The 209527-nt window shown below is 40.0% G+C and overlaps 7 protein-coding genes across 14 annotated transcripts; 1 reads left to right on the forward strand and 6 right to left on the reverse strand.

Annotated features, from left to right (window-relative positions):
- Positions 1-1026: 1026 nt before the first annotated feature.
- Positions 1027-12583, forward strand: LOC146507789 (E3 ubiquitin-protein ligase TRIM39-like). 4 transcript variants are annotated; one of them, XM_085178761.1, is made up of 3 exons: positions 1055-1147; positions 7871-9166; positions 9395-12583. In XM_085178761.1, the coding sequence occupies exon 3, from the start codon at positions 9417-9419 to the stop codon at positions 10674-10676; it is 1260 nt and encodes a 419-aa protein (XP_085034887.1). In that variant the 5' UTR covers positions 1055-1147; positions 7871-9166; positions 9395-9416; the 3' UTR covers positions 10677-12583. The 4 variants fall into 4 exon arrangements, with proteins under 4 accessions (XP_085034890.1, XP_085034888.1, XP_085034887.1 ...); XM_085178763.1 differs by having other exon boundaries at positions 9415-12583; XM_085178764.1 differs by lacking the exon at positions 7871-9166 and having other exon boundaries at positions 1027-1147; positions 9415-12583.
- LOC146507790 (CCN family member 3-like) lies at positions 12558-16426 on the reverse strand. Its single transcript, XM_085178767.1, has 5 exons — positions 15477-16426; positions 15039-15267; positions 14683-14937; positions 14081-14304; positions 12558-13927 (listed from the first exon to the last, which is right to left on the reverse strand). Exons 1-5 carry the CDS (start codon positions 15525-15527, stop codon positions 13634-13636), a joined length of 1053 nt encoding a protein of 350 aa, XP_085034893.1. The 5' UTR covers positions 15528-16426; the 3' UTR covers positions 12558-13633.
- A 10900-nt stretch (positions 16427-27326) lies between these two features.
- LOC146507791 (secretagogin-like) lies at positions 27327-43598 on the reverse strand. The gene is made up of 11 exons (XM_085178772.1): positions 41338-43598; positions 40845-40915; positions 37497-37589; positions 34369-34458; positions 32663-32719; positions 32237-32314; positions 31647-31702; positions 31408-31453; positions 31216-31275; positions 29444-29512; positions 27327-28475 (listed from the first exon to the last, which is right to left on the reverse strand). The coding sequence occupies exons 1-11, from the start codon at positions 41405-41407 to the stop codon at positions 28347-28349; spliced, it is 819 nt and encodes a 272-aa protein (XP_085034898.1). The 5' UTR covers positions 41408-43598; the 3' UTR covers positions 27327-28346.
- A 133-nt stretch (positions 43599-43731) lies between these two features.
- On the reverse strand, positions 43732-112904 carry LOC146507792 (F-actin-uncapping protein LRRC16A-like). Of its 4 annotated transcripts, XM_085178744.1 has the most exons (40): positions 111991-112904; positions 108190-108287; positions 85694-85744; positions 80628-80687; positions 79389-79510; positions 78263-78360; positions 77159-77229; positions 76820-76893; positions 76582-76657; positions 72528-72616; positions 71489-71583; positions 70534-70620; positions 69103-69206; positions 67741-67818; positions 67190-67266; positions 65449-65553; positions 65084-65153; positions 64223-64234; positions 63660-63741; positions 63467-63566; positions 63071-63125; positions 61075-61247; positions 59423-59491; positions 55741-55834; positions 55467-55565; positions 55123-55251; positions 53332-53463; positions 53013-53188; positions 52844-52931; positions 52474-52614; positions 51738-51755; positions 50835-50901; positions 50068-50294; positions 49801-49910; positions 49419-49658; positions 49113-49323; positions 47139-47175; positions 46745-47008; positions 46465-46593; positions 43732-44864 (listed from the first exon to the last, which is right to left on the reverse strand). In XM_085178744.1, exons 1-40 carry the CDS (start codon positions 112028-112030, stop codon positions 44692-44694), a joined length of 4221 nt encoding a protein of 1406 aa, XP_085034870.1. In that variant the 5' UTR covers positions 112031-112904; the 3' UTR covers positions 43732-44691. The 4 variants fall into 4 exon arrangements, with proteins under 4 accessions (XP_085034870.1, XP_085034871.1, XP_085034872.1 ...); XM_085178745.1 differs by lacking the exon at positions 64223-64234 and having other exon boundaries at positions 111991-112903; XM_085178746.1 differs by lacking the exon at positions 51738-51755 and having other exon boundaries at positions 111991-112903.
- Positions 112905-113490: 586 nt separating this feature from the next.
- Positions 113491-116278, reverse strand: LOC146507793 (tumor necrosis factor receptor superfamily member 11B-like). Of its 2 annotated transcripts, XM_085178768.1 has the most exons (6): positions 116141-116278; positions 114915-114951; positions 114432-114822; positions 114112-114291; positions 113949-114030; positions 113491-113852 (listed from the first exon to the last, which is right to left on the reverse strand). In XM_085178768.1, exons 2-6 carry the CDS (start codon positions 114930-114932, stop codon positions 113612-113614), a joined length of 912 nt encoding a protein of 303 aa, XP_085034894.1. In that variant the 5' UTR covers positions 114933-114951; positions 116141-116278; the 3' UTR covers positions 113491-113611. The 2 variants fall into 2 exon arrangements, with proteins under 2 accessions (XP_085034894.1, XP_085034895.1); XM_085178769.1 differs by lacking the exon at positions 116141-116278 and having other exon boundaries at positions 114915-116131.
- A 16619-nt stretch (positions 116279-132897) lies between these two features.
- On the reverse strand, positions 132898-135258 carry LOC146507794 (tumor necrosis factor receptor superfamily member 11B-like). Its single transcript, XM_085178770.1, has 5 exons — positions 135169-135258; positions 134129-134519; positions 133809-133988; positions 133646-133727; positions 132898-133549 (listed from the first exon to the last, which is right to left on the reverse strand). The coding sequence occupies exons 1-5, from the start codon at positions 135175-135177 to the stop codon at positions 133327-133329; spliced, it is 885 nt and encodes a 294-aa protein (XP_085034896.1). The 5' UTR covers positions 135178-135258; the 3' UTR covers positions 132898-133326.
- A 3791-nt stretch (positions 135259-139049) lies between these two features.
- Positions 139050-158367, reverse strand: LOC146507795 (tumor necrosis factor receptor superfamily member 11B-like). Its single transcript, XM_085178765.1, has 6 exons — positions 157900-158367; positions 149973-150200; positions 149075-149219; positions 142804-143019; positions 140669-140893; positions 139050-140383 (listed from the first exon to the last, which is right to left on the reverse strand). Exons 1-6 carry the CDS (start codon positions 157945-157947, stop codon positions 139989-139991), a joined length of 1257 nt encoding a protein of 418 aa, XP_085034891.1. The 5' UTR covers positions 157948-158367; the 3' UTR covers positions 139050-139988.
- Positions 158368-209527: the final 51160 nt, after the last annotated feature.

Here is a 209527-nt window from a genome sequence, read left to right on the forward strand (position 1 = left end):
CTTAATTCAGTAAGACAATGCCAAACCGCATTCTGCATGTATAAACAGATCCCTGCAGTCTGGGTGCCAAGCAGGAAAAACTAATATATTTGGTGCATTATGAAATGAAACATACAACAAATGAGGCACTTAACTGTTGAGCAAAACCTTTCACTGTCAATTTTCAAAAAGCTTATAGAGCTGATGCGACTCAGTGAGAGACATGGACTTACCTCAGCTTTAGAAACATGTATAGTCATCATATTGCTTCACCAATACACTTTTTATCTATTCGTTTTAGCTGGAATGAGAATCGAGTACACTGAGAAAACCTTTTTAAGTTTGCTGCTTTAAGACTGACATGTCAGTTTTCCTATGTAAAGTGTATACAGGGAAAAACATGGTGGGAATGACCATTGCCTTTGTCCGTGCTTGGTGGCACATACATCTCTGTGCTTGTCGTAAACAAAATGAGGACATGCTCCTCATAGACAAAGAAAAAAAGATCAGGATTTTGTAAAATACGCTTTTCAAATCAATTAAATGAACACTTGAGATCTCAATGGGAAAGAAAAATCATGCTGGATATCTGTACTGATATGGACTGAGTAATGTGTTAGGGATGAAATGACGCCACATTGTTTGACGGAAATGAAAATTATCAAGCAAATCAAAGGGGAAAATGATGCAGCAGGCTAGTCCATTACCAGTAGTCCAGTAACTCAAAATGTTAGTTTGTATGGCCCCCACATGCATGTGTGTATACCTGATGGTGCTCCTAATGATACACAGTTGGTGTCTTGGGGGATCTTCTCGCAGATCTTGGGCAGGGGCGGATCTAGAATGGTGGCAAAATGATTTCTTGCCATCCCTATTTCCACCCAAGTGTTACATATGACAGAGTTGTTTATCAAAATAAGATAGCATTACCACTTTGAGCCTAGCTATTATTAACACTGAATGTAAATTATAAAACTGAATATATTACATAGTGTTAACCCCTCGCCACCATTAACAAATGGTTCAGCCCATAGTGCCGACCGGATTTATTTCTTGTTTTCAGCAACCGATGACTATGATCGTGCCAGATCACATTTTGAATCAACACCATGGGCATTTCAGATTTCACACAGGTGGTTGGTTGTCACACTCTGAAAATGGAATGAAGGTGAATTTTATAAACTCTCTGAGGTCCACGGACACACCTGACTGATTTTAGCTGATATAGCAACAAGCTGCAGCCACGCTGAGTCTCCATTTGAGTTTGTGTTGAAAGTTCGGACTTCAAAGTATACACCAGTTTTTACATTTTAATAACAGGCCACTAAATCTAGAGTTATGATGAAAAATATGAAAAATACATATGTTTAGTGCGGAAGGATTTTTTTTAAAGCATTTTCTAAGGACAGCACGAAAACAGTAAAAAAAAAAAAAAAAGTTTTTTTAACCAATTAAAAAAATGACAATATGTGGTATTTGGTTGTTTAAGAAGAGAGCAACGAGAGAGCGAGAGAGCGATGTCAACAGCGAGTTTTGAGATGTGGGAGATTTGTGACGTTAAGCGTGGAGTAAAGACCACAACATCACTGTTTTACCAGCGGATAAGGGAAGATGCACCGTGGTCCTAAACACTACAGATTACCATACAAAGATCACTACTCTCCTCAGTGACAACAATACCTACGAAGCCTTAAAGCGAGACCCCACAAGCAGCTACAAAAAGAAAGTTATAGCTTGCCTTCAAGACTTGGAAAAGGACAAAATCATTGACCGCCTTACTTATCACCGCCTTTACCCAGGGGATGCCATACCCTGCATTTACGGACTTCCAAAAATCCACAAGGAAGCTGTCCCACTCAGACCCATAGTGAGTAGCATAAACTCAGCCACTTATAACATTGCAAAACACCTTGCTACCATCCTTGCTCCTCTCGTGGGGAACACCCCACACCACATCAAGAACTCCACCGACTTCACTGACAAGGTCCAGAAACTTACCCTGGATCCAGATGAAACCATGGTGTCCTTTGATGTAGTCTCTCTCTTCACTTGCATACCCACCACGGAGGCAGTGGAGACTGTCAGAAAACAACTACAAGAAGACAGCTCTTTGGAGGACAGGACCAACTTCACACCCGATCAGATTTGCACACTGTTAGACCTCTGCCTCACCACTACATATTTCAAATACAACGAAGGCTATTACAGACAAAAACATGGCTGTGCCATGGGCTCCCCCGTGTCACCTATTGTAGCCAACCTTTACATGGAGGAAGTGGAAAGGAAGGCTCTTGGCTCTTTCAAAGGAAGAGTACCCAGCCACTGGTACAGATATGTAGACGACACCTGGGTCAAAATCAAGACACAAGAAGTGGAATCCTTCACTGCGCACATCAACGCTGTGGATAAAAACATCAAGTTCACCAGGGAAGACACAAAGGACGACTGTTTGCCTTTCCTGGACTGCGCTGTGCACATTGAAGAGAATGGCAACCTCAACATCGAAGTTTACCGGAAGCCCACACACATGGACCAGTACCTCCTGTTTGACTCCCATCACCCTCTGGAACACAAACTTGGAGTGATTAGGACCTTACACCACCGGGCAGAACATGTTCCCTCTAAGCCTGAAGGGAAAAAGAAGGAACACAAACATGTAAAGGAAGCACTCAAAACGTGCGGCTATCCTAAATGGGCATTCTTAAAGTCAGCAAAGAGGCACAGAAAAGAAGATCAGACACCAGCGAGGGAGGATAAGAAGGACAGACGCAACAACATTGTTATCCCCTATGTAGCAGGTGTATCAGAGAAACTCAGGAGGGTTTTCTCCAAGCATGACATCCCGGTGTACTTCAGACCCAGCAACACACTCAGACAAAAACTGGTTCACCCGAAAGACAAAACGCCAAAACACAGACTTAACAATGTGGTGTATGCCGTACAGTGCAGCGAGGAATGCCCAGACCTCTACATTGGAGAGACCAAACAGCCACTTCACAAGCGCATGGCACAACACAGAAGAGCCACCTCGACAGGACAAGACTCAGCTGTCTATCTGCATCTTAAGGATAAAGGACACTCTTTCGAGGATGCCAATGTTCACATTTTGGACAAAGAGGACAGATGGTTTGAAAGAGGAGTGAAAGAAGCCATCTATGTCCACTGTGAACGGCCATCTTTGAACAGAGGCGGTGGTTTACGACACCAACTCTCTGCCATCTATAATCCAGTTTTGAGATCCCTTCCCAGACGCCTTAACACCCACTCACATCCTGGGCCATCTGACCTCAGGAATTCGCATGATAAGGTGGGGCCAGGTTTCACAATGAACTCACCTGAAACTCTGGCTGATTGGGACCCACACCCAGTTCCACACCTTGGCTCAGGCGATTAGAGGATCATCAGGGGGTCCTTTTGTCCCTCTGTGGGGGGATACTCCCACTAGGTTTATATCTGGGACTCTCCACCATTTGACCTTAGAATTGAAGAAGCTTCTCGGATGAGAGGTGAAACGTCTTCAAGTAACTTAAAGAAGTCCAGACGCTTTTCTTTGCAAGCTCCTTTGACTACGATGACCTGGATGACTGAGAACCTTCACAGACGTGGAGTGTACAGTTAGTGTGTTTTGTATTCGTTGTTTTGTTTTGTGTGTCAGTGAGGGCACTAATGAATGTCACAAAGGCAGATTGTCATGTAAACACTGTCTCCAGGTGGAGTGATACACCTGTTGTCAGGCCCGCAGGGTTTATCCCTGTGGTGTCTCCTCTGTCTTGAGGCGGACACACTATTTATTTTATTTTATTTTTACTGTCACAAATAATTTGTGGGTCATCTTATTGTGACACCTGATTGTTCTCTCATTTTAGTTATAGCAGTATTTTTATATGGTTGTATATAAAAAACAAAAACAAAAAAAACAACAACAACAAACCACCAGATGCATTAGCTGCATTTTTAGATAAATAGTTACATATAACTTTATTGTTTACAAAATTTGTGCATAAATTTTCAAAATTTACAATTTATATTTGCATTTCAAGTTATGAAAATAATTTACTAAACATGTCTGTGGTTTTTACAGTAAAAAATGTAACTACTAGGATTTTGTTTTTTGTGTGATTCCATATCAGTTATGTTAACATAATATGTCAATGAAAAAATAACTGTAAATTCAGATTTCTAACACTTTGTGTAAATTTAAGCATGTAACAATTTGATTATTTCTAACAAAAATAGTGTAAAACCTAAGCTAGACTTGTTTGTAAATAAACCACCCCATGTTGTGTAGCTTTCTGGATTTTATACTTATTGGGCTACATACTTATTTATTATACAGGCTATACAGTACATAAAATCAAAATTCACATGTTTTATGTAACTGAAATGTTTAATTATGTGGGCTACAGAAAATAATTACGTCATAGACCATATTTATATGAAATGTGTATAATTACTGCGTTTGAATCGTTTTAACCATATGTAACACCTGGGGTCCGTTCTTCGTACCTCGCTTACTACATCCAAGATCAAATGACACATCCAAGATTAAATCATCGCGCCAACTTTGAGCTCGCTATTCCGGTTCTCCGAACCGAAACCTGTTGTTGACGATTAGTACAGCTGGATGAAGTAATGTGAGATCACTGGGTGGCTTAAAAGGGGCTCCGCATCGATAGTAGAAACATTGATCGGCAACCCTTTGATTGGTCGGCGAAAATGTCGAAGGAGCGCGCTCAGTATTTTTCGGCAGCAGAGCAAGAACTCTTGATTGAGGGATTTCAGGAGTTTCAGAGTTTAATTAAAACGCAAGGGAACACTGCAAAGGCTGCAAAAGCAAGGAGAGAGGGCTGGCACACAGCAAATTCAAAAGTGTTAAATGTTTTGGTGTTAGTAGTCTTAGAGTTAATTTTACTCTAAGTAGAGTCACATTCTTTTAATGTAACTCTGAGGTGTAAAATGATAGTAGTTAAAATCGAGTGTTAAAAATTAGTGTTTCTATTTCAAATCTGGAGGTGTTACAATGGAAACATTAACTCTTGACCTCTTAACTCTGAACTCCTACAGGGGCTATGACACCAATAGAGTAAATTCACAGACTCCGCCCCCAGCACGGCTCCAATCGAAGCTGAAGTGAAGCCGTTTCAGAACATTTTGCTCTACATATTTGAGTTGTTTGCCATGCTTGGTAAGTCATTTTTTCAAAGATTGTTTCAATTATTATTATTAGCTTTTACTTCTGTGGCTCTTTGGAGTTGAGACAAAGCTGTGTGAAAGGCATTAGCCGTGTTGCTCGGTGATAGCATAATATTCTGTTTTAGCTAGCTAAAAGGTATTGTTTGCGGGCAAATACCACAGCCTTGAAAAAAAGCTTGCATGTGAATTTTCAGTTAAATCTTTTGGTCAAATACACATAAAACAATGTCTAGAATGTGAAATGTTGATATAATGGTGCTAATTGAAGCCTGAAAACGATCTCCCATAAAAAACGAGCAAACAGCAGTAGCAGATGTCCCAAGTCCCGACTGAGTTCTACGTTAGCACTTAGATCCCTCCAGAGTTTTGTGCACACGATTTAGGTAAAAATGAAAAAGGTTTTACATTTAGTTCAGTATTACCTGTTGCCTGTGTCCTTGTCTTTTGGGAAAATACTTTACACAAGTAATGGCTCAAAGGATTCCTTTTTTTTTTTTACTGTGCTGCAATTGATTTGTGCCATTAATTAGTGTCAACTAATTTTTATTCAATCTCCACATAGGATATGCTTGTGAAGATGGAATATGGGGGAGAGCAGGAGTGCGTTGAAGTTCCACAAAGTGATGAATGAAGGACATGCGTATTGTATTTTGTATTGAAGAAATAAGTGATGAGAATGCTGTTATTTGCATTTACCAGCTCACCTATGTCAGACCTTTTGATAAACAAAATTCTAATGAAAGTGAGAACATGTACACTGTTACATCTTTCAGAAAATGTTTTGAAATTGTGGTGCACAGTTCAGAATAAATGTTTTTCAAAAACCATTGCATCTTTTTAGTAAATGTTTATTTCCAAAATAAATTTCTAGAAGTTCAGAACAGTAAAATTCCCGTTTTTTAGAATTAATTAGAAGATAACTCTTTCGTAGTTAAACTAAAATACTCTTTGAGAGTTAATATATAAACTCTTAACACCAAGTGTTAAATTATCAACTCCAGAGAGATTTGGTGTTTAACACTAAATCAGAGTTAACGTACCAACTCTCCAAAAAGAGTTAAATTAACACTCTCTGGTGTGGACCCATATAGACACTTTAAAAGTGTTGAAATCAAATCTGACAGTGTTAATTTGGACATGCTGGATTTGCTGTGCAGAAAGTCGCTGACAAATTAAACTCGTAAGTAATTTATTATATTATATTACATTATATCATATTATATCATATTATATTATATTACATTATATCATATTATATCCTATTATATTATATTACATTATATCATATCATATTATATTATATTACATTATATCCTCTTTCACATTAGAGCCACAACAGGACCCACTAGAACATGGGAACAAGTAAAAGTGAAATATAAGAATATTCTACAGAATGGTAATATTTATCACTTATATTGCTTTTAGTCTCTTGAAAAGAGACCCTGAAATAATCTGTTTGTTTGTTTATAACAGCAACCAAGAAAAGGGCAGAGCAAAAAAAGACAGGTGGTGGTCCTGCACCCCCTCGTCACACCCCGGCAGAGGAGCTGGCCCTAGGGTTGAATGCTCTCCTTATCAATCTTGCACCTTCCGCAATGGGTTGCTCGTGTACAAATGGACAGGACATGGCTGCGACAGACTTCCCAAATCCACCTTCGCTTTTATAGCCGTGGTCTCTCATCTTGATTACGCGAAGTAATTTACTATTACTACTCTAAAATATGAATCACATCTGAAATAATCAAATACATGAAATAGAATGATTAATAGTACATTTCCCTTTTTTTTTAGGAAATGACCTGCATGTATCTGTATGAAAACAATAAAAGAATCAAATACTGCACTATCTTTAGTTACATTGATTATATTTATTTATGGAAAAACAGTGGAAAAATATCGCTGTTGCTTTCGTATAAATGAAGCGGACATACCTGGAGTGGCCGCGATCTAATCCTGTTTACATAAAGTAAGCCTGCTCCCAAGCAGGTTTACGCTTACGGATCTGTTGCTATGACAGCAAGTCCCGGATGAGCTTCGGAGAACTGAACGATCCCAGATCACGCGAAATCGTCAACAATCAAATCCAGCTAACTTACTTAGCGAGGTACGAAGAACGGACCCCTGCATATGTGTGTTTTGTTTTTGTTTTGTTTGTTTGTTTGTTTTTTAAAGGCTTTGATTTTGCCACCCCATTTGTTTTCCATGCCACCCTAAAAAAATTATCTAGATCCGCCCCTGATCTGGGGGCCATTCAGTAGTATCAGTTCAGTGGTGTTTATGTGTTGATACACAATAACTTGATGTAAAGCCTTATTAGTCCAACAGAAACAAAAATAAGCAGCAATTTATCAGCATTTAAAAAATAAAAAAAAGGGTTAAGCAAAATAAATGATTTGTTATTTAGGGTTAATTTTAATTTTACCTGCACATGATGGTTTGGCAAACAAAACAAGCACTCCTGATAGTTTAGGACACGCTTTTTGGTAAATATATCTTATTCTCAGCAGTTATATTAGAAACCACAGGTATATAGTTTCAATCAAAGTTTCATTGCCACGCCTTCATGGCTTACATGACTGAGCCCGTCTATCCTTTCACCTGTTCTTTCGTGTTTCCTGCCTCCTCATCCTCTCATATTTCTACTAACTTACAAAACTTTTTCCCGGCAAAAATATTTTTTCTTTTACTTTGATTACAGTAAAAGCACAACTGAAACAAATAAGATTTGTGTTCCAGTAAGCCATGTAAGTGAGTCAGTGTGCACACCACAAGAATGCTGGATCTACTCCACCCAAATGGAAAGCAGTTCTTGTCTACATGTAGCAGAACGCTGGATGGACATTAGAAAGACCTGACATATTTACTGGTTAGCTTGCAATTGAGATTTGTGCATATGGATAAAGGGGTGGCAAGATGCTGAAAGGGGCTGGGAGATTAAGTTAATGGCAGCTGGACAACTGACTGACATAAAGCTATACAAATATGTGAGAAGCCAGCTGTCAGTGTGACATGCTGATGCCAAATGGAATCTGATACTGAAAAGAAAAAAACAAAACGGATTATAGTCATGCTGGTAGCACTAAAAGTGTGTAAAGTGCTTAGCTTTAGTTTTATAGAGGAAAATAAAACATTATCATATAACTTGTTGACCAGGTAAAACTTTGCACGATCTGTTTCTGGGTGATTTTAAAACTCAGGCAACCACAATTAGAAACAAGAACTTCAGTCAAATGTCCAGTCAAATGTCCAGGCAAAGGAAGGAATATTGCACAATAGTTCATTCCTGTGAGCGAAACACACAAACATAGCTGTGGAAGCTAACCCTTTAAGAACAGAGGTTGTACAAGTAACCACTTGCTTGCTACAAGAAGAGAAGTTTTCAAGATTAAGACACTCAAAGTCGCTTCTCGTGGCTTTTGTAAATAAGTTAATTTAGTGATTGCAGTAAGAGATAATTAAAGACAGTAGTGCTTATATAACTCATGCTCTCAGTCATTTAATGTCATTATTTGCTTTTCAGGGCTGTTAAGAGGTGATGGTCATAAATAAACAAGTCAGAGGGAGTGTTACTCAGGAGAGCATGGAGCTATTTTCGTATCATTTACAAGGAAATGAAAGCAAACAGAACAGTTTGTGTACAAAGACAGGAAACAGGTCTGCATACAAGGCGGGGCTAAGCTCCACTGTTTTATGTAGAAAACTATTTATTAGATATATCTAGGATGAGTATTTTAATACTTTGAATTCTGTTGTTGTTTTTATAGTACATTTTTACATGCATACTTTTTCATGCCATGTGGATGCCAACAATACTTCACCAGTGAAACCTGGACTTGTTCCCTGTGAGTGTGAGTCAGGGGAGGAGGAGCACATTTCAATCGTTTATAAGGAAATGAAAGTGAGCATAGCAGCGCAGTCAAAAGTCAAACTTTTAAAGCCAGCATAGTTTGTTTTAAAGAGGCAGCAGAACAAATAGGAATTTATGTCCATGAAGGTAAGGATCAAGTCCTTTAATAACATCCATTTAATTATGTTTATTCAAAGTAAAGTGAATGATTAAAACTTGTTGATTAGACTTTTACGTGGAAGTTTAGTTGACAGCAGCATCGGGGTCACTCTATCATCATGTTGTTAGCCTTGTTTTGTTATTTTTCTGGTGTGTAATGGCTCATATTAGTAATTCTATGAATTAATAATAGGTATTATTATTGATACTCAATAGATTTCAAACTCATGCTCCAGGAATGGCCGCAGCCAGCAGTTTTCTGACAGAAGATCAGCTCCAGTGCTCCATCTGCCTGGATGTCTTCACTGAGCCTGTTTCTATTCCATGTGGACACAACTTTTGCAAAGCCTGTCTCACCAAACACTGGAAAGACAAAGAGCAACGTCAGTGTCCACTGTGCAACGAGAAGTTCAACAAAGAGCTCAAACTTCGTGTCAACACCGGATTCAGGGAGGTTGTGGAGAATTTTAAGACGCTCCATGTAACAGCTGAGAATAATTCTCCACTCCCACCTGGACAGGTGCCATGTGATTATTGCTCTGGCAATAAGTTCAGAGCCTCTAAAACCTGTTTAGACTGTTTGGCTTCTTTCTGCGAGACACATTTAGAGCCTCATAAGAGAGTCGCTACCTTAAAAAGACACAGACTGACTAATCCTCTGCATGACCTGGAGGACAGAATATGCACAAAACACAACAAAATTTTAGAGTTCTTCTGCAGGACAGAGCATACTCGTGTTTGTACCCTGTGTACGGAACACAGCGCTCACGATACTGTCCCTTTGGAGGAAGAATATGTAGATAAAAGAGCTCAGATGGGGAAGGAAAAATTAGAAGAGCCAGAAATTAAACAAGAACAAGCACAGAATTATCAGAGGATAAAACTGAAAACACAGAGGAAGAAGAAAAGCAAAGGTAAAGCAAAAGCAGAAGTGCCTAATCCGATAGTAGGCCCTCCTCCTCCTTCTTTTCTCGCTGAGGAGCCACGGCATATGGGTGGCTATTCCTACATCTCTGAAAATAAGGGCTTGTCTGAAGGGAGATTTTACTACGAGGTTTATGTTGGAGGGCAGACCGGCTGGGTTTTAGGAGTTGTCCCGGAGTCTATGCAAAGACAAAAGAAATTCAGACCAAACCCCAGGAATGGAAATTGGATTGTAAGGTCAGGAAGTAACTACTGCAGATGTCAACGATGCCTGCAAATGCCTGTTTTAAGAAGAAGGCCTGAAAGAGTCATGGTGTTTGTAGATTATGAGCAGGGATGCTTGTTCTTCTATGATCCAGACAATGCAATGATCGTGTACTCTGTTACTGGCTGTAACTTCAGCGAGAGGATCTTCCTGTTCTTTCGTCCTTTTGAGAAACTCAGCTGTGTACAGAGGCGGCAACGGAAGTTCCGAGAAATTTTTCAAGATCCAGAATCGATATACTGGATGTTTGTTTTGATATTCGTGTCTCTGATTTTATATTGGACGTCATTGAATAAACGAGAGGACTAATCTGATCCTACCATTGATGTGATTTAATTTCATGTCAGTGCTGGATGCTTGGAAACAATGATGTGGACCTTTGCTTTTTAATTTACTACTTTTTAAACTTCCTACTAAAAAATGTTTTTCAAGAGTATTTCTTAAAGCATCATTTTTTTTTTTTTTCATCGTTACTCTTCATAGTGAGACAGAGATGGATATCTTTTCCTGTATGAGCTGGAACACTAACAAGCTGTGGTCAGTGTGCTTCCAGCTGCGTAGTGATTAAGGAATCTGCCACTTAACCATGTGCAACAATATGATGGAACTTTATATAGAAAATGTCAGAAAATCACAATAAATGCTTTTACAGCTGTAACATTATCATTTTTGAGTACATTATTATTGCACGACATGAAAAATGATTCAAGAGCATGGTAACACCACTTGGGGGAGCAATATGCTCACGTTTTCTAATACCCCCTCATACATTCACAAATCACTGAAGTCAGATGATATACTGTATACCGTACAACTAAACAGTACTTAATGTAGCTAAACCACCACATTGGGTTTTAATTTCAATTTTAAAAAAAAATAAAGCTCCTTGGAGACTTAAGGTAAAAGCAATTTGTTCGCTGCTCAGAAATTAATGTTTGAGATTTTATATTTAGCAGCCCTGCCACATAATTAACTGGAGAGAAATTTCTAAGATAACCATAATGAAAGATAACTTTTCATTTTGCATTATCAGCTCAAAATTTCTATTTGCAAGGCAGTCTCATGGTCAGTCCTGCTGACATTCCCAATAGCCCCAGTTATAGTGTTAATGTCAGTATCATGCCAGCATGCTGAACTAAGAACATTATACAAGCTGAAATAATAATAACTCATACAGTGTTGATACATAAAAGGTTTCTTTATGTCAGTGATACTGTATTGACTTAAGATTTTAAATTGTATTCTGCATGTTTTTCAAGTTGTTACTGTATTGTTGTTTACATGTTACTGGTTTTCTGGTTTATTTCGCATAAGATGGAATCCATTCACTTACTTTTTCTATGCAAATCCCTCAAAAACTTCGTATTCGTATCAATATATATATATATATTTTTTTAGAGTAAATACAACTGACTGCAACATAACAAGCTTAAAATCCTATAGCCACATGTTAAAACCACACATCTCCACACACCTCTGGACAGCAATCGGAAGCACCGGCCACACTGTCAGCCCCCCCTGATTTGAGCTATGAACTAAAGTTTCCACTGAGGAGGTATTTTAGGAAACTGTGGCAGTCCCACAGGGAATATTAGGGTTTTCCATTATGACCGCCCAGGTTGGGTTCATGGAGAGAGGTCAAAGAGCCACCTCCCACTGTCAGCAGAGTTCACAGGGTTTGGTAATTCCCATGTCCCAACACAGACATCTTAACGTTTCAAAAGGGAATCCTTTGGAAGAGGTATTTCCCAAAACACGTGCCTGAAAAATAAAATATGTTAATTTATTTCTGGGAAAAAGCCTATTTTTGTCATTTAAATCTGTGCTTTCTCAAACTATATTACCAAATTCTAAATTCTTCTTCTTCTAACTTCTTCTTAATGTAGAGCAGACATTGTTAGTCAAGTAATATTTTGCAAATCCAGAATCTGACATAGTCACGTAACAAATTCCCGTAGACATCAAGTACAGCAGATGTGGGACAAAGATCTACCACGCGTTCAGCAGCATCAGTAGCACGTTGTGTCCTGTGAGCTTTATTCGCAAGCTGCAAGTTTTATATTAAAAACTTGCACGTGTTTCCCATTTTGCTCAAACCAATTGAAAATGATATTTTATCCTACCTTCATCCCAAAAGTAAGAATGATTCCAAATGCAGATTTTATCATTGCATGGCAATAAAAAGAACAAAGCTTTCATACAAAAAATACACCTTTATTTCAAATGCTGGGTTTTGCCATTTTTGTTCAGAAACGTACAAAAAGAAGCCGAAAAGAATCAAGCAGAAAAAATATATACAATTTGTGTTTAATATTACCAGTTAACTGTGTATTCAATACACACTCGGTCAAACAGGCTACACAGCAAGTATTTACAAAACCTTTGTCATGATCAAAATAGTTATGTTACGTGCACTACTTTAAATAAAAATACAGAAACAAGTCCACTAGAAATAAAAAGCGTACATTTAAAACAGAGGCAAGATTTCAGGACAATGTTAGAAATGGCACTTAGACACCACAGTGAACTCTCTTTCACCGGTTGAGCTTTTGTTTGCAACCATGTCCAAAGTAAACAGTTCAGCTATTTCAAAAACGTGTCTCACGGTGGGAGAAAAGGTTACTGATCGCCTCTGGTTGTAACCTTTGCTCTCACTTTCCTCTTTTCTGTCTGTTTATCAATATGAATTTTAACCCAAGTGTCAAGCTGTACAGTAACATTTATTCTGATACAGGGTATTCTTGCGTTTATTAGCAATAAACACTATGTTGGAGAAAGGCTTCGTACAGTCATGACACAACCCTGTGCTTGTATATCATCATACTACTCTACCTCTTTAATAGAGGGTGTTTAAAAGACTCTTTACAGCCTACACTCATCTGTCCAAATCTATTATGGAAGGATTGCAGTATGCTGTATCTGATCTCCAAAAGTGAAGAGGCATCAGATGGAATCCATTCCAGTCATAAGGTTTAAGTGCTTTCATCGTACTTAATAAAAGTAAAGATTTTTTTTATCTTCCACAGGATGTGAAACAATTCCTCACCAGGGGAATCAAAAAATGAATACATGTACCACAATGGGCAGATGTCAGATGTGTACATGTCCCAAATTATGGCTCTATTGAATATAGTGTGTATAATGGGAATTGTTTAAAATAAGTTCTTCATTTATACTAAAGATATAGATGGTTTTAAAACAGAGTCATCAGCCCCACTCTGGTGATAATTGTGATCTCCCTAATAAACTTTTGGGTACTCCCTGATCTATATTTGCATGCCAGTGTAACCCAGCTCTGAGGGCGGCCACGCAGCATTGTCTCGAGGGCAGTGGCGGTGGCACACGCACGTCGTGATCACCATGAGGGGCCTCCGTGTAGTTTTCCCATTAGCACACTGGAACTCCACCAGTGCGGTTTTGGTTCTGTGAGGGGTGCAGCAGCGTCCGTCTGTGCAGGAGCCACAGAACCGAGGTTTGTAGGCTTGGACGCTGGTGCAGTTCTTATAGGAGAAGTGAATGGCTTTGCTGCTCCTCACCATCTTCTGGCACCTACTGCCTCTCTGCAGGGAGCGGTAGATACGACAACTCAGTTAATGTGCGCTACATCGCTCTGGAAAATAACTCCATTCTTGTGCTTTGTCGTTGTGAAATTAGCTCATGCAGTCAAGTTACGCAAGCTAAAGAAAAGGAAGAAACCTCTACTCAGATTGTACCTTTTGTGCGAGCTGTGTCAGCTGCACCTGCTGCTCATCGCAGGGTCTAATCATACACAGCCGACTCTGCTTCACCATCTCACACCGGCTGTTCTTATTTGTGACCCTGGTGGACACCCCCATGCCGCACGTTTGAGAGCACGCTCCCCACTCTGTAGTCTGCTCAATGCAGTTCAGGCTCCGGTCCCAAGCGTCAAAACTCACAGTTTCTTCCTGACGGTAGGCTGAATGAAACACAGAAAGGCAGTTTAGACAGAAATCTAAAAGTAAAAGCTTCAAAGCGTATTCTGGAAAAGCCAGTGATCACCATGTGCCTTGGCGTGTTTAAGAGACCATGCTCAGGTTGCACATTCCAGACTCATGTTACAACACTGTCTCTTTGTTCTGTGCTTCCTCGTCCTCAAATCTTACTCTAATTTCCTCTTTTACTCCTCCTCCTGGTTCTTACTACCTTAACTCTAAACATGTCAAAGAAATATGTGAAACCTTTTACCTTTGTGTCTCACAGAGGAGCGACTCCAATTTCAAAAAACAATGTGCAGCTTATGTACACCTCAGTATAAACAGCCCATCTCATTTCATCCTACTTGCAATCTTCTCACCTGCCATGGCAAAGCCGCCCAGTGCACTGGCCCCAGCCTGGGGCTCACACACCCACTTCTCGCAGCACTCTCCAGGCACCTGGATCCTGCGCGGCATGGGGCAGTCTGGTCCAGGCAGCATAACATCCACGTTGCAGCGTGACACACATGCTACCTGCCCGTCGCGGCATATACACTGGTACTTACAGCTGGGGAAAAAGGTCTGACCGTTCTGGTAGACAGAGCCGTCTATAACACACACAGCTACCTTGGGAGCTGGAGGAAGAAGGCAAAACAACAAGAGAGGACAAAACTATGAAGGGTTAAGCTATGATTTTGAAAATTCTTTGTAGTAGCCCTAATATCATCCCATTCACCTGTACAAATACCAGTCCTCTTGTTGATGTCAGCTGAGTAGTCACATTGGAGCCCTTTACGTGTGTCACAGGGGTTCATGTCAGAGCACGCCTGCCCTTTTTGACGGGCGCACACCAGGCAGCAGATGCAATCATCCAGAACCAGAGGCACCCCAGGGGGACACGTGGGAGGCTCTTTAGGGCACTGGCATCGACGTGGACACACCTGGCACCAGACTAGTGTAAAAACCTATGGAAAAAAACAAAAAATGTATTTCACAAGTTAGTAAATCTCCATTTTTAAACTGATTGCGAGTAAAACAAAAATCTAAAAATATACATCAAATATATATAAAAGTATTTAAAATGATTTAACTACCTGGAATTAAATAATAAAACACTTTCTATGTTAAAACCTAAAGTCCTACAGGGATATTTCATTACCACTGTGATTCCTACCTGTGCTGTGACGAAGAAAACAAATACCACTCTATCCACCACACTGACCATCTTCCTGCATAGAATCAAAACTATTTGCAGCCTAAAAAACGTTCAGTTGTCTTCAGGGTCCGATTTGAGTCCTTTGGTTCAGGGTTTATTCTTCCCTCCACTCTGGCTGTGTGATGTAGCAGAAGGTGTCTTTGTCGTTCTGGTCAGAGTTCAGAAGAGGAGGACCTTAAATACAGCCCAGCTGTCCTGCTGGCACCATGACGACAAACAGGAAGGAATGCTGGAAAGATCTCCCAGACTGCTGGACGAAGGCAAGGGCTGCATTTTATGGAGCGATCGGATCAAATACGTGCCACGAACCCAACAGAGGATCCAGCTGACACAAGATTGAATTCTCCGAGGAAACGTTTTTATTTTATTCAGCTGAATTAATCATAAATTATATTTGTGCATTCAGTTGATTGCACAAGAAACAGCCATTTTTGTTACATACACTTTTATTATAACTATCTATATTATAGGTTCCTTTTGTTGCAGTCCAAGATGTTAATATCATATACAGCAGGCTGGCTCTTACTTTTAACCCTTTGACCTCTTTCCTTGAACCGTGCCTTGGAGGTCACAGTGAAAAACCATGCTATTCCCTGTAGACTCATTTCTATTTCTTTAAATAGCTGCACAGTGGAAACATTTGGTTCATCAGCAGCTTGGAAAAGCAGGGAGATGACAAAAACACATCTGTCCTGAGGTGTATTATGGTGTCTTCTCACCAGACATACAGTGGCTTGCAAAAGTATTCTCCCCCTTGAACTTTTCCACATTTTGTCACATTACAGCCACAAACATGAATCAATTTTATTGGAATTCCAGGTGAAAGACCAACACAAAGTGGTGTACACGTGAGAAGTGGAACGAAAATCATACATGATCCCAAACATTTTTTACAGATAAATAACTGAAAAGTGGGGTGTGTGTAATACTTTGTAGAACCACCTTTTGCTGCAATTACAGCTGTCAGTCTTTTAGGTTTTGTCTCTACCAGCTTTGCACATCTAGAGACTGAAATCCTTGCCCATTCTTCTTTGCAAAACAGCTCCAGCTCAGTCAGATTAGATGGACAGCGTTTGTGAACAGCAGTTTTCAGATCTTGCCACAGATTCTCGATTGGATTTAGATCTGGACTTTGACTGGGCCATTCTAACACATGGATATGTTTTGTTTTAAACCCTGGCTTTATGTTTAGGGTCGTTGTCCTGCTGGAAGGTGAACCTCCACCCCAGGCTCAAGTCTTTTGCAGACTCCGAGAGGTTTTCTTCCAAGATTGCCCTGTATTTGGCTCCATCCATCTTCCCATCAACTCTGACCAGCTTTCCCGTCCCTGCTGAAGAGAAGCACCCCCAGAGCATGATGCTGCCGCCACCATATTTGACAGTGGGGATGGTGTGTTCAGAGTGATGTGCAGTGTTAGTTTTCCACCACACATAGCGTTTTGCATTTTGGCCAAAAAGTTCCATTTTGGTCTCATCTGAGCAGAGCAGCTTCTTCCACATGTTTGCTGCGTCCCCCACATGGCTTGTGGCAAACTGCAAACGGGACTTCTTATGGTTTTCTGTTAACAATGGCTTTCTTCTTGCCACTCTTCCATAAAGGCCAACTTTGTGCAGTGCACGACTAATAGTTGTCCTATGGACAGATTCCCCCACCTGAGCTGTAGATCTCTGCAGCTCGTCCAGAGTCACCATGGGCCTCTTGGCTGCATTTCTGATCAGCGCTCTCCTTGTTCGGCCTGTGAGTTTAGGTGGACGGCCTTGTCTTGGTAGGTTTACAGTTGTGCCATACTCCTTCCATTTCTGAATGATCGCTTGACCAGTGCTCCGTGGGATGTTCAAGGCTTGGGAAATCTTTTTGTAGCCTAAGCCTGCTTTAAATTTCTCAATAACTTTATCCCTGACCTGTCTGCTGTGTTCTTTGGACTTCATGGTGTTGTTGCTCCCAATATTCTCTTAGACAACCTCTGAGGCCGTCACAGAGCAGCTGTATTTGTACTGACATTAGATTACACACAGGTGCACTCTATCTAGTCATTAGCACTCATCAGGCAATGTCTATGGGCAACTGACTGCACTCAGACCAAAGGGGGCTGAATAATTACACACACCCCACTTTGCAGTTATTTATTTGTAAAAAATGTTTGGAATCATGTATGATTTTCATTCCACTTCTCACGTGTTCACCACTTTGTGTTGGTCTTTCATGTGGAATTCCAATAAAATTGATTCATGTTTGTGGCTGTAATGTGACAAAATGTGAGAAAGTTCAAGGGGGCCGAATACTTTTGCAATAGAGATGAAGTTAACTGGAATCCAAAATAAAAATCATTTAATGGGGGCGTCTGATTCCAGTCCAATACAGTTTTCATGATCATCATATAAAAATATCAAAACATGAAATAGGTTCAATCTTTGTAGTTGTTCTTGTAATCCCACATGCATGTTAGGAGACATTTAAACAGATTAAAGCAGATGACATTGAAACTGGGTTCACACAAAGGTTTAAGTGGATCCAGTGCCACTCACGTACAAAGTGGGGTTTAATAAAGTGTGTGGCAGATGTTTGTGAAGGATGTCCTTCTTGACACAACCCCAAAGGGAGTGTGTCTAAAAATCCAGAGCAGTAACAAAATAGTGCAGGAGGTTGGTGTTCAACATTTTCTGTTTTGGAAAGTTGGCAATTAAACAACTACTGGTTTCACTCAGTAATACCAAATTTATGCATGCTGATATCTGCTTTGTTGTGAAATAGTTCAAAACTATGATCTCATCTGGAAGTGTGTCCAGGTTCCAGCTGTTTTTAAAAGCTTCTCTGTCCTTCACAGTTTACTGCCCCTTTGATAGTGAGTAACATAAAGCAAGCCAAACCCACCCCCAACCAAAACTCAAACTCTCTAAATAACTTGGCCCTGCCAAAAGCTTCAAATTCAGTGCTGTTCAAACAGTTTTACCAGAGGAAGCCAAAGAATGTCAAACTTCACAACTTTGTTTGCTCAGTCTGCGCAGAGATCTACTTTTTAACTTCTTCCATTATCTCCTCTTCAGCTTCTTTGGACTAATAGGAGGAGAGGCTGTGCCAGGCATCTCATCATGAGCAGTAGAGCTGTAGGATGTTATAGCTGATACAATGTCACTAAAAAAGAAAAGATTTTTTTAACATCCATCATCTGCTTTTGTTCTTGTTTCTTTATACTATCAACCATCCAAGATGCCTTTCTTTTGCTATTCACTGGCAGAAAAATACATTATTTGAATGCTCTTCTAATATTTTTCTTTTTACCTGATTACAAACTTTACAACTTTTAGATCACTGTAGAGTTTGCACTGGCCGTGACCGTTAGGGAAAATATTTAAATTCTTGGATATCTTGGAGCAATGTGGTTACAAATCTGTAGATTTAAAGGATTGCGTCAAAAAATGTAGATGGCACCGTAAGAGAAGGAATACTGTAGGGGCTGAGATGACATTTATCCACATGTGCCAGTCTTTCTGTGTCTATATTTATTTCTCCAGAGGGGGTCTGTGGCTACAATAGTAGATGAGGTCTCATCCCCTTTTTTGTTATTGTCACTCGTCTTTTGTTTACCTGTTAAATGGATTTTATAATCCAGCAGTAGGACAAGTTTTAGTGCCACTTTAAAATGAGATTTGGCACACTGAGAGGTTATTACCATAACTTGGCCTGTCATCCTGTTGGTGTTGGACTCTGCTGTAGGGCTGTAAGCTTTCTGCCAAGTGGTCAGGCCACACAGTCACAGCCTCCTCTGAGAGCTTCACGCCGTGATTCTCTGAGCATTTACAGTCAACAATATTTTGCAACAAATAATAAGGAAACCTTTGTGGTGAACACACTGTGTGGTGCAGTGGGTGGCAGCATCTTTGACCTGTTCTTTATATTGTATACAAATTTGTATGATGGCAATAGCCACTGTGACAACGTACCATCTAATGGTTTGTGGATTACTGTTTTAAAATTCTAAGTTTGGCATTAAGTTTCCCTTTGAAACCGGGGGGTGAGGGGCATATTTGGACAAAGTTATTGGCTTATGCTATCTGGCAGGCTATCCTAGTTAGCAAGATGGAAGCATGGATCGCTGGACAGTTATACTGGATGCTGACTTAAAAACATTCACAAAACAAAGGTAACTATTTTTTACATTGTAATAAAATGTAAAACAGGTGAGTTTTGCCAATCCATATATTTTTCCATCCATCCAGTCAGTCAGCCAGCCTGAGTGGAAGCTGTGTGCATAGATTTGGCTTTGCAACCAACCTTCATTAGGACATTTGAACTGTAGTTTTGACTCTTTCACAGCTGTTTTTTGTTTTCCAGTCCTTCTGCTCGGTTTAATTATATGCTCCTGACATGTTACAACACCTTATGAGCCAATATTAAAATGTTCTATTAGGTTTAGCTTTTGGTGAGTGTCACACTTTTTTACTTTGTAGCTTGGAACCCCAAATCAAATGTACATTAAACCTTTTTCAGCTTTATATTGCATTTAATTACACCTTTATTACAGGGTATTCATATTTCTTTATATGCTTTTCATAAAATCCTTTTTCAAAAGTGACTTCATTGTTTGCAGAAGGTTTTCACCACCTGAAAACCACCTAGGATAAGTCATATGGATCCAAACGTTCACAATGCAAATTTGGCTGGTTTCTCTGTTGAAGACAAATATAATTATTTGCACAGACTTCTGTTTGTAATAACTGTGTGTGGGAATAACACACTTAGAACAGAGCTTTTTCCAGTTTTGTGAAAATGATAAAAGTGAACACAAAGTCCAGTCTGGGTTATTGGTCTCTCCTGAATATGTTTTTTATGAAGCCCATAAAATATTTAATGTAGTTAGTGTGTATTCTGATGGTGGTATGAAGTAAATGAAAGAGTGTAAACTCAGTAACTGCAGTGTTTGATCAATTCTTTTCCAAAGGAATTACAAAATAAGACCTTGAATAATTCAACATGGTTAAAACTGCCATGCCTCCAGCACACTGTTATTTCCTTACAAACTGAAAGGAATACTAATCATAGTAGTATATGTTAGATACAAAACACTGAAAAAAGTGGCAGCCTAATAAGCTGTTCAACCAATGAGTCAAATAGTAGATATGGCTTCAGGGTCTCTCACCCCGACTAGCGCTTCATCTTTTGCTCTGGGTTCAGGAAGAGTTGAAACATCCTGATCAAAGCGACTCGTCGCCGTCGCCTAAATTTTAATCATCTGCTCAGGGCAACATATTGAAAGTCTTTTATCATGTCCATATGAATCATACACAAAGTTTAATGCTCATCGCGTGCCTAGTGGCAGTCAGTCAGTGGGTTTAGCAGCTTGGGAGGCCACCACAAATCTCTCAGTCAGGGTTTATTTGCAGTATGCCACTGCATATGAGCTGAATCACTGGGACAGAGGCATGTGTCTCTAATGGTGGGTGGTAGTGGATGGACACAATGTGGAGCTTCAACTAATAAAACATCTTGTATGGAAAACCCACAGGCTGCACTTCAACAGGATGTCAAATGACTTTATACTCTGCTGAAGGAAACAGAGGGACCCGATGGCTTCCTGTGTGCAAGGAGAGGGAAGCTTTAGATTCAGCTTTTCAGCTGTTTCAGGTGCAGTAATTGAATCTGGTCACAAAGTATGAGGGACTTTCTTTTGCTCAGTAGCAGATCATAGTTTTCAAGCAGTCAGCCCTTGGAGTCTTATTGTCTTAAAAGTACTTAAACTGGGAGGTGCCTGCCTGCACACATCAGCGTCATGTATCTAACTTGAAGATGTGCAGTGATCTCCGAGGGAATGAAAAACAAAAATGTTCATTCTGACAGTCATTTTGAAGCAGCAGAGACCGCCAGCAGCAGTACAACAAAAGCGTGTTTAATGCTATTCACAGTCAGTCTTTGCATTTCCAACAGGACACCCTGTTGAGCTTTCTGTTTGTCACAGTTTGCAGCCGAGGGCAGAGTTCATCTGTTCCATGGCGATGTTTGTTTTAACATCTTTGTGGCTGAAGAACTGAACACATGGCTGCCACTTGGGGGAGATCTTATATAAAAATCAGACCACAATAAAAAAATTGAATTCACAGCCAAGTTTAACGGCGCACAAAAAATGAACTAACTGAGGGAGGTCTGACTGGAAAAGCTGACAGAAGGGCTTGGACTTAGACTTTGAAGCCTAAAGTATATTTGGTTTATATTAAGATCAACGATCACTGGATTTTTGGGGATTGTTTTATAAATTTCCTAGATTTATGAGGGCATTTACAGGAGAAGTATCCCTAAAAACATAATGTTTAAGTAAGAGTGCCTGTAATTACATGTTTTAAATAAGTTCTGTATCTTATAATAAAATATTTGCAGCTGAAAATTTCAAAATGTCAGCATATAAACATGTTTTGGGTGGTTTGAGTCATTGGCTTTATCACTGCTGCTACACACACTTAGTATTATTCTTCCAATACCCTTTAAATGCATAAAGTGTATACGCAGTCTCAGTGCTGTGTAATGCACTGGAACTTTATGATTGTTGCAGAAATAGTCATGTTTACTGCCTGATCACTAAGGACTTTATTTCTTAGTCCTCACTTTCATTTCATTCCTTAATTTGTGTTGCAGAATAAACAGTTTGAAATGACCGGCAAGATTTGTTTTATTAAAACATTTTGACTTATGAACATTAACATGGTTAAAGTTGAATGTCTGTTTGGTGCTGAGATGTCCTAATATATAAGTGATCAGCTACAATAAATGAATTCAGTAATAAACAATAGGGAGTGTGAATTCAGATTACAGATTACAGATTTTACTTGCTGTCAAATTGTGTGGCTTTATTTTAATTTGTGGTTTGTGGTTGGATTTTGCTGGTTTCTGTATATTAATTTATTCAAATCTATTTTAATCTACTGTTTTATTGATGTCATTATTATCATCATCATCATCATTATTATTATTAATTCAAACCAGTAGCAAAATAATGAATTTTAAAAAAGATACATTTAAACAGCTCTGAAATAACAAGTAAACACAAGAGTAGGGTTGTTAGAAGAAATGTTGTGATGGCCCACTTTATTAATGAGCAAGTTGTGTCGATTTCTTTCTGTTTTTGCATCTGAACCTCAAAGAAGTTTGTGACATAATGATAACATTTAATCTGTTTGTTCACTGTTCTGAGTTTGGCTAAACTGCAGCAAAAATTTCTGAGATAAATTCAAAGGCCCTTGTTTCACAATATATCTTGTCTTTGAATGACCTTCTATTGCAAAGGTCATGGAGCTGCTCAGTTAAATCCTTGGCAACCAGTGACCTGGCAGATTGTGAAGTATGTTGACAGTTCAGCTTATAGGTCCTCTGGCTATTTAGCACTGGCAATGTGGGAATGTTATGTTTCACCTAGGAGAGGGATTGAAACGCAACTGCTCAGAGGCAGGCTTTTAAGGGTTACAATTTACAGCACCTTTCTTATTTGGTGTTTGCTTAGTTAGAATATTCTGGAGAAGTGACATGGAAGAAGGACTGGGGTCAGCCGTCTGCCCAGCACCACTGCCTTCATAAATTTAACTACCTATTGTTCCCAGTTTAGCATCGTCAGACACGCAGCTTCATGCAGCAGGGCATTCCTGCAGATATTTACCCAAGAGCTAGGCTCAGCCATCAAATTGCATGTGGTCTCTGTTTTTAGGGAGTAAAAATGTATCTAAAGAAATAAAAAATGTTTTTTTTTAAAGATGTGGAACATGTTCTTGGCTCTTTATTAGCTGGCCTTACCTCCAGTCAGGACACGTGGTCAGCTAAAAGGTTTTTTTTGTTTTGTCTCTTTAAACTGCCATGAGCTCATCTGCATCTGTGAGTACATTGGGCTTTTGAGAACAATAAAAAAAAACAGACATACTGTTAAAAAAGTGGAGTGTTCATGCGTAGCTCTATAGTGGCCTCTTCTGGATATAAAGAGAACATTCGTGCACAAAAGTGATCAACCAGGAAATCAAACATATATGTAACATATATATAACGTATATGAGTGCGACACTTTAACACTCTAAAATGACCTCAATTTTAATTTGATAGTCCCACTTTGGGTTTCTTTTGTTTTTATATGTCAATGTTTATAGGAGAACAGGAGGCTTTAGGAGTGCGACAAGTGAGAATAAACCTTAAACTGTTTTGCAGACTCAATTTATTATTACTGAAAATCACAAAAATGGTGAAAGTATTACTCTGGGTGAATGTTGGTGGGGTTTTTTGTTTGTTTTGTTTTTCCACTCCCTCATTTTAATATTGGATAATGCTGCCCTCTAGCAGACAGGCAAGTCTGCTAGAGGGCAGCATTATCCAATATTAAAATGATGTTCTGTGCGGAAGGGAGTGTCTCCTTCTCTTTCCAGCTCTCGCATGCAGGCGCGCACACATACACACACAATCCAATATGCACGCACTTATTGGTTCAGCAGCTGTGTCTTAATTACTTAAAGGGCTTCCAGCTAGCACACCGATATTGTAACAACAGGTGTAGCTTCACATGTCGAGCAAAAATCTCCCAGCGGTTGAAATGTTCCTTTAGTATGCTACATTCAAATTTTGTATTCATCATCAACATGAGATATAACTTCACATACAACTTATTTGCTTTTTTCAGGAAAGGTCCCACTGACGGAAAACAATGCTCTGATTAGCCATCTTAGTTCTTGGAACTGAACACAAAGACAGAATAATGACTTCAAAGTGAAAACACATTAGACGCCATGTGCCACTCAAAGGAAAAACGCAGTCTTGATTAATTTAGTAACGATTCCTGGCTGTAAAATCTACCTCGTTAAAGCAGTAACCCAGCAGGTGCCCTTCTCATGTTTAATAAGACAATGGATTGGATTTATATAGCGCTTTTCAAGGCACCCAAAGCGCTTTACAATGCCACTATTCATTCACTCTCGCATTCACACACTGGTGGAGGCAAGCTACGGTTGTAGCCACAGCTGCCCTGGGGCAGACTGACAGAAGCGAGGCTGCGATATCGCCCCTCTGGCCAACACCAGTAGGCGGTAGGGTAAAGTGTCTTGCCCAAGGACACAACGACCAGGACAGAGAGCCCGGGGATCGAACCGGCCTTCCGGTTACAGATGCGCTTCCCAACCCCCTGAGCCACAGTAACAGTGAATGTATTCGCAACAGTGCAAATACATTCAAAACAAATCATAAAACAAGTTTGATTTTTTTGGTGGCGCTCAGAAACAAGCCAAATCTAAACAGTCTCTAAGGCTGTTATAATACCTTCCCTTTTTGGTTTGGTTAAAACGAACTGCCTGTTTGCACTTTAAGTGCAATATGGGCTTGTGTGAATTTTGACAGGTGCAGCCTGGTGCAGACCAGACACACGTTCCTGGTGCAGGTTGTTGATTGTGAAAGTGTGACATGAACGCAAGCAGACAAGCCAGAGTATTTTTGGATGATAAATTTTCATTGAATTGGCAAAAAAACAAAATTTTATAAATGAAATGTATCAGCACTGTTAACGTCAAAAACAGAGCAACACCTTCACTTAAGTGACTTGTAATGCATTTTCAGCCTGCAATAATGTACCGACACTATAGATTAAAATCTACATTATTAATAATTTGATTTTCATATTGAGGATGAATTAGAACATTTAAAGAATTTAATGTCATGCAGACTTGTTTTTGACTTTTAATGTATTCAACTTAATCCAAGCACACAGAAACATCCTGTGCACCTCTACATTGTCTCAGGAGCTTGAAAATAAAGCACCTGAAGTTTCGTGAAGATGTTTCCCCTCCACAAGTCCCATGTATTTAAAACCCTCAGGGGGTTGTCCCTTAAAAGGGTTGTTGACCAACTGTTAATCATGTGTTTCACCACATGAGCCAAGGTGTGAAAAAAGGTGGTTTTGGGGTGAAACCACTGTACGCTCTTGCTTCGCCCTATTGGGGATGACCCATCGGGGTCACCTGACACAAGATGTGAGTGGATGTTGATCGCAAAACTGCATTGTAGGTGGCAGACAGTTGGTATCACAACGCTCCCTTTATTCAGTGACAGTTGTTCACAACGGACATAAACGGCCTCCTTTAGGCGCAGAGTACAAAAGGATAAAAGTCACTCTTAGGAAATTTAAAGAAGTCCATTCGCGTTTCTTCCAAGATTCTTAGAGTGCCACGGCCTGGATGACTGAGAAACTACACAGATAAACCTCTACACCACCGTATTTGACAAGTGATGTGGTATGCTTTCCTGTTTGCTCAGATTAGTTTAACAGATGTTTGCAGAAACAGTTGCATAGATGTGAACATGATCTGCATATCTTAGACTTAACTATTGCTGCCCTTTAACCATATGTTGTTCCTGGCTTCAATAGACATACTCCAAGAGCTTTAAAGTATCAGGCACAGCTCTTGCAGTGGAACACTACAAAATAAATGCATCCATCCATGGGTCATTACTTAAGAATTAAGCTCTACCAAATAGGTTTATAACCTGTTTAGGGGCTTGGAGCAATGGTGGTTCAGGGATATTTTGCTCTGAGGCCACATATCAAGAGGCATCACGTCTCCACTAAATAAATACAAACAATATTATAAAGTGGAAATTATTTACACAAAAATATGGATCTTTCTCCGTGCAGTCATTTTTATTCATAAATGAAGGAGGTAGCCATCTACATCTAAGCTTATTCCTGGGAAAAGAAAAGATTACATTTTCCCGGTAAAAATCCAAGAGCCTTCTGTTTTGACTCAAGATATATTTGTGATATCGTCAGCCTTTGGCAGGCTGATAGTGGTTCAGATATAGTCCAGGTCAATCTGAAAGCACTGTCATCTAAAATTAAGTTTTATTCAGCTGATAATACAAGAATGATTAAAGTACAACTTGTATTTCTAAGAAAATGGCCTGAATAATTCTGAATACACCGTGCTCCAGCCTTGATGATAGAAATTGTATTTTATTGAAATTCCCTCCTACTCGCCTACAATAGCTGTTAAACATCCACTGCAAATGATTCATGTGACACAGTGGTTGGCCATAATGGGAAAATGTTTTACAGCAATTGTGTAGCAGCTGCTCTGCCCACACAAAAGCACACAATAAGCCCTGAACTGTACCAGACATGCACGAAAACACTCGCAACTGAACCTATTACCTGTATAAAGCAAACAGTGTAAAGGTAGCAGGGCTTCTGTGGTGAGTGGTCACACACACACACACACACACACACACACACACACACACACACACACACACACACACACACACACACACACACACACACACACACACACACACACACACACACACACACACACACACACACACACACACACACACACAGAGGCGCTTTGTGGAGACTCAAAGGTTAATGAGGCTCCGTAATCCAGAGTAAAGCTTTTAGGTCTTCACCATTAGTCCCTTTCAGTGGCTTGAGGGCTGTTTTTATTTTAACAGCTTTAGTTTACATTGTCCATCTCTGTGAGCTGTCATCAGAGAAGGATCAGAATGACTGTTACAGTGTATGTGGGGGAGTATTTAGACCTGACCTTCTCTAAGCAGGGATGTGAAACTCATTTTACATGTTGGTCACATACAGCAAACTTTGACCAGAAGTGGGCTGGATGAGTGAAACTCTCTTTTCTGCCAGTGTAATAACTAATCTCTGAGGAGGAGGAGGAAGAGGAGGAGGAGAAGGAGGAAGAGGAAGAAGAAGAAGAAGAAGAAGAAGAAGAAGAGACCGCTCCGTATTTATAAAACAAGGTTTTTGTTAATTAAAAAAAATTTATAGTCAGCAAAAACAGGAACATTTAATTGTTTTTTGCTTGTTTACTTTGAGATCTTCATCAGCAGGAAAAGTAGTTAAACATATGAAAACACAGTTAAAAGTCACAAAATTGACGCCCTCCTTCACTTTTACCAAAGCATTTCAGCTGGTCAGGTTGGAGTCTTTGCCAGGCCGATTCTAGCCCTGGGCCTTATGTTTGACACACCTTCTGTAGCCCCTTATTTGCTTCTGCACACTCCAAACATTATAATTCTTTCCTTGTGTTTTTGCAGCCATCATCATCAATGTGATAAAACTGATAAAAGAAACTGAAAAGGCGTCTCATCTACAAAGACTGTGCAGCTACTGCTTTCATGTTATTATTTTCTACAGGAAACACCAGCACCGGCTTTACATTTTAATCCTCTCAAGGCAGGCGTTGCAGATTTGCAACAGTTAAAAGCTAACAACCTGATTACCCCACATACATATTTTATGAGTTTTTTTTACTCAGAAGTACCACTGCAGGTGTTCTTTTGTGCATTAGCAACAAAAACTTAATTTGAGCCTGAAAGGGCTAAAGATTTTACATGACACGAGAAATCAATATGCCATTGTTTATTTCCTCTGCAGACCATTACAGTAAAAATAGTCTCAACATCCTGTGAGTAAGCCTTCTCTGTAAGCAGAGAAACATGCAAATGCATAAGGTACTCCAAGAAAACATCAGAATAAAAAGGATTTATTTTCACATGGAACAGCACACTGATATACCACAAATCGTATGGCACTGAAGTTCATTTCAACGTAACATTCAAACCTCATTGTTTTCATGCACAAATAACCTGTAATTTCAGATCAGAGGTCATTTTATTTCGCCACAGAGCATCTTATTATGCCTGGCATATCAGGATCCAATACACCATCAATACTGACCTTTAATAACTTAGCAACTTGACTTAGAGCATAACACAGCATTCCACTAGCTATCATTTATTATCGATTAAACAGCACACGTAGCGTCATTGTTTCATAATCCACTAGTACATTACAGCTCTCTAATTTTTCATCTTGATTCCCAGACACAGAGCTAACTCGTTCCTTTGGATCTTTCCATCCTTGTTCACATCACAGTGACGCAGCAGAACGGCTCGCAGCTTGTCCAGCTCAGGACCCGTGATATTAGGCTGGAGAGGAGAGAGGGGGGAAAGTACAAATTTATCTCTAACTAATGTGGTGACTTTCCCTTCTTTGTATTCAGTTTCTGCAATATTAGAGCCATACAGGCATTTATTTATATTATAGATTAATATCTGTGTAACTAAAGAAAAACACCTTTAAAAAGGGTAGAAAACAGGAGTTTTGTTTTTGTTTACAGCAACGTGTCATCAGTGTATGTGCATGAGCATGGTCAGTTTTTGTATTCAGGAAGTAGGGACTCTGATAAATCTGTTTCATATAGATAATACAACATTACACACTCGCCATAACATGTAATGTAGGTCACACACAAAACAGTGAAGCTGTATAAGAACAACTCTCATTTCTGCTGTTGAGGGGAGAGAGATGATTTCCCTCATTCAGCATGAAGATACAGTTACATAGGTGATACAACAGGGAAAGCAATGACTGATGATTAATCTTGTTTACATATGATGATGAATGATTTCGCCACCAGCAATTACTGAGCAGATACATTCTCTGGCCACTTTGTTAGGCACACCTGTTTCATTTGCTTTAATGTGCACAGGCTGGCCAAAATGAAACCGGTTGTAAAACACTGCCTCGTCTGGTGACTTGAAAACATGGAGCCATCAGGCAGATGGTTCACACTGTTGGTGGTGGTGTAATAGTGTAATTTTCTTGGCACATTTTGGGCCCCTTAGTACCAATTGAGCATCACTGCTGACCATGCCAATCCTTTTATATCATCTCAAACTGCTTTCTTGAACATGAAAATGAGTCCACTGCACTCAATGCCCTCCACAGTCACCAGATCTTGATCCAATAGACCACCGCTGAGATGTGGAAGAACAGAGGGGGGTATAGTCTTCAGTAGGACGATGTTTTGTAAGCTAATGTCAGCATTTTCAGGTAAGTGCTACTCTGACTGGCACAAACATTACATTAAGTGGACCAAAGAACAGACTCTTACCCTGACAAGGCCCATCATATCCTTGACAAAGCCATCAACCTCAGGACCCTCAAGTGCTCCTGTCTTACTCTGAACAAGAAAAAGAAAAGAAGTTGTAGGAAAGTAGAGAGGCAAAAACAAAGGCACTTATTATCCTTTGTAACTTACTTCCCACTCACATTAGTCAGGCAGTCAGCTTTTTCCTTTTTCCTTTCTTTCTTTTGTTTGCTAGTTAGGGGTGAGGTTTGTCCCACAATTATTATGTACAAAGGAAAAGGAAACTCATCGGAGGATGAATGAAATTAATTGCAGGCGTCGGTGAAACGACTCATAGAAAAAAGTTTGAAAATCAGATCTTAGGGAATCACGTCACTGTCTTTTATTCTGTGTTAAAAACTACTCATATAAATACTTAAATGTTTATAGAATAGAACTAGGTTTTACCATGAAACCAGCTCTTACTCTTTAACCTTCTGCCTATGTTAAAATATTAGCTAACTAACTCGTTCCCATCTTTCTACTCTATTATATGTTGAGTACTTAAACTACTTTATTCTTTAATATCCTGAAAACTGCAGAACAATTGTCAGTAAGCTGATTTGATCATGTATCCAAGTCCAGAAAAAAAGGGTTCATTCAGAACATTTCCTCAGGTATAACTTGACAAATGCATGCAGATTACCTTAGGGAATATGTGGTTTTATTGGAGGGTTCTCAGGCTGCAGTAGGTGTTTGATTAATCAGAATGACAGCGTTAACTCATCATCCCAGAGTGTGATTTGACTACATAATGGATTATTTACATCATCATCTAGATTACAGATGTATCGAGCCCACCGCAGCACAGTATGCAAATCTGTGAGTGCTATTAATTGGCACAGGAAGACAATAGTGCTGATGATATCTGCCCTAGGGTCAGTCCTACTGATAAGAGATTCAATAACAAGTTGAAAAGAGACTGCTCAACCCATGTTTTATGTTACAATCTGATTGACACACTACACGGAAACTGGCAACTGCAGGCGCAGAAAATAATATATTATACAGCCGTCCACTGCCGGCAGCTTTATCACCACAGGGTGCTTTGCTCATGATTTATGCTGAAATTATTATTATTTTTTTGTACTTGCTACAGCAAAAAATATCTGCTCTGTGTTAACAAAGAAAATCTGAATCCAAACATCCAATATTATTTGACCCCTAGGTTTGCATTTGGCAAGCCAAATAGTGTTTGTCTACATAGATGCAGATTTTATTTTAATATTCAGTCAGTTTAACACTGAGCCAGACAGCAGCCTTTCTCCCTTTAGTCTCTAGCTTGTTGAAGAAGCAACCAAAGAAATATTTGTTAGAGATGGACAGTTAATAAACCTGCACATAGCTGCACATCGTGTGGCATGTAAAAATACCTGCAGAGTAATACCTAATTTGGTTTACTCCTACTAAATATCTCCTGTATTTTGTGCCTCCTTGCTTATGTCTTCAGTTACGTGTTGTCTTCCACTGAGATCATGATCGATCTCATGACAACACATAACTGAAGACATAGATCACAGATCACAACTATCTGCTACGACTTGCCGTAACAATTAACAGTACACTGAGAAGTTGGAATACAGTGCAGATGCAACATTTTAGAGGTGCAACAAATGTAGTGATCATGTGTCACTTGTTCCACACGATGTCTTACCACAATATTCCCACATTTTCTTTCAGAATGTGCTGATGAATAACATGAAAAACATGTCTGGAAATGATTGTCTTTCATTCACTCACTGTATTATTGTACTTACAACATCATAGTGGTTAAAGATCTTCTCAAAGTCTCTCTTTCTCTCGTCTTTACTGCAGGCCTTGGATGAACAAGGGACGAGACGGGAGGAGGGAAAAAAAGTTAATCAAGAATTTGATTTAATCATAGATTTTAATCTGTTGTTGATCCAGTTACAAAACTTATGAAAGAGCAACATAAAGAAGAAACTTACATCCATTCGGAACTGGAGAAGGAAATTTTCTTCTAAAGCTAAGATCCTTACGGGAAAAACATGGAAAATACAGGGAAATAGTTTGTATCACCAGCTTTGAAATAATCTTATGAATAGTTTCATTCATTCTTACAGGATAACTAAACAAACGGACATTCTGTGTATCCGGTAAGAGACAGTGGAATTCATTCTGAGACATGTAGCGTCTTGAGCTGTTATCAAGAATCTTTGAGCCATACCTCGCCAGATCGTTCAGATCCAAACGTCCGTCCTTGTTTTTGTCAAAGATTTTCATCTGCAAGATAACAGGATGTGTTAAGAAGTATAAAAAACATAAACCTCAGTGAACGTCTGTCTTATTTCTTTGTTTTTCTGCCTTTTTTCTTAAAACCACCTGCGACTCTACAGCCACTCATCAATCTTTCTGACTCTGTGGGAGAATCAATCTCTTGTAAAATGAAAAGTATAAAGGAGAAGGAATAGGCTGTCTGACACTTGAAGCTGGTAGAAAAGTAACTCTGGAAGAAGAATTTGTATTTGATATTGCTCGATTTTGATCCTTTTGTCATTTGATAGCCGCAAAATCAAAGAAAATACCAACAAAATGACATCACAAGAATTGCAAAAATCTCTAATAAAAAATAAATAAAAACAAGTAATGTTTTGGGGACAACCAATACAAGTCAACATACAGGAAACTCACAACTCTTTTACCAGCTTTTACACAGCCACACAGAAATGCAACAGGCGATCCGGCTTCACACTGAATCAACAGCATAAACTGTCAGCAAGGACTAATCGCACTTAATTCAAGAGTTGGATTTACTACCATTGCATCAGTGTAGTCCTCCAGCTTGTCCGGTGTCACTTCCTTGTGGTGCAGCTCGAACAAGTCTTTCAGGAAAGCCTGTCGGTTTATCAAATAATCAAACAGCAAAACAGTCAGTTCTAGGAGTTCTAGTTTACAAATTCTGCAAAAAAAAAAAAAACACAAAACCAAAACAAAAATAGCACTTTATTTTTGCACGGTATGAAAAAAAAGTAAAGACTTTCACAGCATTGATATGCATTTAAAGCACCGTATATCTCTAAATCAAACACAGCCATTACTAGATCACACCAAAAACAACAACTCTCTATTCTGAAGAAAAAGATTGCATCTTGGTATGTGGAAGAACAGGAAACAGTCATTTTATGCCAGTGAGGAAAAGACACATTAAATGCTTCTGCTTCACAAGGAGTTTATTTTTGTTACCTTCAACTCCTGAGCCGATATGTAGCCACTGCAGTCAACATCATACTTCCTCCATATCTAAACAGGCAAATCAGCAAAGTATTACATGTGATGTCCCGCGGTTATTGAGACTGTCTGAATACTGTAAAATCACGGTAACTCATATCATCGTGTTTTTACAGGATATTAACTAAAGACAATTGCAGTTTGCTGGTGAAATTCCCTGGAAGTGCAGTGCAGATTTACTTTAGATAGATTACCATAGATTTATTGCCAACAGTACTCACTTGTCTGCCTTCACATGCAAACAAATTTGTGTGACATCTCATTCTTTATCCATAGGATTTAATATGATGTCAAACCACCCTTTTCAGCTATAACGCCTTCAAATCTTCTAGGACGGCTTTCCCACAAGGTGAATTAGTGAAGATTCTTCCAGAAACACACATGTGAGTTCAGACGCTGATGTTGGACCAGACCGCTCTAATTCATTCCAAATCGGTTGAGGTCAGGACTCTGTGCAGGCCAGTGAAGTTCTCCCACACCAAACGTGCTCATTCCGTGTCTTTATGGACCTTACTTTGTGCACTGGTGCGCAGTCATGTTGGAACAGGAAGGGGCCATCCCCAAACTGTTCCCACAAAGTTGGGAGCATGACATTTTCCAAAATGTCTTGGTATGCTGAAGCACTGAGTGTTCTGGAACTAAGAGACCGAGTCCAACTCCCCAAAAAACAACCCCACACCATAATCCCCCCTCCACTAAACTTTATACTTGGCACAGTCCAGCAGACAAGTACTGTTCTCTTGGCATTCAATCAAACCTAGCCATCGGATTGTCAGAGGGAGAAGAGGATGAGAGAACACGTCTCCACTGCAGCTGACACTTTACATGCACTCGGTGATGTAAGGTGTGGATGCAGGTGCTCGGCTATGGAAACCCATGCCATGAAGCTCTTTCTGCTCTTTGTTCTTGTACTAATCTGAAGGTCATATGAAGTTTGGAGGTCAGTAGCAACTGACTTTGCAGAAAGTTGGGCGACCTCTGCAGAACATGCACCTCAGCATCCACTGAATTGCTGCGCTTTAATTTTACATGGCCTACTACTCCGTGGATGAAATGCCGACGCTCCCAATCGCTTCCACCTTTTTTTTTAAATACCACTAACAGCTGACAGTGGAAAATTTAAGTGTGAGGAAATTTTACTTGTAGCACAGGTGGCATCCTATCATGGTACCACCCTGGAATTCCCTTTGTGGAAGAGCGACCCAGGCTTTGTTTGTTCATTTTACCCTGTGAGCACAGAAGTGAAGTGGAACACCTGAACTCAGTGATTTCGATGGGTGAGCAGTTTGGGTAATATATTCAGAAAAACCTGTTGAAGGTTTGAAGAACCACAATGGGCTATCACCACACTCTAAAGTATTTCAAACAACAATCAGTAGCTGCAAGTGTTCATGCAGAAATCTCACATGCGACTTGTTGAATCTGACCTGCCATGAAGATTTTTTAGTCAACTTAATCGAATAAAAGAACACCTGCGTCCACTAATCAGATCTTTAACGGTGTGTTCTCCATATGCAAGCCTCCAAGTCTGGGCCATCAAGATACCACTGGGGTTTGAGAGGTTTTAACACTACTGGCATTACTTTTAATTGTTAAAATTGTTGATGGGTGATGCTTAGGTCATGCCATGCTCTGCTCTCGTGTGTTATTTTTGACCTTACCGTCATGAATTCAACAGTGTTGTCCAGAGGATTTTCTCTGCGGAAAATTAAAAGGAAGTTTTCATCCTCAGGCAGGATCATGTGGGCCAGCTGGAAAATAAAAACGGACACAAAAATCTGAGTAAAGACAATGATTATGCTCCATGAAGCTTTTCATCTTAATTCTCGACTAAAGTTTCCATATTGGGAGACAACACATGGGGATGATTTAATTTAGGTGTGGTCCTGCACTAGCCCATCCTGGCTCCTCTCCAGTTCATGATGCTTTACTCTTGTCTGTCCTTCTAACCAACATCAGGCCTCCATTAGCAGATTAAACCGACCTCGATCATCATTCCTACTAAAATACGAGATAATACTGGTGCATTCAGGTCACAAATCTGGCAGAATATGCACAATGCACAAACGCTGATGAGACCTATAGTAAATAAAAGTGTTCACTGCACAAAATACGTGGCTTTAAAGAGCTGGTTGCTTAAACAAGTGTTGCTTAATGTTTTTTCTTAGCGTGCTTTAATGCAGTGAAACAAAAGTCACATATGCAAAACTTTATCCAGATACCAGTTTTAATTTCGAGACCTCTGTAAGTTTTTCTTTTGCAACTGAGGCATGTGGTTGCAACATAACAGTTGCACACACCAAAGAATTCATGCCATAATGTATATCTGGCACACAACAGTTTGTTTGCTAAGTGCACTTAAACAAATCACTCATTTATAGAAACAGCAACTGCAGCAGAGACAGGATATTGTGGCTTTCTGGGTTTTTGACTTCCTACTAATAATGTATGTGAGGATGTCTCAAGTGTGCAGGGTGGGGAGATGGCATCATGACCCAAAAAGTGGTTGATAAAGACATATTTATCTTCAAGTGTGTAACAATTTCTGGTACAAACCCAGATGAGATGCTACATCTATAAATGATATGACTTAAATAAGTATTTCAACTTATGCCACTATGATGCAAATAAAATGCTCAATATATGTCCTAGCACACATTTACATACATAAATTTTTATGTGTTGAGACTGAACATTAGCTACACTTTGTTAAAAATGATAACTGCAGTCTTTATGAATGTGTGTATGGAGCATCGCAGCTAAAGCTCTGTCACCTTGAATCTTGCACACACATCCGGAGGACTCTTATCTATGACAAGTTTGAAGTGTTTGAGGTGTTAGTTTACTACATACTCTGTTCAGAGACTAGTCTAGTTCAGCGACTGAACTTGTCTCTGAACTAGTTCAGTTTCTGAGCTAGTACCACAGAGCATTGTACACATTATCCTGCTGGAAGCAGCCATTAGAAAATGGGCACACACTGGTGGAGGTAAAGTCTTCAGGTAGCCTGTACTGTTCAGTTAGTGCGCACTTGTGCCAACAATGGTGTAATACCATATATGAATCAGAATGGTTCCATGCTTTCTTTCCATTTACCTCAAATTCTAGCCTACCATGTATATATTGCAGCAGAAATTGAGACTCATCATATCAGGCAGCATCCAGTCTTCTGCTGCTGTAGCCTATCAAGATTCACCATCTGTTTGTAATGAGTGGATATTTAATTTACTGTTGCCTTCTTATTAGCTCAAAGAGTTCTGGCCATTCTCCTCTGACCTCTCAGGCCAGCAAAGCACCATAGTACTGGCACTCTTTGAATATTTTCTCCTACTCAGAACATTCTTTGAAAACTCTAGAGATGGCTGTGTGTGAAAATCCCAGTAGATCAGCCGTTTCTGAAATACTCGGAGCTGCCCGTCTGGCACCAAAAAACACACCATGTTCATTTAAATCACCGTTCTTCTCCAGCTCTGAAGGTCAGTTTGACCTTCAGCAGGCTACCACAAGTTTGGCTTATTAGATATTTGCTTGATTAAACAGGTGTACTTAATGAAGCGGCCAGGGACTGCATGTGACAACTGAAACTACGATTGCCTTTCCATTTGTTTGGACAAGAGCCTGAATCACCTGCTAAATTAGCACAACAATCCTAATAGCTTATGTAAAAATTATTATAGTGACATCCACACAAACAGAGTTGGCACAAAAGGATGATTGTTACCAGACTGGAAATTTGTATAAGCAATTACTGACATAAAACCTGAGTTATGGTTTTGAAACTGTGTCGGGAAATTCAGATGGGCAGAACATGAAGCTACAAAGAATACTCTGTCCCTGCCTCGGTCACAGTAAATCTTCAACGGGGCACTTAGAGAAGATACGTATTGATTTTTATTTTCAGCTTTCTGAGTAAATGCCTAAGCTTTTGTGTCTGTGGTTGCTGCACACATGGGAATGGTCTAATGAATGGCTGAAAGTTTCTGTGTTAGAAGGAAACATAATTCATTTCATTGCTCTGATGAAGCACTGTGGCTACTGCTTTGCTGGGAGCTGCATCAATTACCCAGAGTGGAGCTTGGGAGAGCAGCGACATATAAATATGTCTGTAAAATTCTGGGGAACAGCTGCTGCATGTTAACTCGTCAGTCACATTTGATTTAAGGAAATAAATGGAATAAATCAGAAAGTCCTTTAAGAATTAACCCTGGTTAAAACAAAAAAAAAAATGATGTAGATGTTTGAAAAATTAAAATAAATCAGTGGGCCTTTCACAGTGCCAGTATATTGTTTACACTGCATAATGTACGCACCAAAAGAACAAAAAAGTACAGTTCATACATTGTATATAGAGCAAACTGATATTTATTATATGGACTGTTACTCTTTAAATTAGGATTTTCGTGCTATTCTCCTCTGGCTGTCTTTTCACTGCAAGGATAACTTTGGATAACCCCCATTAGTCCGAATAATTTCAGTTCTTCTTAGATAACATACAGACTGAGCTACTGTCATACATAGATGAGGTAAATAAAAGAAGAAAAGGACATGCAGCTAAAGAAGTGATAGGAGGACTTGAATAGATAATTCAGAGACAAAGGGTATAGAAAACAGGAAGTTAACCCAAGAAGCTAAACAAGTTATCAGAGAGTGACTTTGTAGTGTCATGCTGGATGTTTGTGCACACCAAAGTCTAGAATTGCACAGCTTAAATTTTCACATTTTTCTGAAAGCTTTGGTATTAAAGAAAAAAGGAGAATTCATGTGTGTTATGAGACATAACTTGCTGTACCTCCTGAATCTGTAGTTTCCCGTCGGCAGTGACATCATAGGCAGACATAAACCTTTTCTTCAAATTCTGGACATCTTCTTCAGTGACTTTGTCCTGTACAGATTAAAACAAAACATTGATTCTCTATCCAAACTCAACCATTACAAAACCAGTACACGGTTTAACTGAAAGGCAGCTACAGTGTGGAATAAACAACGGTTCTAAATGTACACAGTAATAAAAAATAATATATAAGATAAATCCAGTTATGCTGTTAAATACAGGTTGCTTACTATATATTAGAGAATCCTAAGAATCAAAGATATTGAACATAATACTTCAATGGCTGAGTCACACTTATTTTAAGCAGTGTCACCATGGATACTTATTTAATCTAAGGCTTTTTTTTTTCTCTCAAGGTCTGCTTTCTCTACCCCAGGCTAACTGATCCACAGCTTATCAGTTCACTTAATTGGCCTTCCTTTTCACATTCCCATTGTCACTACTCACTACATTATCACTGCAGGAGATCACCTGCCTCCATCTACCCCTAGCATCCTCCTCTGTCACACTAACCCTTTGCATGTCCCCCTTCACAGCGTCTATGAACCTCCTCTGTGGTCTTCCTCTTTCCCACCTGCCTAGCAGCTCCACCTCAAACACCCTCTGTCCAATATATCAGCTATCCCTCCTCTGCACATGTTAAATACAGCTCAAACTTGCTTCTCTAACTTTGTCTCCAAATGTAGAACCTGAGCTGTCTATCTGATGTTTTCATTTCTAATCCTGTCCTGGTCTTTCCTAGTGAAAATCTCAGCTTCCTCAGCTCTGCCACTTCCAGCTCAGCCTCCTCTCTCTTTGTTAGTGCTAGCATCTCCCAACCATACATCACAGCAGGTTTCACTACTATCTTGTAAACCTTCCCTTGATCTCTTGCTGCTCCTTCTGTTGCAAATCATCCCCGACACTCCTCTCCGCTCACTCCACCCTACCTGCACCCGTTTCTTTACTTCTCTCAAGTGTATTTAAACTACTCTACCTTGAATACCTCAACTCCTTGCAGCTTCACTTTTCCACACCTCTCTCTCAATCACATATTCTGCCTTACTTCAAATTTCATCCCTCTATTATCCAGGGCATACCTCCACCTCTGCAGGGCCTTTCTACATGCTCTGTATTCGAACTACAGGTCACAAAGTTGTCTGGGAACATCATCGCTTTCTAAGACTACTGCTTTGATCTCCACTGCCAGCCTGTCTATCACCATGCCTACAAAAAGGGGCCCAGAGTCGACTGATCCATCCACTGGAAACCATCAACCTGTGCGAGCTTGTTGTAATTACTGCCAGACCAACCTGTTGACTCAAGTCAAAGAGCAGTCCTGAGAGAGCTGATAACTTTTAGGACAAAATGAGATCTTTTTCAGTTCATTTATCAGTCATTCGGTTTATATAGTACCCTAACAACAATCCAGAGGCTTGTGACTGGAGCGACTGGAGCTCATTAGGTGAGTAGGTCTTCTACTCAGTGGAAGGTTGGTGGTTCGATCCCTGGCTGGTCACCAAAGTATCCTTGGCCAAGATACTCAGCCCACAAATTACTCTTCGATGTATTCATTGGAATATCTAATTGTTAGATAGAAAGCACTTAGATAGAAAAAAGTACTAGTATGAATGGGTGTGAATGAGGCATATTGTGTAAAGTGCTTTGAGTCTTCACCTAGAATAGAACAACACTGATCCATTGAGATTCCCAGTGGACAGACTGTGCTGGGTCTTTTTTATTTTCCATTACCATCTCAATCATGTGCTTTTATCTGATGGATTCTTAACTTGCTATTTGATGCACAACACTGTACTAGAGTTGCATTCAAGAATAAAGAAAACACTTTCTAATAGACTGCAAACAAAATTAAATCGACCATAAAAAGAAAGAAAAAGCAGCACAGAGTTAGTTTGTTGCATGTTTATCTCAGCTTCTTTCATTTCCTCTGCAGACCAGTTTCTTTCTCTGCCAGATGTCAGATAAGTGTGAATCAACTGAAGGCGATAATTTTGAGCCACTGAATTTCTTTTAAAGTATATTTGGCAGCTCATCTTTCAGTTCTTTTGAATCACTCTGTAACTGTAACTATAGAAACCTGTGGATCTAAGGGGCTGAAGTCTGACTCTCTGCTTCATCCAATGCAGTGTACACAGTCTGCAGACTACAAGGTGCCAGCTCCTCTCATTGCAGAAAGAGTATTGTTCTTGAGCATTAGCCTTGTATCACTCACTCTGTTGCTAAGTAAAGATTTTAAAGCAAACAACTTAATTTGAAAAACATGTTTTTCTAGACTAGCACAATACTAACTTGAGCATTGTTTAGATTTTACTGCCACGTTAGACTTAAAATGTATCACACGAAACCTGAGTATGCAACTTGTGAGCAATTCTTGTACAATATTTTGCAATTATGTGGCATGATGCACTCCAGGAAACAAAAGAACAAACAAAAGAGCACTGTGTGGCTGATGCTGCCCAATAGTTCAAAAGCAATGAATAGAAAAAAACAGAATGACTGTCAAGTGCTTTTGTAGCACAAAAACAAACATACCAAACACTATATCACCTTGGGGGGGCATTATGGATGGAAAGCAAACATCAGAAAGACAAAGGGACATGTGGTTGGTGGTCTGTTTGTCCTAGTACTACATAATTAGTATCCAAGGGAGTTCCACAGATAAGCACACATGCAAACACGAACGTGTGCTAATAGATGTGTGCTCGTCTCAGTGTCCATTAGGAAAGAGCTGGCTCCGTCTTTTTGGTACTATAACTTTCCTCAGTAAACACGATGTGTCATTAGTGCAAACCCTTGCACAAAACACACAGAAATGGCCAGTTTCTAATCACGTCAAGTGCTTTTCCTGACAGTGCCCAGAGCTCTTTAATTGAGTTGTGCCTAACATCCTTAAGTCACCCCACCCATTTTAGATGCTCCATAGATGTTCAGCTGCCTACACGGCAGAAAATGCTGTGAATAAAACTGGGATTAGCCAATTCACGCTTTTCTTTTCATAAACTGCCTCCAGTGAATTCATGAGACTAAAAAGTAGAAAATACCTCCTACTGTGCAGCAATTTGTAAATTTTGTGGCAACAGAAATAGAAAATCATTAGACTAAATAATCTATAAAATGCAGGCCTTCATGCAAATTTCTACACCACTACTTCTACTGATACTATATAGAGATAAAATCATACTACATGCACACAGAGTGTCAGGATCAGATGTTACGATGCTATAATTTTCAGCATTGTGCTTGATCAGCTGCCCTTGACTGTATTTAACAGCTGTCATCGCAATAATTCATCCAGAGGCGACTTACCTGTGGACGCAGTCTTTTCATCATGTGACGGAAAAAGTCATCAAGCTCTTTGCCCTCAATGTAGCCATTATCTGTCCAATTATAAAAAAAATCCTGATGTCATTAACAATTAAAGTTGGATTTTCTTTCAAATAAATAAATAAATACCTAGTGGAGAAGTAGCTCTACCATAAACAAGTTGAGTTCATATTTTTAGGTGTCTTGTGCAACTTTGCACTACTGCTTAGTATTCAACACCCTCTTTGTTTTATCTAATCTTTTCAGATGTGATTAATACAAAGTTCCTACAGGAAATGAGCAACTCACTCATTCTCTTCTCTCTCTTTTTTTTAAAAATGTGATTATATGTAGCATACTAATATTTCAACTTCATGATAGGACACCTTTCTTAAATGTCTAGCAATGACAAAAAAATAATAATTCTAGGTACTCCACTCTGTTTTATGTATCTTTATTATAAGAACAATAAGAAGACATGAGTGAATGTCCTTACCATCTGCATCAAAGTGTTGCCATATCTCCAGGAAACCTGCTGCGTCCAGGTCCTCAAAGGCAGAGTCCATGTTTATTAAGGAAAAGCAGGCTGTGAACTTTACACATACAGAAAGAACGACGTCTGAGGTGACAAACTGTTTTTACACTGCAGCCTGCTTGGTTGACATATGCTTTTTGTGACTAAGCGAAAAACCACTCCTCCTTCCTCTGTGCATGTGTGTGTGTGTAGGGAGAGAGAGAGAGAAACACACAGTTCACACACAGAAGGAACAGCACTACTGTATTTGCCATCTGGTGGTTGTTTAGCTACACTGCAAAGCGGATCTTCAACTGGAACAGCAGATACACACAACGTGACAAATGTTATAGCCTGTAAAATTATTTTAATCAGTATTAATTGCATGAAGAAATGCCCATCATCAGACTTAGTGGAACATATTTAACCGTGTCCAAACAGAACAAGTGATGTATGAATGACAGAAGGAAACAACCAAAGAACAAAAACACATTGCAGTGCATTAACAATCAAAGTAAACCTAAAGTGATTACATTTAATAAATAATTACGTACAAAGAATTTATTTCTACATTTATAAACAAGTGAGAGGAAAACCAACAAATGATCAAGACATCACCGGCCACTGTTTGCTTTTTTTATTATTCCAAATAAGTTACAAACAAATCCCTAGTATAGAAGTGTACTTAGTACCAAAACAATATAGGATTCGCTGCGGTCACATAGGTGTGTGGCTATATCATATGTAAGTATATTACACGTGCATATGTTACACATACATATATACACACACCTACATGTATGAAAGCACATATATACATACAGTACAACTCACAGTCACATCATGCAGTCACACACGTAGACGCCGAGGTCTAAACTTAATGCTACGAGTTATTTTCATGATTCTCCCACCAACAGAAACGACGTGGACACTCAAGTTTGGAAGGAAACTGGAAACTATCTTTCACGCAATACCACAGATGTCCGCATCCTTTCCTTGCAGCATATTGCAAAGTAGTGCTTTTTTTTGTTTTTGTTTGTTTTAGATAGGCGTGAACACCTTTGAGACAAAAAGTGAAGTCTGAGTGTTGAAAATCAAAGCAGCTCTTAGGGACAAGACTATATACAGCAGAGACGTTGTTATTTCAAGTCCATGATTAGTGACAAAGAAGCAAAACCTAACCCTAGAAAAAAGACATCAGAAGACACCATAATATATGGAAAAGGTGCACCAGTAAGACCTTTGGCCCTGACTTGAATTAGGCTCTTGCACAGGAACATAAATACAAGCCATGGCCCTTTCACACTGTTCACGAAGACCCAATCTTGAGCGCACATATCAAAATGACAATAGAGCACAGCTCGACCTGCAGAATAAGTAGTTAAAGCGATATAAAAGGTTGGAGTTTACATACCGGTGTTTATAGAGTGTGATGCTGACATTGTGTCAGACCGAGTGACTGCAGAGCTCGAAATAAAAACAGAGGCATCTGTTTAAGACTGAACTGGCAACACAGTGCAGCATCACACTCAGGAAGAGTGGGTTGACTGAAGCATATCGGCCACTAAAAACCGACGTGGCATGAGTGGGATATCAAACCATTTATGCAACGTCTGTGAAACTGCACGGTCCAGTATCAAAAAACCCAGCATCACGTGCAGATAGAGAGATGAGCTGTCCACAAATCCTTTGCCACTTTCACTGTTTTCTTTACTTTTTCCAAAAGCACCATATATTTGAGAAAGTTCGCAAACTGTATCAGTGTGAAAAGGTCACTGCTTGTTCTTAGAAGAGAGAAATCAGAAGAATTTGGCCTGAGACCCGAGCTAATGTGACTCAGTCAGATCCTGAAAATGGTATGTACAAAATAGCCCGAAGGTCCCGTGGTCAAAATACTGCTACCTTCAGTTCACTTTCACTTTAGGCACTGCTTGCTTTTTGAATTTAAGCATTATGTTTGCCACCTAATGGCTTGAGTTTTTTCCCCGTCCTGTGTGGAAAGTAAAAGTGAACTAAATTTGGAAGATGCTGAGGAAGAAAAGTGTCTGAAGGCTGGATTTCCTTCCTGTATCCGGCTTTTACACAAAGGACAAACTGATGAGGTTATTTTCAAAGCCTGGGCTTTTCTTTTGGAGGAATGTCAATATTACTCAATGAATAACATTAGTCTGTTTTTGGAAGGAAGGAGCCCTCTTTATCTTTAAGAGCAATACAGAGTCTCAACATTTCGACTAAAGGCTGCAATTTGTTTTCAGGAACACTTAATTTTGTTATAAACACAGAAATTTGGCCAAAATGTATACAATCAAACTCTGTATTGCACTTTAATGGCATCCTCTCCCCTTAAAACAGCAAATAAGATACTTTTCCACAGTGTTTACGTACAGAGAACAGTATTATTTAACAGTGCTGAAGCCATACTGATTATCAATAAAGTTAAAGTTAAACACATCACACTGTCACTCCAGCTCTTGCAGTGAGTCTAACTCGAGTCCAGGTGGTGTGTTTGCTTTACACTGATTTACAGTTATCCCTCAGTCCTGCAGTGTAGTCTGGCTAGTCCCCTGTGAGTAAGTCAAAGTACATCAAATATATCTGAGTTCTGTCTTTGCTTAGAGTCTCAGCTGAAACCTGTATATTCCTGTAAAAAAAACACGAATTGCATAATGGATTCAGGCACCGTTCAAGTCCCCAAAAAGTCCTTTGCACATGCTGAAGATTGTATATACCAAAATCTGTAAAAATATATTGAAAAAAAAAAACAAACGCCATTGATTCCTGGTCTGGTTGTATGGGTAAAGTACAGTAATCGTGACGTGAGCCGTATTGTGTGTTTGGTCCTTCAGAGACGAGCTATGGCAACGGACAACAGAAAGACTCAAGTTAAAGATTTTACACGTACACACACTTTCACAGTCTCTCTGCTTTTTTGTATAAATGTCATGCATCATTTTTAGTGGTTCGAAAACTTAAGATTTCTATTTAGGTTCCAGACATGAGATTTTTACCTGAAAGCAGAGATCAATAGCGTGATCTAGAGAGGAGAGAGAAGGCTGTCTGTGAGAAGGAAGCTCTTTTGCGACATAGTATTTGGGTTAGGTTAGATAACCAAGGAGTTAAAACCCATCATTAAACATGATTAAATTAAGAGGTTTTCTTTTTATAAACTACTACAAACCAAATATGATTGTTGTACTTTGCAGTCAGACAGGACCTACAGGTACAAGCTCTAACACAAAAGAAACAACAGTTAGGTTTGCTGCCCTGTGGGGGCCTTCCTTCATTCAATGTAAATTTGAAGCTTGTCAACAGGCGTTTTACGTCAATTTGTTTTACTTATATCAAAATAAAGTCTTTGTCTGCCTCCTCCCCAGAGTCTGAGGACTTCTTGCCTGCTGCTTTGTCCTTGTCTGAGTTTGCGCTTTGGTCCTTGGTCTTGGAGGAGCTGTGATCTTCAGAGTTGGTGCTGAGAGAGCCGGATCGCTGAACAGAGTCCAACACAGATCTCACTGGTGGAGATAAAAGGAGAAGAAATAATGAAGCGAAAGAGAAGAAAACTTAAAACAATAATAAGAATAACAGTTTTAGCTGTTTATTGTTTAGTGACTAACCCACAAGGACTGATGGCTGCTCATTTAACCATATTTCTAAACTGGCAACAGACCATTGAAACTGTGCACTTTGAATAGTAAGATTCAGTACTATGGCATATGATTGGATGAGAGGTCATATGACTGCTTTCAAATTCTTTCAGTTATTTTATAGAAAAAAAAAAACCCAAAATAAAACATGAGGGCACAAGCAATGAATTTTTTCAGTTTTTTTTTTTTTTTTTTTTTAGCTCTTTGGTCCCACGGGAATGAAAGAAGTGGCGTTCCATATGTTCCATTAAAAAAGGAGAGAAAATTGCAATATTTTAAATATTCTCAACGGCAGCCCTACATTCAGTTAATAATACATAAACTCACTTTAAGGGTTGAGATTAATGCTTTCCACAGTTTGAATATTGGCTTTGATCCCGTCTTTGTAGTTTCAGCATATTTCAGGAGCTGTACTTTTTATCTAAAAAGAATCTCACTCCAAACTCACACCACTTTTTCTGAGTGGCAGCCTGCATGAAGTTGATTTTTCTTGCTTATTGTGATCATTATGTTGAGTCAAAATGGCAACTTTTTGCTTTTGAAATCTTGCAAAATTACAAGTTTACTAGTGGTTTTACTTTTCACTACATTGACCAGCAGACCACGCTGACAACTGTAGTGCCTGGAGCGAGGCCTGGGATCCCAGATGAGATCCGGAGGAAAGTGCAGAGTTTCAGAGGCGGAGCTGTTGAGTGATCATCATGGGGAACGTGAGGTGTTTGGACAGTAATATGGGCAAGCTCAGTGAGATGACTGAGACCGGGGGGAAGACGGTGTGTAGTCTTCACTTACTGGATCACAGTGGCTTCAGGCTTCTGGTGAACTGGGACTTTAATCTGAGCAGAAGTTAACATTGCTGTTTAAAGGTAGTTTGAATAAACACACTGTGTGGATTCCTCCATCAGGAACAGAAAACAACCAGATAACAACAGGGACTACATTTCAGCTCCTTCTTGTATCGTATTTAGATTCAAATCATCATCATAAGGAATATAAAGGCAGTGCTTTAAGTTTTAAATGTTGGGATCTAACCAGTATTCATGTTTGAAACGAAAACTTTTGTCAAAGGTCACTTGAAGATTGGCCACTGGACCAGGGTTTCAAATACAAACTCTCACATTAATAATAATGCATACATGTTACATAATAGATAGTAGATCAAAGGCAGTGAGAGTCTTGTGAGAGCTGTGACCTGAATCTGTCAGTATCACATCTGTCATATTGTAGAAAATACAGCAGCGGCCTCCACGGCACGATAGGAAATAAGAGACCGCAGGGGAAGCAAACACTGTGTCGGATCCTGACAGCGAGATCAAACATCCACCAGTCTGTCCAACTTCACGAGGAGACAAAAAAGTAACAGCTGATGTATTTATAAGGGGATGACTGACAGTTCACTGCATTTTCAGTGAGGCTCAAAATCTATTTTCTTTAATGTGTTAACATGAACAAAATAGGAGAATCGTACCTTCCTGAGTGGTTTTGTTGGTGGAGACTCCGTCCTTGCCTTTTTCCGATAGCACCCTCTTCAGTGTTGGAGGAAGAACTGTGGCTTTATGAGACACACTGCCACTGCTGGTGGAATCTGAGCTCTCATCTATGTGAAGAAAAAAACGAAGCAAGAGAAAACAATCTTTAAGCATTAAGTATGGATACATACCTAACAAAATAAAACATGCATTGCACATTTTAGTTCGAAAAGAAAAAAAAAAGTCACTGTAACAGAAATCACCAGAGTTTGACAGTACCTATGCTCCTGCTGCTATTCGTGGTCCTCGGCTTCTGTGGGATTGTAGGTCGAGCAGCCAGAGCGGGCTTTGCTCCCTGTGGCACTGGTGGTTTGGGACTTACTGGTCCTCCTGGGGAACTCGAGGAAGACGTAGCTCTGACACGAGGAGCTGGCTCGGGCTTAGTCTCACCGCGTGGTGAGGTCTTCTCTGGAGAAGCAGGGTCGGGCTTACAAACAAAACCACCGGGAGACCTGCTTTCTGGAGTGGTGGGTTGAGGCTTGGCTGTTTTACACGTGTAACAATGAAAAAGAAAAATTCTGATTTTTATTGTTTTATTGTACTGGAAACATCAAAAAGATTCTTAAACTTTCTCCTCTAAAATTTCAGGTATATGAAGAAGAAAAAAGCTCACCTGTTGTATTGCTCTCAGGTCTGTCAGGGCTGGAAGACTAGAGCAGACGAAAAAAAACAAATAAACACTGGATCACTACACAAAACAGCTGAATAGTTTTCGATCATGCTCAAGTGCACAGATGCAATTGTAGTTTTTCAGTTTCAACCATACACACACCAGGAAGCCAACCAGAAGCGGCGTACAGCAGGAGAAGCTTTAGTGCTACTGATACAAGGTACAAGACCCAGAAACCTCCAAATGTTGCAAATACCACAAACTTTTAGTTTAATCCCTGGTGTTGCCACACTAATTCTTACCCCTTTGAATCAAAATCCATTTTTTTTCCATTTTCTCTTTTTTCCTTTTCTCTTTTTAATACACACCAGGGGAAATAAATAAGTCACAGTGGAGAAAGCAGACGGACGTGCGGGAAATGAGAGCAGTTGCATGGCTGGGAAATCTATGTAGGTAGAATATTCACAGCACTTATGTCGTGCTGTGAGTCATGACAGCAAAAACTAAAATCGGCCTTCTTTTTCATCTTAATTTTGTAATTTCACTTGATTTCATGCTTCCATCAATTCAACTTTGCACTTGTTTCCATTCCTGCTACTCTCACCTTGCCCTCTGGCAGAGAGAGGCTTGTTTGTGTTTTTATGTCAACATGTTGTCAGGTGCTGTGAGCAGCCTGAGGTCATCGGGGTCCTTGCATGCCTTTGATTTTCGATGCTTCTTATTTTACACATCCTTCCAGCGGGGACGTCACACTTAGTGACTGTTGAATTAAGGAGCTTTGACAAGCGGAAGCTCATAACCTAGAGTGCTTTGACTCCAAATATGCTCTTTTTAAAAAAGCAACAGCAAAAGCAAGCAGTACTGGGATATCGTTGATTGACTGATCAGGATCCCCTACAGTTTATGGGTATCTTATTTTTCCATTTATCTGCTAAATAAGACTTGTTTTAAATAAACTTAAATAACACAATATTAGAAAAAATAAACTGCTGTATTATTTTCACAAGCTAAGAACAACCTACTTGCATCTAATACCAAAACTGATGCCACGTAAGGGCCCCACCCAACTACAGAGCAATAATTAGCCACAAAGACGAATTGCTTTACATTCAAAAACAAGTAAAAAAATTCTCACTGCTCGAATATGAAAGAAGAAAAAAAAAAAGTAGGCTGTGTTTTGAAGAAATGAGGGTATACCAAGAGGAAGGAGAAAAAATAAAAGCTGTGAAAATGGCCCAGGGCGAGACAAATAGGAAATCCACTAAATGAAGTGTGACAGAGCAGGAAAGTCCCATTTAAAAAAAATATCCATCTTCTTTTATTGCGTCGCTTATTAAGGCAATATCTTTAGCTCAACTTCAGAGACTGGGCTTGAACCCAGGGCAGAGTGAGTCGTGACGAGTGTCAGGGGTGAGGGTGAGAAGGAGGTGAAGGGGGAAGAGGAGGAGGAGGAGGAAGGGCATCTGAATCGAAGGCCTTTTTAATCCAAATACAGAAAAAATAAAATAAAATGTGTGTGCATGTGTGTATACATTTATAGACAAACAATTAGCACAGACGATGACTTTAATTCCTGGAATGTGTAAATATATTTTAATGCATTTTGATCCCTGTGTGCTTCTCTACCCATTTAAAAGCCCAAACATATGAATCAACTTTAAACCGCTTCATTATATCACCAATCAAAGAAATAAGTAGAGCAGTAGCTATGTGGTTCCACTGGCAGGATGTTTGCAGGATTAGTTCGGCATGTTTATGTGTGTGACTGCTCTGTAATACATTCTTAACTCAAAGACTTTTTACTCACTAAATTAAGCTTGTATATGTGCGACAGAACTGCAGAGTTTAAGTCTTTTTGGATTTGTCTCGAGTCTTTGTCTTCATCTTTGAAACAGAGCCATCATACATATTGCTGTGCCCCATTTTCATTTACTTTGTGTGGTTTCTTTGTTTTTGGTTTAAATGGCATCACTTTACCTTGTATGCTCTCCTTTCGTGCTTGGCTTTCATCTCTGCTAGGAGCCCGCTGCCCATCATCTGCACACCAGGATACCGCTTGCCTCCCTGAGGACTCCCCCTGCCATCTGAACCCTCCCAGGGTTCGTCCATGGAGTCTGGTGTCCTCAGCTCCTCTGAGCGGTCTGAGCTGCTGCTGTAGTCTGTGGGCTGTGAGCGACTGGAGGCGTCTCTGTGGTGGAGACGGAAATGTTGTCAAAAAAGCTGGGAGTGGTTACAGAGGAATATAAAAGAAATGTATAATTCTGCTTTAGTCTTCATCTTCACCTCGACTTCGGCTCAGGTGCCGGGCTCTTAACTGCAACCTTCGGTGAGGAAGGCTCCTCTGGGATGACGGATGGCTGTGCAGAGGGTGATGGACCCGAGGATGTTAAAGTGGCCTGGATTTTCTCAGACTTATCCAGTTTGTCTGATTTATCCGATTTAGAGGATCGTTTGATGAGATTTAGAAATCCTCCTTTCTTTTTCTTCTCGCCATCTTGAGATTCTGAACTCTTCAGGGAACGCCTGAGAAAAGACGCGACGGACAAAGGGACACATGAGAGAAAGACTTAATAAGAGAGAAGTATTAGAAATGACAAGATGAAGCCCATTTCAACTTATGTATTCAGTGGATGAAAACATAAAGAGACAAGAGTACAGTCCTTACTTGGAATCCATCTTGGTGACTTTTTTAGAGAAGAACTCATCTACACCCTCATCCACCCTTCCCATGAGGCCGTTCTGTTCCCCATCTTGAGATGGAGTGCTGCTGATTTGCTGAAAGAAAAAAGATTTTCTGGACCATCTGACAAAAAGCAGATCAACTGCACTGGACTATATCTAAAGAGGTCTTATATGTTTATTTTATTTTGAGACAAATGTAAGCTCACTAATGCCTTGAAGTAAACTTGAGAAACCCATCTTGATCACTCACTGGTACTTTGCTGGAATGTGTCTTTTTGTTCCTCCGAGGTCGGAGTTTGGTGAAGTGCTGGAGCTTTTTTTCCTCCTCAGATGGAAGCTCCACCATCACACCTGTGGGACATGGCTCCAGTTTGGGCAGCACCATAGATGGAGTGGATGGAGTGTGAGATGAAGTTGAAGTGTCCTCCACATGGATCGGGACATCTTCTAGGGCTTTGTCCAGGTCAAACTCCATCTCTGTAGGTTTGTAATTTTAAAGGATCAAATACAGAGAAATAAAAAATAAAACCCCATCAAGTCAACTTCTTATCAAAGTTATTACAGTTAAAACTACAAACTGAAAAACTCAAACTAGATATGAAAAAAGATTTTAACTATAATAAAAAAATAAAAACTAGACTTTTATGAAACGTTAACAACATGAAATGATTTTGGGAACTTGGAAAATTGTCTTTAAAAAAAGGAAAAAACAAAGAAAGTTAACATGACTTACCTGATGAGGGTTTATTGGACATATTTGAAACTTTGAGTCTAATTTTCTAAATATTTTCCTAAATCTTGCCTCTGACATGTGTCCTCTATAACTAAACTAAACACTAAAACTAACACAAATTTAAGTAAAACTAAAGTTTTTCAACCGATAAAAACTAAACAAGAAATAAAAATCACAAAAGGTCAACAAAAAAATTAACCCAACTACAAAACTAGAATTATTCTGCCTTGTATAGCCTAAAGCAGCAAGACGGTATGATGAACTCAGAAATATGAAGTACTAACCAAAGGCACGAGACACTGGTCGCAGCATCCTGCTGTGGATGCTCTTCCTTTTGGATTTCGGAGTCATCTGCAGGAGGAAAAGTTACACTTGTAGCAACTGTGAACTAAAATGAAAACGTTATTTTCTATAAGTGACAAGTGGATGAGTGCTGAAGATTTTAAAACCACGTAAGCAACAACTGTGTGCACGTACGAAAAGAGTGAACAAAAGAACAAACAGCATATCTGTCATAACGCAACACAACTGAGCCGTTAACATAATGTTTTCCACATCTTATGTTTCTAATTCCTTAACGTTGAAACTCAATAACAGATATTATAGCTTCCTGTGTTTAACCGTCAAGCTTATGAAGAGATAAAAATTAATATTGGGCAGAACTGAGTTCAGCTTATTGCTGCAGCCCTCCACAACAATCCCAGAGTCTTATGTGGCCCTTTAATAAATCTGTTGTCCACCCCTTCTCCGAAGTCTTGACTGCTGCTTTTATTTACTCGTATCTCAGTGCCACAAGATGATATCGGATCTCTAGAAGCCAAATTTAATTTAGAACATATTTTAAAGAAAATAACAATAATGCAGCCCAGTTTTCTTCAGACTTAGAGCTCATACTCTTAAGTTAACAAACCAAAGTATCAACTGGTTAATCTGCCAAATCTCTAGAATTTTAAAGGGCTTTGAAATGTTATCTTTATTATTTATCCTTAAACACAGTGGCAGGATGAGGGAAGCTCTACTGCTTCTTTTTAAGGAAACACTCTTCATACACCAAATTGTAAAAGAACCCAGTGAGGACTGTATAGCAGGCATGCACAGGGGAGAGTGAGGGACAAGGAAAAGAACAGTGAAAGAAAAGAAAAGTGGACAGAAACGAGAATCGAGCGAGGCAGTCCACTATTACTTACACTGGTGCAGCACAGAATCTCCATGGAGCGAAGGAGGAAAAGAGAAGAAGGAAAAGAGGAAAAGATTGAAGAGAAAGGGAGACAACACAGAGTAAGGCTTAACGAAGAACAAGCGAGGAAAATGAAAGAAAGCAGAGGAGGAAGGAGAGGGAGGCAGGGGAAAGATTTAAGAAGAAGAAGAAAAAATGTGGAGATAACTATGGAACCAGAGGAAGAAACAGGACAAGAGGACTTGCTGCTTTTCCCCCACAGCAGACTGCACCAACACTTTTCTGCCAGATGATTACAGTTATCATCTTTGTTTTGCCAACAGAAAAAACGGACACTGCTAAATATTTCACCTCTTAACTCAAGGCCTATAAAAGACTGTTTTCACTTGCTTCTGTTCCAGTTTGACTGGGAGAAATAATATATATTGCACTGCTGGTAGTGATCTCCAGCCTAGTTTTGTAGCCTTTCTACACCATTTACTCACCTGCATTAAAAATGAGCTGATAACAGCCGAGAGTGCTGTTAGCATTTTGCCAAAAGTTTTTCAGTCTGTGCTAGAATTAACGATGATCAATGTAAAGATGACGAGAACTAATTTTTTAGGTAGTGGTTAAATTTAAGGCAGGTGTATTTGTGAGCTACAGCTAACTGTGAGCAAGAACCACTGCCTCCCTTTGCTTAAGTAGGTCAGCCGTTAATTCTAATTAAATACACACACCCTCACCTGTTGCCCACCATAACCTACCATACATGTTTCCAAATCCTCAAGCCTCTCAGCCTCCAGTATCTCGGCCGATGCCCTTTTTGGAATCTTTTCCTCCGGCACATCCAGGTCCACCGACTCCTGCTGCACCAAGGGGCGACCTCGGCGTACCAGATGATCCGCCTGAGACGACCGGTGACAAGAAAAACAATGAGATAGCGTGCAAGAGAGACAAAAGATGTAAAGAGAAGAAGGAAAGTTGTTGAAAGGCAAGCAAACAGAAGAGGTGAAGAGTCAGGATGAGACCAGATCAATAGGGGAGAAAATACTAAATAATTTTAAATCAACATTTACTTTCCCCCCTCTAGCCATTGTTAATTAATGAATACAAAACAGTCGATTCTAATCTTACCAGCACGTGCTGTGATGTGGAAAGAGCCTCCAAAATCTCATCGACGATGCGATCGGACAGAAAGGACGCTAGACTCAGCTTCACCTCACTGCCACGGAGAGAGAAGGTGAGGGGAGCTGTAAGGTCACAACAGACTTAAATGCTTAAACTATGAAGCCTCCAAACACACCTGATCTTGTTGATGATATCTACCCCAGACTGCTCCAGGAGGGTTTTGCTAACAAAGCTTTTAGGTACAACCATCCGAGCTGAGCTGGCCTTCATCAGCTCTACTCGAAGATTACTCTTCTTCATCACATGAGGACACAGAGACTCTGCTGCATCCACCATGGTCTCCAATAGCGTCTAAAGAGACAGCAGGGAGGAAAAGGATGTAATGATGGATCTGATTAAATCACTAGATGACAGGCTGTCACACTGATCTCATGAGCCTACATTTAAAAAGTAATTTTACAGACTTTACTAATATATGAACGTTAAGGCCCAACCTGCAGCTGTTGGTCCATAACAGCAGTCACCTCCCCGGCCATAGACTCCAGTTTCTCCTGAATCGGACCTACTGAAGTACTGTTCACCTCCTCTCTGGAAGCTGATCCGAGGTGGTAGAGGTTGGGAAGCAGCTAAAAACACGACAGGAAGGCACACAAGGATAAACATGGGCATTTCAATATGGCTGATTCAATTTTTGCTCTAAATTTTGAAAAAAAAAAACATCTCGATATCACTGGAACAGTATAAACTATCCACACTGTATTACTAAATTCATTATAGACGTCTAAATTCAAATGGAACATATAGAATATAATAAAACACTGACAGTAAGATAGAGTTTGCGTATGTGTGTCAATATATTAGTACAGGGCAGCCATGTTTCCTAATGCATGTGCACCGATCGGGCATAACCGCTGTTGACGTGAAGTGGATAACACTCATTATCACTTTGTCATGGCACCTGTTGGTGGGTGGGCTTTAATAGTGTGAAGGTGGATATTTTGTCCCTTTAAAGTTGATGTATTAGGAACAGGAAAAAAGGGCAAGCTAAAAGATTTGAGCAAGTTGGATGAGGGCCAAACTGTGATGGCTAGACGACTGCGTCAGAGCTCCTGTGGGCTATTCTCAGGCTGCAGTGGTCATTTATTATCAAAAGTGGTCCAAGGAGGGAACAGCAGTGGGCATCCAAGGCTCACTTATGCACAAAAGTGCTCTTCACAGAAAAGGACGGATCGCGTGGTTTAAACCAACAGACTGTAGCTCAGATTGGGCACCCATTGAATGCAAAAGGGGGACCAGCACAATACTTAGCAGGTGCTCATAATGTTATGCCTGGTATGTGTCTATAGCTGACAAATACACCTTAAAATCTTTTATGATGCAGGATACTTGGTGAATTTGAAAATGTGGGTTTGTTTTGAAGACTTCTTTTGTGCATTATTTAAGACAAACATACCCTACATAAATTTTTTGTCTTCCAGTAAGAAAAAAAACTAACACTAAAACTAACTAAAGTAGAATTAATACACCGATTTAGAACAAATGTAGGAAGAAAATTTAAATCTATTGCATAAAAGAATATATAGGATTCTGACAGGCTTCACTGTGGTCTGGACTTCTGCACACTGAAAGTAAGCATGGGCATTGCAGATTTACTGGTACAAACCATGACTTGTATATCTATCGATAATCCAGTGTTTACAGTACAAATAATGCTTCTCCCCTTGATGCTTTTGTGCTTTTTGAAACAGAAACACTTTTGGAAGCATCTTTGGCAGCCCACTTTTTGTCCCCCTTTTCATTTTTTAACTGAATGGTCACAGCATGTAAAGATTAACTGAATGTTTTATTAATATTTTATCTCAAGCTTTTTGGTTTTAATGTCGAAAGCACTTTTATTAGAATATCTGATTCCAGTTTTTATCAAATCTGTTCTTAGAGACTTCAGTGTACAGTTACAGTGTGCAGCAAAAGCGCAGGTTTAGGATATTGAAGAAGGGCCAGTCTATCCTGGCTGATCTTAGCCTTTTCTTATCAAAGGACGTCCAGTTGCTTCCGTCTGGTTTCAGAAACTGTACGTGAAGGACAAATAGACTCAAGAACTCCTTTGTCCCAGCTGCCGTTGATCTTTTGAATATCTCCTTAATTGTAATTTCACATAATGTAGCGATTTTGTGTATCTGCTGACTATTTACTGCTTGATGTTTGTGTGTTTTCTGCTGACTGTACAAAAAATTGCCCCTTTGGTGATAATAAAGAATCCTTGACCCCTTCAGCTGTCTCCTCACCGTTTTTGAATTCCTGGCATCTTTGATGAGGCTCTCCGCTGACCTGACATCCTCCAAGATGACGTCCGTCTCAGAGTTCCTCAGAGAGTTCAGGTGGTCCTGGACTTTAACACAAATCCTGTCAATCATCTGGAAAACAAAAACAACAAGCGATGACTGTTTTTGTGTGTCATACAACATGTAAAATGCTCAAAAGAGGAGTTTCCAGACTCAATTTAGTATAACTTGGGGCAAAGACACTCAGTGTTATATCACTACACCAACATATTTAATATTAAATAGTAACTCAAGTTCAGAGCGGAAGAGTTTAAGTTTCTTGGGGTTGCAATAATCGCCTCACTCACCTGCTGTGTGGTTGTGGTTACGATGCCCTGCTGAAGCCGATAAGCCTGTTCCTGAAGATATTTTCTTGTTTCGTGGTTCCTGTACAAATACGTTTCAATCTATGGAGCGAAAACAAAGCTGATGTCATGACAGTAAACTTAAAATAAAAGATTAAAATTAAAATCAGTGTCAGTTTATTCAGTATGTTTTTCTTCACTGATGCCATCGCATTCAGCACGTTTTAAAGACTAAAAGTCTCTAAAAGACAGGAACCAGAGGGAGTTCTTCATGTACCTTTAGTAAGGCATCCTCAGTTTTCTCAGGGCTCGCCTTTAGAGCCTGGGAGGCATCGATGATGGGGAGGGGCATGAAACGAATGGTGAAGTTCCTAATGGATATATTTTTTTAAAAACAGACGAAAAACAAAATGAAGAAGAAGCAAAGCAATGTATTTAGAGACACATTGTGCATTGTAGCAGTGAAACATTATTGGATTAAACTGGTACTCCTGGGTAGGTCACTGATCTCTAAGTGAGAATCACACACATTATTTACATTCACATTAAGATTGGAGAGATAAAGGGACAGACATGTAAGGCAGAAAAACAAAGACAAAAAAGCACATATACAGTACTACAATTCTACATTGTAGATACAAACGGAAGACAAGAAATATATAAAGCAAGATATATGGAATTATGTAGCAAAGAAAAAATTAATAAATAACTAAATATGTCTTATATTTTAGATTCCTCAAAGTAGCCACCCTTTGCTTTGTTGACAGTGCTGCAAACCCTTGGCCTTCTCTAAGTGGTGCCAGGGTTCATGGCCTGGTCTCCACAGTCACCTGATTTAATCCCAATCAGATGGTTTGGAGTGAGATGGACTGCAGTAAAGGCAAAAGGGCCAACAAGTGCTCAGCATCTCTAGGAACTGCTTCTGGACCATTTCAGATGACGACCTCATGAAGCTCATCGAGAAAATGCCAAGTAGGGCTGTTCGATATAACGATATATATTGGATGACGATATAAAAACGTCTATCGTTTCATTTTACGCTATCGTTTGTTTCGTGGTATCGCAAAATAAACTGTTTACGGCAATATTTTTTCATCGTTTTGATGGTCACTGTAGTGGCTATATTGATTTCTTGAAGTTCTCTCTTTCTCTTATATTCTATATAACCACACTACGGACGGACAAGCGCCTGTTTTTATGGGTTGTCGTTAGCAACAACGACGGTAAAATCATGGCATGTCCGCTTGTTTTTCCACATAAACCTTTCACAATAAAGCTCAAGATCCTGTTGAGACTTTTCAAAATAAACGGATTCACGTGAAAAAGTATTATTGACGGATGAGAAGCAAAAAAAGAGCCACCAGGTGCTTAAAAATAAACCTTAGACTCAAACGTTAGAACAGGCTTTCCCCGCAGCACGGCGTGTAATAAATACTCACAAAGAAAACAGCGGCCTTTACAACTTATGTCTAAAAATGCATCGGTTAAAACTAGGGGTGGGTTTTTATAATCGATTTATCGATTAAAATCGATTCATTAAAATCCTGAATCGATTTTTTAATATAAATTTATTTTGCCCGAAATGCCAGAATCTCTGGTGAAATGTCACAAAATTTCAACAACCACCAAACAGCTAAGACAGTACATGAGAGCAGGAACACGGATTCTGCACAAAGACTTAAACACACAGCGCAACCGCGGATCAGAATCAGTGAGATGTCGCCTTTCTCACAGTCGGGGCTGAAAGTCGACAGCCCGCTGATTCTGATCTGTCGGCGGTCCGCGCTTTGTGTTCACGCCCTTTATGCGCTGATTCTAAAGCTGTTAGTTTTATCTCTCTCCAAACAATATTGACCGAACCAGCAGCAAAAGAAGATCCAAACTAGGCTTCACATAAACAAAGTCATGAATTCACTCTGACTTTTATTGTTTTGCTTCGACCACGATGCACAGCTCTCTCTCGCATGCTCGCTCTCTTGCGCGCTCTCTCTCCCTCTCTCTCTCTGTGCTGTTTTCTGCATTATTCGCTTGCTTGTTAAGCACAAGTCTACCGTTGTTTACAGCGCTGTCGGCCGACGGTTTTTTTTTTCGTTTTATATACTTCCGAAAATAAAACCTAATTTCTGCCGTTCAATACCGAACAAATTTAAACTTTTTAAAATTATGCAAAATGCAAAACGCTCAGCCTTGTCTCTAATAAAACCACTGTAACTTCCGAGGTAATGTTCATGTGTTGATTAATGGTTTTCTTTCGTTTTTGATCTACTGCAGAAAATTTTTATAAAATCCCAGAACAGGAAAATCACCTTCATGTTTTTCTGTGTTTTATCTTCAGCTACTTTGACACAAAGGCCTCTGCTGTGATGCTCACACCTTTGATAAAGTCTTGGTGTGTCAGCTTCCTTTTTATAGATACAAAAATATGTAAATGTACTGATCTGAATTATAATATTTCTGACTGTCAAAATTTCCCAGATTCAAATCAAAGTGAATCGAATCGAATTAAATCGAATCGAATCGAATTAAATCGAATCGTGGATCGAATCGATTCGGGACCCTGTGAATCGGGATTGAATCGATTCTAGAAATCAGTGACGATACCCAGCCCTAGTTAAAACACTCGACTACATGACGCGCAGCTGGAAACACTTCCCGCAAGTCGAGCTGCCCGAGATTCACAGAATTTACAGAAAATGTTACATTTTTGTGATTTATATCGTTATCAGACGATACATGTTTTATATCAGGATATGAGATTTTGGTCATATCGCACAGCCCTAATGCCAAGAGTGTACAAAGCAGTAAACAAAGCAAAGGGTGGATATTTTGAAGAATCTAAAATATAACACGTTTTGAGTTATTTCTCACTTTTTTGTTTACTACATAATTCTATATGTGTTAATTCATTGTTTTCATGCCTTCAGTGAGAATCTACAATGTAAACATTCATGAAAATAAAGGAAAACCATTAAATGAGAAGGTGCGGCCAAACTTTTGACTGGTAGTGTATAAACCTGTTGCGATATGAAGGTAAAGCAAAAGGATTAGAATAATTTTTAACCTCAAAGGCTGAATGAATGATTGTTATTCATTCAGATTGTTATGTGTGCTCTCACTCCTCACGTCTTGACCAGACAGATCTACTCTGAACAATTTCTATAAATCACTGAGACCCGTGGATAGCTTTTATATGCTGGGGATTGTGGGAGACTTTGAATACTCCAACTGTCTGTTATGTTGCAGTATTGAATATCTGGAGAAAAAAAAACTTTAAAGAATGCATGGTACACAGGAGGAAAATGGTGAATTGAGCAAAGGAAACAAAGACACGCGATGCTGCACTGCTGAACCGAAAGGAGATCAGAAACAAGAAATTGTTTTTTCAATAATACAACACAGAGACTCGGAGGGGAAATGAAGATATGTCCTGCTGGGAGACTATGACAAAGAGAGAGGAGATGAAAAAGAGGAAAGAGGTGGATGAACCTACACATCCCAGAAGCAAATTTATTCACACGCACAAACATCCAGATCCACAATCAGAAGGCACGGTAAACAAAATCTGATTTGTCTGGCTTTGACTTCTACTTTTTTATGTCTAAATGTATCACGCTTTCTTTCCCTCAGCACACTTTCATGTCATTGTGTCTCTGTAGTATTCCCTGCGTGTGTCACTCTCTCCTCTCTGCGCCTTCCTTCCTCTTATCTTTTCTTCCTGTCTTAATAAACCTCAGACTTTCCTTCTGCTCTGCACAAAGAAAAAACACCATCTGGGCTGCAAAAGCTAACTACACATCCGTTCCTTCAGCAGTTTTAATGTTATACACAAAAGCATGCACGGTGTAAAAACAGAAAGAAAAAAAGGCATTATAGAAGCACTATACATTTAAAGATTTAATTTTGAATAGACAACACTAAACCACGCACTCACATATACAAGCATGGACGGCATTACTTACTTTTCCAGAGCGGCTGCTACATCCTGCAGACCCTGAGGGCTGGTGTTGTTCTTATCCCAGATCACAGTCCTGCTCAAAACAAGCACACAGTATGACGCGAACAGAGGAAGCCATTAATTCTCTAAGATGATTTACAAGATTTTACTTGCTATCTTCTGATTACCCATAGGCATTAAAGAACATTTGTATGGATTTTATAAAGAAAAAAAAAGGGGGGGGGAAGGGGAAGAAAAGGGCTATAAAATAGTGGTTTGAATATTTAACTGCATAGTGGCAAAAGGCAAAATCTGTGTCAAAACAATACACAATAGTATAAGATATGGACTGTTGAATACAAATAACTGTACAATAATTCTTATATAGGGCATTGTAAATATTGTAGCCTATTTTAGTTACTGCATTATTAATACAGCAGTAATTACACAGGTTTATTAATCCTAGAACACCAATGTCAGGTGATTTTCACCCACGCGATGAATAAATACCACTTTGTGGTTATTTCCAGGGGAATTCATGTAGTCAAATAAATAAATAAATTATAGTCATTTGGTCATTTTTCCTCCATGACAAAATGTCATTGATGCAGGGAGATTGTGCCTCCAAGTTTTACATGTGCCAGGAATGGGTGGCCCTAGAAGTGAGGACATTTCCAATTCCATTGTCCTTTTCTACGGAGCCCCTCTGATGACATGGTCCAAAAAATAAATAAATTGTGGCCACAAAATACTACTTCGTGGGCACAAAATGGGTATAACATGCCCACGAAATACTTATTTGTGCCCACAAAATACTATTTCGAGGGCATGAAATGGGTATAACGTGCGCACAAAATGCTAATTTGTGGGCACGAAACACTTGACCGATAACCATGATCCTTCCCAGGCCCTTGCAGTTGGTTGACAATAAAATCTATCCCGGCGTCCAGGTCGCAATTACATCTGTAAAGCAACTTGGCTCTCAATATCCTGTTTAAATGTCTCTCCGTAATAATGGTTCCTTGCATTGCATTTGTAGCTCATTCCCAGCCTAAAATAAAACTCATTCATACTGTCTCTGACCATGGTGTATAGGTGTAGCCTAATCTTATGCTTATGTCGCTACGCAGCTGTCCAGGAATTGTATCAATATGATGTGCGCACGTTATCTATTTCGTTGCCACAAATGCGTAATTCGTTGCCACGTTATACCCATTTCGTGGGCACGTTATACTATTTCGACGGGATGAATTTTGTGGCCACAATTTGTTTATTTTTTGGACCATGTCATCAGAGGGACTCCGTACTTTTCAGTTTTTTAAGGAATTTTGTTGTTAACAATTCCCTAATTTTCCACTAAATTTAGAGCCTAATTATAGGGTACCCCCATGATACCTTTATTTATTTTATGAGATGCTGAATAAGGAGGAATAAGAGAAAAGTACATGTGTTTCATCGGGTATATCATGTTACTGATGGTGTTACAAAACTGCACATTAGTCTTCTAGGGTTAATGTGGATCTATATCCAGCTCCATATCTTTATTATTAGATGCTACTAAACAAGTTTTGCATAAATCACAGTTGTTTGCTTTTAAACTGGAACTCTTAGAAGCCCCTCAGCTTATGAAACAAGCAGTTTTAAAAAGTTAAAACCATGTGACCCCTGCACAGCTACCTGAGTTTGGAGTTGATCTGTAACGCCTTAGCCAGCATTTTGGCCCCCATGTCACCCATTGCATTCCCACTGATGTCAAGCCTTGTGAGCGTGGAGTTGCTGCCCAAAGCATTGAGAACGATGGTGAGATCACTCTTGAGCCTGGAGTCTGCTAGAGACAGAGATGTGAGGGGCTGGGAAGGGCAGGATTTAACAGGGACAAAAGGTGTGTGTGAGGACAAGAGAGGGTAAAGGCGATTAGAGTGGGCACATATTATGAATATAAAGGGAGAAATGCATTCAAAATTACTAATACAGGACAGTAAACATGTCAACATGTGTGGGACTCCTTTGATTTTGGCGATTTCGACCTGTTTTCCAGTCAAAACATTCAAGAGCTTAGTCACTGTTACAATAAATAATTCGCATCACTTTATTACAGTTTAATTGATAATGTTTCCATCGGCCCACCCTATAATCTTTGCCACAAAAAAAATGTGATAATGAAGCTGGGCATGCCAGCAACTTCACAAAACTCAGGTTTTTTCCTAAACAAGAAAAACTAAATAAAAACTAAAAAAAACAAACAGATTTGAATTCTGCAAACTTCATTTAATCCCTACAGTTTCAGCTTATCTTAACTTTCAAAATAATAAATGTAGAGCGCATATCCTGTAAAAATAGTAACTAAGAAGTGTACTGGATACCCTTTCTTTGAATTCAATTTTATTGAGTTTATAAATAAATATCCAGCTGTAGTCACGTCAAGGCCTGCACGCATGCTCATTCCATGAGCTGCAACACACATACAAGAGACCTATTGTTGGATGAGAAAGGTTTCATTATTTCTTTTAATAACTGATCTTGGCAACGAAATTAACATGTCTCATGGTTTCCTGTGTTGGGAACGAGCTCTAAATATAGAGAGCTTTAAACAGAGCAAACTAACAGTTAATGCGCTCACAAAGCGAACGGGGCGGCACAGCTAAGGCAGTTTGTTCTGACATGGAGGATTTCCTTTTAATGAAACTCAGAAGGCATATTCATGGGATAAATTTAGAGATAATGACTATAAATTGCAGTGTGTGTGTGGTGATGACCGTGTGAAAGGCCAGTGTCAACATGGTTATTCAAGCAGAGGATTACTTGATTAGAGCTTCTCTGGGGAAGCACAGAATTAATTACAGCCTTCATCCGCTCGTGTTTCACTAAAAACATTTAATATAAACAAAAAATATAAATAGAGAAGTTTATACTGGAATAGCCACGGAAGAAAATTCTTGCTTAACTTCTGTAAATACGAAACAAGATTGAAATCTCTGCGTTTCCGCAAATAAAAACTGGCTTAAACATGTTCTCTGATCACAAAAGAAAGCAGGACACAATTAAGATGCAAGTACACCAATAAGTGCAGGCAAAGGGAAGTATATAATTACAGTATCAGTATGCTGTGCTTACAAAAGTAATTACTAGTGGCATCCCTTTCTACGCTTGAAAAACAAAATGGGAAAAAAGGACTGGGAGATTGAAGCCTAAGAGATGCAAATAGTGGCTTCATAGCAATAGTTCATCAATAAATTGGTGAACTATGTTGATTAAAACAGGGATTTCCCCAACTTTGTACCCATAATGCCAAGTTAAGCTAGGCAGTTGTTGGATATTTACCATAGAAATTCTTTTAATGACATATTTATACTGGGCTTGCACTACCAGTTGAAAATCTGCAGTGTGCAATGACAAGGGTTTGTACTGTGATGACAAAATGCAACAGAAATTCTGAGAAATTTGAGACCAACTTGCATAATTTCCATGCTGAACTGTGTCTTGATTGATCAGTGTAGCAAAACATGCAACATAACCGTCCACTGGTGAGGTCAGTGGTCAGCTGGAGTGCAGCTGGTGGAGATTCAGGGACTTGCTCTAGCCCCTGGCTGCCTTTTTGTGATATCTGTATTTAAGATGTTCTCTGCTGTCACATGGTTGCTGACCACACAGAGAGAGAAATGGAAAAACTCACCGACTCCTCCTCCTGAATCAGGTGAACCAAGCTGTCCAACACTGGAGCGAGATTTCTAAGTAGATGGAAGAAAAAGTATATAAACACTATAAATAATTTTTTTCAGGCTAGTGACATTGTGTCAAACCTTTTACATATCTGGTTGTTCACCTTCACAGCATACTAATAAATAGTAAACAAACAGTTGCTAAGAGGAAAAGCCAGACTTCAATGATTTGTACTGGAGCTTTTAAACTCAACCCTTGCCTAATTTCTTGATTGCTTGTAATTTTTTATTCCCAGAATCAAGTCAGGATATAGAGCAAAACTCAATCCCAGCCTTCCCTTTGACTTCAGCGCAAGCTCCAAACTGTGCACAACAGCTCAACACCACCTCCTCCTTTGCTGCATCCTTACTTGGATTTGATGTTGTTGAAGTTCTTGCCCAGAGAGAGGTGTCTGATGGACCGGTTCTTGGCCAACCAAACAAGCAGAGTGGACAACTCTGAGTCTAATCCTGAAAATAAAAGGTATATGTTGTAGTGTAATACACCTCTGCTTTGAGATTAGTAAATATAGATTACAATAAGCATGATCACCAGAATCTCACCATTGTCAGAGATATCCAGGCTGGAGATGTTTGGGATCTCAGCAATACAACCTTCAAGGATCTGAGATCCTCCAGACCGCAGCTGAAAGCACAGGAAAACAAACTGTGGTAATATGTTCGTTTTACTGCCGAGCATCTGCTGAAATGAGAAATTTCACAAACAAATCCTGCACTGTGACTGGAAAATATGAACACAAAAGGTCACAGTACTTCCACAAAGGATTGAATGCTTCATAAAACATTCAACTATATATTCAAGTACGCAACAAAAATATAAGCTTCTGTGCAGCTCCTAAAATTCCCTTTATTACAAAATGCAAAACATCTGCATAGGATTATTTCAAGTAACACACATCCAATTTACTATGACTTAATGCACATTCTTTAAAATAGCTGCACAGATCATTCAGAGCAACTGTAGCTTTTAATTAATGCAAAAATGTTGAGGGGAAAAAAAGCTCCACTAAGCATGAGATCAGCAGGAGAAAAAAAAAGCCAAACGTGCACATGAAAAAAGGAAGAATGACGTGTTAATTATTAAGAATGAGCACATTAGTACTTACACAATGGCCAAGCTTACAGAAGCATTAGAGGGAGAGAACAGCATGTCAAAAGCAAGCCAGCAATTACCAACAACAAAACACACAGATGCTTAATGAGCATTCTTCTGGCCACACACTCACTTATCAAAGACACGCATTTGCACATGCAACACACTTAGCGGGGAGTCCTTATTTTGCATGCTGCGATCGCACTCAGACAACAGATTCTGTCCGCCCCCACCAAACGGTTCATTAAGGCATCGAAAAGGGACGTTTGCGTCATTTCCCCCCAAAAAAGCTTTGGTTTGGGAAGGTTTCTGTGGGGATCTGGATTCGGATTTCCTGGGTAATTTGTTATGAGTTATCTTTAGCGATCAGGATAAATCTGCAGAGAGCTGTCTTTTCTCTTTTTTGAGCAGGGGAAGGTGAAAGCTGATGTATGTGTTTGAGAGTTACGGCAGAACAACTACAGCTGGAAACTGACCCCACATCCCAAATCCCCAACTCAAACTTCACCCTTCCCTCTCACTGTTCCTCTCTCCGCCTTTTATCCCTCCCGGTTGTCTGCCAAGTACTCCATTATGCAGCCTCTTTGCAGCATCACTAGCCTGTCAAATGGTTTTTGAGTGGATCCTAAAAAGCCGATTGCATTGGACGAGTATCATCTTTTTGCGCTTTTTTTTAGTAGTATTAAAAAAAGCACTCTAAAATGATAGCTTGGAAGCACACTTACAGAAACAAAACTACAGCTAAATATGGCTTGTCTCGTTGGTTAGTAAATAAATGGCTATTTAAATAATAAATATATTATTTTTGCAAATGTGCCATGAATGTTCCCAGTTCCCCACTTGCCCTGCACGCACTGCACTCTCTGTGTCTTACCTCACAGCAGCTGAGGTCTAGAGAGACATCCTTCACACTTGGGTTACTGGCCAGACCAAGTAGGAGCGCTCTACAGTAATGACATTATTTCCAGTTAAAAATACATATTTATAATTCAAAACAAGAAAAATGAGATCATTTTAAAACTAAGGAGAAAGTAAGACCAGAAGGCCTTCATTCAAATTCTATATTTTTTATATAATTTATGTAATACTACTTTCAGTGACAACAATAAACTCAGAGTTAGTCATTGTAGGGCTGACGAGACAAGCGGCATTTAAATGGTGTCTATGCTTCAAAATGGGCACTGAGAATTTGGAAGGACGCCCTCAGACACATTAAAAGTGAATGAATCGCCGTCTCACTTCACAGCCTCTGGTGGCAGCTTGGTTCCTGACACGTTGATGGAGGTGAGAGATGCGGCACTACTGAAGAAATGCTTGAAGGACGGGGGCACGTCTTTGCCTTTCCTACAGAAACAAAAAGAGAATAAGGATGAAATAATGACACTACATAGAGTCAACATCGGATAGAATTTCACTAAGTTTACAAGCTTGTTTCCTCGCTTTTTTGTGGTACCATCAAAAGGATCAGTAATGCAGAAGACATTCATGACAACATTAAGATTGTACTACTCTAAAATCTCACTTTATCTGTTGTTTCAGATAAGGACTTGTAGCTCTACCAATCAAGCAGCACAGATGGGTCCCACATATACTGCAACTCTTAGTTGGAAGTGCTTAGCTGCTCAGCTCTTCCTTACACTTCACTAGCCTCCATCTTCTTCCACATGCTATAGTCAGGTCCTCTTTACCTTACTCTGCTTACCCAATCCTCACTCCCCTCCACCCTCCACCTCTTCTTTTGATAAAGTCCTCGACTCCTTTGAGACACTCACCCATCTGCCAGTCACAAAATCTCAACAATCAAGTGCCAATTCACAGAATTTGAACTCACATAGATGTGATGACGCTTGGCTACCAGCAGGTGTCACACATCAACATACAGACCCTTATAAATAAAAGACCGATTCAGCCAGTACTCCTATACATAAAGACAGAAAGGAGAATCAAACATTAGCCTCAGTGGGTGCTGTATTAACAGCAATGAGAGACTCTTCCAGGTCAAAGCTCATCTTCCACTATCACATCAAGCAAGACAAAAATCACTATCCTCCTGTATATTTTCTATCTAAGAAAGTTAATCATGATTACCTCATTATTATTTCACAAAAAGATGCAGCTGTTAAAAAACTACACACATGCCACCAGTTTCAACTGGAACAAAACATAAGTTAGTCCACCTATCCACTGCACATCCATGCACAGACAGTCATAGAGGGTTTATATTGAATAAGAAGCAGTCCCAGGGCTAACAAACACTGACAGCAGGAAGAGGCAGAAACGTGGATCCAGAGGAAGAACAACAACTCCACACAGAACCAGCTACATCCAACCAGAAAGCTTCTTGTATGAGGAAACAGAGCTAACCATGACACACAAAGTTAACCCCAAAATCAATACAATCAGTAATATTGATTGTTAGTAATAACAAAAAACAAACAAACTACTGAGTGTTATCCTCAGCCTCCTGGTAGTTGCACCAATTTAATCAATCTGAAAACCCTAGTTTACCTCCTTCTGGAGTTATCACATTCACAAGCTCTTCAGAGGAAACTTGACCTGAACTTTTCCAAGAGTTTTAATAGATGCACCTCTAAGTTATGAATTTCAAAATCCTACGTCGCCTTGTTCTCGAGTTCTTGCATTCACAAACTTGGCAGTCCAAGTTGTCTGCCCACCCGGCAGGGTTACAGCAATGTCCCATCAGCCTTTTACAGGTTAGGGATAACAATGGTGCTGATGCTGTAAAGCTGTGATTAAAAACCATCATTAAAAATGAAACTAAAGAACATTGAAGTTTTGGTCTATTGGGCATTTGTTTATACACCTTCAGTTGTAGCATGTGCAGTACTTTCATAAAATCATACACATTTGCTCTTCAATGACAGACCATCTAATACAGAATACAGTACATTAGAAATGACTTCCTCCTCATCAGGTCTGAGTTAGTAAAACACAGATTTGTATTTTTTTATTTTTTTACCTGTGAGGGAAGACGCTCTTTGACACGTTGAGAACAGAGAGGTGTTCAACTGAGCCCCGCAGCAGTGCTGAGCAAACCTGGGACACACACAATAAAAAGATCAATCACTTGCAATAGTTTTCATTGCAGCTTCCAACTCTGTTTTTGAGATGCATGAATGCATTTAGATTTATTGGTACATGAGAGAGAAAAAATATGACTTGCAAGGGAATCAATAATTTATTTGGATGACAGCTGGCTACACCTCAAACTAATCAATAAACTGTATTTGGCTCTTAGACCCACATCAATACTTCGCATACAGTATTACACCACTTTACATATACTCAACAGCAACACAGACTGAGTAGGTTACGCTGCCTGAAACACAGACATTAATAGCGAGTATTTCACTCTAATTAAACGTTGCTCGTTTGCAGAAAGTAACTCTGCAGGTTTGTGCGGTCTGTTTACCAAAAATGTGAATCACTACGGTATAATAATGAAGCAGACATCTTTATAACCATTTATCTATTTAGCTCCTTTGTCCAGTTTCATTTTGACTCACTCACCTGGTCCAATAAGCAATCAGTGTTGGAGAGGTCAAGGGTTGCCAGGCTGTTTGGCTGGCCGAGGAAGTGGTAGAAGTGCTAAAAAATAAAGCATAAGAACAACCTAGTGTGGGAACAGAGTGTCACCGTATTTATGTGTCTGCTGGTGGATGCAGAGCATTCATAAATCTGATTTCAACCCATTTTTGTTGGATTTGAAGGAATGTGGCAGAGTTTCACTTGTCTTCTCGATCACTAAGTGATGAGCTGCAGTGCACTGCAGCCAACAGGGTGGGATGGAAAATCACTGGCCCGCTCAACTTGCTTTAGTGCCAGGTTTTCCAGATGCCAAAAGTTCTGCTCTATAGCTCGTTCGAGAATCTGGATCTCGCTCTATCCAATTTTCAGGCTAAGCATCAATCCCACTTCTGACCCTATTATTGCAAACCCATGTTGAAGAAAGAGTTGTGAGACAGAAAACTCATTTTCTATTCACAATGCCTTTGCTCTGTTCACCACTCGATTCCAGCTTTAGCACTGACAAGCACGAGCACACAGGAACATTGACCAGAAGCAATAACTGTTACAACACTGCAACTTAACACATTAACACTGACATGAACAGTCCAGGAATTGTGAATTTTATTAGCACCAGATATTTAATCACTGATTTTTACACTACGTTTGTAATCAAATCCAAGCAAGAATGCAAGAAATACCAAACTATTCCTTTCTCATCTGTCAGTGCTGCGACACATTTAAATAATGCGTATGTGTTTGTCTTTACTTTTTACTAAGAACTCAGTCAGTGACCCCCTGAAAACCACCGTTGTTATGGAAAAGTGTGCATTTCCTGATCGGTTAGCAAGTGGTTGCTTAAGGTGGCTGACAGTTGCAAACTGAACTCAATCGAGAACCTCACTGTGATTGCTTTGGTTCATGGAAGCTGCAAACTTGTCTGCAAATACTCATCATTTACCTCCCAAGCTGCACAGACATTTGAAAGACTGCCACACAAACTGGAAGTATAGTAAACCCTGCGCCTTGTTGTGCAACAAACACATTTCAAAAGTGCACTGCTTTTACTTTGAAGGTAAATGGTTTCCTTTCTGGTTGTAAAGGAGTTTGCAGGTGTTTGCAGACAAGTTGGGTTAGGGATACAAACTGATGAAGACTGCTCTACTCTGGTTAATTAAGCAAATTAATGTCCCTTCAGACACTAATGAAATTTTCTTTAAATTTCTAATAATACTATTAATATTTATTTCATGAATGAAAAAAAAAACAGGTTTCCATTTGTGGCTCATTTGAAAAATCAAAGATAAATGATTTACACAAAACTGACAATTTTTTCCCCATACGGCGACAGTTTATGTTCAGTACCTGCATGTCGTCTCCTCGGAGCATGTTCCCTGAGAGGTCCAGATGGACTAGGCTGCTGGGGATGGACGGGTTGGCACTCAGTGACTGGCAAAGGCTATTCACCCCTATAACACAAACACACACAAAACAAACACTGTCAGTGTTATCACAGCCCTCAAATCTCCACTTGATGTTTTGACAGTATATTGAAGGAAATGGCAGGAAATGAGCAGTGGGAGAAGACCGGAAAGAACGGGCTCAGAACGTCGAGTGAGTGCATGGAAAACGAAACGAGTAGGCCTCCACACAGTTCTGTAAATGCAATCCACAATTCCAATAAAAACCTATCAAAATAAACACAGTAAAGGCGATATTACCGACTTAATAAATATATTGAAAAAGATATCTTGCAATAAATATACTGAAAAAGCCCCACAAAAACTAATCTTTATGCAACCAGTGTGTGTTTGCCAGAGTTAACATGCATGTGGCATGCACGTCTATGCACGCCTGCATGCATTTCCACAGCTTATTATTGACACACTGTGCACGCAACCACTGACCTGTGTCACATCACATCGCATGGCTGACATGGTACTCTGACACTTTAATACTATGAAGTCCTGACTGACTGTGTCAGCCTGTAAATCAAGGCGTGACTGTCAAATAAATGCTTTGATGAAGAGATGAAAAAGAATGAGATTAAAGACAAATGAGAGTAAGAAAAAGGACAATCAAAACATCAAATGAGCAAATTGCTGAATTATGTGCTGCAGCAAAGCTGTTTTAAAAAACCCAAACAAACAAACAAAAAAAAAAGAGTAAATGTCCCCAATCCGCAGCTTTTGCTCTTGGCATGGAGTCACAAATTATGGATTGAACCTTCAGCAAGGCAGAGCTCAGTTTAAGCAGCCTTACTAACTCAGCATGTGGAATATGATAGCTTTTTATTGATTGCCTGAAAAAAAGCAGGTTTACAATGAATTCCTATAGACCAGCACGGCGCTGAATAGTTTATTTTGGATGATATCCAAGAAAAAAATAGCCTTAAATACAATCAGCCTCTTGGGACTATTTATTAAAGGAAGGACTTTGGTCTACAGACTGAAGGAAAGTGGTTTAGAGAATAGCATTTATGCAAATGAAAACATGAACACTGTTTACAATTTCTTCCCTTTCCATGCATCTCTCTATAATAGTGTTAATAGTGTGATAATTAAGTCTCATTAGCATCCCAACAGTGGGTGTGATCACATTAGTGGAGGAAATTAAGTGCATCTTTCACTTATGCAAAAACAGAAAGAAAAACAAGTGATTACAGCACGATATTTGTATCATATGTCCTTTTAACCAATCTGCTACTTTTGCTACAATCTCGCAAGTGGATCCACGGATCGCTTTAACATTTCAACAACTCTACAGACGCAAACACCAAGGGAAAACAGCACATACCTTTGGGTGAGAGTGAGGTTTTGGAAAAGTTTAAATGTTTGAGCCCCAAACGGAGTTTGGCAAACTGAGCACCCAGGGAGGAAACACCTGCAACGAGAGAAGAATTTATTCAACACAGGTCTATCTTAACTGTCCATGAATGCTTGGGTATTTGTTACCTGAAAAATAAAGCATTACACCACATTGCAATAAAAAACTAACAAACAACTGCTTAGTTTATATGACAATATAGTTACAGTTATGAGAATGAGCCACCTTTTATTTTTAATATTATTATTTATTTTAAGGTATAGTACGGGAAAAATCAGTCACAGTAACTAATACTCAGGTATTGTAGTTAATGTCATACACAGTAAATGTATGAAATGATAAATTTATATACATATATATGTCTATGAAGGGCATATTCAGCAAATATTTGTAATAAATTTTACATGATGACAAATAAACTAGAGACTGGTGAGCCCCAGACACCTGTTGCATGTTTACAAGCGTCTGTATGAATATTTGGTGGAATGCATCTTTAATTCATGTGTCCTGGATAAACTGAGAGGCCTTAGGACAGAGCTGATGAAATATTAAAATGTTGCACTAACTGCACAATCACAATGGAACATAAACCGTCTGTATGATCACTTACTCTAGCTGTGTCAGGCTGTGGTGTTTGTACTATAGAGCTGTCCTTCCACTCTACCTGCATGTTGTTTTATTTGTTTTCTATCAGTTTGGATTTGTTTGTCAGTTCTAACTGTACAGCTTCCCCGCCTCCTGATTCCAATGCCAGAACCAATGCAATTACGTGATATATTACTATATTTAAAAGAATCCTGTAACCATTTGTAACTTGTGAAAATTGTATTTTAATATTACAGAGCAGAGGTGAAACACAGCCTTTAGAGAGGAGAAAGAAGAAGATCACAGAGAAATACATTAAACTAGATCTGCGCATCTATACCTCTGTCCTCCAGTGGGTTGTTGGCAAGATTAATAGTGGTGAGTCCTGAGCTGGGGTTGTGGGCCAGAGCAGCAGCTAGCTTCTGGGCAAAATCGCTGTAGATTGGGAAAGGATGTGTTCATTACAGGTCTATAAACAATGTAAGCACCAAACAAAGACCTTCAGAATGCTTCAGCGCCTTTCATGTTGCTTTTACAGTAGCAGGAAAGAAAAGCTTACAGAAAGTGAACTGAAATATTAGATTGGGACTGCTAAAAAAGCTATCCAATATTTTTAAAGAAGCGAATACTAGAACAGCACGGCAAAGCTCCCATTTCAACACTAAAGAGATTAACAAAACTGGATCCAGTAATGTGATGCACAGCCATTTCCTTCACACATCTGACGGAAGCTAAATCAAATTAACATCCCGGTACCCTCTGCAATGTTGCTGCAGTTTTCCGTATGTAGGTCTCGGTCTTCCCATAGGTTTGAACCTGAAAATACTGAGTCTGTGTATGACAATGCTTCCAACACATTAACAGTTTTCTCTTGCTGTGACACTCATTAAAAATGGACTTTATTACTATTATATCAAGCAGCTATAAAACTAAATTACACTAAATCATAAATCTGACCCAAGTAATGTCCGACCTGTCAATATAAAAGGTCACTCCACAGATTTAATATTGCACTTCCATATAGCACAGACACTTTTGACTAAGAGATTAAAAGGGTAGGTTGAAAAGGGTAAATCACCTCCCATAATGTAAGGTAGCATTTTTAGCTGTATTCATTCTGGATGCAAACCTTGGATTTTCAAAATAAATAGTTTTCCTCAAAATTTGTTCATTCAATAGCAAAAAAAAAAGAAAAAGCTTTCGAAATCAGAGAGTCACATCATATATTTTCAATTCATTAAACTCATTTTAATCTGTTATTAAGCGACCTTGGAGTTCTGAGATTTGAAATTGCGCTAATGATTACATATGTGTACTGTAGCTACCTTTTAATTGTCTTTGACATTTAAAAATGTCTTTAATAAATCGTATTTTCTTACGTTTTGAGTCCTGCATTGTCCAGGACCAACTCCTCCAGTCGACTGGATCGAGACACCACCCGAAGGATCTGCTCACACACATCTGCAGACTGAAGACGAACATATGTCAGAGCATTTTGGTAACAGCTGTGCAAAAGTCTTGAGCCTCACATTTCATTATATTTTTAAGTGTTAGTACAATTTTGGTTCAAATCATCATCTCTACAGACTGTATGGAGGATCATCTTGACAGAGAACAGAACAAAAGGCAGCAAACATCCAAGAAGAAGAAGAGCTTTGAATGTCCCTCAAGAAGCCTAAAGAACCATTTCTGAAGACGACTTAAAGCAGCGGTCCCCAATCCCCGGGCCTCGGACCGTGAGTCGTTTGGTACCGGGCCGCGAGAGTTGAGGCTCAGGTGTGAAATGTATGGTTTTCAGGGTTTTTATCGGTTTTCAGCGTTATTTTGTTATTGTTTTTATCGTTTACTCGGTTTTCCTGGGTCTTTTCACGTGTGTTATGAATAAATCTTTTTTTCGGTACCGGTACTAGTTGTATTTTGTTGTATTTATCCGCGACACCTTAAAGGCCGGTCCATGAAAATATTGTCGGGCATAAACCGGTCCGTGGCGCAAAAAAGGTTGGAGACCGCTGACTTAAAGAAATTACAGGAAATCTTCTCTATAAGAGTTCAGGCTGTGTTGAAGATTAAAGGTGATCTTGAAACATCTTGGAAACTGCCCGTTTCCAATTTTTCTAGCAAAATACTAAGAATAATATATTCTTTCCTAAAGATTTGTGAATGTTGCACACGAAAAGTGTGAACGGACAGAAAATGATGCTCTGTATTTAGAGTCACACTCAAAGCTGTGCAGTAGGTTCTCGCTCACAGATTAACTAAAGTGAAATTTTTCACAGCATAAAAATATACAAATTAACTGAACAAGCTCCAAGGCTTAGGACATGATTTATCTGGAACAGCAAAACTTTGATACTGAAGGTCACAGGAACAACAAAGAAGTGTACTTTTGCAAGTGTTCTTGTTCTCAGCTGCTCTCTCCAGAAAGCAGTCTATTTATGCTAATTAAAACCCAACAGTATACAAGTGAATTGTTCTACTTAAAGACCATTTAGGCATGACAAGGGAGAGACTGGGGAGTTCAGACTCTGGACACCTTAAGAGGGAGAAAAATAGTTCTCGCTTCTGTGGTCTGAACACCACAGGAGACACAACAGAGGGACGAAAAGCACTCATATTTAGACAAAATTAAAGATTCAACAGCTGAATGTCCATGCCCTACCTAGATGCTCACTGACCCACTTCACTGTGTGCTGCGTCATACATACACACAGAAATCATGCACCAGACATATTCAGTTAGCATTGCTACAGATATATCTTCCAATAATCTGCACTGAAAAACGCAAAAACTTTCGTTATGATAGCAGGGCCAGTATGTTGTTATTAATCACAGTAGCTGACATTTCTTCAGTGAGGGGCTGTTTCTGTTAGTGTGGCCAAAACAGTGCCTGTATTGTCCAACGCGGGTCTCTAGAGTGTGGAGGAGAGAAAGGAGAGAGTGATGATGGAAAGAGAAGGAGACAGTATCAGGAAAACTCGGAAGAAAGGGACTGTTGTTCACATGTTTACTCATCGAAACTATGAGTGTTAAAGAAAAGAATAAGAAGGATGGAGGCCACGGTGGATGACACATGATATTTTTTTAAAAAGAGCGATACCAGGGTAGTGATGGATGAAATGGAGAAAAACAGGGGAGCGAGCAGAGAGGCAGAGGGCACACAAAGAAGTCTTGTCTTTTCCACAGCAGCCACAATAACACTGTTGGGGACAGCAGGGCGACACTGTCAGCATGTGTATTGTACCATTAACCACTCATTAAATAACAACCTTGTCACGCTGTGGTGCTCTGACCCTACACTCTGCTAAATTATCCCACGCTTTCACACATGTGCGAGCACGCATGCACACCGCGCTATCATGGCTTCATTAAAGGGTTATCCCTCTGCCATCCTCTCCTCTTCTCCTCTCTCATTGCTGGGCTCAGCATCTTGATTAGACCACTAGACAAACAGCCTGAATGAACTGAGGATGAGCAGCGAAATCCCTCACTGTGATAGCCTGCTGCCTGTGAGTGTTTGTGTCTGTATTTGTTTTATTACCCAGTCTGCTGCACTGATATTGCTTATCCTTATCTATACGATAGACATGCAAGACTGAAGTTTAAGGCCTGAGGCGCGTGGATTTAATGTTTTACATCTCCTTATCAACTGTTTTTGTTCTCGGTGATCCACAGGATATTTCTTAAAGTAACGCTACGGCTCAACGTTAAACACAAAGCAGACCAGTTTGAGTGTCAACCTCTCGTTGAACTTTTTGTGCATCAACTGGCCTCGTTCTGTCTACTTTCACAAGTTAAAATGTTTAGTTCCCCTCTTCTGGTGTAATTGTTAAACACAATTACTCCTTGTGATGCTTTCTGCCTCATTTCCTTACTCATCTGGCATTTCTCACTTTCACTTTGTCCGCTGACCTTTCCCCCCGACCTTCATGTTTCTGTCCCACTGCTCTGCTGGCTGTCATCGCCTTCTCTCACACTCTCTTCCTCTCTTATTGTTCTGTCAGACTTCCTATTATTTCCATTGGAACGGGATTCAGAGATAATCACGCTCCAGATCACATCCTTGCAGCTCTTGTTTCTCCAGTTTCCCCAGTATCTCTATACAAATATGCACACATTGGGAAAAGAGGATTTTTTTTCCCCCTTAAAGCACTCAAAGAGGACTGGGTTGTAAAGCCACAGAATACAATTCAAACACTGCCAAAAAAACAACAACACTCAAGCAGCACACACAATTGAATAGCACTAAGACAAAAGCCTTACGTATCATCATAACCACACACTAATCTCAAACAGAAGGGCAAACATTAGACAGCGCAGGTACCTGCGTGAACATTTGTGCCCAAGTTTAAACACGGCATCACAAGGGACTGGATTTTAAAATTCAGCACGAAAGAAATTGTCCATGACGGAAGCGTGAGATAATTGCCCGGACTGAGGAAGCTGCGTGTGGTAATTGGTGAGACTGAGCGAAGCCTCGAGACGCAGAGTTGGTAATGGAGTGCTGCAGGGGGGCAACAGCCTAAGACATTGAGCCCCTTTGTCTAGTACGGATTAGGAGTCTTATCACACGAAAACATTGGGCTGATCGTCAGTCAACAGAGTGGTGGGGGAGATGGAGGAAACAAAGGGGAAAATATTCTGTGCATACACCCCTACATACCATAAGCAAAAAGTAGAGGAAAAGCTGCTTACATTAGAGTGTATTTACAAAGAGAAGGAAAAGTCAAAATATGCAATATAGAAAGAGACAGACATTACACAACTGAAATCTATGTGATGCAACTTTTTCCCCTTTTTTAACTTTCCAAAAAATAGTAAGGAAAATCAGCTCTGCTCTTTAGCATAATTTAAAATATGCCAAACGTGGCATGATAACACTCTCAACACAGTTTTAGACCCGCAATAAAACAGAATAAATCTCCATCTTTTGCTCTAATTAGCCGCTTTCTGTTATCACTTGAGACATAAATCACGAATGGAGGCAAACTCTAAGCCCTTACCGACAAATACCGTCTCATACAAAGCAGAAGCTAACGTACCGCAGTTGCAGCAATGAGGCGAGGCGGCGAGAAGCAGGTTTACCCAACCAAAGAAATACAGCAGGGCGGCTTTCTTACCTACCTACACCTGGGATAGGATTAAATCTGGTTCTGTGGGAAAACACTAACAGCGCATACCTTTTATCCAGCACAATGAAGATATAAGCTACATTCATATACAAACTAAAGGAATGAGAATGGAAGAGACTAGCGCTGCTATAAGATCTACCTTTGTTAATATGCTTGGTGATGAGCAGCAAACTACATCCTCTGACATGACCACAGAGCTCTTAAAACAGCGTTAACAAAGAACTGAATATTAAATCTTCTTTGGAGTGCTCAGACTTTAGCTTGCATAGTGTTGGTCAGATTTTCAAATATGAGAAGTACTAACCAGCTTGTAATCCTTAGTAGAGACCTTGGTGAACCACTGGTTAAACTCCAGGACTGCTATTATAGCTACCAGATCCCTGAGGAGGAGGAGGACAAATGCAGAAGAGAAAAAGTCAGAGCAGCCATGAAATCTTTTTTTTATCTCTCTCATCAATACCATCTCAGACTCAGTGATGACTTTGATGGTAGTTTTTAAATCGCACTGGTGGTAATATTTAAAGATCTTTGCCGGCACTCACCTGTTCTCCAGATGACTGAAGTCCTGCAAATTAAGTTCTCTGGTGTCTTGCGTTAAATATATAGTGTCTACATCCTGGAAAAGAAACGAGTAATTAATCTTGACTCTAGACACAAAGCAATTGCACTGGGAGAGTAAAAGATTTGATTCATGTAGGAGAAAAAGAGCAAGAGCACAAAGGCGTCAAGAAATAAGGCTCTATATATGTGTCAGAGCTGTTGGGCCTTATCAAAAGTTGTTGCATGTTTATGGATCCAGCCTACAGCGGTGAGGCTTAGATGAAGAAGGATCTGTCAATGTGATCTGTGCAACTGCACAAAAGAATATAAACAATGCTTACCCACTGCACCTCTTCTCTGTAAGGCATCCCCAACCAGTCACAAACACATCGGTACATCTGAGAAAACCCACCTACACAGAGACGGAGACCATCAAATATGAAAAGAGAAAACAGAACAAAGTAGACATGTGAAAGGAGGATTTTGGAAACATGATTATTTGCAACATTGCTCAGACCATGTAAACTTACTACAGCAGCAACACATCATTTAGAATATATAGAGAGCCGTTTGGAAAAGTCTTGAGCCATTCTTCATGTCCTACTTTTGTTAAGAAAATGTAATGTAGATATATTGATATTGATTTATTGAAATCTGTGAAAACATTCATGGAAATACAGTATATAAGGCATTTAGATGCTTTCCAGATAGCATTACATGATAGATAGAAATCGGATGACACATTTCTGTGTTCATGAATCCAACAATTTTTGACCAGATCTCCAACACCACTGGTTGAAATGCATCCCCAAAACATTCAAACATAACGTGTTTTACAGATTCCTGTAGACAGTCTGTTGTACCTCTCTCCTAACCTACTCTGTACACACTGAGGATGATTTAACCCTAAATCACTCAAACAGACCTGTTGCCACTGATTTTTAGTCCAGTTCTTGTGCAATTTGGCATATCTCAGCTTTTTCTCACAGTTTTCCTTCCTTAAGAATGGCTTCTTGATATCCAACCTTCCACTGAGAGATGATGAGGCTTCAGTGAACAGCAGATAGATCATCTAAAGAGCCAGATAAATCTGTCAAATCCTGGGTTAAGTTATTTGGGGGGATATCTTCCTTTTTTCCTAAGGAAATTACATTGCTACTTCTTTTGTCCTCCACTTTTCCAGTTTACTCAGTTTTTAAGGACTCACTGCATACTGTTAGATCTCACATTACTGACTTCAAGAATCACCTTGTTGGTCAAGAAATGTGATTTTATGACTGTAAAACTGCCATTTTTCACAGATTTAATAACTGGAGAGACATGTGGGTTTCTGTGACAGGCTGCAAGTCTGGCTCGGTGGAAGTAAAATATAAAGAAATAATGGGTGGCTGAAGATTTTTGCACAGTACTGTGCGCAGATGCACGCAGTAGTCACAGGTTCATACCACAGGGTCCAGGTTCAGCAGGTTTATTGTTCTCCCACAGAGTCTGCAGAGAAGAGAGTCGGTCTGGAGGCTCCATGCAAAGCTTCTTCATCACTTTACTGAGAAAAGAAGTCAAATGAAAATATATTATGAAAACTGCAGCTGGTGAGAGTTTCAAACTCACAGTTTCATTCTTTTTGAAACAAGCAATACTGAACTGCTTTTGCAAAGCCTTACTTTTCTACAGACATTTTGTAAGCAAGCGACGAGGCAGCTGTTATGGTACTGCAGGAATTTAAAAATAAACTATGTGATCTTAAATTTAAAAAAACAACAACTAACATCTAACTGCTTAAAATATAACAAAAGGCAGTATTAATCCCTTAATGCCTGTTGTATCTTATTCAATACACACACACACACCCAGTTGTAGCAGAATTGATACAAATTAAAACTTATATGCAAATTTACATTTTTTTTCTATTTGTCACAAAGTTTAATAAATACTCAATTTTCTAAAAAATAGAATTTTCTGCCAGTAGTTCAGGCTTTAAAGGGTAAATAAAATACAATCACATTTAACGATGGTCAGCCTCACGATGAGCTCAAACACTGTACTGTTCAAGGGTTATAGAAGTTTATGGTTTACGTCCATATTCATTTCTGCATTTCTATTCTTGCTTCCTGTTCAACAAATCTATGAAAGACACTCACATCTGCACTGCAATACACAGCCACACTGAAATAACACAGAAATCTATTACTTCAGTACCTATTAGGAAGGAGTCTGTGACAAGACAGGTGAATATTGTACATTTTACACACACACACACACACACACTGGACATTGCTATCTTAGTGGGGCCATCTCATTGACATAATGCTTTCCCTAGCCCCTTACCCTGACCTTCAAAAATGAATGCCTAACCATAACCCAATTGTAACACTGACACTAAAACCACATTTTCAGTCTGAAAAATGCCTTCAAACTTGTGGGGACCAGGATTTTGGTCCCCATAAGGGCTGTTGGTCCCCACAAGTATAGTAAATGTCACATTTTGGTCACCACAAAGATAGGAAGAACCAGAACACACACACACACACAAACACACGCGCACACACACATGCACGCACACAACGAACTCACCTAGGGGGCAGACCTGGACATATCCTCTGCATACAGTTTCCTATGTGAGCCACCACCTCATTTACCTCGTCTGTGGAGGGCAACTTCAACGAAAATGAGCCACGCTCATATTCTATGGACAGCTTAACGGACATAATCTTAATTAGTTATCACAACAACTAATGATTCCACCTTCACCACAAGTCAAACACAAGTGCACCCATTTAGTTAAGGGACCAACACATTTTTATTTTCTCCTTCAGTCTTTTTTAATCAGATATGATTAAAAAAGACTGATAATCAGTTAATGCAAAAACACACAATACATCAATGTTGAATCCTAATTCAACATTGATGTATTGTGTGTTTTTGCATGCATGTGTCTTATTCTGTTCATTTTAATCCATATTTGACTCTTTTTTTTTTTTTAAACACCTCTATTGAAAACAATTAAAGTGAAAAAAATGTAAAAACCCATCTATCTACGTAACAACAGTTCTATCCCAAATCTCTGCATGTAATGATTTAATAGTATTAACCAAGACTGGCTGACCATTTCAGCATTCACTACAATTATGCAAATGCAGATCAGAGCCTCTTCTACCGGCCAAAATTTACATAATCTTTGCTGATACATGGGAGACCATCGGTCAAGATATTAAGAGGACTAACATCTCTCAGACGAGTGGGACAGAGGTCCAGCTCCAGGAACAGGGTGGTTAGTGTTGGATTATCATATTTTATGGATAAATCCTGCTGACTGGCAGCTTGGCACAGATGTTACGTGAATTAATGAGTTTCTACAGATCATACCAGCATTTAAGAGGTTTTCCTGCCATAGTTTTAGATTTGTTTATTTTATTTTTTCATCCTGCTGAAGTGAAGTGTCCCTAAATAGGATAAAAAGACTTTTCACCAGATTTAGTGTATTAGTACAATATATGCTGATGATTAACACATCATGAGCACTCACAGAAACAAAACAATATTAAAACCTGACATATAAAAGTTTAGGCATGTGTGTTTATGTGATGTGCCTATTGTCTCACTGACTATTCAATGCTTCATTTTTTAATCGTAATTCTTTAAACAGCATCTAGACAGGTTACAGAATAACACAGATGATGCACTTTAACATAAACACAAAATAGAAACACAATTTAAAGGAATAGCTGGACAGCTTCAACTTTGTTCTTACTCTTAACATGAATGAATGAAGGACTGTAGTGTGAAGCTTTTTTCTTTAATATTTTTCTGTACCTGCGTTGGCTTGTTGCAAGCAATTCCCTGGATCTCCAGATAATTAAAGGAGTGTTCCACCTAAAAGAAGAGAACAGATGTCCCATTAAAATTTTAATATCATCCAATGGCTTGACCTTGTAGTAATGAGAAGTGACAGCGACACAGATACCGCAAATACAGGATTTTTAAATATCTGTATCGGCATCGTTCGTAAACAATACAGATATTTTATTTAAGTAGAGGATAATGCTATATATCAGCCAGCCAATATATTTTTTCTTCCAGACTCACAAACATAAACAGATTTCTCTAAAATTCACTAAGATAGTTGTTTTTTTAAACCCACACCCTGTCTGACGCTGCTCAGATTAGCTGGGTGTTGGGCTTGTGGATTTCCAAATATGTGTGCTGCCAAAAAGGGATTTGCAAGACACTAAACTATGCAACTTTAACATTCAAACATCGTCAAGCTTGTTTTTCCATTCCCTATTTCACTTTATACATTTTTAATTATCATCGTTATAAATACAAACACCAATGGATTACCATATACCTAATATCGGGCAATATCGGGCTCTGACATCCATTGGTTTAGCTTTAGTGCAGATCACGCTGAACTACAAGTTATTACATTCTAGTGTTACCATACTGTTTAAGAATATGCTGGTTGATATTAAGAAGAACAATTATAACAACCAAAAAAGAAAAGAGAGAAGAAGAATATTAGGAATAAATTGGTGTAATGCGCTAACTCTAATCTAATGAGTCCTGCTTAAAAGTGTCTGTGTCACAGTTAATCAGTCAGGTTGCAGTAATTTAATCTTCCAACACTGACTCACACAGACGAACTTGTTTTAAAGTCATATTTGGTGTTACATGTTTTTCATCACAAATACTTGCATCTCAGTTTTTAGTCAAGTCCACTGGAAATAAAATAAACCAACTACATATGACACATGCTGTTCAACTTCTTGTGGCTTTTCTCTGCTTTGCTCAATTTCAAATGTACCTTTTAAACTGTTTGAAATGAGTATGGCTCTCTTGCAGCTTAAACAGAACAAAAATATAGTGAATCATCATTCAAAAGACAGTCTATCAAAACATTAGGGCTAGAGAAACCAAGAGCAGTCTTGTATCTGAATGTTTTATTTCTGCTTCAAGAGAGCAACTCAGGACTGAGGAGACAAAGAAAAGCAGCGACTTGCCTTCACAGGCCTTAAAAGGACAGAAACTGAGATTCTTTTAAATACGATTGGAAACCTGTGCATACAAATGCCTTCTGCTTCATACTGAGTGCAGTTTTCCTCTGCTACTTGCTTTCACACAAACACATACAGTGCCTGAGGGTAGGCCAGAGAGCAGGGCCAGACTATTCCAGGTGGGCGCTGTGTTCCTGAGGCTTGGCTCAGAGATGAGAGGAGGGAGAGGATAAGCAGACTGTCTGTCTACTGTCTGACTACAGTATGCAGTGTGTGTGCGTGCGCGCATTTGGTTTCGTAGTGCTTGTGGTTACTAAATAAACACACAATAGCAACTCTCTCATTCAAGGTGCTGTGTAAAAACACCCCGCCCCCCAATTTATATTCAGCGCTTACTTTAATGTGAACTGACTTTTAAAGAAGAAATTAGCATAACTGACATAAAGACATCAGAAGAAATCAGCTCAGCTAATGACATGTTTCTCAAATAAAACAAAGCAGCAGATTCCAGTAGCTGTTATTGTTATATAGGGAGGTTTGGTAAGTTTTAACAGGGTAGAAGGCTACCAACTGTAAGACACTAAATTAATCTTACACTAATTTTGATGCTCATTTGTTACTGCAAAGTGTTGTTTTCTACAATATGTATCCATAATGTAAAATAGGTCAATCAGTTTATTTATTTCAGCCTGTAAAAAGATGTGGCTGTAATATGAAAGGACTTAAATCAGTGTGGTGATGAAATCTGGGCTTCAGCCATTGGCGACGGCCAGCTCCATGCTGGGAGGTGTATGGAACCAAATGCCTGAGTAATTGCATCATTCACTCATTCGTTCACTGCCCGTCTGTCAGTCTAACGGGTCACACTGTACCTAAGTTTATCTGAAAGGTATTTATTATAACTGTTAATACTGAGGATGCTGCTGACCATTTGTATTTCAGGTTTTAATGAGATAAGGGACACTGACTATGTTTTGTATATCAAAGGTATGCTCAGTGTGACCTTTTATTACATAAACTCCATTTATTTTGACATCAAACAAAAGACAACCGAGCTGAAGAGCATACAGGTGAGGATAGAAAAATAAACAGAGACAAAAGGCAAGAAGGAAGATTGGAATGAATGTGTGTGTGAGCATGTGTGCATGTGTGCATGCTTTTAGGAAGACACTGGCAGACAGCGAGGCCCTGGAGCTTCTCAAGAGGAGCCAAAGCATCAATCGAAGCAGCGCACACACAGAAAACCACTGACAAGCACATGAGAGAGCTAGAGGGGGATTTCAGCTATAACTAAGAGGAGAAATATAATGTCTGATGTTTAACTGAGGTTTTACTTTTATACACTAAAAACACTTCAACGTTAAGGCCTTGGGCTGCCTTCAGGAAAACAATACGGATGAAATCCCCATCCTATAGTTTGTGCTCCTATAGGGTTTTAAAGCATCACCACTTTTTATGCATAATAGATGAGTGCTCAAGTAGAAAAACACTATACAAGAATCCATGCATTTACCTTTTACCATAAAATAATACAAAATCATCTGTTGTATTAAAAAAAAAAACAGCTTTCAACAGAAGGTGAGTACAGAGGATCGAGAGTGAGGAGAAGCTAAACTTTATTTAAGATTGACTGATCTTGGTTGTGAAATAGACTTTACATTAGAAATTTAGGAGAAAATATGGTAACAATCTTTTACTTTTTCTCTCTTTCTAGTTTTAATAACAGGCGCCAAGAAACCACCCATAATATTAGTGCATTAGTTGCCACTAGTGAATGAATACTACTACTACTAACAACAACAACAACAACAACAACAATAATAATAATAATAATAATAACAATAATAAAGGATCTTTAATGAGTTTTATATGAAAAAAATGAAAAAGATTAGAGGAAAAAGATTTGCCAACTACAACAAATTTGGATTTGAAACCTTTTTGTTGATGCAAAAATTAGTCAATCACAAAATTAATCACAAAACTGTAATTTTTCTTTAAACAAAAAAAAATAGAAAAAAAAAAAAAGATTTTCTGCCTGTCAGCTTAATGTAATAGAAATTCATTTAAAACAAAGTCAATCCACTGAAGACAAGATACTAGTTATCCCATTGACCTTTGGCATTGTAGTGAGTGGGGGATGGAAACAGAGGTGTCAGCGTAAGAGAAACGGATGAACTAATGGATTATTGAAAAAGATTGGCAGGATAAGAGTGAGAAAAGAAATAGGGGAGGAACGGTGATCTGTGGCTGTGATCTGGCTAACCAAAGAAAGACAGAGGTTTCACTACAAGAGAGAGAACTGTCTCCCAACAGAAGAGGTGTTTAAGCCAAGAAAAGAAAAAAAGGTGGAAAAAGATCCGAATGCAGGCTGAGATATGGGGGCGGCTCTTTATAAAGCAGGTGTCTAATCCCTCTGGTCAAAAGACAGCAGACAGATAAAAAACAGATGCAGAACCAGCTAAATAAACAGACTTTAAACTTGTGGCTCATAACACTGGAAACTTTTCCAAAGTGGAAAATGATGTTATGTGAAAGAGTGAACTATGATGTTTTCTGTGTTCAGTCAATCAACCAACTGCACTGTCTCCAGGGCACCGTATTCACTAGAGAGCAGGCAGCTTCTTCTTTTAAAATAAGATGGTATGCAATATTGCAACTTGAGAGAAATCCTGTTAAAGCTTTCCTGTCCTGTCAGGCGAGTCCAGATTTTGTAGGTGTTTTCTATAGACAGTCACATCCCTGTTTGGGTTCATGACTCTAAGCTTTGGTTATGCATGTGGTCAGGCTAGAGGCTATTTTTGACAATGAGTCACTACTACTGCGAAAAACTGCTGACGCTGAAAACGTGCTTAATCACTTTTTTTGCGTCATTAGCATTAGCAGCCATAACAGCATGGATGGTACTGTATCCACCTTGTGGGTCTGTGTGTGTCATGTGTACTTTGACAAGTATAAATAGAAGATCAAGCTTTAAAAAAAATGAGCTCAAAGATGGCCAGAAAAGCCAGCAAACCCTTGGCCACTGGCTCACCCACTTCACACTCCTGTAATACATTCTGCTTATTTTTTTCTTTATCAGAATATTACAGATGCAGGATTGGACAAAACTATTTTAAACAACTTTTATTGTGCAAAAACAGCAGCACAAGTCTCCTTGATAATACATGTAGTGATGGTAACAGTAGTTTTGCATGAACATCTGTGTTGTGTTACTGCACTGCTGGTTTTTATGTGGTAGTGGTGACTGTGCTTGTAAAGATGATGAGGGATATTTCAGTGCTGGTGACAGTTACCATCTGCACTGCATCATCGCACCACTGTATAAAAGGATTTGCCAGCAAGCTTTAGATCTGCTTCAGGTACACAAACTTAAAAGTAACTATTTAAATCCAAAACTGCTCCTTGTATCACCAGCGAGAACAAATGAAGGCTGAAACAGAATCGCTAACTCTGCTGTAAGGAAATATCACACACTGCTGCTTGCAACAAGCAGAAAACAGTGCTACTGTGTGTAATAAAAGAGTTGCAACACACTGATCATTATTCAGACAATAAGCAGCTTGTTGTTTTGGTTTTATGGTCATGAAACTTTTGGTTCAGTCTTCATATTCTGAAATTAACCAGAAAAATGTTAACATACATTTTTTAAGTTCGTGTTTTTCTCTCGCAACAAACAAGTAGTGAAAGAGGAGAATGAAGCAAGTTAGCAAGGAAAATCCCAGAAACCGTTTCCAGAAAACTTTCCCAGAAGTTCCAAAACTTCTGAAGTGATTTCAACAGTTTAATATATTTTTTTAAATGGAAACAATGAGCCCTAAAAGTACTTTTCTAACACAATACTACACTCTTAATTTAGTAAAGTATACTATTCTCAACTGCTCTTACCTTGGCAGGAATGCGTGCCGTCAAGAGGTAGGCTCGGTAAGATGCGAGAGCCTAGGGGAGAACAGAGACAATAATGAGTATGTTGCTGTAAATATACACTGTGAACAACAAGAACCAGGAAATGACAAAGAACACAAAGAGCTGCTCTGGTGACTCATCAGGATGAAAAGACTTGTGACTGTGAAGCATCTCTTTGAAAAGTGTGTAACAGAAAGATTCACTGACACTTGAAACGTACAACCAATAACATTGAAACGTGTTAAAGTCTCTTTATCAGCTCACTAAAGATACACATGCACTGCTGCACTAACATTCTTTAGACATTACCCGGCAGAGCTTACGCACACATTAAACGGTCTTTAATCTGCCAGCTCTCTAATACAAAGTCCTTTTGAGGCCTGAATGCACCCGTGTAAGAACAGTGGTGGTAATGGTCCAGTTAATCTGCAAAGAGCAAGTGGTATTCATATATACAGTCTCCTGCCAGCTCTATTGAGGTAGCTCCCTTATTTAAACCAAAGCAGTAAGATGATGTCTGCATATAAGAAAGGACAACTTTCGCATGATGTCCCACCTCGAGTCGCCCAACAATACCCAGAATTCACGTTTAAAAGATGGTTTAGGCAGGCAGCACGGCTTCTCATTGTTAGGCCATAATAGGTCAGCGTGTTTTTCATGACTTTGTGTTTGTGTTGCTTCTCCCTGCTGAATAAACGGTCTTGATCATGTGTGTTTATGATGGAACACAGCGAGGGCAGAGCTTACTCATGTTGCTGGTCTGTGAAAGGCTCAACCAGGCATATGTCTAATGCCTGGTTGAGCAACACTTTCAAGCAGACAAGCAGCTTTGAAGGGTCATTTGGCTGAATTGTTTTGATGCCTCACAAGGAGAATAATGTGGTTTTGGAGATGTTCCTCGTAATATTAACAGTGAAAAGGATGCAATTTCAGTCAGGATTACTACAGTCAAAAAAAGCTATTTATCTGCAACCATATTGTGGGACCTCCCCCGCCTTAATTTGTACATATTCAATTCAATTCAATTTTATTTATATAGCGCCAAATCACAACAAAAGTCGCCTCAAGGCGCTTCATAGATACAGAGAAAAGCCCAACAATCATATGACCCCCTATGAGCAAGCACTTTGGCGACAGTGGGAAGGAAAAACTCCCTTTTAACAGGAAGAAACCTCCGGCAGAACCAGGCTCAGGGAGGGGCGGCCATCTGCTGCGACCGGTTGGGGTGAGAGAAGGAAGACAGGATAAAGGACATGCTGTGGAAGAGAGACAGAGATTAATAACAGATACGATTCAATGCAGAGAGGTCTATTAATACATAGTGAGTGACTGGAAAGGAAAAACTCAATGCATCATGGGAATCCCGGGACTCCCCCGGCAGCCTACGTCTATTGCAGCATAACTAAGGGGGGATTCAGGGTCACCTGGTCCAGCCCTAACTATATGCTTTAGCAAAAAGGAACGTTTTAAGCCTACGTACAGATGTCAAAAGTATAACACCCAAAGAACAGACAACCCCTAAAATAGGGTTGATGTGGGTTGCAAAGCGACTTGCAGACATATTGCGCCTGAAGGCAGGCTATCCGTCCATATCCATCGTCCACTAAACCAATTCAGGGAGGAAGTTGGATGCGTAAAGTGAAAAAACTTTATCATATGGGCATCACAAACAGGAGAACAAAGGTTTCAACCTTTAAGAAGTAAAAAAAGATTAACATCAAAAAGACATAATGTAACATTTTAAAGACAAAGGCATGGATCATAACACTGCTTTTTCTCCTGCCAAAAAGTATCACAGCACAGCAAAGGTTGACCTTTAAACCTTTAGAGGGACACTGCCACCCTTTTCAAAGAAAACACCCTGCTTGGTCAGCAAAGATACACACCAGGAAGAGATATTTGTTTTACACTAATCATTTATCAGCATATTAAGTTCTTGATGAAATGTTAAATTGGCTAGCATCTAAATTTTCATGATTTCTGCAGTTAGGGCTCACACCGCATGGACTAAAATGCCTTAATAGCCAAAACCCCAATTCAACCTCTGGCCCCAGACCTTTGCTGAATGTCATTCCTGTGCTCTATTTACCCAAAATATGAAATCTAACATGCAGAGGGCCAAAAAAAATACACAACAACAAAAAAACATGTTCTCCATTTAATGTGTCTGACCAAGAGTCTGAAATCCTAATACGCTCAGTTTACTTGAAAGAAAAAAGAAAAGAAACAAAAGTATATTTGTTGTTGGTTACTCAACTTCCTTCTGTCAGAGCTGAAATAGCCCAAACTGTTTATCTGTGTCATACATACTTTCAATAATTTTGGTAAAGCCAATCAGATTTTTGGGGAAAAACTGCCACAAATGCCACAAGTATTGAATTAACTCAAAAACATTCACAATCTTAACATGCAGGCTACAGAGAAAGACAGCTTAGATCAGCTAAGCTTGACACACTACAAAAAAAAGAAAATGGAGGTAGCAGAAAAAAAGAGAACAGAAGTTAGAGAAAACTGATCAGATGGTTTAGAAGCAGAAAAGCAAAGTGAAAGAATACAAACAAAGGAGAGAATAACAGGTTTCTTGAAACAGTGACTGATTTGAAGGTCAGGACAGGAAGAGAGAAAACACTGAAGTCTAGAGACTGTCAAAATCTTTTTTTATAGACGTGAAAAGAGAAACAGAGGGATGAAAAACACGGTTTAAAGGAATGACAGTGGTTCCCAGGCCTCTGTGGCTCAGCTTCACTGGCAGGGCTTTCATGGTTTGATGTGATGGAGACAGACAGGCAGGCCTGTATGGCCAAAGATAACCTCTTCTAAAGAGCATCAGTCACTGCTGCTACTCGCAAATCTCCTCTCATTGTCTCAGTATCATTTCTGCACTGTAGCACTCATTTAGATACAATGTGTCTGCAGGTGTAGTAGTGATGGAATACATTTCATTTCTCCTTAAGGGGTAAATAAAGACACACATTTTATTTAAAGATCACTTTAGTTTAATATCAACTGAGGAAAGTGTAGAGACTGTAACTGATGCAACTGAGATGGATACATAATCCATAATTTGGGCAATAACTTTACAGTTTATATTGCAACGAGTTTGTCTAACCTTGGGAACTGTTAAAGAAGCTCTCCAGCTGCTTTACACAGTTGAGATTAGTCATCACCAGGGGCAGTATTCAACTAGTGGAAACTACTCTAAAATATCTTCTGTGGCTCTGGAGGGAGTTTCCAAAATTAACAAAAATATATTCTTGTTGATGTCATTATAATTGTTTTTTAGACCCAAATTAATGTCTAAAGCAGTTTCTCTCTGGGAGATTAGTATCCTGATTCTGATTAAAGGTCAACATATCTATATTTGGTCATTATTTACTTTATCAATTGCTTGATTGAGCTACTGGAATAAAAGCTGTATTTTTTATCTCAATTCCTTATACAGTTATATTATTATAAGCAGCGTCTTCTTGCAAATGGTCATTACAAAGAACTCACTGACTGTGAGTAGAGTAGAGTAACCATGTGACTGAGGTTTCGTCTTACATGTCCGGTCTTTGTAAATTGTAAATTTAAAGAACTGTAAATAATCCAGTACTTAAATTAAATCAATTAAAGTAGTGCAGATCAGTCACATGCTTTGAAAAGGATACGTTTACTTCCTGCCAAAATTAATCCAGCACCCCTTATAACAAATTCAAAGTGTTTCATAAACTTTAAGCTGCCACGGCCTCTTCAATTTTTCCTTTAGCTTTCCTTCCTGCCATCCTCCTCCTGTCAACGCATGATCGCCCCTCGGCACTCTCTCAGTGCACCACTCTCTCCATCTGCACTTTAGAGTGGACAAAGGAACAACGACCCATGACCCCCCCTCTGCAATGTCCCCTCTACCTCTCTCTGTCTTTGCTATCCGTCTTAAGTGGATTTAAGCCTTGAGCCTTCCCATCAGCCAGTGATTTCACAGCGACCACCATCGTGCGTTCAGCTCTACTCAGCCAACCAGATGGCAGCAGCATTGAAGCATGTCTGCAAGACCAGAGAGAGCATCTGCTATTGCACACACCCCCTCTCTCTCTCTCTCACTGTAATACACATAGAGACACACTAGCATTCACACACATCCTGGTGGCTCACATGCAAGATAACTGCCACAAGCTCTAAAGCACCATTTGTCTTCTTGGCCTGAAATACATATCACCGGCAGACAGACACACATACGCACACGTATACACAAACATCTGACACAGAGCTATAGATACAAATCATTTTTGCTTCGTGCACATATAAAAAAAAAACGAAAAAAAACAACAACTTGCAGTTAAAGCACAAATAAGTACAGGCCAAGAAGACCTCGAACCACTTTTAAAAGATTAGCAATAAATCAAGATCGGAAAAGTGTAAAACTGTGTGTGTGTGTGTGTGTGTGTGTGTGTGTGTGTGTGTGTGTGTGTGTGTGTGTGTTGTGTAGTCCATTCATACTTTCATCATTTCTAGATTATTTTTTGGCTGTCAAATTGTCAACACCCCCCCTCCCGTCTCCCGCCCGCCAACCCATTTATCCACTCAAACACACTTTGCGTTGCTACGGCAACTGCTGCCCCATACTGCAAACACACATTTGTGAATACACTAATAAACGCTCGCACATGAAAGCCGTACACTGCGGTGCCAAGTCTTGCCTGAGAATGTCAATGAGTTTTCACACCCTTAAAACAACTCTCACTCTGGCCTACAGTTAGTCTGAATCTCTGTAGGAACCGGAGCCGCACAGAGCAGCGTTTCATCTGCGGCCATTCAGCTGTGGCAGCACTCAACCACAGGAAATCTTCCCCCCACCAAAAAATGCTTTATTCATCCATCACGTCTTGGGGTGCATTCACACTCAGTTATAGCCATCAATCACACGGGGTCAAATGTATTCCTTTGGTTTGTTCTGGGTGAGAGAAATGTCCAAAATTAAAACTAAAAACAAAATTTTAAAAAAAGCAACAACATTTGTGGCACTGTCAAAGATACTCATGTGTCCCAGAGCAGAGAAATCAACCCAGAGTGGCAGTGCCAAGAACTGAAGTGGCGACTAGCTCCAAGAGAGAGTCAATCCACATAAGAATAAGACCCCTAAGCTAAAAACAGAATGAGTCACTTCAGCTAATTTACCTCTTAAAATTTATTTAAGTAAATTTATTTATTTTGGTTTACCCTCACCCTTTTACACTTCAAAAGGGCCTAAAGATAAGAGCATGACCACTTTGACTCACAGGTTGATACACTGGTGGCGTATCTGATGTCCCGGTGTTGGTGTTGTTCCTGCATCATCATAATAATCTATCTATCTATAGATATATAAAATGCCTTTGTTTATATAAACCTCTCTTATGGAACAAATAGTAGGCATTTTAAAATGTTTTCCTTATCCAACAAATATACCATCAAGTTAGGTTTGTCCGTTAGCCACATTTTGGTTACTTGTGTTTAGCTTACTTCTTAGCTAATGCTAACTGAATACTCAGACAGTAGTCAACTGCAATGCTGGTCCTGGATGAACATCATTATTATGAGGTTGTAGGAACAACACCAGTGTGGGGATAAGAGGTCATGTGAGTTCCTGTAGCCAGCGGTTGTCTGTTAGGGTTCACGTGTGCTAAATGGAGTCATGAAGTTAGACATTGTGTGCTGCCTCCTCTAGCATTTTCAGTGCAGCTATCTGCCAGATAATATGGCTTGCTGTATGGCTGGTTGTACTAACAGACCATCCAAGAAGTCTGCTCTCAGGCCTTAGTACTAATTAGCAGGTATTTATGTCCATGTAATGGACCCATAGAGCCTGTGGGTACACCTTCTGACCAAGCATGCTGGTATTAGCTTGAAACTCTACCCTCCAAAGCCAAAATTAAGCCTATCATTTTTTCTCTTGGACAAATTATGACTCACCAGAAATTTTGGCAGCAGGGAGGTAAAGTGTTTAACTAATTGTTTCATTCATTTTATGCTGAAGCCAAAATATGTTCAGTCAGTGGATAGCGCACAGCCAGCACAACATCCCCTCAGTCCACTGCTGACACAGACTGTTTATTGCATAACTAATGCCAGACATGTCCTTCACTATGTCTAACATTAACGAGTCATGATGTGCTGGCTGCAAACTGTCAACACAGCACAATAAAAGAGTATTTTTTCAAGGCTGTGCACCACAAAAAGTAAAGAGGGGAGAGAGACAGAGAGAAAGAGCGGCATTGAGACAGAGAGGGAGACTGTGGGTGAAGGCGAGCGAGGGCGGTGGTAGACCAAACCCAGTGAAATAACTTAATAGAGCTTAAGTGCTATTTTGCTGATAAGAAGCCATGATGTAAATACAATCACAGGGGAAGACATTTAATGAAGGGCAGTGTTGCAAAGCTGTTTTATCTCTGTCAAAACAAATGCTGCTGTGATGACCCTCTCAGCTGTTAGTACACTGAAATCCATCAGCTCTCCGTGGAGCCAATGCAGTGAATTTCTCTCATTTCCTCTCTTTTATTCCATAATCTCTTAATGTGCCCATACTTCTGTGGCCTCATTGTGCCTCACTGTATTTTAAATACTATGCACAAATGTGAGACTTGTATGCTCGTCTTTATGCCGTGGAATGTATGAATATTTAAAAAAGAAAAAAATAATCGTGGCACAGAAAAACCCAAGAAGGAGAATGCTCAGGTTATTTTTCCTTCTTGTTCAGCCTTTATCTCAAACTGAATGCCATCATAAAGCAATATACAGAGAAAAACTGTTGCAACCTTCATTGTTTTGGTATCTCCTCTCAAGTATATACAGCATATATACTTACTCATGCTAGTGTCTGTGTGCACATATATATGTGGCGAGTATGTAAAGAGAAGGCATACCAATAGACTCAAACCACTGTCTGCTCATATCTTGGAGCGATCAGGGATGGTGTAATTCAGTGTAAGAGATGGGCTGATGATCACTGGACCGGAGCAGCTATTATAAAAAGGAAAATACTACAATATAATCAGTAAGGCAGATACTTTCATGTGTGCCACGTCTACTTCATACATAATCCGAGCGGGTCGCCAGGGTTTTTGGGTTCAGTGCGTCAATAGTATAGAAGTGGATTTAAATAGATCAGCGAATACTCAATAGCATGGTGTGCCACCATTTTTATTGTTAATGAAAAAGACAATAATAATAATAATAATAATAATAATATAGTCATTTATTATTATAGTTGCTTATCCAACTGCTCCTTGAATTCAATTTGTTTTTATTTACTGCCTTAAAAAAAATTAACGCAATACTGTGGCTCATGGATCCAATATTATTACACTTGTGAGCCATAACAGAAGAGCCACCTGCCTAATATTATGTAGGTAAACATGGGCAAAGGACATCTGCCCTTTGGTATCTGGCACAGTGATGCTGGCAGAGGACCAAGTTTGGTCCCGTAAGTTGAGGAATCGGGACTTGATGTATCAGACTTGTTCCTGTGCATCATTTGGATGTTCAATTAGATAAAAATCTGGAAAGTTTGAAGCCTAAGCCTTTGGCGCTATAGTGCTTCCTTCAACCATGACAATTTCTTGATTGATTCTTTCTCTATTATGGTTTGTTCAGTCTGTCTGCATTTTTTGTAACGTGACTTTAATGTAAGGTCATTACAGCACTAAAATACTAAAACTGTGCCGCGATAGCAGCTGGTTGGTTGTCAGCTGGCTTATAAAATTAAAATTAAATTTAACAAAGAAAAAAAAAAATCTCATTTTACACTTATTTGCAAAGTTTTTGTTTCAGAGACTGTCCTGAAATGTAATCCCACATGGATCAATTTTTTTAGGTCTGAAAGACAAGACCGGGATAACACTAATTACAAATCGCTGTCAAGGAGCCATTCTTAAGGAAGGGAAACAAGGAGAAAAGGTGCAGGTATACCAAATTACACAAAAACTGGACTGAAAAATAAATGGAAACAAGACTGGTGGAGTGATGAACCCAAAATTTAAATTTTTGGTTAAAATTAGCTCTTAGTATGTACAAGAGGTCAGGAGAGAGGTATAACAACTAGTGTCTACAGCCATTGTGGAAATTCTGTCATGGCTTGGGGCTGTACTTCAGCCTGCAGTGTTGGGGAACTTGTCAAAAATTTGATGCCATTAGGAACTCAGAGTACCTTTAGACTTTGATCAAGAATGCAATACCATTTGGAAAGTGTCTGATTGGCATGGTTTTATTTGTCAGCATGACAATGATCTCAAACACACTGTCACTCAGTGGAACACCATAAGCCATGCATTGACCTCCCTAAAGCTTGGAACTTAACATTATGGAAGCAGAATGGAAGAAAAGGCAGCCAATACCCAATGAAGAACTTTGAATGACCCTATAAAAGCCTGGAGAACTATCCCTGAAGACGAGTTAAAGAAAGGTTGTCTAAGAGAGCTCATGTCGTGTTAAAGTATAAAAGTTGCTAAACTAAATGTTGACTTTCAACCAGCTTTTGCCTTAAATACTGTATTTATATGTTTGTTTGCACATTTTGATAAATCACTTCACTTATATATTTTAAAGCATCCACAAAGCAAACAGATAATTTTCGTCTGCAGAGGAAACGCGCTCTTCTGTGTTCCTGCCATATGCCTGCAGTGGGAAAAGCCTCTGGTGCCAAAGATAACCCCTTATCTCCACTGATAGAGTAGGAAGACTCAGTCGGACTAACACAGAAGTAATCACCGGTGGGATTTGCGTAGAGGTCGAGTTGAACCTAAATTGGCTCCAGAAAAGGCTCCCCTAACCATTCTATATTCAGGCAGAGAAATCATTTATTTTACATTGATTCTCCACAGCTAAGATAAGCTGCTGACGGTGCAGCTGAGGTCTGCTCCTCTAACGTCTGCAGACTCACGCTATGCCAAAACCACAGCACAACGCCAGTATGTAGTACCTTTTCCTAGTACAGCATTGGTTATAAAATAGGTGACATGATTATGTACAGTTTGGTCTTCTGTCTGCAACCCCAGTTGAGAAAAATAACACTGCCTGTGTACATCTAAATAAACCTTAGAACTACTGTAATTTTGCAAAAGATAGCAGCAGCCAGATAAGCAAAGACATCAGGATCTATATGCTCACTTATATAATTTAGGGAAGCATGCCAAACACTGCACAATAATAATGGAAACAGCTCAAATGGCTAATAATGCACCGTGTCCCGATTATGAATGAAACCATCCTGCAGTGCATATCCTTCCCACTACACCAGCAGCCGTGAAGAGAACTGAACGAGAGACATCAATTTTCTTTTATCACTGCCTGTTCATCATTCTGCGTTTTAATGCTGGAGAGATGAGCGCAGTGAGGAACAAAGGTGGCTGACAGTGCTACTTCCCTGAACAGATTTGATTGGCTGGTCTCGTCAGACCACAGCTGCAATGAGCCGAGGCATCAATAACTGTGGTGTCTGATTATGCTACATTTCAAGCTTTATTCTATTTTCAGTGTTACTGCTGAGTTTTTTTTTTTTCTTTTAGTCAGACAAGAAGCTGTCAGCATATATGCACAAGGTCTTAAATAATGAATAGAAGACCATGTAAGCTTGAGCAATGGAAATGTATCACAGCAAAAAAAAAAATCCATGCAGCAGTTGACATATTAGTCTCCAGACTAAACCCAAAAAAAACATTTTTGCATATTGAATCAGGCACCATAGATCGTCTCTGCGTGCAGCTTCTGTCCCTAACAAGTTTAAAATGCTGCTAACCTGCTAACACAACATATCTGAGACTGATCAAGCACTCAAAGGGCCAGGCACAGGGATTAAATGACTATGCTTTCAGATTAGGATTATACTCTAATTTCCAGGTCCAGGATATGTATCATGGTTTTATAGCTTAACACATGGGAATAACACGGGTCACCCCTTAGAGCAGTGCCACAGCCTGCAAACCATCCTCTATGAGCTGCGTCCGTGTTTAGGTTACAGAGATAAGGAGGAACCACAGGGGCTCATTCATTCATCAGCATGCCAGCCAGACACAATGAGGAGGTTGGGGGTGTGTGTGTGTGTGTGTGTGTGTGTGTGTGTGTGTGTGTGTGTGTGTGTGTGTGTGTGTGTGTGTGTGTGTGTAGCTATTTGATTGTGAGCCAGTTTGTGGGCAAATCGGATATCACTGTAGACCACTGAGATTAAAGAGTGAGACAGTGAATCACATGAAAAGAAAGAAAGAGCAAAGGAGGTGAGAGTGGCATTTTTACAACCAAGGTAACAAAAAAAATCACAGTGGAAACCCTCTAACAGTAATACAGTAAGGACCGACACAGACAAAGGCAGAGCAATCAAAGGGAGGAGGGAGGGGGGTTGGCATTACCCATGGTTTCCCTCTGGAGCGACAAGATAACATCAGCTGGTAGTAATAACACGCGCAAACTCAGCGCTGGGCACTAGGCTTAAGCTGTATCACAGTATTAGGGGATACCAGGTTAGAAATCCAGACAGCATCAGTAAATATATTATACAAAAAAAGGGAAGAAAGAAAAACAGATGTGGCTCTTTCTATGAAACCATTAAACAGGTGATGTATTGAAGTCACATATTGCTATGCACTGCACGAAAACATCAGAAGGAAGTGTATACCAGCGAAATATGGCAACTGCAAGCATTAAACAAAGTCTTAATAGTGTTACTGTCATTCACAAAGGTCAGCCAACCAACTGAGTGTTTGTTGTTGATTGAGCCAGTGCACAAAATATGTGGTTCAACCGGTCTGTGGGTTACTCTTGCTTGTACTTCTGCTGGTCCATCAGCCAGCGGCACAGGAGAGCGAACTTCTAACATCCACAGAACTGAAGTGAAACAGCCTGTAATTTTCATATTGTACATTTATTGATTTTTTTGATGCTTCTCCCATTTCTTGTGAACTCTGCTATTGTTCACTTCCCTTTTCCAGCCCACTTGCCAACCAATCAGCATCCGACCGGCATCATCTGCATTCAGCGACATGTAGTCGGGATTCTGGAGGAATGTACTGGACCAACATTTGCGGTGGATAAAAACCCTCATCTGGTCACTGACCAAACATAAACACATACGCAGGCAGACACATTTGAGTGACCATAAAATGCGATTAAGAAGGCACTGCTAATGTGTGAGGGTCGAGTACTCCCAAGGTCAAAGACTGGAGGATCATTCCTAGCCAATAATTTCCTAACTGAAACAGTATCTAGTGGCTTTAATCATGACTTACAAATTATACTAATCAACTAATCTAAAATTAACAAAAACACTCATTATGACCAACATTAGCAATGCTAGCTGTTACCAGCAGCCTTCTATGAAAGTCCTTATAGTGATAGGTGACTACCAGTGAGGGCAGCAAAGATTTATTGTTTCATATACAAATCCCTCACATCCATAGCTACCATTACCGTGACAGCAACAGTACCTTAATGGGACCGTCCCTTTAAAGGAAAATGGAAATTGGTCATAGCTAACATGGGACAGTACTGTAACGGCCATGAGCAGGACCTCCAATTTTAGATCTTTTAGACATTTTGTGAAATATGCTTTTCTGTTTGATAGGAAGTAAGATTCGAAAAAAATTGATTTGAAAAGCTTAGTTTAGCATAAAGACTTGAGAAAGGTGACACAACTAGCCTGACGCTGTTCAATGGTAATACAATCTGTTTATCAGCGCCTTGAAAGCTCATTAATTATACAGCTTGTTCTTGATTCCCATCTTCGTCCTGCGGTAATTGGCTTCCAACTCCGGAATACACTGGGAGTTGAGCATTAACACAAACGGATACATGTGACTTCATACAAGGACCAAAACACACTGAATGAAAGGGGTGCAACCGTCTCCTATATGGGATTCAAGACCACCATTAATTCTGTATTTAAAAAAAAAAAAAAATTAATGATCGCTGGAACTGCATTTAGTCTATAGAAGGCCACAATAAAAATAATAATAATGCAACCTGAACTGCAATGAGATTATAAAAACCAACCATGCAGCAAAAGCTTTCAGAAGTCACTGCAGTCATTTTGCATGTGTGAAAATGTCTGTGACACAGCAAAGTGTCCAATATGATGCGCCCTGTTCTGACTTGAGTTGTTGGTTTAAGCCTCAACATAGGGCTGGGCGATATGGCCTAAAATCCATATCGCGATATAATTTGAAGCACGTGCGGTAACGATATATATTGCGATATATTATTTTCTTCTGTATAACGTATTTTCCACACTATAGGGCACACTTAAAAAACTTTGATTTTCTCAAAAATCGGGTGTGCCTTATGTATGAATTCTGGTTGTGCTTACTGACCTCAAACCGATTTTGGCGTGCAGAAATCTGTTAAAAAATGTTTTGATGGATTGTCAGAGCATTACGGCTGCCGTAGTGAGGAGCTTCGCGGAGTAATCTGGGTCCAAAACTCAAAGTCCCAAAGTCTTTGGGACCCAAAGTCAAACTTTCATCTTTAATAAAATCATCAGTGTTGCTGCTTTACCAGGTGTAACAATTAAGTTTAACATCCATGCATCCCTGAAAACAGAATTTATTAAATTTAACAGAGTTAGAAGTTAACAGGAAGTTAGCTCGCTAGTTTCCACCTAAACATGACATACCATGTTCTGACTGAGAGATTTTTGAAACTAATTAAAACGTACAGCTCTGCTACCACTTCCAACATAAATAAAGACAGAAAACTAAACAGCAGTGGCGTTTGCAGGGTTACTGAAGTTGGACTAACTGGTATATAATGTTGTGCTACGTGATTGCTAGCGACACAGCTATGTTAGCATAACATTAGCACAGTGAAGCTGGAGGATGAACGCCAACTTTTTTTCCACTCAATAAAAGTTAACGTGAGGGATTCTGGTGGTCAGGGACAAATGCAATCGCATAGCAGGATGCTATACACGGGCCAAACTTCAGTCAGGAGAACAACTGAGATTATTCATCCACAATACGAGGTTAGTTATTAATATACTGCAACAACATGGGAATAGAGAGAGAATGCGAGAGAATTCAACATTAATGAATCAATGTTACGGAAGTGGAGGAAGTGCAGTTTTTGGCTTTCCCCATATTTCAAAAGTGCTTCATCTCTTTGCTATGACTGTCGCCCGGCATAATTTGCAGATGATAATGGTTGTAGCCGCTGCGATGCATTCGACCAAAACAGGCGCAGCTTGATGACATCATCAAAATCAATCAAAATCTCTATCGTTGGCCAAATTTATATCGTTTCTATCGTTTATCGTTTATATCACCCACCCCTAACTCAACATCTAAATTTCAAGCCTAAAATATGGATTCATACAGGTAAAAAACATGAATTAGACCAGTCTGGGAGTAAAACAATAAGAGAATTGTCTTTACTTGATCGCTGGGTTCATTTTTTCGACACAAAACCTTACATTGATTAGCCTTCATTGTTTTGTGGCTGTTTACTATGACATGGTGTACAAATGTCATTGTTGTCCAATCAATGCTGACTGCTGCTGTGGCCTACAAACCTCATTCAATTACACCCAATAAAAACCAGCTGATGCTGTCCATACTAGGCCACTGCAGATCAGCACCAAACCACAGACAAAAGCAATGAACCACATTATGGAGATTTTGAAAAAAGAAAGACAGGACTATTAAAGGTGAGGTTGAAATCAGACATACTGGAAGTCAATAGTGTGAAATTATATGACCCAAACCTATCAAATCAGCGACCTTAGGCAGGGTCAATTATATTACTCAGACACTCCGAGTGACAATGCCCATGACCTATGAGGTAATAAAGATGAATGACTGTGGGCGTGACTTGCATTGAGCCACGCTACGTGACAGGTTAATGTCTCTCCGGGGAGGTTTTGTAGGGCATAATGGGCTCGATAATGCTGTAACACAATCACTAGTCAGCTTGGTGATGGGTAATACAACACAGAGTGACATACACTGAGCCACTAAAGCATGACAGGAAAGAAACTGTAAACTTCTTACTTATTCATGGAAAAGGCAGTATGGTGATACTGGTAATACTCTCTCACACATACACATACGCCTTCTGGTGTCATATAGCCTGCTTTTCCATGTGACGTTAGTGTTGGTAAATCCAACATACCCCTGTGGGATAATGTTTTGGGTACTAACATGAAGTTTAGCACTTTTTTAAACAACCCCAACAACAAATGTTAGCCACACTTCTTCTTTAGCTTTTTTTTGAGTTTTTTCCCCACACACACACACACATATATATGAATGAAACTAATTTGTTTTAAACATGCATAAGTGTTCAGCTGCTGAAGCAATGCTGAAGTGTGCTCCAGAGACGATGTTTGTTAATGTGGAGCTTTATTGATGTGCTTTGTGAGCATTTATTTATCTTGTAATATCAAAGTCAATTATACAAAAGTGACCATGTTAATGCTTTGTTTTTCTACAATTTGCTCTGCACTCAGTAGATGAAAGACTGTCTGGGTCTTTGATCGCTATATCACAACACAGTTAGGCCCACTATACTATTACCCACACTCTCTCTCATGCACACACACACACACACACACACACACACACACACACACACAGAGAGAGAACCAACTCCATGCATAATGACTCCTAATTAACCCTGCTCATTCAGCTAAATCTGGTCCAGTACTTTACAGAAACCAAACTGCTTGGAAAGAGGTTGGTGAAAAAAAAGCTTTCTGATAGCATGGTGTGGATGCATGGTGTACTAAAATTAGACTTCCTGACAAAACCAAACTAGACCCTGCATTCAGTCGAGACTTTTATGATTGACTTAAATGAATAATGAGATAACGTTTTGCTGTGTATCCTTGACCACACTGTTAGGGAGATGAACCTGAAATTTTACATTGCCTAAAGCCGTGTTTGTGTTTGGAAAAATAAAAGAAGGCAGCTAAAAAAAACAAAAAACAAACATAAAAATTCTAAGTACTGGACAAATATTAGTCTTCAGAGTTCTTGACTTGGACAAGTGACCAGCCAGATCAATATGTTTAATTACAAACCAGTCCATTTCATGAACGTGCAACAGCAAGACAGGAAAATAGTTGCTAGCGCACACTTGCACTCACAGCCACATTGCTATCATGCTGTTAGAGTTAAAGCTCAGCAATGTCCTGAAGTAAAAAGGGGGGCCAGCATAACATTTAATGACAAACCTAATCAGACATTTAAATCACCCTCAGTTGGCTGAACGTTGACATTTTAATGACACTAACAACGGCAAAATAGCTAAAGCTAAAGCTAAAGCTAGCCGGAGCTCATAAGCAACAGCAAGCTAGCCTTGGTATGAGCAAAAGATCAAAACTGTTCAAGGAAAATGAAGGTGACAACTGAAAAAGAGAAAAAAGCAACTCATTTTCAGTTTCATCAATTATCTGTATGTTTTTCCAGCAGCCAGTAGTTATTTGAAATAAAGTTATTTCATTGAGAGTTGATCCTATAACTTACAGTTTAGAGAGAAAATATAAAATGCAACAATTTATTTCTTATGAAAATAATATACTTATTGCCTGTTTAATGCATAGGTTACTCAAAAAGCATAATTTTAAAACAATCACTTTTTGGTATGGACCATATATGTCTCTTGCTTTTAGCCCATGTACTATCCAAGAGCAAATCTGAAAATGTATTATAGTAACTTCAAAGTATACTCAGCAGGGAAGCTGTGACCTGTTTGACACATTTTTTCTGCCTGGTTAACTCCAAATGTCATCCTAATTATGTGAATAATCAGCACATCCTAATGAGACCAAACACAGAGGTACTTGAAGGAGCATTAAGCAGTTAATACACACAGCCATGACGTGCTTCACATCATTAAAACGGTTTGAACTCGAGTTAAAGGGGGGAAGGCGAGGAAAAAAAAGTAATCGTTTGCACACAGCCATGCAAAGTTCCAAAATGATTCCCAACCACAGGAATGATAACCAAACTAAAAATAGATGTATTTGGACAGGAAAGATCCTGTAAGATCACTGTGGTTTTTGTCAGACTGCTTTAACCACACATCCCAAACTCCCACTCCAGTTCCCAGTGAGAACATCCCACTGTCACGATTCACGAAGCTGCCGGATATCACAAAATTATTGCTCAGTGACCAATGGCAGCCCTGAACACATGTGACTGTGACACAATAGAGATGATGGGCTCTCCCTTTGAACTGTGCATCTTTAAAAACTAGTTCACTAAGGCTACGTTCACACTGCAGGTCTTAATGCTCAATTCCGATTTTTTTGTCTGCTTGTTCACACTACAAATAAAATGCGACAGCAAACGCAATCTAGTGTGAACGCTCAAAGCGGCCCGCATGCGCAAAAGAAGACGTCACACACAACGCGCTCTGTTTAGACCCAGAGCAAACAGTATTGTTTGACTGATGGCCCTTAATATAAAGACTTCTGACTTCACGTTTGCCAATTTTTGCTTTAAGTTATTTTGTTATTTACATAATAATGTAAATAACAAAATAATTATCCTTATTGCTGTTTTAGAGAGAAGCAGTGCTTCAAAGGATAGTTGCAGATTTCTGTCAGAATCTGCAGATTATACAGTACAAATAAAATGTTCACGTTTCTCCAACGTTGTCTTCCCAACAGTTTCACTGACATCTACACTGGAAGGCCAGGAAGCGTTCGTGATGTCTTCTCCGGAGCTGATAATTGGCGTCTGTCTTGTGTCAGTGACGTAAAAGACGGATTTAATGCGACATGACCATTCAAACAGCAGTCGCTTTCTAAAACATCAGATATGTATCGGATTCAGTACCACATATGAAAGTGACCCAGGTCGGATTTGAAAATATTTGTGCCGTTCACACTGTAACACCATGATCGGATATGGGTCGCATAGGGTCAAAAAAAATCGGATTTGATGCGCTTTCGCCTGCAGTGTGAACGTAGCCTAATTCACAAAGCAGTCAAGCTGTCATGGCGACACCTAAAATGCAATAATAACTTTAGATTATGACATTTTTAAACACTTCTTAATAGGAAGTAGACACACTATTAAAAAAATAATAATAAAACACTCATAAAAAAAGAGAATTTAACATAGGAGGGTACTTTTTCTGTCAAAGAAAGACCAGAGGACTCCTGGTTCCCACATGGGAACATTACAGGTGATCATCTGGGAGTAGACAACTGGGTCACTTCCATTTTCACAATACCTCTAAAGACAGGCCTCGAGGTTAAAGAAAAGAGAACAGTGACAGGTTGGACAAGATTTGAAGCTTTGGTCTTTGCTATGATGGTTTTTCTCCACTGATTATTCTCCACGCACTCTGCCCTGTACACTACATTTCAATACACATTTTACTCTTCCCCTCTCCCTTCGCTTCTACTCCAGGGTGTGTTTGATGGACTGATGTTATTATCTGTATCCCCTTCATCCCCATCTTCAAAGCAGGGAGCTGGCTGTATGTATCAAGCTTTCGTGCGCTTAACAGATGCCTCAGGCACACTCCCAGCCTCGCTCAGGCTTGGAGTGTGTGTATTTAATAGACAGCCTAATTGATAGTGGAAATAACAATACTGCTCCCTTGATTATCTGTACACGCCACAGTGGAGAGAGAGGTGCCGCATGTTCTAAAGCAAATTAAGTTTAGGAGTTTATGTGGCATCTGTAGTCAGGTAAAAGAAATGTATCAAACAAAACATCAGCCGGATGGCTTCTGAAAATACTACGCTGCTGATGTAGGTATCATTTCAAAGAAGAGATTGCATTAACTGCAATAAACACGCGCAGTGCTCATTGTACAGTATATTCATTTTATTACATTTAAAATTTTCCACTTATTCTATTATGTACCCCATGAGGGTGCCTGTTTGATATAACCAAAAAGGTTATAAGTCTATGTTTCTGTACATAACAACAAAACTTACCAATCTGCAGATCATTTAACCCACTGAAAATTACAAATAATACAGAGACAGTATATCACATATCAAAACAATAATGTGTATTTTTAAATATAAAGATCTTCATTTTAAACTTTATTTCTTAAAAAAAAAGTGATGATTCTTTTTAAAAAGGAAATAAAACTAGGGTTAGGCTGGTGTTAGCTCTTTGCTGATATATCGGCTTCAGCATTTATAATGGTCGATAAGTGAAAATGTTGACATTGCATGGTTTGTTCACAAGGGACTCTCTGCAACTTCCTTCATGGCAACGTGCTTAGAAAGCCACAAACATGACAACCAGCTGATACAAGCAGAGTCCAGCAAACCGAGAGAAGTAAATAAATCACCACAAAAAACAAATGTTAAGGAAACCTGTTTATGTTTTGCATTTCTCAAGGAAAAAATATTTCATGACACATTCGAATATCAGATTTATAAATCAACAAATCAGGACAGGTATCTGTCTAAAAACAAAACAAAACAAAACAAAAATCCTATATAGGTCAGAGTTTATTTGTAATGTTACAGGGCTAAGGTTCAGTATTTCAAAAGTAAAGAAAGGGAGTGTTTGTCTTTGAATGAGTACACGAGCAAACAGCTGAACAAGAGCACTGTGAGACTGCATCTCCACCAAGGCTAAACATTCCTTCCATACCATGCATGAATTACGTCCTTGGATCAAGAAGGACATCTTGGTCTGGACTTTCTAAGGAAGAAGATAATGTGTAACATGCATATGATGTGAAAGATCCACTGCCCCTTAAACCACAATGGCAAGCCATGCTTCCAAAATTTCATAAATTCAGATACAGGTCTAGATCAACTTCTAAAGTTCACAATTTCAAAGTTTAGCCAAGCTCCACCTCTAGATAGCTTTTCCATGCATCCATATGTTTTTGAGTAATACTTGCAAAGAACAGATAAACTGTTGTGAAAATAGATATAGGGTACTTTTTAAGTAAAAGAGAAGACAACAGCAAAACTGCAAGGTGTCACGTAAAATTAACTTCATGTAAAAACGTCCTAGAGTCTGCTGTCCACCAAGATTAGAGTAAACAACCACAAAAAGAAAGGAGAGCTGCTTGCCATGAGTTGAACACCTAACAAAGTTGGGAGGAGGAGAACACTGATGTAAGTTCTACTCAGCGTCAGTAAGAACGCATTACTCATCAAGGTTACTTGAACAGAATCATACTTTCCATTTACTGCATAATCAAATCCTAATAAAGTTAATTTTTCCAACTGTACTAAACTGCAATAGTATTAAACTGACTTGAGTTTGTATTGATGGCTAATCTGTTCTATAATAATTCAAGCTGTAAGGACTCGAAAACTTTACACCTTTTTTAGACCTTAAAAACTGAACAGCAGATGCTACACTTCCATAATATACTGGCTTTACCCTCCATTTAAACTAGCTGAACGCCCCCTTTTTCTTCATCGTGTTTCTACTTCCTGTTTGTACTTTTCCAAAACACTTGAAGCTCATATTTGATAGTAACATTTAATCTCCAGGCAATCTATAAATAGATTGTTCTTTCATCATGTCAAACACTAGATAACACTCACAGGTTACACTTCATGACATGTTTATTTTCCCTCTGAGCCACTTCCTCCATCATCAGTCTGTCAAACTCTGCTTTTCGGCAGAGCAACAAACAGCGCTGTACTTGTTCTGTTCAGTCAAGCAGAGCGCCGATACGACGTCACGCTCCGCGTCTGGAAGAAATACTAGAGCCACTCCACTGGAATTCCTCACTTCCCAGTACTGACTCCCACTTCTTTCTTTTGTTTAGTGCGTATGTGCGTATGAGCACTACTATAGCCTCTGTGTCCAGCTCCTACATAGCCACATTGTTGTCATAGCCACGTAAAGTTAGCTGCAGGTCGAGCACTAGAATGGACTAAATTACATTTGAGTATTAATGAAAAGTTTTAAAAAGAGAAAAACAATAGAATAGAATGAGATAAACTGAAAAACATACTATACAAAATAGAAAGAGTACTATATACAACCGAATAAGTACTATACAAATAGAATAAAATACTTTGTTACAGGAAAATTGCGATTGGTGGACATCAAGGAGACAGGGCGATAGTTACAATTGTGTATGGTGTGTGTGTCTGTCTGCACGTGTATGGTCCTCTGCAGAGACCATGCTGTATTAATAGATTAGATGATTCCTGTGGATGCTAACAGTGGACTGTCAAGAGCACAGTTTTACCCATTTTAGGCAGACCAGTGTGTGAACAATTCTCCAGGTTCTTAAAATGAAAGAGCCAAGTTCCCAGGAGGTGCATCCCTCTGTATTCATCTTATTATTCTTATACAAGAGGCTACTTTACTTCTGCAATAAATCTCTTCTCCATAAGACCTGTTGCCACTGATTTTCAATCAAGTTTTTGTGTAATTTGGCATACCTCAGCCTTTTCTCCCCGTTTCCCTTCCTTAAAAGTTTCAAGCGACTGTCGAGCTTTTTGACAGTCAACCTTCCACTGATACCATTTCTGATGAGGCTTCAGTGAACAGTCAATGGATCACCTGAAGGGCCAGATGCATCTCTCACGCTCTATGTCAGGTTTATGCTGGACTGTTTCCTATTTATTAAGCACATGACTTTGACAAGACATGACTTCCAATACTGTTCGTCTGCTGCAGATTTTGTTTAGGGCTCTTTTGGGCTTGTGATGTTTCCTCATTACTCAAATCATTACTCTTAAGATCATTTGGTATTGCACTGGACTGAAAATGAGTTAAAAAGCAGCAATGTCCAAAGAAAAACTTTGAAAGACCTTCAGAAAGCCTGGAAAACTGCTTAAGACCACTCCCATTCCAAGAAATTCTGCTTCCTTGGATTCAAACTATACAGAAATAAGACATGGCTCGATGCTTTTGCACAGTACTGTGGGTTATTAAAGGTTGATTTATTAAAATTACAGCTAACATTAGGAATGAAACCAGAAATGCAGCAAGTAATACACTAGCACATAACAGAAGTCTTTAAATAACACATCTGTACCTCTTCCACATCAACCGTGCTGACTCTGATGGCTCCAGAAACCAGCAGTGCTAATTCATCTCATTTAGTAGAGGAAGGCCTACTTTCTCCCCCCACAGTGTCCCAGACCATTTAGCAAGTACAGAAGATGTTAAAGAGATGCTCATCACTTTTGTCTCTTACCTCTTTCTGCTTGTGTCCCTAGGAGACTTGTACAGTACTAGCAGTGCTAGCATTACCACAAGCATATAGATGGAAGAAATGTGAGAAATCTTGTGCAGACCTATTCACAAAGCTTTTTTCCCTGACACAAAGCTGAATTACAAAAAGCTCCACGTTCCACTGAGAGCTGAGTTACTAAAAGACTCCTGCCATTTTCACAAAGTACTATCCAACTGTATGAGCCCTGCTTAGATGCTGATTTACAAAGGCAACTGTTCTGTCTTAACTATATCAGCTTTTTGTCCCTGTTCATCACAGAAAGAGCCAAGTGCATTTTTAATGATCTACCAGGTATTAATTATTTAGCTGCTAGTGGATTTACTGATCTGCGGCCAAAAGTTAATGGTCTGAGCTGCTATTTCCACTTGATTTCTGCACACACTGAGGGCTGGTGTGTAAAGTCAGAGATGTCGCTGGATGGATAAATAAGTGAATAAATGAAAGAATGAAAGAATGAATGAATGACGTATCAGACCAGTAGCAAAGGAAGCTAGTTGCTGTAGATTGAGCCACTGATCAACACTATCAGCAAAGTAGCAGCCACTTTGGAGCTACACAGATAAGGCAACTTTAAAATCGTCTTTTAAAACCTCCATTGCTCGACTCCCTCAAACTGTATCCAAACTTACAAGCTAAGATTGGATGGGATTACAAGCATGGGAGATTCATTGTGAGGATATCCTCATCGCCAACACGCAACAGGAATACACATCCTTAGAAATTATAGGGAAAAAGGTGTTTCCTTTTGGCAGACAATCGTGACGTTTCTTCATTATAAAAGTAATCCTACTGAAAGGGCCAGCAGGGCACTGCCAATATGAAGTGCTAACATTCAGCTCAGCATATTTTTAATAACAGAAATTCAGCCAAAATGTAAATAAATCCTTACCAAAAAAAGAAAAGCAATCACAGTGCAACTCCCCGAGTCCAATTCATTCAGCTCTTGTGCAACCTTTACAAAGCCCCGCCGAGAAGATCACACAGCCCACATATTGGGTTAATGCCAGACACTGCACTGGCAATTATTAATAAAACCTGATAAATGTTACCAGCTGGATGCTTTACACACACACTCCACTGCCCCTTCTAATCAGATCACACACTCAAGCCGTTTTTACACGTGAACTCTTAATGAAGCGCTCCTTCATGTTTAGAAAAGTTCAGGGCTGCTGTGCAATCAGGCTAAAAATCTAAGTAGTGAACCTTGAAAAGACAAACTATGCAGCTAAAGACAAGTGTGGGAAAAGCAGGAAGATTTTTGACATTCTTAGGAGAAATCAGTACATTTTGATAAATGCAAGCCTTAATGAAACAGCATGGTTTGGCAGCATCTGGAGTTGACTCACCAATACTCTGTTCTCCATCTTGTCTCCTTTGATCTCCAGTTTGACTCTCTTCCGCAGTGACAGCTTCACTTTTCTTCCCACCGCATCCCTCACGCTCTCTACACAGAGGAGGAGAGAAGATGTCAAATAAGGAGTCAAATAAATAAGGAGTGACACCGACTAAAGTGAGAAAATTTGGGAAAATGCTGTTAAAGAAATTGTAATTCCCTACAAGAAGAGAAGAGAAGAGAAGAGAAGAGAAGAGAAGAGAAGAGAAGAGGCGGCTTTTAATATATATTCTTTTTAATTTGTAGTCTCTTTCCAACTTTGCTTACGCAGCAGAGAAAGATCAGTGTACATCTGCCACAGGGGAAAAATCCATCATATCTACTGATTTGGAAAAAAAAAAGATGAAATATTTAAGTTCCATTTTAATATAACAGAATATTAACTTTATTCTAGTTTTCATTTAATTATCAGATCATGAATCCCTCTTCTGACGACTGAGACGTTTAACGCCTACTTTCTAACACATAAAAAGAAAAGAAAAGAAAAGAAAAAAGATCATTTATAATATAATAATTTCAATTATTTCAGTTATGCATGTGAGTATATCCATACCCGTTTGAACACAGGCCCACAGAGGCTTAATGCCGAGTGTATGTTTCCCGTTACAGACTGATTATTCACACCCAGCAGAAGTGTCAACAACCAGCGAACAGGCTCAAACAGGAGAACTGGGTCAGCCCCCTCTCCACGTTAATTCACCTAACACACAGTCACAAATGCAGTCTGCGCACATGCGTCTGACACAGACGGGGATTCTGCATGTACATCTGTGCTGCGCATATCCTCCCCTACGGGCTTCCTCACACCATAAGATCAAAGGAAAAGTAATAATTAGGTACGTGCAAAACGGTTCATCTGCCAGCCTTGAGCTTCCTAAATAAACTTCACTGCAAGTGCGCACCATTTCCTGCTGCAGCACTTTTGCAACCTCGGTGCAGAGACCTGAGAGTCACAGAAAAATCTCTGCGACTCTCAAAAGGCCACAAAGGTAGGCCTTGTATGTTTTAATGGGTCTGGGCAGATTTTGGTCTCAAATCACTCGTGTCGGACTCGGATGTCATTTTTTTTCTGCCAATTTAATGTAGCTGTGACAGGATTGCTTATTTCACAAGGCAATTGTGTTTGCATTTGATCGGTAGAGCATGTGCGCTATAGGTCACACCAGTTTAAATTGGAGGTGGTGGGGAAATGACACACCTATGTCATTGCAAAAGCGTAAACAAACTACTGAGAGCTCCATAAATTAGTTGGCTAATTTATTAACTTAGTGTCAAACCTGATTTGTTGCTTCACAAAGCCACTAATAAATACACTCATGACACAGTAGGGGAAATAATTATTTGATCAAATGCTGGTGGTGAATCGGACCAAAGCTACATGGGAGGAGTTTGTTAATAATCTGACTGCAGGTGGGGCTGTAGTTACCAAGAACACCATTAGTAACACACAACAAAGTAATGAATTGAAATTTTTCAGAGCCTACAAGGTCCCTCTGCTCTAGAAGGCATGTGTACAGGCAGATTCTGTGTGTATGGCTCAAAGAACATCATCCCCACAGTCTAGCATGGAGGTGAAAACATGCTTTCAGGCTGCTTTCCTGCTAAGGGTGCACAACGACTTCACAGCATTGAGGGGCCAATGGACAGGGCCGTGTACTGTAAAATCTTAAAAAAGGTCCTCCTTCCCTTAACCAAAACACTGAAGAGGGGTAACAGATGGGTGTCCAGCATGACAATGACCCAAAACATATCACTAAAGAAACAAAGGAGTGGCTAAAGAAGATAAATACTAAGATGCTCGAGTGGCCTGGCCGGTCTCCAGATCTCAGGTCTATAGAAAATCTCTGGAGAGAGCTGAAGCTTGGAGTTAACAAGAAGCAGCCAAGAAACCTAAAGGACTTAAAGTTTCTGTGAAGAGGAGTGGGAAAAAATCCCTCCTGAGATTTCCATCGCTGTACTGTTTCATCTATAAAGAATTAAGAAGACATCATATATCAATATAGAGACAAATAATCATTTAAGTCATTTTAGAGCCAGTTTGCTTCAAAAGTGAGTAAAATTGTTTTTCCTCTCTTCTAAATGTTTAAACTTCGGTGTGTGAGAAAATAGTAACATGAAGCAATTTTATGGAAAGAAAGGGCATTTTAAAATTTAACTCACTCTCCAAAAAGATCATAGAGATGAAGGTCAAGTTTACTACCAGCATCAGCATGTAAGCGCTGTAAGCTTTCTCCTTCTGTTTCCTAACTCTCCTTGCTGACGCAGCCTTGCCTGTCTGGTTACTTTAGGTGTGTAATCAGACGAGTAACTGTTGCCCTAACTTTGAATGTGTCTGAGCATGTTTCAGTAAAATACATTTTGAGCACGAGCTCACTTATTCTGAATATGTCCACTTCAATATTCCATCCTCAAAAGGCTGAAACTCAAAGTGTTTTCCCGGTCCTGACCTAATCTGCTCACTACCAAGAAAGTTAAACGGAAAACATGAGCACAAGCACTTGACATGTCCTGTTACTCAGCAGAGAACAGTCTGAGTTCATGCAACACTTTTCCATCTGCAGCATCATGCTGAAACTCCTTGCACGATGCCAAGAGTAATGCTGCATGATACTGAATCATCACCAGCAACAAACAATGGCTGGTTATACCCAGACGCAGACAGATTCTTTATATTTAGTGTGCAGAGTTGGGTGAATTAGTCAGCAAACATCAGGGAAATTTCCCATTAGGAAGAGGAGGAAAAATACCGTCTATAACAAACCCAAAAAACCTGCAAAAACTGTATTTAAAAGTGGTTCCCAGTCTCTGTTAAAGGCATATATGTTTAACAGTTCAGGGAAACTGTAAACAACATTGCTCAAATTAGTTAAAAGGTCAAGTATGCAAGAGTTCCACTGAAATTCCTGCAATGTAAAATTACTCTTTCTGGCTTCTGTCCTAACTGGAGCCCAGGGTACAGAGAAAATAACATGTAAAAACTGTGTTAGGGATCTATAGTATAAATGATACACGGCTAACACATGACAGCATTTTCCTAAAAGCCTCCTTGACATTCTCCACTACTCCTGTGTCTGGCAATAAGAAAATGAACCCTGCTTGAGATGAATGATGAAGTTCATCCAACATTACACCTGGATGTCAAAACCTGAACTACTTTCTTACACAGAAACCCAGAGCCAAGGGGTTTCCAGACTCAACACAAATGAGGAAAGAGGATCATGAAAACAAGGGTTAGAGTAGAGCAGCTACCAAGAAGGCTAGAGATGCTAAAGTGGACCAGGATGACTGTGAGTTAAAATTATGTGCAGAGGACTGACAGGCTGACCACACACATCTCAACTATCTGGCTCTTCTCCCATGTAAACATTAACAGAACAAGCACCTTGTGGCAGTGCTCCGCGTATAAACATCTCCGAGCTTAACTGGAGCTAAAGAATTTGCAGTCTCTTAATAACAGCAGTCTGCTTTAGGGAGAAATCTGTTTAGTATTGCTATGATATTAAAATGAATGAATTTAAAAGGAAAAAAAATAACCCTGTATACATATTTTTATACTGTGGTTGGATATTTGTGCCTTAGTACTGCACTCCAAGTGTGCATTATAAACACAATAGATTTTATGGTTACAATACTATCACTAAAACTTGTTACCATGCGGAGCACATGCACGCTGTGAGTTGGGAGGATGAGAGAGAGGGTATCGGTGATTGTTCCAGCCTGGACACACAGCCACAAATCCGCTTTTGTATCTTACCCAGAAGCTCTTTTGGGACCTCCGACACTTCCTCGCTCATTTTGCTGAAGATAATATCCAAAACAACGATAAGAACTGGCTCAGCGCATCGAGAAGCCTTAAATTATGAGGAAAAAAGAAAAAGAGGAAAGAGTCAGGTGGTTCCTCCGCCGCCGCTGCTGCTGCTGGGATTCTCCCGGTTACATGCTCCTCTTCTCTCGCAGTGTCCGGACAATGTATCCGCTTGTGTTTAGGCGCATCCCTTTTCAGTTTGGAGAGTGGTGAGGTTTAAAGGCTGATGCTAGGGAGGGAAAATCAGCTAGAGTCCTTTTAAAATCATGCTGAAGCCCTGCAGCCTGAGCGCCTGGCCGAGATAAAAAAGACCACCGCTTACACGCTCTCACACACACACTCTACCGTAAAGCTGTCGGTAATGGGCTACAGTAGGCTACTAGCCAATGGTGGGAAACGGGGCCCCTCCCCGGTCGGTGATGCGACAGCCTGGGAGCCGATGCGATTCCCAGAACACCGGCATGGCGTGGCAGGAGGCGCTGGTGGTGTCAGACCGATATTAATGAGACTACAGCACCAGCTCCTGGGAAACTGGGCCCTCTAGCGGTGCCAATCCCCATGTTTAACATCTGACACACAAGACTCCCGATGCAGAAGTAGCTAAAGCCCACAGCTTCATTAGCTTTACAGATTATGTATATATATCGCTTGGAAGTACATTAAAAATATATTAAAGCTTTGTTTGATGGTTGTTAGAGTCTTTTGAGGAAAAACAGCTATAGCATAAATCAAATGCTTGAAATAAAGATTTAATCTGTAGGAAGTGGTTTTTCCAACACTAATATAAATGGAGAGGGGGCGACACCATGTGGTAGCTCGATGACAGTACAGGTTGTTGTAGTGGTTGCACTATGTTGGATATATATATATATATATATATATATATATATATATATATATACAAAAGAGAAGTTTTGCAGCACATTAGTAAACTATAGTTGAAATTTGAATATTTCAGCTTTTTGAGATTGTGTCAAACAATTTGGAGAATCAGGTAGAGTGCTGTAAAAAAATATTTGTCCTCTTTCTGATTTCTTCCACCCTTGCTAAATCATAAGTTATATGTAGTTAACAGTTTTTGGAAGGCTCACGGTTAGACTCTTCATAGCTGCCCATACTTCCTCCTTACTTGCACTTCCTAAATCACTGTCTTTATTTCATCTGTTCTCTCTCATTTGCAACACACTCTTCACTTCTTATCATATATTTATCCTTAACCACCAAAACCTGCTGCAAATCATTTCCAGCCCAATCTCTCCAGTCCTCTTCTACTTCATGCGTAGTCTCTCAGTACTCCTGTCTGCTTTCATAATCTTAATCTTTGCAAACCTCTTCCTTCAAATACTTTCCTGAACTTCCTCTTTCCACCACCAAATCTCTGATTCCCAGAAACTATACCATCTGAAGTTAAGTACAGCATATACAAACAGTAGATTTAGCAATGGAAACTCAAGTTTATAGAGTACATGTATACTTATAAAATGACAAAGGATACAAAGAACATTCTGCTTTATCACATACCTTTGTAAAACAGGTATACAGTTTTTATAAATGTGTAACAAACTGCAGACTAGAGATCACTGTCTACTTCATCTATTGTGAAGCTGCAGTTTGGGTTCTGCTGCTTAATCTCATGGAGTCTCGTCTTTAGTTTTTCTGCCATGAAGTTAAGATCTGAAGCTGTTAGCATGTCGGGAATCTTCCTCAGCTTTTCCTCTGGAGCCTTTGCCAACCAGTCTATGATGTGATCCATGAGAGGCTCTCTCTGTTTGGGGAGATTGGACCTCTCTTCCAACGAGGTAAGAATGTATCTGTTGCAAGGAGACAATGGTTTAATTGGCATCTTTTTTGAATTTAGAGGTGAAGGAGTGCTGGAGAATAATCAAACAGACAAAGAGTGTGCTCACTTGGAAACAAACTTCTTGATTTTTCCTACATGCATCCTGTGTGCATGGAAGAATCCTGAGAGGAATGTCCTGAGAGTCTCACCTGAGAAAGTTTAAAATAACTTTGTAAATTTGGTTGCATTAAAAAATATTTTGTTTTTGGCAGATAACATTAATAACATACCTCTGTTTGCAAGACTCTCACAGGTGCCACACACGGTGTCAGAATAGGCTGAGCCAGTGAGGAGTACGCTCTGCCCGCTGGAGCACTCCTGATGTTTTACACACAAATCCACCGCAGAAGATGAGCTGGAAAAATATCCCTCTGGACACTTTTCACAAATGGTGTTTGTCTGCTGTGTACCTAAGAGAGGACAACAGAGGACTTCAGGTCACAACATTCATTGGAAGTGTAAAGTGAGGTAGACATACTGATGTTTTGGATAAACAGAAGAAGATGGATGGATGGTTTAGTAGTTCATATTTAATAAAGCGGTACTGTACCTTTAGTTTGAACCCCGTATCCGGGGCCACACTCTGTGTGCCGGATACAGAAGTCATCAGCCAAGTAAAAGCCTTCTTTGCACCGACAGATCCTGTTGGTTGTCGGGGAGCACTCTGTTTCCACCTCCAGGTTACCTGTGCAAAGGTTGCTGCAGTACAGACACCTGGGCAGGTAGTTCCACAGATCGGTGAAGTGGCCATCTTTGCACGACTGACACTGTGTGGGTGTGGTGGCAGTGCAATGAGCAGACATGAACGTGCCCGGTGGACACTTGGGACATTTGAGGATTTCTCCGGTTACCGGGTCTCGGTGGTCAAAGGTGGGAACAGGATCCACCACTGAGGCACCACAGAGTGAACCAGAGAGCAGGAACAACGCTGTCGCGATAAGCTGTAAAGAGAAATAACACGTGACATTATGCGAAAAATTAAAAAAAACAACAAAAAGTACGCTCCCAATATTACACCAGAGATAAGACATACTGAGTTCCCAACAAACATGTCGACGATGAACCCGCGTGTAGTGATGTGTCCTGTGTGTCGAAGCGTCGAATCGTGTGTCGGGTAATCTCGGGGGCGTTTCTGTGAAGCGCGTATCGAGGCTTGCTTTGATTACGTATGCAGTGACGTTCGAGGCCTCGCGGGCAGTCCGTACCACGTGACTGATTCAGGGACTGGTTCACCGGTTCGCGCCAGATTCGAAATAAAATGGGCAGAAAAACACAGCTGATTTCCCATCACACTGTGTTGTGGAATTGGATTACGTACGTGTTACATGGTTACTTGAGCATTTCTTCTTCGATGGAACCAGGAAGGAAGAGATTTTTTATTTCATTTTATCTCTCCTAATGAAGTATGCACACAGTAATAAATATCACAAATGATAAGCACCATAATATAAATAAACAACACTACAGATCCTATAATCTGATTTCTGTCTTTTAGTTTATTAAAAAGTGAAGCGCCAAATACTAGTTTGTGTCATTATCCAGATGTACATAAGCATGATTACACAGGTACTAGCGGGTTTTGATTATCGATTAAAATCGATTCTAGCTTGGATAACGTGATATCGATTCATTAAAATCCTGAATCGATTTTTAATATAAATATTACTACATTTCAACCACCACCAAACAGCTAAAACAGTAAATGAGAGCAGGTACACCGATTCTGCACAAAGACGTAAACACTAAGCGCTGACGCATCACAATCAGTGAGATGTCGCCTTTCTCACCAGACAGCACGGATACGGTCGGGGCTGAAAGCCGACAGCTCACTGATTCTAATCTAAGGCATCTGCTGTGATGCTTACACATTAGATAAAGTCTCGAAAGTGTCAGCTTTCTTTTTATAGTTATAAAAATATGCAAATGTACTGATCTATGATCTGAATTATACTATTGACTGACTGTCTGAGGCTAACAGTTACACAATCATACCAAAACTCTGTCCTGATAGTTTCCACGTTCTCTTTTGTATCACACATACTGAGACAATATTCGGGATAAATAACCAAGAAAACAATTTACTTATTCAGTTTAGAGGTTTACACATCATTATAATCACAGAGCCCGCTTCACTTTAATTGTCCACTTGATGGCGCAGTAGAGCAAATGAATCATCACAATGCTTCGAATCATGAGTCGACCAATTGGGTGGAAAGCTTCAGTTCATCATGAGGCTTCATCTCACCATCACTACCCGCGTGTCTTGAAGTCTTGATGTCTAGTCTTAGGTTTATGTGTTGATGTTTAAATCACGGGAATTCCCCACATCCTTACCGCGATGACGCTATCCACGCTTGGAAAACATTTGCGCACGTACAGACGTTAGGTACGGTTTCATATGCGGTCGCTATTCGTTTCGCCTTTAAGTGCACCTCGTAAATTCATCCATCTCTACTCCCAAGGACATAAGGCTGTTTAAAAGGCTTTTTTTGGGTCAATGTTTCCGTTGTTGGGATAAACACATGTCTTTAATAGCTTTGTTGTTCTTGATGCCTTGTTTTATATAATTCAGTGCTGAAGTCAAAACAATAAGGTAGCTTCTAAAAGTGAAACATGAAAGCTATCACAAGGGTCTTGGTAATGTGTAAAATAAAAAAATATTATAGGATTTGTTGAATTACAAAAATAGACTTGTTTTGAGATGAAACTTTCAGAAGTTTTGAATTATATACAACATGGCATCAAAAAGAGTAACAAAGTCATTAAAGGTATGTTTATCCAAACAAAGGAAAATTAATCCAAAACAACAACCTTATGTCTTTGTCTGTACAGATTGATGAACTTACGAGGTGCACATGAAGGCACCATGAATAGCGACCTCATATTAAACCGTACATAACGCTGTAGATGCGCAATTGTTTTTTCAAGCGTTGATGACATGACTACAAGTGTTTGAAAAACAGTAGTGGTGTAACATATGGATTCCTCCAATAACAGATATTTATCCTCTGGAATTGATTTTCATATTAAAATATCCTCATTTTATCAATTTAGGGTAAATTTGTAGTTGATTATCAGGACCACTGTGTCGATTGCTAGGAACTACTTCTTCTTCCGCCTGTCATAGTTTTATGCGAAACACCGCTGTTTAAATACTGAAAAACATTTCATACACAATGCATTTAGATAATAATTTGCATCTATAAAATGATTCTCAGCTATAATATTTTCAGTCATACTAGTTAGTGATTTTAATTTAATATTTTAAAATTTTGGTATTGACTTTTCAAGTTTTGTATTTATTGTTTGATAATTCTTCATAATTAAACAATAACAACAATTAGTCTGATGACTTTTCATTAGGAAAGTATTCCTATTCATTAGAAAGGTATAATTGGAAATACACTACTTTGTATGGATCCCCGTGGTCAGCCTCCAGACCGGCTCTGTCGTCACCGCTGGTCCCGCGGTCGGCCTCCGGACCTGCTCCATCTCTTCCATTGGTCACTTGGCCAGCCACCTGAACCGTTTTGTTTTGGACTCAGTTTCCTTAGATCACGGCCAGCCTTCAGAACTGTTTTCACCATGTTCTTGGACTTTTGCTCCTGGGTTTTGGTTTTTGGACTCGGCGTATTTGTATTCTATTTTTGTGAGTGTTTTGGTATTATTATAATTTAAGTTTAACTAGTTAGTTCTGGGATCATTCTTACTATGTCTCTGAGGTTGCTTGTGATCATTTGTTTATTAGGTTCCCCTTGTGTCTTTGTCCTCTGTGTCCATCTCTGTGTGTTTCTGTGCGTCCTTGTCTTTTTTCCCCTCTTGTGTTTACGTGTTCCCCTCCTTGTGTTTCCTTCCATGGCTCCCCTGTCTGTCATGTCAGTTCATGTATGTTCACCCCGGTAAGGTTGGGCGATATATCAACTATCTGAGTCTATAGGCTGAGGTTATTGTCAATCGTTTTTACAAGGGAGATTTTTTTATTTATTTGCCCATGAGTAATTTTGCTAATAATGTTGGCTGAAGTTAACAGAAGCAGTCAAAAATAAATAAATAATAGTGCTGTTTTAATGGCACCCTCCTTCAGCTGTAAGCAAATGCACCCTCCTCAGAGTGTGCCCAAATGCAGCAGTGATTCATTTACTGAAACTCATAACAGGAAGAAAGAATTGCAGTAGCCTATGTTCAGAAAAAACCCCAAAAAACAATTTATTTAAATAAAAAAACCACAATGGTGGGGAGGGAAACAAAGAGAAACTGGCTTCTTTTTTCCACTATAATGGTGTTTACAGGCCGTTCCAGTGTTTATCTGTCTTACACACTCAACCAAACAACAAATAAGTTAAAAATGAAAATGTCTCTTCCAGTGAACATAAAAAAAAAAAAAATGTGCGATTTGGCGCATCTAAAAGAAATAAATAAATGAATGAATAATCCAAAAACTATCTGTATTAATACTGAAACAAACAAGAAAGAATGTAAAATATTCCCTACAAACAAAACTTATAAACTCTTTGACAGGAAAACAAGCATGTTTTCTTTAACAGGTTTTAGCAGTGATAAGATAAGATAAGATAAGATAAGATAATTCTTTATTGTCATTGCACAGTCATACATAGTACAATAGTACAATGAAATTGGAAAACTGTCCTACGTCGGCACTACATATAACACAACACGACACAATATGACACATCACAACACAACACAAACAGCACAACACAGTATAATAACTTAGTAATAAAAAAGAAGAATAAGTGTATTTTTATTGCACACTGTTATTATTGCACATTAATTATTATTGCACCTTGTTATAAATATAAATATTATTATTGTTATTGTTGTTTTAAACATTGTTACCTCCCCCCTAAAAAAGTCCAGGGAGGTAGCCAATCAGGTCAGATATTTGCATTGATCAGGGCTATTGCCCTGTTGTAAAAGCTGTCCTTGAGTCTATTTGTCCGGGACCTCAGCAGCCTGAACCTCCTGCCGGACGGCAGCAGCTTAAACACCCGGTGTCCTGGGTGTGTACCGTCCCGTAGGATGCTGCGGGCCCTCTTGAGACAGCGAGTGCTGTACAGGTCCTTCAGGGAGGGAAGAGGATGTCCAGTGATTTTTTGGGCCATATTGATGACCCTCTGGAGTGCCTTTCTGTGTGCTGTGGTGCAGCTGGAGAACCACACACCGATGCAATACGTCAGCACACTTTCAATGGAGCAGCGGTAGAAGACGGTCAGCAGCTCCTTCTTCAGGTTCATTTTTCTGAGGATTCTCAGAAAGTGGAGACGCTGTTGGGCCTTCTTTAAGACCGCAGAGGTGTTAGAGCTCCATTGGAGGTCTGTGTCTATGTGCACACCCAGAAACTTGAAACTGGAGACCCTTTCCACGCACTCCTCATTGATGCTGACAGGCTGCAGCTCGGACTTCCTCCTTCTGAAGTCAACTACCAGTTCTTTTGTCTTGGTGGTATTAAGGTCCAGGTTGTTATCTACACACCAATCTGACAGCCTCTGAACTTCAGCTCTGTACGCCGTCTCATCTCCCCCAGAGATGAGCCCCACCACGGTGGAATCATCTGCAAACTTGATGACTGTGTTGTCTGGGTGGGAACTAACACAGTCATGTGTGTACAGAGTGTACAGTAGGGGACTCAGTACACAGCCTTGTGGAGAGCCGGTGTTGAGGCTGAGGGCTGAGGAAAGATGAGGCCCCACTCTAACTCTCTGTACACGGTCTGAGAGGAAGTCTCTGATCCAGCGGCAGGTGGTAGAAGGAAGTCCGATTTCCAGCAGTTTAACTATTAGTTTGTCCGGGAGTATCGTGTTGAAAGCAGAGCTAAAGTCAACAAAGAGCAGCCTGGCGTAACGGCCCTGCACTTCCAGGTGAGAGATGGTGGTGTGGAGCGTTGTAGCAATGGCATCTTCAGTTGATCTGTTAGCTCTGTATGCAAACTGGAGCGGGTCGATTGTGGGTGGCAGCAATTGATAACAATATTACCAGCAGTGCTGAAAATACACAGATATTTCCGTGCCATATGTGGCATCAATGGGAAATGTTTTTCATGCATTTTCCACCAAACCAGTGGATTGTCTTCTCCGTCTACGACCTCCTCGCTAAGGTAACAGTCCACTTCTATCTATGCCTTCTCCTCTAGTGTACAATTTGGCAATGAGTTCGTCCATGTTTGGATGTCTTCTGTGTTCTAAACGCAATTCAGTTTGTGCATGTTTACATTGCTCCGCCCATCAAAAAGTCTCATGCGTGAATATATCGCCTATTGTCGGTTATTGGAGTGATGATTTTCGGTTGGAAAATTCTTGCTCCCCGACCCATTATCTCCCTCTCCCTCTATGTCCCTTGTTTCCTCTTTGTCCATCTCTCCGTGTCCCAGTCATGTCATTGTTTTCGTCTCCCGATTCTGTTCCCATGTCTGTTTCTTCCCTGGTCCCAGTGTCATGTCCATGTGTCTTAATCTGCATGTTTCCTGTTTTATTTTGACAGTCTCTACTCTCGTGTTCAGTGTGTTCTCTTTTGCTTCCTCCTGCCTCGTCACTATTAACTTTTTACAGCTGTGTTCCCCGTGTGTTTCCAATTCCCTCGTCACCCGCGTGTATTTATTGTGTGAGTTTTCTTTTGTTCATTGTCAGATTGTCTTTGATGTGTCCTTCTCTATGTCTTCTGTGTGTAGTCATGTCTGACAACGAATGTCAACTCTTACACTTGCTCTCTCTCTCACCTCTGTCATGTCACTGTGTCCATGTCTCAGTGTTAGCGATTTCATGTTTTATTGTGATCGTCACTGTCTTCTACAAGATAACTTTTTTCTGGCTTACAATGGTTTCATAACATTTATGATTAATATATTTCAGATATGTTTGACCTATTATAGGCTATCAAGTCACACACAGTGTGTTGCTAGCTGAAGCGCAGCTGCTGTATTTCACAGAGGGAGAAAGGAAAGAGAGCTAACTTCACTCAGAGATGGAGAAAGATGAGAAAGTTGGAATGGGGGGCAGAAGAGAGGTTAGATTAAAAGGCAATGACTGCTCAGTGGTATTTGGTAAACTGGAAATTTAAAGCTTACAATAACTACTACTACTACTGCCTGTCACCCCTCCCAGGGTATTGGCCGCCAAAGGTAGATCTCCATTGATTTCTGTCCTGAGCCATTCTTTCTAGGTGGGTCCAGTTGTAGCCGATCTTTTTTGCTTCTGCCTCGATGTCTCGTCGCCAGGTGTTTCTTGTGTGGCCTCTCTTTCGCTTGCCTTGGGGATTCCACCTGAGAGCCTGCCTGGTGATGTTGGTTCTCGGTTTACGTAAAGTGTGCCCTACCCAGCACCATCTTCTCTTCCTGATTTCTTCCTCTTCTGGGAATTGACAGGTTCTTTCCCATAGTTTGATGTTACTGATTGTGTCTGAACAGCAAATGTGGAGAATGCTTCTGAGACAGCTGTTGAAAAATGTCTGGATTTTTCTATTTGAGGTTTTGATTGTCTTCCAAGTTTCAGCCCGTACAGCAGTACTGACTTCAAGTTGGAGTTGAACAGTCGGATCTTGGTAGTCAGGGTCAACTCTCTGGATGCTCTTGAGCTGGACGAAGGCAATGCTTGTTTGCCAATCCTTGCCTTGACATCTGCGTCGGTTCGACCTTGCTGGTCGATGATGCTGCCTAGGTAGGTAAAAGTGTTCTTCCTCCAGAGGACTCCCACTAAGGATGATTGGGTTGTTATTATTGGAGTTGATCTTAAGGATTTTGGTCTTCTCCTTGTTGATGATGAGTCCAACCCTTAGCTTACAATAAGGTCGTCATGTGACATTATTTTTTGCCATATTGTGAAAGGGGCTGAGGTAGACTACCTGCTATTTAAAAGCTGCATGAAGTCCTCTGCAGGTTAGTGCAGGATAAACAGGTTAATTTGCACTACTGTGATGAGTTTAAACTAAAGAGCAGTGTGTTGGACTGGTGCACAGGGACGGGTGCACACCTTAACTGCTTCCCTACTTATTTTGCTGTTTAGAGGCAAAGAAACCCACTATAATGTAAACAACAGAAAATAGAGTTTTTATTTTCCTTCTTTTTCTCTGCTCATGTTCTACTTACCTGGTTTCCTTTGTTAGAATTCAAATTTAGACTGAAGTCAAGTTTGTATCCCTACAGTGATTATTTTATTATTGCATTAATGTAGCACAAGGTTCAGTAAGGTTTGGAAAAAAATAGGTAGTAGAAGGTTGTTCGAGGAGCTAGTTTTTACTTTATTGCTTTTCGAAGTACATTTCAGAGCCTGTACTTTTATTTGAGTAAAGATCTTTCATTCGAAAATAGAAAATTGAACCCACACTAAAATAAGGAAAAATAAATATACACTTGTTGGGTTATTTAACTTGAGTGGTGCTTAGGGGTCTGCGATATGCTGAGTATACTTGATGTAATGCAAGTTTTTCCACATACGATGGTTAAGAAGGCTTTATCGTAACATTCGAGTATACATCGAGTAATTGCCATCGAAGTACTAAACTGTCTGTATGAGTTTTTTTTCTCCTACACCCTACAAGCATGTAGCTTGCCATCACCAGTGTGTGAATGTGTGTGTGAATGGGTGGATGACTGGATATGTAAAGCGCTTTGGGGTCCTTAGGGACTAGTAAAGCGCTATATAAATACAGGCCATTTACCATTTTTACCATTTTACAAGTAAGTCATTAGTTTTCTAAAAAATTGTCTACCCGGCGCACTGCGCTCAGCATGTGTTTATATACTACCAGATAGGGAATAATATGGCGACAGACGAGCGAGGGAATGAGACACGTGGTCATTTGGATTTGACAAAGAGGATGTCGAATAAAATGTGTTCATTTGCAAAAATTGCAACAAACAAATTTATTCTGCTGCAAAATTAGGAATGTTTTAAACGTCTCCCCACAGAAAACGTTGAATAAACCAACTGTGACACCTGTGACTGTTCTTGGCCAGTTGTTTTTATAGTCACTATCTAGACTTTTGCTTCCGTAATTTAAGGTCATCACATTTTTTAAATTTTACAATTATATATATATTTTTTTTAACCCTTTAGCATTCTGCTCAACCAACTAGTACATTTTCAGGACCTATGTCGAACTGAGGCTTTCACTGAAATGGACCTAACTTATTTAGTCTTTTCTACCAACTGGTTTACATCTGTAATGCCAAAAAAATCCACCAGAAGGCACTGTGGATGCAAACGGTTGGTTCTTCTTATCCCTCTCCCAACCAGGAAGTCAGAAACAAAAAACCATCCAACATATTTTGAGTGTTTGTGATGAAACTAAAGTAGGAAGGTATCATTTTCTGATATAGTGTTAGAGGACTTACAAGTCACATCTGTTTAGTATGTGATCAATTGCTGTTGATAAATCACATTAAGTGTTAGCGCAGCAAGAATATGCTGAAATAATTTCCTCAGTAAATAATTTTTGTAACTTTCTGAGTAAAATGTAATCAAGAGTAGCATGTGGAAATCACAAATATCACAACTAATTACCTTTTAACCAATTTACAGTAGCTGGTAAATTAATATTACTAAGTTGTAAAAATTATAATTTCATGTTTAACAAGTACTATATGGCAATTATATGGCTAAAAATCACATGGTCCTGTGGCGGATTTGTGACTGGTGTCTCATGATACCATCCACCTTCAACCACAGTGTGTTTGAGGTCATGGTTTCATATGAAGCCAACAGGGCTGGCACTCTTCACCAGTATATTGCCAACAAACCAGATGAGAAGGGCTTTAAATTGTTCTGCCAACCAAGTTCATCTGGCATCATTCACGATTTGCTGCTGTATCAAGGGGATCTACATTCTTCACTGCTCCCCTCTGTGCAAAGGAACAGAAGTTACCTCTAGGACAAAGTTGTAAAAAACACCTTTGAAACCCATAAAAGAACCTCAGCTCTTCACAAGTTTCAGCTTGGTCCAGAACTTGCACACCTCCTTTGTGTCAGGTGCATTGGTACTGTGTGATCAAACTGCACTGGTGGAGCTCCCCTGATGAAGAAGGGCCATGGAGCTGTGATTACAGGTCTGATGAAGGTCTGATTGCAGTAAAATGATTTGACAACAAATGTGCCAACCTTCTTAATGCCTGTGGGTTCATGCCTCTTTCATCGGTCAAATGGTGGAGCAAAGAGTCCAATGCAAAGATCACCATTCCATGCCCATCACTCATCCCTGTATATAATTAGCATATGGGAGGAAGAGGAAGAGATCAATATTTTAAAAACTATAGGGTCTATTGAAAAACAAAATGATTGGTTGTGGTTATTACTTACCCAAGTCAATAACAAATGCAAGCAAAACATTTTTCCATTGCTTTTTTGGACCTTGAAGGGTTAAAAGCACATTTTTACTTTCACTTGTTTTTTTGTTTGTTTCTTTGTTTGCTTGTTTTGTCTCATGATTGTTGATGGACTTTTTTGTTGCTATGATCTTTTGTTTGATAAAGGTCTACTACTGACCACAGAAAGAGACTTACTGTGACAGTGTTGTCATTTGTGGAAAAACCTCTGTGTGCAACCTATATAAGACAAAAACAAACAAAACATTTCAGTTCATTCAGATTTTTGAATTCAAAGTAGAAAAAAATATTGAATGGTCAAGTTGAATGAGTATACCAGTGCAATTTGAAGTACTATATAGTTTGGGGGTTATTTAAACATATCGTGATATATATTGTGTAGCCAAAAAATATTACGATATTAGATTTTCCTCATATCACTCAGCCCTAGTGGTGCTCTTTACCATCTTGCATCAGCAGTGACATATGTATGCAAATGAATATAATTATAAAAAATAAAAGTGAAAGGACACCTGGAAACATGCAAAAGGTTTCTAGTTATCAAGAAATCAGTGGGCTGGCAGTAACAGGCTGCGAGCCAGTTCTCTGGAAGGGTTGGTCGTACACCTCAACACTGTTCCTGTGAAGACTAGGTGCAGTTTGAATGTGGAAGCTTCCCTTTGTTCTTGTAAAGTTACTGTCTATTGTGAGAAAATGTAAAGTTTTGAGGAAAGTTTATGTTTAGTAGAAATTAGTCTTTGTTTACTTTGATTACAGTTTAATAAAGGGCACATAAATAGATACCTTTATAGAAAGGCTTGTATGAATTTCTTTTTTTTTTTTTTTTTTTGCCTGTCCCATTTGGTTCTTTAGCCGTCAGAATTGTTGTCTGAAGACCAACAAGGATACCCAATGGATTTATTTTGCCAAATGGATCATCATGGCATTGCCATATTGCCGTATTGGTCCATTTGATCGACCTTTGTTTTTATTATTTATTTTATTTTATTTTCAGTTGTTACAGACGGGACAGACATGAGTGAGGGATAGGAAAGGGAGAAAGAAAGAGGAAGGAAAAGAAAAACAGAAGGGGAGAGGGACAGTGAGAAAGGGGGAAAAAAAAAATATCTCCGGGATCACCTGAGGAGGGGTCACCCAGTAGCCACCGGGCAGAAGCTAGAGGGGGCTGCACCGGCGTGCCCGCCGGCTCCGCCGGCAGCCAGCTGTGCCAGAGTGAACCGAGCCGCAGGCACAGAGGCCGGAGGCCCGAGGGCCCTCCGCGCCCCGGAAGAGGCCTGACCGAGCAGCAGGCGCCAGGCAAGTAGCCACCGGGAGTGAGTTGGCACATGACCTGAGCGCCCAGCCCCGGACACCAAGAACCAACAATGCACCGACCCCTGAGGGTATCAATCACCGGCAGGGAGTGTGGTGAGGGGAGATAGGCCTCCACACTTGGAGGGCCTGGGAGTTCCCAGAGAGGTGGAGTCTAAGACCCGACCTGACATATAGACACAGACAAACAGGCACACACAGACACAGACATGCATTCCCACCCTCATGCACACATATACAAACACTCAGCACTCACCCAACGTAGGAATAAACGTAAATGGACATGTACACACAATCACACTCCCCAAACATACTCTATACCCCAGGTCCAGGTACCCTCGCCCCCAGAGGGGGAAACGGCACCCAGACCCAAGAGATGTTACCCTTCCCTCCGGGGTGGAGGCAAGCAGACCGCCCCAGGCTCCGCAGCAGCAGGGAGGCCAATCGGACAGCCAGCATCTCTTCCCAGCCCCCCCGCCCCGATGGCTAGCAGAGAACGGGGGTGTGTTAAGACCCCATACCTCCCTCCTCCCACTCAAGTGTAGTGTTGCTGCGTGTTGCTCTAAAGTGTATTTAAAACAAGGGAGCGCATGGTGCTGCTGCCAGAGAGCAGCAGGTGTTAGCACGGCTCCTCCCGAGAACCCTCAATGTCTACATGGATTTAAAATTGAGAGGTGGGCACCGGCGCCAGAGGTAGGTTTGAATACACAGACCGTCTACTGGACGCCGTTAACGTGCCCACCCTCAAGGCCCTATATATATATATATATATATATATATATATATATATATATATATATATATATATATATATATATATATATATATATATGTGTGTGTGTGTGTGTGTGTGTGTGTGTGTGTGTTATGAGAGTGTAAGTAATGTGGATGTCTAAGTTGTGAGATAAAATTGAGGCACAGGTGGCCAGAAGAGGACGGGGGGGGGGGGGGGGGGGGGGGGGAATGTCTCCCCTGCACCCTGGTGACACACCCGCACCCCAAGACCCTACCTGTGTGGGTGGGTGTGGTGGAGCGGGAAGAGGGAGGTAGCCGGGGATGAGGAGAAAAAGAAGGGAGGGGAGGGTGTCCCTCCCTAGGGCCAGCTCCCCCGCTGACCCCAGTAGGCACCCCCGTCCTCTGGTATCCACCAAGGCAAGGGAGCCCAGGCCCATCCAGACCGGGGCCTACGGCAGCAGCACCGCCAAGCCCCACAGGACCCGGGGCAGCCCACCCCACCCCACCGCAGAGGAAACTGTACCCACCCCAACATTCAATCATCTCCCAGACTACACAAGACAACAGACACCCAGGTTAAGTTTATTCTCCACCTCTCCTATGTCTCTCCCCCACCTGCAGAGTGGACTCCTGCAAAGATGGAACAACCTCCCTGCCAGTTGAAGAGCCCCCCGGTTAGGCCGATGCACAAGAGGCCCCCTGCGCCAGGGCTGAGCCCCCGTGCACCCACCCGCCCACAACCTTGGCGACACACCGACGAGGATCGAAGCCCCCAAGGCCCAGCCAGAGCCCCAGCACGGAGGCGAAGCACCCCCGAACCCCAAACCCCCACGCCCGCCCCGGATCCACTCAGGGGCAGCCAGGCCACCAGGCCAGTAACCTACGTCCGCCAGCACAGACCATCCTCCAGCCCCGCTGCACGCGGCCACGAGGAGAACAACCTCTGAGAGCGACCAGAGCCACTAACCAGGTTATGAACACAACCCCCGGGTTAAGCCCTCCAGGGATAACGTCTCTAGGGGTCCTCCAGGTGCCCTAAACCCATCCCAACCTCCACATCAACCACAATAGCCAAGGCGGGACCAAACCACGACCCCCCACCCCCGCTAGGTGATGGAGCCGATCAAAGGAGCCCAGAGGGATTGATCTAATGTGGTGGCAGAGGCTATATCGAGACTAATGTGATCTATTAGATAGTTTCTATATTGGCTAGAATTAAGATTATTTTTATTTTTCCAGTTCATGAGGACCGTTTTCTTGGCGATGCATAGGGCAATAAAAACCATGTGGACTGTATTAGTTTCTGTAGTGACATCATCCAAATTTCCCAACAAGCATACTAAAGGGGAGGTTGGAATTTTACATTTCAGACACTTTGATAAGTCTTCACATATCTCGTGCCAAAACTTCTGCACTGGTGGACAGAACCAAAGAGCGTGGATGTAATTGTCTGGTGTATTGCCTTGACAGTGTGAGCAGTTGTTGGCGGATGTAAAGCCCATCTTGAACATTCGATGACCTGTATAGTGCACTCTATGTAGTATTTTGTATTGTATTAATTGCAGATTGGGATTTTTAATCAATTTAAAGGTTTCTAAGCAAATCTGAGACCAGACGTTTTGGTCTAAGCTGACTGATAAATCTGCTTCCCACTTTGCAATAGGAAGGGATATTGATTCATCTATTTTAGAAAGTGTTCTGTATATTTTAGATAATAATTTGGGGGATTTAAGAGTAAGAAATTGAACCACACTTGGTGGTGTTTGTAATTCAACTTGACTGAGGTTAAATTTCTTTTTTACTATGGATTTAATTTGTTGATATTCTAAAAATCTTTTCTTGTTGATCCCATATTGTATAACTAGTCTGTCAAATGGAATAAATTCTGTTCCCTCTAATATATCTTCTAAGTATTTAATTCCTTTACAACTCCATTCTGGGAAATTAATCATATTATTGTTTTGTAATATGTCAGGGTTATTCCAGATAGGTGTACGTTTGCATGGGATTAATGAAGACTCCGTTATTTTTAGAAACTCCCACCATGCTGTCAGAGAAAAGCTGATGTTGATGCTTTTAAAGCATTCATGTCTTTTGATGTTTGAGCTAATAAATGGTAGGTCTGAAATCTCTAGATCATTGCATAGTGCCTGTTCAACATCTAGCCAGGGCTCATCTAAGAGGGTACATTTTAACCATACTGAGATGAACTGAAGCCTGTTGGCTAAGAAGTATTGGTGAAAATTAGGCAGATCTAATCCTCCTCTATCCTTGGTTCTTTGTAGCGTTTTTAAGCTTATACGCGGGGGTTTATCTTTCCAAAGGAATTTAGAAATATGTGAATCCAGAGATCTGAACCAATCTTGTGATGGTTTGTTAGGGATCATTAAAAATAAGTAATTTATTTTTGGCAAGATCATCATTTTTATAGTGGCGACCCTTCCCATGAGTGATATGGGTAGAGATTTCCATCTAGTCAGATCGCCTTCTACTTTCTTTAGAAGTGTGATGTGGTTTAATTTAATTAAGTCTGAAAGCTTAGGAGAAACATTAATACCTAAATATTTAATATTTCCAGATTGTAGTGGGGCAGAAGAAGAATTATGGAAGGAGCAGTTAATGGGAAGAACTGTAGATTTTGGCCAATTAATTGAATAATCTGAAACTCTTGAAAACCAGTTTATTAGAGTAATTACCTCAGAGAGGTTGATTTGTGAGTTTTGCAGAAAAAGCAACACATCATCCGCATAGAGACTGATTTTATGTTCTACGTTCTTACATTTTGTATGAATTTCTAATGAACATTTGACACACCAGATGCCCCTAAGCTGAGATGAGTTATTTTGTCCAAAGTGGCCATTGTTTCCTCCTGCACCGAGCTCTGACTCACCTGGAGAAGCCTGGAAGCACTGTGAGGATCATGTTCTTTGATTTCTCCAGTGCTTTTAACACCATCCAGTCACGACTTCTGAGAGACAAGCTGGAGCTATCGGGAGTGGACCACCACATGTCCCAGTGGATACTGGACTACCTCACAGAACAGCCACAGTATGTGAGGACACAGGGCTGTGTCTCTGATATGCTGGTCTGCAGTACGGGAGCCCCACAGGGAACTGTGCTGGCACCGTTCCTCTTCACCCTCTACACTGCAGACTTCTCCATCAACTCCCCACGCTGCCACCTGCAGAAGTTCTCTGACGACTCTGCCATAGTCGGCCTCAGACTCAGAGTACAGACAGTGGACTCTGGACTTTGTAGACTGGTGTCAGCAGAACCACCTGCTGATCAACGCCAGGAAAACCAAGGAGTTGGTGATGGACTTCCGGAGACGCAGATCTACCACACTGACACCGGTGAACATCCAGGGAGTGGACATTGAGATAGTGGACTCTTATAGGTACCTGGGTGTTCACCTGGTTCACCTGGTACCTATAAGAGTCCACTATCTCAATACCACAACACTGATATTCTTTACAGGAAGGGCCAGAGCAGACTCTACCTCCTGAGGCGGCTGAGGTCATTTGGAGTACAGGGAGCGCTTTTAAAGACCTTCTGTCTTCAGTGACAGACTGCTGCATCCTCGATGCATGAAGGAGCGTTTCCGCAGGTCCTTCCTCCCTGCAGCTGTCAGACTGTACAATCAGAACTGCTCCCAACAAACATAGATGTTTACATCTGCGCTGTAACTAGGGATGGGTATCGTTTAGGTTTTATCCGATACCGGTGCCAAACTGGTACTTTTGAAACGGTGCCGGTGCTTAAACGGTGCTCAAACCGGTGCTTAAAGAATGGAGAACACAAAATTGGTCCAAAAACCTCTCATGTTCAGCTGTTTTTATTGTAAAAAGATAACAATGTTAGCCTTTTCTGCAGCTATAGGGCATATATGATATCACTCTTGGCTGGAAGCAGTGCTTAAACAATGGAAAAAACAAACTTTGTCCAAAAACCTCTCATGTTTAACTGTTTTCCACTTTTTCTTTGGTCATTTTAGCCTTTTTGGCCAGGGTGAAGGGAGTATCTGCCATCAAACAAGAAGACAGCTGCATGTAACTACGACAGTGTTTGCTAGTTCACCTTACATGCATTAATGTAATAACGTGGTTAGCCTACTCAACGTAAATTGCACACGAACAACATGAAGCTACTCACGCAGAGAAGAACGGCTGCTGCTGCCATCATCATCCGTCACCACCACACCCGCAGTAGATGTGCACGGTGTGAGGTCTCGCAGCAAGCTATCAAATACGGCGCATTTTTCTGCTTTAAAAAAAAAAACCGCTATGCGTCGCCAGGTGTTTCATCAGATTTGAGGTGTTACCTCCTTTGACAGTATCACAGTATCACCTTAAAGCACTTGTTGCAGGCTGGTGAGTTTGCATATTTTGCTGTGAAGTACAGCCAGACTTTTGACCGCTTCGTCTTGGGCATTTTTAATCTGTAGCTCTGCTCTAAAAGTATGTACGTACCTGGGCCTGCCTACTATCCTCGGAAACGTAAAATGATTGGCTAGAATTCAAAGTGTATGACATCTCAGAAAAAAAAAGCACCGAAATGAAGCACCGAAATGTGCGCTGCTTTTCGGTCTGGTTACTACCGTTTATGTCAGAACCGGTGCCATCATGGCACCGGATACCGGTACCCATCCCTAGCTGTAACTGCAATAATTTGTGGAGAGCATCCTCACACAGAACATCACATCGTGGTTTTGGAACAGCTGTGTTAAGGACCAAAAAGCTCTCCAGAGAGTGATCCGTACAGCAGAATGCTGCTGCAGGATTGCTTTCCCCCCGCTTCAGGGCACCTACACCAGGAGATGCCGGACTAGAGCAGCGCAGATACTGAAGGACCCGTCCCATCCTGGCAACAAACTGTTCCAACTTCTGCAATCCGGTAGAAGGTTCTGCATCATCCGGGCAAGGACAGAGAGACTCAAGAGGAGCTTCTATCCCCAAGCCATCCGGGCCCTAAACACACACACACCCGCCCTCTCACATCATCTATAACTGACTGAGACAGGACTCTCTTCCAAACACTCTAAACCCAGGCACAATGTACATTTCAAATTCCTTCAATTTTAAATATGTTTATATTGTCTATTCTGTAAAATAGTCAGATTGTCTATTCTTATTAATGTACAGAATTCACCTGCTTGCTGCTACTACTGCACATTCACCTAATGTATATGCTATATATAATGTTCTTACTCTCCCCCCATTTTTGCACATGTCGAGGAGCGTGTCAGGTTACATTTCACTGTGTGTTATACTTGTATAACTATGCATGTGACAAATAAAGAACATTGAACCTTGATAATTTAATCAACCTACAACCTGATTTGCCTCTTATCTGTAGTTATTTTTATTTAATTTAATAATTGTACAGTACTCTGTTTATAGTAACCATTGTCCATATGTAAATATGTAAAAAAATATATATATATATGTTTCTGTTCTGTGTCCTGTGTACTGTTTGTTTGTATATGTGTCTTTCTGGCTGCTGTTACAACCAAATTTCCCCTTGTGGGACAATTAAAGGATTATTCTATTCTATTTTATTCTCTTGATAAAGAAATAAGCTTTGGGTGGCGGAAATACAAACAGGGTATCAGTACACCCACTTAATTACAGCATCATTTCCTTAGGGATTAATAAAGTATTCTGATTCTGATTCATAAGGACACAATGTCTGTACTTTTGCCACCCCCGCTTGTTACTATATCAGGTGTTTACTCAAAGTTGCCACTAGATGGCGCATAACGCTAAGGAGGAACGTAAACCCTCTTACAGGTCAGGGCTGCAGCACAAATCCTGCAGTCAAGCACTGAACGAACTTTTGTTTTCTGACTCTTTGTGTTGATGGACAGTTGCAGGGTTTATGACTACACACCTCCCACATCTGCCAATTATCACAAACGCTCGATTGCACTACTTGCTGCAAAGGGTGGCACAAGCAGTTTTAGAGGGAAATTACTTTTTCACAGAGGGGCAGGTGTGGATAGCTTTTCTCCCGTAATGAATGAAATGATCATTGGAATACTTCATTTTGAATTTATTCAGGTTCTCTTTGTCTAATATTACTGTGACAAAAATGCAAAAATTAGAAATCAGGAAGGGGGCAAATACTCAAACATACTGTATTTTTGTAAGTTTAAAAGGATCCTTTAAAACAGTAGCCTACTTTATTATACTTTAAGTTCTCTTGACATTAGGCTGAAATCGCTGCCAATTCTTCATTTTATTGTCAAGTAAATGATCAAAAAATTAATACAGTTATAATTACAATGAATTTACTAATGTGCTTATGCAATTATTAATTCATGAAATTGTCCTATTTTTATATCCACGACTGTTACGCTGTGGTAGTGAGAACGTGTTGGATCTCTAACAGTTCCTCACTCTAACTGTAGCACTTTGTAATACAATTACAAGGTATGTGTTTTACTCCAGGGTAATGATAACAAGAAAGACGAGCTACATTTTCACTTGTTTGAAATAATTAGTTCATTCATAGGAAGGTCATAAGGGAGGAGGCGATACAGGAGGTTGTGACTTTAGGTTACAGCGTGCGCGATACTTTGTTTGGTTTTTACACTTGGCAGGTAAAATATTTCAGTTTGAATGACATTCACACAATCTTATAAAAATCCTTTTATTTAAAACTTTAAATAACATCACAATGTCATGTTTAAAATGTTTTCATATTTCAGGGTTTTTTTTGTGTGGAATTCCTAGTTGTTGTTTTATTTTTCCCCCCTTAAGCTCTTAACAATGTGGAGTTAAGTGCAAAACAGCTGTAGCAATGTGAATATATGTATTTAATAGCTTGTTCATTGTGGCCCTTATTTCATAGGAATAATTCACAGCTCTTCTGTAATGGAGTCATATGTCTTCTAATCAGAAGCCTCAATGTATAGAAATAATATTATTTGTGTTAACATTTGTCTACCTTTATTACATTGCATGTACGCCAATAAAATGGAGAATGGTGTAAAAATATCCTCCTATAACACTTATAAAAATGTTTTCAGTGTGTAACAGACTGCAGACTAGAGAGCATTGTTTACTTAATCTATTGTTAAGCTGCAGTTTGGGTTCTGCTGCTTAATCTCATGAAGTCTCTTCTTTAGTTTTTCTGCCATGGAGTTAAGATCTGAAGCTGTTAGCATGTCAGGAATCTTCCTCAGCTTTTCCTCTGGAGCCTTTGCCAGCCAGTCTATGATGTGATCCATGAGAGGCTCTCTCTGTTTGGGGAGACTGCACCTCTCTTCCGACGAGGTAAGGATGTATCTGTTGCAAGGAGACAATGGTTTAATGGGCGTCTTTTTTTAATTTAGAGGTGAAGGAGTGCTGGAGAATAATCAAACAGACAAAGAGTGTGCTCACTTGGAAACAAACTTCTTGATTTTTCCTACACGCATCCTGTGTGCATGGAAGAATCCTGAGAGGAATGTCCTGAGAGCCTCACCTGAGAAAGTTTGAAACAACTTTGTAAATTTGGTTGCAATAAAAAATATTTTGTTTTTGGCAGATAACATTAATAACATACCTCCGTTTGCAAGACTCTCACAGGTGCCACACACGGTGTCAGAATAGGCTGAGCCAGTGAGGAGTACGCTCTGCCCGCTGGAGCACTCCTGATGTTTTACACACAAATCCACCGCAGAAGATGAGCTGGAAAAATATCCCTCTGGACACTTTTCACAAATGGTGTTTGTCTGCTGTGTACCTAAGAGAGGACAACAGAGGACTTCAGGTCACTACATTCATTGGAAGTGTAAAGTGAGTTAGACATACTGATGTTTTGGATAAACAGAAGAAGATGGATGGATGGTTTAGTAGTTCATATTTAATAAATGAATACTGTACCTTTGGTTTGAACCCCGTATCCGGGGCCACACTCTGTGTGCCGGATACAGAAGTCATCAGCCGAGTAAAAGCCTTCTTTGCACCGACAGATCCTGTTGGTTGTCGGGGAGCACTCTGTTTCCACCTCCAGGTTACCTGTGCAAAGGTTGTTGCAGTACAGACACCTGGGCAGGTAGTTCCACAGATCGGTGAAGTGGCCATTTTTGCACGGCTGACACTGTGTGGGTGTGGTGGCAGTGCAATGAGCAGACATGAACGTGCCCGGTGGACACTTGGGACATTTGAGGATTTCTCCAGTTACCGGGTCTCGGTGGTCAAAGGTGGGAACAGGATCCACCACTGAGGCACCACAGAGTGAACCAGAGAGCAGGAACAGCGCTGGCACGATAAGCTGTAGAGAGAGACGACACCTGATTATAAGTGCTGAAAATACCTCAGAACATGTGATTTGCTATGTCTGTGAGTTATAGCTCCCTCATCCTGTAGCTCTAAAATTTCACCTAAAGTAGTGGAAATATTTACTAGGTTAAATTGCACAACTTGAAACCGCAAGTCAAAATCAGTAAAACAGGAACATGCATAAAAAATATGGAAGCATTTGTTTGTTTTTAATCCTCTCAAATTAGCTGTGTTTTGTTTTTAAGTTACCTCTTGTCTGATCTGACCTGATATTTAACTTCTACACTGACTTTTCAGGGGCCAGAATGAAACTAACAAGAGGAAACCTCTTTAACCTCAATGCAGCATCTAATGGATAAACCATCTGTACACTGTAAGCACAAAAGAGTCCACTGTGGCAAACTTCCTCTACAAATCATTGATAAAAGTGATTTAAGTATTTAACTATTTCGCGTTACATAATCAAATGTAATTAAACATAAATGCATATTTCTGTTTATTCTTTTTCTATTGTAAAATATTTCCCCATTTCTAGAATTTGCATACTCTGTAAAATAAATATAAACAAGTTTTAAAATTTTTGAAATGTGAACCTATCACATATTCCCATTTTAAGCTCTATAGTTGTGTCAAATACTCACCATGTTCATGATGGGATGTCTGTCAAAGAGGATTTGACAGCACTCGCCTTTTATAGGAACCCTTCCTGCGTGGGTGATGTGGTTTGTCTAATCAGCTGTAAACTTCATCTTAAAGGTCAAACTACTTCTGTGTAGTAAAGCAATGTTATTAAAAAAAGAAACTGTCAGAAAATGGAAGGAAGTATTTGGAGTAATGTGTGATTTAGTTTCACTCGCTGCCTGTTGCTAACTTTGTATGTGTCATCTTAATCAAGTGTTGTGACAGAGTTTTTTGGTTCCTCCTTGTCTGATAGAAATAATTCACATTTAAGCTCATTTTCAGATTTCACCAACTTGTTGCTGGGAGGCCACTGATATGAGATTACATGAATAGAGCATATAGTTTGCTGTTTACTCTTAAAAGACCTTAAATCTTCTGTAAAGTGTAGGGTCAAATATACAGTGGCTTGCAAAAGTATTCGCCCCCCTTGAACTTTTCCACATTTTGTCACATTACAGCCACAAACATCAATCAGTTTTATTGGAATTCCACTTGAAATGCATGATTACTTTGTAATGTCATTGAATACACAGTGGATTGTGTAATATTGTATTCAAAAGTCCAAAGCTTGCACAGTTGTTTCTTTCATTTGTGGGAATTTGATGAATATAATTTATAGCGAAATAAAGAAGTCTACAATGTTACAGTAATATATCTTATCACACATGAGTCACAGGTTTTTGAGAAATATCTGCCTTTGCACAACTTGAAAAACTTCTAAACTTTCAGGGAAATGTGTCTGTGCTGTCATTTGCATATGATGTGCGGGTTAATACAAATTTTTGATCTTTTTTTTTCTACCGCCTGGTTCTTGAAGCAGGCAAAATCATACGTCACTATATGAGTCCCCCTTTTAATTTGCAGAATATGTCAGTGAGTCACTGATTGGGGTTTACAGTCTGATGAATTAGCAAAACGAACTGGTCAGTGAGTCACAGCAGGATCTTCATTTCTCTGTTCTCTTCCTGTTTCCACAGAATATGAGCATGACTCAACTGTGGTAGGATGTGTTTCACTGTACTTGTTCATTGTATTTAATAGGTTAATTTGACCAATTTGTGCATTTGATTTATATATTAAAAAAATAAGGATTTTTTCCCCCCATAATGGTCATGAGCTCATCAGGAGCCTTCATAATATTATTCCTTTTTTATCAATTAAGAGGTAAAGGAGTGTAAGGTACGGAGCCCTGCAAGGGACATGGGAGAAAAAAAATTAAGACGAACTTTTGCGAGATCTTGCAAAACAAACTCGGGATCTCGCAAAAGTCTTGCGAGATTTCGCAAAAGTTTTAGACGCATTCTTCAGAGGCCGCCTGCTCGAAGCCGACCGGGAGGTCAAGGCACGATGTGCCGGGAGAGCGGTGTTCCTCCTGGCTGTAGTAGGTCTCGACCTCCCGTTAGCTTCGAGATGGTGGGTGTCAGACATCTCCGAAAACGTCAGAGCACTTTTGCAAATATGTGATGTCTTGTAAACCGAGCAGATATTTGACGTTTACACAGCTACATTCACGCCTCAAAATATCATAAAAGTTTATTTTGTGACCCAAAAAGAGTAATATTACAACTAAGTAGCTGCCGCCATTGTTGGAATTCAACTTTTGCGAGATGTCACAAAAGTTTTGCGAGATCCCGAGTTTGTTTTGTGAGATCTCGCATTTTTTTCTCCCATGTCCCTTGCGGGGCTCCGTAGTAAGGAGTAAGTAAGGAGCAGGCTCAATAAAAGTCCTCACAGCAGGCATCCTGTGCACGCTGAAGAATCCTGAAAGGAATGTCACGGAGGTCTCCCTGAGAAAGTTCCAACAAAATTTGAATCCACAAACTAGAAACACACCTACACACACCTTTTAGACTCTCACAGGTGACACACACGCAGAGTAGGTAGTTCCACAGGTATTGGGCACTTCTGCATGGCTCGCACTCTCTGTACACAGTGATGATGCAGTAATTGGACACTCGGAGCCTGTGAGTGTTTCTGTGGTTAATGGGTCTTGGTGCTCATAGATGGGATCAGAGTCCTCCACCCTGATGCAGCAGATCTCACCAGAGAGCAGGAACGGCACTAGTACAGAAAGCTGTGGAGACGAACAGTACCTGCTGATAAGTGTAGCTCATATCCTACAGTTGTAATTTAGTATAACTATACTTATAGGCATCTAATTATAAGATTCTGTAATAGTAATACCTCGATAGAGTAGATGGTGTTTTTTTCCTTCGTCTCATAATGATCATCGTCTTGCATTGATGGCGATCCTGCTGAGGTCTGTATCCAGTCTCACTCAGAAAGGCTTGAATTCTGAATTTTAAATAGGGGCAGGAATTTTCACTGGGAATAACTGGAAATAAGATCTAGGATATTAAAATCAGCAGCAGGAGGAAGGACAAAGTGTCTCCTCCCTATTTGATCCTCCCGAACCTCCAACATTTAAAGTGCTGACGGTTTAGGAACCAGCTGGTTTGGTGTGACTAACTTACAGCATCTCCCTTAAGCTCCTAACGACCAAGGATCCATTAATGCAGTGTTTCTTGTTTCCTGTGTGATGCTGTAAAACAAATGAAACTTGAGTTTTTCACTCAATCCTCAAGTGCGCTGTTTATTTTGGGATGGGCTGGTAAGGAGTTTGAGGAAAAAGGTTCAAAATGATCCATTAGAGTGGTTTCCTTAGCTTGCATCGACAACTAATAGGCATGATGAGTCTATCATGTGCACACTTTACAGCCTGCAATAAAATGTCACATTTACTGCTTTGTCGGTGCAGGAAATGCTTTGTGCCCACAAGTACGACCTACATTTATCAAATGTCCTTTATTTCTTAGGTTCTAACTGACTTTGTATTGCACGATTCATTGTCCTAATTTAGTTCTTTAAATTATTATTGCAAACATGCCAGAATCCACAGTTTAAAAACGCTGTGTAGTCTAAAAAATGCAAATGATACCATATTTAAATGTGCTAATTTTCATATCCTTTTTCAGTTCTTCCGATGTGACCATATTACTTTTTTTTTTAGTTGAGTAGCACTTATTGTGAGTCCTTTTAAGATGCTGGCTTTGCGGAATTTACACGAGGTACACAAGGTTTAGAAGATTGCGTAGGTGTGTCGACTCAAAATCAGGTCAACCTTTCAGTCACATGCTGAAAACTGGCACTCGCTCATGTGAAATATGGGTTTCAAAACCAGATGATCTGAAATGTGACACATCCTCTGTGCGTAATTCAGAATGTATCCTGGCCATAAAAGGTTTTTGCACTCTTCACTTCTATGCCATTCGATCACTGAGTTCTTAAGTTCTCGCCGCTACAGAAAAATGATACTGCCTGTGAGATATACATGAAATAAGCATCAAGTTACGATTATAGTACACATTACATGCACCGTGATCCTTTAACTTCAGACATTTGACCCACCATGAAACGTCAGCTGCACTTTCATACTTAGAGAAATCATCAAGGCCTATATCCAAATGTAACTGCAGTGCTTCTGTTTCTAATCCTGGCAGGCTTCATGTGCACTTTGGTGTAAATGGAAGCTACACTGACATCTTGGAAAAGCTGATCTAATGTAGGTGACTCACATCAAAGTGGCTCTGTCAGGAAACTCACTGTACGCCTTGATCGCTAAGCTGGGGAAGACCAAATTCTTCTCAGTCAAGAGATCAGAAGTGGAGATTGTTTGATCCAGTCAGCCATTCATTCCCCTTCCATCTCAGGGAAGGCACCCTTGGAGGATTTTAAAACTAAAAGCATTCAATATAGTTGATTTACCAGAAAACAATGTTTTTTTGGGGGGGTTTCTCCTAAATTTAACACTGCTATGAAATCACAAGACTAAAATCGTCTGTCTGTTCATTGCATATTTATAATGAAACAATACATCTTTACACACTGAATTTAGTCAGATCATTTGTTATCAATGTTCACAACTTAAACAAGCTTAAAAAGGACCAGTCAGGCACATATACAACAAAGATCATACACTTATAGTAAAAACGCGATACAACAAAAATATAAAACAAATATCACTTCATTAACTTGCAGCATTTGGAATCCAGTATTTCTAAGAAGTAATAAACATAAGCCTTTACATGTTCAGAAAGTAAAACTTAGTTTTTTAAATAGAAAACAATTGCACTCCTTTGTACATTCATATAAGTAACAACTACAAAATAATAACGATGAGCTTTGCTTGTCAGCAGTTCAGAACAAACACACCAACAAATGAGAAAAAAAATATTTCTTTATGAAACCAAATCCTTCCTCTCAAACAGCGAGAAAGCAACAATAACAACATCTGCCGGACCATTTTCTATAAAATAGTATTAATATTTACATCTTAAATAACATTTTTTTTAAAATTTTTCACAGACTCCAGTCATGAAGTTCTAAAAAAAATCTTTTAATTTTTTTCAAAAACCTTTTGTTTTACATCCGTATTCAGTACACAGATGTGTGAACACCTCTTTTTTTTTGTCAGATTCTTCCTTGCGGACGGTTACCGTGGACTGAGGGTGAAGTTATTAGTGCCTCGTTTAGGTTAGAAAAAAATCAGAGAAGGAAAGACGAATTTATTTTTCCATCTTTCCTTCCATGTTAAAGTTAGAAAAACCCATTTTTAGACAGTATATGCATAGCTTTGATATTATAAAGACCTCTCACTACTACAAAAAAAATGCACCTCCCTGCTCATTGTGTATCGTTTTAGTGTTCCCTTTTTTGTCAGTGAAATAGTGTTTATTTATGCTTTAGGTTGTATCTATTTCTATTTGTACCTGTGTACTGCTTATTCATTTAATGGCTTATGGACTTTAAAGCACGATCCATCCTGAAGCATACTGACAAACATCTTCTGAAACATCTTTTGTGCCGAGGTGGTTCCAATGATGCGGCTGATCTTCTTCAGGCCTTTGAGCAGATGACGTGGTGCCTGTTGGTTGCGCAGGACCCTGAGACTGTGAGACAGAGCATTTGGTAGGTCCAGGTTGTGGTTTGCTTTTTTCCAGAGGTGAAGAAGCTGCAGAATGTACTGCCTGGGGAGGCAAGAAGAGACCATGGCCTGGACATCCGCCTCCTTAACTTTCACTCCCGGCAAGCTGTTCGTTACCTTCATGAGGTCGTCGAGCGTCAGGTTTTTTAGACTGCTGCAGCGGGAGACCTTAATCTCACAGTGGTTCACACCTTCAAATAAAGTATGTTTACATTAGTACACCAATGCAAAAATTTAAATAGCAAACAGATAGCATGGGAGCACAACACTCAGACGCTGCTCATATGTGTGGTCAGTTTGTGTGCTTGATTTAAATATTCTCCTCCCTGTATTTTGCACCTTGAGAAAGAAACTCACAGCAACATATGTGCAACTAGGTCAGTCTCTAAAATCTCTGAGTCTTTTTTCCTTCTTTTTTTTTTAAACAAAAACCCAGTTTGTGCTGGTGCAGCATTTTTGTAAATCTTATTTTATACCTTGTATGAAGCCATACAGCTTGTCCTGGTCTTTGTTCTGCTCTCTCCACAGTCGCAGAAGGTGGAGAACCTGCTGCTGGGGAGAGCAGGTCTTCTTCAGCCTCTCCAGGCTCTTGCGATCCACCCTCTTCCCAGGAAGACTGTCCAACAGTCGTTCCAGAGGCACCGAGGAAAGTCGCAGCGAGGCTAGCGACTGGAAAACCGCCTCTTCACAAAGAGTCACATCTGGAAAGAGAAGCAAAGTGGGCTTGAAAACACACACATGCACAAAAGTTCTGGATAGTGATGCTTGACATCCATTTGCTTAAACCAGAAGGAATTAACATATGTAACATTTGTAACAACCTGCTACAAATGAGTAAATGTTCACAAGTAATAAAACAACTTTAGTAAATTCCAAACCATTGGCCGTATGTATTCCAGAATGACAAGCGGGCTGGTAGAGTGACACCTGCCCAAACATGGCCCAGCTTTTAGTACAGTGCTTGACATCTTAGTGCGATCAGCTATGTTAAACATATTTATGTCTTTTAGATCTTTTATTTTTCTCCCCTTGTTTAAATCGGTATCTGTAGATAATGCCAAACTAACCTTAGAGGTTCCCACCTAAGTCCCAATTGCACATTTGTGGAGCGATTCCACGACAGTTTGTGGTGGCACATTACCGCATGTTTGCACACTTTAAATAGACATCGCTGTGTAACTGACATTACACACTATGTTTACTGACGTAACAGTTTCACTATGTTTTGCTTATTCATCTGTGTCACTGCAACTCTTCAACCATAAAATCAACAGCAAAGACTCCATAGTCTCCGCTTTAATAACCTCAATCTGCAAGTGATGACTGGGAATCTGGGATAACAACATAAAGTAACTTTCTTTTCTTTTCTTTTTGTTCCTAATTGAAGGTAGTTTAAAATGAGATATAACGGATTTTAACACATGTTATTTCATCAGTTTACTTCTGCATATTTTTTGTGTTTGCAAGTGTTTTGCCTATGTTTAGAGTGTTGCCTTGTAATTTGATCACGAGAGAACCACAGGTGTCTTTTCTTTCTGTTACTCATTGGGATCACTCCTACTAGCCGAGCCAAACTGCAGCCAAGCCTGTTGCTCTACATTTTTTAAGGCAGCCAAGCGAACATTCTTCTTCCTGCTTTCGCTGAGGACACTCCCAACCGGACACACTTCATATGATGTGCAATTTCACATCCTTTTTATTAAAGATGATGTGAAATTACACCAAATTTCATGTTTCATGTTGATCATTTCAGTAATTTATGAGTGATGTAATTGCGGCTCGCACCACAACTAACAGTGACTTCCTGGTGGCTTAATACTGACTTTGGGAATCCCAACTGCTTTCAATTTTACATTTTTTGCTCAGAAACACTGCTAAGCTGTTCCAGGATTTGAAGCAGGCACTCTGCGGTGGTGTAGTTACCAGGAAGGCAATTTGTGAATGAATGTTTGAGGAGAGCATCACCCTCCCAGAGGGACCACAGCTTTGTGTGTTTTCGTCTAAGTGTGGCATATGAGTGCGCCAGGGTCTGTACATCTGCATGTGTGTGTTCTCCAGTGTCTGTGGTTTCTCACGGTCTGGGAATTTAGTGTCATACTTGCGGCTTCTCATCTCAAATTATCCTTCAGCATCTGTCACAGTCAAAGTCTGAGTAACAAAGAGCAACCAGCGTGCCTTGCGTCTCCTTTGACTCAGTTTCCTCTGTTATTGTGTTTGGGGATGTGACAGTTAAAGGGGGTAATTGATCCATCATGGGTCTTTTTGACAACAATGCCATAAACATCCAGCGTTCAACCCTTTGGTTTTCACTGCTGTGTTGGTTTTAAGGCACGCAAGAATTTGCAAAAGATTGGAATCTGGACAGCGAACCTGACCGAGGAAATCCCCTGCCTTTAGGAGTGAAAATGACCACATGTTTGAAATAATTCACTTCAAGTTGATTTTTAAGTTGTTGACAGCTGAGGTTAAGTCAACAACACTGGTGCATGTGTGTGTTGTGTATGTGTGTGTGTTGGATAAACACTGTGCTAATGATCAACCCAGATTCCAGGATTAGTCCTAAAACGTTCCATATGATCTGTCCATGACATGACAGCGCGTATGTTCTCACCAGTCTGGCACAAAGTGTGATGATGAGAGCACTCCAGCGCTGCCTTCTTGTCCGGAGTGCCACACTGGCTGTCTGCAGTGGACGTGCCCCATCTCAGTGTCTTGAGGCCCAATTCTGAGCAGTTCGTGTGAGGCTGGCACGACTTGGTGGAGGAGCCACCCGGGGAGAAATGACCATCAGGGCAAAGGTCACACACTGTGTCACTCACTGGCGTACCTGGAAGAGATTTACAGAGATAATTTTTGCAAATGAAAACTGATAGAAGTGACACTTCTGAGCATGTGAGAAAGCACCTAACCACAGATTCTTTTTTCTCATCTAGAGCTTCAACTGAAACTCAGCCATTTTCACCATTTAGTGCAAAAAGAAGCAGATGTGATTCTAAGAACCGCAGAGACATGTGAAAGCTCATCATACTGAGAGCGTGTTTCAGAGAATGACTCATATCAGTCGTAGTCACTACACCGCCTTCATTCTGTATCTTACATGCTCTTACTATGATGTCATGTGACTTAGCTGCAATGTGATTTGTCAGCTGATTTTTTTTTGCAGCCAAAGCCACTTCTAATAGTAATACGTAGGCACGTTTTGAGAACTTTATTTTACAGTTGATTTACTATAATATGCTGTGACTTTAAAACTATATTTAGATACGTGACCTTTTTTTTTTATAATCTCATTTGACAGTTGCCACAATAACATTATAGGAAACCATCACAACTTCTGGTATATGACCATCGGCACGCATGACAGTCCATGAAGTGGAACTACTAATCACATCCTCATTTTATTTTGATCTTGAAGTGAAAGTGCGTGGGACGACAAGCCATGCTTATTTCAGATTTAACCTTTGATTAGTTTCCCGCTACCATGGTACAATGCGTCCTTTCTTGAAAACATATCGTCAAATAGGAAACCATCGCCTTATATGCATACAAAAACAATCGAAAGCGTTTCCTCTGCGAGTCATGACAAAGCATGTACTGTGTCAGATGACAACGTGACAGCCTGTAACTGTAGTATGACGGTTATATTTTATTGCTGACTTTAATGTCAATTTCTCAGAATTTCCTCTGCGGAAAAAAATGTAAAGAATGCATGTCAGCACTTTGCTAAAAGAAATTGCTTTAGATCTGATTAATGGTGCACATATTATCGTTAATGTTTACGTAATACAAGGTTTACTAGTCATTGACTAAAGACTCTAGACATAGATTAAACACATTGTATGAATAAAAAGTGAAACACTTATTTGATTCATTCATTCATTTGTTGTTCATCAAAGTTTTATTATAATGACAGCTTATAATAGTGATAATATTAACTACTACTATTGTTAGTAGTTGTAGTTTTGTGTGCAACTTTCGATGCTGCAGTTGTTCAGTCTGCTCTAGAAAACTGGTTTCCAAGTTAATTACTGCTGATTTATTTAATCGAGGAAGTCGTCACCTGACTAAATAAATGTTGAACAAAAATAAATCTTGGGTATTTTGGAAATTTTGATGATCTAACACTTGTTTGCCTAACAATATAATGATCAAACAAACATGGAAGAGGCAAAAAAAATAAATTACTCACAAAAACTTGTTGATTTGCACGCTGATTTGCACGCTGTCCCCCCCCCCCCCCCCCCCCCCCCCCCCGATCTGTCTAACATATCGATCGGATTCCAAAAACACAGATGACCCACATAGCAAATCCCATTCGGAGAATGACAAAGAATTCTAACCAGAAACAAACAATCAGGAGATCAAGGGGGAAAAGGACGGAGTCATAAAAGGCTTGTGTTGTCAGAAGACTGACCCAGCATCCTGTGGTTTAACCACAGCTCGAGGCATTACATAATAAGTTGTTCAGCTTCAGTGGGGGTGGGGGGAGATCCCCTAAATTGCTGTCTCATGTCTGCTGATTGTGGATTAAGGTCAGTGGAATTTATGGAAAAAAGTATTGCAGGGGTCACATGATAACCACAATCGATGGAAAATGTTGTTTCATCCTTGTGATTTCTGGACTCTGGTCCAAAGTTTAACATGAAGTCATGAGAAGGTTGGTGTTAGTTTATGCTGTGGTTCCAGTACAAATACCAGATTCAGTGCACTGGTATGCTTAAAATCAGACTTTCTCACCAACAGTTCCTACTGACACACTAAGGAAGGAATCTGAAAAAAATATCAGATTGGATATCCACTATGATATTGACGCGTGGTTATTGTATCAGGTGTTGATGGACACAATACCTCTTAAGCATGAATGATAGTTGCATGGACTCACACAGCTGCAGAACATTAAAAACTCACCAGCCACTTTATCAGGTCTTTGTCTAACTGCTTGTTAACAGAAATATCTGGTCAGCAAATAACATGTCAACTAGAGTTCAAACTAAACATCAGAAAGGGAAAGAAAGGTGATTTTAATGGCTTTAAATGGTTGGTGCCAGGCAGACTGGTCCAAGTAAACAAAAAATTATCTCTAGGGTTTATAGAGAATGGTCAGACGAGACTGAACAAATGGCTTTGAGCTTTTAGGAAGGCAAGAGGCATATCTGATGCTCTTCTGCATACCTGTTACGCAGCAGAAGACCACACCGGTGCCACTCTTTTCACCTAAGAGCAGGAAGCTGAGGCTATCATGAATCCATGGATCCGTCCTGCTTTGTATCAGTGGCTCAGATTGTTGTTGGTGCTGTTATGTTTCTTGGCACAATCTGGCTCCCTTGGTAACAACTGATCATCATTTAAATACCACAGTTTATTTTTGATGACCATGTCCACCCCTTTATGACCATCTTCTGGTAGGTGTTCCAACAGGATAATACACCTTGTCACAAAACTTAGAACATCTCAAACTGGTCTGAACATGCACCTTTGGGATGTGGTGCTCACAAATCTGCAGCAACTGTGTGATGCTGTCATGTCAACATGTAATCTGAGGAATGTTTGCAACACCTCCTTGAATGTAAGCCACAAATAAGGCTCCAACCCAGCAACAAGGTTTACCTAACAAAGTGCCTGGTGAGGATAGATATATAGTCATTCCTGTTACAGTTCTTTAAAGTCTGCTGGCTGTGTTGTAGTAAACTGCTACTATGCAGAAGTCCAGTTGGAGCCTCATGCCAACCAATAGACCTGCACGGACCATCGCATATACATATACACAGAAACAACGGCATAATTTTAAGTCTTTGTAAGGTCTGAGACATCACACCGACTGAGTTGAAACTGCCGGAGAAACTAGAAACTGTTGCATCACATTATTTCTAAGAGGAAGCACTGGAAGGGCGAAATAAGTTGATGACTCATCGCTCAAGTTTCCTCTTTATGCTTTACAATTTGCATTATCAGGTACAAAAGGAACAAATGAGAAAGTGCTTTCACTCTTTCAAAATGTCACATTATCATCAAATGCACAATACTGTGCAAATAATAATTTATCTGAGGGTTGTGGACATAGAAGATTCATAACACTCTGATTTAGCTTCTCTGATTTACATAAAAACCTTTGAACACTACAGGATGTGATAAAAAAAAAAGTCACAGGTAAAGCTACACGGCTAGCTTTGAAGGCCTGGAATCAAAGGAAATGATAACGATATCATATCATATTATAACGATATATACATACACTGAATGACACACAGTAACCTGAATTTTCTGAGTGATGCCAGTAGACAGTTTGTTTTGACGGTTTGATGAACTCTGGAATGGACAGGCATTTCTATAACTAGTCTTGCTGACCATTCAAAGGACTTCACATCACTAACAACACAGACTAAAGTGGAAGAGACTGAGTCAGGTCAGACATGCTGTATATCAGTGTTAGAACACATGAAAGTTCTGTATTAGATACATTTTGTGGAGAAAGGCTATAGTTACATATTTCACACCTTCAGGACATACCTGACTGCTTTATTTGACACTTTATGATGTCACGACTAACTTTTTAAGGTCTCCTGTTGACTGAGAAACAAGTTATTTTGTTTTTTCTCAACATGGACTAATGCATTTATGCGCCAGTTACTCAGCTTAATCGTGCATATGTAGCGATAAAGTTGTTAAGATTGTTCTTAGCTACAACTTAACTGCCCGTTTCACACATCTCGCGCTCTAGTTCACAAGTACAACAAAGCATGCTTTGCATGTTTTAAACAGCTACATCAAAAACCCTGATAGCCTCTCACTGCCAGGAAACACAGAGCAGGAGATGGTGAAAATACCTCTGTGAGGAAGACACACAAACAGAGAAGTAGGACATTTCTAAGAAACACTTTAAAAAGTTTTTTTTTTCTGTGAAAAGGGAGATGCTCACCAGGAATGGGTTTGGTTCACATATTCGGAAGAAGAGGAAGAAAAACCTGGTGTCTGGTGATATAATTAAGAACACATCTGAATGTGAAAATGTAACTGACGCATCTCTCTGCTTTATCAAAGTTCCTGACAGGCCAGTCCAGTGTAACCCGCCCGGGAAATTGGTGAGATCGAAAGAAGATCAAAGAAAAGATACTTGTTACAGTGACACGCAGACTGAGTGTCCCTTTAAGCACACGTACTGCACTTTTCTCATGTTTACTCACTAAGATAAACCACTACAACTGTCTAGTCTACATGCAGACTGAATTTACTCTTGCGCTATTACAGACACCTGAAGTCAGCGAAGTCAAATTCCATTGTACACGGTGGGTTTCATACAGCCCACTTAGATTTTAAATGGGCTGGACCATTGAAAGCCCTTTCCTCTCAGTTTAACTACGCATTTGATATGTGAAATAATATAATAATATAAAATCTGATTATTTATTTTTAAAAAGTATAACGGAGTGTTTCCCCCCGATAAAGGAATCCTGCAGTAAATGAAAGAAACTGTTTATTTACATGTATTTCCTACTGCCTATACTGTAAGAAAAATAAAATGTTCTGGCAGCTTGTCGCCACAGAAAGTTTTTGTTCATTAAAAAAATGCCTATTTCATTTATTTATTTATTTATTTTACTGTGAAAAAATTCTATAGTAGATCATAAAAAATGAATTGTTTCTGTCATTGAATTGTTCATCTGTTATTTCATTACTTTTGGTGCCTCTGGGGGAGCGCTTTATCGGCAGGAAAAGCTGTAAAATGTATTAAAAAATACAATTGAAATTAAAAATGTATCTCCTTTTTACACTTTCTAAAGATTTCCAGTGGGCTGGACCAGCGGTCCCCAACACCCGGGCCTCGGACCGGTACCGGTCCGTGAGTTGTTTGGTACCGGGCCGCGAGAGTTGAGGCTCAGGTGTGAAATGTATAGTTTTCAGGGTTTTTATCGGTTTTCAGCGTTATTTTGGTATCGTTTTTATCGTTTACTCGGTTTTCCTTGGTCTTTTCACATGTGTTATGAATAAATTTTTCTGTACTGGTACTAGTTTTATTTTGTTGTATTTATCCGCGACACCTTAAAGGCCGGTCCATGAAAATATTGTCGGGCATAAACCGGTCCGTGGCGCAAAAAAGGTTGGAGACCGCTGGGCTGGACTGCAGTCTTTGTTGGGGCAAAGCTGGCCCGCGAGCCTTATATTTACACTCCTGCTTCTGGTAGCAATCTACTCATTTAAGTCCAATTTACACAAAGCTTTGACGTCACCCTGAAATCTCCTTTCTTTAGGGGGAAAAACACATTTGTTTTATTTGATATGATATGAAAACAGACAGAAATGTTGTAAATGATTACCATTAATCATAAATTATTGATTGCTTTTAATATACATAACATCTGCAGAGGCCCATTTTTCCACTTGAGCGGCCTTTTGCACAGCTTGAAACAGTTTTTCTCATTAATCAATCAGTGAATTTGGCTACTTGCAGGACCACAGAAATATCTTCACAGTCCACTGCCTTAACAGAAGTTGTCTGAGTTAACCACAAAAAAAGAAAGCGGGAGGCGTCAGTGCAGAATGCCTCCCAGGTCCTTGACTGGCATCTTCAGGAAACGGTGGTTTGTGAAAGGAACAGTACTCTTGATTTGTTTTTGTAAAACAATAAATTTGCAAAATGTTGCACCGGAACAACAGCTGCTGAAAATAGGCCTCAGTAGCAATTTGATTAAAAATCATTATCTATTTATGATTGTATTAATCCTTAACTGCCTTTTGCAGAATTTCTGATCAGTTTTCATTATTTTCAGTTAAAAAAAAAATCAAAGCATTTTGCGCTGCCCAAACCAGCTGTTTTCGTTTTTCAAACAATTTCTATAGAAACTGCTCCGTCTGAATAATATTCTTAATGTGGATGTTACTCTTACCTAAAGCTGCCACTCCATATCCAGGTGAACAGGCCTTGTGTGCGATACAGAACTCTATCACTAGGTGGAAACCTGGAGCACATTCGCACAGCTGATCATGAGTGCTGTTGCACTGCTGCTTCACTAGCTGTCTCTCCTTACACACCTAAACGGGAACACAGAGAGGTCACACATGTGAAAGCTGTAAAGCTGCACACGCACAAAAAATGTAAGTAAAAGTTTATTTGCATGTGTTGCTATAAACAACACAGCAGTTTACAGCAACGCAGGTCATGAAGAACATCATGCTTCCGCTCTGCAACTTGTCTCAAATATCATATTAGTCTGTTGGGAAGGCGAAAACTGAAATTTAAAAGCATCACAAAGCAGACATGTTAACAATACAAGGAGTATCGTGAAAAAGCGGTGATTACGTAATTTATCTGGAGTTGCGGAGGAGAAACATCAAAACTCTGGGGGAAGGTCATTCTACCACAATGAGCAAACTGGGACTTTCATTTTTAGTAACAAAAACTGAAGTGGAAATACTGGCTTAAAAAAAAGACAAATGCAGCACCAAAACATAAATAAACAGTAAGGTCATGCATCTTGGGAAAAGACACCAGCAAAGCCACATAAAAGCACCACTGAAAAAAGCTGGAAGACAAAAAACTAAAGGTATGTGCATAATTCCTGACCATACTTTGATTTCAGCTCTGGGAAATTCTTTTAGGTATGAGACGATACATTGGGGAGATCTTTTTTTACTACAAAATCCAGTAACTGTCACAAAAACCAGTCAGTTACGGTCTGAACACACAACAAAGGAACCATTATCGGCCTCATGAAACATGTAGCCCTAGTTTCTATTAAGAAGAAAAACTAGAACTGAATGTTAGGTTGATGGCCTCGTACGTACCGAGGTGCAGTACTGGCATTTCTCCCCCCAGTGCCAGTTCTCGGCGAAATGCCTGTCAGGACAGGGCTGGCACTCTGTGGGCATGTCGGCAGTGCAGTGTCGTTTCACCGCTGTGCCAGGTGGGCACTGGTTACACGTGAGGAACGCGGATGTCGCGGGGTCACGGTGCTGGTACGTTGGTTGTTCAGCTTGCTGCTGAAAGGCCCAGGAGAGAGAAGCTGTCAAAAGCTGCAAGAGAAAGAAAGTAAGTCGCTTCAGGAACTGACTCAAGAGCAGTGACAAAATCTCTAATGAAACCCATCTCGTGAACAGCTTCACTTTGGCAAAAGAATCAAATATTTTTATATTTTGGAGCACTCGCCAACCCAAAGATTCCAGTAAGAACGAGTTGACTGAAAGGTCAGAGCAGTAAAGCTCCTGGTGGACATAAGGTCCTGAAGTTTTTTCTGCTGCTCTTCAGAGTGCAGTTGATTACTCTATAGGGACAAATTCTCAAGAATAACACAAGTGTATTTTAAACTTTCGGGGTAGTAACGTCCCTTTTTTTTTGCCTCAACTCGTCATTATTTTCAGTAAATGCTTTTTGTTGATCTCAACTTTTAGGATTAATAAAGGGATCAAAATGATTTTATTGGCCTTCTGGCATCATTTCTCATCTGTTTGACTTTAATCCAAAGCTTTTTAAATGAATTCAGATGTTTCAGTCATGCCAAAATTTTCTACACATTGAAATAAAAGAAGTGCATGACACAGGATTACAGTTATTAGTTGTGCAGCCTTGTGTTCTCTGCCCTCACTACAGGTTCCCTACCCATGCCGGCAGCCCCGTAAGCTCGGCTGCTTTGCAGCTGAAAAGCATCCGATGTGATTCAGGAGGTGATCTATCGCACTTTAATACTGTCCCAGATTAAGATCCACACCACACCCACACTCTCCTCAGCCACCCAAAACCAGCCCATCGTTATGGATACTCTGTAAAGTGGGTGGTTTTCAGCGAGCCTCTGACAAGCCCGTGTAACTACTGCACAAAAACAAGCCCATGTATCATCGCCTAGGCAAAAACTGAAACGCTTGGGTTATTTCTAAAACATGAGATATCAGTTGGTGAGCGTGTTTAACATGGAGCCAATCTAGCCGGTCGAGGGCACATGCAGACCAGCTGTCACACATTAGGCTTCTTCCACTCAAAGGCCCTTAGCCATTGGTTCTTTGGACTTTCCCGTTGGCCCGGATACATCCTCATTGCTTGGACGACTAACCAACAATAGACCGTCTTGTATTGTGTGTGAGTGTGTGTTTGCATGTGGTTTCTTGCTTCATATCATGTGTGCATCTTCAAAAATAAATGAATTTGTATGACAAACAACTAAAAAAAGAAAACTCATGTGTGTGCAGGGGTGCGAGCATGCAGGAATGTGTGTGTGTATGGGTGTGTGCGTGTTAGTCGATGTTCATGTCCAATTACCATCTTCCTCAGAGCTGGTTTGCGCGCTCTGTGGTCTCCTGGCTGCCGTTCATAAAGAGTACTGTTGGAGGTTACTGGGCTTTCCCCATTCACCACCAGAATACAAAACAGTCACCCACTCTGTTCTACAGATTACCCGCCGCACACCACTGATCTCCTTCCTGCGTGCATGCATTTGTACTTATCCCATTCACCTTAGAACTCGGAGCCACAAAAAACAGTCGACTTTGTGCACATGAACATGCAACTAAAGAATGGCTGGAAAACCAGAATGTGTGTGTGTGTGTGTGTGTTACATGATGACTGCCTCTGTATCCTTTAATCAATATTGAAGAATTAAAAGAAAAAAGGTCTTTTCACCAGAAATCTACGCGTGTTTATGAGTGGGTGTGATTTTGGGAGAAACAGTGTGCAGTACAGCTGCGACTTCCCTGTCCTGCCACATGTTACTGAACAAACTGCTCGTTCTACAAATGGCGTGTTTTTCCTAAGCGTCACTGCGTTTACGTCCACACTACTACTCTACGTGCACCCTGCATATACGCGTTTTGTTATTTGTGTCATCTTATTCTGTTTCCCTTTCCAATGGTCATCACCGAGGAAGACGGCAAAAAATAGATGAATGGGTTTCGCACACCATAATAGAAACCTAACATCAAACAGCCTGGAGAGCGCAGTGCTTTTCCCGGCAAAACCTATCGACCTCTTCCACCGAATGTTCAGTGGAAGGCTTTCATCAGCGACATGCTGAGCAGTAGCATGACTTTGTTTGTAGTCTGGGTGGCCCCAGCAGGATTCAAACCCATAATCATAGTCTTACTCCTTAAATTAAGAAATGTGTATATACACTCCATTAAGCCCAGAGACCAAATCCAATTGATTTAGAAACAGGAGAGTGGAGTATGCTGAGTGACTAACAGAGGATCACCTGGATCATCCAGGTGTGCTTTACTGGCAGGACAGTCCAACCCTCGGTCAGAGCCCGTGATAAGCGTTTGCCCCTTTTGTTTTAGAAATCCGTCAAATGGCACAATAGCTTGCCATGTGCATGCTTGTCCCTCCCTCTGTCTGTCTATACGTGCTTTCTGCGTCACAGTTAAAGTCATGTCCTGCTTTATTTTAGCAATCTGCTTCATTCTGTATCTTTTTTGTAGTTGCTGTCTCTGCCTTTATTTCCACGTCCCTACTAGTTCCACCTGTGTTCTCTCATTTAGTGGTCTTTGCATGTACACTGTATAATCCTGTCTTTTCCCTCTGTATCCCTATCATGCCTTTCATCTTGCTTCAGTTTAGGTTTTGATGTCTAGTGCTTGTACCTAGTTTTGTTGGACTCTCATGCACCTTTTGTTGATTTTAATCTATCAAAGTTCATTTTTTTTATTGTCAGCCCATCTGTTCTTGTTGTCCTGCCTTTAGTACTTTTTGTGAAACAAGTTTGATTTGCCTAAATCTGTGACATGCGAGCACAAAGCAGTGACAGGAAATGTATAAAAGGTAATAAAAATGAATAAAAGAAAGCACAATGATGCTTTTTAGGTTGGGTCTGAGAAATGCCACGGTTGTGCAGTGTACCGATACACAGTACATGTGTTCAGTGCACATATGTGCACATCTTCAAAGTGAATGAATCAGAGGCCTGAGAAACAGATGTAGCAGACTTTTTAAAAAACAAAAACAAAGTAAAACTCAAGGCCAACCCTCATAAAGTATAACAAGTGTTTGGCAACAAGTAGTGTTGTTCAACAGATGTTTGACTCCATATTGAAAGATGATTGCATATACAGATGTTATCTCTCAGATCATCTGACTGCATGTACGCTGTTTTGTTTTTCAGAGAAGGTTCTGGACATTATTTAAGGCCCTTCCTGCTTTCTGGTCACTTTCTGGGCACTGATGGGCAGCACTAAATTATCCCAACCACCCAGCACGGTAGCTTTCTGCTACTGAAGAAGAGAAAATGTCAACTTTTTAAAAATGAACTCACTGGGATGGACGTCCCGTGGAGCATGTGACTCCATCTATCAACAGCTACGAAAGATACTGAACTTTTCACCCGTCTGTCTCCTTAGAAGCTGCCATCTGACATCATGGACGACCACGGGAAATCTAAATTACACAGCAGCTAGGGGCCACTGACAGCCATAATTATAATGTTAGCATCATCAGAGGAGTGCTCAGCAAGAGACATATCCTATTTGGAGCTCAGCCAGCTCAGAGGAGAAAATCAAGGGTGAAGGTACGGAGGTGGTGATAATTTTCTAGCATTCCTGTGCAAAAGCCCTTGAGCAAGGCAGAGCAGCTGCTACATGTAAATGATTGTAAGCAGCTAACGGCTTGCTGGAAAAGGAGGCTCAAAAAGTTCCCACATTTCTGTGGATTAAACTAAAAAGTTAGAATAAAACAGTCTATATTTATACTGGATAAACCCGCTTCATCAGATATAGTTTGCTTATATAATCTGTGCCAGCGAATCCCGTTTGAACTGAGCTGAGCAAAAAGCTTCGTGTTTATGAGGAGAAGTTTCTACCAATGCTTTAACAGAGAACATGTGCTGCTTTAAGAGATGTTTTCTCTTTAATAAAGACAAAACAAACAGTGGGAGTGGGTCCCATGTTGTAGAAGGTGGTGACAGACATGGTTATATTGGATCAATAGCGTCTCAAAAGCGTCTCACTTGTGCTAGCTACCCACAACATTCAACACAAGTGATACCCAATCCAGTGAGCTATTTACTGGCTCTGAGATTAAGCGAGCGGAGGCACACACTTTTCGTTTTGTTTATCTGTCACTGATCTATCACTATGGTGACATGCTTTGACTGGACCTATGTGCAAATCTATTGCGCTGACATAAAGCAGTTTATTGGGGCCTTTTTTACGTCCCCTCTGACTGAATTTGTTTGTGAAGAGAACAGGTCAAACGGGTCAGCTAGCATGAAAAGGCAAAATATCAGTTTCCTATCGCTAACCGAATGCATTTCATTTGTGTTGATGTGCTCCGAAGGGTTAAACTACAGGATAAAATGAATCAAATGTTTTTATAAATAGAGCTTGGGAAATTTTAATGCGATTTAGTAAATCACAATTGCATTATGAAACAGAAACACAATACTTTGTGTTGCTCGTGGAAATGTCAAAAATCCGTCCAGGAGAAATTAGCCACAGTGTTTAACTAACTTGCAGCAGATAGAGTTTGGACTATGCTGAAATGCAGCGCAAAAAAACAGACTCCGTGCTCGGTTTGCCTGAGGTCAGATTTAAATTCATGGCATGAGGAGAAGAGCTGTGGCACAAAGGGATCAAACCACGTTGCACCAGCTTATCCACCAGGCACATGGATTCAGTTAACTGCAGAGCGCAGGTGGTCTGAGGGGGGATTCCAGCCTGTGCGTGTGTGCGCGTGCCTGCACGTGCGTGTATGCCGCCGTGGGTGTGTGCGCAGGTCAATGTCTTTTTTCACTTATGCAACACACGATGCCACACCACATCAAGCGGTCTCTGCTCGGTGCGCTCACACCATGTTCTCACACTGGAGAAACTTCTAATCTCTAACCGGCTGCTAGAATATTTTACAGATTAACCTAAATTACTGAGTCGTTTATGCACGAGAGCTAATGTTTATTGTGGATATTGTGTCAAGGCGCTCTAACCCAGAAAGCGTGCTGCCGTGCAAAAATCGTTCTCAGTCTGAAGGAGCCTTTCTTTGTAATTTTTGCTGGGTTTTTCTCTTTACTGTAAAAATGTTAAACAGAAAATATTTGGGCCGTCGGATAAACACACAAGCATGCAAACTGTCCAAGTGATGGAGCTGTTATTTGAGAAAGTGCTTTACAGTTCTTTAGTTAAAACTCTGCAATAACTGAGCTATTTAAGACCAAATCTGATCACTTTTATGAATTACTACACCAGCACAACATTTGGACACAAAGAGGAGATCCTGTAGTTTTATGCTGTGATCCTATTGAGGGGCCCAAGCTTTACTTCTTCTACTTCTGTGATCACGCGTCACTGTGATTATCTGGACTGTTTTACTAATTTAAACGTTTGTGGTTGTTTTTATTTCTCTGCTTGCTGAAACCAAACCAAATAAATCAAGCTGTTCTCGTGTTGTTACACATCTAATGTCAGGTAATCTTTTACTACAGAAATTTGCATCATATCAGTCATGCTGTTTTTAGAATGATTCATACAGTAGTAAGAGATAAACAGCAGGCTCTCTTTCTCCTCTTTGTATCCATTAATTGCTCCATCCCACTCGCCCCTCCCTAGCCACCCCAGGCTCCCACACACAAACTTCTGCTATCAATACCTACTGTTGATGGAAACGGGAAGTTAGGTGTATGGAAGTAACCTTTAGAGGCAATTGTTGCTTTCTGAATAAACATTTGTGCTTGTTTGTTTAAAACATGTTGCTGTGATATCTTCCTACCCGACTCTGTCTTTTCCCGCCATTCCTCACCCTTTCTCCAGTGTTTGGCCAAGTGAGCTCTGTAGCTTCTTCAGCCTGCATGTGAACCTGCGGCTAGGTTTGAGGAAGTTGCTGTTGCTAATGCCAACGGCCACAGCAGAGCGTAACATGGAGGCGGCGTAAAGATAAAGAGAACACAGATAGTAGATCATGGATAATAACAAAGGGGGAGAAAGCATGTCCATGGATGAGGATTAGAGGTAGGATTATCCAACCATGCTGGTTAACAGTCATGTTGACACACTGACAACAACAACTGACTGATTACCTGCTGCTCTGACAGTGGTGCGTTATTTTTGTCATTTCAAAGAAAATGACTGTTTACATATTGAAACATGTGCCTTCATAAAAGCAGGTTGACAGGATGAACTATTCCACTGGCATCATGCTGGGCAATGACAAGCACATGTGTGAGGAGTATGCAGTGCAACAGGAAGAGCACACAGGTGCTGGAGGTGTATTTAAGATCCAAAATTGCAGTGTCCATTTGCCACAGAATTGTTTTTCAGACAGACTGCAACCAAGCCTGGCTGACAGGCAGACAAACAAGCATATCATGCGGTGGATTCAGAGGAGATGGAGATGTTGGCTGGATGTTGCCAGTCAAGACTGACTGAGTAAGCAGTTGCCAGAAAGTTGCCCGTCTTACTCACCAAATGACTGATGTACTGGCCGACTAACTGAACGATGCATAAACAAAAGAGCAGAATATTTGCCTATTTTAGGACAGGCTACACTGAGTTAGAGGAACTAATCTGTACTGAGTATCACATTATATGGTCATATAAACTACTGTTTCACAGCCTTGTTCACTGAATTACGCACAAACAACACGCATCTTCCTAACTGACCGTGCTTGGCAAAAAAAAAAAAAAATCTCTCTTTTTCCTGCACTCTCACACAAGGCCAAAAGGATATTAGATCAGTGTTTTGGAGCTACAGAGTTTTATCTGTTTCTGGACTGATACCCATCTTGAGCATACATGAACATATGCAAAACCAGAAAAGGCCCCGACACAGGACGGCATGCAAAACACACCAATGGAAACAACATAAAAAAAAAAGAGCAAATTGGTGTAAAGTCAGACACGCTGTACCATCTGCTGGGAATTCACCGTGCCGCTTTTGGAGGATAACATTTCATTCATTTTAATCACGCTGTATTAAAAGCAATGAAATACTAGCCAGAGTCAACTTTCATTTATCTGAGAAAACTATAGATCGTGTTTGAAGATGTAGAGGCTGCACAGAGCAGTGAATAAAACATGAGCTCCATTCATTACCAAAAGCAAACAAATCCCCAGCATAAACAACACCGGACAATTTACTTGAATAGCTCTTTAAAAAAAAAAATCCTAACATAGCTCTAAAACATACTACTAATATATCTGACTTTCTGCTATTAGCGTAAACTAGATACAACACACCATAAAATGATATGCAAACTCATGCAGCAGATACACAAACTAGATTGTCATCTGTGTCTGATATGGAGAATGGCAGCCAAGTCTGAAAAGCAACTATATGCTCACATATTAATCTATTAAAGCCCGATATAGCAGCATCAAATACCAGGACCGAACAATATTTAGGTTCACACTTCGATTGTGGCGCACAGCCTAAAGACTGGCCCCTCTCATTAATGGGGGATCATCAAAGTACCTGAACAGAGGCGTGCTGCACAGAGGGAACATGTGGTTGGCAAATATTTAGCTTTTCCTTATCTAGTCCTTAACGACAATACATGCAAGTCGCTGTATTCAAATTATGCCAAAGATCTCCAGATTTATTCGCGTTTCTGAAATCTGAAATCTATGTATCGCAAAATCCAACTAAGGATCAGTAATTTAATATATTAAAAAAAAAAACACACACACACACACAAAAAAAACGAAGGAAAAAGAAGAGATGAAAAAGTCATTCCTTCAGAGTAAAGTGCTGCTCTACTGCTGAGCATATCCAAGGAGCGGAGCTGCAAACACTTTGGCTACTCACCACCATCAGTTTCATCGCCGGTTTGGATTTGGCTATCCGTGAGCTCATCTTCTCTGCGTAAAAGCGAACTGCGGTATGATGGAGTCTCCATCAAAGAGCCTTTACTATATACAGGAGAGAGCGAGAGGGAGAGCGAGAGAGAGACCGTGTGCCCACCCACGTTTTCCAAGGCACTGCCTTCTTCCCTCCTCGTTCTCCGATCCTAAAAATAAAGTGATTAACCAAAACCGTGGATGGGGTAGGCGACATCAAAGAAAACAACTTCCAAACGAATCTTGCATGAGGTGGGTTCATCCATGAATTAAGCCAAGTTTGCTGGGTTTCTTAAGGATACAAATATTCCCCAAAAATATGTCCTGATAAATATGCCACATGTTCTAAATTGAAAGGTCACCCTGCAGCCAGGTTACACCTAGCTAGGCCCAAGACATAATTACATTCTGGAACAAAGGTGCAAAAGTATGTTTCCATATGCACGTTATGCAGAAGTATTTACATGTAAAAAAAAAAAAAGGTTGAGCACCTAATTTGACAAGCTAAAAAGCACCAAAAAAAACCCACATAGCTTTAATCAGTGTGAATAAAGAAGACTCTTCCAGAATAAATGTTTTGAGTCCTGGTTTGACATAATGTAAACACGATGATTGACGTGTGTTTATATGGACCAGCCAAAATCATTTAGTGGTAGCGCTTATTTGAACATCCCACTGAGGAAAAGGACAATTAAACACCAAAAATATTGTTTTTCTCAGAAGGTTAACCATCACAGCTTGTGTAGCGGAAAAGCACAAAGAACTTCAGCTACCCGCTTTAAACTTCATTCTACATAGAAAGCAAAGAGGGAGCTCTTGCAAAAAGATTGTGAATGGATGATGTCACTGGATGACAAACTAGGGAATTAAAGATTTAAAAAAGAAAAGCAAATGAAGGCCTTAACCAGACAGAAGTGCACCCATAATTCAGACGAAATCCATGATGATTTACGTGTAACGCATGCACATAGTAAACCCAAAAGGCCACACACCCACGCTGTGATCTCAGTGATGCTGAATCGATATCCATCTTCCACTGAAAGTCCCAAAACAGATCTGGTTTTCCGTTTGTCATTTTGTATCCGCTTAGCATCCAGCCCATGCAGAAGGATGACAAAATGTCACAGCCCGCTGCCGTGACGTAGAAGCGCAAGGTTTCAACGTAAGCAGAGAAAATACACACGGCACACCCACTGACCGGCGTCCAAGGCATGTGAGCGAAATGTTAGTGGTGAGGTCACGGCTCACCACAATACGACCAACGCGACACACACAAACGCACACTCGCACATTCAAATGCATACTTTAAGAAAAGGATACAAAAATACACATGCTGTGCAACTCTTTCAGCACTGAGGTAAGGGTACACCACAACAATAGTGGAGCAGGAGCTGGACGTCCAACCTCTCGAGCACACACACAGGAACGCTTGAACGGCGAGCCTTTCTGACGTGCTAGTTGGCGCTGAGGTGTGCAGTGTATTCGCAGGGTAAACGTGGGTGTTAAGAGGTGAAGTGGAGCATGACCGCTACACACACACACACATCTAAGTCACACAAGTGCAATTCGCTGACTTGTCCTATGCCCATAAATTGCTGGCTGGTTTTGGCCTGTCAACGGTTGTACTACAGTTATTTTTAATAGCCTGTCAAAATGTACTCAAGGCTAGGTCTCACTATGTGTCTGTGTTTCTGCATGCATATATTGCATATGAATGTAGAAAGAGTGCAAATACTTTTTTAAAGGGGGGAAAAAATCAGTGTGTATGCAGACAACAAAGGACAATCTGTACAACACGCAGAAAGTTTCAAGTAACTCTAAAGGTGATGCTTGATAAGCACAAACAAAGATGTGGTGATTACTTAACTGTAGCATTTTATCATCTTTTTTATCAAATCTCTGGCAGGTGATCCACTTCTCACAGCAGCAGTACCACTATTGTTTAGGACCATGGCAACTTCTCTTTAGCAAGTATGGCATACGATGCTGTGCGTGCCTGACCTGACTAACCCCTATGGATGTCTGAGTGAGCTGCCCAGTGCTGTACCCATCTGAGACCAACTCATTTCCATAACAGATTTCATAAACGAATGAGTAAAAAAGGGAACTTGTAACTGTTATTGTGTCGGCAGAGTCACCTGAACGCTGAAAATTACAAAGAGCTCTTTTAATATGTGCAATGAAAACTTTTCACCTAATCATGCAAATAAAGGATAACTGCAGGTAACCAGAAGCAGAAGACAATCAAAACCCTGGAATTAACTGTAGCAAAAACCCCACCTGCAAAAAGTGCACAACATGTTATTATGGTAGCAACTGAAGGGTAAACTTGCAAAACATCTAAATGCTGATGTAGCAAAAGCTTTGATTTTAATTCAATTTTAATTTTGATTTTATATGTGTGCAGATTTGCATGCGATTAGAGTCCACAAAGTATCTTTATGCAAGACAAATGGACCCCTAATTTGACATGTCAGCTCACTGCTATTGGTGTATGTGTTTGTGTGTCTATGTCCTTGAATAAGAAACACATTTCATTTTTTTTTTAAACCTAGCTACGGCTGAACAAGGGCAATATAAGTCCAAACCATTTTAATAGTCTGTGAAACTATGTATTCAGTCAACCGTAGTAAATTTAGTTCCACACTTCATCATATGGGGGCCCTGGTAAATTAGTTTCACCATGTTCCTCACAATAGCCCACTCACTCTCAGTTGTTCTGAGCATTTTTCGTTTTCCTCCTTAAATAGAATTTTCCACTGCTGTGACAGGAAGTCTGCAAAGTTTCATCCATCCATTCTATTCCACTTATCCTTATCGGGGTAACGGGGGGCTCTAGCGGATCCCAGCTACCGTGGGGTGAGAGGTGGGGTACACTCTGGAGAGATTGCTACCAGAAAGAGACAATCATTTGCACTAACTTTCACACCTACAGGCAACCTAAGTCAGGGGTGGGCAACTCCAGGCCTTGAGGGCCGGTGTCCTGCAGGTTTTAGATGTGTCCTTGATCCAACACAGCTAATTCGAATGGCTAAATTGCCTCCTCAACATGTCTTGTAAGTCATGTCCGAATTCATGGGCTGAATCCTCCTGAGGACCTGGCCTTCGTGGTCTACGTGGGCAGACTCAGAAGGTCGGGTAAGCCGGAAGTAAATGGCTGTGAAATTGGACAGTCTAGCTTTCAGATTTGCGTCACCGCTGTCTCGGTAGAGTTTAATAAACTCGGCCGTCTGCTCCTTGCTATCTAAAATATAACAGGACACTGGTGTAAATTCTCGACCATCTCACACTTCTGTTTAATCAGTTTTCTGTTTGACGTTTATTCAGCTGTGTGAAAACCACCCAGGGAATTAATACATTTTTATCTAATCTAATAACTTTAATCTTAGCGAAACCGATTTACTCACGAACAAATAAAACACTGAAAAAAGCCAAACAATAACATTTTTAGGTTGTCTAAGTGACTTATATATTACGTTTAACCTGAGTAGCGAAAGGCCGCGGTGATCTGAAAATGATGTGGCGGGAGTTGTGCCGTTCTCGGCAGCTCTAGTAACCCTCGAGCTCCCGGCTACATATCGAGCTAGTGGGTAACAGACGTCTCCGAAAAGGTCGGAGCACTTTTGCAAATATGTGATATCTTGATAAACCCAGCAGATATTTAAAGTTTACACAACTGCATTCTCACCTGAAAATATGTTAAAAGTTTATTTTGTGACCCAGAAAAATTAATAAGAGTAATTTTAAAAATATTGCCAGAAACTGGAGTTTGGCTGGGCCGCGCTATAAATTTTGGGATATGGTGGGCCACGAAGGACCCACTGGCCCCATCCTGTAAATTTGGGGAAATGAAGGACGCATTTATCGACTGCATTCGGAGGAGTCTACGAATTTGGACAGCCTTCAGCACGACGCTGTGACGTAATCGGTCTGCAAATGCGGCCTCAGGAGGATGCAGCCCATGAATTTGGACACCCCCGTAGTTCTGCAGAGGTCTGGTAATGAACTAATCATTTGATTCAGGTGTGTTGACCCAGGGTGATATCTAAAACCTGCAGGACACCAGCCCTCGAGGCCTGGAGTTGCCCACCCCTGCCCTAAGTGCATGTCGTTGGACTGTGGAAGGAAGCTTGAGTATCCGGAGAGAACCCACACAGACACGGGGAGAACATGCAAACTCCACACAGAAAGGTCCGGGCCAGATGGTGGTTTCCAACAACCATGCCACCGTGCTGCCAAGTCTATAGAGTCACATTATTGAATTGTGTCACTGAATGTCCTTTTTGACCATTAAACATAGTTAGTGGACAACAGTCAATTAATTTTAGTGCAAATATTGATTGAATTATGAAAAGCAAATTTAATTAATTTAATAATAGTTAATAATAGTAACATGAATGCGTTATAATAATAAGTTACATTAGTGAAGGTATGATATGGTTTAGATAAGGTTTGCGGCATCTATTGAACGGCGGTGTTTAGTCATACTGCAGAAACTATTAGTTTCACTTGGGTCATCTTAGCTCTGCTCTAAGTTAGTGGGCTAAGGTGATGTTAATGCAAAAGGTTTTCAGGAAAGCCTGGCCACATCACTTTAATCTCTGTTGTTGTACAGACACAAAAGAAGAAGCATGTTGCCCTGTTAAGGATCTTGACCTTCTCATATTCTACCCTCTGCCTTCATGCGGTCCACCTCAAAGTTCTCATTTCAGGACATTTTATACCTCTCACTGCCTGGGCCCCTCAGATGGAAATCACAGTGGACAAGACTTTATTTTACTAACTGATGCAAAAGCCTCAACAGGATACTGAAATCATCAATGTGGAGCAGAAATGCCTACAGAAAATGTGGGTGCGCTGGGGGCAGCGCAGGGTTGTGAGTCAGGGCACATTATAAATAAGGTCGAGGGGGGGAAAAAGTGAGGGTGAGACTGATGTAGCTGGGCTTTCGATGGCTTACAAGCAACACACTGAGTGTCTGTAAAGCGAATGAAAGAAAGCAGTAGCAGAAAAAAACAGCGAGACAGGCATGAAAAAAAGGATGAGGGTTCCAGCAGACTTGTGCCCAGCGTTGGAAGCTTTGCCAGTTAAAGCAGTGAGTCACATGTGACCTTGGGAGAAGAAATAACACTAGAGGGATCCCTGGATTTCCACGGCAGCTGATGTGGTTACCTTGTTTTCTCTGGTGAGGTTTCTGAAAATGATTTAGGGGAAACTCTTTTCTTCTTCTTCTGAACTGCGTAGTGTCAAGATGTGATGCATGCAACGAGGCTTATTTTCGGGAGGTGGCTGCATGCCTTTCTGCCACTTTTAAAGCTCTACTAGGAATCGGTTTCATTCAATAATGGTGAAGAGCCGAATCCTGCATGCAGGTGTTTCTAAACAAACATTACAACGGGTGAGTTAGTGGACTAATTTTGGTTTTTATGTATCTGTGGTGTAGGACTGTAATATTTCCTAATTTTACACAGTATTGTGGGTGATATTTATACCATAACACACATTAATGCACTCACTATTATTTCACGATAATGCTATAAATTGGAACATTTACATGGTCCAATATTGCATGTCTACAATTCACAAAGACATAGATGATATTTTTACCACCCTAAAATCATCCCTTGCTTATTACTAGCTAAGCATTACCATATTAGCATTTCCACGTAGCTGGCAGTAGCTGACTAATATTAGCAGGAAGCAATACAATGTACGTTTCTGCATGTCTGGACAGCAAAAACCCCATCATGCCTCAACACTCGACACTCCCTAGAACCACAAGCACTACAACCTGCAAATTTAGGGTGCTTGGGGTGCATGTACAGCACCCATTGTAGCATTAAAAATAGTGAAGCTCGCCACTTTCCTCGCTACAAATTACTTTCTGGAGTGCTACTGCTTTTTTCATATCTTCTGAGACTTAAAGAAAGTTCGAGATCTGAAGATAGCGTGATTCCAACGATGACACCAATGATGATGCCATCTGGTGTCATTATTCCCTTGATCTGCTTTGGAGCATTGGGAAACCAATGTCTTTGCTTTCCGGAACGAATATTTGCAAATGTGAAAAATCAAAGGAATCTTTATGGGGGCACCACCCACAGTGAAGCTTGCGGTTTAGTTTGAGTCAATAAGGGAAACCGTGGGATGGCATGACAGATTAATAGATCTTTCTCGAGTCTCTGGGTCATGGCTCATGGCCATTTGTAGTTAGTGGAATGATATGTCTGGTTACTACTGAACGTATGCTAACTAGATACCTGAAGCTGTGCCAACTTCTTAGACAATCTGTTTTTGTTGCATAGCTGTCAAGATAAAAGCATAACATACGATCACTCTATGTATTTTCATTTTAGTTGGGTCAGTGGTTTTTGGGAGGCGGAGAAGGACATGAAATTCATCACTATCAGGGCACAGGTGAGCGCTAATTAGCTAGCATGTAGCCAGCGTTTATAGGCAGGAGTGATACAGCAGTAATATTTTGGTTAGGTCAACACAATCCTTTTAAATGTGGCAATGACCACCTGGGTTTCCATCAAAAAGGACAGTTTCGTGTGGTGTAGCCACTGCTCTTGTGTGACAGTTTTTGGATTTAAGATATACAAATCATAGACCATAGATCGCAGCCACCTGCTATACTCTACTCTGTGAAAGCCAGCTTAGCGGATATTTTTAGTCACATCCCATTTAACTGTTTATTAGAAATATGGCTCAACAAAGCTGGTAAAAATTAAGACTTGTTTTGAAAGCAAAAACAAGTTACAGTGCCCAAATAGTTATTCAAGATTCAAAGAACAATGTGACCACCTTTTAAAAAAAATGTTCGCTGGCACACTCTGACATGCATAACTGCTACCAGGAAAACTTCCCAATAGGGGTCAAAACATAGGTCATATGAGTCATGTCTATGAGTCATAACTGGTTACTATAATTTATCGTAATTTCCATGTTGTAAATATGCCTCACTGTTAGTGGCTTGTCTCTAAAAGCAGAATTTATACAGAATCTTGAAATGGTTTCGTGTTCCTTTTTTGTTAGGCTGACTTTGTGTTCCCTGGTAAATGGGCCTGAGCAAAATACAAAAGTATTTCATGTCCTCACTACTGGTCGAGAAGCTAATAAGGGCTTTCTGGCAGTACACTTTATTAGGCTATCTGATTGCCAACAATGTGTTTCAGAACCAGATCTCATCCGACACAAGAGCTTCAGATACACAGAAAGGAGATTGTGTAATGTTGATGTTGATGTCACTGAAAACAACACTTGCATTGTTTTCAGTGTAAAATATGATACTGCATTTCATGGTCATTAGAGCTTTCCTGTGAGCTAGACCATGGACCATGTACCAGTGGGAATGTAGACTCTAGAAATACAGAAAAGCACAGCATTAATTTTAAGAATGAACGAACCAGTTTACAGGTGATTCTTTGTTGAGAAACTGCCGGATCCTGTAAAACGAATCTCAAATACACTCACAGTTGAATTAAAAGCACACATTATACGGCTTTTTAATTATTTTGCCGTCAGCAAAAGAGAAGTGATGGCTAGGGAAAGTCAACAGACAAGAGGCAGCTGCCTGCTTTCGTGTTTGTCTAATTTAGGTTCATGAAAGGAATTCTCAATGTGTGTATTTGTACCTAATGTTTACCATCTAAAATGAGCCCGTGGCAGAGAAGGTCTTACTCATCGGCCACAATCTACAGTGGCGCAGACCCAGAGTAAAGATGCCCTTACTGTGCAACTACTGTACTTACACTGTACCCTGTTGGGCTTCACCCCTGTCACACCTCCATAAAAGGGTAAAAATAAAACACACGGGAGGTTTCATTAAGAGCTATTAATAGTGGCCACGGCCAAACCAGAGACTGTGACTGTGCATGTATAGGATTTTTTGTAGTCTTTTGTGGTATCATAAACCATAAATATTTTTATTACCTTAACCTCCTAATACCCGAAGTCTTTCATGGCATGCATTTTTTATTTCTCTTTGCTATTTGAGCTGATTGGACAGTGGCCCTGAGAGGCCAAATGGACTGCAACTTAAGAAAACACCAGCAATAAGAAAAACGCTGCAAAAGCACACAAAACACAACGGAAACAGGAAAACACTAAACAGAAATAGGATAAATGACAACAGAAATAGGGGGGAAAAAAATCCAAAAGCACAAGGGAAGTGTTTCTGGGGAGACAACCCAACGGACCAGTTGCAGGAACCAAAATATGCTGAGAATTGCGCCGATAGATCCTCCACAAGAAGTGGAGGATCTATTGGTTTTGTGAGGAGAGAAAAGATGAGAGTAAGTGTATTAGCCTAACTATTAGCCTAAAATCTGTCATCAGTATTATATGAATCATGATAAAACACACCTACCATGTTTTGGGTTCCTGCAACTGGTCCGTCGGGTTATTGTCTCCCCGGAAACACTTCCTTTGTGTTTTTGGAAGTCTGTTTTTTCCTATTTCTGTTTTCATTTTTCCAATTCCCGTTGTGTTTTGTGTGCTATTGCAGCATTTTTCTTATTGCTGTTTTCTTAAGTTGCAGTCCGTTTGGCCTCTCAGGGCCACCGTATGATTGGGACCTGATGAATGTAAAAACATGATTTTTTTTTCTTTTACCTGATTTTTGTTTCTGAGAAAAATGAGATCCAAATATGAGGACATTTGCTTTACATTTCAATAGGACAGTGGTAGCATAATGTCCTATAAGTGGATATCAGGCCCTTAAAGTAGCCAGTGACAAAGTGATACCTTTCTAGAAAATTTTACAAACTGCTGAATCTTATGATTTTCCAGATTTTTCAGATCCGAAATTGTCCTGTAGTGTATACTGAAAGCGTTGCATTTTTGTGAAAAACATTTGTCCTCAAAAGCCATACTGTGAAAAAAATTATCTTGACACAAAGCAATGATGAGCTGGTCCTAATGTTTCTAAACAAGAAAAGGAAGAAACTCAGAGTTCATCCAGTTCTCACGAGAAGCAGCAACAGGGAGAATTTGATGAACTGAAGATGTATCGTGGCTTTTGCACGCTTTCAGATATATCTCAGGATGTCAGTAGGGAAGTTTGAGCTCTTGTTGGGATAGTTGGGACTAAGCAGGTAGAGAAATATTTCAGAGAGCAGTGTCTAAGGTAAAATAGTATTATTTTAAATGACTGTATATTGAGTACCTGTGTGCTTTTTGAGCTTAAAACACACTTTTCACCACGTGCATTTTGATTGGTCAGATCTGTGTACTCGGATGGGAAGGATCAGAAAAATAAAACTTGATCCCAAAATAAACAATTTGCCATAAATTAAGAAGTTAAGAATAGTTGAGTCCAAAAACCCATTTTTAACATGTGTGCAATGTTAAAATGTTCATCACTGTCTTAGATTTACTATCAGTAATTTTTGACTCAGATATGACATAATGAAGACGACAGTGTTTCCATGTAAGTTTCCATTTAAATTGAACATTTTTGCATTGTTGAATTTTTCCATCATTATCTCTGCAAGTATTTTCCACAGCAGTAATCTCCGGCAGTCTGTCTTTACCTCGGAAAAGATGACAAACAAACCAGCAGAGTCTGAAACAGCAGCGTGTTTTCCTGCTCTCACACCAGGACGCCACTGGCATGCAGTCCAGTAGGCTTTCCCAGCACCGGGCACTTAGCTTGGCTCAAAGGAATGGCCTGTCTGCATTCTGTTGGCAGCATGTGGATGGGCGTGTGTCCCGTGTGTGTAAAGTGCGATAAAGAAAATTTCCAGAATGTTCCGCTATAGTGTCTGGTGTTTGTCAGTGTGTGGAACAGACATCATCTTGAGTTCAAACATATTGGCTGTTGGCCCTTATTTGTGTTCTGTTATAATTTTCACCTCCTGTAAAATACTTTTTTTAAATAAAGAATAAAGTCAAGGTTATCCCTACATCCATTTGCATGTCTTCCCAAATAAACATACGAATATGACATTATTCCATACTCAACCCAGTCCAAGGCATGATATTCCCGTAATCACCGTGATGACAGGATGCAGGATACTGAGGTGAAGATAGTTAAATAGCACTTTTTAAAATTTATGTCGGTGAAATAAGAGTTTTTGGTTCATTTCAGCTGCCAGAAGCCACAAGTAAAGCAACCAAAAGACTGTGTGTTTTGGTTTAAAAGTGTTTTTAAAAATGTGAACAACTTTATTTAATCTGGAGAAGCGATTCAGAATGAGTGATGCAGCTGTTGCACTTCTCATGCTTATGCTTCATATCTGAAACGACACATTCAAAGGAAAATAAGGTATCAGACACTGCAACAGAAGGATAACGATGCACGTGAGTCACACACCTAATGAAAACCTATGTGGAAAATCTAATGACTGCAATTATCATGACGTCATAGCAATGACATGGCCCCTAATAAAGCCTCCAAATAAATGACTATGTGCATCTTTTGTAAACAAAAACATATTTGTTAACATAAAAAAAACATGAAAAAGCTTTCAGTTTGACAAAACAATACATCCTGGTGCAATGTAAATGCCCGGCCATCAAACTCAAGAACATCTGAGAAACAAAGTTAATGACATCTCTCAGTCTTGAAAGGGTTACAGATTCATTTCTAAGGCTTTGGGACTCCAGCAAACCACTGTGAGAGACATTATTCAGAAATGAAGAAAACTTGGAACAGTGGTGAATCTTCCCAGCAGTGGGAGACCAACCAAATACCAAAAGAGCGCACCAACAACTCAACCAGGAGGTCACAAAAGAACCCAGAACAGCATGCAAAGAACTGCAGGCCTCACTTGCCTCTGTTAAGGTCAGAGTTCACTTTTCAGCTGGGCAAAAATGACATCCATGGGAGCGCTCTAAGGTTAAAACCACTGCTGACCAAAAGTAACAAAGGCTTAGCTCACATTTGTGAAAAAAAAATTGAAATAAGCCATGAACGCCTTGAATAATGCTTTGAACCTCTACTCATCTACAGTTATGCACTAAGCACAAGGGATATTTTCACATCTGGAAAACAAGATCTTTTTTTCTCTGTCTTTTGTTTTCTTTTGTTAATTTTTATACTCATAAACCTCTGAAACTTGTGTGAATCATGTAGTTACTTGAAATGTACACCAATCAGCAATGACTGTAAACTCTGAGCAGTTGGTGAGTAAAATAGTTTCACATACGCACAAAAATCCCCCGCAAAAGATGAAGCCTTCGTTAAATTTAATTTCATTTTTGGTCAGGATTTACATGTTTTTAATGCTCTGCGTTTGGCTTACAGTTTCAACTCAACCATAGATGGTAATAAAAAAGTATATTTATTACTAATTTATTAATATATTTAAACGCATTTAGATGACAGTGATGAGTCGTGGTTGTGTACACTGAAAACACTACTAGACTGTACTGAAATGCACAAAGAGACCGAGTCTGACAGACACATGCCATATGGAAAAGATATATATAAATCTTATAAAGTTTGTATCTGTCTTGTGTGAAACTTGTATGAAAAGCATACAAGAGTGAAAACAGATATAAGATCTCTTGAAAAATTATATAATGAAACTTGTATGTTTTGGATACTTATTAAAACAATATATGAAAGTAATGAGAAAGTGGCCACTTTTATGAATAAATCATGTAAGCCTTATAAGATTTACTCATGAAAGTGGCCACTTTCATGAGTAAATCTCATGAAAGTGGAGAAAAGAAATAGGTTTTTACTATTTCTTTTCCATATGGGATGCTTTCATTCTTTTTATATCTGTTTAAAAGCCAGCCATTAAGGAGTGCGAACTATATCCACTGATGGGTTCACTGCCAGTAAAAAGGCACTGAAAACTATTCTTGTCTGACCTGGGGTTTGACTGACTGGAAATGGCACAGAGGAAACTGTTTAGGAAAGGGAAATCGAGAGGTGCAGTGATGGAAGAGTGCCACGAAAATAAGAGAGGGAAAAAGGCAAAGAAAGTGAGGCAAATATAAGAAAAATTAATCCCATGTTAGGACCTCGACTCAGCAGTGACAAATAAGGAATGAGAGATAGGTGAAGACAGGGGAGTGAGTAAATATTCATGTTCTGGGGTCTTTTGGGTCTTCCACACAGAGGGCCATATTTGTTTAACTTGAGGAGGATTTCATTAAGCTTCATCCAATCCATCCGTGGAAGGTTTTCTTTTCAGGAAGGTCTCCCTTTCTGACCACAGCAGCAGAGCTGATGGTCTTCCCACAGGCAAACTGTGAGGCTGCTCGGCTTTCTTGGAATCTTCATCACGACCACATAAAGAGAAAAAAGGAAATGCTGTGCCGTTCTTTTAATAGAAGAGGAGGACCTGTAAGCACATTTACAGGGCAATTGGGAAGTACACACAAAAAGAGATGTATGTGATTTTCTCTGACAGTTTTATTTTTGTCGGTTGTGTGTCTGATTGCTGTTGTTTCCCACTACACACTCAACCCAACATAGGCAGCTCTCTTGTACTGAGCAGCTCTGAATAGCTCCAATTGTGCAAGCAACTTTTAGCTCAGGCAGCTTAATTCTTTTTTTTACATTAGTTAAATATCACATGTAATTTATACAACACTATAGTAACAACTGTAAAAATACACAGTTTCATGATGGTGTAGTTATTTCAATACATACCAGAGTTTTAAACCAAACACAATAAAAAATAAGTCTACAGTGGGAAATAACCAGTGTGATTCTTGCGTAATGAGAGGTATAGAAGAAAATGGGAAGTAATGATAAAAGAAATGAAAACAAGGTTTTGATGTGTGACAGCAACACGAATGCTAGGGGAACACTGGGAGCTCCGAAATGACGGGACTGTGGGAACCACGGAAAACAGTCACCACAGTAAACAGTAACGGGAACAGTACAGGAATAGGACGACACGACAAGGAACTGAAACAAGCTGAGGGAATAAATATCCAAGTGAGAATGAGAGAAAAGAAAGGAGGCACCTTGGGAACTACACACAGATGAACTGAATCTCATAATGAAACATGGGGAAGTTAATGAAGATCACACAAGGAGAGATAACTAACAAACTAATACAGGAAGAAACTAAACAAAGACAACAGACTCTCACCTACAAACTACACAGAGAGGCACAAACAGAAGACTCAGACGGCAACAAAAGACTGAACAGAGAAAATCCTGAGTGAAATAGTAATGACAAGCATACTAACCGAAATAAAGAACTCGGGATACGAAGGAGTGTGATGAACAAGTGTAACAGTATCATTTATGTATTAAGGAAATTAAATTCCAGATCCACAAACTCAAAACTATGTCCAAAACCCGAGACCAAAACATATTCTGAATATAATTTCCTCATGAGCCTATCAACTTTAAATCAAAATTAGAACACCAATTCAAAAAAAGCTGTGATGCAGTGATTGTCAGATGTCATGAATCTGTATTTAATCACCAAAGAGCATAAAAAGCAAATCGAATATTTAAATGGAAAAAAACTTTTAAAAAAAAGTTTCTTCTTCGCTCATGTCTTTTCACTCTTTCCTTTTGTTGAAATAGTAACAAAGTAGCGACACCATCATTAAACTGTCTATGTTGTTATTGTTAACCTCTGGCTCTCATCCACACTGTGTCTTGGTCAATGGTGCACTTCCAGGCCTTGCAATCTCTGGGCTCGACCTTTGCTTGCTCGAAGGTTAGACGTCGTTGTTTAAGATCGTCTTCAGTTTGCTTGATCCAAGTCTTCTTGGACACATCACGCTTGACTCTGCAGTGGGCGGGGCACTGCTGCAGCAGAAGGCAATACCACAGGCGAGATTTTACAATATAAAGTGTCATGAGGCAGTTGTTGTTGGCACTATATAAATAAAACTGAATTGAAAAAAGTTAGGACGGCCATATTTACCACAGTGTATATTCCCCTCTTAACAGTCTTTACATATCTGGGAACTGAGGAGACCAGCTGCTGGACTGCTGGGAATATTGTGCTATTCTTGTCTGACGTAGGATTCTGGCTCCTTTATTAGTCCTGGATCTTCTTTCTTCTCTTTTTTCTTGATGAGCCTAATGTTTTCAGTTGTTGAAAGGTCTGCTTCAGCACCAGTACTCTTCTAGTATGAAACCATGCTGTTGTAATAGATGCAGTTTGTTGGTTTAATCATTGTCTTCCGCAAATATGCAAGGCCTTCCAAGGCCGTCGTCATTGATGGGACCACATGTCGCTCTAACATCTATGTACACCTTTCAGCACTGTGTGGATAACAAGCAGGATGGTTCTTTTTTTGATGCAGCGGTAGCAGCATCCATGTTTTCAAAAAACAATTTCAAATTTTGATTCATCTGTTCACAGACCAGTTTTTGAATTCAGTCAATTTTAAATGAGCTTTGGAGCAGAGAGGACCGCAACATTTCGGGATCATTTTCATATGTGGCTTCTTCTCTGTATGGTAGAGCTTTAACCTGCATTTGTGGATGGCACAGTAAACTGTGTTCACAGACAGACATTTCTGGAAGTGCTCCTGAGCCCTTGTAGTGATTTCCATGACAGATTTATGTTTGTTTTTAATGATGCACGAGGGCCAAAAGTCATGGGCACCCGTATGCCTGCACAGATTTCCTCAGATTCTCTGAATCTTTGAGGATGAGATAAACCATTGCAATGTATTGGATCGCTATTTTACAGACTGGTGAACCTCTGCCCATTTTCTGTGAAAGTCTGCTTCTATAAGCTGCTCATTTTACACTCAGTCGCATTACTGACTTGTTCACAGTTAATCTAAGAACTTGCTAAATGTTCCTCCAGCTGTGATTTTTTTTTTCCCCCTCCAGTTGACCTTTCTGGCCTTTTGTTGCCTCCATCTGAACATTTTTCAAACTTAAAATCGAATTTTAAATGTTGCATTTTCTTAGTTTTAAATATTTAATATGTTTGTAGTTGAAATAAGATGTGGGCTTATGCGTTTTGAAAATGACTGCATTCTATTTTTATTTACATTTTACACCACCTCCCAACTTTTGTGGATTTGCATTTGTACTTTTAAAAGGGATTTCTGTGAAGGGAGAACAAAGAAGTAATTCACAGTCGTTCATAAAAGAGCTCAAATCTTTTTGTTAATAGCATCTCATTACATACATCCCTCTGAGCTTTTTCTCTCTGTTTGAGTTCCAAAATATTATTTTGTTGTAAGTGCAGATTATGGGTATAAAGCAGTCTACCGTGCTGTGTCAGTTAAGACAAGCTCCATACTTTTGTTTTATTGAGAAATGTCTTCGAGGTGAATAATCGTCTGAGTTTTGAGCTGGGTTGTGAACAGTGTGTAATTTGACAGCTGTAATAGCTTTTTTTAGTCGAAACGATACTGCCAGCGTGTTTGTTTCCAGACTTGCACACAGGCAACTTAAAAAATAGTTATTTATTTATTTTAGGACATCTGGTTCAAGTTACTGGTCACATGCTTAATACTAAAGATGATCATAAACATATGTTTGAACTGAATGGAGGTACTGTTATCTTACAGCACTGCGTCTTGCATTTCAAAGTTTAATCTAAAAAAAAAAATCAAATACATAAATTGAACACTGTCTATAGCTATATAGCATTTTTTTATTTTAAAGATAACTTATATCATTTATAAACTTTTTCCATTTTGACATTTTAAAGAAGAAAAGGTTCAAATGAAGTGAAAGACAGCTGAATTACACTGAGCCACTTCACAATCAGAGACCGGGTATTTTGCATGCGGTCGGCCTTGGTAAACCGTGCACATAAAAACCTTTGCTTTTGTTGACAAACTGACATTATTAAAGGTCTAAGAAGTGACCACAGCTAATAAACCCCTTTTTTTCAGTTGACAACTGTTGCTCAAACAGAATTAAAACCATGTGCCCCACTGCTCTTTTATTGCATCCTACATTGGATATTTTGAAGTCAACCCTGTTGAGTGGATCTGATCCGTACACTATCACACAATTTCACTAGGCCTTCAACACGTAGCTCATCAACTGTTTATGTTTTTAAGACCTTCATAGAGTCAAACAGCTGTTTCCCTTCTTTCTCCAGGTTTGGATTATTATTAATGGCTCAAATTACAGGCCACTATTCTGGGTATTTCCCTCAACATTACATGACCATTCTGACTAAGTGCTCAAGGGAAAACCCATCGTAACATATAGTGGGTCAGACATTTCATTTTATGGCGTCAGAGACAGTTTGTGGTTTATCAGTGCATTTCAGTTGTGGCAAATGAGTCTTATCTTATTGTTTTACCATCCACGCTGTCATCTCCCTAAACCCCAGACAGAATACAACGGACGCTGGGGAAAAACAAAGTGCTGTGCACATGTGTAATATGAGATGCTTATGAAATTTCTCTGTATTTTCAAATGATTTACTGTTACTTTCAAGTTTAAGGATGGCTTAGACATTTTTTCCTTACAGTTCTCCAGAAGTAATGTGCAGGAAGAAATGATGAGGAAATAGGGAATAGGCTTCTTTGTGCATTTATTTTCTTAATACATTTTGTAACATTATCTAACTGTGCAATAAACTGTTAAAAATTAGATTTTTTTTTACCTGTTTAAATGCAGCTTTAGAAGCCATAATCAGCAACGCTCTAGTGATGCCTCTAAACACAGCTGAACTATCCATCTCTGGTCAGAAATTATTTATTTCCACGTTTAAAAAGCAATAGGAAACATAAATAAAAGGAATGGAATGACACAATGGCTCAGTGCTGGGAAGGCAGTGTGATCCAGCCAGGAGAACAGACTCACTGTGAATCGGTGTGTGGGCCAGCCAGTGCCCCTCCTGACAATGTTAAGCAACGGGTGGTAGAAGTGCTGGGGAGCACTTTATAAGTCAGGGGTGCTGCTGTAATGGTTGGCAGAGGTTCTCACAGGTAGTCATTTTAATTAGCGGTAATGCATCACACATAAGCTAGATTTCTGTGGGATGTAGACACTGTAAGTAGCTGTTAATTATTTTTTTGGTTGCAAAGGGCTGCATGCATTTTCACTGGCATGAAAATGGGAAACTGTCTTCATTAACACAGCGGTCTGTGGGTAAAATCATTGTTTAAGACCTACTCCTTATTCTCTGCAGTCTTATGTTTTTAGCCAGTTGCAATGTACATTCACCAGCCGTTGTATTAGGCATTGGGTGACCCCCTGATGTCTTCAAAATTGCTCTAATTCTTGGTGGCATAGATTCAACAAGGTGCTGGAAAAATTCCTCAGAGATTTTGCTCCATATTAACTTGAATGAATCACACAGTTGCTGCAGATTTGTCAGCTGCACATTCATGTTGCAAATCTCCTGGTCCCTCATATGCCAAAGGTGCTCTATTTGATTAAGATCTGGTGACCATGGTGATCGTTTGAGCACACTGAACTCGCTGTCATGTTAAAGAAACCAGTCTGTGATTATTTAAGCTTTTAGACACAATGCATTATTCTGCTGGAAGCAGCCATTAGAAGATTTACCCTGTGGTCATTAAGGGATTTGCATATTCTGTTAATCTGGATGTAACGTTTTCAGAAGTGTTTTGTCACTCAACCAAGTGACAAGATAACTGCAGGTTTCCCCGACCTTGTAAACAGAACATTTGCATAATGACTGAAACTAGCACCACTGGTAAACAATGGGCTGTGACGTCAGTTTCATGACAATTAATATGCAAATTGTGTCATGCCTGTGGGTGTCGCTCCAGATCACTGACATTTCTAGGTGGTGCTCTTGGACTCTGTGCTAGCCTGTCTCCACCTGCAACCCATCTCTGTTAATCAAGGGCAGCAGCGTTGAGGAACAGTGCAGACCGTCATTCTTCACCAATCTATGGCGGATGAATTGGCCTTCACGTTCGGACTTCACACTCTCCATTCCTGCTAAAGAAAGAACGGAACTCACCTGCCTGCGCTCCAGAACTCTGCCACCAATCACCACACCTCTCACCTGCAAACCCACCAACTCCCACTTTCCCAACCCTCCGTTGCTGCTCTCATCCGCAAACCAAGTAAGACAATCTCTGCTATCATCTCACACACACCCCACCTTAAGCTTATTTCGGTGACAGTGTCTCTGCCGTTTCAGATGAACCTGCCTCCGTGAAGCTCTCCCAATATCCCGCTTTTGTCCGTCAGATAGAAGCGGGATAAATCAATTAAAAAACTTTGAATACTCAGTGTCTTCCCAAAAGGTTGATTCTCTTCATCTGGACGTAGCGTTTTCAGTGTTTAGTTACTGATCCAAGTGACTTGACCACAATGACTGAAACTAGCACCACTGAACAAATAATGGGCTGTGATCCTTGATGATTGCATATTAAGGATCCTTGATCCTTGATCATTAATATGCAAATTCTCATGACCATTGATCAACAACTACTGATCAATGGTCATGAGTACCATTCACAGAGAGTTGGGGAATGGCTGCAATCACAGCCTGGAAGATGGTGAAAGATGTAGCCTTAAGCCCCCTCCTTGATTCAGAGATGGTCTTTCCCTTTTCACATAAATGGCCTCCTTCACTCCGCGCTCAAACCAGCGTTCCTCCCTGTCCAGGATGTGTACATCCTCATCATTGAAAGAGTGTCCACTGGCCTGTAGGTGGGATCAGACTGCAGAGTCCTGGCCTGACGAGTTAGCTCTTTCGCTTTGCCAGAGGTTGTTTGGTTTCCCCGACGCATATGGGTCAGTATTTAAGGTTTGACTCTCATCATCCACTGGAGCACAAACTGAGTGTCATCAGGATGCTACAACGCAGAGAGAGCACCATCCTCACAGATACAGCGACCAGGAAAGCAGAAGAACATCACATCAAGAAGGCCCTGAGTAAATGTGGTTATCCCAGCTAGACTTTTGTCAAATCTGGGAAGGCACCTAAAGAAGGTTCCAGCTGATCCAGGAGAGAAGGACATCTGCTGCCAAAGCAAAAATCCAAAGTGATCCCGTACGTTTCAGGAGTATCGGAACAGTTGAGATGCATGTTTTCTAAACACTACGTCTCTGTGGCTTTTAAACCCCAAAACACACTGCGCCAAAAATTGGTCCACCCCAAGGATCGGGTCCCCCAACACAAACAGAGTAATGTAGTTTACACTGTTAATTGCCAGGAGGATTGCCAGGATTTATACATCGGGGAAACTAAACAACATTTGGCTAAGCAGATGACACAACACAGAAGAGCTACCTCGTCAGGCCAGGACTCTGCAGTCTATTCACACCTTTAGGCCAGTGGACACTCTTTCTGTGACGAGGATGTACACATCCTGGACAGGGAGGAGGGCTGGTTTGAGCGCGGAGTCAAGGAGGCCATTTATGTGAAAAGGGAAAGACCATCTCTGAATCGAGGAGGGGGCCTAAGGGTACATCTGTCACCATCTTACAATACTGTGATTGCAGCCATTCCCCAACTCTCTGTTTATACAAGGCAGGATGGACCCACACATTCATGTTTCATGTTGTATCCTCAGTTTCTTGTTCTTAGCTTAAATGAATTTCACCTGGTATTGTCTTCTGCACAGTGGCTCAATGTAATTCTGCTGTCTTTAATTTTATTTTAATCTTTTCTTTAACAAAATGTCAAAGTAGAATTCAAGGTTCCACGAAGGTAAGGTAATTTACCTTGGCTGTAACAAGTTATTTGAGCTACTCTCACCTTCCTATCAGCATGAAGCAGTCTGGTCATTCTCCTCTGACCTCTGACATGAGCTAGGCATCTGACATCTAGGGAAAACTGACACTCACTAAACGTTTTCTCGTTCTTAGGCTACATCCACACTAGCGTTTTCAGTCGTTTTCAAAGAGTTGTGCGTCCACACTAAAACGGCCGAAAACGCTGACATTGCAGTTCCGCGCATGTGTGAAACGCAAGACGACTCGACCTGCGTCATTTCCCTCTGCTGTTTATTTACGGCAGAGGGAAATTTCTGGCTCTTTGAAACGTGGCGGCTAAATGGCAAGACAAAGCACCAAATTTTTCAACTGAACTGATAATGAGGTGGATTTGTTGGTTTCCAAAGCATCGACTGGGAGATTGGGCTACCAAAATTGTGAGCAAACAAATGAGGTGATGTGGTACGATAAGGTCCGCCATCTTGGTTTCAGTGGTCACATGACTGCATCATATGACCAACATGCGTCATCGTTTTCAAAAATGCACACTGCGGCGGGACAGCTCCGTTTTGAAATGCATGCGCTTTCGAGGCACTGCCTTTTTCCTTGGGGAAAACCACGTCTCAGTGTGGACGGGAGGCCAAAACGGAGAGAAAACGATTAGTGTGGACATAGCCTTAAACCATCCACTGTAAACACCAGAGATGGCTATGTGGGAAAATGCGGGTAGATGGGCAGTTTCTAAAACACTTGGAGCAGCTCGTCTAGCACACAACAGTGCCACATTTAAAGTAATTTTAAAAAACCTTCTTCTCCTCTCTGATGCTCAGTTTAAACCTGAGCCATTCATATATTAGATTAAATAAAAGGGTACAGAAGACACTCTTTCCTTTCAAAGACCTACAATCTTCCTCTTGCCTTGCATGCCTTAAAGTTTTCAGGTGAGGTCTGCTTTAAACTGTGCTCAACTGAGATGTTGACAACATATCACAAGTATTATTATTATCATTATTATAGAGAGACACCCTGATGTTAGCATCTAGCTCAAAACAGTCCTGTGTTGATACATCTTAGAGCTAAATACCTGGCTGTAGGTAGCAGTTATTTACAAAACTCAATTCAATACCTGTACATAATCTCCATCATCCCTTCTCTTTCTCTTTTTAATCATCTTTCTGTTTCAACTATTTGTTATCTTTGGTTAGGTGATGTATTTTTGTCAAGTAAAAGATACCTGGAAGAAAATATAGATGCTTAGTTTAACATACAAACACGTCACATGATTATTTACAGGTAAATACTAACTTGCTGATGCAGTCTTAAAATAATGCCTGAGTAAAGTGACTCAGCTTTAATAGTAGGTAGCCCGTAAAGCACAGTATGGGTACTAGCTGGCATGACAGCTTGTAACTTTCAAAACAGTGGTAGGGAAAGCTTTTGTAATAGATGATTAAACAAGGGGTTGCTATTGTAAAAGCAGGCTGTGCTGTGTGGCCAGGACCATATAATGGCAGCTCTGTGTGTCAAACCTACAAACATATAAAACAACACCGCAGGGTATTCATTTTCACTCCAACAGAAGGCAAACTGTGGTCTTATTTTCTAGAGCAGAATTTCTCAAATTAGCAGCTCTCTGTACATTTTAGAAGTTGTTTGCTTTTTTTATTCCCCAAGATGCTCTGCAGACCTCTGTAATTAGCATTAGGCCAGAGTGGACAACTCAAGATCAGAGTAATAGTGGCCAGCTGCAACAGATGGAGAACAGCGTTTGACGTAACAAACTGGGTGATGATTGCAGTGCTAACAGATCCAATTTCAGTACAAGGTACTACCAAGGGCCTTCCTAAAGAAAGTCAAACATGTCTTGAGCTAAACAACTCAAGCTAAACAGTATTATGGGAAATATGAAGCACTGTAAATGCAAGTACCAACCAAATACTGAACTTTTAATTAGATTCAGTTTATCAAGTGCCAAATAACACCAACAGTTGCCTCAAGATGCTTTATTGTAAGGTAGAGTTCTTACGGTAATACAGAGAAAACTTCAACAATCAGATGACCCAAGTATGAGCCAGCACTTGAACGGGAAGAAACCTCCTCAGACCTCCAGCAGAACCAGGCTGACTGAGGGTCAGCCATCTGCCAACTGGTTGGGGGTGAGAAAAGGAAGACAGGACAGAGACAGTTTGTGGAAGAGAGCCAGAGATTTATAATAATGATTACGTGCAGAGTGGTGTATAAACACATGAGGAGTGAAAAAAGCTGAGTGAAGCACTCATGCAACATGGGAAGCCCCCAGTAGCCTCGGCTTATTGCAGCATAACTAAGGGATGATTCAGGGTCATCTGATCCAGCTCTAACTATATGCTTTGTCAATAAGGAAAGTTTTCAGCCTAATCCTTAAAGTAGAGAGTGTATCTGTCTCCCGAATCCAAACTGGCAACTGGTTCTACAGAAGAGGGGCCTGAAAACTGAATGATCTGCTTCCCATTCTACTTTTAAAAGCCCTAGTGACTATAGTGACTGATTTTCAGGGAGTTTTTAGGACCCACTGAAAATAACGATTTACAGTAGTAAAGTCTAGAAGTAATAAATGCATACACTAGTTTTTCTGAATTACTCTGAGACAGGATGTTCCTAATTTTAGAGAAATTGCACAAATACAAGAAATATGAGTATTAAAGGACATATTCTGGTCAAAGATTACTCCAAGGTTCCTCACAGTGATACTAGAGGCCAAGGTAATGCCATCCAGAGTAAGTATCTGGTTAGATACCATATTTCTAAGAATTTTAGGGCCAAGTACAATAACCTCAGTTTTAACTGAAGTTAGAAGCAGAAAGTTAAATGTAATCTTCATATCTTTAAGACATTCCTGCAGATTAACTAACTGATATGTGTTATCTGGTTTCATTGATAGATGAAGAAGATGGGTATCATCTGCATAGCATTGAAAATGTATGCTATGGCTTCTAATGATACTGCCTAAAGGAAGTATGCATAATGTAAACAGAATTGGTCCTAGCATCGAACCCTGTGGAACTCCATAAATTACCTTAGTGTGTGAGGCCAACTCTCCATTTACATACAAATTAAAATATAGCATGTAGATATAGGTCAAACCACTCCAGTGCAGTACTTTTAATACATGAATCTCTATAACGAAATATTATGGTCAACAGTATTGAATGCTGCTCTGAGGTCTAGCAGGTAAGATCAGAGATGAGTCCACTGTCAGAGGCCAAAAGAAAATAATTTATAACTTTCACTAATGCTATTTCACTAATGAAGGCTGAAGGTTAGAGTGTTGCGGCCCTTTGTGTGGTCAACTACATGCCAGAATGCATTTTCAGTCTGCTAAAACTCTCCTCTGCAGCACACCAGTCCTTGCCACTCCTGATAAGCATAGCATATGTTTTCACTGCTATGCAGATGACACCCAACTTTATCTATCCATGAAGCCAGCAATTAGTTAAATTGCAGGAATGTGTTTAAGACATAAAGACCTGGATCATTTTTGAAAATAATATGTCCATCCATGCACATATTAAACAAATATGTAGGACTGCTTTCTTCCATTTGTGCAACATCTCTAAAATTAGAAATATCCTGTCTCAGAGTAACGCTGAAAAACTAGTTCATGCATTTATTACTTCCAGGCTGGACTACTGTAATTCATTATTATCAGGATGTCCTAAAAACTCCCTAAAAAGCCTTCAATTAATTCAAAATGCTGCAGCAAGAGTCCTGACAGGGACCAGAAAGAGAGAGCATATTTCTCCTGTATTGGCTTCCCTGTTAAATCCCTGTTAAATACCCTTTTAAATTCAAAATCCTGCTCCTGACATATAAGGTCTTAAATAATCAGTCCCATCTTTTCTTAATGACCTTGTAGTACCATATCACCCTATTAGAGCACTTCGCTCTTGCACTGCAGGCTTACTTGTTGTTCCTAGAGTATTTACAAGTAGAATGGGAGGCAGAGCCTTCAGTTTTCAGGCCCCTCTTCTGTGGAACCAGCTTCCAGTTTGGATTTGGGAGACAGACACTATCTCTACTTTTAAGATTAGGCTTAAAACGTTCCTTTTTTGCTAAAGCATATAGTTAGGGCTGGACCAGGTGACCCTGAATCCTCCCTTAGTTATGCTGCAATAGGCGTAGGCTGCCGGGGGATTCCCATGATGTATTGAGTATTTCTTCTTCAGTCACCTTTCTCACTCACTATAATAGACCTCTCTGCATTGAAGCATTGAATCATTCTTGTTATTAATCTCTGTCTCTCTTCAACAGCATGTCTTTTATCCTGTTTTCCTTCTCTCACCTCAACCGGTCGCAGCAGATGGCCCCGCCCCTCCCTGAGCCTGGTTCTGACGGAGGTTTCTTCCTGTTAAAAGGGAGTTTTTGTCGCCAAAGTGCTTGCTCATGGGGGGTCAGATGATTGTTGGGTTTTTCTCTGTATGTATTATTGTAGGGTCTAATGATGGGATTTCCGGCTCTTTTTAGAGAACCGGCTCTTTCGGTTCGGCTCACTAAAAGGAGCCGGCTCTTTCGGCTCCGAACCGGCTCTTCGGGTTGTTTTGTTGCTTTAATTAATTTATTATTAACAATAATATAAAATTATGCACAAAAGGAATTACTAATGTAAAAAAAGTGGTTTTATTTATATATGTTTATATATAAATATGTGGCCCCTTGAGACAAAGCACGTACAAACTCCAAAAAGCACGTAAAACTCCAAAACACATTTCTAGCGTTAACTAAACTTCCAAAACAGAGCTACCTAGATCACTTAAATTACACAATTGAAAGTATATGTGTATTGTTTGTGTTTATACACAAGCACTCATATATATTCAAATAATTTAAAAACAATGTTCATTTATCTGTTACTACTCAAATCCGGTCGTTGGTACTTGCTGGCTAGTGTAGCTCAACACTGCACCTAGCATCCTGGAGCACTTCTGTTGTCTTTTGTATGTGTTTTGGACTTTTTACGTGTTTTGGAGTTGGTACGTGCTTCAGGGTTTGTACGTGTTTTTAAGTTTGTATGTGCTTCGTCTCTAGGGGTCACCCTTAATATACTTTTATTGATTTGCTCCACATAAAATGTAATACATAAATCATATAATAAAAAAAACAATTAGTCACAGTTCAACTTTTAACTATTTAAATTTTCAGTTTTTTCCTTTTAAACAAATTTAAAGTGAAACAACATATAAATTAAAATATGAAAACAAAAAGAAGATGCACATTCTCTGTCATATGGGCCTGCATGAATAAACTTTCTGAATCCTTTATCATCCGCAACTGAAAATAGTTGTGGATGATTACTATACCTTTGTAATGCGACGTTGTTGTCCCTGGCTGAAGCGGGGAAAAAAGTACGAGAGAGAGGGTGAGAGAAAAACCAAAAAACAAACCCACGCCTCGTGATAAGGAGCCGGCTCACGTCGTTCACGTCAAAGATCCGGCTCTAAGAGCCATTTCGTTCGCAACCGACACATCACTAGTAAGGTCTACTTTATAATATAAAGCGCCTTGAGGCAACTGTTGTTGTGATTTAGTGCTGTATAAATAAATTTGAATTGAATTTAATTGATTTCGCATGTCCTTTCACATTAGAAGTGGATGCCAGTGCCAGCAGTGCAGGTGCGGTGCTGTTGCAGGAAGACAAACAGGGCGTTGATCACCCAATCAGTTACTTTTCAAAGAAATGTAACAGTCACCAAAAAAGTACGGTACTATCGAAAAAGCCCTTTCTCTGCTGCTTGCGCTACAACATTTTGAAGTATATGTTGGTTCTAGTTCATCACCTGTCATTGTCTACACCGATCACAACCCCCTTCTGAGCACCTCTCATGAGCCTCAAACCAGAGGGTCATGAGATGGTCACTCCTGGTACGGGATTTCAATATGGAAATATTCCACAAAAAAGGATCAGAAAATGTGCTAGCAGATCGACTCTCTCGTGGTTTTCCATCTCACTAAGTATCAAACATCTACAAGGGAGATGTTTGGTGTTGGGAAGGGGGCGTGTTACGGACCTGGCCATATTTTGAATCAGGAGTCTGGATTTTGTTCAATGGTGTGTTCTGTGCCTTTAAGTATCTCTGCAGGTCCTCTTTCTGATTGGAGCTGCAGATTGGTTTCCGTCATCAAGTGACCATGTTAAAAACCCTCTCCAGCAGTTGTCATCTGGCAGCAACTGACAGCAGCAGCAGACCTGTCCTTGGGCTCCAAACCATCAGTGACATATTTCCCCACGTGATTTCAGAGAACCGTTAAATTTTGCATGCAGTGTCGTAAATACTCTTTCACTTGTAAATAAGCACTGAGGCAGAAGGGATGAACTACCTTACTGTTCTCTGTACCAAATCTCTTATTTATTCAATTAGGGAGTTAAGGGTAGCGCTTGTCTGTTGTTTGGTTTTTGTTTCAAACAGGGTTTAGGTAGCACCTCCCTTTTTGGAATAGCTGGTTTTGTTTGTTATTTTGGCCTTTTTTCATGCTAACCGCTAGACCAGGACATAACATAGAGATTGACCTATAATTACCTAACAGCTGGATCACGTAATGGATAAGTAGCGGTTTAATTACTGCCACCTTGAAGGCCTGTGGTATGTAGCCCATTAATAGAGATAGTTGCTTGTGACCCTGACAGATTTGTGCCAAAGGTAATGGAAATGGTCCCCTTGCCCCATTTGCCAAATCTTCTATCAGGAACCTTGTGATAACTTTTGACTCAGCTTTGAATGTTCAAGTCAAATCTTTGGCTTGCTTTTTTCTTATCGCTTTAGAAATATAGTAAATGTATTATGTCACATTTTGAACTGAAGATTGAGATTCATTAATTGCATTTATGCATTTATTTGATCATGTTTGGATTACTGTAACTCATTGTTCACTTAGAACATCTTTAGGTTGTACAAAAGTCTTCCAAGTACTCACATGTCACACCATTGCTGACCCAACCGCAATGGCTCTCTGTTGAATACAGAGTCCATTTTAATATTCCAGTTTTGACTTTGAGCTCTTCATGGACAAGCCCCAGCTTACATCAGTGCACTTTTACATCCATGCCCTAGCAGATCTGTGAGCTACTGGCCGAGCATCGTACAAGGCTGAACAATTAAGGAGACAGAGATTTTGCAACAGTGTCCCCCAGACTCTGGAAGTTTCTCACTCTGAGCTTGAGATCTGTGGACGATCTCTTTCAGAAAAAACAACTAAAAACGTATCTTTTTGGACTTGCATTTGGTCAGTGCTTTTTAACACATGTTTATCTTGAAAGGTGCAATAGAAATAACATTTATAAAATAATTTACTTGCTTTACTTAATGAAGTTACAAATCTTACTTCTAATTTCTGTCCCTGACGGGCTTGTTGGGGGCATTTCTTGGTCACAATTTTTGTAATAATGAAATCAAAAAGATCATTGCTAAAATGTGTTATGTGTTTGCCACAAAAACAATGTGTTAGGTTTTGTTTATCTTCAGTATAAATATCTGTATCATCCCATTGTAATTTACCTATAAGGGTGTAAAATATACAGCTGTGGCCAAAAGTTGACATTCACTCATCAGTCTTAATGACTTAAAAGAACAAGAATTGGCCGAACAAGTTTCAATTTATTTTAAAAGCTTTTGTTCTTGGCAGAATTGGTAGAATTAATTTAAACTCTTTGTATTTCCTAAAATAAATTTTAAGCATAGTCCACAAAGTTTTACTAGGGTTGAGGTTGGGGTTTTGGGAAAGATAATCCAAAATATTAATGTTAGCTTGCTTTATTCATTCCCAAACAAGTTTTGATATGTGTTTGAGATCATTGTCCCACTGAAATACCCAATTGTGTCCAAGTTTCAACTGTTTATTTACTGATCTGAGGTGAGGTTGAAAAATTTGGAGATGGTCCCTCTTCTTCATTATTACATCCACTTTGTGCAATGTCCAGGTATTGCTTCCAGCAAAACAGCCCCAGTGCATGATGCTACCACCACCATACTTTTTTTTGAGGTTTTAAAACCTTACCTTTACTTCTCCAAACAGCAGTTGCAAATTTCAGTTAAAGTTGAAGGTGTCTATTTTGGGGATGGGACTGATCTGCACCCTCTCAGTCCATGGTGATATAAAGCTACAGTCATGTAGGTGTTGAGCCAGATAATGTCAGGCTTGTGCCATGGTGGTTCATGTATTGTTCCTGAACTTCTTAACCAATTTGCTCTCATCTAAGAGTGACAGTTTAGTCTTTCTCTTTACAAATGGTGATGCATCTAAACAACTTAAATTGATATCAGTGGAACCTGCAGGTTTTTTTTAGAAATGGCAAATTAAGCTTCTGGTATACCCTGATGAAAACTGACCAAAGCCTTAATGAAAACTTGTGGACTATCCTTAAAAGCTGGATTACTGTCAACAAACCAGTTAGTTTAAATTAACTACCAATTCTGCCAGGTCGAGTGGTCAAGTATCCAACTAGGATTATGCCAGAAACCTGCTGATATATAAATAATAAAAATTGATTACATCATAAGTATTCATGTTCATGAATAATATTATTTATTATTCATTATTATTAATATATTTGAGCCTGTATGTATACTTTTGACGCTGTGTGGATAGGTCAAAACTTTTTAACTTGTGTGTCCAACTCTTGTTTTAAAAGTTAATAAAGATTTATACCGTGCAAAAGTAATAGTTAAAACTAAACTTACCATGACATTCATGCCCACAATGAGTGCATGTAAACTTTAGACCACAACTATCAGGTAATTAAGCTGCAATTTGTAGTTTAGTTAAACCTCCCAATTAAAGCTGCCCCAAAGAACATCCAGTAACAGGATAATTGTTGTTTGCCATCTCACAGCTGTTGTGAAATTGTGTGAGTGTGTCTAAATGATTAAAAGGTACAAAATGTGACTGTTTCATGTAATCAAACCACGGTTTTATGCCGTGACATGCTTTGACACACCTTGAACTGACTGTCTCGTGTTACACATCAAGCCGAGCCTATTATCCTTTCCAGCTAGTGCTACATCATCTGAGTCAGTGTTGTTCTCTGAAGACACAGTTGTTGTCATATTTACAGTCAGCATTAAAGACTGAAAATAAGTAGAAAATAGTTTTCTCATCACATTTTCCCAGTAGCTTTTTGTAAAGAGTGCATTTATCTAATTGTGTTGATAGGCAAAGTGAGTTTTTTGATGCCAATTCAGGCAGGCAAAGGCACTCTTTTACCTAAATTCAATGGAATTAATGGATGCTGACTCAGAGCACTCGTGCCTGAATTCTCAAGCAGACATCATACACTTTTGCCAGCTTGTCCTCAAAGTGAAAGCTAATACATAAATACATTCTGGTAAATACAGAGAATGTAAACACTTTGATCTGAAAGGCCATGGTCTAAATGTAATTTAACTGTAGCAATAACAATTACAACTTGACGTAATAGCTTATATAATAGCAGATAAACAGAATTATAACCACAGGAAAGCTAATTATTGCACTGTTAAAATAGCTTTACTTAAAAAGATACATAATAAGTCAAAGAGAGGGACAGTTCAATCTTAGGGCAACAAGAAGACTCTTCTCATAGCTGTCAAAGTGATATGACAACTAAACATCCATAAGGAAAATAACTACCCTGTCACGGTCTGAGTGGGGTGAGTGAGGTGGACCCAAGAGCAGACACAAGTGAGGAGACGGTACTCGATCTCAAACTGAAGACAAGCCTTTATTGGGCTGACAACCAGAGTGCAAACAAAAGACACAACAAGAACAAAGGCGAGTGCTAAACCAAAACCTAAACTGGAAAATATTAGAAATGACTATGAGAAAAAACTATGGAAAAATAACTATGACGACTATGAACAAGACTTTGTGCAGGTGCATGAAGAAACTATGAAAAACGTGAATTAGCAAACATGAACATGACCTGCACAAAATCCTGAAAAAACACTTAAGCTGACATGAAGGATGGAACACAGGAAGACAGAGGACTTAAATATACACATGAGGTGATCAGGGGAAGTGAAACTAAAGCAATGAACATTGAACACAAGACCCCATCAAAGTAAAACAGGAACCCTAAATAAGACGCACACATTACACGAGCTAGACAACATCAACTACGCAGAGAGGACACATGACAGATAAGAGTAACTAACCTCAAAGGGAGAATTAATACAGAGATGAGACACAAGGGGAACCCGATAAACCATGAAATATAACTGCAAACTAGGTATGACAGAATGAAACTAGATAAGGTGAAAAGAAACTAGAGTACAGATGAATAACAAAATATCATGAAACTCAGAAACACTGGGTGACCCGTGTATGTATTTTCATGGTAGCTGCATGAATAGAAATAAACACACTGCATACAACCATGTGGTTAACTCACCTTGCATTAAAACTTTCACACTACTTAAACATGTGTCTTCAGGCACATGTAGTTCACAAAGTGATTCACAGCAGTATAATTTATGTTACTGTCCTCTCAATAGTTAAAAGTTTGGGTGGCACCAAAGCTGTATCCATCCTTTCATTTATCTTCAATCTGCATTGTTTTGGTTGCCCATCAAGCTCATGGATACCCACAGACCCAACTTTAGCCACAGCAGATAGACAGTGAGCTGCAGCAACATGCTTTCACTAAAGTGGCAGAACTCTCAGTCTACTGTAGCCTGACAGAGAGCATCAGCATGTGAAATCTCTAATAAGCATATTTATATATCCTGCCAAGCTTTAACGGGGCCATTGCTGCTTTGACAAACACACGAGTCACCAGTGAAACATTTCATGGAGTTTATGAAGTGAAAGGGAGTGGTAAGCCTTCCTACTGAAACCAAAATGATCAAAGCGATGCAGTTTAACACGGCCTACAGTGTCTATGTTAGGGTGTGGTTTTTCAGTGTGTGAAAACCCAAAGTGACCAGGTGCAATGATTCACTGGTAAAAACTCGCTGATGTGTGAGTGCCTTCGTCTATGAACCAAACCAGGCAGGATATCCATGGTGTATGACTAGACTGAGACACCACATATTTACTACGTGAATCATGAGTTTCTCTGTGGCTGAGCGTTTTCACACTGTGATGTTAACAGATGCCTGTTCTTGTTGTATTTCACAGATGTCCTTAAATTAGTAGCAGACCCAACAGATCTTGAGTAAGTTCTGTTTAGTTTTTCTAATGCACTTTGCCAAGCATCTACATTTACCTGCTCATGTCCTGAAAGGAAGCATTTGTTGACATTTAGGGATATACACTTGTTTGTTCTCTTTCTGATGTAAACCAGAAAACCGACATCAGTATCTTATCTCTGTGCAGCATTGTACAGAGATAGAGACGGGCAAAGATGAGTCAGTCGAGCTGAGCGTGAGGGCTGAAAGTTGAGTGAGTTGGCCTCGTTCTGTCAGAAACACCACTAATTGAATCTCTAATTGAATTGAATTGAAAATCTTAATGGCATCCTTTTGTGCCATTAAATAAACAGCATAAATATGCCTTAAAACTTGTGGTTTTAAGTTGAGTTACAGGATTTTTCTTTATTTTTTGGCGCGCAACACTCGGGTGCATCAACTTCCAGGAACCCGGCTTTCTCTGTGATGCCAGGACATAGCGTAGGCACTGCACAGAAGGGCTGGGTGGACAGAGAAACTCTTATTTGTCGAGAAATTGTTATACCATGTAACCCACAAATATATATATATAGATACAGAAAAATAGATATATCGATTTTTTTGTGTTGTTTCCATACAGTCTTTAAGCGAAATGCTATTTGGCTCAAGCTTAGTGTTTATTAGAAAGAGGGCCGTGCACTTGTTACATCATCTGACTTTCTAAAGAGAAGGAAATAAATGTTAAGCTATTCAGTTAAAGTTGGATAGGCTTGAATTGCTAGAACAATCCCACCCATATCAGCACATTTTACAGTGAAAAAAAGGTTTTCTAAAACTGCCTGTTGATAAATTGTACAGGGCACCACGGCTGCTCCAACAAAGTCTGACCCTTCTTTCTCTAGTATGGCAGCTTTTGACTCAGCGGTCAAGGATGCGTCAAGGACCGCAACTGTAATTTGATTTAATTGCTAGTCAGAGAAGAGACTGCTGCATGTTTCAGGCAACGGTCAGCACAGATTCACAGACTTTCACTACACTTGCAGGGAAATGCATGAATAATTATTTAAACGGTAAATCTGATCTTTTAAAAATAGAAAATAAAACCCTACACTAACATAAGGGAAATGGCATATATGTTTGTTGGATGATCTAACTTGAGTGGTGCTCTTTACCATCTCGTGTCAACAGTGGAAGCCAAACATATGTATGCAAATGAATAAAATTATACAAAATAGAAGTGCAAGGACGCCTGGAAACATGCAAAAGGTTTCTACTTATCAAGAAGTCAGTGGGCTGACAATGACAGACTGCAAACCAGCTCTCTGGAAGAGTTGGTTGTACAGCTCATCAATGTGCCTTTGTAGTTTCACTGCAGTTTGAATGTGGAACTTTCCCTTTTTCTTGCAAAGTTATTTTTTATTGTGAGAGAATCTGATAAAGTTTTGAGTGATTTAAATGGAAAGAAGCCTAAAAATAGACACCTTTATAGAAAGGCTTGTTCCTTTGCTTTGATCACTTTAATGAGTTTTTAATCAACATTTGACACACCACATGCTCCTAATCTGAAATGACTGAAGTTATTTTGTCTAAAGTGGCCATTGTTTCCTTTTCTTGATAAGAAATAAGCTTTGTGGGGGGCGTAAATACAAACAGGGGACATTCCCTGCTTTTTTGCAACCTGCCACACTACAAAGAGTTATGTTGAGCCAAACCTCGACCATCAGCCAGCTGCACCGAGCCTCTGAAGGCAACATCAGAGAGTAAAATGTGGTCGCTGGTGGCTAACCAGTAACCATATTATGAGCTGAGCTCCTAAGTCTCTTTCTAAACCTTCTGGAGGTTCAAAGCAACAGTGAGGTTTGGGGAGAAGGCCACTTCGTCATGCTCCCATTCAGATTGGTGAGTATTGTGGTCCGGCATGAGTGGATCGGTCAAATCAGCTCCATAGTTTATCAATGAACATCTGGAAAGTGGATCTGCGTGTGGACGAAGGTTCAAATGGGCAATGATGGTCTTAAATCACCTATCAGCGCTTGTGTTTTGCGGCACGAATCGGTGAAAAACTGCCTTTGATCTGAACTTCTGAGCTCTGTCTGACAAGCAGTGGTCAGAATGATGTAAAGATATGCAAGCGTTGAGGAAGTATGCAAGGCTACTCCCAGAGCAACCAAAAACAATCATGTAACACCTACGGTTCAAAGCACCTATTTGACAGATTGCGTGCTCGGGTAGAAAGCTACACTGGGGGAAGTGAGAGAAAGGTGTTTATTGTGTGCGATAAGAGCTGTCAGCTATGTACTCCTGCGCTGTCACTTTCAAGCAAAAGAAAAAACAACCCAGTGCAAAGTACTAAAGTAACTACTATCCTCCTCTCCTTGTGACTCTTATTTAATGTAAGGCTGGTCTTTAAAGATCAGGAATTCTTTGAAACTCCTCCCTGAGCCTTTCATGTGAGTTTCCATCTGACCGCCACTGCCCTTTCTTTAATTTAAACTCTTCTTCTCAAGCCAACGCTGTAATAATCATATAATCATCTTGTTAGACTCCTCATTGTTAATGCAGTTTCTGGTAAATGTAGGACCCACACATCCTGGAACATGTGATGCCAGGCCCTCTGTGCAGAGATCCCCGTGTTCAAGACTCTTAAGGGCCATTTCTGTGTTTGTGGGGTTTTTTCTGAAAATGTTATGCTCTCTGCGTGTGTTTGCGTGCATGCACATAGGCTCCACTATGTTTGTGTAGCTGTGACGTGGGTTTGGGTATTTGCTGTAGAGTCCCTCTTAAAAATATGGTTTAGATGTCCCTGATTCCTGCCACTAGCTAATGTCCCTCCTGGTTTCTTTTGTAGTAACTGACCCTATTCCGTTGAGGGCAGTGTAATTTTATTGATGTAGCTAAAGAAAAGAAAAATATCCTCTTAATTTACTCCAGTGTCCATGTGTATTCTTGGAAGTTAGACAGTTGATGTGGCGTCATAATCCGCAATAGTAAAATAGTAAAATGGTGTATTAACCTGCTGGGGGAAAAAACTGTTTTGTGTGATTTGGAGGTTAGAAAAACACTACACAACTACAAAAACAGATATTTATCCTCTAAACATAAGGGAAAACAAGTTCTTAGGATTAGATAACAGTGGTGCGGTGCATCCAGAAAACTGACCGGAGAAAGTGGAAAAGTGGAGGGAAATCACGCTCCAAGTGTGTGTGACACACCCCACCCAATATGCACGCTGACTGTGGAGCTGACCAGGTCGCTTGCGAAAGAGGTGTAGCCAAAACCCCCTTTTGTTTTTCTGGCTTTCCCCTCTCTTTTTTACTGAGGCGTATTAAAGCTACGGCCTTTCTGTGGTCACACAATGTTCCAGTTTCCTCCTCTTCACTCTTAGGTCCTCCTCTCTCCTCCTCTCACTGTCTTTACTCTGCCATCACATCAAGAAGCAAGTCAAATTAGACGCCTGAAGTCGGACCTCGTACTACCGGTCCAATTTCACTGGGAGAGGAGTGTGGTTGTTTTCAGCCAGATGGTTACGAGAAATTTAGAGGATATATAAGTTCATGCTGACCTTTATGTAAGGATAGGGCTACACATATTTAAAGGTGCGTGTACTGGTTACACGATGAGGCTTTGCCTTAATCACTGGATGAACAAGTGCTTTGAGAATGTAAGAATGCAAAGAAAGTTTTGAGGGTGGAGGGGTGGAGAGTTAGGGTTACTTCAGTGTTTTTTTTAACTATTGTGTTGGAGGAGCTACAGAAGAACCTATCCATGTCCTAAAGATCAAACATTCGTAGTTTGATCTTTAGGACATTTTTGCTAATGTTGCTGCTTTGCACAACCGAACAGATGATAAACAGTATCGGCTTTTCAGAAGCTGAGTTTTCTGCCACACAAGCACTTAAACTGTGGCAGCACTTTTAAAGGCCAACAGGAAACTGTAGCAATATGGGACGCAGCTCTATTGAGCCGCAGACATGAAAACACTAAACTGTGCTTTTCAGCAGTAATTTATTACAGAAAAGGCACTTTTTGACACTTTATTTTCTGTTTTTTTAGATAATTTGCACCTTCTTACTTGCAACTGTGGTTTATGAATTCTCCATCTGAAATTAACCTCACATCTTTTTAGAAGTTTAAGCGCTTACCACACCCAGGATTAAGTACATTTCAGCCAAAACTACAAAAAAGCATACAACATGACAATTAGCTAAAGCAATCCCAGCCCTTGTGATTTAAATGGCGTGAAACACAGAGTCATAATGTTATACGAAGCTTTGCATGTCAGACAAGGAAAAAAACCAACAGATTTATTGAAGTTGCAAATTTTAAGTATATGAAATGTGACAGATGGATTCAGCAGGCCTACTGTTCGTCTGTCTCACACAGCGTTTCAGCATATGCCAGTTGTGCGTCTGAATATGTGTGCTTGGCTGTGACAGGGGAGTTTCCAGGCTCCACAGACCCTGATGAATAGGTCACTGTGTGTCCGTATATGTGTGTGTTTGTGTGGTCAGCTGTAACGTTTGCACACTCGTTTTCTCATCAACGCTAAAGCGCTCAGAGTCAGAACGCTGATCCTTTTTCTCATCGCTAAGCCATGCAACAAAACACACAAACACGCACTTCGGGCCCTGTGCTGGACATCGCTCTGTTTGAATGCCCACACTCATACAAGTGAATGATGCAATTCACCAGAATTATTATTTCACCTGCCAGACGTCCCTTTTCCTGTCATGCCCATGGATCATCATCAGCCGTTTGGTGACTCACATCAACCGACAAGTGGCAATCTCCTCAGCCTCCAGACACGCGACCATGACTAAAGATCAGCGAGGTTCCAAGCTACTGTGGCTACCCAGAAGCCCTTAAACCCCAGTCAAGTGTGATTTATTGGGGCTAAATATCACCACAGCTAGTTCTGTCCCAAAAGGGTTGGTCCTTGTTCTAAATGAAGACCATGAAAGTGTGCGAGGCTGGGTTTTTATCCTACCACTGATGACTGAAACCAGGTTCTGATGCCCTGCGAGGCTATATTAGAACCAGTAGTGCAGCCAGAGTTGATTTATCCCCTATAGTTCACGGCACATGGATGTAGTCACTTAACTGTCTCCTTTATGTTTGATGGGTTTTTGTTGCAAGCTCACTTCATACGCTGTTTACGGGAAAGGGTCAGCGATTTTCGCAACACTTTAACCATTCCACTCAATCTTCTGTTTTTAACACAAGCTATCACTCATGCAGATTACAGAGGGAAAAGTGGATTCAACTAAACAGCACCATGTGATGGGATCAAAGCAGCCACAGCATCCTCCAAATCCTCCAGACCATATTATTTTTAAAAACATAACATATTTATCTATTCAATTACAATACCTCATATTGGGGCTAGAAACACACTTTTTAAAAAAAAGAAACTGGACCAGAAGCACAAACTGGATGACCTCTTGGCCACTCTATCTCCAGCACGCTTTACACTGTACGTTTCGGTTGGTCCACACCCATCTCTGAGTCTCACTCAGTTTTTCATAACTGTAACATTTCCTGACTGTATATTCCACTGTTGCTGTGTTATCATGTTGACACAATCTGTCCGCAGACATACAGACTTATAAACACCTGTCAAAATACTCAAAACGTCCTTTGTAGTAGTTCCTGCAGACACACACACACACACACACACGCGCACACACACAGACACACACACACACACACACACAATACAAATACAGTAGTCTCACAGACTGGTAAACATGTAGCTCAGTTTTGGCTGGTAAACATGCAGGACTGAGGTGAGGTTTTCCCATATATTGAATATTGTTAAGGCAATAATGCTCCTCTATAATAAGCACCAATGAGTTTGTTGAAAAATGATAGAAAAAGTGTAACTTTAACAAATATAGATGCAAAAAAGCTGCAGTATAATTGCAGTTTATGCACACTTCCTTCATGTCCGGTCCAAAGCTCTGTTTGTTCCTGAGCATCCCAGGTGCATCTTTAGTGACCTTTTTGGTCTGTTTTGACCATGCAATGTTTCCTCCCTGTCTCTTTCTTCCAGACAGCCTCGGCATAGCACTGCCAGTGCTCTGTCTGCTTTTCTCATCAGAACCGGCAGGAGCAGAACACAGTCGCTCTCTGTCCTCCTGCTTTTACTTATGTGCTCTGCTTATTTTTCTAACAGGACAGTGACAGATTTAGCCCATTAGACAAGAAGTAAAGGAAACCAACAGGCAGGAGAAGCTAAAAAAGGTGTCCTTGTACTAAAGCTTAGAGATGTCGAAAGAAAAAAACAAGAACAAATCGGGGGGAAAGAACGCAGTTATTGTAGCTTCTGTTCCTGTAATTTGTCCATCTCCCGAGAACCAGCATGATCTTTTGTCAGTGCAAATGGGCTGAGTAACCACTATGCACTGTGTGTGTGTGTGTGTGTGTGTGTGTGTGTGTGTGTGTGTGTGTGTGTGTGTGTGTGTGTGTGTGTGTGTGTGTGTGAATGTTTATACATCTTTGTGAGGACCAAAATATGGAATGCTACCATAATTGTGGGGACCAGCAGTCCCTTATGGGGACAAAATGCCCGTCCGCACAAGTTTGAAGGCATTTTAGAGACTCAAAATGTGGTTTTAGGGTTAGGGTTACAATTTGGATATTATTAGGTTTTATAGGCATTTATTTTTGATGGTTAGGGTTAGGGTAAGCGGCTAGGGAAAGCTTTATGTCAATTAAATGTCCTCACTTAGATATGAAAGCAAGTGTGTGTGTGTCTGCGTATGTGTGTAAGTGTGTGTGCGTGCATTGCTGGAGCCATGGTGATGATGTCAGTGGGCCCCAGTCAGATTCAAAACAAAAATGAAATGAGAAGTAATTTTACTTGGGATTGGAGGACAATAAAGAGACAGTAACACATAAAACAAATGCAGGAAAAATGCATTTAATTGAAGGACCCAAAAACAGATGTAATAAATATGTAGCTATCTAGAACAAGCACTAACTTGGTTCAGTTTAAAGATTAGCGTAATATGCTGCGATGAAATGCTGCAAGAGTTTGTATGAATCATAGATAATAAAGATCTATGGAACCCAACAGCTAACTGTAAAGAGGTCAGAAAGAATGGTCATATCCACACAGACATGATCATTACATTCCTGGGATTAGATGTGGTGCTTAGACATGATTTTTTTTAAATACTCTAGCTTAAATAATTAAAGTATTTCAGATTGTTTTTTAATGGTTGGTCAAACTAACAGGGTTTCAAGAGCTCATGAAGACATTACAAAACGCTTGGAAAATGCCATCAACACATTCATTTTACCTCAAGTAAACAAGCTGAAGGACACTGCTGCACAGTCTGTTATAATATAACCTAAATGTTCAGTTATGTTGGTTTTTCGGCTCAAGAACAGCGCAATTTTGGCCTCATGTTTCAGACTGGGTAGATTTTCCTTCAGGTGGAGAGGATTTTCAGCACAGCCCGCGAAAAAGATTTATATACAAAAATCACATTACCACATGTTGTGGTCAAAAGTACCTCAAGATGTTTCACTGTCAAACAGCATACGCCTATGTGTAAAATATGGACATATAACTCTCTTCAAAACTTTGGAGTTTTTAAGCCTCTGCAGACTTTTTAATGGGTTTTTTGTTTATGAGAAACTCATCACTATAATTATAAGAAACAAGAGTAGTTTCTGATTTTCCTACCCGAATGTGTTGCCAGTAGGCAGTTTTAATGATTTTTAAGGGTAAGAGTGAATATTCCAGAGGTGCAAATTTGTCCAGGATACAAAAAAACAGCAGGCTGATCCCAAACCCAAAGCTTTCTGCACAAATGAGCATTTATATGACGGCTGCAGTGTTCCACAAAATCAATCATCTGTTGCGATCCACCAGTTGTCTTTCCTGCCCTGCCCCTCCCTTCCTGCTATTTGCTGTATCATATGTTCCATCATATACCCGGGGGAGACAGAATGTACGCAATTTTCATCTGCAAGTGACAGCCTGTCATCGCTGGATGGGTGGAGGGGAAGGAGGGGATAAGGAGGATGGAAACAGGGAAAGGAAAAGAGTGGGAATTAACTGATATTCAGTGAAAGAGGTGTCACCTCTGTTTAGGTGCAGATGTCGTGTCCAAGTATGTTTCCACCATTCAGAGATGGAATAGAAAAAAATTGGTACAAATGGACAGTTAGACATAATTAAAGTCATCAGGTCTAAGATGACTTTGAGATTTACAATTTAAAGGAGTCCTCAGAATCCTCAGAAAAAAAATTGCTGTTACAGGTACAGTGTTTAAAATGTCACAGAGGAAAATGCTGCTGTTTTTGCCACCGTTAGCTGCTGTTAGCCTCTGTTAGCTACCCTTAGCCTCTGTTAGCTGCCGTTAGCCCAAGCTAACTGGCATTAGTAATGCTTTCTTTAAAGTGGACATAACTTTGTTGAACTTGGGTGCTAAGAGAATAAACTCTCATACAATGTGAGAATGTAATCAAGATGTTTATAAGTGGGAAAGTATGATTTTTAGGCCACTTGAGCCTAACATTAGCTAGTATGTTAGCTTATAACCAGCTGTTGTTGTTGTTTAGCTGGCTTGCAGGCAGCATTACGGACATTCTGCTGGCAATAAGTAACTGAAAATATTGAGAATAAATAAGTATGTTTATGCACATTTTTTGTTAGAGTCCTGACTTTAATTCAGGAGGATGAAGTAGGAATCAAGGAGGGGATGCCAGTGCAAGAGCAGGAGAACAAGATTGTGAAAATATGTATTTGCACTTTTAAATTAAAAGTAACCTATATGGCTAGATAGATATAAAACGCAGTGAATCCCAATGGCCACCTTCATCTCAGCCACTGTATTCAAGATGGCAGGGCAACACTGGTTCCACAAACCAGTACCAACTCCTATATAAGTTTTTAAGGATGCATTAGAAGACATACATGTAATTACACACCAATCAATGTATATTTCTATTAAATAAACTAAAACTGATGAATTTACTGATAATAGAGAGCAGGCAAGCACAGGGCGCTGTTTTCCCACAGATGTCTATACAACCTGCTGACACTTCACAACTAGAACAGTTACTCCACTTCTAGCTGTCAAAGCGAATTCAAGTTTAAAGGATTTTTGCCTTGGCTTCATTTCTCAGAATAACAAACTTTGTCCATCTTTTTACTATCTTAGGTTGCTGGCAAGTAGGGCTGTGGGTTCCAGAAAGAGCTCATGTTAGCAGTGCTGCGGTCACAAACTTTGACAACTCAGAAGGCACAGATGAGCACAGGCTAGTCTGCATAAAAGAATCTTAAATCCGGGCCAGCAGGATGATGGAAATAAGACAACAGAGAGCACAGATGAGATGAGGACATCACAATAATTACCCAAGCAGCCTTGTGTTGACGAGCCAAACCCATCTCTGGGGAAACGTTGATTCACCAGTATGACCCTGAGCCAGAGAAAGGAATGACAAAGTAACACCCTCAGATGAAGCACCAGGCAACTCACAATGACACCTTAGGAAACTACCAGACAGATCATAGTTAAATGGGGTTTCTCAAAGATGTAAGACGTAAAATCCTTCCCCAAAAGTCATTATCCCATCACAGCTCTGGACTGATCACACACAGCAGTGGGACTACGGCTCACTTGACACTGCACAATGAAGAGCTGCATAAGTATCCTTTTATTCAGCCTTTTCCAAATTAAAAGCATGTCAATGCAAATATGAAAACGTTTTTCGCACACTGTGTTGCAACTAATTGCCCATTTTAAATATGTCAGCTGAAACATTCAGATCAGTCAGTGTTTTGTTGTTGTTGTTTGTTTAATGTGTCAACTGTTGGTCATATTTAAAGGAATGTAATGGAACGACTCACAGGTGTAACAACTGTAACAGATTTAAGCCTCAAAGGGGATTTTATCTGATTTTCATGGCCTCTTGGAAAGAATGGATGTAATAAGAGGGAAAATATTAACATCTGGAAGGCTGATGATGACAAGACAGAGAGAGATCGAGTTAATGCACTATGAACAGCGTCTTGCAGTTCAGATGAGTCTCGTGAATGAGGAATGATGATGGGAAAAAACTGTGGAATCACTTTCAATTTCCTGTCATATGAAAACAGAATTAAAACAAGTTTCCTCAAGGATGGGGAAGGTTTTAGTCCCGATCTGATGAGAAATACTTCAACTCAAAAGTAAACATTTATTTTACAGTAGCAAGAAATTCCTTTTCATGTTTGGCATTTTACCCCACCGTTAGGGATGAGGAAAGAATTTCAGGTCGCACGCTCGCTGTATGCTTACACTCATATTGAGAGTCAAACTGCAGCTGTTTCTGTTTTTGTCTGCTTCGGATAATCCCTGTGATGCTGAGAATATTTTTTCCCTCTCAGTTCGCGTCAGTAAAGACTGAACTAGAGTTTTTGTCATGAGGCTCACTTTGTTAAGCAACGGGAATCAGGCCATGGAAAGAGACAAGGAAAAAACGAGTTAATAAATGCTCATAGCATGATGCTTTCCTCTAACCAGTTTTGTTAAGGCCCAGCTATCTTTTTAACATTCCTTTAATTCAGGTTTCAGAACTCATGTGTGTTTTGCATATAGGGGAACATATCCTTTAAATCCTGTTTGGTTCTAAACATGTGCATCATTCCTTAATAATATGACACAGTGTGAGTTAGTGTCCATTTAGGCTTGTTGCTTTCTTCTTCTGACATGTGTAACACTTTTACTCTGTTTCATGTCATTTTCTTTTCTTTCTGCCACAAAGAGAAGGTTTTCCCTCTTTGCCAGAGGAGAAACACGGCTGAAAGAAAGAAAAGAAAAAGGAGGAACTATTTAGCAAAGGATCAAAACCTGAAGGGAACCATAAGTAGATAAATATTACTGTGGATTTTTTTTTAAATATTTTGTTTCCAAATACAACAGGCAAGAAAATCCTTCAAACCAAAACTAAAGTGAGCAGCTCCCTTCTGACAGGTGAGTACCAGTCAAATTTGCTTTCTTGCAGACAAATGAGGGTTTGAGTCTGTAATAGCAGATTCAAGGACCATTACATCACTTCATAAACAACCAAAATTGATCACTCAAAGTATAATATTTATGCTTTGGTATTTATTGTCAGACACATGCAGACACATTTCTGTATCTTATATAATCTTAATAGGAGTTAAACCATTAGAAAATAACTGACAGCGCACAAGAGAGGTGAAGAAACGATTGCAGGCATGGTGGACCGGATAGAGATAGGTATCAGTGGACAGCAGCGAAAGTGAGAGAAAGGGTTTACGTGATGGTTGTGAGACCTGCTGAGATGTTTGGTTTGGAGACGGTGGTACTGACGAAGAGATAGGAGGCCGAGCTGAAAGCGGGAGAGTTGAAGAAACTGAGATTTTCACTGCAAGTGAGCAGGATGGAAAAAAATGAGAAAAGAGTATATCAGAGGGACAGGTCAGGGTGAGCATTTTAGAGACAAAGTTAGAGAATACAAGGCTGAGATGGTTTGGAGGAGGGATAGTGGATATACTGGACAAAGGATGTTGAGGTTGGAGCTGGCAAGCAGGTGGAAAAGAGGAAGACCACATAAGACCTTAATGGATGTAGTGAAGGAAGATGTGTAGAGGTTTAGTGTGGGAGAAGGATAGGGTGAGATGGAGGCAGATCATCAGAGGTGGAGAACATTTAGCAGAAATGTTCACTTGTACTTAGTGATGGACTGATGAGTTTGAATGGCTAAAATGTGACCTCAGAGAATGAGTCAAAACTCATTAACTGAATATATCAAAAATGCCGTGAACAAATTTCTTCAAACGTAGTGGAAATGTTCACTTGGACTTGGGGATGAACTGAAAGGTCAGACATCGAGGTCATAGTGAATTCTAGGAGGAATGCCCTAAGAGAATGTCACTACATGTTCTCACGCCAAGCTTGTCTCAAAGCCATGAATTCATGCTCTGGCTGTGATAACGTTTCACACGTCTTGTTGGAAAAGATGTGTGAAATATCTTGTTGGAAAAACTGATGTCATTATGGGGAGGTGCAGTGGTTAGCAAAACAGCCTCACGGCAAGAAGGTCCTGGGTTCAAATCCATCAGCAGGTTGGGGTTTTTCTGCGAACAATCTTTCTGCGTGGGTCTTCTCTGGGTAGTCTGGCTTCCTTCCACAGTCTGTGTCTATGTGTTAGCCCTGTGATAGATTCCTGAACTGTTCAGGGTGAGCCCCCACCTCTCACTTTTTCACAGCTACAATTACAACCCTGAACTGGATGAGTGGAAGTAATTTTACATATAATTTTATATAATTAGGACAGGATGGGTATAAACTGCACATTAACTGGTTTGCAGAGGTCCCAATTTAATTATCTACTCCTTTGATTTAATGTAAATAATGATTTGGACACATGCACACGTGTGCAATAAATGTCACGGACTGCGGTGGCAGAGCATGGAGTGCAGGTAGGAATGTGGGCCCAAATGCATGACTTTGATGAAGAACAGTGAGGCTTTAATTACAGTGAATGAAAAACACAATAATGTCCAGCATTCAGCACTGTGGCTCCCATGACGATTCCTACGTGAATCTCACACAGTGCAAATATTCCTGAAGGTGAAAAGATGGCCACTCCAAAACCCCAATTCCAACCCGTGACTTCTCTCTGTGGTAAGGCGCTCCGCTCCCAACTCCTGGTGACACAAACACACACACGGGTCAGCAAGTGATCCACAACTGATCGCGAGGTCTTTACTCATTCAAACGCGATACTTGATACTCAATCGACACGTGTACTTAATGGCTTTGACACAAAAAATCCCACGCTGCCTAGAACTCAGCCACTCTCTTAAATAGGTTGCTCCTGATCAGAGTAATCCGCTACAGCTGGCTGCGGGTGACAAGCGGCCGGTGTGGCTGCCTCCAGTGCAGGAACACTTCCGGGTCATAAACCCTCTCGCGACCAAAACAAAACAAAACACATACAGGGAGATGGAGTAACAGGAGAGACAACAAAACACAAAAAATACACGAGACCTGGATCCCAGGCCGTGACAATAAAGGGTTTATTTCAATCAAACAGTACTTTTTTGCACAAGATTATCAACCTTTTTTTGTCTTGTCTGTAATGACGCTGACACCACTCAGTACCATGACAGTAACATTAGCTGTGATTCTCACTAATTGCATCAATTTCTTAAAATAAAACATGTTTCAGCCACACACGCACAAGAATTTGCTTCTCCACCCTTCCTCTTGTTACAGCTTAAACGTTCACTCTTTGGGGTGATTTATAGGGTGAATATGAGAAGAAAGAGTGGAATAGGTCTTTCCTGCAAACTGTCACCGACATGAATCCACATTTCACACGGCCTTTTAAACCGCACATAACAGTCTCAAACCACACATCATAATCTCAGGCCACACATCATGGCGAGATCTGTAACGCTGCTCACTCCGCCAGCACAGATTTAAGTCATTTAGATTCAGATTCAACATAGCTTGTTGTTTTCCTGTATTTGCACAGCAGTGATGAGAAAGAGTCTGTGCTGTGTGTACATGGAAATAAAACATTATGGCTTATGAAGCAGCTTTGAATCCAGGCGCATAGTATCAAATCCACGCTAAAGACACACAATTACATCCCATTGCTTTTACACACACACGCACATACACGCACGGGACAAGCTGTGCCTAAAGCAACACTACAGGCTCCAACCTCAGTCTTCAAAAGCAGCTTCAGCCTTCTGTTGTCATTCCATAAGTCATCCGCTACAAATGAAATTTTCTGTGTCACTGATTTATGCTGTGAAGAAAAAGCTATAAAAGTGAAGATCTACGTTTGAGTCCAAGGACTTCTAGTACTCTCTTTTATAAAAAAAGAAAAAAGAAATCCAGAAGGGATTACTGATCTTTCAGAGGTGTTTTTCACACTTGCATCTTAACATTTTAAAGCCTTGTCTTCTGAGAGAAAATGTGTTTTGTTGCTGTTAGAATCTTTTGATAATCGTGCCATAACGTCCAGTTCCAGTGGAGATGGACAAGCGACCCAAACCCCCATTAATCTTGTTATACAAACAGTCATCAATAATATTAAAGGAAAGGGAGACATGAAATCCAGAAGTGCATATTTGTAACGCTAGATTAAACATTTTTGCAATAGATCAGCTCCAGATGGACAACTGTTATTAATTCTCATTAAAGAGAAATTGTTTGACAAGTTAAGAGAAGCATCGAAACAGTGAAATTTAAGGATTGCTGCTTTTACTAGATGGGTGGCTCACACATACGTGGAGTAAGTGCTCACATCTGACATCAGAAACTGATTTAGGGAAGAGAGAATATCTGCAGGCTTTTAGTTACACATCCCAGGATGCTTGTCTCTCATTTTTTGCACTTACAATTTGCTGTTTTTACTGCTAAAACATGTCTACGGCTACTTACATGAAAACCTGTGTGCAGAGCTCAACTTGTTGTTGTTGTATTATTACTCCTGCTTCAGTTAAAGATGTTAGTTGTTTCGTGTGTTTTTTACCTCTGTTTGTGTGTGTGTGTGTGTCAGACTGTGATGTTGAAATCAGACATCCAGAGTGACTCCTCCAAACAGCCAGCGTGAGACAAAGAGGCCAAGCTGCCAGAGAACTGATGCAGAAGACTGGGAAGCTTTTAAACTGCAACCAAACCACTTTCACGATGTGTTCAGGGGAGCGAGGGGAATTCTCCAAAACATTAATTTGTCCACAGTGACATGAAAGTCCTGTTTAAGGTTTTCCGTCATTTTCTGTTTATCCCATCAAACTGTACGTGGGCTGATTTTAACAGACTGTTAAAATGACCAAAATGACTAATTGGCTAAATTCAATAACCAAAAGAACCATAACAGTGTGCTAAACAATAAAAAGACTTTACTGGAAACCAGTGTGGACCTGGTGCAAATGTTTTCTTACACTATAGACTTATATTTATAGCAGTTCTCTGGGTAAAATGTCTTGTTTTTGCCAGAGGCCAGAGAAGAATGGACTGACTGCTAAAAGCTAAAAGGAAGGCAACAGTAAGTCACACAGCCTCTCACTACTACCAAAGTATGTGGAAGAGCATCTCTGTACACACAGCATGGCGTACATTGAAGCAGATTAAGGTTAAAGCAGCAGAAGACCACACCAGGTTTCATTCTTGTCGGCTAAGAACAGGAAACTGAGGCTGCAGTTTGTATAAGCTAATCAAAATAAGACAAGACAAGATTGGAAAAATTGGCTGTTCTGATTAGAATTCCTGCTGCAACATTTGGATGATATGTTCGGAATAAACAACATGAAAGCATGGATCCATCCTGCCTTATGTCATCAGACAGGGATATTTTCTTGGAATACTTTGGGCCTGTTAGTTGCAACTAAACATTATTTAAACACCACAGCCTTCCTAAGAACTGTTGCTGACCATTTCCATTCCCTTACCACCACAGTGTACCGATCTTCTTCTGCATTCTTTTAGTAAGGATCTGAAAGCTTATCTAAAAGCTCAAATCATCTCAAACTGGTAGAGCACAGTTGAGATTTGGTGGAATGGGAGATGAAATAGATGTCAAAACAACAAATCTGCAGCAACTGTGATAATATCATGTCAGCATGGACCAAAATATCTGAAGAATGTTTCCAGCAGCGTGTTGAATCTGTGCCGTGAAGATGTGCACAGGCAGGTGTAACTCAATACCAGCGAGTGGTGCCTAATAAACTGGCCACAGAGTGCGTAAATATTATTTATTTTTATATTAGGCTGCAGTATATGTGTTGCCACACATGATCAGCACATGTTCACACAAGACAAGCTGCTTGAGAAGACAGATACAGTTTGCTCTTTTAATCACCTTATCCAACAGCGGACGAGGTGATTAGCAGCAAAATCCGTCTGTGTCTCTGGCAGTCTGCGTCGTCTGGTGTGTATAGCAGCGCACACAATGTTAAGTAAACATTAGTGGTTAGCAACATCCTAAAAGCTCAGGGGGTTGGGAAGCGCATCTGTAACCGGAAGGTCGCCGGTTTGATCCCCGGACTCTCTGTCCTGGTCGTTGTGTCCTTGGGCAAGACACTTTACCCTACTGGTGTTGGCCAATGGCGCGATATGGCAGCCTCGCTTCTGTCAGTTTGCTCTTTTAATCACCTTATCCAACAGCGGACGAGGTGATTAGCAGCAAAATCCGTCTGTGTCTCTGGCAGTCTGCGTCGTCTGGTGTGTATAGCAGCGCACACAATGTTAAGTAAACATTAGTGGTTAGCAACATCCTAAAAGTGAGACCATGTCCACATTCATGCACATGCTTACATGGAAAATAGATTTCATCCAAACAATATAAATTCAAATAATGATAAGAGTTACAGTTAATTGCAGATCTATAAATGCTACTTGACATGTGAGTCTGTCTAAATTGTCACCTGACATTTTGAAACAAAGAGTGTTTGGCTGAAGACGGAGAAGAAGAAGAGAAGTTTGGCTACTGTTGATTCCCCCGCTGTTCCTAAGCAGAGGCTATTTCTAAACTTGTAGGTGTAGTTCAGACACAGGGGAGGAATTCAGACTTAAGTCAATCGTGGAGAACAGAAAGGATTTTTAATATTAAAGTGCAACCACAGGTCTGGATGAGGTATACTATAAAAACACTGTGACATCCAAAGCGGTGAGGTGGAGTCGTGAGAAATGGTGAGTACTCTAGAGGTGGTTTTCTCAACACCCATCTGACTCATAATATTTAATATTGCCAGCTACTTGAACACGACAATTTGCGGCTTACAGCTCCCTATCTAATCCAGCGTTTCATCGAGAGTGAGATAAAGAGGTTTGCAAAATCAATCTTCGCTCCAAGTATTGTTTTAAATCCCCCAAAGGGGTTAGTAAACTCAGTGAGATCAGAATTTGATTGAAAGCTTTCTAAGTGTCTTATAAGGATAAATGAAGTTGTGTCTGTGTGTGTTGATAGTATTAGACAGCATTGCTACACTGTTTGATGTCAAGGAGGGGAAATGATCTTATATATTTGATTTGTTACTGGAAGAGGTCCTTATGTCGCCAATCACTATGCTGTTGAAATGAACCTTCCCAGAAACAATTATGGAGAATTTGGTGTTATACAGCTATTATTAGCTTTAGAACAGTAAGTAATCTTTCTCAACAAAAGCAAAATAGCAATTATTATAATATGCACAAAAGTTGTTTAAATCAGTTGTAGAGCGATTAGTAAAAAAAAATAAGTATTTAAGTAAAAATACAGCTGGGGATTTTTAGTGTGAAGTCTAAAGGGCGAAGCTAAAAATGGTGATGGGTGAGCTTATTATAAATACTGTTGTTTTTATAGTGCTGCTTCACTTCAACACAGTGATGTCCTGTGAATGTCTGACTGACAGCCTGTGTATTTTCCCGGGCTGTGTGTGAGTCTGAGCATTATTAATCTGCCTCATAATAACCTCTTCTTTACAGATTAAAAAAAAAGATCCCACGTGAGTGCAGTGCCTGCTTACTCCGGCCTAAACATGGAAGTTGATTTTAGTCTAAAACGTCTGAAAAGAAAATTACTGTACTTTGTGTCCATTTATAGGGTTCAGGGAAGCTGATCAAATTTTCCCCAGGGACTTTCTCCGGGAAGGAATGCAAATGATAACAAATTAAGCCTCGCATCAGGACGCTGTGGCATGGTGATTTTAACAACATACTCACACGTGTACATCTACAGATACGGTTTCCAAAGAAGACAACACAAAACAAAACATGCATACACACATATTTGAAATTAACTGTGTTTAAATTTTAGCTTCCAGTGTAAGTTCATCTAGCCAGACAGTATGGATAACATACCAGAAGCTACATGTGCACCTATGGAATATATGTAAGGCTGTTGCAATGTTAAAATAATTAGCAAGTGTAGTTTTGCTACTGCTGCAGCTGCTGTTTGGAATTTTCCTTAAGTATAAATGTTTTGTCCAGAGGGTAAAACTGTGTCCAGGAACTTGGTTTGACCAAGTGCCATGGTGTAAAATATTGAAGAGAAATGCAGACACTAACATGGATTCCTAGAGCAAACAAACCTTATTATGTGGCTGTGACAGAATTTATTTTGAATAAGTTAACAAGTTGGAGAAACAGTTAATTTAAAAAGAAAAGTCAAAGCTATATACATGCCCTGGACACTTTAGGTTCCCTATGCTAGTACTGGATTGTACCGTGATGGTGCCACCACATCCCAAAGGTGATCTATTGGATTGAGATCTGGTGACTGTGGAGGCCAGTTGAGGCCAGTGATCTTATTGCCATTTTCAAAAAACCTGTTGGAGCTGATTTGTGGCATGGTGCGTTACTGAAAGCCGCCATCAGGAGATGGGTACACTGTCATCACAAAGGGACGAACGTGGTCAGCAACAATAGTCAGGTAGGCTGTAGCATTTAAATGATGCTTAGTTGGGATAAAGAGGGTCCAAGTGAAAATATCCCCTGATATCATTACACAGTCAACACCAGCCTGAACCACTGATACAAGTTAGGCTAAATCCATGTTTCCATGTTGTTTATGCCAAATTCTGCCCCTAATATCTGTATGTTGAAGCAAAATTCAAGACTTATCAGACCAGGGAATGTTTTACCAATCAGCTGTTGTCACGTTTGGTGAGCATGTGCCTCAGCGTTTGTGTGGCCTCAGTTTCCTGTTTTTAGCTGGCAGGAGTGGTGCTTGTTGTGGCTTCTACTTCTGTTTGCCAATTCTCCCATAAACTCACTTTTTTTTATATTATCAATATATTATTGAGGTATTATCACTCAATATTCACATTTTTTTTAGATAATTCACTGTAAACCCTCAATTTGAACTTCAGCAGGTTATCTTGACCATGTCTACATGGCTAAATGCACTGAGTGGCTGCCATCTGAATGGGTGATTGGTATTTTTCTCCTGCAGTCCCGAGACATGTATATTCGTTTAGATGCTGATTCTATATTGGCCGTAGTACATTAACGAGCTGTTGAACGGGTCTACCTGTGAAAGTGGGCGCCGAGTACATCGGCACAAAAGACTTTGAATGGTTAACATAATGTGGTGTAAGTGGTTTGTTTTTGTAATTTATAATAAGCAAACATGGAGTATTTTTTCCTCCCCTTCGTTTGAATAGTTGGTTAACATTTTACTACTAAAGGCAAAGCTGACATTTGATATACTGAAGCGAGTCTGTTCAGGACACTGTCATGTGGTTATAAAGGCATTAGCACAGACTAAAACCCAGATTGTGACCTTTGATACTTGATGTGTAACTATTACACTGAATACTTTGTTTTATTTGGTCCTGTTGCACACTGTAGCTATGGAAATGGCGTAGTCATGGTAACTGGTTAAAACCACTTAGGTTAAAGCTAGGATTAGGTTAAGGCGATATAATTTAAGTTGAGGTTTAGCAACCAAACAGTTTATTTAAGTGTGGAGTAAGCCACTGGTCATGGTCAAATAACACAAACTGTAGCCTTAAAGTGAAAACCCTTCTCAGTATAATACTTCCTGGAAGAGCTGGATATTGAACCGAAGTCTGAAGTCTGAAGACAGACGTAAATACTCATCCATCACCCAAACCACAACGCCATTACTTTCTATCACACTGTTTTCATGTCAAACAAATGTTGAACTCATTTTGTTGAGGGAGTATCCTCTTTTCGTGGAAAGAAGAAGTGTGTGTCTTGGTTTTTGGGTGGCATGGTGGTGCAGTGATTAGCACTGTGCCACAGCAGAAAGATGGCTGTGGGTTCAACTTTGTGCCTTCGTAGGTTTTCTCTGGGTGATTCAGTGTCTTGCCACAGTCCCAAGATATGTGTGTTCAGTTAAGTGATGATCCAGCAAGATAGATGAAGTACTGCATGAATTTGGATTGCAGTGTAAAGTGCTCTAAGCATTCTAAAAAGATGATTTTCCAGTTTTCAACAAATCCCATAATCATGCTTTTTTTTCTACATAAATAGTTTAAGAGATGATGTTTGGTCACAAGTTGTATCAATATGTTAGAGTAAAACTTTAGATTTGTTACAATTTGGAGAAGACACGAATTGTATCCAGTGTTGGGGAGTAACGGAATACATGTACCGCCGTTACATATTTAAAATACAAAATATGAGTAACTGTATTCAGTTACAGTTACCGTTTAAAAAGGTGGTATTTAGAATACAGTTACTTTGTTGAAATAAATGGATTACACGGCGGTACTTCCCTGTTTCATATTGTCGCGGGTCAGGACTGTTTGGGTTTTGTTTGACAGCTACGTTCTGTTGTTCCAGGCGGCAGCGTTACGGTTTCCATGGTTACAGGGTGACTCTCTCTCTCTCTGCGTGTTTCCTGGGTGAGAGAGGCCTTTTTGTTGTTGTTGTGCTAAGCTAATAGGCAGAATGCTACAGGTATAGCTCTAAAGAATGTAGCACCATAGGCACTGTAGTCCGTGCTGCAGGGAGAATGGACTGCCATACACGTTATGTGTCTGTGAGCGAGGGAGGGAGAAAAAGGAAAAGTATGAGCTGTCATCGAGCAGAAACGGGAGCTGGAAGCATGTAAATATAATAATAACCACTGCAGCCAAGAAGAGTGCCTGACCAGCCCAGCTGTAAGTAAGCTATTAAGACTCTACTGTACACTGTGTTCGTGTTTTCCGCTGAAACAATAAGTTTCGTTGGAGCAGCCGTTCAACGCCTCTCTCTGTCTCTCGCAAGCAAAGTTGACCCAGACAACAAAGTAAAGCTAGTTTTCAGCTACAAGCCCTACACCAGGGGTGTCAAACTCAAATACACAGTGGGCCAAAATTCAAAACTGGAACAAAGTCGCGGGCTAACATTAATATTTATTGAAATATATTTATTCCTCCAGATATAAGAATGAATCTTTTCTTATGGACTCAAACACGTTTTGCTGAAAAACTGAATATGGAACAAGCA

Source organism: Neolamprologus multifasciatus, chromosome 11 (genome assembly GCF_963576455.1).
Source record: "Neolamprologus multifasciatus chromosome 11, fNeoMul1.2, whole genome shotgun sequence".
In the NCBI taxonomy this organism is placed as follows: domain Eukaryota; kingdom Metazoa; phylum Chordata; class Actinopteri; order Cichliformes; family Cichlidae; genus Neolamprologus; species Neolamprologus multifasciatus.

Excerpts from the sequence above, each read along its gene's own strand:
- LOC146507789 (XM_085178764.1), top strand. The coding sequence starts at position 9,417 with ATGGCCGCAGCCAGCAGTTTTCTGACAGAAGATCAGCTCCAGTGCTCC.
- LOC146507790 (XM_085178767.1), bottom strand. The coding sequence starts at position 15,527 with ATGGTCAGTGTGGTGGATAGAGTGGTATTTGTTTTCTTCGTCACAGCA. Across the intron at positions 14,938-15,038 it reads GAGGACTGGTATTTGTACAG|CTCCCAAGGTAGCTGTGTGT; the intron begins GTGAATGGGATG and ends TTCTTCCTCCAG. Across the intron at positions 13,928-14,080 it reads TGACACAGCTCGCACAAAAG|AGAGGCAGTAGGTGCCAGAA; the intron begins GTACAATCTGAG and ends CGCTCCCTGCAG.
- LOC146507791 (XM_085178772.1), bottom strand. The coding sequence starts at position 41,407 with ATGGACTCTGCCTTTGAGGACCTGGACGCAGCAGGTTTCCTGGAGATA. Across the intron at positions 34,459-37,496 it reads GGAAACTACAGATTCAGGAG|CTGGCCCACATGATCCTGCC; the intron begins GTACAGCAAGTT and ends TTTATTTTCCAG. Across the intron at positions 32,315-32,662 it reads TATCGGCTCAGGAGTTGAAG|GCTTTCCTGAAAGACTTGTT; the intron begins GTAACAAAAATA and ends ATAAACCGACAG.
- LOC146507792 (XM_085178744.1), bottom strand. The coding sequence starts at position 112,030 with ATGAGCGAGGAAGTGTCGGAGGTCCCAAAAGAGCTTCTGG. Across the intron at positions 69,207-70,533 it reads AACCTCACTCTCACCCAAAG|GGGTGAATAGCCTTTGCCAG; the intron begins GTATGTGCTGTT and ends TTTGTGTTATAG. Across the intron at positions 47,009-47,138 it reads ACCTGAGAGCAATACAACAG|CCAAGCCTCAACCCACCACT; the intron begins GTGAGCTTTTTT and ends CGTGTAAAACAG.
- LOC146507793 (XM_085178768.1), bottom strand. Across the intron at positions 114,292-114,431 it reads ATACGGGGTTCAAACTAAAG|GTACACAGCAGACAAACACC; the intron begins GTACAGTACCGC and ends GTCCTCTCTTAG. Across the intron at positions 114,031-114,111 it reads TGAGAGTCTTGCAAACAGAG|GTGAGACTCTCAGGACATTC; the intron begins GTATGTTATTAA and ends AAACTTTCTCAG.
- LOC146507794 (XM_085178770.1), bottom strand. Across the intron at positions 133,989-134,128 it reads ATACGGGGTTCAAACCAAAG|GTACACAGCAGACAAACACC; the intron begins GTACAGTATTCA and ends GTCCTCTCTTAG. Across the intron at positions 133,728-133,808 it reads TGAGAGTCTTGCAAACGGAG|GTGAGGCTCTCAGGACATTC; the intron begins GTATGTTATTAA and ends AAACTTTCTCAG.
- LOC146507795 (XM_085178765.1), bottom strand. The coding sequence starts at position 157,947 with ATGAGCTCACGGATAGCCAAATCCAAACCGGCGATGAAACTGATGGTG. Across the intron at positions 150,201-157,899 it reads CGGCGATGAAACTGATGGTG|CTTTTGACAGCTTCTCTCTC; the intron begins GTGAGTAGCCAA and ends TTTCTCTTGCAG. Across the intron at positions 140,384-140,668 it reads GCTGTATGGCTTCATACAAG|GTGTGAACCACTGTGAGATT; the intron begins GTATAAAATAAG and ends CTTTATTTGAAG.